The sequence below is a fragment of the Falco biarmicus genome, chromosome 2 (assembly GCF_023638135.1).
Source record: "Falco biarmicus isolate bFalBia1 chromosome 2, bFalBia1.pri, whole genome shotgun sequence".
NCBI lineage: Eukaryota > Metazoa > Chordata > Aves > Falconiformes > Falconidae > Falco > Falco biarmicus.
The window spans coordinates 17,508,140-17,796,497 of NC_079289.1; the positions used below are offsets into that span (position 1 = coordinate 17,508,140).

The 288,358-nt window shown below is 40.3% G+C and overlaps 1 protein-coding gene across 1 annotated transcript; it reads right to left on the reverse strand.

Annotated features, from left to right (window-relative positions):
- Window positions 1-54,279: 54,279 nt before the first annotated feature.
- Window positions 54,280-232,360, reverse strand: GUCY1A2 (guanylate cyclase 1 soluble subunit alpha 2). The gene is made up of 8 exons (XM_056327914.1): window positions 231,816-232,360; window positions 215,787-215,848; window positions 211,589-211,707; window positions 196,559-197,277; window positions 135,892-136,377; window positions 117,875-118,018; window positions 84,390-84,544; window positions 54,280-73,099 (listed from the first exon to the last, which is right to left on the reverse strand). The coding sequence occupies exons 1-8, from the start codon at window positions 232,080-232,082 to the stop codon at window positions 72,892-72,894; spliced, it is 2,160 nt and encodes a 719-aa protein (XP_056183889.1). The 5' UTR covers window positions 232,083-232,360; the 3' UTR covers window positions 54,280-72,891.
- Window positions 232,361-288,358: the final 55,998 nt, after the last annotated feature.

Genomic DNA, 288,358 nt, shown 5'->3' on the forward strand with positions numbered 1-288,358 from the left:
CTTTCCTAGATAGAATCCCTTGGGAAGCTGTCATCAGAGAAATGGTGCCTGGAGGACCTGGCTAATTTAAAACAAATAAATAAATACTACCTTACTGAAAGAGCAGAAGCAAGCCAGAAAAATTGGCAGAACAACTTCTTTGTGAAACAAAAATAAAATTAAATTTAAAAAAAAATATAAGAATTGAAAAAAAAAAGGATAGACTACAAAAATGACTTAATAAAGGATGATATGGAGATGGCTGAGATATCTCACACGTTTTGTCTAAGTCTTCACAGCCAAAACCTGTTCTCAGACCCTATATGCGTCAGTACTTTTTGAGAAGGAGTGGCACAGCCTACAGTAGGGCAGCAATGGGTTAGGGTTACTACTAAGTGATTATTCCTCTCCGTTTGGTGACTGTGAGACCACGTCTGGGGTAATGTGCACAAGAAAGACACAGACGTACTGAAAAGAGTCCAGCAGAAGCCATCAAGTTGATCAAGGCACTGAAGAACATGATATATGAGGAGAGGCTGAAAGAAGTGGATTTGACCAGCCTTAAGGCTCTGGAGAGATCTTATTACTGTCTTCAGCTGCCTGATGGGAAGGTACAGAGAAGACTACTCAGTGTGAAGTAGGGGAGGTAACAGAAACAGGTTGTGACAAGAGAAATTCCAGTTAGGTACAAGGGGGAAAAAATATCTTTGCAATGGAGGTAGACAAACAGTGTCACAGGTTTCCCAGGAATGCTGTGGACTTTCCATCCTTTAGAACTTCATATAATAAAATACAGTATCCTTTGAATATAATCTAGAAGCTAAATAAGTGTGCACTGGACAAACAGGCTCTTGGGCAGATTGAAAATCTTCTGGACTACTGTGTTGAATAATAGTAAGTCTGGTAATAGTCAATGGCACAGTATCTAGATGATAACTAATAACTTAGAGAAATGCAGTACCACTATTGCAATTTGGGTTGGAAGGGACATAAGAATTGGTTCCTACCAGGCACTTCAAAGTAGAAGCCACTTCACTGCATTAATCAGTGTGTGAGATACTCCAAGGCAATCGTTTCACTGAAAATCACTGCATTTTTACATGAGTGAGGCATTTAACCAGGCTAAGGGGAACCAGCCTCTCTCTGAGATAAGTATAGCTTTTTTCTCCTTGCAGTGTGATGCAGTCACACAGGGATGCAGTTACTGATGTCACAAACCTTGCTTTGAGTCAGTGACTGCTTTTTTCTTCACATTTGTACAATAACTAGCAATGTCAGACACAGCCTGTTTGCATCTATGAACATAATAGATGTGTGCTACATGTATGTACCATACCATGATTATAATGTCAAACAGTTCTCCCTCCAAAGCATATTCTTAATCTATCTTGCAAGCTTTTATTTTCCTTTCATGTTGTTCTAGTGATTTATGGATTTAGAAGGATAAAAAACCAGTTAGCTACAAAGACTTCTTTTAAAGAAATATTTTCCAGTAAAAGGTATTTTAAAATACAAAAATTGCAGTGTACCATTAAGCTATTACCCTTTGTGCATTAAAATTTGCTCTTTTTGAGTGTACTTTCACACTGATTGAAGTTAATGATTGAATCTTCTGCTTTAATTACATGTGTCAGAAGTAATTTATCAACAGAGAAGTAATTAATCCATGCTTTAATAAGCACTATCTCATATGATCTGTAAAAGAATTTTTAATCTGTTTTTCTGGCCCTTGGAAATCCCAAAGATATTTTACATGAGATTAAGTGAGAACCATATTTTCTTAAGTTATTCGCTACAAGTTGCTTTTACCTGTAGCTTATTAAGAGAAACGTGGTAGGAAATCAAGAAATTTTGTTAAATCTCAGATATAGGTTTAATTCCTCAAAACACCAGAAAAAGTGTTTTATACCTCCGAATGCCAGCTATTCATGGAATTTTCAGCAGAGCAATTTTATATGCAAAATCACAAACAGCACTGGTTCTGTAGTCATCTTTGTTCACAGAAGAAATAAGAAAGACATCTCTTAAAATTTGAGAACACTACTCCAAGTTATAGGTTGGCCTGATCCATTAATAAGGTTAATGATATCATTGCATTGAAGATGCCACTCACAAGGCATTTCATGAAAGCCAATAAAATGACAGCATCGCATGGTAACAGCTTTGTTAACTAACAACGAATAGGGCTTTTACATTGTAAAAGACCAATAAATTAAGTGTTGCTATAACACATATATGCCTTTAAAATAGAATGGTATCCTGCTAGGAAATCCAGTAGAACTGGTTAATAACTGACTGCAATGAATAAATCAGGGATAATGAGTAATACTCATTCTTTGCACAGCTCTGCAAACCAGAAATTGTGTTGCTTAGAACAGCAGCCTACTTTGCCTAAATATTTCAGTGTTAGCTTAAAATAAAGCTTTAGATTTGATTGAAGAAGTATTTTGACAAAGCATTTCTAACACTGGGCAAAACTATAGAACATTTACACCATTTGCTTGCAAAAAACAGTTGCATTTTCTTGTCAAAATGTGACACTGAAATTTAAAGGGCACCCATTTGACTGGACATTTATGAAAGAAACACGGACATGGAAAACACAAGTTTGGAGATGCAGATTTCTATTTTCTGGTTTTGGAGATAATCAGGCCATGTAAACACCATAGTTCTAATATTCTCTTAATAGAGCATACTGAGTTCTGTGCATAGTTTGGTGCGATAACCATTATTTTTTCTAAGTGGTCAGGTGACCACCAATTCATTTATAATCATGCTTACATGATTATTAAACATTTCATGAACTTAGCATGGTCAATTATTTACACTGAGAAGAGTGGAAGTTATTCACTAATTTTCATGCATTAGTCTAATCTTTAAAAAATGCCAGTCACCAACTGTAAGCAGAAATTTTATGCAATTCAAAGGGCAAATCACAATCAGCAGGTAGTAAGTAGTCACAATGAAGCATTTTACAAAATATAAAAAAAGTCTTCCATAAGTTGAATTTTGTGAATAATGTGTCATCACACACACAAAAAAAACCCAACAGCTTGAGTTGGTTTGGGATTTTTGATGAATTATTCTATTAGCAGTATCTAAAATGTAAGGCTCCATCTCTTCCATTAAATGAATCTAATCCCTGTGACCCTCCCAGATTTCGAAAGGGTAATTCTAACTAAGCCAAAGGAATTGTATGTGTCAAATACTTATATAAGGGATGAATATGGATGTGGATATGGATATTCTCCTTATCAGGAGAGTTAAAGATGGCCACAAAAATGCACTTAATGGCAAATATTTGGGAAGAAAAATAGCAAAGCCTTAACAGTAGATGGAAGATAAAAGGTAACATTTTTGGTTTGTCAGACATAATTACATAACAGTTGTTTCATTTCATCTTTTTTTAACGAACCTAAATTCTTTGTGCAGAGACTGTAGCTTCATTGGCGTAGCACCACCCGGTTATGGCTTTCCTCTATTACTGTGAAAAAGGGGATCCCTCAGTTGTACCCAAGCACAGAGCATTCTCTCTCTGCTCCCTTCACTCACCTCCTCTGGAAAATCGCAACATGAGGATTAATCAATCCTTGAATACTTCTCACATTCTATTTTACTTGCTCTGTTTTATGCGTATTAAGTTTTCAGACACCTGCTGTATTATGTTTGGTTATTTACTCCTCTATGCATGTTCAGTACTTAGAATGCTTTTTATATCTTGCCTTTAAATTTGTGTCTGTTCTACAACAGCAAATAGCTCTGGCATCATTCAGTGTTATTACTATTACATCATTCAATTACATTGCTTAGTGCAGTTAGCTTTGCAACTGCTACCAATTTATACTTCCTGTTCTTAGTACCAAAAACTACTACCACAAATAAACCCCAAATAGTTCTAGCAAACACCTGACTCTTTTTTTTTATCTTCTTGCTGTTCGTGCATTTTGAGCTGATGAGATGTCACTAAGGTGAATAAAAAAGTGTAGTACAGCATATACCCCAGAAATTTCCAATTACTGTACTTTCATTAACGTTAACATGTTTTAAGTTAGTGTATGGAGGGTTTTTTGTTTGCTAGAGCTAACTTATTTGAAAACATGGTGCCTTTTGTTTAATGGTGTGTGAGTGGGTACAATCCCTGTAAGACCTGAAGTGGAATCAGAAAGGATCAGCCTGAAAAAATAACTCTTTTACTATGGGCATGACTGAGTTTAATTAGATCAAAATTACCTGAAGACAGGAACTCTGGAAGACGAAAAAGCAAGAAATTAAAGGAAATGTATGTGAATAAGCAAATTAAATGTAAAGGAATGACCAGATCCTCTGTCAGAGAAAACCATCCTGGGAGAGAAAGGGGAAAAATCAGATTCCAGAGCAGAAAGTTCTGGAGTGCAAACCCAGCCTCAGCAGGGTAGTGAGCTCTGCTGGGACATTAAGGCTGACTGCTGTAGGAAACATGCTACACATGCTAGCATATCCCCACGTCGTGGTACCTCATACCACATCAGATGATGGCTAGGTCCGTTACATTTTGGGGAGTCTCTTTATGAAAATAACACCTGAAGTTTGTTGTAGTATGTTGCCCAAACATCCTTTTGATTTCACAGTGTGTTGTGGCACACATGGACCAGGCTGTCCCCTCACTGCAGAGCCCATTCTAACCAACAAAGTGAAGAGCCATGGAAAGATCATTCACCACACGTGGCGTTTTTCATGGGGATTCAGAGATCCACAGGATACCCAGTTCTGGATTCTAAAGCAAGATGCTTCTTGGGCAAGTAAAGAGGGCAAACTGTCACACTCTGAGGAGTCTGACATCGAGGCTTTTCCTCTCCTCTGTTTTTTGCAGCCAGACTGTGCCATGCGCAGGTTGCCAAAGTTCAAATTAAACAAGTTCTTTTTTAGTGTCTTCCACAGTAAACAGGTGAAACTGAGTTCTGCACAGACACAACAATCATTCCTGTTCCTTAAAAACTGCATCTAAGCACCTTTAAAACATGGATATGGATGTCCAGGGGAAGCACAGTCTGTTAGAAACTTCAGTTGGTTGCTTCATCATGTAACAGAGTCTTTTAGTCTCAACTCTTTCTCTAGCGCATAGTGACTCTACGTCCATACATGCCCTCAGGCAGATAAGAAGGTGGCCTTTGACTCTAGGCTTCTCCTAGTATGTAGACACTGAGGCTTCATCTCTCAATTCCTACCCACCACCCTCATTTACCCCAAGATGTTCCTTTTCTTGCCACACAGCAACATTGAATTCAATGACTACTTGAAGTATTGGACAAATATGAGGTTTCCCTGCCCAGTACATGTTGTGGTTGTTGCCACACTTGCAAATACCACAGAGAGTTAGTTTTGTGCTGACATTTATAGAATAGAATAGAGTGTTTACATGTATTTCAAAGAAGATAGAAGAGGAAAAAAATATTCCTCATGTAGCTCCAGTGTGTTCATAAGAGTTGTATCAAGGAAGACAGATAATATCCAGTGCATTTTGTTTTCATATTAATTGACTAAAAAAATCCTATGAAAGACAAAGCCAAGTTCATAAAAGGTTTCATATTTACAGTTAATAGAAGTGTAGACATGTGAAAGAAAAGTACACACTATTTCTTATTTAATAAACCTGTAGAAAAGGTAGACAAATATGTACATTCATCTTTGGATATCTGTCATATTCTCCTCATGCCTTGGCATTCAGAGTAGGAGTAATTATAGGTGGGTCTGAAACTTCTTCCTTCTAGAAGGCTGAAGAACTTTATAGGAATGAGAAACAGAAACAAGACAGTAACATCATTCAGAACTAGACTGGGTAGCGCAACAGCATCAGGAAAACTACGGAGTACTGTAATGGACAGGAAGCTAAAACACAGAAGTCTGTCTATGCATGTATATGTATATAACTATACACATATAGCTACAACTAATCAGTTCATCCAGAACCTTGTAACGTGCATGAACTTTTCAGTTTACACAGTCCAACTGTGTGTACATTGCCAAGGTTTAATTTTGCCTGTTGTCATGCTGTTAGTCACCAATCTTGGCAGTTTGGCACCTATTTCTATTTTTGTCTATCTCTGTAGACAGAGTTCAATCTGTGGCTGCACTCTATTACACCATGACTATTCAATTTCCTTAAGAGTCTTTCAGGGCATTTGATCTTTCTCTTTTCTGTGTTCAAATAAAGTATGAGCTTTAACAAATTTTGGTGGTCTGCTCCAGACTTCTGGCAAAATAAATTGGCAGAGTAGTCACTTGGACTAGCTTCTCTTCTAGAAGTCATTCTGACTTATCTCCATCCCAAAAAGATCTAAGAGTTTTCCATCCTTATCTTTAATGTAATTTAAGACTGGCTATCAAAATGAGCCTTTATTTAGATATGAAAAAAAGGTCTATGTGTGGGATCTGATTTTGTATTCTTGCATTCTTAAAGAGAAAGACGCAGACATTTTACTTTCTCTGTGGAAGCATCCTATAGAGTATATGGTGACAATATTGATATAAATGTTTTGTTTAGCATCCAAGGACTAGATACAGGTTATTAATAAAGACATTGTATAGCAGTGTCCACAGTGTTGACCTCTAAGCATCTACTGACTGGCCTCCTGCTGGACTTAGTGCTGCTGATCACAACCCTGTGAACATGGCAGTTCAGCCAGTTTTTCAGTCCACCTCACTGTTCACTGATCTAGTGTGTACTTCATTAGTTTGTCTATGAAGATGTTGCATGAGTGTCAAAAGCCTTGCTAAAGTAAAGACAAACAACATCTACTGCTCCCCCTTTCAATAAGCCAGTCATCCCATCACAGAAGACTATGAGGTTGGTCAGGCATGATTTTCCTTTTGTAAATCCATGCTGACCTGGGCCCTTAGCACTTTTTGCCCTCTGAGGTTTTATGCTTCATACATATTTACTTCCTAATGGCTGGTAAAAGTGCTGACTGTCATGAGACTTTATCTTTAGCCTTGCACGCCTTCACTAGAAAAAAACTCTGTTAAATTAAAAAACAATCGTTTTTTGTAAACATCCATCTTTTGGAACCTTCTCATTACCATTTCTGAACATTTAATACCTGGTTCTTGATACTAAGGGTTTTTTTAAAAACTTGCATTATGTCAATTCAAACTCACTAAGTTTACCAGATTTGTTCAGTTTTTACTGACTACACCTAAAACTGCACCAAAAAAATAGGTAAACAGTTTGCTCAATAAAACTTATTTTCTGTAACTCTGTGCTTGCTGACATGCATTGTATTCCCCATACGTAAGAGGTAGTTTATTGAAAACCTTATCAGGTTTGTCTGTTGCTTCCATTACGTGGTCAGTAGCTAAAGCTAGCAGAAGAATCAGAGTGTATTTCAGGCCTGTGACTATGGATGTTCAAGAAATAGCATTGCCTACGTCAGACGACTGCAATGGATTAAATACGTTCGATTTGATTTTTCCCACAGCTGGGATGGCTCAGCTTCAACAGAAGCAGTATCAGAAAGCCTCATATGAAAATGCAGTACACAGCGAGGATTGCATCAGGTCAACAACAGGCAAAACCAGAGTGTGGATGAAAGGACTGGAAACAAACAAGCAAACAAATAAATGTTAATCTTGGAAAAGCTAGACTTGTATCAATCTTGCTGTACCTGTATACAGCTGTACTGGGCCTGGCTGAGCCCCATAGCCGCGCTCGTACTACTGTGCTTGTATCGGTAGCTGGGAAGGTGGTGGTAACACCCCGGTGTTTTGGCTCCTGCCGAGCAGTGCTCGCACGGCATCACGGCTGCCTCTCCAACATTGCCCCCCACCCCTCACCAGCAGGCTGGGGGTGAGCAACATCTTGGGAGGGGACAGAGCCAGGACAGCTGACCCAAAGGGACCAAAGGGATATTCCACACCACACGGCATCTGCTCAGCAGTAAAAGGCAAGAGACAGAAGGAGGAGGACGGGGCATTTGCTGTTACAACCTTTCTCTTCTGGAGCAACCAGCAGGCGTACTGAAGCCCCGCTTCCCGGGAAGTGGCTGAACGTCGCTTGCTGATGGGAAGCAGAGAATAACATCTCTTGCTTTCCTTTGCTTTTGAGCATGGCCTTTGATTTTGCTTCATTAAACTGTCTTTATCTTGGCGCACGAGTTTTTTCCATCTTATTTTCTCCCTCTTCCTGTCCTGACGTGGAAGGGAGTGACAGAGCAGCTTGGTGGGCACCTGACACCCAGCCAGAATAAACCCACCACAACAGCAAAAAGATCAATAAAGCAGAATAAAGGAATTTCTTTTTTCTGTGTTTCTTCTGCCTGTACCTGATTCCTTTACTTTTTCATCACCAAATCACCACCTCTTCTGACCCAGGCATTCAAAAGCACAACAGAGATATCCCCAGAAGTGGCAGTAGTTATGGCACCTCAGTAATCATAAGAATAAAAGGGATGTTCCTCTTAAGGACTTCTGATGGTCCCCAGATCAGGAGCAGCCTACCAACCAGCTGAAATGTGCAATACTTTATTTTATCTAGGAAATACTTCCCTTCAGGGACTGACCATTTTATTATTTCTTCCTTACTACAGGCAGTTCCAGCTTTTTTTCTGGTGTTTACTTCATCCCCAGGCAGATTATTAATATTCAGCTTTCTTTCATCTGACTTATTGTAGCTTTTGAGTTAATTCTCAAGACTCCTTTATGTCTCAAGTTTGCATTGGCTTATAAAATTGAAAAGACACTCTTTGCTGTCTTGAATAATACTACTCTGTCTAGAATGTTGCACAGACTCTTGCTGGTGAGTGACACTTCCCTGGAAAAGAAGAGCAAAAGACGAATGGCTGTTTCTCACCTATATCTGTACTTCTCTTAGCTTGCTGCCATGGCTGTCATAAGTGACTGATGATACAATCCACATTTAACCATCTCACCAGAAATGCCTTAAAGTGGTCTGATCATGTCAGGATGTTAATACACCTGTTGAAAATCAATCTCCTTTAGGTTACCCCAAGTAGGAGACTTCAAGAGAGAGGCTCCAAAATACCATCTAACTTTGAATACGTCTACAGCAGCACTGCAGTTTGGATCAGGAGTGTGGTCTGGAAGCAAATAATCTTTTGCTCTCACTTTGGTTTGTACTGTGAAGTGATCTCACAGCACACGAATGGCTTCTTCCAGCTGAAGCTAAACTGGAAGAGGAGCCCACCTCAGTGTTCTGGCCACTGCAGGGCCCTGAACTCACAGGGCCAGACCACAGCTGGTTCATCCAGGATAAACAGCCTCGGAAAGACACTGACAGTGAAGATTTTTGGTCCTCACATCTCTTTTCTTCTCCAAATGGTTCCCATTATGCTGCACTACTTCTCAGACTCAGCTCATCTTTTGACAACTTCCAGAACCTTAAAAAGCTTGAAGGACCACTCCTGTTGGCAGGGAGGGGAAGAAAAGTTTAAAACCAAGGGGACAAGCTTGCTCCTGAAGGCAGCTCCTGTGTCCTACAGTGCTGGTGCCTTCAGGCATGCGTCTCCAATGGCTAACTTGAATCTGAGAGGACCTGGAGTATTTTTCAGCTTCCAGCTGTGACTGTGTGCTTTGAGGACATCCAGCATTCATGTCACTATGAGGCTTAGATATGTCCCCGTTTGCATGATTGGAGGCACCAGCACTGTAGGACACACACAGCCTTTAGACACACTGTCTAAAAAGACACAGTCTCTAGGGACATGAAAACATTTCCCACTGACACCAGCATATTAACATTTCACTACAGTTAGCTTGATGGGGTACCCAAGTGTGAATGTGCTTTCGGTAGCGATTAACCACGTTTCACATGTAGGTATATGGCAAGTTGTTAAATGCCAGCAGCAGCTCCACGTCAGCCTACTGAAGGGATTCAGATACTGCTAATGTTACTGGTGCTGCTGGGATGTCAGTGAGAACATGGAACTCCCCCTTAAATAAATAATAAAGTCCTTGAGGATTTCCATAGCACAACGCAATTTCCTAGCCCGATGCAATCTCAGTGTCACTGTGGGAGGTGTGACTCTTCCACAGAGATGACTGACCTGCTGCAGACCCAGCCCAGTGAATTATCGTTTCCTCTGCAGAGGTTCATTTCGTACTCTTCTCTGGACATTCTTGTTTCAGTCTTTGATGGCAACAAAAATAATGGTTGTTATATTGTTGACTGTAAGGTCAACATTCAGAAGTGGTGTAAATTATATTGCTGTAAATCAGTCCGAGTGAGTGTCAGATGTGTTTTGATAGAAATTGCATGTTAGAGAAGCAAAATGGCAGGACTGAAGAAAAGGAATCAAGAAAAGTAAGGTTAGGGGTCCGTTATCCCAGAGAAGACCAGCATATAAATCCTTCAATAAAGACCACAATACGTAGCCAGAGAATTATATGTCCCCTGTGCAATCATTTGATTATCAATAAAGAAATAGTTGGTCAATATCAAGTTGGACCTTTTTCCCATCCAGCTTTTCTTCATATTCTGTTTCAAGGACAAACTTTTAACTACCCAGTAAACTCCTTATTAAATATTCCCTCCTGAGCCTCTGCTGCTGACCCCTCTGTATTCAATAATAACATCCTATATGTTCTTGAAAAAATACATGCTGGCTTCTGTCTGCATTCTGATATAGCATTTTCCTATACAAAAGAGAATAATAAAATTAATTTTTCTCCCAAATATATCAAAAAAGGACTAGCTGGTATAGGTAGGTTCCCTCTGCATTTTTATCCCACTTCCTCAGTAGCATCAGGCTAACCAAGACTGTGAGAGCTATTTGCACATATCTTTCTCGCTGTGTAGAATAATAAAAAATTGAGGGCAAAAAAAGCAGAGGGAGCTCTGGATGTCACATTAGACTGAATCATCAAGTTCAAACCTGCACTACAGCTTTGCCTTTTGTTCTCTGAATTTTCCAAGTGAGAGCATTCTCTGGAGCAGATTAATTAAAGTTTCAGAGTCACATGTGTGCGTGTTTGGATATATCACTCAGATACCCAGCTGTCAGCATATGGCACCCAGGGTTTCCAGTGATGTTTGTTTGTGCTTTGAAAGGAAAACATATAATCCTATCTTTAGGACCTCACAGCATGTGTTTAGCTCAGCTCAGTACCCCAGCCCTGGCAGCACTGGATGTTTTCTCCAATGCAATTCTGTCAAATTCTGATTAACAGACACAGTAAAATCCTGAGGAAGACCACAAAAAAAATCTGAATTAGTATTTTACAGAAGTTATAAATATTTTTTCAGTAGTGAGAGCTCATGACAAGGTTACTTTATGCACAGGGCAGAACTTTATCTATTGCTATTTTAGATCATACAGACTATTTCTTTCTTTACTGTAAATAGGAGAGCTTGACACTACACAGGTTTACACTTCTTAATCAAGTAAAAATGGAAGGAATAAATCTTGTTTGAATATTATTATATTTGTTACATAAATTACATTATACATGATTAATTATTGTTAATTGAAATTTTAAACTAAAATGGATGTCCATGATCACATTTAGCTGCACACTTTTGAGAAGGCAAATTGTTAGTGCTTTACAAGTGTCTTTTCTAAGGATTTCCTGGCTTCAGAACTCATTTTATTAATGCTAAATGCAACACTGTGCAGGGAATTTCAATAGGACAATTTTCATGTTGATCTCATTTATATTGACAAACATAACTCATGCCTTTTATGTATACAGCATTTTTTGACCTTATCAAGCATCATGACAAGCGCCATTTTCTGCTATTGTATTCATGTCTGAGAAGGCGGGTTTGTTAATATGCCTGCAAGCACATTAATATGAAACTCATGTAGTGGCTATGCTTCCATATTTTTCCTACAAACAAACAAAGAAGACAGCACATTTTAGGGCAACGAAGCTGGTGAAGGGTCTAGAGAACAGCTCTTGTGAGGAGCAGCTGAGGGAACTGGGGTTGCTTTGTCTGGAGTAGAGGAGACTTGGGGGGGGGACGGACAGGACCTTATTGCTTTCTACAACTCCCTGAAAAGGAGGTTGTAGGCAAATGTGGGTCAGTCTCTTCTCCCAGATAATAGATGACAGGACAAGAGGAAACAGTCTCAAGTTGTGCACAGATGCGGTGCTTAGGGACATGGTTTAGTGATGGACTCGGCCATCCTGAGTTAATGGTTGGACTTGATGATCTTAGAGATTTTTTCCAATCTAAATGATTCCACAATTCTGTGATACTATGATTCTATGGTTTTATATCCAGGCTGTATGGGCAATTTTGGAATCCCAAGCTTCATTAAAAGCTCCTTGAAGTCCAAATGAGTCATTTTACTTGTAAATGTTGCAGGTAAAGGTTTTATTGTCTCACTTGACTTCACATCTTTACTGAAATGCTATTAGGTAAGTGTACTTTAATGTACTTTAATGTAATTAATACTGCCTTTAAATTCCTTTTGACTTTCAGAAAGTAGATGACCAAATACAAAATGCTGGTCAGAAACATCTACTGCAGGCACAACTGAGAGGTTTGTTGTCCCTGCTTCACCAGAGAACATCAGAGAACTGGAGATAGAGGAGCTTGACGTTCTGTCTGGGGCATCTCCATGCAAGAGCTTGTTGGCTGAAGTCAGTTTGGGTCACCTCTATTTTCTCTTCTAACCATGCCTAGTCAGTTCCAGTGGCTACAAATAAAGTTTTCCAGCAGCAGGTGCTACATGTTATACTGAAATGTACCAGAGTGGGGAGAAATTGCTCTAAAATTTGCTTTGAAGTTGCTAAGGAAACCATCTGCCACCTATCATATTGGTTCAGTGTAGCTTTATAATACAGTTTAGCTGCCAGATGTCTATATGAGGGACTTTGCAGTGTCAAGGGAAGAACTGAAGAGAGAGAAGAAAAAAACTACCTACGACCAGCATATAAATGGTAATTGTTTCTGGGTGAGTTGAAAGTCTAATTTGCGGTGTGAATCATGGGGCTCTACCCTGGGATTAGACACCTATTGTTTGACCCTTGATTTTAGCTCCAGCTCACCCCAAAATAATTGTGAACCGGAAGTCTTTTTCTTCTGTTCTTCTTTTTTATTTTTTCTTCTCTCCTGGCCAGCAAGGAGATTTCTGTTTCAAAATACAGTAAATGTTCACTGCTTTAGAGTTCCATCTCTTGAAATTTCTGTCTGAATTTTGGTAACTGGAGATGATGGGTTAACTTCCAGAGTCCCTTCAGTTTCTTTCCAGGAGAAGTGCAAGGAAAAGGAAAAGGAGAATTTAAGAGTAATCTCAAGCTCTTTTAATAAGCTACATGCTTATTCTAGCTGAAGAACTGGATCTTTTTGGAAGCACCTGCACCAGGCAGAAGAAAGCATGTTTTTAGCAAGTCACCAGGCAGGCCAAGGATTGGAAAAGTCGGATTTAAGATGGGAGTAAAAGAGCATGCAAAGCCAAGAGCTTGCAAGCTGTTAAACAAAGACTTCTTCTGGAAGTCTGACCTTGCTGCCCAATGAATGTGTGAAATAATATCAGCATCCATAAATGATAGGAGGAAATTTTCCCTGGCATGCGACAGGCAGAGAGGCATGCCTCTGAGCAGAACCCTAGGGCTGCACCCTCACAGAAACATAGGTCATGCGGTACCCACTTCCTAGATCTCACGTACCATCTCCTAGGTATCACACACTGATTCCTCAGCCCTGGTCATACTGAGCAGCATAAGGAAACAGTAACTCATTTCTTACAGCAGACCTGCCTGGCACACTTATTACAGCATGATCCAGGAGGCAAGAATGATTCATGTGATGAATTTGTCCTATGAAAAACATAACCCTATCTAAACCAGCATTCAACAGCAGTGAAAAAAAAAACAGCCTTAGCCTTTATTGTTTATATACCGGTCTAATATGTTCACAGCTTCTGTGCCTTTTTTTTTCCCACTTGAATATCTGTACCACCACACCGTGACTTGTCAGGGCACAAAGTGTTTAGTTCAGTGGCTGGCCAAAATTCAGTGCTACTACTATTCAAGATTCCTAATTCCTATTATAAATAATACATGATTATTTCTGTGTTTAGTGGTAGCCAGGAATGTTAAACAAGGACTACTGTACTAGACAAACAAGAGCTACTGTAGTGCACACCAGAGGAAAAAGCCACACTGACAGTCCTGCCATCTAGGGTGCTGGCAGGTGATAATGTCAGACAGATGAATAAATAGGTAAGTGTTGGACATCAGGTGGGAAGATTTGCATAAATCAGCTGCAACAAAGAGTACATATGTTCTACAGTAGTTCGTTCCCTCTAGAAAATCATGCTTCTTCACATTGCCAAGTCTCATGTTTCAATGGCACAGATTATGTCTGCAGACCTAAAGAAAAGCTAGATGCAGCTTCTGAATTATTTCACAGGGGTTTAGTTCTGATTTATCTTCATTCATCAGAAACATACTGGCTTTCATTCCTCCTTCTATCCCACTCTCACACAAAATGATTTTAATTTCTGCAGCTTAAAAGTATAAAGTTGACTTCATCCAAGCAAAGATGCAAACATTTTTCCCAAGGTCGTTTTTGCTGTGAAACTGACATAAGCAACAAAGAAATAGGAATGGGCAGGTGTATACAGAAGTGTCCCCCAAGACTTCTAATCCTCTTTCCTGAAATCAAAGCAAAGAAGCTTTGCTGAAGGTGAAGGCTATTCCTGACAACCCACACCAGATGTCATGGCCTGAACAGTTCATGTCCAGCTATAGGAAAAATCGGTGACTTGGGCCCACAGACACTGTCAGTACAGCCCACAGTGAAGTCCAGAGATGCTATTCAGCTGCACTGGGGACAGAAATTTTCCCAGGCATCCAGATATTCTCTCAGAAACATGAGAAGAGAGACCTTGGGTCTGCACTACCCATTGGTGTGGACAGAAGCAAGTACTCTCCTGGAGCTTGCTGGGGAAAACTGTGTTTAGTCTGTCCGCTAAATACGCCACCCACCTCCACTGCATTATCACATGGCTGTCAGCCAAACAAGACAACCTAGGGTGCTTTCTCACATGCCCCTAAAGGTGCATGCCACAGGGCTACCTTGGTATTTGTAGACAGTTTGATCTTTATATATGTGGTAAGGGAGTGATTGGTGGTGCAGGTACCAAAGATTCATGGGTCTGTGTTTGGGAGCATGCTAAGAGGTGGACTAAGGTCCATCTGGATCATGTTCCCAAAGGCAGTGCAGTGGTAGCACTGGAGTTCCTAATTCAAACTAGCTTATTTAAAGTTATACACATTTCCTGGAGTGGAAATGGTTAAAAACAGTGTTAAAGCAATAATTAAACTGTTGCAGCTTAAATGCAGATATTAAGGTTGAGGGAGGCCACCTTTTGTGTTTCCTGTGGTTTGCCTCAGAGCCTATGGCACCACCATACTGAGATTTTGTCAAATGAGTTTGACTAAAGCTCACTTGCTACACAAAAGGTTTTGAGTGATATGAATCATCATCTAGAAGCTTCTTTCATAACAGTATATTAAATTAAACAAAGCAGAACAACGAACTAGATTAGACTTTGGGGATCACTGAATCTAGTCTCCTATTTTTGCAGATGAGAGTTTAGATGAGCTGCTCTGTCTTAATATAAACTAGTGAAGAGATAGGCTACAAGTTCCGACAAAAAGTATAACTTTTAGAAATTTTTAAAAAAAGGGAATATTATTATACAAAAAACAAATGTCAGTAACAGTAATAATACAGTTGCAGCTGTTACCCACATACTTCCATGTGTGTATATGGCACACCTTCTCCTGGTGCTATGGTCATGCTACCACTGCCCCTCTGACTCATAGGCTTCAGTCTGGTGGAGGTGGAGAAGATTCAGCAAGTTGTCAGCATCTGGAGTCCTTCATGAGGAGGAGTGGTGATGGTTTCTCTTTCTTTGCTCTAGGATCCACTTGCAGCCATTTTTGTATGACTGTTAGCTCACCTGTACACATTCTTTCACTTCGTTGGCTTACACTGCCATGTTACAAGTGAATTTACTGCATATGGTGCATTTTACATATGTTTGGTATTTGTTCTTTGTTACCCCTGCTCAGTTTTTTCCGGTTCCACACCTGCATTTCTTTAAATAACCATTGGTGAGAGACCCCATTGCACCAGAGCGTGGACACTCTAGTGTAAAGCCCGTAGACCATCTGTAGCCCATCTCTTACAATAAATCTCATGCTTGCAGTCCTCTGCACTGCATCCTGCAAACCCATTTTTCCTGCTCTTTGATATCTGACGGACTGGAATTTCTCCACACCACATTATTAAGTCACAATCATAAATATTTCATTCTACACAGAATTCCTACTTGCTACTACTATCTATATAAAAATTATAGTTGCACCATATACAGATAAGCAACAGTAAAACAAGTTAGACACGACTAGTTGATCATTAAAAAAAAATCTGTTGTGATTAAACGAAAACAAAGGTCTAGGCAGGTCAAGCAAAATTTAGGCAAACCCTTGCCAGCTCAGTGCAAATCCTGTGGCCTGTTACTAGTAATGGCAGTAACCTAGTGTAGCACTAGGCTACGGGGCTACAGATGAGGCAATCATGACGGGACTTTATGGTGGGTCTCTCAGTTTTTATTAATTTGGCATTTCAGGTAATTGCATTGTTCTCTACTTCAGCTGTTAAATCCTTGGTTCTTTTTTTTTTCCATTGATCTGTTTTTTGTTATTATTTTCATGGCATTTTAGATACATGGATATCTATGTACCTATATAGGTAGATATAAAATGAATACATGAATAAATGGGAAAGTTTTTAAACTCTTAGCAAATGAATCCATTGCCAATGAAAGAGTTACACTGGGAAAGAATTTTGCTGGAGAGGTTTTAATTTCAGAATAATTTCTTTTATATCCAGTTCAACTAGAAATAATATTAAAATGAGAATGGAGTAATGGATCTTGTAGAAAGATCTAGGAGGGAAATAAAATTGAATTAAGGACAAATTAGTCAGCCCAGTTTTGATGAACACACGGACTTAATGTGATGAGCAAAGATCAGAGGCTTAATTCAGTACTCTCATTTGAGACTTAGAGAAAGGCTTCAAGCTACATTACATGCAAGTCAATCCAATCTGCTTATGAAAAAAAAAGAATAATGTTATCCCATTCTGTCTGTTTCCCTGAAGGAATAGATCTTGTAAGTGTTTAATGCATATGTACATCTCAACCACAACACTTGAACAGAGAATGGAAAATGTAGATAATTTATCTGGATTTAGGTGGTTAGGTGTGCTTACCTATATGAGGAGGAAGAGGAGAGAGGGTTAGTAGAGAAGTTTTGTCTCTGTTTCCAAGACTGACCTAGAAGGGTGAGAGCCCAGTCTTTGTGGGAACATCAGGAGCAGATAGGAAAAGAAGATCTGCTGGGTTTAGATTTCTTCTGGTTTCAGCTGGGATAGAGTTAGTTTTCTTCCTACTGGCTGGTGCAGTGCTGTGTTTCAGATTTAGGATGAGAACAATGTTGCTAACACACTGATGTTTTAGCTGTTGCTAAGTGGTGTTTACACTAAGTCAAGGACTTTTGAGCCTCTCACATCACCCCACCAGTGAGCAGCCTGGGGGGCACAAGAAGCTAGCAGGAGACACAGCCAGGACAGCTGACCCAAGCTGGCCAACGGGATACTGTATGACATCACACCCAGTACATGAACTGGGAGGAAAGTGGGCCAGGGTCACTGCTCGGGGACTGGCTGGGCATTGGCCAGTAGCTGGTGAGCAATTGTATTGTGCTTCACTTGCTTTGTACATTCTAATTCTTTTATCACTGTTTAGTATTATTACTCCCTCCTTTTCTGTCCTATTAAACTGTCTTTAACTCAACCCATGAATTTTACTTTTTCTTCCCAATTCTCTTCTCCATCCCACTGTGGGCAGGGAGCGAGTGAGCGGTGGTGTGGTGTTAAGCTGCCTGCCAGGTTAAACCATGACAAGATTATGGCAATTTGCACCTCATCTGTTGTTCCTAGTATTGACTGATAGTCACCTCAGGGTTCAGTGCTTTCTATTACTTGCAATAAAAATGCTGATATTCAAGCAATATCATCATACTTAAAATCAAGCACAAAAGAACTCAAACAGTTCCTATTTTCCAAAAAGAAAAAGAAAAAAACCCCAAACATGGTATATCTTTACCAGATTGCCTCAGGTCATAGTTATGTGAAGATATAGATTCCATAATGAAATATGGATGTGCCCCAAAAAGTGTCTTCTAATAGATAACAAGCTCTTCAGCAGCCTCATCCTTATTTGAGCTGACATTTGTCCAAACAGATAATCAGAACCTCATTTTTATTACCACTGGCAGAGTAGGCTGTGGTCCTGTGTTTTCATAGCAATCTACTGATCACAGTCATTTTATTGTAGAAAGCAATCAGACTGGTTAGGCATGATATATCCTTTTTAAATCCATGCTGACTTTTCCCAGTTACCTCTGCATGCCCAGCAGTATGCTCCAGGAGGACTCTATAATTTCCCCATGGCCTGAAGTAAGGCAGACCAGCCTGTAGTTCCTGAGGTTGATCTGTTGGCCTATTCTGAATATGAGTGCAATGTCTGCCTTCCTTTGGTCACTGGGGAACCTTCTGCCATAGCCATGATCTCTCAGAGATGATAAAGAGCAGTTTTGCAAGGACTTTACCAGCTCTCTCAGCACCCTTGGATATAGCCTATTGAGTCCCTGACTCAATCTCCATCTGCTGCTGGTCATTATCCCCCTCCCTGAACTCCTTCACAGGAGGCCTTGGGGAAGGTGAGGCAAAGAAAACATTGAGCACTTCAGCTTTAAGAAGTTATTTAAAAATCTACTGCAAGGTTGTTGTGTGCTCCACTACACATTCTTGTTAGTTGTCAGAACACTTAGGAAATCATCAGTAAACATCATCTTTTCAAGACAATCAACTTTGTATGTTAGTTCATGCATAAAAATTGTATAGATTTTTCACTGCATGAGCACTGAGCCCAGCAGAATAGATAATGGGTTTGAAGGAAGCACTGCAAGGTGCAGGTACATCAGTCAGAATCACCCCTTTTCTTAGACACACATTTTGCAGCAAAAGAAATCAGAATCATAGGATCCCAGAATGGCTGAAATGGAAAAGCCCCTCTGGAGATGATCTAGTCCAGTCACCCTGCTCAAAGCAGGGTCACTTAGAGCAGGTTGCTCAGGGCTATGTCCAGTTGCATTTTGAATGTGTCCAAGAATGGAAACTCCACAACCTCCCTGGAAAACCTGTTCTACTGTTTCATCATCCTTAGAGTAAAAAAGCTTTTTCTTATGTTTAAATGAAAAAATCAGGATGAATTGTCTACAGTTTTACTTGATGGGACTCTTGTTAGCTAATTTTATTCTGTGACAGTCAAACATCCATGTAAGGTTCATTTGACCTACAACAGAATAAAATTAACCTTCTTTCAAATATCCTTCTTTCCACTGGTTATGGAGTGGCATAGACAGATGAGTTTAAACATCTAATTAAGATGACATAAATCCTACCAATGGTCATTTTTCTTTCATAGCACCACACAAGGTCAAAAATGGAAAAGAATAAAGAGCCAAACAAAATACTACTTTTTCTCTAGGCCCGTCAGTTGAAAAGAACAATTTCCAGTAGCTAGGATTCAAAGTAAGCAGCTCCTCTGTTTTGTTCTTTGCTTTGCTGTTCTTTACTTATCCTCTCCACTCATGGAAACCATCTTGTGCTGTGAGAATATAATATCTTATCCCGTTCCACTTGTAACCTCTAAACATGTTTGCTAATTTAAATTACAATTAAACTGGGAGAGTCATCACATGAGAACCCAGCAGCAACAAGTTCTGTGAAAATCAACAGATGTTTGATAATGAGGAAAAGGAGAGCAGAATTAATTGTTCGTGCGTTTTGAGAGGTAATAGACAACTGACCAACCTGCCATGAGTACCAAATGGCCAGTCAGCACACCTGAAATTCCAACCTAGCTACAGGACATGATTGTTTCTTGCCTTGAAAACCCCAAACAGACAGGGAACACAGTAGCAAGGGAAAGATATGGGGGTAAGGGAAGCAAGAAAGATATTTGGCATGTGATAAATTAGATGGTATCATGGGACCACAGGGAACCTGGGGATACTGCAGAGGGAGCAGGTGTGAATGGATCTAAGACATAATCTATGAGAAGTGACTTTCAGTAACTCCACATATTGATCCATATAGTACCTCAGACAGTCAGGAACTGAAATGCAATTGGCCAGGCTTCAGCCTGACAACAAATGCCCTAATAGTCAGTTTCTGCTCTCAGTTATCGTGCTATAAAAGTAGAATAACTCCTCCATTTGTTATTTTAATCCTAGTTATCACAAGGTGACCCATCTGTTTATATTTTCTCACACAATGCATGGTTATGGCAAATTGAAATTCCCATCAAATCACAATACTTTGCATATACTTAGCAGCATCTAAGAAACCAAGAGTTTCACAATGTCATAGTCCTACTTGCCAAATAGAAGACTACCATCTGATTAACATTTAAGTGTCAGAGTTTCTTGGATGATACATTTAGCAAGACGTAGAATAACTTCATCCATATGCTTTAAAATGCTGTAAGAGAGAAAGGAGAATTAAGCATAAGTAGAAGTCTAATCCATGGCCAAGACTAAAAAGATGGGTGCCTACATTTAGGCTCTGAAATCTGTAACTAAGCATTTTCTCAAATGAATCCATTTTCAAAAGAGCTGGCAAATCCAGACTACTCTAGACCCTCACATCTGCAAATTTAATGCAAGGAAAGCAATCTGGTTTGGGATCAGAACCCTTTCTTGGCAAGTGCTGACACATGGAACTCTCGTGTGATCCCTTTGCTTTTCGTCAGATGTGCTACATCTTTTCCCAGCCTGAGAACCAATAACTGGAAACACATCCAGTAAGAAGCACATAAACCAAACTCCATTCATTAAAGGTCAGAATCTGTTTATCCCATACATATGACAATCAGTTTGTCTGTGAGGATGTTATTGCAAACAGTCAAAAGCCTTGCTAGTGTCAAGACAAACAGCATCCACTTCTTTCTGCTCATCCCCCAAACTAGTCATTTCACCATAGGAGGTGGTCATGTTGCTAAAGCCTGATTTCTCCTGTACCTCCATGCTGACTAGTCCCAATCACCTTCATGTCTTTCATATGTTTGGAAAGAGTTTCCAGGATTATGCCAGGACTGGGGTGAGGCTGACCAGTCTGTATTTCCCTGGATTGTCCTTCTTGCCTCTCTTGAAGGTAGCAGTGGCATTTGCTTTCTGCCCATCCCCAAAAACCTCCCTGATGTCCCCAGTCTTTCAAAGACAACACAGAACAGCATCACAATGACATCAGCCAGCTCCCACAGAACTTTTGGTTGTATTCCATCAGGTCCCAGTGTCTTGCATATGTCCAGTTTTGTTTAAATCTTCCCTAACCTGATCTCTTGCTTCAGACTTCCCCGTTGGTTTCAGGGGTCTGGGATTCCTAAAGACAAATCTTACCAGTAATGACCCAACCAAACAATACATTGAGTGGTTTGGCATTTTTCACATCCTTTGGCATCAGGTCTTCTGCCCCATTCAGCAGCAGGCTCACATTTTCCCTCATCTTCCTTTTGCTTCTGAGGTACTGGGAGAAATTTTTCTTGTTGACCTTCATGCCAGTTATAGTTTCAACTCCAGGTGGGCTTGGTCTTTCCTAACCTTGTCTGTGCACTCTTTGATAAAGTCACCACCCTACCACCACCACCCCCCCCGAGGCATCTTCTGAGTCACCTCTTCCTGCTTCCACAACTTGTATGCTTTCTTTTTTGTGTTTGGGTTTTGTCAAGAGATCCCTGTTCATGCGTGCAGACCCACTGCTATCTTTGCTTGACTTTGTACACATTGGGATGGACTAAATTTGACCCTGACAAAAGCATTCTTTGAAAATCAACCAGCTGTTCAGGGCTGTCTTCTCCTCAGGGTCGTATCCCATGGGATACTTCCAAACAGATCCCCAAACAGGCCAAACTCTTCTCTTCTGAAGCCCAGGGCTGTGATCCTGCTATTTGCTTTGTTTCTTCCTCTCAGAATCCTGAACTCCGCCACTCATGGTCACTGCAGCCAAGGCTGACTCCAGCCTTCACATTCCTGACCATCCTGCCATATTTGGAAGCATGAGGCCCATCTCCTCTCGTCGGCTCCGTGAACACCTGTTTCAGGAAGTTGTCATCAGTGCTGTCCAGCAACTTCCTGGATTGCTTGTGCCCTTCTGTGTTCTCCTTCACAGATAATGGGGTGTTTAAAGCCCCCCATGAGACCAAGCCCTGTAAACATGAGGCCCCATCTACTTCTTCATGTTCAGGCAGTCTGTAGTGGGTTTCCACGACACCATCACCCATGTTACTCTGCTCTCTAAGCCTGACCCATAAGTTAGTGCATCATCTGTCCCAGTCCATGTCCATTCTTCTAGTGTTGATGCATGGGAAGTACTTATGTGTTATTCCAGCATTCAAACGTGTTTGCTGCCATAGAGTCAGACAGAGCTACTATGTGGATAGGAGAGGAAAAGAAATGCTATACAGATGAGCAACCTCTACCTTAAAGCATGACTGATGTGCACGTATTTAAATTGCCATAAAAAGGGAGCAAGGTAGCAGGTTAGGGTGCTGCTTTCAGTTCATATACATTTTGGAGAGGACAATCTTGATAGCTCCTTTATATCAAGTTCTTACTCTTATCTCAACTGATATCACAGTACCATGTCCAAGGAGCTTTATGGCCTCCCTCTAGCTTGAGGTCTAAAAAATTAACTCACAAATGACATCTTGCAGAATGAAACAAGCTCCCTTCAGCCTCCTACACTTAGAGCAAGCAGACTACATGTGCCCTACAGACTTGCAAATAGTTTGGCTATCAAAAGCTTCATAAGATATCTAAAGCCTGTCTCAACCAAGGATGTGTTAGCTAAGGATACAATAACATCTTGACCAGAAAGATACAGAGAAGCATAACACTTGTCTCAGGTGTGTGTGTAAATATTAAGTTCATCACACTCTGGAGACGACTGCCAGACTGAGACTACAATAAAGTTTCCACCTTCTCTTTTCTTGACTGCCAGCTCTGCTTGCAGCTGTCAAACCTAAAATCAGTCCTGCTCACTTTTGATAAAAGGATAAAAGCTGTACTGATTCCAATGGGAATACTTAAATGAAGAAGGTTGCTTGTATGAACAAAAGTTCAGAAAAACAGATTTTCCCTTTAAAACAGGGAGTATATCTCTGCTTTCAGAAAAGTATTCTGTACATTTATGTCAAATAAGACAATTTTGCTACCTGAACTATATTCATTTTTTGTTTCTTTTAATTTTGAATGTCCATTTCATTCAGATTTACAGTTTACTTTGACTTTGGAGACACTGCATTCAAGCTGGCTAAAGAGGAGCTAGACTTGTCTAACCTGAGGGGCAGTGTAAAACCATCCTCCTCAACCTTTACTCCTCCTGCTAAGAGAAAGACACAGGGCTGCAGCCATTCTTCCCACTAGTCATGTGCAACTAAGCAAAAAAAATGAACTCAGGGAGTCGTAATTTCCTAGGGACTTAGCAATCCAGTCATGTCTGATGAGGTTTACAGAGCTCTTTCGAAAATAAATACATAAATCTGATCACGTACTCAGGTAATACCTAGGAAAATGTTCCAGCATTTCAGTGTAAGTCCAATAGCATATTTGACAATGTTGTTTCTGCAGATGTGTAATACAATGTGCTTTTTCAGGCATTTGAGCAATAATACACATTACAGTGTTCTTCAGAGTTTTACAAGGTTGCTCATGTTCTTATTCTTTTTGTTGTCATGTATTTAAGGGTCCCTAACTGTAATAGACATGTTGCATCATATTACCAGCATTTCACATTATTGTTTAATAAACAGTCAAAAAGGAAATGTCAGCAGGATGATTATACTTTTACATTTCACCAAACCAGTGAGGAACAATTACACTGCAATCCAATGAAAAAGAACTGCTACAACAGCCAGCTGAAAATACAAGATGGCAGCCTAGAAAAAGCCTGTACTGGTTTTCTGCAGATCGTGCATTGTTTTTAAAAACACAGTGGAAATTTCTAGTTTTCTAAAAAAAAAAATGATGATAATTTAGATGCATCACAGTTCTGAGAGGGAAAGTTAAATCTGTAAGCAAAGTTCACCTTTAGGAAATAGCTACTGGCATCCAAATGGACATGCTTCTGCTTTTGGGAGAAGCAAAGTGAGCACTGTGGGTAGGTGGGGAAAAAAGAGGCCAAGGAACAGACCAATAAGAATCAGGTTAAAAAGGAAAACAGAAAACAGAAAAAGAAATGACCAAATGCCCTACAATTGGAAGGCAGAAACGACGAAAATAAGAAATGGGCAAGTAAGGACACAGTTTATTCACTTATGGAAGAAGAACTCTGGGGGAAGAACAGGCACAAAGTGGGACATTTCCACAAATGTACATCTTGCTACCTTTAAAGAGTCACCAGGCAGCAGACTGTTCAGAAAATACAAGTACAAAGGATCAATAAAATTTTACAAGTATGAAAGACACATTTTTGTTCCCCTCCCCCCCCCCCTTTTTTTTTTCTTGGCTATTCAGTTTTGCATATAGATGAATCTGCTTACAGCACTGGTTTATGTAGGTGATAACTATCTGAACCTAGGACTCTTCTGTAATGCCTACAAACACTATACAACAGCTTCCATTCTCTGCCTGGGACTCTCCAATGTTACCAAAAAGCCCCTTTATTTAGGCTTAGAAAAAATGGTGTATACTGCAGCGACAAGTGATTTTTAGATTATTTTCTGTCAGCATGCCTATTGCATAAATAAATGTCAAAAACATTGCCAGTTACCAAATTCAGACAATTTATCTGAAGATTTAGACAACTAAATTTAGGTATCCACAAAAGCCAGAAATTTAACCTTTGATGGTAGCCAGCAGAGATCTGGCCAATACAGATATGGAATTTGGGGAGCTATTTGTCTCCCCTAAAAGCAAACAACTACATTTGGTCAGGTAAATAGCTCTCTACACTTTGTTGGCTGACTTGATTAACTCTCCCTTGATTATAATGGGAGCTTAGAAGTTAAAAGTGTTGATAGGAGTTTTTGCATTATAATTAGAGAGAGAGCGGCCCTCCTATGTGGCAGAACTGGAATATTCCAAGTTGCTTTAACGGATTTTCCAAAATGGGCCCCAGCTGGACTGGCATTGTGTCACATACCTGTTGATGTCTGGACCTTTATCTGAATCCTACACTTAAATCTAGAAGTGAATGAGAACATTGAGGAATTCATTATTTATATATATATATATATATATATATATATATATGAGAATTTCAAAATCAAATCAAAAAGACAGCTCCGATTCATTATGGTCACAACTAATGGTAAGGACTTCTGGCAAAAGAAGGGGAAAGGGAAAATGAACTGTGAAAAAGAAAGACTTTTCTAGATCTAAGGCTATTATCAGCCTTGGTGGGGCAAAATCTTCCTTCTGTGTGGATCTTGAGGTTTGTTTTTTTTTTAATTCTTCAGCTTGACCCATTTTTGCATGTGTCTCCTAAGCAGGACCTGATATGGAGCTGTCCATACCACAGGATGCCAGTAACTGGCACAGTTTTTCTGATTAGCCGGAGGTTTGATTGACAGCATAGTTTGATTAGAGCTCAGCAAAAGCATACATGCAAACCAGACACAAAAGCCACACACAATGCCAGTCCAGCTACAGAACACTTCAGAAAAGCTACTTTTTTAAAGCAATCTCTGCTTTAAAGCAAACTTCAATAAATTGTTATAATCATTTTTTGACCTGAAACAATTAGTAAATAATTGAAAATTCCTTTTCTGATGCCTTTCGTAATTTCAATTATAAATTCGTAAGTGCACTGTTAGTTCTAACAGCTCGTATTTGGGTTTTTTTTTTCCTCCTTTCTCCCTGTAAAGGGTTAGTGCTCCCATAAGCACTGCATGTTATTCAGGTGTGAGCAATCAAGAATATTAATTTGTCAAAAAAAAAAAAAAAAAAGTGTGGTGGGGTCTAAGTATTTATGACTGGTCCGAAAACATGAGGGTCTAAGTGTCAGTCTTTTCCCTGGCCCATCACAAGCTGGGTGTTATCTGAGTCAGGCCCAGCTTCATCAAGACATGCTGGTCATCAGACTTCTGAGTCTCACTGAGAGATACCTCACCAAGTATGTGAACAAAGTCAGATGATGGGATACCACATGGCAGTGAACATGGCACAGCACAGCTATGACATAATTGTAAACATGCCAAACTGAATACTAAAAGAGGAATTGTTATTTGAGGGGAAGGGCCTCCCAACTTTTATCAAGTTGAATTTTTTTCAAGTTGTTTTCACTACCCAGAATACGGTTTTATTTCTTGTTCAGATACCTTAGGAAGTTTGAGAAGATTGTTTCCAGCATTTTTTGAGCTAGAGAAGAGAGAGGGAGGGAGGGAAGGAGATAAGGCAGCCACTCATCTTGGAAGCAATATTTCACTGACAGTAAAAGAAAACTATGATACTTTATACTTTGAATAAGCCTTTTAAACTCAGCCTTGCAACAACTCTGGAGTGAAGCAACACATTATTTATTTAGGTTTTGTTTTGTTTTGTTTTTTTAATAAAAGGACAGTGAGATCAAGGTCTAGCTTGCATACCAAAGGTTTGAAATCAGTATGACGGCACAAGTCCCTCTCCTCAGAAATAAATTCAGGCTGTTGGAGTCTATGGTTTGCCACATGATAGTCAAGAGATTACTCCCTGAAAGTAGTTTCTTTACTGGGTTCATGCAGCATGTCAGAATCAAAGAGAATTGCAGAAATATTTGGATCTCCTCACCGATACTTCTGGATCTAAAGATACCCTATTTTGAAATTCAGAAGAGATACTTCAGAAAAAATGCCCATCAAGTACAATTACATTGAAAGCATAAATGTTATCATGGAAACTCAATTCAAAGGATATTTTACCATGTCTTGCTTTGTACGTTTGTCTTCCGTGTTCCTCTCAGGAATGGAAGAACTCATATAATTCAGGAAACATTTCACACAATTTTCATACTAAATAGAACTAGAAAATCCTGGGAGTCAAAGCAGAAATGTCCTCCCAACTCAGCAGATCCTTAAGTTTCAAACCACTGGGATAAGCACTCAGAAGACAACATCTAAACCCAAATGGTGAAGGTGTCTGAGCTTCATGTTACTGAACTATTGGCACACTTTATCTTCAGAAAGACACCTTTTAGTGTTGTCATTTCCATTTTTTCACTGAGTCTATAGCCTCCTTGTCATAAAAAATGCAGCCATGGAAAAGTTTTCTCTTCTTAGCATAAACATTTTAATAGTTATTTCCCCACAGCTTTTCCAGTCTAGGTAAGGTCAATGCCAACACCCAGCTTAAGGCAAAGTAACCCTTTCAGAGCAAAAATTAAATAAACAAATCAATAATGCTTAATTATTAAAGGAAAGCTGATTTCTCCGCTAATGCAGCTGGACCTCTGTCTTCCAATGTCCTTCCCACAACATGGAATTTGCCATTTTCAAAACAATCCATATATTTTATTCTGTAACTGGCAGAATTTTGCTGAACCTCAGGGTCCAGTCAGCTGGCACTTCCCTCCCAGTAAACCCTTCAGTCAGGCAGCTCCCCAAGTATGCAGCTCATGTCTCCTGTGTGTGACGTACGTAGGAGGCAGCTCTGTCACTGATAGCCAACTCCAGAGAGTCCTAAAGCATGACTCATTAGTTCTTCTTTCCAAGTTTTAGGGAATCAGGTTGCTTTTCCATATGTACAGTACCTTATCCAGGCTGCAAGCATTTCCATAAGTTGCTTGTTTGGTAGTCTTGGGAGGAACTCAGAAGTTACAACAAAGTGGGCCTCAACTTTCTTATTTTCAGCAAAACAGGTTTCCACAGATTTCGCTGCTGTTTACAAGACAGCCAAGAGAAAATCGGGCATAGGGGGCACCACAGACAAACCAGCTCAGGAGGCATCACCAGAAGGCACTGGAGGGAGGTGCCCGCTAGTGCCCCCAGCAACCTCTGTCACCCCCTACTTCTGACCCATGGAAAAGAATCTTCATTGATCACAGAGGTACCATCTTGCAGAGGTGTCTGGTGCTAACTGACATAGCTTGTTGTAAGGGCTGTCTTCTGATGCAAGGGCTATTGTTGTCAGCTCCACTTTGGCTGGTGCCTGTTCCTCCTTGAAACTTGTATTATGTGTCTGAGAATGGGCACAATGCCACCCAACAGATGGTCATAAGTGTAGGCATGCTGGAAACCTAGTATGTACACATCTAAAGCCAGATTTCTCCTCCAAATAGGAAAATTGTGTAGAGCTTCTACATTCTGCGTTAGCTAAAGTCATCTCTACTTTAAATATCCCCAAATACTTTCCAGCACAGTCAGAGTGACTTTGGGGCTCTGATATAGAAAGATAAATCATTCCTGAGGGTGACGAAAGAGATGATGAGGGATGTCTCTATAACTGATCTCTATGAAATGTGTGGTGTTAAGTGGAAAATGAACTATTCTATTGTATTACAGTTCCTCCAGAGGGTAAGTATACATAGAGTGAACAAAGAGGTAAATTCAGTCACATGTGGAAAACCTAGTTATCTCAAGATTTCATCCCTGTTGTAATTATACATCTGACTAGTTTCCCGCTTGCTACACAATATGGCAGGAGGATTGTTCTTCTCAAAGCATATACAATATTAAACAGATTTTTGCTTTTCATGGTTCAGAAGCTGGAATCTAATTTATGCAATGCATGAAAAAGAAAAAAAAAAGTCATTTTTCAGTGACAACCCAATAAAATCTACAGTATTTTTTTCAATACAAACAGCGATTGCAGGGCAGTTCCTATGTCTTCTTCACTGTTAACATTGCACTTAGAAATATGTTCTAGGAAATTAATCTAAACTCTTCCCTTCTTTTCCTGGCCTTGCTTTCAGTTTTTCCTCAGCAGGTTATAGCATGGAAAGTGATTTTCCCGTTCACTGTTTACTGCCATCAGCCTCGGCTGTTTTTATTGCTTTTTTTTTTTAATCACCTTATTTCAGTACCAGTATCACATAGCTGCTTCAGCAGCAATCGCAGGTTCTGCGTGCCTTACAGGTTTTGTTATCAATCAGGATGCCCTTTTTGTTCTGCTAGCTGCCTACAGTTCACACCACACATTGCCTCTTTCTCAGATGCATCCCTGTGACTTGATTTCCCCTGCTTTGCCACTCTTCTTTGTAGCTGGTGTAATCTAATGTCAGGTTCTTTTGGTGGAAAATGAATTCTGCCAGGCTGCTTTGTCGCTTTCAAGGGGCTTTGAAGACATGAGTATGAACAAAAAGGGCAATGCAGGAAGTCAGGACTCTGAAATATTTACATCCCAAATAGCTGGTTCATACCACTTTAGGGCAGCAGAGATGGAGCTTCTGCTCCTTATAAGAGGGTCAAGTCTCCACGCTCAGGTTTTAGTATTTGTTATAGAAAGTATGCTTTCAGCTCTGTCAGCTAATCTACATAAATGAGGGCTAAGCAGAGGCACTTTCCGATCTTCCTCAATCAGCATTCCCAGTTTCCTGACCTCTTCAGTGTCTGAAGCTTCTAAAGGGTCTGATCACGAGGGGAAAAAAAAAGAACAGAAAAAAATATATAGGTACTTCTGGAAGATGTTAAAAATCCTAAACTGAGTGTCATCAGGTGAGTCTAGTAGCAGCCAATTCCAGCAGAAATTCATCTGCCTGAACAGCTAAAGAAAATTCTTTCTGTCATTTTTACATTAAAAGAGTCACATCCAGGAGCCTTGAAAGTTAGGTTTCTTTCAGACTGACCGATAGTCACAGATATCTAGTCCCTCTGCTTCTGCCATTTTTGTGGGTTGGCAACTTTTGGAACAGACACAACTTTAAAATAGAAATGGTTGCATAGCTGCACATGACACACTATTCATATCAAGAGATAAAGCCCTCTTACCTCCTGCAGTATATCCATGACCAGGAACTTTTTATAATGTCTCTACACAAAGGCCTGTGATGCGTAACACCACGCATTGGGCAGTCCGATGCAAAATACAATATATGGAAGATTATGCCTTTATTTATGGAAGAGGTTATACATGGTGATTCTGCATTTGAATGTAATCACTGAGTGAAGTGGAGACCACGTATATTGTGAAAAATATTCTCTATTGGTAAGTATATGAGGTTTGATGTCGAGTTTGTTGAGGTCACAGAGAGGGGCTCTGTGGTGGGCTTGACCTTGGTTGACTGCCAGACCCCCACCCAGCTGCTCTATCACACACACAGACACGCACACATGCACACGCGCGCACACACACACACACACACACACACACACACACAGAGCCAACAGGACAGGAAGAGAAAATCGATGAAAAAAGCTTGTGCGCTGAAATAAAGACAGGGAGATCCCTTACTGATTCTTGTCTTAGGCAAAACAGACTCCATCTGGGGAAAGTAATTTAATTTATTGTCAATTAATAATAAGTCCCAAGTTCTGCCAGCAAACCTACTCTGGCATGGGCTTCTTTCTCCACAGGTTCACAGGTTCTGCCAGGAGCCTGCTCCAGCACAGGCTTCCCTTGGAGAGCCTTCTTCCAGCACATTCACCTGTTCCAGCATGAAAGTCCTCCATGGGATGCAGGTGGATATCTGCTCCACCATTAGACCCCAAGGAGTAATTTCAAAACCATTCCATCATTTTTTTTTTTTAAATATACAACTGGAGTTTTATGATCTTAAAATACTACACAGTCCTACATACAAAATCCACACAACTGTAACTATTAATTGTCTTAAAAATACTTGATCTTTTTTCTTTCCCTCCTTCTTTTAATGCCATATTGATGGTCTTAAGCTGTACCACGGATGAACAAGTTAGAAAGTATAAACAGTTGAACATGATGCTTGAGAAATTTTCCACACCAAGTGCAAGATCCTCAGACCTAACTTGCACCTGACATTGCCTACATTTTCACGACAATATTATGGGTCCCCATCTACTTCAAGCTTCCTTATGTACAGAGGACCATAGGAATGATTAATATATGTCTTTTTCTGAAAGCTAGCTACACTGTGCCTGCCAGAAGAGACACTGCAGTGCTTATTGCAGTAGGACTGGGACACACTGTATGGGTTCAAAGGGAGCCCAGACTCCCCCAGGCTGGAGTTTCTGGACTCAGGTTTTGTGGTGATGTGCAGTGATGCATAGTGCTGCACAATAACTTTTAGGCATTATCCCTATACATGCAAACTTAGATATGAGAAATGGTATAGCCATGGTAGTGTGATGGTTTATTATCAGGTCTTGCTTCCCAGTCTGAGAGGAAGGCTGCATGAATGCCATTGTCCTGCTTTCAGCAATGAGGTGGTTCCATTATCAAAACAATACACTGCCACAGTGTCATATATTTCTGGTCCTATGGGTATTTTGATCCATGAGCATGGGAGAAGGAAGAATAGGAAGTTTCTCAGTAAATCTGCTCCCATATTATTAGGCATATGGAGCAGGAACCCTCCACAACTAGCAGGTGAGTTCTTGTTTCTTTTTCTAGTGACCCCCAGCTATTAATTTAAAAATAAAAAATAAAAAAAATCACTTTGTAAGTTGTACTTTGAAATTATTAATGTCCCAGTGTGCTAGCAATGCCTTTGAATAGTGCTGTTCATTATCTGAATGTTTTTCAGAATTTTGGTTTACACTTCAGGTAGAATTCCAAACTTTATAAAGCTTTAAAGACTTATATTCGGTCTTTAGTGGTTTTCTGTGTGGAGGGATGGGAGAAGAAATGGAAAACAGACGCTTTTATAGGCAACTCCTGAATTAATGTCTTCTACATGATAACCTGAAAATGCTGGGGACTGAGCTGGAAATCCCTTTAGCTCCTTTCCTTTCTTCCTCTCTCCATCTGTGAGTTGTATTATTTGTGGGTGAATCTGTGGAAAATAGGAACTGAAGGAAGTTGGTAGGTCTGCTTGCTTTAGGAGGAATATAACATTCCCAGCACAAGAAAACCAAAACTGAAGTCTCACTATGCATAAAATAAAAGCTTTATCACAGAACAAGAATGATACAAAAGAACTGGCAGAATTCTACCTACAGAACCTGTCCACAAAATCTGAAATCTGATAAAGTTATTCAGGCTTTTCAAAATATGAAAATAGGAGACAGGACTTAAGAATGCAGAACAGACAGTATATGGACAAGTGAAATGTAAAGTTGTTAAGTACAAAAAAACCCCCCACAAAACTGCTGTTCTTTCCTTCAACAGTCGAATTAGAAGTCTGTTGGCTTCATCACCCAAGGAAAAGAAGCTGCATATCATTACAGATGGGTCACTGGAGCCTTTACTTAATGCATTACAGTGGTGGAAAAAAGCAAATGATATGTCAGACTGCATAAAAAAGTAGACTAAGGAAGAATACTGCAAAAGTAATGCAATTATGTTGCTAGCTCTACAATACCAGCCACCATTTTTTGAGAAAAATTGCACAGAATTATAGAGAGCTTGAGAGAAGGGCATAATTATTAAGAACACAGAAAAACATTTAAAGGGAGATTGAAAAGAGTGGAATAATTTCCTTTAGAAAGAAGTTTAATAAGAGGAGGTGAGAAATAACTATGCTAAATAAAGGAATGTGATAGAAAAGGTAGATGGGAGGTCCCACTTCCTCTCTTTTGCAAAAAGAAAAAGGAGATATGCTAACAGAACTGAAAGCTGACAGAATGAAAACTGATAAAATCCATTCCCTACAGCAGATAATTAGACTGTGGAACAAATACATTGATAGAGGTGCAATTGAGGTCAAGGATTCTGCAAGGTTGAATGAAATTTTAATGGTTACATGAATCAATGGCAGGAAGACCGTCAGAAAGAAGATAAAGTCTCAGTTTTCAGGGCTAAACCCAGTCTCTAACTTTTAGGAACTTTAGTAGAAGGTTCTCAGTACCAGGCTTCTTTATTTTTCATATAAACTGCATTTCTCACTGCTATTAGTAAGATTTCCACAGTATGACCAATGGAATTTCTCACATAAGTCATTTTACAGTGTTGTTCCGATTGCATTTTGGGTCTGTTCACAGAAACATGACAGCATTGCAGATGGTGTAAAAGCCTATCTCCAAAAAACAATCCAGTCATCACTTCCATTTTCAAAATCCAGAGATGAGTCATTCCCCTCCTACAGGTAAATGCATTGGTACCAACAGCAAGCTCTACAAACTTCTATGTATATCCTCACAGTGAAAAAAGCAGAGTCCTTCTCTGTACTGATAAAACGCAAATTTCAGCCCACCCCTGACCACTCTCCAATTTAGCAAAAACTCTGTCAAGCAGATGTAACTCAGTGCAAGACTGGATTACGGTAAAGGAGATATAAGAAGAAAAAGTTGGTAAGTGAAGGATTGAGAAAAGGGTTCATTGGAGACAGACAAGAGCCATGCAGAGGCTAGTCACAGTTCTTAGAGGACCACAGGATCATAGGATGATCCAGGCGGAGAGGAACCTCAGGGGTCTCTGGTCCAATCTCCCGCTCACAGTGCGTCAGCTCTGAGGTCAGACCAGGCTGCTCAGGGCTTCATCCAGCTGGAACCTAAAAACCTCTGAGGATGAAGACTGCACAGCCTGTCTGGGCAGTCCATGCCACTGACTGACTGTTCGCATGGGGAGGAAATGTTTTCGTAGACCCAGTCTGACCCTCTCCTGTTTCACTTTATGCCTGTTTTTTGTCAGCCTTCCACCCTGCACCACTGTGAAGAGTCCAGTTCCAATTCCTCAATGACCTCGTCATACAGACAGGGAGCCACCTCTGCTACAGAATAAAAAAGCCCAGCTCCCCCAGACTTTCCTTACAGGCCAGGTGCTCCAGTCCCCACCATCTTCATGGCCTCCCTTGAAGTCCCTCCAGTTTTTCAGTCTGTCTTGTACTGGGGGACCCAACACTGGATTCAGTAATCCAGATGTCACCCAACAGCTACTGAGTAGAGGGGGATAACCACCCACCTCAGTCTCCGTTCTGCCCCTGTTCACACAGCCCAGGCTGTTGTTGGCTGTCTTTGCTGCTAGAACTCAGCATGGCTTCATCAAGGGGAATTCATCCTTGACCAACTGGATAAACATTTATGATGGAACAACTGGCTTGGCAGACAAGGGGAGAGCAGGGGCTATTGTCTACCTGGACTTCAGTAAGGCCTTTGACAGTCTCCCATAAGATCCTCACAGAGAAGCAGTTGATGGGCTGCATAAACAGACAGTGAGGTGGACTGAAAACTGTATGAACACCTGGGCACAGAGAGCTGGAGGCCAGTAACTAGCAGTCTACCCCAGGGGTCAACACTGGGTCCAGTATTGTTTAACACCTTCAGTAATGATCTGGATAGTGGGGCAGCATGTACCCTCTGCAAGTTTTCTGGTGACACAAAGCTGGCACACATACCTTCTGGCTGATACACTGAGGGACCTAAACAGGCTGGAGAAATAGGCTGACAGGAACCTTGTGAAGTTCAACAAGGAGAAGTGTGAAGTCCTGTACTTGGAGAGGAGCAATGCCATGACATCTGTATACACTGGGGGCTACCTACCTGGAAAGCAGCTTTGCAGAAAAGGCACTGCAGGTTCTGGTGGACACCAGGTTGAACATGAGCCAGAAATGGGCCCTTGAGTCAAATAAAGCAAATGTTATCCTCAGCTGCATTAGACAAAATATTGCCAGGAAGGAGGTGATCCTTCCCCTTTTATTCAGCACTGGTGAGGACACACCTGGAGTACTGTGGGTACTGTGTCCAGTACTGGGCTTCTCAGTACAAGAGAGACATGGACATACCGGAGAGAGTCCAATGAAGGGGCCCCTAAGACGATTAAGGGACCAGAGCATCTGACATATGAGGAAAGGTTGACAGAGCCGGGACTGTTTAGCCTAGAGAAGGGAAGGTTCATGAGGATCTTATCAATATATATCAAGGTCACCCACCTTGGAGATAGTCAAAAGCCATCTGGACATGGTTGTGGGCAACTGGGTCTAGGTGGCTCTGCTTCTGCAAGGGGTTTGGGCCAGGTGACCTCCAGAGGTACCTTCCAACCACAGCCACTCTGTGATTCTGTGTCTTGCTACTAGCTCATGTCCCATTTGCTGCCCACTGGGACCCCCAGAGCCTTTCCTGCAGAGTTGCTCTCCAAGCTGTAGGTCCCAACCTGTGTTACTGCAGAGGACTATTCCTTCTCTGGAGCAATGGCTGACATTTGGCCTTAATGAATCTCATGAAGTTCCCATTGGCCCATTCCTCCAGCCTGTCCATATCCCTCTAGATAGAAGCCCTGTCCTCATGCAAATTGACTGGTACTCCCCCAGTCTGGTGACATCAGAAAACTTGATGAAAGTTCACTCTGTAATCCTCCAGGTTATTGATAAAGATGTTAAATCAGACAAGCCCTATTACACTCCACTTGTTAGCAGTCCCCAGGCAGAGATGTTCCATTAACTACTATCTTCATCTAAGCCTGACCATCCAGCCAGCCATTTACCCATCTGCTTGTCCACCCATCCAGACCATAACATCGAAACTGGGATACAAGTATATTGCAAAAAAACAGTTTTAAAAGTCTTCCTAAAGTCAAAGTAAGTGACTTGCAAAAGTCAAAGTAAGTGACTGCTCTCCCATTGTCCAAAAATCCAGTCATATTATTATGGAAAACCATTAGGTTGGCGATGCTTGATTTAGCTTTGGATACCTGTGCTGAAGGTGACTTTCAGTCACCTTCTCTTCTATGCTTACAGAAATATGCTCTGACAGGGCTTGCTCCATAATTTTCCCAGGGATCTAAACAAGGCAGTGCAGTCTGTAGTTCCCTGAATGGCCTTTTTTGAAGACAGGAGATCTTTTGACTTCCTCTAGCTATTAGGGGCCTCTCCCCAGCTCTATTATCTCATGGTCTCTCTATCCAAGATTGCCATTATCACATCTCAAATCAGTTCATGCTGATTAGGAAATGGACAGCTCTCCACCTACATTCACTTAATATAACATGAAAGACCCTGAATTAAGAGCAGGGAATTTAATCTCCACTTGCAGAGAAATCCAGAGGCTAAAGGCAGTCTAGCAAGAGAGTCTGGTGGCCAAGGTGTGGCAGAGATCTGGGTTCATATCCGTTGTGTATTTGACACAGAAACTTGGATTTGTCTCATAGTTGCAACTCCCAAGCAACACTGGGTTGGCTTTTTACTCCACATGTGCAAACTAAAACTTGTAAGGGTGGCCAACATCAGACAGGACAGCGCAGAGGTTCCTGAGCCAAAAGAGGCACCTTGCTGTGGCCCGGTTAGCCATTACTGTAGCTAAACCCCATATATTCCTTCTGCATTTCCATCTAATTCTGGCATGGTCTTGCTCTGCTGGCCCCTGAGGTTTCTTTTTTTTTTTATCTGTGTAACAACACAGGGTATCTCTGCCAAGCTGAGGAGCAATGTTAGATAGCAAACATCCTTATTGCCACGATATTCTAATATCCACACAGATTTTAAGGCAGCAAGGATGACTGCCAAGCCACAAACCAGGGAAACTCATATTTCCTTTTCTGTTGTTTCAGCTGTCAGAAACCTGTGGTGCACTTCCAGCTCTGGCTTTGCTGGTTAATCTGGTCAGTGACTGCCCATAAGCGCGTCCTTTGTGGGTGGCTTTTCCAAATCTGTGTTCCTGTGCACATTTCGCTCAGATGAGGAGGAACACACAGAATGCCTTCCCACATCAGACTGTAGCACCAAGCTGCATCTATACCATCAGCTGTGGGTTGCATAGGCTGAAAGGGCTGTATCTGCTACTTGTATATGGAATTTATTTTTACTAAACACATTACGCAGAGCACGGAATGACGGCATAGATGAGTCAAGCTGCAGCACTGAGGGAAATAGAGTGGTTGGGTTTGGCATGTCACCCAAACAGCGGAAGGGGGTAGGTAGGTGGAGGGCACCACGGGGTGCTCATGGCATCCCTTCCATGCACCCCACTGCTACTGCACCCACCACACACACAGGCTTTGCCTGAGCAGTGCATCAAGCGCAGGATTTGGCCCCGAGTGGAGTGCAGTACCAGGGCAACAGGGCAGGGCAGGCCTGGCAGGGGGTGATGGCCAGGAAGCCTGTGTGTGTGCATAAGGAGGGCAAGCCAAACCCCCAGGGTCCCAAATGCCAGACATGCACATTTTCTCTCATCTCCAGAAAAATCACTACAAGTCAGCAAAATACAGCTGAAGAAGCAAAACCAGTGCCCACTGCTAAAAGCTTTTAGGTTATTACGATGCCAAAGATCAGCACCAGTGATTTAGACTTGCTCACAGATTTGCCATGAGCTATTTGAAAATAATCATGTATTTGGTGCCCAGTCACCCTAGGAAGGCTCTACATTTCTGGAACAATCCTCCTCAGGCTCTAGATATGACCTATGTAATTAAAAATCATGCTTACAGGACATTGATCACCCACAGTGTTTGAGCTCATCAGACTGAGTCAGGAAGGGAGCTGGGGAGAAGTAGTGCGTGGTGTTTGGATAAATAATAATATTTTGTCTTAACATGATATTACAGGAACCAGCTTTTTGATTGAGAAGGCCTCTGAGGCAGCTGAAATGCAATGGTGACCCTATAAATATAACGCTGAGTTGGTAACTGACCTTCTATTCCTCACCAAGCTACAAGAAGCCATGGGAGAAACAGCAGCAAGATGAAAGCAACGTCATCACCAGAGAAAAACTGAAAAAAGCTTTTAATGTCTTCTTCCCTGAAGACATCAGAGTTCACTGAAATTCCTCACAGACTCTCTACAGCAGCTGTGAATAACCTGGACTAACACAGGGATGTGCCTCCAGTTCTCGTGCTCGGTGGAGGCAACAGCAGCACAGCATTACGGGCTTTTGTGAGCCCATTTTCCCCAGAAAAGCCTGTAAAGCTTCCTCACATCTGTTAAGACTGGCTGTACATTAGATCTGTGCAAATGTATCATACAGGAAATTTTTCATAGTTGATTGCATGTCAGTTCTTTCTTTTTTATGTCCTTCTTCTTCCAAATTAAAACTTACATGATTGTGTAATTTTAAATTAAATACCTCTTCCCTTAGCATAGTTCCAGCTGGTGAGATTCTTAGACATCAGTGCAGTGTGCCAATGTTTATTGCTACTAATACAGAAGCTATCTAAAACAATGTATATCTGTGGCACAACTACTGATATCTAATGTACTATTTTATACAAACTCATTTCATCCATTATGGTCAGGCCTCTAGCCTTTGTTCAGCTGGAGAGGTGATAAACATTAAAGTAGTAGCAGTTTCCTGAGAGCTGAAAAAATGGTACCGTATGAATATCACCCAAACCGTATGAGAAGATACTGTGGTTTAATGTGAGAAGAAATTATAGAGCAAGTATCATTAATAGTTAGACTTACTAGGGAACTATGTCTGTGCTGTAAAACTACAGGATTGCTTAACAACCTGTGAGGAAGGAAAGTGCCCGCTACTGTTTACTAAGGCTTTTAAAATTAATTATTTTAAGATGATTATTGCATCTCTGAAAGATACCAGTCATTTTTAGGGCTCCACCATGAAGACTTTATTAGTGTTCTACATGTGAAGAGAAGGCTTTTGCCATAGCAGTGCAGACACTGACCGAGAATGTTTTTTTAGATAAATTGATTTATTGAGATCTCTCCATAGGATAATACTAACAAGGGAAATTGAATCTCTCAGGCAGGATGATCAGCTGCTGTCTGGTTGGTGATGTCTGCAAGGATCATTGCAGCATCACCTTCAGCTGGATCAGGTGAGACACTCCAAACTGTAGTCATGGGGGGCGGTTTATATCCAGCTAGGCTATGGTCCTATGTGACCACACCAACACAAGCAAGATCCATTGCTACTGATTTTCTTCAGCTATGTAAAAGCTTTCCCTATCTTAAGTATGTACAAAGGACTTTCTCATGTGACCATTCCTGCATCTGCAGAAACAGTTTCTACTGACCATACAGGTGTCCTATTATGTTTGGCCAGTTCTGCTGCAGGAACAGCCTCAGGGCATCTCTGGCATGGCCAGAGTCACCACCTGGGATGTTACTCAGAATTCTGAGGGAAAGCAGCCATGCCCTTCAGTTGGTCTATGTGCAGCAGGAGTTACCCAGGGGGAATCTGCAAGGCTGTTCAAACCCCTCCCCTCGAGAGCAGCTGTGGAAATTGGTCAAATTTCACTACTTCATAGTGAAGCCAGTAGGAGCTCAGCTGAGCAATTTGTCACACATCAGTCCATTGAACCAAACCAGTCCCATGTCTCATCTATGCAGAGACCATCTGGGGAGTTCCCTGACCCCCCCAGGGAACAAGAGATTGGAAGCACATGTGGGCAAACCCCTGTTATTACAGTTATAACTACAGGGCAAGCTCCAGTTTCATTTTTATATCATACTTAAAAGTTAAACCCTGTAACTCTTGCCATAGTAGATATATTTGGTAACCAGAACTTCAAAGACAGGACTGAGATCAATATCTGAGTCTTTTGTCAGACACATTCTACTAAATTACTGTAGTTATGGCACAAATTTCACATTTCAGTATTACAGTGGTGTTGGGTCTCCCTCAGAATGCTTTGATGTCTCAGGTTCTCTTCAGGTTTATTTTTTATTTTTCTCATCATGATGAAATGCAGAAGAAGTATAACCCCACCATGAGCTCATTGCTGCTGGTCAGAGAGTATGCATTTGCTTATGCTGATGCAAAGGAAAACCAAAAAAAAATCTCCGTTTTCACAACAATGTAAAACGCCATTTATTTCCCTGCATAGTAAACCCTATGTCTTCCCCCTCCACTTTTATTTGCCTTGTTTCTTTTGTTCTATAGCTCATGCATAATTTCACACCTGCATAATTTCTGAAGAACTAGGATTTTGCTTATCAATTTAAACAATAAAGACAGCCCCCTCAAAGAAACACACAGACAGCCATTTCACAGGCTGAACTGAAGGGGTCTGGGATGTTTATGCCAGTGGAGATTTGCTTTTTGCAACCTGCTGAGAAGCCCTGTACTCTTAATAATAATGTTAAAAGACTCACAAAGCAAAAATCATGTGTATAAAACCCCATGAGAGATAAGAGGAAGACTACAAAGAATTTAAATCACTAGAGAAGCACAAGTTGTTAGCGTGTCCTGTGATGAATAACAGGCAGTTTGAAGCAAAGGGCTCTTAGAAGTCCTTAAAGGGTAAGTGTGATGTCTGTTTTTGCTAGCCAAGTCTGTGTATCGTACAGAGTTGGTGCCCAGTCAGGCTCAGCACAGGTTACGTACAAACCTTCCCGACAGGATCCTGCCAAGATGCCTGGTAGCAGCTCTTTGGGCAGGCAGGCAGCATACAGGCATGGAAGAGAAAGTTTCGCCGTGTCTCATGCTACTGGCAAGTAAGACCAGGTGTACGCCCAGGAATGCTGATGGGAAATAGATGGTTTTCAGACTGGAGATCAAAAGCAGGTGGATCAATCACTCACAGAGAATGAACAAGGCAGCCCTGCAGTCTCTCCAGATTTAATAGATATAAAGAGTCAGACATGCTGTTACCTTCCCTTTATCAGAAATAAGGATTATGTTGCTAGAAACAGGCTTTGCCCCAGACTGAATATAGAGTGCAGCTGTCCATCTCATCTCTGGAAAACTATATTGCCATTGCTTCTAGGGAAGGAGGGGTCTGAAGCAGGAGAGTAATATTAGGAAGCAGGGAAGAAAGAACGCTCCAAAAAGCAGCCCTGACCCTGGAGATCAGCTAAACTGGCATTTGCCTAACAGCTTGCTGATAGTATGCATCGTGTGCAAGATCATGCTCTTCATTTTCCAGCTGAGTATGTTTGATGCAGTGCTGTTTCTCCAAGGACTTGTGCCATCTCAAAGAACCAAGTTTACTCCCCCAGATCCAGGGGTATTGCCAAAGGGTGTTAAACATCTAAGCAGTTCTGGACAGAAAAGTGCAGCCTTTGAGATACTCTCCTGTCTATCAATCTTGTAAAGCTGTCTAGACTATCCCAGGAGAGGAGGTGGAAGTGTAAATCAGATATACGTGTAAATCTAGAAGCGTAAATCAGATTCTATAAGCATGCCTAGGCAGTGTGGTATAGGGAAAAAAAATTACACAAACCCCAAGGATTCTCTTAAAGTTCTGGTAAGAGATGAATTTTCCTTCTCTGGAATTCAATAAATGACTGAAATCTTCTGGGCGCTGTGTTCAACAGTTCCATGGTTTGATACAGTGCAGGTAATACCATGCTGAAATAGGATCACGGCATACAATAGCAGCCCAGCACACCACATAAGGATAGGTCACGCTATTGTAAAATAATTTATGCGAGGAAAAGCAGTGGCTGGTACCATGGAGGTAATTATGTTTATTATCTGTGAGCCCATGGTGATGGCAAATGTGCATTGCAATAGCTATATCTCACCAACACAGTAGTCACCCACACTGCTGATGTAGTCACGGTCATTTTATGAATTACAAGAAGGTAATATCTGGGGAAAGTTACTAAACCTGCTAATGTAACAGCCTGGTACAGGGTTTTAATACTGCATTATTTATTACTTTAGTTTTTTGCAATAAAAAGCCTGAAACATCATTTCTCTACCAGGGCTTCAGGCTGTGCCTGGGTTTACTCTGGTCCTGAGGGAAAGGACAATTAAACATTCCAGTTCACACCTGACAGATCGGAGTGCTGTTCCCTGTGTCAAGATCACAGATTGGCTGCATATTTTTTATTTTATTTTCCCCCCCAAATATCCAGTGTCATCTCGCAGTTAAGCTAATGCAGAAATTATCTGGCTGGACTACAGGCTTTGGATTACCATGTTTATGCAGGTGTTTTCTAGAAAAATGAAATTGAATCTGCAGAACTCCATGTCAATGGCTTTAAACCAAGCCTGTTTTTCTTTCTGTAAGGTGTTTTCTGCTAAGAAAGAGAAATATGGTCTCAATGAAAAATTATTAGATAAGGATTTTTGTACAGAGTTATGACGATGAGACTAAGTGATACGGAATCTCCTGGTGGAAGAATTGATGAGGATGTCAAAGCATGTGCTGTCTTTGGGCTGTGTTCACATCACCTGTTGCTGTAGCCACCCAGCCAGCCAGGGCTGTTTCTCTGCCTCCTGGCAATGAGCAGGCAGTAAACAGGCCGAGTAAGGGACTGCAAACAGCCCAGATAGGGTTCCCATAGTAGATAACTTCCCTGCTTGTCTACTGGCAAAGCCAGAGGGGAAAAAATGGGTCTGCTCCCAAGGCACCAAAGCTTCTGAAACCTCTCACTGTATCTTAGCAAGTGAGTCTGTATTCTGGACCTTATTTTGCTTAAGGTATTTTGCCATTATGCAATTCAGCTCTTTGGACAAGATTTCATGAAGTGCTGCATCAAAGTCTCCAGATCACATGCAAAACCTTTGAACAAATTAATTACCTCTTCGGCACCCACTAACTTGCAATATCACTGTGAAAGTAGCCAGTTGTGATGGGAATTCTGTTGCACTTGTTTTCTCTTCACATACTGAGGTGCTTTGCTTCTCATTGCCATATTATCTGTGGGGCTTATGGTATATTACACTTATATTTTTCACTGGCCAAAGCCACATCTGGATCTTATTCTTTCATTCTTTTTTCACTCCACCCAAGTACTTCCCCTGCATCCTGACTTCTTTTTTCAGTCTTTGAGTATGCCAAGAAATGAATCTTTATGTGTTCACCACGACGAAAATGAATTTTCTATGGCAAACTTTCTTTGTAGCAGAAATGATCATCAGTTGTGTCAACCAAAAAAATCTGCAGTCATGAGCCACATAAAAGAAACCACAAAAACCCTCAAGGATTCTCTTGGTCTGATTTTTCAGGAAATAATCAAGAATTCAACACAGAAATAATAAAAATAATAATATATATATTTGGTGGAAGTTGCTGCAGAGAAATCTGAAGAAAATTCAGCCCAACCCAATCAGGACCATCCTCAGAAAAGGAAAAAAAGAAAAAAAAGAAAAAAAAGAAAAAAAAGAAAAAAAAAGAGTTACATTACAAACAGCATTTTTCTGTGTGAAATGGCAAATGAAGCTGTATTAAAATATAATGAATCCGTTCAAAAGATTAAAACACCAGTTTCCTTTCACTAGAAGGGCAGCCTCCCCTGTCTTTATGTCATCCTCCCCATTACTTTTCCTCAGTGTGATGTGACTATGGAATAGTCTCGATGAGGAGTAGGCTTTTCCTCACTTACTGCCTGTACTTCTCATTGTCACCTGTTTACTTTCCCAACCTCTGCAGCAGATGCTATTAAAATAGTTCTGAATAGTTCTGTATACTTTAACCTTGGTTAATTGGATCCTTCTGTCCTCTTTTTTCACAACTATTTTATTTTCCTAGCCTTTACACAAATGTTTACTTCTTACTGTATTTCTCCACCACATTTCTCCTTCTAAGACCATTTGCTTCTAGGTCTGTTTCTCCATTTACACCACACATCTACTGAGGTGTGATGGGAGGGAGGAGGAATTCACAAGCACACCTAAAGTGCAATCAGTGAGTCATTTCACTCACGCATTCATTTCTGTGTGAGATCCCACATTTTTCAAAATTGACTACGTCAGAGCCTAATTAAGGAATTAAGTTCCTAACCACACGGAGTGACATTGAAAATTGTGGCACACAGATTAAAGAAGGAATGCATTTTCATGGCATTAATTATTTACATATGGGAAGAAAATGAGCATGGGTACCACGATGATCAAGGCAGAGAAGTTCTCAGTGGGCAGTGAGATGTGCAGTGAGCTGAGCTGCCTGCACTCATTAACAAAGCAGGTTGTAAAGAATATCTCACACTTTTCATGTGTGAACAGTAATGAAATCCACCATTGTATTCTGCAGTGACCTCTGAGCAGAAGCTCCCGGAATCCTCTTTAATCAAATAAATGCTGTAGCATTAGCCATTTATTAGAGAGAAGGAACAGTGCAGTGAAAAGTTGCTTTCAGGAAAAAAAAGGTTTGGCTTCATCTCAGTGTTATTTTATATGACCATGTTATTTTATATGTTATTTGATATGACTGCTTTTGTACCCGGGAGTAGCAGCAGAGCAAGGTGACGCCTGGGAGCCGATGAGCCATTGTGTTGCCGCTGCTCCTCCTGCATTGCTCACCTGCCCTCTTGGTACGTGTTGCAATGCCCTTGAGGTCCTTCCAAAGCCAAAACAGATCTCCAGGGCCTGTGGGGCTCAGGTGTCTGCTGGGCTTCTGGGCAGGCATGTATGAGGAGCTTTGCCTGGTCTGCCCAAAGGTTCGTGGGGACAGTGCCCTCCCTGGCGACACACGTGTGTGCAGCTGTGGTGGGTTGATGCGGGCTGGATGCCCGGTGCCCACCAAAGTCACTCCATCGCTGCCCTGCCCAGCTGGGCTGGGGAAGGGAGAATAAAACAGAGGGCCCCTGGGTTGGGATAAGGGGGGAGAGATGGCTCAGCGGTTGGTGTCAGCGGCAAAACAGGCTCCGCTTGGGGGAAAATGAATTCAGTTCGTTGCCAGTCAGGTCAGACTAGGGTAATGAGAAATAAACGCAAACCTTAAAAACGCCTTCCCCGCACCCCTCCCTCCCTCCCGGGCTCGGCTTCGCTCCCCATTTTCCCTCCCCCCCCGCCGGCCCTGCCCGCAGCCCGGCCCCGGCCCGGGCTCCTCCCCGCGGGGCCACGGGCCCTGCCCGGAGCCGGCCCCGGCGCGGCCCCCGCGGGTCCCGGCCCCCTGCGGGCACCCCCTGCCCGGGCTGCGGGGGGGAGCTGCTCCCCCGCGGGCTCCGTGGGCTGGGGGCACAGCCTGCCCCGCCGGGGCTGCCCCGCGGGCTGGGGGAGCCGCTGCTGCGGCGCCCGGAGCCCCCCGGCCCCCCTGCACCGCCCGGGGCTGCGGGGCTGCTGCGCTCGCACGGTCCCGCTCCCCTCTCGCCGCGGCGGCTCTTGCGCTGCAGCTTCTCCCCCTTCTTCAGCACACGAGCCGGGGGGCTCCCGCCGTCGCTGGGGGCTCGGCCTCGGCCAGCGGTGGGTCTGTCCTGGAGCCGGCTGGCACCGGCCCCATCGGGCATGGGGGAGCTTCCAGCAGCTTCTCACCAAAGCCGCCCCGTGCCCACCCCGCTACCAACACCTTGCCAGGCAAACCTGATACATTCGACCTCTCACCTCGGTAAATTACATACTTAAAAATCATCTTTGAAATTTGCATTCATCACACAATCTTCAAAAACTTCACTCACATCAACAAAAAAGAATTTCCCACACAAAAATCAAACTAACATAACCAAAACACCGAATGGAAGTGGGCAATTTCCACACATTCCACCCCTCGTCCTTTTACCACAATTACAGCAAGAGAAATTCCCCATGGTAATGCCACATCCCACTCTCTGGCTGTGCTAGGGCCTTGTTTGTCCCCGTTACCTCTCCCAGTTGCTAACTTGATCTTGAATTCTTCAGGCCTGAAGAACTGTGTGTGTGGGGGTGTATGTGTGTGTCTCTGTGTGTGTGTCTGTGTGTGTGCGACCTTGGCTGGGTGTCAGGTGCCCACCAAGCTGCTCTGTCACTCCCCTCCACATCAGGACAGGGAGAGGGAGAAAATAAGATGGAAAAAACTCATGCGCCAAAATAAAGACAGTTTAATGAAGCAAAATCAAAGGCCATGCTCAAAAGCAAAGGAAAGCAAGAGATGTTATTCTCTGCTTCCCATCAGCAGGCGACGTTCAGCCACTTCCCGGGAAGCGGGGCTTCAGTATGCCTGCTGGTTGCTCCAGAAGAGAAAGGTTGTAACAGCAAATGCCCCGTCCTCCTCCTTCTGTCTCTTGCCTTTTACTGCTGAGCAGATGCCGTGTGGTGTGGAATATCCCTTTGGTCCCTTTGGGTCAGCTGTCCTGGCTCTGTCCCCTCCCAAGACGTTGCTCACCCCCAGCCTGCTGGTGAGGGGTGGGGGGCAATGTTGGAGAGGCAGCCGTGATGCCGTGCGAGCACTGCTCGGCAGGAGCCAAAACACCGGGGTGTTACCACCACCTTCCCAGCTACCGATACAAGCACAGTAGTACGAGCGCGGCTATGGGGCTCAGCCAGGCCCAGTACAGCAGCAGAACAGGGGTTGAAAGAAAAATCCATGTCTTATGCAAGCACATGCCTATCCTGACTTACTTCTGGGATAATGATCTTCCCTATAATGCCCAAAAAAAGGCATTAAAAAGGAAAGTGAGATGAAACACTAACCAATCTCAGAACCCTTTATATTGTGTTTAGAAATGCATAGGAAATCACAGCAGCTTTGGCAATCAAAACTCTCTTAATGGAAGTATGAAATTTAAAGTGAATTAATATTACTACTCTCCTGGTTTAAGCATTATAAGTTCTCTCTTTTGGGGCTGCTCCACACCTCAAAAAAAATTTGTAAAGACCCCCTTAAACCAGATAAAGAATAAAAAAGAAACCCAGCTGTAGCTCCCCTAATGGAGGAACAAGCACTAGCCACAGCCCACTGCAGCCACAGGGCAAGGAGAACAGGAGCGGGGACTGCCACAGCCTGCTGCCGACCACTTCTCTGGGATGAAGTTATACCTACATCATTGGCTTTGACATTCCACAAGGGATTTATCTTTTTTGACACTGATCACTCTTTTACCTTCTCATACTACAGACCACCTCCTCCTTCCCCATGCTGCACAGAGCAGCCTGCCTGTGCCATGTAAATGTACGTCAATGTTCAGTGAAGCCACCCATCAGCAGGTGAACACCATGTGTGGCCTTAATGGAGGTCCCCGTTAGCAATTAGTTCATCATTTTCTAAGATTCAGCAAGAATGTTCTCTTGCAGGCTTTGTTCTGCAAGGACATTGCGGTGTCCTCAGGGGTGGGGGTATTGATAAGACAGTGTTGCCAGGTGCTACAAAGCCAGAAGAGCCTTGATGTCACCTGTTTTAGAAAAGGCGACATGACACCATTCACATTGTGAATACCCCATAGCCTTGGCTGAAGGTAGCTGCTCATAGTGCTTTGAACTGTCTGCCCTCATGCTAGCCCTTGGCCTGGGTGGCAGTGCTGACACCTTCCTGTGGTCACTACATCTGCCACATTTCTGCAGCCACTCTTGTTCAGAGGCCCTGGGCAGGAGGCTTATGGGCTCGCTCACCTGTGCCACGGTGGTGCTGTTTCAGCAGCTGGCTTGTTCCAGGCACTACCTTTGCCAGAGCAGCACCGTCTGCCCCACATTGAGATGTTCCTTGTGGTCAGGAAAATGCTTCAGGTGGTGCAAAAAGAATTGTTTTCTGTTTCAGAATCACATTGTGAAACCATTGCAACCCATTCACTACTTCAACATGATGTATGATGATGAACAGTGGTTACCACCAAGATATACTCCAGCAGCCAAGAGAAGGGGAGACGGCGCTTTGCAGCCCAGCAGAACTTACCCCTGCGCCCTCCACCTGGTTGTGGCTGCTGGATGCTCTACAGCGATGGTGAACTCCAGTGCCGTGGTCCCTCCGGCCTCTGCCATATTAACACTTCAGCATGGTGACTCATGGGTCTGACCAAAGCTCATTACACAGCATCTACCAGGAATGTCCTAGTTAGATTAGTAGTATGGGAAACCCCCAAGTGTTTGGTTTTTTTTTAACAATTTGCAGACAATGAATTTATTAATGAACTAGTTAAGCTTTTATAAATTGTGCTAAAGCTAAATATGACGTCCTTCTCTGACTACTATATATTTGCCTCAAGAAACTGTAATTAAGACAATACTGATCTACCACACGCTTCTAGTGTCACGGATCAGTTATGCTACTGACACAAGCTGCTTTTGACCTGGAGCATGCAGCAAATACTCAGCCCAGTTTCACAGTTAATCTATATTACACTTCCTGGAGGTACTGAACTGCTATATATGATTAAAATGTATTAGGTCTTGATTTTCCAGAGTATCTGAGAGATTCCTAACTTTTTCTGAGATAGAGAAGAATATTGCTTGATTCCAATATAAAATAAACCTGACCCTAAAGCAAAGACTAATCCTTCCTTTTTTCTACCAATAATCTGCTCTTTACTGGCAGACAAAATGTCTTACTCCCTTGAACACCAGCACAGACATCAGGAAATAGTTCTTTTCTCCTTATAGACTACAGTCTCCAATGCTCAAGCTAATTTTAAACCCCCACTTATCTTGGAATTCAAGATTATTGTTCCTGCTGTTGATGGGATTTCAGCAGTAGATTTGAACAATGGGCTGCAATATTATTCTTTCGTGATTTAAGCAGAAGCTCAGCACCTCCTGGTAATAGAATTCTGAACAGTTTTCTACACATAACAGCAGCATCTCTCTTTTTCTTTTGCTCATAGGATATCCTATCTAGCCTAGCTTATACTCTATCTCCTTCTTCCACCTTCCATTTTTTTTCTAGAATGCTATTTCAGATGGATTTCTGCTCTTTTCAGTTTGCGCTGGGTTCTTGATTCTAGCTTAAGCCCAATTTCATGCATCATTCTTGGAATGAATGAATGATTACTCAGCCGTGTACTGCTTTGTATGTAGACATAATCAGCAACAAAGTAAGCCTTACATGCAATACAACACACACACAAATTTAAATTTGACACATTTGCATGTTTGCGTCGCCTAGCCAAAATTTACTGTGTAGGCTTCTCAAAGACTTCAGCCATGCCTGTCTTTCTTAAGTCCTTTAAAATGGAGATATTTAGTATTTGTACTGCCTACAGCTTCAGTGTACTAAAGGTTTTATAAATGGAGACCTAAAACTCTTCCATAGACAACTTACTGCATATGTACCACTTGTAAGAATATCTCATTTGGAAATAATGCTGTTGAAATAATATAGAATAAGAGCAAAATACAGCTTAGTTTGATAATATACTTACAAAACCAAAGTGTAACATAACCTGTAATGATTAACGTGCCCACATAATCCAAAACATGACACCTGCAGTTTTGAACACATAGTCAAAAGTTCTTAATGAGAAGTCTTTTGTTCTTCCTAATAGCCAGGTGCCATATATGAAGTTTTTATGAAACATCCTTTTACAAATACTGCCAGATGAGCACAAGTTTATAATGCAGGAGGCAACTCAAAGTATGGAAGGGGGGATCAGCCTGCAATCTATAAATGCGTGAATATGAGAGAAATATGTGGCTCTGATGCCAAACTGGGCTCTCTCACCTCAGATGGTGATGTTATTGTTGGAGAAGAAGCAGTGTGAAATTTCAGAGCATTTTCCCAATGCATTGAGCATTTTTTAATGTTTCTGTGTGTTAGTGAGAGAGCTGGAGAAGTTCTGAGTCTGGAGGAAGAATCTATTAGAGTCTGGTATATCTAGCACAAGATGTCTTTTTGGTATTCTGATGATAGAGTGCTTAGTAATGTAAATGTAAAAACCAAATCAACCTCTCTAACACTTTGGTGTCTTCAAGCCTGAAAGAACTGGACGGGTCAGAAACTGTAAATGCATCTGGCACCCAAGAAAGAGAAGTGAGAAATAAAGCTAAGCACTTTGTCATAACTCATTATCCAGCTTAGCAACTCCCAAGGCAAATAACTGAAATGAAAGAAAAATAAAATGAAGAAAGAAATATGTAAGAGTCAGTCCTAAAGCTGGGAAGAAGAAGTATTTATAGGTGTATTGGAACAAGTAAATGGTATTAGTAACAACCTGTATGACCTGCCCTGTAATGACTCCGGTGTGTGACAACAGGTCTACTTCTTATGTGACACACCGCCGGGCTGCTGTCACTGTGGAGGGACCATCTGAGGTTTATGAAACTCAGAGCTGAGCAGCCACATGCTGCCAGTCACAGGACTTTGTGACAGGGAATTGGAGATTGCCAATAACATAATTAAAGTTCTTTTTGGCTGAAGAGCACTGCACTTGGCTTCCCATACTGCTGCAAGCATTTCTGAATATAACTGGTTTCATGTGCAGCGTAATAAACTCTGACAGCTCCAGACAGACAACTGAAATAAAAGCAGTATTTGTCCTTTCACCACCACCGTAGGACAAGCAGTCTATCTGGATCTATGCACTGTAGGATTATATTGATTTTCTGAAAGTAATTACAATAAAGCATGTTATACAAGAAATAACAGCCAGAGCAAGGGACTACTATTAGCAGAAATAACTGAGATGGGAGGAAAAAATCCAAATTATGTAATATTATGTTTATTTCCATGGACTTGAAGAGACATTTTCAGAGTCATATTAAATCAAATCACAGTTCTGTTTTACTTGCTCATGCAAGGACTCAAATAATTACCATATTAAGTACATTATTCAAATTTCTTATAGTATTTCTCTGGACCATATGCAAAGCTTTATTTTATCATTTGTGAGTGTACTGTGTTAAAAGTCATCTTGCACACTGATTTAAAAAAGAAAAGATCTCTGATCTCAGTCTGGTTAGCTAGTTTTTCCTTCAGTGTGAATGTTTTTGTCTGGGAAATCAGTTATAACCTCAGCATGATGTAACTAACTGAGCTGCCTGAGTACAGTGTCATTTTATGACATCTAAGAGATTGACATGGCACTGGTAAATATGGCCTAGGATCTACAGAAGTCCTTTGGCTCCTTACGAGCTAGAGGTCAAGCAAGGTGAACCCTAGTTCTCAAATGCAGAACAGGTCTGTGTTTAGAAAGCTGAACCAAGATCCCTTGCACAAATACTGATATTTAATGATCTTTCTCATACTTTAAAAGATTAAAGTCAGGAGTACAGGTATGGCTGAAGATCTTTCACCTGTTGATTCGAGCACCACATAAACCAGGAAAAGGTACATGGAATCACAACCTGGGTCTGTCAAGAGGTGCACTAGATGGCAACTCAGCCTTTTCTATCTCTTGCCTAAATTCTTCAGCTGCATCACTTTCTGCCTCCTTAGCCTAATAGAGCAGCAAGCAATACAAGCATTTTTGACGGTGCTATGTGATCTACTCAAAGACATACTATTGCATCAGGCACACTTAGAATGGTTTAGGTATAAGCTCTTTAAAAGGTGCATGGTCCACTGGAAAAGAAACAGGCTAATTAAATAGCTATATTTCCTTTAGGTTTTACTTTGCTGTCAGTCACAGTAATACACTAATTTCCTGAATGTAAATATTCAGAACTACACAGAGTATTCCAGAGATCCCATGAGTACCTTATGCAATGACACTGATAAATCCCTGAATCTATCAGAAACACCTTTCTTATGGTTACATTTGATACTTTTTTCATATGCCTTTAGTGGCTATAATCATGCAGTTCTCAGTCAGTACTCTTCTCTTTTTCTTCTGTCATTTCTAAATCACAAGCTTCCAGTTATTACAGGAATACCTGCAATTAATCCTGGCACACATTACTTATCGTTTCATCTTACTACTTTTTTATGTGGTCTGAAGGCCACTCCATACTTCCTTTATTTCATTTGGCTCTTGCTGTGTTGATAACAACTCCTAGTTTTGTGCCATCAACAGATACAATTTCTTCTCCTCGGTACTAAGGTCTTTAATGAAAATATTGAATCAAAGTGGTCCTCAAATTCAGTTCCTTATCCTGTGTATCTCACACATGCATACATCTTAGGAGGGTAGTAAAACAGAAATAAAGTATGTGATATGCTCATATATACAGAGTGGAGAAAATAATTTGTCTGTGCAGAAATAACTCCTTTATTCAGTATTCTTATCTAATTTTCTCTGCCTCTGTACTGAAATCAAGGTGGGATATTACATGTAAGGAAATAAGCAATCATTTTTGCTTAAAGCTGTTACTGAACATTTCAGACAATGCTGCAGTGCCTGTGCTTCTGGTACTCAGGTAGAATCAACACATGATGGAGTGTTTTCCCCATCAAAATGATGAAAGACCACCAAGTCTTCCTTGTAACACTAATTTGGGCCCATCGTTGGGTCACTTCCTTGGTCCACATGCTCTTTTTTTTCCTAGGAATAGGGAAGGTTCTGTGAAAGTTCATATGAAACTTGTTTGTGCTGAGCCATTTCAGCAGAAATCTACCTTTTTGATTTGGCCCCCAATGAAGACTCACCAGATGGCCTTTCCTGCTCCAGCCAATATCCTTTTGAGTCCAAAACCCTTACCTTGCATGCTTGCTCACAGAAGACAGCCCAGCTCTTTTCCCTCAAACCAACTCTGATGTCCAGTCTGTGTATTAACAATGTTTCCGGTGCATTACACTATCTCCTGCTGGTATGACTTTCAAATTCTCTTCCTCCCATTCTTCCCTCAGGCTGCAGATCATCCTTGACTCTCTTCTTCCAGTGCCTCCCATATAAGAATATAAAACCAGATTTTTTCTTGAAAGGTGCATCTACCCAACAACTTGTCTGCAACAATATCTATCAGAAATGATGGATCAAGGGAGAGCACAAGAAAGTATTCCAAGGCCTCTAGCTGGTATACTTGTAGGCTTCTGCAACAAAGGATTAGTGGCTTACTGAGAGAACAATAGCATGCAGTTCAACATGTTTAAAATCAGCTGATGAATCTACCCTCCATCAGCTTTTCTAATTGCTTCTATTTTAGTCTCTGAAACGTTCTGTTGGCACTGAGAGCCACAATTTGATTACACACTGTATGAAAAAAAGTACTTTCTCTTGCATTACTTGCTATTAATCTGTTGTCTGTAACCTCATTAAATGCCCTCTAATTCTGCCATTGTAAGAAACATAGAATAATAACTTTCTATCCCCTTTCACCGTAGTATTCAGAGATCTTTATCATAGCTATGTCTTTTCAAACCTGAGCAAATCTTGCCTATTTAATTTCTTGAAGATATGCAACAGCTTTCATAACTGTTGTTCTTGTTGTCTGTACCTTTTTTCATTCCTGTTGTATCATTCTGTGCTGGAATTATCTGGACTGCATATGGGCATTAAGATGAAGGCATCCATTATATTCATACAGTCACAAAAGTGAGCTTTACTGGACAAAGCAAGGTATCAAAATGAAGCGTTACATTAACAGAAGAGTAACTCTCCCAGCTAAAAGACTCTTAGAATTGTCTTTATTAAAATTTCCTGTTGACACACAGTATTCCCAAATCTGTGGGAATATTATTGTGGATCAGAACTGACTCCCACATACCAGAGTTATTCAAATCTCCAGCTCAACATTCTAGAATAATTTTCTGAAATAATTTTGAAGACAGGGACCGGCAAATTATCAGTGTCTGTCCCTTGGAAAATGTTGACCAGGCTTAAAGCCAGTCATGGCAAGGGCAAAAAATCCCTGAAATTTTAGGATAGGTTAGACCTCCCTTAGCTTTAGCTTTAGCCACATAAAAGCAAGCATTCTGTACAGAAATGCCAGAATCACACTCCCCTGCCAACATTTTAAATTAATTGAAATTCCATTTTCTCCCAGTAACACATTCCACAGAAAAATATTGCAACCAATTCTAGTTAATGGTCTTCTGTAAAAAATAGCAGAGCAGAATGAGTCATGTTCTCAGTTGGGGATATAGAGGAGATGAAGAAGGAATGGAAAAATGGGCAACACGAGCAGCATTTGTAAGGCTGACAATGTTACAGCGTGCCAGCTTCCTTTGTGCTCGCGTTGTTAGCAGTAAGCTAGTGTCCGTATTGCATTGTAATGTCACCCGTCTTCTAACTCTGTTCTTCAGGACTGAAAACTGGTTCTGCTATGTTGTTCTACAGAACCAAGAACTGAATAATCACTGGATTAAATTAGCTGTTATGGTATCACCCAAAACAGATGTTTTCTTTCCAACAATCTGTTAAATTTCTTAAGCAGCTCCAAAAGTTCACTCTTGAACAAAGGCATTAGGAAGGTATTTACATGGCACCGTGTGCGAAAACCAAAGCTTGCATATCAAGGGATATACACAATGTGTATTTAAACATCTAGTGTTTTGTTATTAACATATGTTACTAGTTTATTGTTTAGCAGTACATTTAGATTTGTGTCATAAGGTGAGGTTTGAGAGCTAGGAGTGAAAAGAAGTTATTTTCCACAAATATATTCATTGACTTTTTGGACTGTTTCCATTGAAATGGGTTTTAGTATATTTTAATTCTGCTTTCCATAGGTAAGCTGTCAACAGGAAAAGGGAAAATGTCAATGATTCATCATGACTTTTAATAGACTTTTGCATGATTTATTGATGCAAATATACTGTAAATAACTGCTTGGACATTAAAGGGCAAATGAAATGGGTTTTTTTCTTCAACAGACAATTTGGAAATGAACAGTATAAATAGAACATAGTCATCACTACTTTATTTTATGTCATTCCAATCTACCGTCAATTTCTTTTCAATTCAATACAAATTCAACTTCTTTGTAACCTTGAATACCTAGAAATCTTGCATACTGAAACATGTTATTTACACTGTGTATGGCTCACAAATAATTAGAAATAAAAAGTATACAAAATGATTAAAATTTATCATTACATGAATAGCAGGAAAGATATAGTAGATGTTCTGATTAACTATAAATGGTTACATATTTGTACACATATTTCTAATGTGAAATTGCTAGATGATATATCTGATGATTTTGATCAGGAATACTGGTTCTTATGCCTGCACTACTGGAGAGGAAGCAATATTTCCAGACATAATGAGCCACTGAAGAAACATTTATGAAACTGCATAGGATGAAATGTAGTCATTTTAGAAAACAAAAATAAAATATGTGACATAGTAAAATATAAGCAATTTAATTCATGCCATACAGATACATTGTATATTAAACCAATACTGTAAGATGGCATTGTAAATAAACCATAACAGAGCTATAACATTTTAAAAATAAGCAATTCACATGGCATTTGTATCATAAAATAGCAGATGTACAATATTATTTACATTGCAAACCAAAGAGATCATAACCCCATGAAACCACAGCAAACAAATTGTTCAAGACATTGATCACAGACCTGATTCATAAAATATGTAGGAACATGTGTAGAATGTATGGAAAAAATAAGTCCTTAGATATCTGAAACGCTGCATTAGATACTGGGTATGAGACTCCCATCTACAACTACCCGATGAGGTATGGCTGCAGTACCGCCACCCTTGCTCACAACTTTGCAGGCAGCCTGGCCAAAGCACACTTTGCACGAGGCTCCTGCATCCTTTAAGTTACCTGTTCTCCTGAGCACATGCTGGACTGCAGCCTAAATGGCCCATGTAACTCAGCTTTAAATCCAAATAGGTCAGGGGAACGTGCTGTCTTGCTCCTACATAGAATGTATTACACACTAACGTGCCAGATTATGGTTCTGTTTACAGACTGAGCATTACCCAGCGAACGTAACATTTTGCAGAATCAGACCACTGATGTTTTTTGTACAGCAAGGAGTGTAGGATATGGTTTCAATGCTCTTTGCAGACTTTTAACCCAAACAAGGACTCCTATTTGGTATAATACGAGTCACATGGTTTTGCTTTGCAGGGATTATCAGGAGGTAGGAAGCCTGCAATGGTTTAGAACACAGGGTTTCTGGCACGGCACTACTGACCAAGGTTTTAACTGTGCTGCAACAACCTGCTTTATTTGTGACAACTTAGGACTGCCCCAGATCAGTCCCAATTCACAACAAGTTCTTACCACAAAACCTTGCTGGAAAGTGAACCCTACTTGCCAAGTCCCAGCAGTGTATTTGGGTATCGACCATTTCAGCAACAAAACTTTAAACAATGGTTATTAAAAAGGACAGTCACCTCCGGCCCCATGGCAGTATTATAGCTACTCAGTACAAAATTTACCTATGGAAACTCAGATACAACTCCTATGAGATGGATGATCAGCGCTGACCACTGTATTTGAATGATGTTAGTTCCGCATGTGACGATGGCAAAGAAGGAGATTTAAGAGAACATGAAGTTTGATATATGAGCTCTACCTCACAATCCCCCTCATTTCTCTTCCTTTTTTTTTTTCTTTTTTCTTTTCTTCTTTTCTTACTGTTCCAGATACTTTACATGACACGAGAGAGTAAGTGGTACAAATCATTTACACCTGCCAACATCTGAAATTCCAAATGCTGCAACTTCCATGTTTTGCCTCAGGATTTGCTAGACTGAAATGCATGACCATGTGTCTGCGCTAGCCAAGCAATATGTCAACATGCGTTGTGCCTATATACATCAACTCTACAGCATGAGATGAGTCCAGTGCACTTGCAAAGTTGGTCTGCCCCTAGCAGTAAACCCAACGTATCCATACTAAACTCTTCTCACCTGAGATACAGAATTGTTCTGCACATGCTTAGTGTGGCCTTTTATCCATGATTTCCAGACATCAGGCAGCCCAATTGAAGCTATTGACGTGGTTGAAGACATGTCAAAAAATTCCAGACAAACAGACAAAAAAAGGTATCACTGAAGAGATAAATCAGCTACTCTCTTGCATGGGAAAGCAAGTCCGCAACATACTACCAGGTGCAGTCTCTACATTGCGAGAACTTGACTGCAAAGACATGGACTTAAATTCATTTTTTGCATTTTTGAACGCTGGGAGAATAATAGTCTGGTTGGTATATTGAGCACCCGGCAGTGTAACTGAACCGGTACATTTCATAACATGTTATTGCAGTGCTTAGAAAACCAAGCTCTGTCAATGACCTCCAGTGAATTAGCTACATTTGCGACAATGAAAGTCAGTCTGGATGGACTTGGCAGCTGGACTGCTTGTACTAAGTAATTTAGACAAAGTAACCAGGGAACTATTTTTTACTTTGAAGCTACATCGGCTTCAAATGAAAAAATGTGAGGGATGAAATAAGTATTTTGTGAGCAACTGTTATGTGCATCAGCAAAGTTTAATGAAAAAATAAGATCTTAATAACTTCCCTACTGCAACACTTTTTTTAACCAAATACACACATTTCCTGTCTGTCAGATTTCTGGATTTGTCTTAGTATTCTGTCTTCTTTGATAACCTCTTCAGGGATATAGCTCTGAAATAGAGGTATCCTGTACACAATCAGGAATAAAATGTTTTTCAGTGGAGTTTCTCTGGAGAAAGTTTTTTTTCCTGGATATTGTGTTACTAGTATGACAAAAATTAATTCATGTGAGCTACCTACAAGAGGACTAGGTCAAGTAAAGTGAGAACTGTCTTGAAGGAAACCTGTATAATTATTTTTTTTTAAATCTAGATAATTTCTCCATTACAGTAGACTTCCAGACAAAATGGGAAGCAGAAATTAGAACAATATTTTATGAAGACTGATGCCAGTGTCTATGGCAAAGCCTTCATCAAATATCTGTTACAATGACTCAAGAAACTTTGTGAAACTGAGTAAGTAGTGGAAGATCTTCAGAACTTACTCAGCTGAACTTCAAAGGCGTTTTGTTGTTTTGCTGATCACTAATAACTTACAAATGAGATTTTGGATCTATTTATCTCTATGAATCAGGTACTGTGCAAAGGTCACGCACTGAAATAGCTCATTACTCTTCCCTTTCAAATGCATTAATGTGGAATTAGAGTAGGATGGAGCCCACCACAAGTTAACTAGAAGCATGAGGAAAGAGTTTGAATAGAAATGTTACTGTTAGTATTTAGACAACTGTTAGTATTCAGACAAGGCAAAGCTTCTTTGCCTGGTCCTGGTGAAGAACAATAAAACCTATTTTGATTATAAACATTTATATGAATACTAGCCTAAAACTAGAGGCATTGAAATAGAAGATGTATATAGTATATTGTATATTGCTTTTCTTATAGAGTGTACCTTATTTTTCTAATATGGTGACAAACAAGTAAAATCTTTCAGGACAAACTAAAAGGACCTCATTGTAACAAACACCATTATAGCAGGTCACACTATGAAAGCAAGATGGCAAGTCACAATGCAGTGTAGGCATGCCATTAGAAGACAATTTGGAGTACTCTTAGAAGGCTGTTTTATCCTTCTGCTATCTGCTAACAACATGCCTGCATGCGTTTTGTAAAGTTTCTTCTTCTTGTTTGAGGCCTTCAGTGGCTTTGGAAAAAGGGTAAAAAAAGCAAACTCTTTGCCCTCAGTTACACTTTGCAAGAATCTTATCACCAACGCCTACTCAAAAGGAGGCAGAAAGAGAAAATGAAGAAGCTGAACAGAACAAGGCCATTTAACAAATTGTTTCTTCTAAAGAAGGCCCAGGCTATTGGCACTGTTTGTATTTGCTAGAAAAAAGAAGTGGCTTATCAGGATGAGATTCAGAAAAGGCATTAACTGATCTCTCTACAAGATTTACAGCCAGCATCTACTTGTCCATTTCCCAGCAACACATGGAGTAAGACTCCTTACTGTACAGAGGCCTGTGTAAACAGTAACTCACAGAACAGTGATTTTGAAACAAGAAGAATAAACTTTAGACTTTTTTTCAGAAGCTCATAGGGTCACAGCTATCAAGATACACATTCTGTTACCGGAAGAGCAGTACAAATGTTAAAGCTTTTAAGACCGTATGTAGTTCACTGCACACAATTTTCCCATGGCCTACACATATGGCACATCAATTGATTACATAGACTCATTTTCCCGTAGAGGGATTAATACTGAATTCTGCTGTGTTATACTGGTGCTGTGGCCTTGAATAACTTGCTCAATGACACAACACAGGCCTGGTTAGTACATATATTATGCACTTCAACTGCTTGCAGTCAAAGACATAAATGACAGAACCAAACTTTACTGGTTTGTTTTCAAGTAGATAAGTCTTTGGTTAGTAATAAATTCAGTTGGTTTGGGGAAGCAATCATAACTGAAATAGTAATTTTCAACCAGAGGTACTTACTGTAACTTCCAGACCACTAAGACTGCCACAAGAATCCCAATAAAAAAACCTGAAATGCAGCATGAGATAGTTTGTATGGACTCTGCTTCTACTGGCAGGTGGATTCCTTTGCTGAAGAGCTAGGACAAGTTACCAGACTCGATTTCGCAAATAATCCCTTGGTTTCAATGTGGGAAGACCTTGGCTTATATACTTTGCTGAGCTTTTCTGTCCATGCTAGTTCACAGTAAAACTAACCTGCCACATCCCTTCCCAGTAGTTTGCATGCGGATGTTTTAAAATAATGTTCAGATTTACATAGTACTAAAATTAATCTCTTAACCATTATGTTGATAGAAGCGTCCAGGGACACCACCTTACCTCCTCTGCATATTACTAAAATGGAAATATTGTCATTAATTAGATTATCCTTGTATCTGTAAGAAATTTTATACAAACTGTTTCAGTTCACAAACATCACAGTGCTTTAAACACTTACAGAGCTCTAGTATTATTTAATGGCATCTAGTATTATTTTAATGGTAAGCATCCGTCGTTGGCAGTGCAAGGTTGTAATCTTGTTAGTGCAGAATGCTTGTACAAGACTCTTCAGAGAAGCTTTATAGGACACACTAAAACAGTATTACAGAATTACACAAAAAGCATTTGCACCTGGGGAGATTGGTTCATTTTGACAAGAGTGCAGACTTTGATGTGGTCAATCTTAACATTTTAGGAGTACCAGATATTTTTACCCAGCTTGCAAAATAGAGAAATTTGAAACAAGAAAAGCAGCAATTCTCAGCATTCATAAAGCGGAAATTAAAACTGCACTGCACTGAACAGCTCCTTCCCTTTGTTCTGCGCTCATTAAGAAACAGACAGCCAATATGTGGCTCATAACTCCTACTAAAAATTCCCACTCCCAAAACTGTGTCATCGTGAACTCCGGTGAACACCCATCTTCCTACAACAATCCAAGATTTTTACTCACACCTACAACTTACCTTCACATATGTCTGGCCCTGTTATTGGAGCTGTTTGTGACCATCTTAGACAGGAATTAGCCCTCAGATTTTACTTTGGCAACACTGAAATTAAAGGGAAAAGTTGAAAGATACAACTCTAAGGCATCAAAGATTAATCATCCTCTAGAGTTACCTGCAGAGGAAATAAAGATAAGTTTTAAAAAATTGCCAGCTAAATCACCAATTTCAGGGCTGCAGCAGGCTCCTGGAAGAAAGGTTTAAACAAGTATCAGAAGGATGAGATTTTCCATTCATGGTTTCACAAATTTCATGGGTTTTCCATTAGATGGGAGAGTCAGGATCACAGTGACAGACAACTGGAAAATTGTTATTAGTTCTTCCAGGAGAGATATTGCATGCAAAGTTCAATTTGTTCTCAAAGGCTTTGGGAAGAGACTGAACTATGACCTGATGGGCTCAAGCTGTGAAGTTCATGCCAATAACACTAGTTTGTTTTTCAAAAGTTTCTCCTAATCATGCATTTATCCCACAAATATAAACCTCCAGAAGATTTTTTAGCATTCAGTTCCTCCTCTAAAGTTGGCCGTAGGGGCAGAGCAAAGTGGTAAAAGGAATAAAGGGATTATTTGCGGCTGTGAAACATTGGTTGGACTCTCCAGGATAGTCATCTCAAACAGCTTAACATTTGTGTTGCATGAGTGGATTGCACAAGCAGACTATACACAGCCTTTTCAAAACACTATGGAATCCTGCAAAGGGCAACTGCAGAATTTTAGTAAACTGGGAAAGGTTAAAATCAAATCAAGAAGGAATGTAAAGTCAGTCCTAGTAGTGGAGACCACCATGTTCAGAAAAAAAAGTATTAGTTCTCTTACAATATTCAGCTGAAAAAATCCTGTGTTATTAATCTCTGGACTCTAATGTAAGTGAGTTTTAACAACTAAAAGGATGATGATGACTGTGCCTCTTGCTGAAGATGTATGCATATAACTCCTGATGCTGATTATCCTGACATTTCTATTTCACAACTGAACATTAACCCTGCAATAATAACAGTATACAGTGAATGCCAGATAAATGGTATTGATACTAATTAAAACCTAAAATCAAATGATGACCAAAGGCTTCTGCAAAAACAGAATTTGCAAAAGGACTTCAGCTTATAGGATATCTGAAAGACAATGACCATAAATACAAATATTTTTCACAGTGATTTGATTTGCTGATATAAGTTATTATTTTTACCCTACACCTGTCAGTGCCTCAGATCTGCAATGCAAAGATTGTATAAAAGGTGTGCAGAAAAGACAAATGCTACAGAAAGAATTTCCAAAGGAAGTGGTGAAGGTTATTCCTGAGCTATACGTAGGTCTGCTTCCGAATACAGAAGTAAAAGGAATTACTTAAGTCAGTACAAACTGCATGCAACTACTGCCAGCCCTGTCTTCATGTGAGACCTAACCTTCCAGAACTTTTCACCTTGACCAGACAGGCTGAGGCTCCCTGTCTGCAGTGGACTGCTGCTCTTTCAGGGTCATACACAGTACAGCTGAATTGCTCTGCTACAGAAAATAAGTAACTGAAAGAATGAAAAATAAAGAAGTGGGGTTTTTTTGGTTTGTTTTTTTTAAGTCCAGGCAAGTAGCAATACAAATTTGCAAAATCACAGCATAAAAAAGAATTCTTTAAAATGCAAATGTTTGATGCAATGAAAAATAATTATCCACTTTTTAGTAAAGATATGCTGAGGTTTGGAAAGTTGCTTTCACTGTAGCTCTGTTATTAGATTTGGGCTTTGGGAGTTTAGTTTTTATTTTTCAGATGAATCAGTTTAGCAATAAATTATCTCACACACACACACAAAGAAGATAAAAATGTTAAGCTAAAGTCTCTTTTTTTTCAGTATTCAAATAATGGCTTTAACATAATGACTTTCACTGCCTAACCTGATGTACGTGACTTTGAAAGGACTGTGGACAAACTGATTCAGCTGCTAAAGCAGCAACAACGAGCTGGATCTGGAAGGTGAATAAACCAGAAGCAAGACTAAACCCTGCCATTCTTCCAGTTGGTGACTCAGATTATTTTTAATGTGATTTCATTGGTAACTTGCTTTGAGTTGAGCATTTTTTTGTTGTTTTTTTTTTTTTTTTTCTCCAGATGTTATGATATTTTGATATACCTTCACCTCTGTTATTGCATTCATCCTTTTCTGGCAAGTGTATATTATCTATTTTTAGGTCCATGAGCTACTAATCCAGTTTCTCTGACAACTGCAATTTGTTGGAAGAAATGACTAGTTACATTGTCTCAGAGCTATGAGCCCATTTGAGAAATTAGCTTCTTAGCTGACCTTTAAAGCAAGTGAGAATAATGTGCCTGCAATACCACAGGGTTTGGATTTCATTATCACAGCAGTGTGTGTGAGACGGGATGCCCCTGCTGCACAATTCTGCCTCTCTGTTTTGTTTTCTTGGTAATTACAGAAACTGTTTACTGTACATGGAAAATCTGCAAGTTTTCTTAGCTCTTGAGGACAATACTATTTCTAATTCCTTTTCTCTGGAGAGAGTGACAGTTCATAGAGTGGAGGACTGCATACTATTGCTTCTTCCCAAGAAGAACTTTCCCACGGCCTCCCTAACCACGACTGCAGTGAAAATTGCCACAGATGCCTAAGGATCAGAGTAGCAATTTCAAACAGAAGAGAGACGTATGGGAGCAGTATAGCAGAGTGGCAGCCCCGGTCCTTCCCGCTCGCCTCGCGGTTCAGAGCCTGACCCGAGATCCTGTCAGAGAAACTGGGTACTCCAAGTGCATAACAACACAAGCGCAATTTAGGACAGGTCAGACAGAAGCTTTAGTAGCTTATCGTACTGAGAGAGCATTCAGCCAGCATCTTCCCCTCTGTTCCCCCAGTTCTTTCCCAAGTGACTGCAGAGACGACATTGTTTCAGGACAATCATTTCAATGTTAAGAAAACCAGATATGCATTCCTGGGAACCAACGGACTCCTTAAGTACCTTGCTGACTGCCACTATTCTGAGAAGGAATCAAGCAGTAAATAACAGGACAATATGGAGAGATGGCTCTTGGTGGAGCCTAAAAGAGTGGCACACCAGTATTACCTTAGACAGAAGTGAGGAGTTGGAAACAATTACAGATTGTTAGCTTTTAGTTGAAAGGAATGTTCCTTTAATCAGGATAAACTTCCTAGCCAGACCACTCAAATATTAATGATTTTACCACCATAACCCTTTGAATCTGTGGTTGGAGCCTGACCCTTGCCCCTGGTGACTTTCTGTGTATGTATGCTGTTCTATCCTATTATATCCTCTCATTCTTACCAGCAGTGGAATCCAACTCACCTACAGTATTGCAGCTTATCAGAACTAGACCTCCACACTGTAGTCACTGGGGAGAGAGAGAAGAGCACATCTAAGGCAGTGGTTTACCTCATCCTTAACACTTTCTGCAGGAATGATCATTCCTTGAGATGCCAGAATGTCTGCACTGACAGTAGAGGGAGCCGACCTGACTAGCTCAGACCAGACAATTTTTAAATACCTAAATGTAGGTTAGCTTCATTTCACTCAATCTTACAGCAATTCCCCAAAACCTTGGTGCTCCAGACATAATGGGACCCAGCACAACCTGGGCAGGGTGAGACATAAGAATACTAAGCAATATTCCAGCATCAAAAACATTAATCACTGCAACTTAGTGAAGTACTAATTTTCTAGCAAGGCAGTATAAACGGCGTGTATTGGGGTGGGAACTTTATCTGGATTGGGCTTTGTTTAGACTTCAGTAAAAGGCACAATGCTGACACACATTAGGAAGTGCATTTAAAGCTTTGCTTTGGGAAGCAAAAAGTCTCCCCGAATACATGCTAAACCAGCTAAGTTAACGTCTAGGCCTTACCTAACACGATCTGCTTGGCATGTCTGCAGAAGGTGGTTGGTGAAACACTGCTCTCTTTGAAATTAACTATAAAGTACTGTTGGTTGAATGTACTTTTCAAAAATCCACATATAGGACTGTTTCTGAAGGAATGGTGTGAACTGTAGATTATGTCATAGACTTTGTATCTTTTTGCTATGATACAGCAGCTTTCCAAGTTTTCTTTCAGTTTAGGAATCCCGAAACAATATTTATTTACAAAGCAGAAGAGCATCTGTTTTTTTAAAGTGCTAACGTTTAAGTACCATATTGCTACACACTTTTCGAAAGACATTCTTACTGTCACCTCCAAATTTCTACCAGTTGGCCAAGTACCTCATTTGTACTGTTTCACATCTAATTTTGCATTCAGTATCAAAACCCATAGAGGGATTCTGAGTCCTACCTCCAGAAAAGTCAAATGATACAAAAAAATGGGACATTCGTCTTTGCATTTTGCATTTAGAATTACTAGACTTTCTTTTTCCCCCACAATTTTTCTCTGCAACTAGAGATTCAACTCTCATTAAAAATACAAAGCAACTTTCCCTCCTCTGAAAACAGTCCACTTCTCATGCAATTCCACTAAAACTCTAAGGACTGTGGACTTTAAAATTCACCCTAATGCCTTGAGAGTTTATGACATTATGTACAGCACTTTTTTGCATTTTGCATCATACCCAGAATACTCTCTGGGTCACCCAGCTTCCAAATACATGAAAGCTGAGAATCAGCAGCACGTCTATGTGCAGCAGCTCTTTCTCACACACATACTTCACTTTCTTCAGATGCTTTCTCTCTGTTAGCCTCTTACCTCTACACTTGCAGGACCTGTGAGAAGTTTCTGGAGAGGAATGTTTACACGCTTAAACACTGGCAAACACATAAAGGTGTAATGAGAAAGTAAATCTTAGACTCAGCTTGACACTACCTCAGTAGATGAGCTAAATTGTCTGGAGTTGGCTGGGCAGTGTTTTATTCCTTAGGATTCCTCAGAATATTGTAAAGGCGGGTAACAAGCCTCATCTCCAGTGAAGATAGGACATTGATGCACTAACAGAAACACATCTGGAAGCACCACCTCAAAAAAAGGTGTAAAAAACTGCACAGATAAGAAACAAGTCCATATTTCATCATCCAGCAGACATTAGCTCTAGGAAAATGCACCTTTACTGCCGGTTGGATATTTAGAATTTGCTTTCATACATGATTATGAACATAATTTCAAAGGAACATAAATCATATGGATTTATAACCTGCATTTCCAAAACTTATTTAGTCATTCAGAACCTCAGAATCATTCAGCAAAGTCAGGTTCAATGTTCAGAAAGAGGTTGTGTTTAAGCAGAGAAAATGGGATTGTGAAGTTTGAAAATTTTACATCTTCCTTCTTAGTAAATGTAAATAACCAAATACCCTGAACCTGTAGAGCTTAAGCATAGTTTCAGAATGATTTCAACAATCTGAAATGTCATAGAAACTTTTAAAATAAATATACCTGTCTGCACCTCTTTTCTCTTTTCCATATGATCTGTTCCCTCAAGCAATGGCTCACTTTATAAAAAAACCTCTCCTTGATAGTTATTTATTCCTAGCCATGTTCTTCTGCAATAAGTTCATAAACTCTGATACTGATTTAACTGTATGTTCCAGTTTCATTAGGGAAAGAAAATATAATACCTTAGAGGTATACTGGTAATAAAGAAATGCTGAAATGGATTAAACAGTATTCCTCACCTCTGGGTATTAATCCATTTTAGCACCTATTCACTGTTGTGTATAAAGCAGAAATTATGCATTATATATACCTGCCTGTTTTATTGCTCATATTTATAATTCCTGGGTATATCTTACATATGTTACTGGTACTGTTGTTCTAGGATGGGAGACTAGTCTTACTCAGTGGGTAGTCTTTTAAATACTCTGTTTACAACTAAAACTCTTTTCTAATTCTGGTCTCTAGTTCTGGTTTTGCTCTTCCATATTTAAGTAAGCAGCAACATGCATTTTTATAAAACTGACAAAAAGACAACACCTGACAAAATCAAATTGTTTCACTGCATACTCTTCTCCTATGGGGAAGAGGATGGAAGGACAAACAATAGATGACAGGGTGTTATTTTGCCATTTAATGTTCTGCTAAAAGGCAGTTTCTTAAGATGACAGGTGGTGTACAAGATTCTACGCAGAACACACTAGCATGGCTTTACTTATTGCTTCAAGAGTAGTCTTTAGGGAGTACTGCTAGGGAATAATTATCTAGAAAACAAATAGTTCAATGTGAGACCTTCTGCTAACGGAAAGTTAATTTTGGGCCTACAAATTCACCAAAACATTAAAAATGTACATTACTGATAAACTGGCAACTATCTTTCTGCTGTTTAGAATTTATGTATTTTCTTACCATCTTTACTACAGGATAACTAACAAAGGCTTATGTAGGCATTCTGGCATATAGTTCAGGTGAAGGTGGCACAAAGGTTTTGCATAATTGTTCTAGGACCTCAAAGCTCAAAATCTGTTCTAAATCACAGTCCTAACGGCATCCAGGAGTTGTGATTGGCAGTGCTGTTACCATATGTAAAGGGTTCAGACATCAGAAGGAAGAGATTTCCAGAACTACAGTAGTGCCCATTCTTGACAGTCACCATGGCTACTGTACCAAACCTTTATTTATTGTGAAATGTGCTTGTCTATCCCTGTGCAACTTAGTTGGATCCAATTTATTTTGGCCAATGCAAAACTCTGAAAAGTAGCAAGACTACAAGATTTGAGACACAACACTTGGGCTGGGAAGAGCTTAATTCAGTGGGATCAATCTCACTTATCTTGGTCATCTTAAAAGTAGATGTCTAGTCTAAGTTTGCCATCTGTGGTCACTGAGAAAAGGTCACTGAGGAAAACACTCGGGAATTTAGGCAGCCTCATGCTGTGTCTACAGCAGAGGGGACAAGTGCCTGAAGCACTTACTTGCCCCCCAGTCTTCAGAGGAAACTTGATTCTTGGAATGCTAAAGCCAAAGTGCGCCAGAGAGCTGAAGGCAGAAGTGAGCACTGCTGCAGCAGAGGCAGTGTCCCTCTTGACGCCCTTTCACTCTGTTGTCTCCCTGTTAGCCATAAGGCAGGGAAAAGCCACAAAGCAGGGAAGACACTTAGTTTTCTGAAATCCTGCGTCTTCTTTTTTTTGCCCAAAATAAAATATGTTCAGCCTCACTCTGCCTTTAGAAATTAAATCCCAGGAGCAAACAGCTGGTTTAACATCTGCCTCCACTTACCCTTTTGTTAAGGCTGCCAGCAAAGGTGCCACTTTGCATCACTCAATGTATTGGCCTCTCTAATGTGAACCGCAGCCCACAGGGACGGAGACTGAGATGCCTCATGCTGTTTTTCAGAGGCCATTTTGTTGCTATAGTGACACAGTGATACTAACCTGGACCACAGATAACTGGAGGTCAACCTTTCTAAACCAGAGGAACAAGTAAGCATCTGCAGAGGTGAATGATCTATTGCCTGTGACTGAACTGTTATGCTCCCCAGTTTCACTCTTTTGCTTGCTTTCATGCATGATTAATAGCCAAGACATAAAAGATCAATCATGTATATGAGGTTAAACAGTTTACAGATTTTTGTTGTATGGCTGCTCATGCATTGCAAATTAATAACATTGTTAAGGAGTAACTCCTAGCTGCACTGATAAATTTAATGCTTGGGAAAGTTAAAAACATGCCATGGACTATTAATGTACTGACTTCTCTACCCAAATCCACCAATTAGAACTTGCACTGCAGTCTCCTTCTTTTCTAAGGATGTGAGTGCCTGCCATGTCACTGTAGCAGTTTTGTCTTTACTGCAAAGAAGAGTAAGATCAGCCCTTTTTTTAATCCCAGTTACTCTTGTAAAAGCCATGTCAACAACAGGTGCTCATATGAACAGTATTATTGGAATTATTCACTATCTGTGTCACATACAGGATGCTATGGGAAGAAAAGTGAAGGTCATTTGAAAAGCAGAAGCCTGACCAAGAGCAGGAAATAAATGCAAGGTGATGGAATTATGAACAGTAGCAGGAACTGATCAACTCCTGTCTGTTGTGTCTCCTGCACACTCAGCATCTTCAGCTCATCCACAGCCTCTACTGTCACTGGCACCCCCAATGCCAGTAAAGTGCTACGAATAGTGTAATACCTTGAAGGAAGGGAACGAACCATTTCTGAGTTTGACAAGCCTTTTTATGCTTCTTGTTTTGTTGCTAATTTAAGCATGTTGCTGTTTCTGATATTACACATACATAATTTTGGAAAAGATCACCAGAACCCAAAAATGAAGGCAGAAGCTCTGAGACTGCACTAGGACAGGGAATTAGCTCTCCTCAGTGAGCTCTAAGAACTCAGCAGAGGTGAGGTAGTGGCCAGAGACTGAAAGAGGAAACCCCAAAAAATTACATAAATTTGCTATGCTGCTTGCTGTAGGATTGCAGACTTCTTGGCAGGACAGTTTGCATAAAGCATGCAAGTGTGACAGCTTACGGCAGCCGAAGAATCTGAAAGCTGTCCAGCAGTTAAACTTGCCCCGACAACTGATGCAGGTTTCATACTCATTTGCAATTCAACACAGCAGTTTGGGGTGTTTGGTTGTTTTTGGGTTTTGGGGTTTTTTTTTCCCCCATTAATTTTTAAATCATCTGGGAGAAGGATCTATTCATAGGAAGAAATGCACAATGTGAAATTAGTTAGCAGAGTTTAAGCCTCGGTGCAGTGTTGATACTTCTAAATGCATGCAACATGTTATGGTTCTGCACTGCTTGCTTTATACAGAAAAAAATGAAAAAGGGATGTTAATAGAAAACATATAAAAAGTGGTTATATACATGATACTGCTGTTGGGCTTGGTAGGGAACACCGTAGGCACAGGAGGAGATAGCATTGTGAAATGGCATATGAACACACATGAACTGAAGTAGGACCTGCTAATGGCTCAACTACAAGGATTTAGTTCTCGGAATAGGCAATTCCCATACAAGATTTCCAAGGTTTCAAAAGCTTTGGTTTTCTGTTTGTACAGGCATGTTTCCAGGCTCCAAAACGTCTTTCCAAACAGACTCAGATCTGAAACTGGATGTGGGAATGCGCAGTGAAGCCAAAACCACAACCAGTTAATGGCTATTGGCTCTTTGGAATTGGAAAAGAAATATCCTGTGGGACCTTGCAAAAACCCACACTTTGAGAGCCCTGGGTTAGAAGCAATTCTCCCATGCAAAGGCTTTTGTCTTTGAATGGAAGATATTATCAGAGTGATGCAGAACAAAATTTGTCCACCATTCTACCACTTCCATCACCATTTCCTTCCTTCTCTGAGTTCCTGATCTCTATGCACTGCATCACAGAGGAGTCTGTGTGATGGGGACCTTCAAACAGATAGAAAAATCTGACACAAGAGTTGTAAAAAGCACTCTGGGGGGAATGACTGTTGCCTTTGTTTACTTAGGCTTCATGACTTTTGTACAAGTAGTTGGCCACTGGGTCCACCTCTGTGGTCAGTCCATGGTCTCTGGTCCCTCTGACAATGGAGTAGAGGGAAGCTGCATGGAACAAGTAAGCATCAGAGAAACCAATGACTCCAGGTATGGTCTTCCCATCATCCTTCCTCTGCCTTGTACAGGCAATATACAGTAGATCTCCTCCCTCTATCTTCAGAGAGGACGGATTTGTTTTGTACAGAAACTCAAAGACAGCAGATGTTGCTACTTGCAGCTATGTGAAGAAACACAGGCATGTAAATTCTTAATCAGAGGAACAAAAGATCATCTGTTTTATAAGAAGGAAAATATTAGAAGAAAATTCCATCTATAGTATGTGATTTCTGTATCCACTTTGTCACCTTATCATCCCAAGGTATAAAAACTCTTGAGAACCTTTTCATTTATGAAGACAATGCCAGGCAAATAAGACCATTTTCCCTATTACTAAAAGAGTTAAGGAAATGTTGAGTCTGGCTACCATCTAATTGACTTCAGAGCATCAACCTTGATAATAATTTTCATTTCACGTCACAAAGGTGTCCAACATAACAGACTTGCAACCTAATACTGAAGGCCACAGATGCAACTACTAAGTTAAAGAGTGCTGAGATTTCATTTTACATTTTCCTCACACTGAGACAGAAAAATGTCCCTACACTTTTTTTATTAACTTCCCTTGTCATAACACAGAAACCAATAACACAATACTTTGCATCAGTGCTGAAGTTCTGGATGTGTTACCTTTACGTAAGCTTATAAAAAGCAAAGACTATACATTCTTATACAGTAAATCTATTCTAATTTGGGGAGCTAGATGATTTATTTGCAAACATTGTCATTGTCTCCATGGTGATGCCGACACTATTTTTCAGGTTTTGCACTGATCTCTACAATTATAAATTTCCTTATAGAATAAACAGTCTCTGAGAAGATGAGGATGGTAATACAAATTTTTTTAGATTGCTTCTCCAATTTGCTAGTAGAATTATCATTTATCCATCATTTCTCATGAAAATACTACCAGAGATCTACGAAGATCAGCCACAGAATTAATTTAGACATTCCCTATCAACAACGGTGAGAGAGAAGTTATTGAGTTACAAGCTCTTGGTCTGAACCTCTACAATTGTTCTCTTTACACAGGACTATGGGTGGTGAGAAAAGAGTTTGGCTAGAGAGATTTGTACTCTGACATCAGCATCTACTGAACAATGAGGATGTGCCAGTGAAGTCAGAATGAATTCTTAACCTATTGATAGTTATCTGAAAAATTTTCACTCTAGGAAACTAGGTAATGACATCAAAACCAAGCTTTGTTAGCTAGGACGTGGTGTTCCTCTTCAGTGGTGAAACATGAACTTTGTTCTTCTATGATCCTTGCATGTCTCGCTGGTGTTCCCAGGAAAAAAAAAAGCATGCTACATCCTGTATATGTGCAAACTAATGGCTATAGGCTAAACCTTGTTGTCCTATGCAAAAAAATCTCAGATCTGTAGTCTGGATGGAAATTCTTAACTTCAAGTTTTTTAAGTCATTTTTCAGATAGGCCATAGAGCTGCAGATGCTGTTTATCAGGGTAGATAAAAGATTAACTCCTCCAATCCCAAGGATGCTCTAATATCAATGGAAGAATAACATCAGTGTTCCTCTAGAAAGTGAGGGAATTTCCATTTAAGTAAGTTTCTGGGCTAATTCCCATGCATCTATCCTCTTCAAGCAAGAAGAAAAACACCCCTGCATAGTAAGTTCAGATGTCCTCTAAATTCTGTATAGGTTCAAGATAGTCCTTTCTCACCCAGAAAGGCTTCATGGAAAGGAAGCCTGAAACATGTTCAGCACGGCCTAGTGCTGCCATGCTGACTTGTTCCCACTCTAACATGAGCTACTGATCAAAGGGAAGAAATACAGCACTGTCATTCCTTCCATGCGGTGAAAGTTATTTACTTATTTTCAAAAAGCCACCTCAATTTATGACTACTAAACCCATGAGTAAACTCTAATTTCTGGTCTGGATTACAGAAATACAGAGCTTCTCATGCTTTCTAGCACTGTTGAGAGTCTTATCTTTGATTTCAGTGAGCCTTGATCAGGCCCACACACAGCTAAGCCACTCTGGAATCACTGCACAAGTGTTAACTAACAATCTGCAACAGCAGAACATCAGCCTGCTTCAGTACCACCCTAACAGAGGTACACCTGCAGAGGTAAACTGACTGCCATTATTTTTGAAAAGGAAAACCTGAGAAATAAACAATGCCCCAAAATGTGCTTATTAGGGGACAGATAACCATCTTGTTTCAATTGGATTCATCGAAGACAATGAAGATATATTAATTTTCAACAGCTAAGAATTAGCCTTTTTTTTTAAAAAAAAAAAAATGACATGTGCTCATCCAGATCTTGAGCTTCCATTTGCATTAAACCTGGGAAAGTATTGTCTTTCCCTTTTCAGTGTTTTTTTCATCTACATTAGATAAAGCAGGGGACCTTTCAGCCAATCCAGCAATAGAGGAAATTTCCAGATGAATAATCATTAATAGCAGATAGGATTTTCAATAATAGAACTGGAGTAGGAGCACAAGTCCTATTAAAAATATGTGGAAAACCACTCTCCAGAGAGCTTCCAGCACCTGCTGGAGTTCCTCAGAATACATTTTGACAAGATCAAATTTTTTAAAAACGCCCAGGACTTCTACCAAAAATCACTTTGGATGATAATTTTGTGGGAAGCAAGCCCCACTGAACAGAACTTCTCTGTTTGCCAATACATTCTAAACTTTGTCTGCATTGTCCTGGAAGGACTGGACATACAGCACTGTAGGACAAATACTGAACATTATTTTATATAAGCAAGTCAATGCTCATCTAAAGCTTTAGCATAAACATCAGGTAAAGAGATTTACCAAAGTGTTTCTTACTGTAAAATATCAATATTTTTGTTGCCAAAAAAGTCAAAAAATGACTTTTTCCCACTTGTATAACAATAAGGTCTGATAGGTAGAATGTATGAAATATACAGTAGCTTCTTCTGAAAAGCTATCTAAGCTCACTCAGCTTACAGTATGTGGAATGTAATTATCCAGAAAGTGAAATATGTATAAAAATAGGTAAAATTCCTACAATATTTGTATTGAATTATAATTCCTCCTGCCAGGAAGGTTACAACAGGTCTACAGTATATGTATGAAATGTTTTTTTCATAAAGTTAAAAAACATCATTACCTTACTGAAGAACACATTAAATGTAGGAATGCATAATCAGAACTGACTCTCAATTCTGCTTAGCTGGTGCAAATCTACAGAGAACCATCATCCTTTCTGCACAAAACAATACCAACCTCTAATTTGAGAGTTGGGATTTATTTTTTTTTTGTTTGCCATAGAGGGGCCAGACTGAAGTTTATGAAAGAAATTCCTCTGGAAGTGGAAGTACATTGTTTAATTTTTTTTTTCCCTATCTCCACTTTGTTTACTGACACCAGTCACCCATCTTTAAAAATTATTATTGCCTGACATTACACGGAGCTTTTACTGCTTGTTCAGAACAAAGCAGCAAAATAGAAAGAACCTCCAACTCCCCTGTCATGACCCAGTTCTGGGCTTGTGCTTTTTTGACAAGTCTTTGATCTGCAGCAGGCCTCATAGGCTAGTCTCCCGGAGGAACATGGTGCCAATGTTATAAGAAACCTTTCTCACTCTGGCAGATGTGATGGAGGGTTTTGGTGGCTTCTGACCACTTCTGACCTCGAGGAAGTAACAGATCCCAGGAATTTCCTTTGGAAAGTTTTCTGGAAGCTCTTCACGGGAACGAGGGATAAAAATAAAATGTTCTTCCTTTTTCAACAGCCTAGGAAAAAAAAACCAAAACAGAGGGATATATAAAAACTGTAAAACACAGTCCAGAAACATCTTTTTGGAACAGATTGAGCCTATGTAGTCTCTAATAAAATATTAGGTTAAAGTATTATGCAGCATCTAAAAAAATCCTAAACCAGGATTATCAGCTGATATCTTTTAACTTAGCATCATCAACTTCAAGGAGCTCTGTTAACTGAGGTCAGCTGAGAAGATGGCCCAAATAAACACATTCTCTGAAAAGCAGTGTCAGCATTCAGAAAGTCATGTACCAGAAAAGGAATGAAAATCATAATAAAGATCATTATCCTTAACGTTTCGTTTGGCTTACTTAAAACACCCCAGTCTGGCCAGTTGTGCAGTGATGACTACCACCAGGTCTCCTGCTGGAAAGTAGGTAAGAAGGTGACAGTGCTTGGAAGCTCTCACAGGTAGAAGCAGGGCAGTCAGTTTGTGGCCTTCTTGTACTCGGTAGTATTGTATTTCATAAATCAGGTTCAAATACAGCAAACCAAGCTTCAACAAAAAACTGAACCAAATCTGACACTATTCATCAAAAGTACCCATGGGTTTACTCTAGGCCACCTGGTTGGCGTCAAAAAGGGATACAGGTTCATGGGAACCAAGAAACCATCCTCTAGGCATGCCCACACAAGTGGTACAACATCATAGACCTGACTATACTGCCTTTTGCATTTGTTGTCTTCCTCCACAGTGGAGAAATCTCTGTCTGGCTAGATCTGAAAGTTCCGGGCCTCTTTATCAAGTATCCTCCCTGAAACTAGTTGGACTTCTAAAAAAAGGAAATTAACTCTATCCATTTTGATTCCAGTAAAAAATTAAGTTGGGGTATTCAGTCCCTTGCAGCACTGAAAAGAGCAGTTTTGAGGTAATGGTAAATTCTGAGCACAGATATACGAAAGCATTCTTCATCTTTGCCCCTCCCAAGATATTCATTCCTTCTCTCAATCAATTTGAAACTCAAAAGCATCAGGGGAAAGAACCTCATTAGCTTCAGTGGATTTTCTAATAGGTTGTTTATTTAATGTATCTAAAGCTGATTTCTGGTAAATCAATTAATGATTCCTGTTGCCAGGAGAATTTTCCAGGATTCTCAGCACATGTAATGGCACTTCCTTTACTGAGTATTTTTCCTGGGTTTTGGCTGAGACAATCTGTGTGAATTCACTGAAATATAAAGGCATTTTCTTCCCAGCTTTTAAGTAATCAGTTGGTTAAGAATCCAACAATGTTTCTGCCTTTGAACTTCTGTGGTGGTCTTTGTTTAGCATGTGGTTTGAATGTCATAATCTATTTTCCAGACTGTCAATTTTATGATCAAAATAATGTAATCTTTTCTAAATTGCGCAAGAGTTTGCAGAAGCCTCTACAGAGAAGCTTGTTTCTTTTAATTTCTGCAATGCTTACAGTAAATATCTTGAGATTTAAAACTACAGGCTTAATACACTGAAATAACTCTTTGCTGCTTCCCAAACTAGATTTCTGCAAGCAACTGTTGAACTCTTAGAACTTTCTGAGTTAAAACTGTAAGTTTTTGCTGCAGTAATTGTTCCCCAAATTGACTTCACTACGGAGCATCTGGCCTTGCTAAAAATCAATAGTTTCCTTCTCAGAGCCACTATTATCTAATTGTAATTACAGTCATACAAGTCTGAAACTGTAATATATATATTATTTGATTCAGTTCAGGGCTGGCACTGAGTTTACTTCATTTACTTCGCATTATTTTCCTCATAGAACAAAAGTGCAAGTTATTAATTAAAGACCTTACTTCCACTTGTTTTGTGAATTGTAACTTGCAATGAAATGCTCCAGGAGTGATGGGTGACTAACTCATGAGTCCTTGGAAATTCCTCCGCTGCTGTGGCTTGTGATAAGACTCCACATCCCTATATTAGGTGCACTGTTTGAATCAGCCTCTCACTCTCAGAAATTGCATAGATGACCTTTATTGGGATAACATTTCGGCTTCCAAGCAAGTATGGCAGGAAACCTCCTTTACCAAATGCTAATGGAAGCTACTTATGATCGTATTCTATCCTACTTACTTTCATTTATACTTTTAAGAAAAAAAAAAATTGCTGGCTTTTGTAATAATACTATTAGAAAGACTTTGATCAGGACAAAAATGGCCTCTTAGCATTCTTCTAAAGAAAAAGTTCTTCAAATTCCTTAAATATATTGGTGTCCTGACACTTGGTTTCCCAGGCTGAGAATGAGATCACAGTTCAGAAATTGCCTCTGATTTCTTATAGCTTTGTGTATACACTAAAGAAGTTATTTGCTAATACTCAGTGTTTAGCAGTGAGGACCTTTTTCTGCAGGAATGTTCCCTCCTATATTTAGGTCATTCATGATGTTAAAAAGAAAACAGTAGCAGCCGATGGCCATGGCTCAGATCTACAGTCTTTTCTAGGTTGCTTGTCTTCCTTTTCATGGGTACAAAGAACTCCAAAAGATACTTCTGCTGAGCAGGTGAATGAATAGTGCAGACTTCAGCGAGGGCAAGGCCAAGCCACACAATCAGTTTTGCATTTCACCTCTCGCTCAGTGGAAGAGCCTGTGTAAAACCTTTTAGGTCTGGAAAGTTTCCTGGGTGGTAGCAGCCATTTCTGGTTGTTTGTCTCACCTTGTGGACCATTCTCAGAGCATTTTGTTGTGACCTGTTGTGGAAGACTGAGAGCACAATCTGTTCTTCACTTCAGGAAATTATATGGCAGCTTAAACTCTACATAACGTGTCCCCAGATTGTCCAATAGTCACAGAGTTTAAGCTGAAATTATACAGTCTGCAGCTCAGGAATATGCATATAACAACTAGTTTGAAAAGATTCCAAAGCATTTATCTAAGCGGCATTTCCTGCATCACTTCTGTGTATTTCCCTTAAGAGCACTATTGCAAAGGATATTTTTATAGTAGGTCATTTACAGGTTCAAAACTCTGGGTTCCACTGAAGTGGCTGGATATACAATTTACAATTCAGTGCTTAAATTGTGAGGGTCGGGCTACTCAAGCTTTCCTATAAATCGCCTGGGACTAGGTCTACCCTCAACTTGTCTTCTTAGCTGCTGTTTCAGGGGAGGAAGAATTTCTTAAACACCGATTTGTGGTTGATTAACTTCAACAGATTCCCCTCCTAACATGAAATCTTCCAAAACTGTTTAAATTCTTATTCTGCCCCTTCCCTGGTGGAAATGCTGTTGTTTTCAGACAAGAAGAGATGGTATCTGAGAATTATTCTATTGATTTTTTTCATTTTCAGTTCCTTCATTAAAAAAAAAAAAAAAAGGTGTTAGTATGGGAACAGAAAATGTGGTTATCTTCTAGTGGAAACAAGAAACATTCCAAGGTCAGGAGGTCTGTGTGTGAATGAAAATTGGGATCATATCTAGCAGGAACCCTGAAGAAGCTTTTAAAAGCTGTAGCTCTTTTGCACAGATGAAATGATAGGGTAATTATATTTCAAACTATTTTGGCAAAAAACATTCATGTATTCATCACAGTTCCTATATACAGAAAATGAACCAACACAGATTTGTTACTACAGAATTATTTCTTGCAGGGCCCTCCATGCTAAGTGCATGCTTTCCACAATTATTCTTACTCTCTCCATGGCCATTAGAAAGCAGTATCACCTCTTTATCTCTCCATCTCTGAGAGATGTCAGACCTTTGTACTTACCACTGAATGCTGTGAAGATTAATTAATACTCATACAAAACAAGTACCCCTGCTTGCCCTCAGGCTCAGCAGGAAGGATGGCTGCAAATAATGATTTTTTTTTGTGAAAAGTGGGCTAACTTGCTCCATTCCTTTCCAAACAAGACACAAGCACAAACTGAAGGATCTGTCTAAAGGGAGAAATAAGATGGTGAGAGGGGCAGCCACTTGGCAGCCTGGAGTAGACACTCCTTTGAAATACAGAAAAGCAGCTCCTTCAGAAACACAAAAGATGATCTTCTTTGAGAACTTATTTTCCACAGCTAAAGCAATAAATGATTGCCATGTGCTAACTCAGCTGTAGCTGCTTTGAGAACAGCAGTGCTGAGGAAGCACTCGCCTGGCTTCAGCATGCTCTAATACTTGGAGTTACACCATGAGGTTTAGTGGTGGACTTGGCAGTGCTAGGCTAACTGTTGGACTCTATGATCTTAAAGGTCTTTTCCATCGTTTAGGCTGGAAATTCTATGGATCTATGAGGGCTTCAGAGCACACATTGCCCATACAGTGTCTGGAAACCTTTGATACCTCCTCCCCACTGCTGTGACTAGTGCTTGCTGGACGACACTAGCGCAGATTGCCACACCCCAGCAAACTGCAAATCCCAGCAAATCCCAGCAGTTTGTTTGGCTGCAGGAGCCTAGCACACTGCATAGTTTGTAGTCCTTAGGGGTCTGCCTTTTCTCTCACCGTTTACACCAGGTGGCTTGTATTAAAAGCCACCTTCAGGCCATACAGTCAGGACAAATCTTTCCAGAGTCAACATATAACAAGGGGCAAGCAAGCAACCCTGGCAGTGGTGCAGCCCATCCTGGGCCAGGATCCTCCTCTTGCTTGCCAGGCTTGCCACTTGCTGTCCCCTGACCGGAGGAACAGTTCAGGAGTATCAGCCTCCTCAGAAGAAAGTGTACAGCATCTCTACCTGCCTGCATGGTTGGCTCCCCTCGTCTTCCTCAGGCACTCCACAAAATGTACGGTGGATATACTTTACATTACAGTTCCTGGGATAAATGCCATAAACTGATATACATATATATGTGAATATAAAATATGCATATGTATGTATATATAACAGGTATTATATAATAACCTTCAAACACATCTTCATACCTAATTACACGACACTAATTATAGTATTTGCTGCTTCAGTAAACTATGTAACAGGAATGTAATATTCAAATAAGGTACTAACAACAATAGCCAAATATTTATTCAGCTTTGGTTTTGCATATATATACGTTTTAACCTCTGTATAATGAATTTCCATGTACCCTAAATAAAAGCCATATTATGATAGGGTTTGGCAATTTGCTGAATCAGAGTTTAAAAAGTATCCACTCAGAACTGAACTTTCTTTTGGAAAAATTGTTTTGTATAGACCAAAATTTGAACAATATTTCTAAAAGAAATACAATACACTACAAGAAAGGAGACTACGCACTGCCTATCTAAATAGAGTACGCACCAAGAAAAGCAAAGCAGCCAGGTCAATCCTCCATAAAATGTCACATTTCACAGGGACAGTTATCAACAAAATAAAAGGTTCTTTCTGCCCAAACTTTTAAAGAACTGTAAAAACTGTAGTTAACCTTGTTCACATCCACCTATTGATTGGTAAGTTTGGAAAATTTAATTAATGGCTTCTCAAACTGGTTATCAGAAAACTGTCTCCTGCTGCATTGCTGAGCCCTTCCTCTGCGGCAACAAGTGGTGGTCGCTTCGCCAGCTGGGCACCTGGTTTGATAACATACACCAGCTCACTTATTTTCATATGATTTCAGATGATAAATTATTATGGCAATCATTAGAAATACAGGTAGGATGCTCATAAAATACACTGCATAAAGATATGAATCTGCTATAGTAATGCCCCAAACCAGCACATTTGGTTCTAAATTTTAGTGGGTTTGAATTTCTCCCTCAGTTTCTGTGTATGCTAGGAAGACCAGGAGACTGGAAAACCCCTGACTTTGTCTGGATATAATTAATTTCATAGAGTACTTTATCATTTTTTAAAGTATGGAATTTCTTGTATTAGTGCTTTCCCTTCATACAGATCAATCATAGTAAGATTATGAAAGGACTAGCCATGATTTTTTAATGTTATAGATGTATATCACATGCAGCTATGCAGGGTAAGTGTCTATCACTGACTTTCAATACTTTTATTTCTCACCTGCCTAAGCAGGAAAAAAACTGGCTCTCTGATTGTGATATTAGAGAATCAGGCTCAGAGGATTTGTCTGAATTTGTCTAGGCATGCGCTTTTTGTAGATTTAGCAGTTGTCTAGCAGTCAGATGACTATTGCCTAAATATGTTTTAGCTTTAGTTTAGCTGTGTGGAACTGTGGTGTAACATACACTGTTAACTAATGAACAGTGATCTAAGAGTTACTCTCTGTAGAGTGAACTGTTTATGAACCTTGAATAAAAATGTAACATCACAAAGCACAAGCATGGGCGGACAGCAGTGGCCCCAGGACCGTAATCACAACTCACCGTGATTACAGGAGTGCAGCCTCGTGGACATAGATGACACTGGGAACAGAAAACCAAGAAAAACACCAGTGCATTCTGACTGGATTTTTAATACTGTAAGTATTTTTATTAATTATTTTTTAATTTTTTTTAATGTTTAATTAACAAAAATTTTTTGTGTCCATGTGTAAGCTGTGTTCCCTTTCTGTCCATAACTAAACTTCCTCTCTACCAATACGTCTCATGAAAGCATATCTGGTGAATTGACCAATATAAATATATATTTTTTTCAAGGTTACCCAGAAATAAAATTTAAAATAATCTGAAAAGGCTCTTAGAGAGCAAATCCATTTGTGTGTCCATATGAGGAAGAAAAAAAAATATATATATATGCAGACACAGATATAAACTGTAGGAAAAATATATTGATTAAAATAAAAAAAAACTATAAGAAGTTTCTAGAAATACACAGTTTTAACATACAATCCCAATAAAGATAGATGTCCATAATCCTTCTTAATTACCTAAAGGCAAAACTTCTTCTATACAACATTCCGTGAGGTAACTGCCAAAACCTATTCAAATTCTGCAGTTTTAAATCAGTTTTAAAGGCTGAGGGGCAATGTAGGCAGGCAAACAAGCAGTGACCTCACCCAGCTCAATAAGGAGGTACGCTTGGTTGCGCTCTCTCCTAAATCAGGTATACAGGCTGTTCATCTTTGCCTAAGCTCAGGTCCCAGATGTATTGCCCAGTGCGTGATAATGGAAAGTATCTGTACTCAACACTTGATGCCAGAAGCACCTTCTCCACATGGGAAATACGTGCTGGAAAAGACCAGAGGTGGAAAGAATAGGGAAATGATAATTCATTTTTAAATAGTTACTTGAAAAATAGCAACAATTATGTTTACCTGCTTTTGATAACTGCTTAGAGATCCCAAGGCATTACACTGTAATGCTATTAGGGAAACAGGATGAATGTCGGTATATTATATTAATATCTGATAAACATCATTATTCAAGGCTGAAACAAAGAAAAAATACTTAAACTCTCTTCAGTGCTGAAGAAGAGTCTTATAAATTTCACTGTACTTCCTTCCTGAGTATGGAAAATAGGGCAATTTTATTCAATTCGGGGTAATGCAGATAAATAAAGCTTGGGCTGGATTTGCCAGTTTACTAAAGGAACAAAGATTATGTTATTCTTCTCCTATTCCTTCCTGGTCATGTTTAAACAGTGACCAGTCTGGGATCCTCTACTCCAGTTTCCACATGTTTCACTGGAAGTTTTACCAGTGATGTTTCAGTGCTTTCATTTTACAGTGCTCAGTAATTCAAAGCAAATGAGGGTCTGTAATCCTTCAGTTAAAAGACCTGTCTGAGTCAAGACAACAAGATATTTTGAACAGAAGTGAGCCCTTACCCCCAACGGATTCAAAGGCCACCTTTGGAAAAGGTGCTGTTTCACACCGCAGAGCTCTGCCCAGGCAGGTGTAACTGGAGCAAGGCTACCCCAGGTTCACTGCTGCTGCTAGGCAACACCACCATTTTACAATTTTAGACTCTGATTCTTGCATAGGCAGATTATGGGCTCCCAGGGAAGTGTGTGAAACCAGTAATAGGCATTCTGAAGTGTGATTACAATTTGAATGCTGATGACGCTTTATAATGCATAATCTGTACTGTAAAATGAAAACTGATAAGTATTAGACATGTCTCCAGTATCTGCATGCTTTGTAAGCACAAAACTTGTATCAGAATTTTCATCCGGGGCATGGTAGACACAAACACATAATGATAAATGCCAGTAGTTTTAATTAATTGAAAATTCTGTTATTTTCACACTGATTGCAGAATTATCTACTTTGGAAAGCATTGCTTCTTAGATAATAAAAATATTAACTGAGTACACAGAAGCACAATATGATCAAATAGCAGAATTTGATGGAATGTAAGGTCAACTAAAAAGACATTTCAGTTTGCAATGAATGACTTTATTTGCACACAGCAAATTATACAGATGCATCAGATCACTGCCTGTTTATCTGGATAGTACCAGTATATTATGTTTAAACCTCCTGGATCACCTTCAGAAGCTCTGAATAATTCTGCCCTATAGAGTATTTTGTAATAGCAGTCTCTCCTTGGCCACTGTGTCAGCAGTGTCATTTCTTGACTTCTTCCCTGTCTGTTCTCATGCTTTCAGCCATGCCAGAAGGTACGGTTTGAAATAGTCTAGAGTCGCCCCACGCACATTCATTTTATTTTCTCATATAATTTCTGACGCATGTAAAATAAACTTGTTCCTAGCTTTTTCATAATTACTTGTACCCATTCATCTTGAATGATAACTGCCTCTCATTTGAACGTGTATTTTCTTGTCATTTCTGCTTCCTTTACCTGTAACCATTTGCCTAGCCTGTTACCTGCACTTAAAGTTCTCTGAATCCACCACTGAATAAATTCACAAATAACAGCAGATTTTTTATATAGTGCAATAATCCAGATAACAAATACAGATCATTCTGTATTTCGTTGTGTTTTGTTTTGCAATTTTACTTTACAGCATTACTGCATCAGCCATTTTTCTACTGTCTTCCCTTTTTGAAAACAACCGTCTAAGTCTGTAACTTTCTGGAAGGTAAGCCCAAACATGATCATGTAAGGTAACAGTTTGGCCATCCTGAAGCAAATGGTCCTATTCCTACTGGATGTCCAGGATTAAAGGGAAGAAATTGTAGCCCCCTTTTTTATACAACCTGGAAGGTATACAGGGTGATAAAATCGACTCACATTACGTTAGTTAGGTCTTGGTAAGAATGCTCTCCAAACCCAAGTTACCAGCATTTGACTTGTTACAGTATGGTATGACCAGTGGCAGCCAGGTAGAGGTGAGACACAAACAGAAGTCGTCTTCTCTGTGCTACAATGTAATTGGGAGTCAGATAAAGGGCAGCACAAAAGCATGGATTTCTAACAAACTCTATATACAAGCCCTCAAATTGGCTTTCAGAACAGACTTTCTACCAGCAGTGTGATGAAATGAAAACTTAAAATCATAGAATCATTTGGGTTTGAATTGGAAGGGACCTGTAAAGGTAATCTAGTCCAAACCCCCCACAATGAGCAGGGACATCTACAACTACATCAGGTTGCTCAATAATGACCACAAATCTGTTGTGGCACAGAAGAGGTGCCATATCACTCTCATAATCAAACCTAACAGCACTGACACTGGTACACTGAAAGTGACTCTGGCTCCAAAATGCCAAGAAAAGAGTTTTGTGCATCACTGGACCCACAAATACTCACTGCTATTATTTCAAACTGTGTTTTTCTTAAAATAATATGAAACTGTCTAGCTCATCAATTTCTGCTCTCAGGGGCACAAAATTGAGCAACACCATAGCCCTGAGTGGAATCAGCTCCCTGAACCAGATTTGTGAGAACTAAGATCTCTCTTCTGAAAAAGTATGGACTGCACTTTCAGAATATCTCAAAGACCTTCTCAGGTTGGAGAATATCCCTTTATAAGAACTGTTCCTGTGCAAGAGAAGTTCAGGTCCCTGTCATAGGGCCTTTTTTTGCTATGATCACTTAACCTCCATTTGCATAAAATCAACACCAAAGGCCCTGCTACTCTGTAAATTTAACTGGGACATGACTGGGGAACAATCTTGTGTTCACTTTTCAAACAACATCTTAGAGGGTTTCTCTTATTCCACAGTGGAAGACCAGGAAGCAAAGCCACTAGAATACTGTACCTGGAAGGTCCCAAAGACAATTTACTTTCAAGCAACACAGAGTTCCAAACAGCAATTTCCTGTATTTTTATTGAATTTATTTTTATGTAAATGAACAGATTTTCTATACCAAATAGTAGGTTGGGTATGTGTTTCTCTTGCATGTTACCAGACAACTATATGAATCTGCTTCTGTTAATGTTATGATCAAAACTGTTCAGTTTTTCTCCCTCTTTTTTCATTTGGCTACAATTGCTCCATTCTCTAAACCTGATCTCGAATGAACGGGCTTTTCAGAAGAATGTGATTTTATTCACTAGTCTTAATAACTTTTAACTTTAATTTCTGAGCGATTTATATTTTAACATAACAGATGCTTCAATTCTTGGATGAAGAAATTCCATTTAAAACTGTAATTTACATAGATAGCTATAGAGGAAAAATCAATACTGAGATTCACAGTTCTGTATAAGAAAAAAAAAAAAAAAAAGAAAGAAAAGCAGTATGTATTGTTTGAACAATTGCATACAGATTTACCACAGAGAAACAGTCCCAAAACCTGAGCAAAACCGTACCTCAGAAAATTACTTCAGATACAGAACATTGGAAAAAGACTAAGATTGAGATCTCCTGCGAAAAAAGTCAGTACGTCAGTAGTAATCCAATCAACGGAAATTCTAATAGTCAAGCTGTCAAATTTGAACAATAAGGAACACTTTTTTTATTTAGGAGCTGTTCCTCATAACCAGATTTAATCAAGCCTTCTCTCTATTTGCATAATTTCTTCAGAGAGCTAAGGATAATGCTTTGCCATTTTCAATCTTTTTTCCTACATCAAGAAAATGCTTCTATCAAGAGACTCTTTACAGTGCTAAATAAGAAATTTTGCTTCAAGAAAGCATAAAAACTCTGAAAGCTTGGCCTCACTGGCAAAACTAAAGACTTTCTTCTGAGCCAATGGGAATATTCTTCTCTCCATGAACTATGTTTACCAGGTAGAGCCCAAATCCTCAATCTAAAGATGTAATAGTGCATAAAGTTACGGTGCTTTGGGAGGCATCTCCCACTTCTTCTGTTACACATTATTTTAGGCAGGAGTGGTAGGCCTTCCTGTTATACTTCCTCGCCACCTCTGCCTGACTTCTTTGCTCATTCTGATGCAAACCTGAACCCAACAGTTCCATGCAGCACCTCTTTCCAGTTGTCCTGGTGCCCTGCTGACTTTCTGTTGAAGTTCATGTGTTGAGGACACAACATGTTACAAGATCAAACTCAAAACAAGCTGAAATAAAAACAGCATGAAAAGGCTAAGAGGACTTACTGGTATGTGGTTGGACTGACATTGATGCGGCGTGGGTGACTTCCTGACTCGAACTTGCTTGCAAGGGTGACATTGTTCCCGAAGAGACAATAACGTGGCATTCTTACACCAACGACGCCAGCCAGCACCGATCCTGAGTGAATGCCTATCCTCATCTGGAAAAATACAAGATCCATGTCAAGTCTTTCTGTCTTGTGCTACCCATGGTAATCTTATTAGCCTTTATTTACAAGCCAGTTACAGCAACCATTTCAAAGAAATAATAAACCAAAGAAGAAAGAATAAAGTGGAAGAAAACAGGCTCTCCTATTTCTCTAGCTTATATTGGATGCAGTTAAAAAGCAGAAGAACAAAACACGTTTATCTGTTTGCTAAAACTACTTTCTTCTCTGTGCATATTTGGTGGAGACTACAATAGTCAAAACAAGAATCATGAACAGAATAGGATGGGTTCCCCAAGAGTTACTGCAGTATCAGCCACCTAATCACACAAATAGATACATTAGAGAGGGTTATTTTTGCCACCACTTCTAACACAGGCTTTAAAGTAAAACCCACATTTTCTCAAGGAGTAGTCAAGTGGAGTGAATGAATATACTACTTTTATCTTTTTTGTATTTTTTTCTTCCAAACTGCTCAAGGTCTATCTAAAGTCTTTTTCACTTTGTCTGACTGAGAGATATTGCAATGGTGAAGATGCTGAAGATTAAAGCACCAATGATTTTAAAAATAATTGTGTCCCTCTCAAAATAAGAAGGAAAAAATCCCCAGCAAATTAAAAACGCCACGTGACTATTCTAGCAATCATACCCTGTAACTGACTGAAATGTGGTGATTACATTGATCTGTAAAGCTTGGAGTCACCATCCAATTTTCTTACAGAGTGAACAATCAAAGAGAGGTTTATTCTGTATAAATTTTAGCAACCAATTGGGTTTGCCAAGAAAATAATTTTTACAGGTAAGAAGCTCTTTTTCTCTTGTTAATTTTACAACATTAAAAAATGAAAAAATGATATTTATATCTTCTGAGGATACTCTAAACTCATAGCAACTGGACTGCTGCAAAACATGAGATAATCCAAAGAAAATAAAGAGCAGGTATTAAAACAGAGGGTCTGATAGGGTCTGAATGAGTGACAACTAATACTATGCTGAATATACTTTGACTTACTTAATTCACAGTTATTGCATTGTGCTTTTTTAATTTTTTTTATTTTTTAATTTAATTTTAAAAATACAGATTAAAAAAATCCTTGTTAGATTTTTTTTATGTTAAGACAAATGCCTGCATTATATAACCTTGGTGTCCCTGAAGTTCTACAAACATGTTGGACCCCATATCATTTCACTGACCATAGCTCTTTCCATGTGTCCAAGACTTTTACCACTCAGCTAAGCACCATTTTCATTTTGTTCATCTTTTATGCTACAGCCAATGGGTATAGCATTATATCTGCTATATACTAAGCCCATGCGTAACCTAAGAATGTGATGTTCTGCATTCAATGTGATTGTACTTGTGAAAATTGAAGGGTTTATGTTGCCTGTGAGAATGTTACAATAATGCTGTTAATTATGGACTAGGATTAAAAAATAAATAAATCTGTGAATAAATAGCACTCACATTTAACTGAGCTTTCAAATCTTTACTCCAAAGGTAACTACTGAAATCCTTCAAATACTCTATCCTATTGGGCGGGGAAGCACCCACAGGCTTATTTTGTCTGTGAACATCTGTGCAAACCCATCACATTATCTTGGTCATATTTCAGGTCATGAAATATCCTGCTTTTGCCACAAGATATGTTTAAATTCCATTGTTCATTTCCAGTGAAAAAAGTGCTCCTGCAGTAAAGAAGTGAGCAAACAGCCCTTCTGCATATTAATGAGGTCAGAACCTGCCCTCATCAAAAGATTATAAGCAGAAAGGCTTGCTCACACAACGGCAAGTATGCTGTCAGCTTTCAATAAATACTGAAACGCATATTTATATTGTCTTGTTTTTGTGAGATGCGAGAAGGATTAGTTATTTGTACACAATTTTAAGAACAGAACTAATGCTACCTATTTGTTCAACTACTACTTTGCACATTCATTTCAGAATCACAAATAAGCCACTTGCTGTGACCTCTTCTAGGGTGTATTCAATTACATGTGAAGGCCAGATTGAAACTATAACAAAAAGCACTAGCTTTGTTTTGCTGTTGGAAAGTGGAAATGAGAGCATACAGTAGAATGGAAAGAAAAACCGATAGCAAAATATGTACTAAAAAAATAAAATTTACATTTGCAATATATGCAGTGAACGTGAAGTAGTTGGCTGTTTTTCTGCTTTCACTCTTGGAGTGCTTCCTTTTACGTGTCCACATAGTTTTCTATCAGTCAGTGCTTAGTAAGTAAGTACGGAGGACTTACAAATTATTTCCAAATCCATCAGGATTTCCAAATTCTCAATAACAAAAGTTTAGGCTCTCTTGAAGAACCCAGACCCCACCCACACAGTAAAAGCTTTCAAGATCTTTTCTCACGATTGTCTCAAAAAGACACTGAGGAAATAGCCTTTGCAGTTGTGACTTTTCTGCATGTGCCAAGGAAACCAGACGTTATACTGTCAGATTTGCTGAAACAAATACAAGCTGATATACCACCATTAATATAAAATATTTTCCTTTACAGGGTAAGGTGAATGCAGTTAAAGCCATGCCAACTTGCATTGAAAAAATAAGGCTATAAGAAAAAAAAAATATGTAAAATTTCACTACATAGGTTGGATTTTCTGTGAACTGTTTGACTTTCAGAAGTGGTGAGAAACAGCTTTTCTATTTAATATAGCTTGTATCTAAAGAGACTTAAAAACCCCTTGGTTTGGCTGAGTATATAACATTATGCGTTCTGTACCACCTTTGATTTTTTTTAAAAAAACATGCTCCTACAATAAAAAAAGGTAGATGTTCTCACAAACACAGGTTAAACTACATAAGAGTACTGATGCGAGTGTCAAAACCTGAAGTTTTCATTGGCTGCAAGAAAGTTAATAAAGGTTTTCTCTTTAAACCGCAGAGATAAATGACTGATATGAGACAAAAGTACACCACGAATGACTTGCAATAAAAGCTCCACTTCTGCTTCATTATATTGTTCTCTACAAGAAAAAGCCTGCAACACTGATGCTATTGCCATGAAGTATTCCTTAGCATGTATTCTTATATCAAGAATAACGATTATATCAGTCATATATTGCCTTTTTGTGAAATATGCTTTACATAAAATTGTCTTTTCAAGATTTTATTTCATCTGCAGATAACTTCTTCTGGCTTTTTCCTCACTGAGTTGAAAAGTGTTGTGCTAACAGTTTAAGGCTTTTGTTTCACGAAGGAAAAAAATGTGTGATTAAACTAATAGCAACACAACACTTATTGGAGTACAACCGCCTCTCATATTAACTTTGCAGCAAAAGAAAATTTGCCTAGAGAACTTGACTTTGAACAATAATACATTATTTGTATCTGGTTATAGTTTCCAAGCTATGTTGTATATACACTTACCAGTGCTTTCCCAGAATAGTTACCATTAAAGATTATTAGTAACATCTGAAATGCAAATTAGATGGCAACACCAGGATGCATTATTTGTCCACTGTAACTACATTTATTAATATAAATTCTTTAAATATGTGCCATTTACATTATATGTATATTAATTATCTTATACTTAAATTGAGTATTTTTAATAAAAGGCAAGCTCTTTATCTGTGCTGTCTGCTCCTTTATCTGCCCATATTTATCTGGCTAATGATAAAAGGGTAGCATATAACTGAGACTGAAAGTTCAGAAGCATTATGCGTATGAATGGAAAGACAGCTCTTTGGAAACTATCACAAAGAGAAACAGCTGTGAAAAAAAAACAACAGCCAGAAAATACCAGACCCACATAGTTAAGGATTGGTGAAGAGATGGAAAAAGGCAAAGACATTTTTAGAGCACAATATTGGAAGGCACAATGGGGAATGGAACATGAACAGGTGTAAAAAAGAGCAGGTGACCTGCAAGAGGCCTTTTAGATAAAGAGGAACAACTTGAACTGGCTGCAATAGAAAGATTTAGAGTGGAAAACGACAGGGAGAAGAAAGATTAATTAATTTGATCTTTGCAGCAGCTGTGGTAATAGTGAGGTGGAGAAAAGCCGATGTGAGTGTCAGAGGCATAAAAGAAAAGCAGCCTGCACTGATCAGCGGAGGACAGGAGAGAAGACATAGCTATGTAGAAAGGAAAAGAAGCTTCCAAATATTTTAAAGAAAATGTAGCAGTACCTGGATATTGCCTACATGATAAGGCACAGGGAACAGAAATGGCTAATACCTGAATGACAGGAAGGATAGTGGTTTTGTATAATAGGGATAGATAAAGAAGGTTCATGAGGAAAGATAAGGAGCACAGGGGCTATGGTTATCCTCTGATGGGGAAATGTGCCACAAGCGGTATCAATGAGAACTGATAGTCCAGGCTGGACTGAGACTGAAAAGTCAAGAACAAACAGGAAAAAGGATGATCAACATAAGAATACTTTGGTTTTTTCCGAACCAAACATTCCATTAATGTGTTTTTCTCATGTACGGAATCTCAGAAGAGTTGTTTGTTAGCTCTTTACACCTCCTTATTGCCAAAGCATGTTTTTTTCTTTAATAGATAAAAGTGCTCAGTTTTGTTTTGTTTTCACCTGCTGTGCAGTTTCCATCACTTTTAATTGCCCCAATGCCTTCTTAGGCACCGTATAGAAAACTGCACTCTTTCATCAAAATAAAGCCTATTCCAAGTGAGATGAAAATAAAAGCAACATTGAAAACCTGCAAGCCATCCACACTCACTTTACAGTGAAGAAGCAAAAATACTTTATAAAGTGAGTAAAGGAATGCAGAGGCATGCCTGAAGTAAATTTCATCATTGCTAATTTATTCCTTAATAGCTTTTTGTTAATCAGTATGCTTACAACAAGCAAATCCAGTAATTTGCTTTATGTTCAAAGCTCTTGAGCTTTTTTCCTTTTGAAACCCTGTTGAAAAATGCATTTGCCTTTCGCTCTCATTTCCCCACATAATTTTCTAGGAAGAAAACTTTGACATTAAAATGCAAGTGGAAAGACACCTTTCTATAGTCCGAGAAGTAGTACTTGTCTCCTTAACATTTTATAAAACCTCCTCAAATTTAAGAGTTTTGACCAACATGCATGCCTGTGTGTTGACAACCAATAAAGCACATTAAACCCCATATTTCAGTCAAAACTGAGACATTGCATTACAAGACTTAAAAATACTTTTATTATTAATTACACCACAAAGCAATAGTTCAAGATTTAATGATTCCTGAAAGGAAAATTAACTGGGTTTTTTAGTTACTCTTCAGACTTCTTAAGTACATGGTGCTGTGCAGAAGTGTCTGCAATCTTGGTTAAGGGCTGACAAATCTATTTTAAAAAGCATCATATTTAAAAATCTTAATTTGAAAGAGGAGAAAGGAGACATCAGAGACATCTTTCCTGATAGGCAACAGCATGAAGAATTGCATAAGGACACAACAGTGAAGAATGATTTCTGAGTTGAAAAGGCTTTTTGTGGACAGTATTGAAAGGCAGAGCAGGAAGCGGGAGCCTGTGGGTACCTTTCTTTTTGTCTGCCAGTACAGAGTAGTTGATGTTATAACATGCAAGCAGACTTTGCAATTCAAATGCAAGGTACATGTAATGTGTCTTCTGATAAGCACAGAGCAAAAATACATGTTCATTTTCAAAATTCTCTCTCTGCAACCAGCAATTTTTAGTTCAGGGGTTTCCTGAGCCAAAAGAAATCTTTTTTGTAGAGGAAAGGTGTTTGTTGTTCACAGTTCCACCTCAGATATGAACTACAATAATGTTTCATGGAAGTGGTAGCTGTACACATTCTTCCCACTGCACACACAGAGCAAAGAACCTTAATAAACAGTTCTCACACTCTGAAAAACATACTCCCATGCTAGAAAGAGAAGTCATCAGATTGCCTCACAGGTTAACTGTATCCAGAAGGACTCAAAATTCATTTTCACAGAACCGCCTGCCTTACACAGACACCAAGCTGAAGAAGTGAGTGCAGGCTAGAAAGTAGGTGACACAGTTTGGAAAGCGACCATGGCCAGAAACAATCCCCCACTCAGCCAGCCTGGAGCTTTTCAAGCCTTAATAATGTGACTGACTGGCAGCTGCTCAAGACTTTGTACTGAGCTGGTAGCAGAGCTCAGGGCCGATACGGGGCAATAGCTCTATTTCCATATTTTCGGGTTCATGGATGTCTTGAGCCAACATTTAAATACAATAGGAAGTGTACTGCTGGATCATGACTTTCCAGATCAGTTTCAATAATGTACATGGATATCTGTACACTACCGTTTCTCAGACAAATAAAGCACTCCTCACTTTCTGCCATAACATACCAAGTGATACTCTGTTTCAGTAAGAACCTTCTCCTTTCTGTCCTTGCAGTGTCTTTCAGAAAGGAAACAGTCACTTCTCAGAGCATCTTAGCTGTTAGTCCATGATGCACTGCCAGATCCTTTCAAACAGAACGTGCCAAATTCTGTAAGACATTATCTGCTCTAATATTTTGTAGCAGCTTCTACAATAGTGCTATCTCTAAATCTCAACATATGCCTTACACAGGGACATTTGTTTGTAAAATGTATTAACGCAAAATAGACTACAGAGCTCAGAGGTTTAAAATCAGGGCCACACACTGGTGAGTCAATGTGCCTTTCTGCTCCTTCAAAGAACTGCAAGTTGACAGGACTGACAGCAATGCCCTGACATATGCTTTACTGTGTGGGTTATCTGTATTCTTAGATAGATTTATAAATATCACAGTGTCTTTCTGGAAAGGGACATATGACAGTACAGCTCACTACAGAATTGTTGCCAAGGAACAGACCTGCTCAGAGGAAAATTTAGATCACTTTGAATTTCACAAGGTGTTCTATAGAACTGAAGTAGAGGATACACATCTCCCATATTTGAACAACATTTGGAGAAATGAACATTTAGCTTTTTACTAATGAGAATTTTCTACATTTCTTACTCATAGACTTAGAATTATTCAGCCTGTCCGAAGCAAAAGAGAAAATTATACAAGGATAATAGAAAATCAATAATAAACTAACATAGACTGAATTCCTTGGGATCAAAAAATCCATTTTAAATAGTTATTGGGTAATGCTATCATGTGGTACATGTAAAAGACAGACCATTAAATTATACACAAATTGATGCAGATTATATACGTACAACCCTGGACAATGGTCTTGGCACACAGTCATCTCTACTGGATGTGGAACAAGGAGCATTTCTACATAAAAAAGCCCCAGACCTGAAGGATGAAACTGCTTTTCTCTTTCCCCTTAAGTTCATAGAATTTCACAGAATTCATAGAATCATAGAAGTTCTTCCACTGTGATCTAAATTAGCCCTACTTTGAATAACAGTTGGATTAGTAGACCTCCAGAGGTTCCTTGCAACTTCCTTTACTCCATGATTCTATATTTCATACCCTATGATGAAAAATTATACCCCTATGAGTCTTCATCAGCAGTATGAGGTAGAATTAGATGAAGTAAAAATCAAAACCAAACACTCAGACTAGTTTTGAGGGCTCATTAGTTCTAGCGCCAAAGGAAAGTTTATATTGGGGCAAGATGGTTTTGGCCAAATTCTGTCCTGAGGCATCATGTGAACTCACTACGGCACTGCTCAGGGTTTAGGTAAGAAAAGAACGTGGGTCATCTGTAAGAAAAGATATGACCTGAAATTATTTACTCTGTGTGTGTATGTATTTCTGGAGTTGCTGAACAGAAGAATTAGTTCTATATCCTTCCCCTAAGATTCCAAAGAAGAGACATGAATGTTAATGTGCTTCTTCATAAGCTGCTTCTCCCTCACAAACAAAATGTTGCATTTTATTAAATACTATATCAGCAATGAAAAACATTTTTTATTGTTTTCTTTGAATAGTGATTTTCACAGCAGGAATTTAATTACTGTGTGAATCTGTGTGTTCAGTCACTTTAAAAAAAGCTAATAATACAAGAGAGCCCACATAGCAGTGGTGGAATTTTCCCAGCCTCCTCTCCACTGACACCCAAAAGAAGAAAAAAATTCATCAGAAAGTTCTGTTTGATCCTTAGTGTAGGAGGACATCTTTGTCTCACAGTGCCATCATATGACATATACTGAATGGATCAGGTTATATTTTAACAAGAATAAATGACACATGCTCAAAATATTTAAGGGAACAAAAAAACCTGTAGGCTAAAAAAAAGTTGGGCATAGGGTTTTAACCTTAAGAAGGAGTCACCGATACCTTTGCTCATTTAGTCATTTAAGGTATATTTCACTTATTTCAACCACCTAGAAGTTAAGCAGCTCATATAAGTTAGATTTCTAGACTCCTAAACCAAGGAGGTAAATAATCTCAAGGCTGCAATTCTTTACATTCCAAAATTGGCACCTAGCAAAGGCTAGATCAAAATTGGCACCTAGCAAAGGCTAGACTCCTGAAGGTGTCTAACTCTCTTGCTGGAACAGAGAGGGACATTTAATGGTAAGTTTAGCCCGGACACCTTGTGCACAGACAGCTAAAGATAGGTGAGGTGAATCTAATCCTCAGACTGGTGAGTTTGATACACTTTCATCTTCTTTGCTTTAAATGAGCGACACTCCTGTGTGTAAAAGATCAAAGAAGCAGGTGTTGATGGATAAGACCCCATCAGAAAATCATTCTATCTGTAGACCAGCAAATATTTCTTCAGATAGTTTAACATAATGGTCTTTGAATCTAGCCTACAATCTTTGAAATGGTAAAATGAAATGACCTTTCAATGGAAAAGTCAGGCATCATCTTTTGATCATAATACATGCTTTTACACATAGATGAAATTCGTGTTGCTCTGCTTTGGGAAGAGCACGGAACTAAACAGTAAGGATCTGCTGCATAATAGCTTTATAATCTACAGAAACCATTGACTTAAGAATCTTATGGTTTTACTATTAGAAGCAATCTTGTCTAGCCTATGTACAATAATAATGTAGCTGTATTAAGATTCTTTCCAAAGGCTTCTACACTGTTAGAGACATAAATTGGTCCCCATGTTATTTAAACCTTTGCCACTGCAAGGTGTTTTAATACTTTTTGCACGAAGAGGATATACATTTGAAGTGTGTAGTTTCTACTGGATCCCCCAGCTTCTTGCAATCAGCACCAAGGTAAACATAATCAAGATAAAAAACTGATTAATCTCCCTCCTCCATATGAACACAGTAGACATGACAAAAAAGGCAATGGGCCAGGTTTTGCAAATGTGCCTGTTCATAAGATGAGACAAGTGGAGAGCCTGGTTGCTTTAGCACCTCGCAATCTAACATGCAATATATCTACATAGATACAGACAAATACCAGAAACAAGTCAACATGTGCTCTCTTTTGAAATACAGTAAACCAAGGAATGACCACATGGAAAGATAAAAGGCTGAGAACATCCCAAGCTGTGCATAAGGAATGCTTAGTGTTACAAGTTATAATAGCTAAAAATTAGTTTGCTTCCTTGTGAATAAACTTAGGGCACTGCCATGATTATTGAGATTTGGATATTACATGTCCAACATGACCAATCTTTCTCGTGCTTAACTAAAGGATAAATCAGCTTGCAAAGTACAGAAAGTTTCCATATGACAGCTGGGGCGTACAGATACTCTATACCATATACATTCCAAGGTTAGAACAGTTCACAGTATTAGACCACCCTTACACACCTCACTCATCTCTAAAACGATAATGATGCTGTGTTCCTTTGCTTGTTCATCAGTTTGTTTGTAAGAACTTAGATATTTATAGACTTAACGCAAGAGGTAGATGATAACAAGGATTTTTGCAGAATTTACCTTTCTCTTAAACCTGGAGCAAGTCTCCACAGCTGCCAGGTAATGATTAGCCTAACAGGCAATGGCAACTGAATAAAAAGAGAAAAGAGGCTCTGTGCTGGTATGGATCCTTATAAACAAGAGTCTAAGACTTCACCTTGTCTATAATTGGGAAGGGTTTTTATTCACACTCCTTATTGGCCTTTGTACTTCACCATCACAGAGCTTCAGATTCATGCAGGGGAAATGAATTTCCTCCTCAGTGGAATCAAAACACACATTCGCATATAATGGTGGGTTGTGGTTTTTTGTTGGTTTTGGTTTTTTGTTTTTTTTTTTTTTTTAAGTCTTTCAGACAGGCAAATCCACTGATGAGAAAAACTGCTTCATACAACAAAAGGAATGAGCATGAAGAGAAAGGGTGCTGTTTTGCACTGAACTGAAGATTTTAGCAAAACATTCACAGACTGTCATGATTCATGTATAGTCAGCACTTCAGCGAGTCAATCAAACTTCCTTGACATGACAAAACAAGTATAACAAAAGCTAGCATCAGAACTCAGAGTATTCTGTACAGCTCTGTCACCCTTACTGAAAATCTAGGTTAAAAAAGAAAATTTTCAATAAAATCGTTAATTAAATTAAAAAAAAACACTCTGTAACTCTTGTGAAATGCAACATTTTCTATTCCTAGATTTAATCTGCAAATCTACGAGCAATATATTGTAATTCTTACATATCAGATATGTCATGAATGGAAACAAGATACCGTTTTACCATTAGTTTCAACTGCTTCAGATAAAATTAACTGCACTGCAACTTTAAGAAGAGTATTTCGGATAAATTTGATTGTTACAGTGTTTTCATGACTAGAAAGATTGCAACTTTATTTTCAAAGCAATTAGCAAATTAAGACCTGATAAGGTCAAGAATATGACAAAATCCAAACAGATGGAGAAAAATTGTTCTCAGATGAAGGTGAATCACTTATGGGAAGGAAAGATTTCAGTGTTCAGTCTAATGACATTCCTTTGTTCAGTGATCTCTCCCTCTGTCTCACATTCATCCCCTCCTCAGAGGCACACTGATAAAGAACCAAACATGGGCATACATACATTTGTTTTTAGCTTGTGCATTCTGTAAAAAAATCAGAATCATAATATGTATATTATAATAATTCCTTTCATATATATTATGCATTTTGCAAATACAAAGATTTAAACATGTTAATAGGCTAAAGTCATGATTACCTCTGCCCACCTTCACAATTTTTTATCAACTAATTTATTTCTCTATAATCCACAAACATATACACACACACACAAATAAAAGCATATTTGTGCTTTTATTTGTGTGAGTGAGAAAGACTGAAAAAGAAAGACAAAGAGATTTGAAGCCTCAATTATCCTTGCATGTTCTTTTGAAAATCACAAGACAAATTAGACACTAATTTAGTTTTGTATGCAGTAGCAGATGATAGCATGGCATATCTGTAACTTCATTGTTTGTAACTGCTGCCCAGCCAACCTTTGATGCCGCTAATTGGGTGAATTTGGCAGCTGAAGGACACAGATGCCTAGCCCTGGATTTTGCTTATCCAGCATTATAATTATTTGCTTCTTTCCTGCTGTTGCTCTTGTCTGACTGTGCTTTAATTGGAACTTTCCCAGTCAACTTCTTCACCCAAAGCCATCTCTCTTGGTTCGACCTTAGTTGCCAAGAGCCAACAACTCCTTTACCTTTTTAGTCCCATTCTTTACTACTTTCCTCCCACATGCATGCAAGATGTGTCTTCACAGAAAAAGTCCCTTTATTCTCTGGTACACTATATTTTTCATACCCTATATACACATCATATATGTAACTGTTGTAATTAAAAAACAGGGGTAAAAGATACAAATTCTTTTCTCACAAAGAAAATGAGCAATGAACTCAACAATCCTCCCTTAAATTGCTAACCAAAAATTAAACTTCTCTGTCTTTAAAAATTTATTAAACTTTTATCAGTTGATATATAATCAAGTCAATGTAGGAAAAGCAGAAAGAAGCAGCAACCACTCAAATCACTTGAAATGTTATACCCATAGTAGAAAATCAGAAGAAAAAACTATGAGTGGAAATTGTTCTTTACATTAACAGATTTATTAAAATGAACATTATCATTTCTAACATTAAGATGCACTTTTTTGTAAGATAGTATTTACTTAGTAGGTCATCTGTAGAGAGCACACAGCCAAGACAAGCAAACAAATTAGATACCAACCTTACTAACAAAATAATAGTTTTTAAAACTCAACATACAACAGAAATTACACTGAAAAGCTCAATACAGCTATGATTATCTACAGGAGGAAAAAAAAAATATTCTTGACATTACTGCTTCAAAGTCTATCTTTTAGCCTTTAATAAATTAAGAGAAAACAGTTGGAGAGAAATCCGGAGACTCTCTGTGGTTTTATGAGGAGTAAATCATGCCAATTTGATAACTGGTATTTGTATTTAACTTGAGTTTAAATTAGTGCATAAATGAAATTAAGTAGATGAAATATGCCTGAACTTCATCTCACTTGTACTTGCACCTAGTAAATAAAAATAAATTATGCTGAATTTTATTTGCTGTGTTTGTTAATGATCTTCAACACACATTTGAAGTTAACTGATCACACAAACTGAATGCATCTAGAAATATACTTCAAAGTAAAAATACACAATTCAAGACAGAAAATTGGAAAATTCTGTGTAAGGTCTCCTGAGTGAAGACCAAAATGAACTTGAATTAACATGCAATCTGGTCACATAAAAAAAGTAATGTGGGGCTATGAACATCATATGGCACTCTAAATAGTTCCTTCATAAAGAATTCTAGTTCAACCACACCAAGAATATTAAGTTTAAACCTAGGTACTGTCAACAGGAGTAATTTCTGAAAAGATCAACAATCTGTTCAGATCCTTGAAAGCATTTGTTTAAAGGGGAAAACTAAAAACCCCATAAATATTCACAGCTTGGCTAGGTATTACTCAATAGGGAGAACATGATAATAATCTACAAATATCTACAAGGTGTTAATGTCAAGAGGGAGATATGGCAGATGGGGACACAACTAGAAATAATGAAATGCAAATGAAGACAGAGATTAATATCCAGCTTCCCTAGGCCTAAGAAGACTATATTAATGGCAGCAACAGACTCCTGAGGCAAGTGTGCTAAGCTACATCATGTAAGTCTTTTCTTTAAGGCACTAGTAAAACACCTGAAAATACACCGTAAGGATGTTGACAGGAAGGTGGACAGGATGCATTAAGACATGTATGTCTTTTTTTAACTCTAACTTCATACTGTATTTAAGGACAACTAATTAGAAAGTGGTGATACATTTGAGGGTTTCAAATGACTGCTGAAAAGTCTGTTTTCCTGTCACCAATATTAACAGATGGGGCAGAAGAAATATTTTTCAAAGTCCTGAAAACACTTAAAGAGACAGAATTTAGAAAGCCAGTCTGAAATTAAGTGTAACTCAGTTCACATTCTTTTTAGAACATCACTAAAACTTCATCCAAAAACTTGGGCTGAACTAGGGTTTAGCATTTTGAAAAGACATCTACAAGAACCTTAATCATCTGCTTTATGTCCTTGCACAAATCATGTAAAATGAAGTTAGTACTCTGCACCTAGTACAAGCAACACTCAGTTGCTGTATAACAAAGAACAGTCACCGACATACAGAGTTGAGTCCAATATTGGAACATATAATTTCTATGGCAATAGCAGATGTGAGAATAAGGAGAGGAACACATTCCTTTTAAGGAAGGAAATTTATCATTTTTAGCAGAATCCAGGTTGGAAAATATTAATTAAGAAATAATGATTTAAGTATTTTGGAAAGGAGATCAGACCGGGATCCCAAAATCAGAAGCTTCAGGAGAACCAGGCCCCACACGATTTGTACCTCCTCAGGCCCTCACTGGGCAAAAAGGGTGGCTCGAGGGACAGCAGGGAGCACCTGAGCTGGGGCTGAGAAGCTGGGAGCACAGCAGGGACACTTGAGGCCTAAAATTCCTCATATGAACATGGCATTTATAGACTCCAGATCTGACAGCTGAAGTGGGGATGATCCAAGGGTGTGAAATCCTGGAAACCACATGCTCTCCATTGGTCACCAACCAAGCTGCCATTATCATTCTTGAAACCTGCATTTCTGGAAAACATCTTTGGTGTCATGGACTCAAACCCCTGTTTTGGCAGAAAACTTCTCATCAGGTCAGGGTATAAGATTAATCTAGCTACTAGAGATGAAAATGAAAGAATACAGCAACTATGTTGAACCAATTTTGCTTACAGTGTGAACCTGGATTTTTAACCTTTTTTTTTTATATATATATATAACAATGTGATGATCTATGTCTCACAGCATACTCTGCAGTATTGAGTACACCATGCATAGGAAATCAGTGCGGTCTTGGCAGGGAGAAAAAGTTGTATGATTTTTTAGACAGTCATCCTTTAGGAATGTGTCTGTCAGTTCTATTCATACACGGCAATCGTACATTGAACTAATCATGTTATTTTGGCATTTGGTCTGTTCCCCATCACAGACGATCACAATTAAGCTTCATGTGGATAACTACCAAAATAAACCCTTTCATAGGAAATGCTTTGGCAATTGTACATCCAGCCTCCGTGAGGATAAGAGAAAGGATGACCTCACCAAAGGGCAGCAACCTCCAAAGAAAAATGAGGCTACATCTTACAAGTGGGTTTGGTTCAAAGAAACACTGCTGTTTTGAAGCACATGCCCCAACTGTCCCTACTTACTCTACACTGCTTCATTTCACAGAGTGGTTTTGGTCTGCATGAACTAGACACCTGTCAGAGGAAATTAAAGCAGTAACTGTGCTCAAGATGTACACCAAACTCAAGATAGACTCTTACGGGAATATCAGGGTCCAAATCAACATTTCATCTTTCAGGTCACATACAGTGGAGGCATTCAGTCTGAGGAACAAAAAAAACCACCTTAAAATGCACTGAGTGTAAGGGCCTCAGCACAAACTCCATCAGTCCAGCGATTCTCTTCTGTTGCACTAATCTACTTGATAAGCAGACACACCTATTGGATCATCAGTGACAGGGGCAAGAGAGAAAATGAATTATCTAACATTAGCCAGCCAAACCTGTGATCATACATTTTAAAATTTACTTTCTAAAATTCTAGTCAGTGTCTGACATTTTATAACAAAAAAATCATTACTAAGTAAAAATATTATGGCTGTATTAGAAATGTTCAGGACTGAAATGTAAAATGAAAACAATGACATCTTTAATTAGAGTGGTAAGGCCCATAAAATTAAGAGATTCAGTTATATAAGAAAGCTGTGGATGAACCCTGAATGAAATTAGTCAAAACACATTTAAGATTTCTCATTGCAAAAGTGTTTAATACCAGAAGCTTCCTACATTAAGGGTTTGGCCTCATGCATTTAAAAGCTGTGGCATGTTAAATTCCAATTACTTCATAAAAGGTAGGCAGTATGTGTACAAAAGATACTTGCAACAATAGACTGCACTATGGTGCATCTCAAAGCTCATTATAAAGCAGCTACTACAGTGGACTGTGTCTGGTAACTCACCACAATTTCCCTTCATTTAGTCTTACTTAGAAATTGATCTTTTAAAAATTATACCTATGTGTGAAAAAGCTGTTAACAAGGAAGTACATTTTCATAATAATCATGAGGAAACGTTGCCAAGCAAACTTCTTCACATCTCTCATTTTTACCAAATGAAGAAAGGCTATTTTTTAATTTCAAATATCTTAAAAGCAATTACCTGCACTGTAAGTTTCGGTGAGGCATACAGACTCCAAGCTATGGTAAGATGCTATGTTAAGATGAGCTTGTTCAAATCTGACCCAGTGTAGCCATAGAAGCACAGCACTGCTATTGGGTCAGCCCAAGGGGCTGTGAGGACTACTGTCCTGACTCAGACCATGGTAGTTCTCAACAGCTACGAAAAATTACCAGAAAATGACAAGTGCAGAGTGATACTTTTCCAGCTCTCCTTACTTCCAACCAGTTGTGGCTCCCAGTCTTCTGAGGTGAAAGATATATCACCTGCTGCTGAGCCCCAGGTCCTGTGATGCCCCTCCTAAACTGTTATGACTGCTTGCACTAACTGGTGTAAACCTGGAACAGGTGACTGATATTTCCCTTTCCCTTAATTGCCAGCATATTTCTGGTCTTCTTTCTTTGCTAGATTTTTCAAAGCTATACTGTGGGTGGGCTCCTCAAACATCACTGAATTGAAGAGAGGCTTTTGTTGTAACCCTCAGGCACAAATTAATGACAACTTACTGCACTGCAGCTCCTTTTTCCTTGGTCTGCCGTCCTGCTGTAAGAACAAGGCGATGATGAAACTGTCCTCTGACTCAGCAACAAGAGTCCCTGTTCCCCTCTACATATCTTTGACCTTATTTAAACAAACTAATTCATTAGAAAATTGGCATACAATGGATTTTAAAATATTTTTCATGGGAACAGAACCAGTTGTGCTTAGCCTGGAGATCTGGAAAGACTCCCCAAAAATTATTTCTAAGAGTTAACAGTTTCGATAATGTGCCATTTCTGTGGAAGTCACAAGTGTTGCTTCTGATGTCACCTCAGTCCAGGCTGACAGAGTTTAAAACAGAAGGTACCATGAAACTACACTGATTTACCTGACTGCATTTCCACCCAGTTAGCCCTGTGCTAACACCGATAGCTGACAGCACACTGGATTACATGCAGAACACCGTTTGAACGTTTTAAATGAACTCTCACTGACTCAAAAGCTGCCTGAAAAGGATTTGGGTCAAAGGCAAGTAGGACAGCAAGCTGGTGAGTGGGCAGTATGCTGTGGGATGGTTAGGATGCCTGGGTCTAAGGAGTACAGCTACTGGGAAGAGAAGAGGAACTTGTAGCAGTTAAAGGCATAATACAAGATAAAACACAGCCCTCTTTCAGGACATTCATGGGAAGGATGACAATGCCTGTTCATCCATATTAATCCCTGGGGATTTTACATGCTGTACTACCAAATCCTGAAGATTATAACCAATATGCCTGAGCATAATCACGTGGAGTAGTTGAGAATCTTGCTTATAGAAAATGCCTGAAAAGTAAAATTCCAATAAAAGATGAAACAAAGGAAAGGGAGAGGAGGAATGAGGAGAGCAGAGACCAGTGTAAGTGAAGTTTTGATAGTCTAAGCCCTTAGTGAGACATGCCAGCAACAGACAAAGATGCATATCTGGTTTTCATGTACCAGTAAGAATTCCAGATGGGCCACAGCAAGCATGGGACAACTGTAATTCCTGTAATAGCATTGGGCTCTAAAGGTAGCATCTTCTGTTACCCCAAAATAATGAGAGAACACGAGTCACATTCTCATTTTGGAATCTTGTCCCACTAAACTGGCAATATGCTCAGGAAGTAGTTTCATCAGGATGTGAGAGCATTCATAACATTGTCATTACTGTGCAAGACACATCAGGAGACTGCCTTAGAAATATTTGCAAACAAAATGAATTAAAATGAATGTTTTATCTAGATGGAAAAATAAACAATATTAATGTCTGCATAACCCCCACAGCCTGCTGAGGAAACCACAAGTCCAGTTAAACATTTGCTCTTTGCTGGTGTTCCTGGAAAGGAAGCAGCAGAAAAACTGGTATCACAGACCTCTCTCACAGAAATTTCCACAAATTTCAGTGCTTTCTACAGCCTGTAAACCTGCTGTTTAGTTCCTATGCACATGCATTTGCTGTCCAGAGGTGTGCAACCACTTCTATTAAGTCTTTCCTTTTGGCTTTTTTCTCCTTTTCCTTTTTTAGGGAAGAGGAGGGGAAGGTATAGAGAAGAATTTTTAGGAAGCTGTCACTTTCCTGTATTCAGAAGACCAAATTGAAAGTAATCATCTGTTACACTTTGGTCATAGCTCCAAACAGAGGAATTTACAAAGAATTTTGGGGGGTTCAGATGTCCACTAAACATAGACAAGATTCCAAAACATGCATGTATTTCTCACTTCCTACTTTCTTGAAAAAACCTTTTGATTCTTCTTGCAAAACATTGTTTAGAGCTTAGACTTCATTTTAATATTAGTCTTATGCCGGCTGTTCAATGATGATGCTTGTTGTTAGGGTTAGCAAGAAAAACATTCAATTTTGTATAAATTGCAGGTTTTAAGCATCTTTTCTGTGAAACAAAACTGAGCTCCTTGAAAATATGAAATGAGAAAATGCTGCCAAGCTCCAAAACAGCCATTACGCTATTTTGGGTTTAATGGTACTCACTCACCTGGAGTGCAGGACACTTACCTTTGTCTAATGTAAGCCATAGAGACTAAGCTTTGTTTTCTACACTCCACTTAACCACTGGCTGCTCTTAATGCCTTTTTATCTTTCCAGAAATGCCATCTGAAACCACAGAACTTTTTGTTCTATTAAAAGATTATTAAAACTAATGCATTTCACAAGAAGCCTTGGTTTAAAAGAATCTGTGTTTTCATATGTGCAAAACATTTCACCAAAACCAAAGGAAAAAAGAAATCTCAGATGGTTTTACTTACAGAACTGTTAAAAACAGCAAAAAGCATGACTCACACTTCTAAGTCAAGGTAAGTTGAGCCCTATACTACCACTATCCAGGATGCAATGGTTAGCCTCACTGGAAACACTGCATCACTGGAAACATCTTATAGATGTAGAGTGTGGCTCCGTAAGTTTGTGTAAACTTAACTGGAGAGACAGTTCTACTATGAGAATAAACTTTCTCTGTTCTGCAAAAAATACATTTGCAAACAATATTTTTTATTCTGAACGGCTATTCATTTCTTTCTAGTCAAGAACAGTCAGAACAAAGAACTTACTGTGTTCACTGGGGAACAAATCTTTGCAAAATTAACCTCATCTCCTGTAAACAATAGTCTTCGTGTGTGAACAAGAGTAAGCTTTATCATTTAGCTATTTCGCATTCATTCTCATGCATTAAAAGCTTTTCTTCTGTCCAGGAAGCACAAATGTCACATAATTTAAGTAACCAATACACACAATGCAACAAATGGCAAAAATCAAGGAAGAGCTCATGAAAAACAAAAAGGCTAAAAATTCTGTGGCAAATGCTCAGAAATAATGAAAGTTCTGAGAACAGAAGGAGGATGTTATAGTTTCCTCAGTGTGTTTATAACTAGCAATTTCACAAGCTCCCTGTGAGTCTGTTGGGCAGGAAATAGCAGTGTATGAGCAAACCATGGGGACGTGGTTTAGTGGTGGACTTGGCAGTGCTGGGTTAACTGTTGGACTCTATGATCTTAAAGGTCTTTTCCAACCTAAATGATTCTATGATTCTATCATTCTATTCTATAAAATGTTGTAGGGTAACCAGACTTAAATAGATACTATGACCTCAGTCATAGCAGACAGATTTTTTTGAGCTTTCTGTTGTTGTTTTGGTTATCTGAGCTATCCTAGCTATTAAATGTGCCATTCCTCCACAAAAAGAAGTTGACATTTAGCTGCAGAGGTTTATGACAACGAACAGGCAATAAATTAGATAAGAATGTAAGAACAACTGTACTGTATCAGACTGAAAGACCATCTAGTGCAGTACTGTGGCCCTGAAAGCATATGTAATGCTTGAACGCAGAGCCCAGTATGCAAGGGATGGTACCCTGGAGACAAATGGAGATAAATGAAGGACTCACTGAAGCCTGTGAAAATTTTATTCTAATTATGGTAGAGAAAAGGTTTCAGAGAGTGCCAAATAGAATATAATCATGCTTTGTTCTCACTGGAAGTTTAAGAAAAGCAGCTACCTACTTTAAAGTTTGGAGTAAGCAGTGATTTCAACTGTCCTACTTGAGATGCCCCACTGATGTCTGATTTTTAGACCACAAGGCTCAATTATTTTCTGACAATCAGGCCACATTCGGAACATGATATTTTTAAAATTATTTTTTTCCCCCCACAAAAATCACAAAAACCCTTATTGGAATAACAAGGAAACATTTTTTGTCATTTTATATTATGTATTTGTCATTCTCACTGTCACAGATTAGTCAAAAATCACAAAAGAATTCTTTAAGGTAGGGTTTAGTAACAGTCTGCTTCTTTTAAGTAAATCACATCGATGCTCCCAACAGAAATGGTAACTCTAACTCTGTAAAGCGTTGTTTGTGGCTACAGAGGGAACCCTGCAGAAGTAACAGTAGTAAATCAGTAACAAGAGCAGTTAGTTGCTTTCCCAAAGAACTTCAGAACTGAACGGTAATTTAAAAATCTCCCTGATTTTAAGATTATTTTTCTTCTGGTAAAGGTTTTTATTACTTTTTTTATTCATTTTCAATATGTAGCACAAGTGGACCTACTACAAAGTTAGCTGTCACAGAAAGAAAAGCAGTTATTCCACAGAAAGATGACAGAAAAGATGCATTTTTGAAAATGCACATAGGGATTTAGTTACTCACTTTCCATCAAAATGTAAGAGGTGTCACTACTTCCACAGACAACTGAAAACTTACACTTTTGTCTCCCAGATGAACATCAGATTTTAACAATATAAACATACCATCACATTACCTGGGACACAATAACCCAAGGTTCAGATCTGTGCAGCTGGGGAGCAGCCTTGCCGAAAGGGACCCAGGGGTGCTGGCGGATAACAAGCGGCACAGGGGTCAGCAGTGCGCTGCTGCAGCAACCAAGGCAAATCCAACCCTGGGCTGCATCCGCAGCGTCATCGCTAGCAGACAGAGACGTGAACATCCCACTCAGCACTTGTCAGGCCACATCTGGAGCACTGCATCCAGTGCCGGCCCCCACTATTCAAGAAAGATGTGGAGAGACTGGAGAGTATCCAAAGGAGAGCCATGAAGGCAATCAAAGGGCTGGACAACCTGCCCTATGAAGAAAGGCTGATGGAGTTAGGTCTTTTCCTCTTGGAGAAGAGATGTCTAAGAGAGGACCACATCACAGTATTCCAGTACTTAAAGGGCAGCTACAAAGAGGAAAGAGGCTCTTTCTCCACAAGCAGCCACATGGAGATGACAAGGGGCAACAGGCACAATTTGAACTGAGAGAGGTTTCATCTCAACTTAAGAAAGAAATTTTTTATATTGAGAAATACCAGTCACTGGAACAACCTCCCCAGGGACATGGTGGAGTCCCCATTGCTGGAGTTTTTCAAGATGCAACTGGACAGGGTGCTAGATAATCTCATCTAGGCTTCCTCTCCCACAAAAAGTTGGACCAGTTGATCTTTTAAGGTTCCTTCTAAACTGGCCTGTTCTATGATTCTATGATTTTTTATAAGCTTTGTTTTAATATCTAAAATGTCAAAAATTGATTAAGATAATGGTGAAGGTTTTAACCAGTATTAGAATATTTAGCTAAATGTCAAGAATTCTCTTGCTCAGTCTAGGAAAACTTTATCCCAGTAAGAAATTATCCAGGGCTTTGTGTTTCCTGGTGTGAAGGTTTTTCAGGAAGAAAAAATGGGATCTCAGAAATATATCACTTCCCATATTCCTCTTCAGGGTTGATTCTTTTTCCTGTAACAAAGCTTCAAACTCAGACAAAAATCAGATCTGCCTTCAGGATAATTATCACTTGGGGCCCTCCAAGTTATAAACTTTTGTTTATACCACTTTCCCTTTCTTTTTATTGACTTAATCAAATAGGTGACATGCTACAAAGAAGCCAAAGACCCCTTTTATTAACTGAACATCCTTAGATTATTTATGTCTTGTTTCCAATTCTTCTGCATTCAAAACTAATGTATTTGCCTCTCTTCTTTTTTTTAAATATTAAAGGAAAACCAAAAGCCAAATATGGGATATACCAAAATACAGAGTTTGTTTTGGGTTTTGTTTTAAAAATTCAGGTTATTCAATAAGAAGTCTCTGAAGATGATTATTTACATTGTATGACTTTTACCCTAGTTTAAATTTAAGGAAGATATTTGAACAGAAGAGGCTGTCACAGATTCCTCTGAAGTATTGGCATTTTTTCCAAAATACTCCATGTCTCATATGAAAGGAAGCTGAAATACCATTAAACATTTAGTTTATGGATTTTTTCTTATGACAGGAAATGCACCCTTCCGTAGGGAACTAAAGTATTCTGAATCTGTTGAACAATACTGCTGAACTTGTCAGCTTCAGATAGAAGGCCAAGTATAATCCTCCAGCATCCACCCTCCATCTGAACTGTTCACTCAACCATAGCACAAGGTAATGACTCACTGTTTAACACAGAATAATAAATTACGGGATAGAGTTTTTTATCTGGTGCTTAATACTGCAGACTTTGACTTTTCTTCTCAGAAGAGTGCCTGTTGGATGGAAAAAGGGAAGAAACCCAGAGAATTACCATTAACAGATATAATTTCTTCTTAACCTTACAGAGGAGATGCTAGCAGCTGCTTCTAAAAATCCCCTAACTGTTGATGCCAGAATATGGAGCCAGATCTGCATAAAGGTTAACATATATACAGGATTACCCAGGGCAGCTGAGAAAGACACTGTCCTCCATGAGACAACCCACAGGCAGCTCTTCTGGGACTCTGTGCAAAGCTCTGCTTGCAAGCCAGGGTCAGAAAAAATAAGGACTACTGAGGTGCTCTTCCTTGCAACATGAAAAAGGTTTGTGTCAAGGGGGCTTTCTCCTGCAGTGAGCATAATCCTCCCAGCAATATTATATAAAAGGGACAAGATAACTAATAGGTCGTGGAGAGGAGAGCTATGCCCTTCAAATGTGTAACAGAAGGTGTGCAGTATAGAAAAGCACATGCAGCTCAGTTCCATTTTTTTCTTTTTTATTTTCAGTGCACCTTATCCAAAACTATTTGTGCAGTGAGAGACAAGGCAGAGGGAAGAATGAGGAGAAGAAAAGAGACCCTTTCTCGATTCTTTTGCTCCAGCCGCATCAGGGTGAAAGAAGAGCAGACTATGCTAGCACCTGTCACCTAGTTCATGAGTACCCCAGTTACATTACCTAGAAGGACACAATACTTCTGTATGCTAGAGGGGTCCTGGAAGCATAACACCATGTCTTTCTTCTAGGGGAGAGTCAGATCAAAGGAGGAGACAGATTTGCACTATTCACTGACAAAAACTGCAATTTATGGCACATTATGGCCCCAGATAAAGTAAAACATTTGGATTAGAGGACTTCACTGTTTGGACCCTTGGAAGAGAGACAGAAAATGAAGGGACATCAGTGATGTAATGGTGGTTCTGAAACAAAAATATTACCTGGTTTAGAAAAGGCAATATACATAATTGGGATTACAATCATAAATAAATATCACTAGCACTGGACAGAAGAGGCTTCCTTCATTTTAAAGCAGGCAGAAAAAAAAGCAGGTGCAGACAACTCAGCCACTGAAGGGAGAGGCAGATGCTGTAGCAGTGCAGGACAGGCAGCAGCTGCCTGACAGCATCTCAGCAGCTGGAAACACAGATGCTCAGGTAGCAACCACCTCTACAGCTGCAAAGGGCAAAGTGTTTTCCCCTCTACATTCCACTCAGAGGACTCTGGGATCACCTGTGCCTATTAACTCGGTGAGGCTGCAGTTCAAGCCTACCAGCATTTTCTGTTCGGCATATGCGGTTAGACTGCATAAAAGCCAATAAAGCACTACTTTTATGCAAAATCTGTGCTTGCTTCTCAGTGTATTACTGCTTACCTTCTGTGAGTCCCTCTTTGTGTATTATTTCATGTCACTACTTTTATTTTCATGTAGTTTTCTGTCTCAGGAAATAAGAAAAATAGTCTTGTACTCGATAATGGAAACCTGACTTTTAATTTGTATATGACAGGAAGACACACTGAGGGAAGAAGAGAACAGATATTTTGGACTTCGGAGAAATAAAATTCAGCACTTAGCTACGCTGGGTTCCCTAGCCCAACTCTTTAAATATTCATGGATAATTTTAAATTACATGAGTTTATGTCTTTTTTTATATAGATACATATCACTGTACAAATGGAAATTCTTGCTTTCTAAGGACTTTTGTCCATTGTTCCCTTTGTAAAGATGTAACAACGTCAACCTCCTGAAGGCTCTGTGTACACCAGAGTTAATTATTTATTCACCTGGTGGGTTGTGTTGCTGTTGTTCTTGTTATTATTGCTTTTCTTTTTGTCTGAATAAAGAGCCACAATAATAACAATAGAAATGCTTCAGCATGGAAGTTCTCCACTAACTGAAACAGTCAAAACCAGAATGTGAAGTTTTGGCAGCCGCACAAAGTGCCTCAACACAAGCCCAGGGGCAAAACAGGTATAATAGGGTATCTTCCATCCTAGATAACCAAGAAAGCAGGGTTGGTGGTTTGGTTTTTTTTTCCATAAAGGACACAACTTCAATGCTTTACTCTGTTTAAAGCCTCTTTTTTCCAGGTGATTGTCCTAGTAACTATTCTATTTTACTCTCTATTTTACTCTGGATCAAGTTTTTCTCTAATCAGAAATTTACCAAAATTTGGTAAATTTTCCTGATGAAAGTGTGCCAAGAAATTCCTATGGAAGTTTTTGGTTTTGATCATTCAGTGTTCTCAGTCAGCAAGTGTTTTCTATGGAAAATTCCCAACCAGCTTTACTACTAGCCAGACATCTGGAGTATTACTTGGAAACATTTGTGTCTGGAACAACTGCTGAACCGTGAGAATCAGACCAGTGAAAGATGTCACACCATGACCTTTAAATCTAACCCCGCAATCCATCTGCACATCCTGTGGCCACAAATCCCAAGAAGGAATCTTTAAGCCCTTGCTAGTTTTCCCTAGGCATGTACTTACTTTCATTTCCTTCTCCAGATGATGTATCTGCTCACTGTGAGGCACTAGGACAAAGTTACAAGCTAGGTGCAGCCACCATAGTAAGGTTTTGTCTGCCTTAAGGAACAGGACATGTGACTGAATTACAGAGGCATTTCTATACTCAGCTAAACCTAAATACTGTGAGTCACAAAGAGTTATGAGCATGCAGTAGCCACTGTGAACTAAAAAACAATGGAAAAGTCCACAACGTGCCCTGTGTAACTACCCTGGTTTCTACAAGTATGCTTTATCTTTGCCATAGAGATCAGTATTGCTAGAAAGGTGCTTGTGCCTCTTACTTGCAGGACAGGAATGTCAGAGAAAGCATGGCATGAGAACAGAATGGCCAGGTCCAAAGACAAAACCTCTTCTCAGTGATCCTCATGTTATTAATTAGCTCTTTGGTCATCTCTCAGGTCTCTTCCAGAAGTCAGAAAAAAAGCCTTCTAATTAACTCAAGTTGGGCTTACACTGGGTTGCCAATCCTGACATCATGCCTCTGCCCTGTAATTGCACACACAGCAGGATGCCCCTTATTTTGTGCAGGATCAAGCCCTGGCAGTTTTGAAAATCTGCCTTTACCGTCTACTGCTGACTCTACCTAAGTACCTGATTAAAACAAGAAATGCATGTCACCTGAAAGAATAACCAATCCTTTGGGAATCTTCCTTCTTCAGCAGAATAAATATCAACCTAATTTTTCTAACCAGCCTCTTCCACAAAGTCGCTGCTCTGCACCCACTGGTCATATTAAACCCCACCTACCCTTGTTATTGCAACACGTATGCAGTAACACTGTCATACAGTGGGTATAATGTAACTGGATATGACAGAATCCCCTCGAAAGAATAGAAGTTGAAAATAATGGGTATGTTTTTGTGTTTTCTTTAAAGCAATTAATAATTATTAAAACCAGACAAAAGGAAGCACTTGAGTGAAAATGACTGGAAGGCTGAGGAAAGTGCATTTTCTCTTAGGATAGCTTAACAAAACTTGCAATTTCCCAGGTGCCAGTAAGGTGTGCTTCAATACAGACCAGCTCTTCTCATTTCACATTTCCAAAGGCATTGGGCCAAACTGAGGTACGGCATAATGAGCTCTCCCCAGGTCCAAGGAACCGTCACCAGAGCTGGCTTTGGCTCACTATCTCCCAAGCATGCTTTCAAGAAAAAGCATCAAGCTTCCCCCTAAGACACACAGCTCTGAATGCTCCCCAAAGGAGCTGTGCTGTCCTAATGGTAAGCCTGTGAAAGTAAGAACTCTTTACACTGGCTCATTGGTCATTTTTGGTAAAGAAGTCTTTTAATGCAGGTGTTTCTTTTGTGGAACTCTTTCCGATTTTTTTCTTTTAACACAAGGAAATTTCTAATTTGATGTTATGCAGCCTGAATTAGGATATTATATACCTTCCAGTCTGATGTAGACATTAGGTACAAGGCAAAGTTGCTAGGAAACCACAGATGGAGCAAGGAGCACTGCAGTAACGCAGCAGCTTTTCACAAGGACTGATGAGAACGCCTGCATCAGCGGTCAGCCTTTCACAATTTAAAACAAACCAGACAACTTTGCACTGCTTACGTAAAGACGTATGTTTGGTGAAGACCACTAAATTGTTATAAATATAAAACTAGCACACCACAATCTGATTTAAAAGCAAGGCAAGAAACACTGAAAAGGATTACACAGGCAACACTTGTTAAACTACTCTCCCTCCTTGTAAGTTTGGGAATAGCCCCTTCATTTCAAAACTAAAAAAAAAAAAAAAAGCATATATTTAAGGAAACGTTGGCACTTTCACTCTACTTGTGTTCTGGGCCCAAGTGCCATATTACTGTCATGCAAAGGGGAATACTTAATGAGCCAGCAGAAGATGCTACACATAGTAAAAATCATTGCCCATTTCCATGTTATATAGTAAATTGTTGTCACACTCACTGTGGACATAAGCCATTACAATACACAGAGCCCTTTTATCTCTTCTGTACGCTTACTGATGAGGTACAGCTCACACATTAAAATTTACCACTTGACAAGCAGAGATTAGAGGTTTATCAAACTCAGACTTTCATTGTTCCAGTCATCACGACCACAGGTATTTAAATACACAACACAAACCAAAACTAACACAGCTGCATGACTGTAAAGTCACACAGCTTACACATGCTACAGAAAAGGTTCTACTTGTAAAACATTGTTTGTCACCTATACATGGGAAGTTGAAGTACAGAAAGTCTGGATAACATCTAAAATTTAGATTGAAAGGCTGTGACTGAACAAAGATTTGAACCTGTTTCAGTCCAGCTCCTTCCATGGGATCATCTAGCCTTCTGAGAACTCATTAGCCCGTTCACCCTTGAGGGAGGACATCTGACAAATATACATTTAAATATTTCATTATAAAGTAGACACTGAAAGCATGTCAGATAAATGCAAACTAAAATTACTTTCTACATTTAAAGAGGGGGCTACAGTAACAAGTTTAGATGTAGCTGTTCACACTGTGTTTAAACTAGATGAGGTTAATCTGACCCTTCACGTGAAATGGTCCCTCTGCCATGCTGTTTGTCTTTCTCTAGCTAATAGATGAAGACCAGTTCTTGTGTTGATAGTGCTAACACCAGACTACATTGAGTGCAGCTTATAAATCCAACAAAAAACAGGTTTAGCAATGCACATCTGAAAGTTACAAGTTTCAAGTGCATCACACGCTCTATCTTGATAATAAAGAAACAGCTGAGATGACCACCAGACTATGTGCTTAGCAAATACAATGTCCCAGCTACCTCACCTGGGAATAAATGAATCAAACTGAAGCCAGGATCAGCTAGAAATTTTCTGCACTACTCTATTTAGATTATTTCATGAACCAGTCATTAGCAGGTGAGCAAAAAGAAAGGTGAGGGTATGCATTTGCTTCAGTTTCTGATTATAGTATTTACAGGCCTAATTATCATGTTATTGTAATGTAATCATTTAAAAGATACATGAATTTTTTCTCCTGCAGAGGAACATATTTTAAAACATGTTTTGAATTACTGTGGTAGGGCCCAACCATTATGTTTTAGACAGGAACACCCGTAGATAATAAATCTACATAATTGCAGTTAATTTCAGCTGCATCATTGTAAATAATTTACTTTTCCTTTGTGAGTTCCCAGTTCTGTATCTCTTCTGTATCCTATTAGGACCACCTTCATACACTATAAAAATAAGCAGATAATCTTAGAGAATAACATCTTGGGAAATCTCATTAGTGAAAACCAGCTATGTTCTGGCAGAGCAGCCCTTTTAACAATAAACTGAAAACGAAGCCTTTCTGTTTCTTTGGGATATACACTCCACATTAATGAATTAAGCAAGATTTGAAGCATGACAAGAAGTGATGCCACAAATAAAATCCTATGGGTTTTAACACATCAGATGAGATCTGCATTGCAACCTTTACCTCTAAAGGTCAATGCTCTGGAGAATTCTTCTTACAGCATTATCTCTAGCTATTTAAAACAATGTACTCTCACTTTATCTACAAAATATAAAATATGAAGCATATGCCAAATTCAAGTAACACTCACTTAAATACGGGAGGCAATTTTAAATCAATATTTTCAAACTACGGTCATAGGACACTATGTATAATTAATTGTACAGAACCTAAATCAAACAAGTGCTTCCGGGCTAAGAAGTGTCTTTCTGAAAAGATAAAGATGTATATCCAATTTTACATGCAATGTTTGAGCCAAAAGTTCTTTTGTACCAAGGCCTTAGCTCATGCTAAAGTAATGGGATTTTGCCTCAAATAGAACTGTGTTTAAAAAAAATCATACAGGAATCTGAAGCCTTCTCCATCACTCACAGGAGAAAGATCAGCCCATTTTCTGTTACAAATATTTCTTTCAAAAAGAGCAGACTCTGTTACAACACTGATCATTTGTGGGGACTGCTGTAATATAGTTCACTCTTTTTCTGCAAAACAACATTTTTTCATTACCCTGCAAATCATAGGCTATTCATGCAGGTATAAGTAGCGCAGGCTCAGGGTCTCAATTCTGCTGCCTTTGTCTCTGCTGGAAGCATCAAAATGCCCGAGTAGGTGTCAGCTGCACACCACAGTGCTCTCATCAGCATGCTATGAGCTCTGACTCAGGGGGCAGGAGCATCATCTGGATATAAACTAGACCTGCTTCATACACCTTGTCACCATGCTGAAGTCCATCACTGTTCACTGGCCATACAAGCACTGCTCTAAATAGGCAGATTTTTCATAAAGTGTATGTGGTTGTACAAACAAGGTATTTTTGTTTTTTCTACAATGAATGCTTTCAAATGACAACCGTGTACCCAGATAACAAACTTCATTTGATTGTCTGCTAATGCATTTTATTGGTAAAAAATTGTACCCTAAATTCCCATTTATATTATATGGTGGGGTTTTATTCATTAATTTACTTTTCCTTCCTAAATTTCTGAGACTCTAAATGTCATTTAATAAGATACCCACTGCTATCACAGGGATGAACATTTCAAGCACTACAAAAAGTAAATATTTACGTTCTGGTGAATTCAGTCCTGAGATGACAACAAAATACGTCCATCAAAGTAATTTAGAAAATACATATATTCCATAAACCATAATTATGAAGTTAGAAATATCTAATTAAGTAATCATCAAATAAAAAGCACTACATTTCATAATTTCAGTTAGGTTTCCCTAGAGCTGAAATCTCTGCAACTAGGACAATCCACACAGATTCATAATGACCCTATCTAAAAAAATGTTGCCCCCTAAGTAATTAGCCTCTTCAACATACATTGGATCTGTCACACCCTAAAAACCTGGGTAATAATTCCTGAACAGGCAGTTTCCAGTGCTAACCTCAGAAAGCTTAAACAACAGATAAGCCTCTGCAAAAGAAATCCTCTGCTAACACTAAGGAGACTTCAGTGTGTTTGCTTCTTACTAGATAAGACAATCAGAAACAGAATACCTGCTGTAATTGTTAGTCTGCTAACAGAAATTTCAAATAACTGTGGTGTCATGTATTATATAAAATGGCTGAGAATGATTTCTTCCTATTTCATTAAGGCTTATCAGCCAGTTTTGGGGCGTGGGGGTGGGGAGAAAACAGAACATTGTTGTTTACTCCTGAGATTAGAAGGTCCCTTATTTTTAAGGAATTTGTTCTGAAAAATTGTCTCGGACTTAGTGAAGCAATTGTCTTATTTTTTCAAAACAGCTACCAGATATCCTGAAGAATGAAGTTGAAATTTAGTCACAGAAGCTCTGAAGGCTTTCAAAGATATTAAATGTTGGGCATGAGGAAAGCTTCCCTCTGATTTCCAGTTCTTTTCAAATATCCAAACACTGATGGACATTTTCTGATACAAGAAACAAAAGTTGCGTCAGCATTCCATATTCAATACATTGGGCAGGTACGCAGGAAATGTGACTTGTGCTTGTTAACATGAATTGTGGACAAGAACTGAGGTCAAAATACTACACTTATTTTACCATCCATATCAGCAGGACCAGCTAAAAGTAACCGCACTATAGCACAGTTTAATTCACTGTTTAGAAGTCAGGCCACTTGCAAAATACGCAATGTAGGCTCCAAGGCGTTTGTATCTAATTTTAATGAATATTTAAATATTTTAATCACAAGCCTTAATTGTTAAATGTGTCACGCAGTAAGACCCCTATTAACGGTTCTGAGCTGGGTCCAAGGTGAACATGACACATACCTGGGCGTTCCTTAAACTTCAGGTATATTACAGAATCAAGCCCAACTTCTGACTCCACAAAGGGCAACCTGGAAGTTAACCCATATATCTAAAAGCATTGTCCAAACACATGAACACCAACAGGCTTGGGGCATGATCACTTCCCTGGGGAGCTTGTTCCAGTGCTTGACAACTTTTTCCTAATATCCAATCTGAACGGAGTTCCCTCATCACAGCTTTAAGACATTATTATGCACATGGAGCATTTGTTAATGGGAATCTGTGGCACAATGGGCACCTTCACGTTTTTTAAGTGAAAAACTGACAACTAACAAAAATAGAGATCACTCTAGCCAATTCAGCATTGGCTGGAAGGTAAAGTCATGCCAACTCAATTTAGAAATAATGCATAGGTTTTAACCTGTGACGATCACTGACATAATCACCGAGAAAAACTACGTGTTCTTTGCCATTTGTAGGAGGACTCATCTGACAGAGTGTAGAAGCTTACAGCGTAAACGTTCACATTTAGGCTAAAGTCCATAGACCTAGAGACAACTGAGAAAATACACATTTTTAGGGTGTGATTCATCTCATCCTAGAGCAGACAGCTAAAGTAGGGCAAATTAGACTTCCCCAAAAGTCCTTATTTCAATAGTTTTACAGGGCAGACATCCACGTGAGAGGGATCCTAACATTAATATAATTTAAATCAAATCAAGACATCTCTATGACAGATAAGCTTTTTGAAACACGATTTGCCTGGTTAGGTACAAAGGTAAAAACAACTTTCTATGGTATCACTTTCCTTCCTGCCCTGAAATCTATTATACCTAAAACTGAAGGGGACAGCTAACACCTACTGAGGGGTTTCTCAGTACCTTTACTTTCAGTTTAAGTGTGATGAACTGACATTTTTCTTCTGAATTCTCAACGAGGTTTATTAGCATTTCTTGAAAATATTTGCTTATGCCTAACATTTTATTCTATGCAAGCATTTTTCCTCTGCACTGTCTTTATATTCTTTCTTTTACAAGTTTTCTTACACAGCTTCTAAAATCATGAGGAATTTTCTGAAAAATAGTGAGTGGTAATGAAAACAGTCACAAACTGTCTCTCAAGAGTAAAACATACACCTTCAAAATTTCACTACAATGGCAGCAATCACTCAAAAGAAAGCAAAAAGATGGAAAGGATCTGGAAGAGAGCTCTCCCAGCATGTGACAGTTTAGCTTGAATGCATTAAGCAGCTATAGTTATTGGAAAAAACAGAGAAATCATCAAAAAATCTAGAAAATCTATTCTTACAGGATTAAATTAATACCCCTTTGAAACAGTCTTACGTCAAAACTGAAAATGTTATATCTTCTGTTATCTTCAGACATCTGTCTTTTAATGCTTATTCTGTGTTCAATGAATGTCCACATGAAGCTTTAAAAAAAAATTTCTTCAAGATCCATAGTTTATTTTTTTCAGAAAGTTATCCTTTTGAATAACATTTTTCATAATATTGCATTTTGACATTTTAAAAAAAATCAGCAGCAGCATTGTTATCTAACAATAAAAATATTTCATCCAGAACTCAATATATTTTCATTTGAATGTTGTATTGCCATATTTCATGAAATTTCTAGCTCAGTTGCCTTGTATCCAAACTCTTGTTTCTGGGCAAAACAATTCATTTTAATTAATTCTCTTTTGATAAACCATACAAAAGAATTCAAGGAATAGAGTTCAAGATATGACCCAACTAACAGAGATGAGCTGGAACTCAGAAGTACACAATTTTATTGCTCACATAACATCCCTGAATAAATTGTTAAAAATGTTACCCCCTTTCTGTCAAGTTTTAAACCTTCAAAACAGTCTTTCAGGTTGTTTTTTTTTTTTTTTTTGGGGGGGGGGGGGGAGGGAAGGAGAAGCGTTTTGGATGCAGCCCTCATTTTTTAACAGACATGAGGAACTGCAGTTAACAAGATGCATTTCAACTATGATGTAAATCATCCCATGGGAAGTCTGTCCAGGCTTCTCATCTAGCTACATATGGCTGTTATTATAGGCTTTAGACAGTGTTGAATAATTGTTCTACATAATACCCCCATATTCTTTGAAAACAAAAGGTTTGTATTATGGGAAGAACAGTTTAAGCAGAAACAGGAGTACACATAATGAAAACAATGTGTAATCCGACACTTGATAAAGAAAAGGCACATATATATCTCCATGGTTTTTCTTCTCTGCTGAATCTTCATCTCCTACCTAAACATTACCAATTCCAAATGCCAGAAGCTACAAGGTTGGTATAATATCAAGAGAAGCAGAACAGCATTGGAACTTTAAAATGGTACAAAAGGACATGCAGTTTCCCACCTCCTGTCACCTCCTGTACCAATCTAGTAGAAGGAACTGAAGTAGCGTGGGAAGTAAGCACATTAACACTGAGAAAGAGCAGGCAGTCTACATACTCTTCTTTTATACAGGTCAACAACTAATTAGAAGAGAGGCATGCAGCCCCTTAGAGCCACAGAACTCTGAGTGCCTCTACATGACTGCTGAAGATCATATCAGAAGCCTACTTCTGAAGCAAATTTCCTACTGCCATTGTATACTGTGCTTTGGCTTGTAGCACGGGGCAGTCCTGGAACATGTGAATTGTATTCTTCTCATACTAAACTGAATTGGAAGAAGGGCCCCAGCAGTGCATCTAATAGCCCTCAGCCACAAACAGGCATTCAATGCATATGACAAGGCAACAGCTAGTCTGTGTGGTCCACTGTGCTTACTGAAGTAAGGTGTATCTTACATGGTTGTTGATTGGCATCAGTGAAATATAAATCCATTAAAAAAGACTGTGATATATATTGATGTAATTTTAAATTCTCCTAGCAATAAATAGATTTCTACTGACAGAACATGATGGAATTAATCAGGTCCCTGTACCATTGACTAGCCGTGAATAAAAAGTAAAGGGTTTACCTTGATAGGGCTCCCATCTGGAGTGAGAACCTCTTCTGAAAGCTCCATCATCTTCAGTGCCATCAGGGCAATGGCTTTAGCATGACTAAGGCTTTTCTTATGGAGCCCTGCTGCAACACAGTATGCATCACCTATTGTTTCCACCTGCAGCAATCAGACAAATCAGATGTTAAAGTATGATACCTAAAGAACCCTACCATTAGTTATCTGCAAACAAATAGCATTGCTTAAAAGATGTGAGCAAAACATCCATAAAATAAGCAATTAGACAACGGAGCATAATTACCTGAGTTTGCAAACAGGTGCAGGCAAAACCTGACATGTGATTGCATAGTGGTTCATCACCATTATAGCCAAAGAAGATCATTACATCTACAACAGTGTATGCCATCAGCTGAGAGATTACAACATTTTCCCATAGTACTAATACAGAAAACTCTGCTTTCCTAAATAAGAAATTGCATGCAGCTTTGTTTGACACTATCCTGGCTGAGTTTGCTGTTGGATAAGAATAGTGCTATGTGATTATAATTTGTAATTATTATTTGCTATGCTAGAAAAGTGTATCAGGAAGAGAATTAGTAAAAGCAAAACATCACCATAAAAAAACAGTGAAGAGTTTCTAACTTCTCATTAGCAGGTAGCTCTTCCTGAATCCAGGGATAATTTACAAATAGATGTTCTTGCTATAGACTTTTGACAGCACCTGTCTCTTATTTTCAAATCAGAATTGTTGCCTTTCTCTACTATACAGGCTACAGGACTGTGAATTCCCTACCTTCAGGTACCAAGTTCAGCTAACTGATCCCTCTGGTCTCTTCAGACAGGCCTTACCTCCCTCTAATCCTTGATTTTCTTTAAAGAAAGCTGTCTCTCAGGAGGAAGCAAGAGCAAAAGAAATTACAGAAGCCCTCTGGCACTGGATAAAGGCAGCCTGAGAAACACTGAAGCCCTCAAGTTCTGCAGCTTTATTGACAGCAATGTGTTTTGCAGTCTGCTTGCCCACACATCTGCACCATGCTCTGCACACAGTCCCTTAATACATGCCCAAGCAAACTCAGCCCTCAGGGATTACTTTGGTTTTTGCTGCATAACTAATCTGACTTTCACCCTGCTCACAACTGCAGAAATAGCAGAAAAGACTTCAGCAAAGACTAGGGTGAGAAGAAAGCAGGCACTGAGCAAGGAGTTATTCAGGGAATAAACACAGCTGATTCTTCTCTCTGCAGGGATTCATTCTACTAATATTAGTAGATATGGACCTTCTCAGATAAATTTCCAGTCCTAATAAACAGAATTGGAAATAGTATCTCAAAAAGTAAGCATTACATGTAAATGTACCCAGAGCATGAATCCTGAACAGCAGTAGGAGCAAATACTTCCCACCATCAAACTTACAGAAGCTGCTACAAGCCTGTTGCCAAGTTTGGCACCTCAGCCTTTCCTGCTGATTGTGCAGGATGATAGATAGAAGAAGCTGAGGGTTTCTCATGAGCTGAGAGCTAAGGCAGCTGTTAGAGCTCCCTCGTCACTTTTGAAAGCTCCTAATAGTACATGTATATAGAAAAACCACGTGGGAACAATCAATACTGCTGTCTGCCTGCCTGTTTTACCCAAGCCATATCTCAGGATCTCTGTCCTCAAGAAGCAGAAAGGTCACCTTTCCAAAGACAAATGGATGGGCAAGTATATTGCAGTGGCTGGTGAAAAATATAGAAACTAAAGGAGAAAATACACTAGCATTGTGAGAAAAAGTATCAGAAGTTAGCCATCTGGATGGCTAATAAATAGATGGTAAAAAACTCTTTACATCAGAAGGAAGAATTAGCAGAAATCCATTGTCATTCTTAAAAATTGTGGATGAACATAGCCAGTTTGAATAGAAATAAAGGGGCTACTACAAAAAAAAAGCTGAATCTATGACATCAAATACAAAACTGAAAGACAAATTCTGCTCCTCAATGAATGATTTAATTTCAAAATTACTTTTCCACTGAAGTTAGTTGCATTACAGCACTGTAAGCAAGTACAGATCTGGGACTATATACTGTTTCTGCAGTGTTCAGGCAAACCTACTTATTGTTAGCTTTTATCCCTTGTGAAATTTCCATAGCTGTGTAAAATAGCTTAACAGATAAATTGCGCTCACTGAATGAGTAGCATCATCAGAGTTGCACTGCACGTATCTGGATACTAGCAGAAAAATGGAACCGAAGCTGCCTCGTGTTAACCTTACTCTGAAAAGAAAAATATTAATACCATTGTATGATACTCTTTAAAGCGCTTATCCATACAAAGTTCCTCTGACAGTAATACTGGAGAACCAGGAGAATGATTGGGACTGTTGAGACTGACCTGGTCATTGAAACTGGAAGTGATGAGTACTGATAAGGTTGTCTGATGATTTACCATTCTTTGACCATTTTTAGGCACTACTAACACTTTACCCAGCTAAGCATTTAGGCTGAAATTTCCATGCTGAGAATCTCCATCAAGCTTTAATTTGTTAAGTTGTTCAGTCCTTCAAAATCAGATTTGACAAATTTTCTAATTATGTGTTTTCTATCCTGAAATAATTTTTTTTAAAAGCTCCAGGACTTCTTATAATTCAGGTTGTTCATGGCATTTTGGTTTGGTCCTCTCTTATGACTCTATGGAGTCATAGAATCATAGAATGGGTTGTGTTGGAAGGGATCTTAAAGATCATCTAGTTCCAACCCCCTGCCATGGGCAGGGACACCTCCCACCAGACCAGGTCACTCACAGCCCCATCCAGCCTGGCCTTGAGCACTGCCAGGGATGGGGCAGCCACAGCTGCTCTGGGCAACCTGTGCCGGTGCCTCACCGCCCTCACAGTAAAGAATTTCTGCCTTGTATCTAATCTAAATCTACCCTCTTTCAGTTTAAAGCCATTACCACTTGTACTGTCACTACATGCCCTTGTAAAAAGTCCCTCTCCAGCTTTTCTGTAGGTCCTCTTTAGGTACTGGAAGGCCACAATAAGGTCTCCATGGAGCCTTCTCCAGGCTAAACAACTCCAACTCTCTCAGTCTGGCTTTATAGGAGAGGTGCTCCAGCCTCTGATCATCTTCGTGGCCCTTCTCTGGACTCACTCCAACAGGCCCATGTCCTTCTTATGCTGGGGTCCCCAGAGCTGAACGCAGTACTCCAAGTGGGATCTCACAAGAGTGGAGTAGAAGAGGAGAATAACCTCCCTCGACCTGCTGGTCAAGCTTCTTTTGATGCAGCCCAGGACGTGGTTGGCTTTCTGGGTTGCGAGTGCACACTGCCTGGTCATGTTGAGCTTTTCATCAACCAACACCCCTAAGTGTTTCTCCTCAGGGCTGCTCTCAATTGAGCCTCTGCACATCCTGTATTTGTGCTTGGGATTGCCCTGACCCACATGAAGGACCTTGCACTTGGCCTTGTTGAACTTTGTAAAGTTCACATGGGCCCACGTCTCAAGCCTGTCAAGGTCCCTCTGGATGGCATCCCTTCCATCCAGCATGTCAGCTGCACCTCAGAGCTTGGTGCCACTGGCAAACTTGCTGAAGGTGCACTCAATCCCACCGTCAATGCCCCCAACAAAGATGTTAAACAGCACCGGTAAAAAAACAGGAGGAGTATTTTTTTTAAAACTGGGATATACACATTTTGAGATACAAAATGTTAGATTTTTTGGTATGTGTTGGGTTTTGTTTTGTTTTTACATTAATTATGCAGGTTTGAATAACACAAGACTTCGAAGAAGGTAATGTTTAAAGTTTTTCATCTAAAATATTCAGGAATCCCCACAGTCTAAGGAAACTTACTAGCACTTTTTTTCAAAGACACTTTGGAAATAAACATAAAAAATTTAATCATGGGGAGTCACTCTTGTGGCAAGTCTAATCTTATAATCCTACAGCAATCAGAAATATCAAATCCACTGAAAGAAGTAGTTGGAGGGAAAATTGGCTCTAGTTTTAGTCCTGTTTGTCTCAGCAGGCTTCCTGTAAAACCCTAATAGATAATTTGTATTGCAACTGTTACAGTGGACTGCTCATTGCTATTTCTTTTCACTTAAGAGACATAATTAAGTCTGTACACAGTTTGTTCCTTTTTTAATGGGTTAAATTATATCAAGAAGGTTTCTTTGCTTATGATCAAAACTAATTATCTACAAAAAAATGTGTCTGAAAATTCAGAAATTGCTGTCTTCTTTCAGGAGGAAAATCCACTCTTAACAGCATGTCCTTTGTAGATCCTTCACCTTGCTGTGAAGGGTACTTGTGTACTATTGTTCCCATCTCCAAAACACTGACAGGGCTGCATAGGTATTTATTATCTTACTCCTAAGGGTTAAAATATTTAGTACCCATTCAACCCTAGAATAATCTATGCCACTGTCTCTATGGCCTGTTCAATGCTCTTCTGCAAAATAAATAAATAAATTGGAAATAAAAAGATGGATTGCCTTCACTATAAACACAGTTAAAGTATTGTCTTTTAACTCAAAGTGTCATCCATAAAAAAAAGCCCTTAATGCAGGTTGCACTGGTGATTTTAGTTTGAGTTGGCTATACTGCTGATATAAAATTAGTTGCTAATGGAGCCCTTGTCAAAGCAAATCCATTCAAGGAACATTCATCCTTCAGCACATTTGTTATATGTGTGTTGTGTGTGTATATATATATATATATATATATACACACACACATACAGAAAGAACAGATTTTTTTTTTTTTTCACAAGGCATGGGAAAAAGAATTCACAGTGCAATTCAGGATGAAGAACTGCAGGACACTCCTGGATACCTTGATGTTTTACACAAGTGATTAAGTGAATACAGGATTACTTTGGAAAGTAAATACATAAGTATTGCTCAAGTATGCACTTCCTTGAGAAAAGAAAATATTTCAGTGGTACGTGTATAAGGAAAAATACATTATGTTGTTCAAAGTTTATTTGGTTTATTCTATTAACATATACAGACTACCTATATAACTGTATCACACATACAGACTTTTGATAGAGTAACTAAACATAGATACTTTTCAGCCCTTTCCATGTCTTAATTTCTTACCCTCCTTTTATAGAGTAACAGATATTTCTTCAAATTCAGTTCAGTTTCTACATGCATCAAATCCTGCTTGTGGTCGCATGTGCTTCTGTAATTTTAGTCACCAGAAATATTTATTTCTGCTTAGGTAAGTACATGTTAATAATCACTGTAATTTTAAGTTGGCAAGAAAACTTGGAGTATTAGTTTCTCTATGTTCTACATCCTGTTTACAGCCACTGTATATAAAGTATATATGCTATATTTAGCTGAAGAGAAGCTTATTAGTAAACTGTTATCACTTAGAAGTAATCTGCCAACAGCAAAAACTCTCCTACTGCTGGGAGATACTCTATAAAATTCCATTTTAAAATATTGAAATAACAACAAACAGCAGTTGCAACAGTATCAGTTTCCTCTTCAAGAGCTTGACAGTGGAAAAAAAAATAGAAATAAGCAGCAGGGAAAGGGGTAATGGTTTAGCTAATCACAGTTTAATGCTCTTCGCTTTCCTCACTTAACTTTTCTCACTGAGAAAACTGACTTTTCTGGTTGGATGTAGGTTTTTTTCCCCTGCACAAAAGAGCAGTATCCTCCATCTTAAAATACCTGCCTCTCTTTTCACCTGTTGCCTACGCGTATTTCCCCTCTCTTATTTGTTACCCAAATACAGATACATTGTTCTAGGTGCATGCAATATGTACTTATTAGTTAACACCTTTCAAAATACAATAAATAAAAAATCTCTCCAATATCTGAGTAAATATATCTGACTTTTCTGACAAAATCTGTGCTTCTTTTCCAGATAATACCATTATTTGCACTCTCATGAAGCCTGTAGTTGATACCAAATTGGAGGGACCAGACAATTTGTTCTAGGGCAGGGCTGCCATCCTGAGGGACATGGACAGGCAGGATGAATTGGCCAGCAGGGAACTCATGAAATTCAACAAGGACATGTGCAAAGTCCCGTCCCTGTGAAGGAATTTCCCTGGAACTGATACAGCCTGTGGCCAACTTCCTGCGGAGCAGCTCTGTGGGAAAGAATCTGTGGGTCCTGGTGAGCAGCAAGTGGCACATGGGCCAGTAGCAAGTCCTGGGAGCAAAAATGGCCAGTGGTAGCCTGGGTTGTATGAGCAAATATTGGGGAAAGTGGTTATCACCTCCTACTGAGCACTCACCCAGATACTGCATCCAGTTTTGGGGCCCTCAGTACAAGACAGAGATTGATAAACTGCATCCAGCTCACTGGGGGGCCTCCAGGATGGTGGCAGCTGTGTACCTGCCCTGTGAGGAAAGGCTGGGGGAGCTGAGCTTGTTCAGCCTGGAGCAGAGATGGCTTTGGGGGGACCTAAAAGCAGCCCCCAGTGCCTGTGGGAGGTGGGCTCTTCACAGTGGTGCAGGGTGCGAGGGCAAGAGACGACATCAGCATCCTTATGGATTAAGAAAGAGGGGAGGCCTGTGAAAATTACTGACCATAAGATCTTACTCAGACAAAAAGAATTTGGCAAGTTTTTTAAAGAACAATCAAACACTTCTGCAGACAGTGAGGATTTTAATAGAAGCTTCAGCAAATACAGTGATAAAAAACATAATCCTTGTATTTTAGGGCATAAATCTCAAAATGAAAATACTAAAAAGAAGTTTGCCAAGATGTACCTGACATTTCACAAATAGCTCTTGGGGCTTCTTGTACTTCTTCAAGCACCCACATTCAATCCTGTTAAACATGGACCGTTATAATGCACTAGTTACAGCAGTTTCCACTGTAATCCAAACTTTAACTATACGGTATGCCCTCGTCCCCAGTATATCTATTAGCTATATTGATAATTATCTGAATTTTCAGCTGTCCAAATGTTTTCTGTCTCCCCTGATTTAGATAATTAAGATTATACTGCAGCTACTGATTTTTCACTTTAATATTGTATCTTTTAATTCCAAGAAGAAAAATTCTGATACAAAAATTATACTGGAAAATTTAAAGCTGAAAATTATTCACACTTTCTGAACTTTTCATGATGTAATATTCAAAATGACCAAGGAAATATTAAAATAATGGCAATTTTTTAAATTGTTATTGTTTTTTTCCAGTGACAATAATGAAATGTTTTCTTTTTTTGGGATCTATGACCTATATTCTTATGGAGGGGAGGAGAAGAAAATGATTTTTGAACAAAAATAAAGCCCTTCTGTGTATTTTATTATAGGTAACTTTACTTCTCAGTTGAGCCACAGAGTTGCATTGTTTGGAGCTGCAACACTAGTTTCCCTGGTCATTGCCCAGCAGATTAGCATCTGCCAGAATGCCAGCTTTTCTTTATCTTTCTCTAATGATCATCAGTGAAGTTACCACATCAGTTTCCTTGGTTAATAAAATGCTGTTAATAATTCTCTTCTTAGCTGAAAGTGAACAGAATCAGCACTGATGTTAAGGACCCTTGAATACTCCATTGTCTCTTACAGTCAATCCCACATGTTACTGATTGTTTCAATAGGAGTGAGCAATACATAGGTTTTTGGACAACAATCATCACATCCATTTGCAAAAGCCATGGGAAGTCAAGCTTTGAATCAATCAGTAAAGTATTCTAAGGCACCCTATTGAAAGACAGCACAATACTCATGCTTGGTGGTGATGGGAGTTATTCCAGTGCCAATACAACAAAAAGCAATGAAATCAGGAAAGAAATAGCTTGGGTTGATGCTGATTATATGAGAGCAATTAAAATGCAGTGAAAAGTCATTTTACTCAATAAAAATACACTCTATGCATTAAACAACATAACATGGCATTAAACTATATAACATAAGTAACTGTAAAAATAAAGCACATGAAAAGTAGATGGCACAAGCAGGGAAGAAGCAGTATTTCAACCATCTAGGCTACAAGCTGATAAGATGTAGACTATATGGATGAGATTAATCTCACCTAACCAGAGATATCTCTAATAATCTGAATATCAGTTATTCACTCTCAATTCTTGTCATGATCAATGAAATGAAATGGGAACTCTAGCAGTCATCTGACCTGTGCTAAACATCTCCTTCAGGAAAAGATGAATTTCACACTAAAACCAATTCACACTTACCCTATAAAATCATACTTTTCTCTGTTGACTGTGAAGATAGTCTAGATGAATAGTTCTATGTTGTAAATAGCATAGTTTCACCTCTATCTCAGAACTACGGAAAGAAAAGAACTAACAAGACTACGTGAAGAGGCAGAAGGGCAGACTGACTGAACATGGACAGTCACAGAGGCAGGTGAATTTTAGATGAAGGACAGGGCAAGTTCTGTGAAATCAAACAGTCCTTCGGGAAAGCTGATCTCTAGATGAACAGACGAACCAGTGGAAAGCCTTTCTACATTCCATACATCAGTTTTCTTTCCACTCTTAGAGATTAATCCAGGCTCAGAACAGCATTTATTGGAGAATATGTGGTTTAAGTGATTCTTATGATTACATTAACAACAAAATCAATGATTTCTAGTGTATTAATTTTGTTTTTAAGACCTGGAAATAGTCTTTTAAGGAGCAAAGTCAGGGTATGTCGCTGGCTGTCTCTTAGAGTAAGTTCCATATGTATTCCTCAGCCTGGACTTAGCTGAACACATCTTAGCTTCCTGCACACCTAGGTTGTGTTTCCATGGGAACATATAAATATATAAGGAGGTTCTTTCTTAAGTCTCATCCCAGCATGAAGCCAGGATTCAGGATAGGAATGCACCTGGAACTGGAAGTTGGAAGGTGTTCCCAGGTACTGCAGTAAAGACCCTTGCCTTCCCAAAATTTTCATTATCCTGTTTATTTGTATTTCATTCCATCTGCAGGACTGAACTATGTAGTACCTCAGTGCTATATATTTCTTTTATGAAAGCTGAAATGTCTTCCCTCTAAAGGAATATAGCAAAAATCAGCTTTAAGTTTAAATTCTTGCAAGTATAACTCTGTAAAAGCCTTTGAAGTTATTAGTCTCTCCCAATGGGTTTTTCTTTCATCTGTTTTCTGCCCTAAGTTGTACAGCAGGAAAATTAGGGAAAAGACCACAGTATATGGCAAAGTGGTGTTTCAGACATATCATTAGGGCTTCATTATTCCTGTCCATGACTGGACAGCAGCAAACAGGCTACCTACTGGTATGGACAAAGGCTAAAGAAAAGGGAAATTATCTTTGCTCTAGTTTTATTTAAAGTCAGCAATCTCAGCACTCATCACAGGGAACAATTTATTTGATATCCATACTCTACCTCAAGATGTCATTGACTTCTTCCCTATTTCCTTTTACCCAAGTCCTTCTCCAAATATATCTCTGAAATCAGTTATAAACTTACAGCATTGTCATTCAGGATGGGACTCACACTACCCAGCATCAGTCACAGAAAAATTAAGCCTTTAATTTAAGCTACTAATCTATACTCTTCCTATAGTCACTGAGGAGAAAAATTAACTTCCACGGCACGATGTATTCCATCCTGAATTCTGGAAACTTCATTTTTTTACACATTTACTACAGCAGGACCCAAATATCTTTGCTTAATTGCCTGCTTCCGTGGCCAGACTGTCATTTGATATGCAAGACCCCTCCCATGTCAAAAGCATGTTTTTTCTGAGAAATGGCTGAAAATCAGGTTTACGTGGGCCACGATAGCCACAGACTGAAAAGGCTTAGCTTGTGAAACTCTCAGAAGACTCTAAGTGAGCTGTTATCTTCTCATGCACGTCTCACCCCATTGCCTTTGAATGTGCACTAGAGTGTATGATCCTGCTCCCATGAAGTACCCCAAAAGAGGAAAAAGGTTGCATGAGTGTGTTGACTGCTAGTGTTAAGATACTGTTTTGTCAGCACAACAGCAAGATCCTGTTTAGCTCAAAAAATTCTGCATCTTGGAATGCATATTTTGGCATGCAGGTCAAGGATCTTACCAATCACTAGGAGGGAGGGCAGAAGTGAAGTATTTTGGGAGGTTTAAATACAGATTCTAGGAAAAAAAATGTCAAAGAAACTTGCTGGAGAGAAAGGAGACAGTTTATTCCACTGAAAAGTGAAGTGTGTGCGCTCTTTCTCTAGAGGTGGTGTAAGTACAGTTCAGAAAAGCCTCCTCTGAGCATGGCCAAGGTAGCTACTAGATCTACATTTGTGTCTATTTGTTACATATTGAATACTGACCTTTTTCAAAAGAATCAAAACTGGTTTGTGTTCTTGATGTGTGAATAGAAACTGAAGTCTAGTTCTGTCTGCATTTTGAAGTATTCTATGTTTTTCCACTGCATAGATTTGGCAGAAAAGCTGTGCAACACTGTGAAGCGTAACATCCGTCAGCTTATAATACCTACCTGCTTGGGTTTTTTTCTGAAATCGAATCTACATCTTGGGTACAATATTATTTATAGATTCCCAAAATCTCTGGGATACTATAAAAAAACTCCATTTTTTTAAAGGTTTTCTGTCTTCAAATGGACCCAACAATTTCCTCAGTTTCTACTGTAGTGTTTGGTTCTCTTGGCTTTTGTCTCTCAGCTTTTCAAAATTAATTCCTCATCTTGTGCCTAAGTTTCAAGGTAACTGCAATGCTTTTATGACACCGCATTCTGCTTATGGAAATAGTTCAGTGTATGGAAAACCCCTCCCATGTGAGCAGGAATGGATTCCAAGCATCCACCTCTGAAGTTCAGAAATCTCTTCATCTGGTAAAGCTCATTTTTTAAAAGAAATTGCTTACTATAAAACCCAGGTTCTCTCCCGAGAGCCTAATTATGAAGCAATTGCTCTTACCAGGCCTAAGGGCATTTTATTTTTAGTGAGTTTAATGATGCTACACGCTGGCAAGTTCAGGAGTGTTCTGCAGGAAAAGCTGTATACCAATTCTTTCTATAGCACCTACTTAGCAGTCTTAAGTATTTATCTTCCAATATACAATATATGGAGGAACTCTTTCATCTACACTTTAATTCAGAGTGCTGTTTTCTTTACGAAAGAAAAAGAGACAAATGGTACTTGCTGTGTAGAATTATTATCTAGTAGTGTAAAAGGTTTTTTTCACTTTAGAAATATGCTAGAAGATTTACAGTTCACATGATGTCAACATCATGGAATACAACAGTCATGGAATACAAAACTCATAGTGCATAAATAGTTTCTCTCTTTTGTAGGCAAGTATGAAATTTTAAAAAACACACCAAATATGTCTGTGAATAGAAAATGTCCTGGCTGGCATTCTGCCTTGTGCAAGGTAGTTGCAATGTCAAAGTAAAGAACTGTTTATCAAAATAAGCAAATATTAAAATAATCTTGCATAACTTAAGACACACATTTCCGTTTAATGTGACTGCCCTTCAAATGTAAGAGTGATCTTCATTTGCTATAGGTATCCCCAGTATTAAAACTACTATTGAACAACATCTTCCTTGAGGTTACATAAGCTTTAATTTATCTGTCTTTAAATTCATGTATTAGTTAGTTTCTCTTAACTTACTTAAGTATCCTCAATATTCCTTTAAATAATTTAAGAAATTAAGGTACATTTATGAAAACTATTTGCGTGAATGAAAATGCTGCATCTTGGCATGTTCAGGTATATGAAAGGCCAGCCATATGTTGTCACAGTTGTGCTGTGTATTGTCTAGATCTGACACAATCATAGACTGTTTAAATGGAAATAGCTTAGGCTGATGGAGAGTGATACCAGTTTTCTCCAGTCTCTCAGAGGTACTAAAATTTAGAAGGTGGGAAAACTTGACACAAGAAAACAAAGCATTTAAGTGTTTACAAAACATAGTATCAGAGGGACCTGTGTGCTGCAATAAGGCATGCTCTTAGCCATGGCTCCTGTCCAGCTGCTGTCTGGGCTCGGTCTCCAATATGGACCAGGGAGCCCCAGAGAAGGATACCCTTCTCCCTGTCCAAATAAAAAGTCAGGATATGGCCAGAGTTTTCACACAAACTGAGGAGCTGGGAAGCACTCCCTGGACATGCAAGTTGGATGTAGGCTCTAGGGCTCCAAAGCAGCTTGAGAGAAGTGGAGCAGGACACATAAACAAACATGTGCTCTTCAGGTAAGAAAAAAGTGGAAGAAGGGAGACAAAAGAGAAAAAAAAGAAGGAAATATTTACAAGCATGGTATTCCAGAAGAAAAAATTTTATAGAGAAGCAGAAGTCCCAGACTTCAGAGGATTCTCAGGTGATGAATCGCCTGAAGCAGGAGAACACGCACAGATTTTTTACTGCTTTGTGCAGGTCTGTATGTTTATAAGGTAAAGAATAACTCTTCTGGAGCCTGCATGTCAGTTTGCTTCATTTGTACATCTCCATAAAGACAAAATGGTAAATCCTCCACAAAGCTGCAGAAAAATACATGCTTAAAGTAATGGGAAGTCTTAAAATATCCCTGAGCTCTTGATATGCAGGGAAAATCCAAGGAATCTTTTGTATTTCTTTTTTTTGGTTTTGTTTTTTTGTTTGTTTGTTTGCTTTTGGTTTTTTTTTTTTAATTAACTTCACACAGGGACACTTCTGAGTTCCCATAAAAGATAGGTGCCTCCGCTTTGCTCTGACTTCACACTGGAATGAGACATACTTGTATGCCAGCAAGTCCACGCACAGCCAGAGTTCAAGAAGAAAGTCAGTGTTATAGCCTGCTCAGATCAAGAAAAGGAAGAAAGTTTAGGAGCCCTCTGTGGTGGGACTTGAACAGAGCAGCATGCTGAACGGCAGCTCTACCAGCCTGGGTAGCACCACAGAGACAAAGCTTCTGGGCAATAGAAATTTTCTTCTGTTACACATTCAAAATCCACTGACTTTAAATTAACAAGAAGAAGCAACACCATATTGCTCATATAAGAGTATCAGTATTGTTTACATATTTTAATCACATTTCATTATAATCTTCATTCTGCTGATGCCTAAGCTAAAGCTAAAAGAATCTGAAACCTTTTCAAAATGGTCATGTAGCTGCACTAAACTTAAAAGGTTAAAACTGCAGAAGTAATGGAAACAATAAAAATGGAGTGACCATAGATTTTACATGAAATCTTGGAGACTTATGTTTTGACATAAGAACATAAAGCCTGGAAAACCTCAGAACAGTCTGCAGCTCATGACTCCTGTCATTGCAGTATTCTTTACATCATTATAGCACTGACACTAAACTTAAGAACATACATATGAATATGTTCAAATATCAGTTCTCAAGGATGGATAGTCATTGCACTGAGAAAGTACTGGTATTTTCTGTAAAATGAATACTGATTTCTGCAACTTAAACTACCACTATAAAATGCAAAGTGATATTTTTAGAAAATGTGAGTTTAAAATTAGATTCCTAAAACAATTATATCACAAATACAATATAAACATTTTTCAGAGCTGGTGAACATCAGTCCTGAACGATTGCAAAGCAGTCCAGGCTTCCCATCATTTTTTAGTCCCAGGTCCTTTCAATGAGCAAAAATGAAGGCTGTAGCCAGAGGCAGGTGTATAAAATCAGAAAATCAAGGTCTGACACACTAACGGTATCATTCACAAAAAATAAGTAATGCCACTCAGTATAAAGTAAGTGAAATTATGTTGAGAGGAATAATAGCCAAAAAGAACCACAAGGAAGCCAGTAAACGACTTTGAGGCATGTGTGTCACACCACTCATATAAAGAGTGTCAGTTTAGCGAAATAATGAAACCAAAAAGAAAGCCGAAATTCACCTGACAAAGTTGTGAATTCTAACTATAAAATTAACCAGGATATATATTGTTTTATTCAATAAATATTCAGTAAAATTTCGATTAAAATTTTGACAACAAAGATGTACAGCAAAGAAATTTTGGAAGCTGACAATAGTTCATTGTTATAAACTTCCAGGACCCTGCTTAGACATGGAAAGTGGGACTCAGCACTTCACAGACACTGAAGTTTAGTGTTAGGGGAAAATCTGCAAATGCCTTCAAGGACAAATGCTGCACTGTCCAGTGAAAGAAAAAAGAAAGGACTTTTCTTTTCTTAGGACACCTACAGGAGCAAGCCTGGTTCTGCTGTATTTGGCTTGATATTACCCAACCAGCATATACAGCCACCCAGCCAACGCATGCATGGCCAAAACAGCAGCCATGCACATGCTGCCTTTACCCCACACACTAGTTAAAGAGCAGGGGAGGGAAATGGGGTTGTTTCAGAAATGAAACAGGGAAACGGCTGAGAAAGCAGGCCTACACAGGCAAAAGGACTCGACAAGAAAAGATACTTAAAATTATCCTATGTCAAAAACATATTACTTGGAGGGAGAAACAGAAGCTGCAGGAATCTTAAGCAGGGTTAAGTTTTAAATGCCAGCAGCCATGACTGCAGCATATCTAAATAGCTTATTTGATAAAGAGGTGGTTTAGCTGAAGCATTGTTTCCCAGCACTTGGCTCATAACAGCAACTGAGATCCAGACAGAGAAAAACAGGTCAAAACAAAGACACAAACAGTATATATTTTTACAGGCCATATATTTTAAACAGGCCAACCACTATATATTTTAAGCAAAGCAATTGCTTTCAAAACATGTGGAAGTCTTCTCTCTCCCATTACTTCGGCTCTTTGAGTCCATGTTTCTGCTTGCATGTCCACAGACACTGGCTTACCAAGCACCTGCATCTCCATTGCTTTGATTTGCACTCCCTGCTTGACAGCATCTTTTTCTCCCATTCCTCAATTCCAAGCCAAATATAATTAGCTCAGATAGTCAGTAGCACCAGTTCCCAAATGCATTGCCAGGTCTCAGTTCTGTCATCCTCTCCCTTCTGTGATTATCTCAAGGGTGCCCCTCTTGATCTTTTCACAAAGGCTATATGTAAGCAGATTCTTTCTAAAGTTTCACTCCCTAAAACACAGATTCTTCCAGATTTCTAAAACCGTTACCCAGGCTCCTATTACTGTGCATCTCAATTACTGCAATATTCTCCCTCAGCCTGGACAAATGTAATCTGTCATCTTTGGTATCCGCTCAAAGTGCTGCTGTGAAGTTCATTTTCGGTGCCTATTCATTCTTACCTATGCATCCATCCATTTGATATCCTTTCCCTACCTCATCAGTTATAGCTACTCTCATTTTCAAGAAATTTCAAAGTCTAATTCATCCCCCTTCAGCCCTCTCCGAATTTCTGATTCTGTATCCAACAGCTCATTATGCTTGCCTCTATGTCTGACTTGTTAAATGCAAGAATCTTTGTTCTTTCTGTGCCATACTTCTCTGTAAACATCCCTGAATGAGCAGTATGAGACAATTGAAAATATTACGTTCATTGTCTGAGTCCAAGATTAGAAGCACAGAGGTTCTGAATTCAAAACGCTCTAACAGTAAAGCTAGGTGAATAATTTACAACATGGAATTTATTATATTTAATGAATTTTGCTTATTTTCCTGTTTACAAAATGGTGAATTTGGTATTCAGAAGGACTTATCAAATCACCTTTGGAAATTATTCTTGCTATGTTGCTTAAAAACAAACAAATTTGAAAACTGATCTGTTTTGATGTGTATATAGGTCACACAATAAATTTCTGTAGCCTAGTTAAAGGACCGTATCTTAAAGGCAGGCTATAGGTACAAATATAGGTGGTCACATATCTAAAATTCATTGCCTTACAATAACTTCTAGAATTGTAGTTGCTGTGGTGGTTATCATTCCTAGCAATAAACTTAGCTTCCAGAATATCATCTGAAACAAATGAAGAAGATATAAACACATGAGCTATTTTTATTTTAAAATGCAAATGTTTTTTCAAAAGAATTGTCACTTTATTTTAAGCTTGATTCTGAAAGGAAAAGAAAAAAGGTTCATTGCCTGAGTTTTGTCTTTCTGTAATGATCAACTGAGTCATTTTCACCTAACCTCACAGTAACCTTTTTAGACTTCCGGTCAAAACACAAATTTAGAAAGATTTAGGGGGATAAAAAATAAGGTACATACAGCTCCAAAACAGCCACAGTGTACACTGCCTTTCTCATGGGTGGGCTGTGGAGGGAAGCAAGGGGCCTACAGGGAGCCTCATGAGACACGTGGGAGTAAGGAGATGGAGGAAAACCCAGGATGAAAGGATCTGAGAAAGAACCAGCTATATTAAGATAGTAACAGTGGAGAAAGAGTGTTAGAAGCGTAAGACGTTCTTCCATAGAAAAATAGGTTTTGTTTATTCTTCTGCTCATAGAACTACATGGGGGTCTTAACTTTTTGGAGTGTTTATTCCTTTTCTGAATGCATAAATCTTATCTTGCCTATCTCAGCAGCCATCATCTTATGTCACTGGTCAGGACAGTAGTTCCATACAGTAACATTTTTCTGTCTGAAGTGACACAAAGCTAGGTGAAAGGCAGAAAGCCAGGGTCTCAATGATGTAATATTCATGACCTATGTATAAATATTCCTTCTTAGTATTCTCACAGGACTTAACCTGTGTTTTGCAAACTTTGTTTCTATTCCTATGCAACCACAGTTTTCAACAAAGAATGTCCTGAATGCCTCAAAACAGCTAATTAAAATTAATCATCTGGGAAAACACTACACCCACATACCAGATACAACATATGAAACAGGGTCACTAGATATCACTCTTGACCGTGGGTCAGAAGTTCCTCACATCTGTTCTCAGAGCTAGCTCGAGATCCAGTGCAGCAACACAAGATTAATACAAACTGAGATCAAACTCCCAATCTTTTCTGACTATATCACCGCAACAATTTTCAAACAAGGGTTGGTACCTTCTGTTGTAGTCCTCTCCCAACACAGTCTTTGGCTTCTGAGCATTAGTAATACAAACCCCTAGCCCAGGAGCACAAAACTTATTTACAGTGTGATCTTTCACTTTGGGATACTGTCCTACCAACATGTTTCTATACCATGTTCAGTTCTATCTGTGGTATGTACTGTAACTTTTCAGCCACAATTATTATTTAGGAGGGTAATTAATATCTTTGGATGCCTTTTAAATTGTGTTAAAGGCTAAAAAGAAAAGGGACAGCACTCTTGTGAAGACCTTTTCTCTATAGCCTGTCAACAAATACTATTTGAAACACTGAAAACTGGTAATTTAGTTTGCGAGCCTCAGACAGAAAATGAAGATAATATACAATTTTTCAACTACTTTTTTTTTTTTTTCCCCTCTGGTGCATTCAGTTATAAAAAGAAATACATAAATATACGTAAGATATATAAAAGAAATCTGCTTTTCCTATCACAAAATTAAAGTTATTCCATATACCAAACATATTCTCTGTAGATTTCATAGGAGAATCACACAGATAATATCTTCACTGCTTTTATTAAACACTACCTCTCTTTCTCTCAAACACATACTGGACACCAATCCACCGAAGAGAAGTGAAGGTGAAGAGGACTGTAACAGGACCAACACATGCGACATTTCCTTTTCTGTAGAGCAGTAAAGGAGCATGGCACCCCAGTGCCATGTCCCACTCATTCCATTTACTATGAATGGACATCTGCTGTCCTCTTCCTGTTTTTCAGTGGAAGTTTAAATCTCCTATAATAGTGAATGCTCTTTTTGGAAAATTTTAATTCTTTCAGGGGAAAAGTAAGTGTCTAACCCTAAACCATTCAAGTTTCAGCTGAAACAGTGTTTGAGGGCCTTCCAGGAGCTGCAGCTTGGGTGAGGATCATCACCATGCACTTCATCATACTTAGGACACTGTGGCTGATGTGTTACCTAAAGGAAACCAGGCTATAATACAGGAGGCGTACGTTCTTATAGGAAGATGGGAATATGAGGCATATATTCCCCTGGGGGAACCATGATGACAGCTCAGCATCAAAGTATTTGATTTTCAGTGGGCATATTTCAGATTTTTTTTTCACACAGAACAAAAATATTGCCTTTCCATTTTTATAGGGAAGGTCTCTAATTTAGGAAGATGGCTATGTGGATTTCTTTCTATCTTAGTTTCAATCAGATTTTGCTAACTTAGGACTTGAGCTATTACCTTGTAGATGTCCAGGAATCCACACTGATGGTCAAACCGCGTGTAGAGTTCATTCAGCATGCTGATGACCTGCATGGGTGTGCACTGCGCACAGATGGCAGTGAATCCAACAATGTCCGAGAAGAGCATGGTGACATCATCAAACTTCCTGGCCTGAACCTGCTGCCCCTGCCACAACTGCTGAGCCACTTCTTCAGGGAAAATAGAAATCAGGAGATCTACTGTTTTCTTTTTCTCCTCTTCCAGGGCTTGGTGAGTGCATTCTAGTGTTGCCTTCAGCTTATCCATTCGTTTTTTCAAGCCATCCTGGGCCTTTGCCTGCTCCCCAACCAGTATGACATCACGAGTAGCGTCATGAATAGGTATGTCTGAAAGATGGAGGCCTCGGCCCATCAGTTCATCCAGCTTGTCCACACAGGGGGAACCCAGAAACAAAATTGAATTTGATTCTGGCACATGAATCATTTGTCCTTTAATTTCCATCACCTGCAAAATAAAAATAGAGTTTAGAAAAGGAAAAATTAGCTGACAGATGTGGATCCCCATTCTACTTTCCCCATCTTTCCTCTTCAGCTAAAATGATAAACTGTAGCCTTTTATATAGAAGCCTCATATACTCACCTATTCAAATAATGTCTCACCTATTCAAGTAACAGTCTACTCACCAAGGCGAGTCAGATAATAGCCTATACGGACACAAAAGTATTCCCAAATCAGATGTTGGATTCTATTTCAACTCAATTAAATAAGAAAGAAGCCACAATATCAGGTATTTCTCAAAATTATGTGTAAATAACGCTTCTAATTTTTGCTCCTGGAATGTACCTGGTCTTAAAGGCAAGTTCCAGAATAGTTCCTTCTCTGTTACTTAGATATAAATTAAAAAAAGCACAAAATCAAAGGGAAATTGCAACTATCTGAAAGCAGGTTAGTGCAATGGTGAAGTAGCTTCTGTTTTTTTCAGCAAAACAGCTACCAAGTCAAATGTGGCCATGTTATAGAGGGATCAAATAAGTACAGACAAGAGAAAGAACTCTGTAAAATAATGAATGATACAGAAAACGTGTACCAGTGCTCTTATTTCCTATTTGCCTTCTCATACAAGCAGCAGAGTTGGAGGCTGATATTCTGTTAAGAGTCTGTAGATTTCTTGGTGATATAAATGAATGTAATTTGTATTTGCAGAATGAAAGGAACAGTAGGAATGGAGTAGCAAGTGGTTTGTCACACTGGTTTATAGATTCCACATTTGCCTGTTAAATGGCTAGATGTTTTGATCTGGTTGATACCAATGAGGCCCTGACCTGTTACCTTTTGCTCCATGATGGCAGTTGAGCGCAAAACTACCAGACTGAAGTGGACATTGAAAACTAAGTTTAATGACATATTTGACATTTGGGGCTACATACATTCTGATTTTTATTGACTTACTTGTGTCACAAAAAGTAACTGTCAAATACTGCAAAGGAACATTTCTCACTGGAATATAGTATTTCAAAAACAACAACAAAAAAACCTCAACAAAAAAAGAAAACTAAGATGAGCATGTTTTGTCTAAGCAGGAAATAATTAAATTGGATAAACTGGATGTTTTTGTAAATACCTTTGTAAATAGCCTGCCATAGCCTCTGCCATGAAAACCGATCAATACTAATGTTTTGATTCCAGGACTGCACAGGGACCAGGGCAATACTGTGCTAGGTGATCTAAAAACCACACAGTCCTTACCCCAAGGATCTCATAGTCAAAACAGGCACAACACAGAAACTTTGTGCATCTAAGGACAGTGTTAGGCACCATAATACCTTAAATCTGTATTCTTCCATTCCACACAATCCACTGAAATAAAAAAGTCTCCTCCAGTCACCCTTTCTTTCATCATGTAGGCATTCCCTCACTCTCACATGATTCACTTTATCATTTAATTTTCCTTCCATCCATAATCTTTCCAAGCAAAATAGGAAAACTTCAATCAGAGAATCCAGAGTTGTCTGTAACAATGATGTGATTTAAGTGTCCACATGCCTGCCTGGAAGCTCCTGCTGAGCTGACGGCTACCCCTACGTAGTACTTTCCATGTTTGGGGGAGATGTTGGGAAGCTTCTGTTTCTATTAGGGATTTCTTACATCAGATAATATGCTGTCATTGCAGATCCTACTGTCAACGCGGGGACTGAGCCTATCCTGTACCCATGCACTCCTGCCTCCATACCCCACCCTCCTAGCAACCTCACAGATGTAACTTCTGATGTCAGCCTGGGAACTCAGCAAATGAAAGTAATTAAAATTGTCAATTTTCCTAATTTATGGTCCTATGCACCTACTAATATTTACATTACTAAGCCTCATTTCCTCAGCTTCATTTCAGGACAGCCATCTCTGTGAGAAAGCTAGTCAGCTACCTAGATAGGCAGATTTAATTGTTCAAGAGTAATTTTCTTTTTTTAATTTTTAAAACATATGTCTCTGCTCAAAGCATAAGGGAAATAGGTGCTTTCTTCATGCATGCAGCCTCATACTTTCAAAGGGCATATATGAAATTGTTTTAACTATAAAGTAGAAATTGCCAAATATGAAATACATGGTACAGCATTTCTAAATTCTCTTCTTATTTTGTTCCCCTTTGCCAGAGAGTTTTTTTGTTTTCTGTTCCTAGAATTTCACTGGTGTGCAAAATAAATCTATCTCATATTATCACTTCTCTGTTCCACCTGCAGGTGAAAATAGGGTGTCAGCTCAGGAGGAGAGTGTGACCACAGACAGTGGCTGAGCCAGACTAGCCTGGGGGTGGGCTGCTTGTCAGCAAGGCAAGGCACCCGGCTTGAAGTTTCTTCTGTCAACCTGCTGTGAGACTAGAAGAAAATTAAGGCATCTCTCTGCTCTCCTGCTTTGCCTTTGTCAGTTTGAGGTGTTAAACTCTTTGATGTAATCTCTGTTCATGTGAATATATTGTGCCAGCCCCCCCACGTGGATTCTTCTCAGGAAACACTGATCAAGTGAATAACGTATTAAACAGGCATTCTGCAGTCCTCCACTCCGCTTCTGGGTAAACCCAGGCAAATTATCAACTCTGAGTGCTTATTTGGCCTTTCAGCACAGCAGGAACAATGATACTGACCACCCTGTAACACTTTGAGACTTATGTGTGAGAAGAAACAGAAGACACAGACAACCCTGTAAAATGCCTAACTAATAATAACCTGTTCTTCTGCCCAAGTGAGCAGTACTCTGCTTCAACAAGGTTGAGGATTTCTGGAGCATTTCTAGAAACTTTTGCAAAGACATTCTCCCTACACAGCTGCTTAGTTTCCTAAAAGCATCAAAGGTTCAGTGCTATTTCAGCTTTATTCTCTGAATATTTTTATCATTTGCTCAGCTTATACAGGAATTGTTGATGGTTCCTATCATTCCTGTTACATTAGCGATTCTGATGTCTGCTCTCTCTTGATGACTGAGGGGTTTGGGTTTTTTAGAAAACACATTGCTAGTCTCTTTAAGTTGCAATATCAGGGAACTGGACAGCAGAAGCAAAGCTGCCTCAGCTTGCCTGGGGAGAAACGCTCAGGTCTTGTAAAGCATAACAGTAGAGATGAGCTAAGACTGCATCACACTTCTCAGTTTTTGCAAAACCATTTCCTTTCCAAAGAAGTTTCTGAGATGACTCAGACCCTTTCTAGAGGACTTTGGTCTGCCGCTGTGATCCAGCATAAACTCCATCTCTTTTCTTTAGGCTCTCTTGCCTCTTACACCTTTCTCTGTATCTTAAAGTATAACTGAATGAAATGGGACATCAGATTTGCCTGAAGTTTGCCATAGCAAGTTACACTTCTGAGCACCTCCCCAGAGCTGGAATGCTTTACACCCGGACTGTAAGCCTACAGGAAATCAGGATTCAAACATCTATCTTTCTTGTAAGCAGGGAAAGATTGAAACATTTCTGTCATCGGTTGTATTTCATTACTGCTATATTTCATTGCTTTCCTGTCTTTTTAATCATATTCTCATTGAATAAAATGAGGATAATCCCACTGTTTTCGGAGGACAATTCTCCTGATCCTATAGTTGTATAAGAGAACATTTTGAAACGAGCAATTACACATTGCATTTTACAGGATTATGTTGCTGTGAAACGATGGTGCAGCCTAAGTAGCTCTAGAATGAAAACCAAAAAAACTATTGCTGAATTTTAATTTCATTGCAAACTCACTGCAAAGAAAGGGCAGTGAACAGAAGAGGCCCTGCTTCTCAGGAACTCTTTCAGCCTCTCTCCCTAAAGACACCCTGGGAACACTGACAGACTCTAAAGCTGCTGTTTGAGAACATGAGAGAGTCTCCTACTGTGTTGTACACCAACAGCTACTTCATTTGGTACACAATATCCAATGCTCTGCATGCTCTGGATGCATGCCACCCTAGGATTAAGTATGGATCAAAAGCTTATGAAACAAACGCCAACTCCACTACCTAGTCTTTAAGGAAAAGGACAGGGGAAAGTCTCATTTGTTGTGTTGATGGAAGACAATTCTTCTCTGTGCAGACAGACATTTTGGAATAGTGACTGAAAGGTGTACACACTATCTGGAACATATTAAGGGAAATATGAAACAGTATTCCTGAGAAAGATTGGCAGTTTAATAAGTAATTTTCTTTGTTATTAGGCCAGGCGATATATCCTGCAGCCTCTGCAATCTGCAGATTTTAATGGATCTGCTGCTTTGACTTTGAGCAGTATGTAATCCCTTCTGAACTGTGATTATAGTCTTCTTTTTTTAGAGGTTTTTTATTGGGAGTAGGTTAGGAAACTTACAGTGCTCAGCTGCACTTTTTTAAACAGTTACACAGGCATGCTTGACTTCATATAATGAACAAATTCAATGAGAATAAAAAAAGTTGCTTCTTTAACAGGCCTATAATTAATTAGAAGACTGGGAACATTCAGGGGAAATCAGCTTATTACAAATCAACATGGACACCACCATCACTTCAAGGTACAAAGAAAATAACATAAGCTCAGGGGAAAAAAGCATCACTGTACACTGAGGATGAGAGTACAGGGTGACTTTTAGAAAGGTGAGCCAGCTGCTAACCTAAATTTTAAAACAGCTGGATTCACTGCTGTGAATATCCTACAGGATACAAGGCAGTGTCTCAGGAACATTTACAGCAAGATATTCCAAAGTATTTGAGCAGTTAGAGCCTTAGAGGACTTTGCAAGCACTGGACATGGCAACAGGACACTTCCAGAAAGAAATGCAATGACCCTGCTTGTCATGTTTCCAAGTGTTGTGGGTTAACCCTAGCTGGTAATCAAGTACCACACAGCCGCTCGCTCACTCCCCCCTCACCCAGAGGGATGGGGAGGAGAGTTGAAAGGAATGTAAAACCCAAGGGTTGAGATAAGAACAATTTGATAATTGAAACAGAATAAAAATGAAAGAACAATAATAACAATGATGACAATAACAGTTATAATGAGAAGAGGAAGGGAAAGAATAAAATCCAGAGGGACAGGAAGAAAGAAACACATGATGCACAATGCAGCTGCTCACCGCCCACCAACTGATGCCCAGCCAGTCCCCGAGAAATGATCCCCCACCCTGGCCAACCCCCCAGGTATATATACTAGGCATGACATCCCATGGTATGGAATACCTCTATAGCTAGTTTGGGTCAGCTGACTTGGCTATGTCCCCTCACAATTCCTTGTACCCCTCCAGCCTTTTCACTAACAAGGCCTGAGGAATTGAGAAGTCTCACATCAGAGCCAAAACACAGCACCGCACTAGCTCCAAAGAAGATAATTAACTTCATCCCAGCTGAAACCAGGACACCAAGTAACAGACCTAAAATAAGGGCTGCCAGTATGATGGACAATACTGGAATTAAAAAAATCCAGACCACTCTTAAATTGGAAAATGGGCTAAAACCAGAATTCAAAGCAAGGCCGATGAATATGCTTTGGCAGAAACAATCAAATGCAAAAAAAATAAGGCAGGCACAGGCAGGCTAACAGTTCCTAAGAAGATAGTCCAGAATGTACAGAATGGAACAGATTAATGTAAGCCAATAAGTCATGCTGTCATTAAGAAAGAGAACACTATACAGGACTATGTAAACAAGAATATAGCTTGCAAAACACAGGAAGTAATCCTTATGTTCTGACCACCAGTGTGCAGGCCCAAGATGGGCAAATCTCTTCCTGATTGGTGTAACAAAGAGGTGGATCAGTTGGAGAGTCTGGTCAAGAGCAATGAATGTGATGAACAGTCTACAAAATATGACCTAGAAACAATTTTGAAGGCTTACGCCAAAGAAGAAAAATCTCAGGGTGGGGATATGAAAATCTTCAAATACACCAAGAGCTGATGCATACTAAATTGAGCATGAGCCAGCAATGGGCTCTTACATCAAAGGCTAACAGTATTCTGAGCTCCATTAAAAGGAGTGCTGCAGCAGGTCGAGGGAGGTGACCCTTCCTCTTTGATCAGCACTGGTGAGGCAACACCACACTGTGAGTGCTGTGTCCAGCGCTGGGCTCCTCAGTACAAGAGACATGGACATGCTGGAGAGTATCCAGTGGAGAGCAACAAAGATGATTAAGGGACTGGGGCATCTCTTCTATGAGGAAAGGCTGAGAGAGTTGGGACTGTTTAGCCTGGAGATGCGAAGGCTCAGGAGGAGCCTGTGACTTGTAAAATCAACAAGAAGTAAAAGGCTCAAATTGGAAAAAGTGAGTTTCATGTGAGAAATTAATAGTTCATTGGTACAGTGAGAAGGAAATATCAAGTGGTGAAGAGCTGGATTCTCTACTACTAGAGATTTGTGAGACCTGCCAAAGGTGATCAGTCTTGCTGGGATGCAGAGGGATGAACCAGTGTCTTAACAAAACACAGGTGGAAACAGGAAGGAGAGAGGTAGGAGGGTATAATCCCATCTTCAAACAAAAACTAGCAGTGCTAGGTTAACAGTTGGACTCTATGATCTTAACGGTCTTTTCCAACCTGAATGATTCTATGATTCTGTTTCTCGGATAATTAAGGTATTGCAAGTGTGGATGGTGTTGAGCAACAGAAACAGGTGCTTCTGGAAGAAAATTCATGTCATCTATGTGAGACATCTAAGTCAAGGTCGAATTAATCATGTCCCATGTGTAGAAATACCTACATTTCTCTGTCACAAAGGGAGCACAAGGCTTGGACATAGATGCATACACAGGTCTGATGAGTCTACCCCCTATCAGAATAAACTTATGCCCTTTGTATTTAAAAATATCTAAGTGCCATTACATAGGTACCTTCTAATTGGCCTAACAGATTTCTATTTCAAATGTACCAAACCTCAATTCAATTAGTTAAACAGAAACTTGATATGCCTGTAAAGTTAACTCTGCCCTGTGGTTGGCTGACCACCAACACAGGCAGAACACAACTCAGACTTAAACAGAGAAAAAGGATTACATGACAACCTCTCCAATACTCCAGATCTGCTTGTAGACTGTGATAGGTCAGAGCCACAGCCAGAACTAACTGTGGAGAAAGATAAGAAATAAGAAAAGCTCATAATCAAATGAAGCCCTGATTCACTGTCTTATCTGTGGACCAAGAAAAAAGCATCTAAATTCAATATAAAAATCATAACAAAACACCAGCTTCCATTACAAATGTTTTATTGAAAAAGCTAAGAGAAATATATATCATCTCCACAGAAATTAAAAAATATGTTTTCAATCGATGCCTAATGCGATTGAATAAACTAGTCAGTGTTTGCTCAGCACAACTTAGGACGTGCTGCGGTTCTTGTGAAACTATAAATCTCAGCATTTGCTTACAAGTTTGGGTTTCCAGCTCAATGCATCGTCAAAAGAACATTATTCCACACAGCAGCAGTGACTGTTACAAATTTCTAGTTATTTATAGACATCCCTGGGGTGTTACATAATATGAAACGGTCTCCAGACCAAAGGGACCAAATTTAACATTTTCTGTATGTCATAGATGCCTTGCAAACATAGAATGGCAGCATGAATATTTAGGAAATCCAAAACTTTGGTTAGAACACATTCATGTCCTATAACGTAAAAGAGACTGAGTGATAATGAAAGTACCTTTAAAATCCTTCAGTTGTAAACCTGGACCTCCAAAGTGGTTTCTTGATATCAAAAGAGTAATTGTGTGGTAGATTAAAAGCAAACAAAGTAGGGTTAGATAGGACCTTCTCCATATGAAGCATAGGTTGGTATGCATGGCCAATCAATGGATGGAGCCATCTGTAAGTAAATGTGAAAGGGGAAGAGGTAAAGGAGATGGCTCTATTCTCTGCACATTACTCTGTCAAAGGAACTAAATAAACAAAAGGAAACAGTGGATTGCACCTGAAAAGATCATGACAATTTACAATTTCTCCTTTCTTGCTTCAGGACAGAGAAATTGCTTTTAAGATGGTACTCCAGACTGGTCCTTGGATAAGTCCAAGATAAATCTAGCCCTAAGGGATAAAAATAATGGGAAAATGATTCCTTTGAGGGAACCCCCTTCTTCACAAGACAGCAAAGAGCCATAACTCAACCCTATGTGTGCCTGAGTCATCTCCCCTCACGGATGCTCCCAGGTAGAGCAGCGGGTGAACTCAACGTGGCTGATGGGCAGAGCAGCCTGAGAAGGTGCTGGTGCCAGGCTGTGCAGAACAGAGGAACAAAAGACAGTTGCTAAAACAAGAGGGAGAAACTCACCAGTGTTTCCAAGGTGATTTTAAAGTCCCTTTTAAAGTCAACACGCTGAGATAAGATCGGATTTTTTTTTTCATTAATAAATACCTTCATATACTTAAGAAGGACCTGTCAGAGTCCTGAAGGCACCATTGGCCTGACTGCCCCTGATCAGTCCCCCAGGGCTCCCCCCACCCTGCAGCAGCCCAGGGTCCCACATCATCCCCCTGCCTCCGCAGTGCTGCATCTGCCGATCTCCAGCCCTCACAGCCCTCCCCTGCCCAGCCATAGGCCCCACTGGGCCAGGCCCCCCTCCATGGGCCCCAGGCCCAGCCCAGCCTTGGCCTGTCCCCATCCCCAACCCCAGTGAGGCGCCAGCGGCCTCACCCAGCCCCACTCCTGGCTGGGGTGATTAGGACGGGCCCTGCCCATCCACCCTGGGAACCCCCACAGCTCCCAGCAGTAAGGGAGCCCTGGAACCTGCCTTACCCTGACAGCATCTCAGAAAAGATTTTACCTAAAACACCTGCCAGAGTTCAAGGAGCATGTGGGCAATGCTCTTAGTCATATAGTTTAGGTAGTCCTGTGAGAAGTAAGGAGCTGGACTCGACAATCCTTATGGTTCCCCTTCAACTGGAGATACTATATGATTGTATGTTTTTCCTTTCACTGCAAAATCTGTTTCATCCCTCAATACTGCTTTCAGGTAGCACACACTTCAACTAGCATGGTAGATTTTTAGGTATCGATAATACATCTCTCTGCTGCTTTATTAAAAGCCAGGATACCCTATGCATCTATACAGCTATCCACCCTACCCCAACAACACGGAGTTACAAATTTACATCATCAGTGTTAAAAAAAATCTGTTTGTATTGGTCAGGAGCAGAGCAGTGAAAAAAAATGTCAAGGAAATGCCTATTTGTTTAGCCTAAGATTCCCTCCAATGCTCTGCTCGATTGCTCTAGCAATCGGGTGCGGCTGGCTGGGCTCCTCATGGATGGTGGAGTTCAGAAACGGTGGCATTTCTGCTCTAAGACTAGTACACAGCACGTGAAGTTACAGACTGTAGGACCCTCATGCAACTTCTCAATAAAATTCATATTCTTGACATAAAGTGCAAAATGGACAGGAAGATTACCTGCTCTGAGAAGCTGCGTATTCTAGGGACATTCCAGTTTATGGGCTATTTCACCAGTTTTTCATATAGCTTTGAGTCAGCCAAGAACCTTTTTTAAAAAAAATTCCTGAAAACCAGAAGCCTTGCTGCTTGACAGAAACTGTGAGAACAGCGGTAGCAGCAAACATGTTCCAAACAGGAGGTCCCCAAGGCACATACTTGTATTAAATTTGCATTTCAACTAAAGCAAAACACATTTTTTGCACTTACAACCCCACCAAAGTTTAATTACAACAAATCAATCAAAGTGTAAGGAAAACTTCCCATATTTAATATTCTCACTGTGTTTATGAAAGACAAATGGATGAGAATTACACTATTTTCAGTGACTGTATGTTAAACACTACTTATTTTAAGTCTTTTCTGGAAAAAAGAAATGGATTATTTCTGTTGCATCTTTCTTTCCATTTTATAAAAGGGATGGAGAATGAGAAAACAAGATTGTAACATTTGAGAAAATCGTTAAAGCTTTCTGAAAAGTTGGTTCTTCAGTTCAAAAAAATATCCATTACCCTGACAAGGCAGTGAGGTGGAAGGTGACACAAATGAACATTCAGTTTGCCAACTTCACAGAGGAAAAATCACGCTTGTTACAATTAAGTTACTTGAAATAATTATGACAAAGTAATAGGTATAGTCCCTAATACAATACTTTCATGTCTTTTTCTGCACCTGCTTGTATTTTAAGAACATTCATATGCATTATCATTTATAATATCATGTATGGTAGTTATTCCTTGACTTCTAAAGGTTTCTTCTGTGCACAACTCTTACACTGCACTTACTAATTCAAAAGGAAATCTTCTAAATCCTGCAGCAAAGCTATGCGCCTTAAAGCAACATCTTTTGCTTTTGGTGGGGTGGGGCAGAGGGAAGAAAGAATTTAGGAAAAAATAAAATTGTAGTTTCAATTCTTCATTCCTGGAGAGAATGTGAAGGGCCCACAGCTCCTGCCTCAACAGCAGATCTGAGGAGCTGTACTACAGCCCACCCCCCCAGCTTACCCATGGGGGTAATCTCAATACACATAGTGGCAAGTCTCTGGCTTCCACTGGCTATAATAGTGCCCAGGCTGGTCCTTGCCACATTAGCCTTTACACAGACAGCTCTGAACAGGCTGAAGTACAAGGAGAAAATTCCACTTCTGCATAGAAAATAAACTACCAACACCAACTACCTTTGTCTGCTCAAATGCCTCTTTGAAACCTCATCTCTCTTCTTCTTTGGGAATTATCTTATAAAACAGCATAACGAGACCAGCACCCACAGCAAGGTAATGCTCAGCACATTCCACTAGATCCAATTTTACAAAAAATCAAAGCACCTTCAGGGAAAACTTTTTATGATTTCTAATATAAATTAATAAGAATAATGTAAGATTGCCTTTAAGTTAGGACATTTTGTTCTTTCAAAACAAACAAGTCACTTTATTTTTACCTTTTGTTTATAACACTGAAACCCAGCATCAAGGATCTTTCAATTTGTTTTGAATTATTTAACAAAATATTAAAAACAGTTGAGTTATGCAACAACAATAGTAGCTGATTGAAAGACACTAAAGGATGGACTCAATCCTTCTAACAGCTGAAATTTCACCCTGTTCCATACATCTGGACCTTCCTCCTTCTTTTTTTTTTTTTTTCTTTTGTGCAGCTGCCATACACCAGTGTGCAGTCATGCCAGAGATGAAAATAATACCAGGGGCTGAAACTCTCCTGGAGACCCTACTCTAACTAAGCCTTTTTTTGCTGTATGTTGTGCAAACACACCAAATCACACCTTTGCTTTTCTACTGAGATTATACTGCAACATTCTCCACTTAACGCTCAGGGTACTAACACAAGTAAGATCACCAAGGCTATCTATCTGGTTGAAGATAAATGCTATATATATTTACACGATCAAATCTCTAATTATTTTATGCCTGTACAAACCTTTATTATTTATGAATATTATTTGTTAGTTTGTTAAAGACAGGTATTTTTATTTATTTCTACAACTGTCAATCAAACAAGATCATGGAGGAAAGTGCCAGTACACTGAAGGCAGTGGAAAGGCTCCCATTTTCCACAGCATTGTTCCTTTTTGGATTAGTACCTCCTGTTTACACTGCAAGATTTGTGAGGGTGCAAAAATCAGTCTTGCACCTAATCCTTCCACTAGCAGTATTCAGGTCCTAGCAAAAGCTTCTCATTTGAACATGATCTGTCCCACCTGCCTGAGATGACCTGCTAGTAGAAAGCATTCAAGTCATTCTGTGATATTTCTTGCTAAATATTTTTCTTTTTCAGACCCTGGTTAGTTTGCTTCTTTGTGGAAATCGTTTTTCTCAAAATGCAATGGAATGGTTAAATGAGAATGTATCTTTATTCATGAGAACAGCAGGCAAAGAGCAGCAGAAGCAGCTTTCCCCTTTGATCTGTACAGAACAGATATATATAGCAACCATTAGGAGATGTGACATTTCATCACCAACCTAGGTATCTTAAAATTCCTGTGATTAAAAGATCTCCTAGCCCATGCACTAACTAGCTTGCAGACATTTTTCTCCTTTAGGACTTACAGGCTCCAACTCTTCCCCTATTTCATCTTAAGTATATAAATCTGCTCCAAATTCCTCCTAGCACCACATGAAAGAAATGGATTAGATGTAGAGTCCTCAGTTGGTATTTGTTTTTCTCTTTATTACCCCATATATCAAGTACTTTTGCAGCTTTTATAAGAGACTATCATTAGAATTTGGTACCAAGATTAATCAGTTCTGATCTCTTGGTGCAGTATAAATTTTCACACCACCAGGAGAAGAAATTTCTCTTCTCCCAGTCCAATCATTCTTAAGTTAGGTATAATTAGAAAGAACCATTCTACCTCTCACCAAAGTAATTGTAAATATATCCAGCTGGTTCTAGTGGGAGCTGTACCAGGCCTTTAAAAAGAAATAGTCTGTATTTTTCTTAAAAAGGTTGGATTTCTTTCAGTGTGTTCAACACAATACATTACAGATTTTTCATCCATAACTTTCTATTACTTGACATGATCAGTAAAAGACAATCTTCATGTGGACTCTCTTACATGCCATGTTGAACATCTGAATTTGGGAAGAATGCACTGGCCTAGTTTAGTAGTCCCAGGTTAAGGGCGACATTTTTAACAAATTCCACAATGTATTTTACAACCCATCAAGAAATGAAAAGCAAAGAAAACCAAAAGCCTATAACTTAATATACATAGAATATATTTAGAGTGTGAGAGGGAACAGCCAAATGTAGTGAATACACATCTCTGTACATGTTAAAGTATCTGTTTAGCTTCCATTTTCTTCACTGCAATTAATTCATTTTTCCTTCAAATGATAACAAAGGAAATTAAAAGCATTAGGTAGAAGGTGGTATTTTAAAACCAAAACATGGTCTGTTGCCTTGATTATTCTAGCACAAATTGAAGAAAGCAGTTAAAGCAAGTTGCTTCAATGACCGAGGCTGACAACAAGAGAGAAATACAAAGTTGTCCCCAAGGTCTTAGCCGCTCATCATTGCTGCCTAGGGGCCACAGCCTAGAGGGAGGTTGGTGGGATAGGGCAAGTGTGAGTATGGATGCAAATGGGAGGCCCAGCTGTTACAGCGAAGGACAGGGGAAGCGATCAGTCTAAATATGTTGAGAATGGCTGCTTTAGGAAGCTCCCCACTCAGCATGCAGATTTCTGCCCTCAGATACCTCAGGGGAGGTCTGCACAACTGCACGGTGCTTGCTTTGGGTAGGCGGACCACGAGCCAGCCCAGCCACAGGAATTACAGGGCTGCCCTGGCACAGCGCTCTGCCTCAGCTGAAGCACCCTGTGGAGAAGCAGAAAATATTTGCTCAGGCACAGCATGATGCTAACACAGCTACCTTGCCTTTGGGTCAGGGCCAGCTTACCCATGACAGGCTGAGAGATTGAGCAGAGCTAATGAAAGCTGTCTGCTCAGACATCGACAGAATCAACTTCATCCAGTTTATGCAAATACTGACCTGCAGCTAATTTGGAGCTGTGAATTCCCTGAAGGGCAGAGCACTTGAGCAGCACCCCAGTTTTCAGCATTTTAACTTCTATGATTCTTTGAGTATTAAAGCCTTTATGCCTAAAACCCTGATTTCAAAAGTCAATTTTAAGAATAAGATCTAGATGACTTTCAAAATTTCACGCTTTGTATATCAGTTCCCTTTGGAAGAGTCAGAAGCACTTTCCTTCTCATTCATGACTGCTGAGTCCTCCACGCTATTGACTGGGAAGTATTTAAACAGTTCCTGGAGTATTTTGTTGTAAATATATAAAAGCAAAGCAACGCTCCCCCCACCCCCCCAAAAAAAAAAAAAACAAAAAAAAGAGAAACAAACCACAAATATTATAAGAAGATCCTTCTGAGTCTAAGTGTGTGAGAAATTGGAAAGGAATTCCTTCAGGAGCTAAAGTGATCCTGCCACTTCTCAGGGCAGGGCACTAATTAAATTACTGCTCCACATTTAGCAGCCTTGTTTCATATTACATCTGAACAAAAGAGACTGAATCCAACTAACAGTTCTCCGTGCTGTCTGATAGAAATAGGAAGCTGTGTGCTCTATTTGCAAAGACAGTGGAGAGTTACATGGCATGGACTATCTAGGAAGGGGCTTTGACAAGTTTTCCAGACATACCCAGACTCGACGCAGTGCTGTTGCAAATGGAAGTGGCTGGCAAGCCTCCTGCTCGTGTTCTCTGAAACTAACACCACATCTGTGTTGGGTGTGCATGGCTTTTCATAGCAGGAAGGCTACAGGGGTGGCTTCTGTGAGAAGTCGCTAGAAGCTTCCCCCATGTCCAACAGAGGCAGTGCCAGCTGGCTCCAAGACCAGGCCCACGGCTGGCTGAGGCCAAGCCCATCAGTGATGGTGGTAGCGCCTCCGGGATTAAGGGGGGGAAAAAGCCAGAGAGAGGAGTGGGACCGTGTGAGCGCAGCAGCCCCGCAGCCCCGGGCGGTGCAGAGGGGCCGGGGGGCTCCAGGCGCCGCAGCAGCGGCTCCCCCAGCCCGCGGGGCAGCCCCGGCGGGGCAGGCTGTGCCCCCAGCCCACGGAGCCCACGGGGAGCAGCTCCCCCCCGGGGCCGGGCTGCGGGCAGGGCCGGGGCAGGTGTTCTTAACGTTTGGGTTTATTTCTGGTTACCCTGCTCTGATCTGATTGGTAATAAACTGGACTGATTCGAGTCGAGCCAGTTCTGCCCGTGACGGTCACTGCAGAGCCATCTCTCCCTGCCCGTACCTCCACCCAGGACCCTTTCCTCGTAGTTCTCTTCCCAGCCCAGTTGAGGAGGGAGCGATGGAGCGGCTTTGGTGGGCACCTGACCTCCAGCCAGGGTCAACCCACCACAACATCCAAGGTTATTATTGTAGAAATACAGACCCCTAACACTGCCCTTAGCTATAATTCAGCAGTATGTTTTGTGGTGTTATCAGCAAGCTTCCCACTGGGGTTGTCCTCTCCTCTTAGTCCCTGCCGAGGTTGTCACAAACCCTGCCTGACCCTTAGTCATAGGAGCAGAGGGACTCCTTGAGCTCTTTCTTCAATGGCTCCTGAAAGAAAAGGGTCCTGCTCAGAATCTCTCATGAAAAGATCCCATGAGAAGAGCCCAAAAGACAGACTCCCTTCATAGAAATTAGTTTATCTTAGTTTTTCCAGATTTTACCTGGAAATCTGTGGTCATGATTCACCGTAAGCCTATGTTTTATTAGGTATCTGTAGTACCTACTTCCTCTGGCATATATGCTTTCATTAGTTGAACTGCATTTTCATTATTTATTTGGGTTTTGCTTTACATGGCCTGTCATTGGCTCATGTAAACTTACATAGTATAGGGTTATTTCATTTACATGCACAAACACATTCATAAATACTCACCTCCTTCAGCACAAGTCATGATCTACCTGGAATCAACAATGAAGACAATGTTGGGGCTAGTAATACACAGTTTTGTCTTAAATTATTTTGCACCGATACCAGATATTGCTAGAATGCTGTAGTATACTGTAATATGTAGATTTTCCTATGCATTTACATTGGAAATCCTACCCTCTGTTCTAAGCATTATACATAACTAACATAAACACAAAACCCAAAAATCTTTCCCTAGTTTTTCCAATATAACTTGAAGTATCTGGCTAGACAGAGTGTCCTCCAGAATGTTTAACTTTTGTTATTTTCTTATTCTTCATAATCTCTTACTAAAGTAGTACGAGTATATAAAGCACTTTAAGGAATATTAAATGTTATTGCATTATCAAGCTGATGATTCTATGAAATAAAATTCAAACCCTCAGAATTACACTGGTTGATGTACTGGGAATACTGAACATAGGACTTCACCTTCTCATGCATGATCGTATTATTTATTTATAAAGTTAAAATAAGCAAAAATAAGCCAATTCTCCCAAATAATCTTCCCTTGCACAGTATTCCATCAGAAGAATAATCACTCCCCAAAAGAAAGGGACAGTGAAATTTTGCAGTTCTTAATCACACTGCAACAGTCTCTTGATTTAAATCAATGGGATTATTCACAGATCAGTTGGTTTCTTTAAAAGAAGAAACTATTCTTGTATTCACCGAGGAAATAAGAGAAAATAAAGATGATTACCCAGCTTCAGGTAAGAGGAAATGGCACAGAAAGCAGACTGATGACTGCCTACTTCTGTGTTAAGACAGAATTTTTCTCACAAGACAGTATGTTAGCTTTTGTTTAAAGAAGTTTTCCAACTGCTTTAAAAATGCATGGCTCTCCAGGAGAAATACTCCTGAGCTGTTGCAATGAAAAAACCTAATCTGAAGTCGTACCAAGTTCACGGGGAGGTTGTTTCTGACAGCAGCAGCTCTGGGACAGAGGGTCACAAATGAGTGGAAAATCCCTCCTTTCTCAAATTATCAAAATACATTCAATTTTAATTGGAGGAAAGAAAAGATTCTAGGTTATCTTTACCAACATATACTACAAGTACATTTTGTACCAGTTTATTATAATAAATGGAAACAGTCTGGCATAAACAACTCAAGGCATTTGTGATTTCTCAGTCATAGCTAAACAGCTTAACTAGCCATTTTCCCCAATTGCTTCTGACACATGTTTGTGAAAGGTAATAACACCCTTTGCTCCACAGGCAAGAAAATGAGGCATTGTTTACCGAAACTCATTTTGATATATTAGTGACTTGTGAAAAGAAGCTAGAATAAAATCTCCCCCTCTCCTTTCTGTTTTGGTTGATGGCCCCTCAGTTAATCTAAAACATTTCTGTATTTCACACACAAAAACCCAACTAAAATATCTCAAATGACAACAGATTACCTAGGTACTTCAATTATATTTAAGTCCCAAGAGTAAAAATTCTGACCTAGTGAAATAAATGGCTGAACTGCCAACTTTACAATGAAAAGAACCCCACTTCAGCTTCTTTTCTATACTATGAAATTGTATACTATTTGAACATTGATGACCACATGTAAAATACAGTCTCTGCTTATTGCAAATCTTAATGCTCGTATTTCACAAAAGGAGTTAACAATTGAAGTCAACAGAAATATCAAATCAAAGCTTATTTTATGAAAGTTTTCCAGAGATCAGCTTCCATACACCCAGAGCTGTCTTGCTCACTTCAGATCACCAGAAGTCTAAATATTGCAGAGCTCAGTCAAAACTCAGGGTTTCATGTATGTAAATCAGTGAAGTCAGAATTGTCTTGGATTCACACAAGAAGAAATGACAACAGCATCTCTGTCTCACAGTGCCTAAATATTTAACCTATTATATCAGGACATTCTTGTTACACAGTTAAAATTCCTGATTTTGTATTAAAATCAGATCACACGAGAAATTACAAATTTTAGAAATGAAAGATTGTTTCAAATATTTTCATTTGTAACAGAATAAATTTTCCAGAAATAACTCTAATGTTGAAGTTAATTAGTAAAACAACCCACAAATTAATTCTTATGGAGTGAGAATTGAAATTTAGCAACATATCTGAGAAATGTATTCTAAACTTCAGAGTTTTTTTCATACGTGGTGACAGTTTCATATTCAAAGCTGTTGTAGCCACACAGTTACAACAATGCCATCTTTAGCAAGCTCTTCAGTCACCCTCAAATACAGCTCCCCCCCCCCCCCCTCCCCAAGACTGGTGGATGTATCCCTAATATTTAGAGAAAACAGTGACAGTAGCTGTCAAAAATATCCTGGCAAAATATCTTTTCATGTCAGGAAAAGATGATTCAGGAAAGCAAAATAATTCAAGGGTATATATTAATTAAACTAAAGGATAAAACAAAGCACATATCCACATGGACTCAAATTCAAAACTCTTCAATTCCACCATGAGTATAAATAAAGTGATAAAATATAAAATGAATGGCTTTATTGAAATACACACCTTCAATCTTATCGAAAGAAAAATGCTGTAGTCTAAAATTTATGTTTGTCTCAAAATTTTAAAAAAACAAGTCATTTTTCAACAAAAAAACCTGTGAAATATCAAAATTCTCTCAGGTTAAGGAAGTTGTCTTATGAGGCACTATACAATGAGCTATAATTAACAGGAACAGTTTCCTCTTCGGAAGTTATAGTCAAAAAACGTAGTAAGGTTGTAAGTTTGTATTACTTGAAGGTATATCTCTTACTACATACAGGCTAAGGAAATTGTATTTTCAGAGATATCAATAGTATCAGATCCAAATTAGGTTTGGGTTGTAAGTACTTCAATAAAATCTCACTTTGTGATATTTGGGTCAACAGGAACAGAAATATCTCTCCTGATGCAGCATAGCAGACTTCTAAACATTCATCTCAGATGAATTCTGGGCACATCTTTCCACTGAACATCCTTTATCAAACCTAACTGGCACACTGCTAACAGAAACTGATTTGTTTGCTTTGGCTATATGATGCAACACAGAAGTGATTTTCCCCGCTTTGTCTTCATTTTGACCTACACAGGTAATATTAGACTGTATTTTTCTTAGTAAGACCAGCAAATGTTACATGCCACACTTTCTCACGCGAATGCTGCTCTGCTGTTACTCTCATTAAACAGCCAGTTCCAGGAACAGTCTGTTTTTGGCAAGCTCTGTCAGCTTTAAACACTTTCTAACAAGCCAGGCTGAATCCCTAATACAGAATTAATGATTTTCCCTATCCTTATTCATACAACAACCTTGGAATATAGCGTATACTTTTTAAAAATAGGTTGATGATGTACTTTTGTACTGGCATGTGATAACACTACAATTACAGTACTAAATTTGCTGTATTACACTAATCCATGGTCCTTCTACTCCTCTGCCCTCTGTCTGCTATTGACCAACAGCAAGCAGACACCCCAGACTAAGTCCCCAGGGCTCCTGCTGTATTTTGTGGGTAAGGAGAGGTGCTTGGTTTTATGGGGTTTTTTTGAGGTGGGTTTGGGGGTTTGTTTGGTTTTGTTGTTAGTTGTTTTTGTTTGTGTTTTTTTCCTGAGAACTATCTCGAGGAAGTCTAAAAAGCTGCCGCTTGAGGTGAGGAAGAGATCAGGACTTCAAAATAAAGTAGCTAGAAAGCCAAATGCCCCACTACAGGATGCTAATGACAAGGTCACACTGGGAGCTCTGAGACAGCAAAACCAGAACTTCTTTCCCAATTAAGCAGCTTTGCTATGAGAGGTTCTCAGCTTTGCTTTAATGCAGCTAATTTTTGGTGTTCTGTAATCTGGTTCTGATTTAGCCACTGACTGTTTTCCCTTTCTTATAAAACCAGATGGAGAACTCTTTAATGGGATTACTGTTGTTATTCTTTGTTGGACTGGGAGCAAAGAGTTTTTACTCTGGCCTGTAGCATGAGGAGTTTCCTAATGTCTTCAGAGAATCTAGTTTCATTGCTTTCGTTACTGAGATCTCCAAGTGCTGTGAGGCCAAGTTCCAAATATCCTCTCTCTCATTATACTAGTAATCAACAACAATCTGCTGTCTGTATCATCTGGCAAAAACATCTTTAATCTGGAAAGGCAGTATGCTTTTATAACATTGTTCAGTCATTGTACTTGTCTCTAGCCCACTTTGATTCTTCCTTTTTTCATGTCATTCACAATAATCAGCAGCACTTAAACATAACAAAATAAGACTAAACACTAAATAAAGGTAGTAATCCTAGTCTATTTACTGTAATCCCTCGACATTTGATTTTAACATGATTTTTTTTTCTCTTCCTTTTTTTTTTGTTCTTCTTACTAAATTCTGGCTTTCCTCAAACTTTGGCTAGCAATTTCAGGAAACATGGTGTTCTCATTTGCAGTAGTACAAATTTTAAATAACACTCACTGCAGTAATCCAACTTACTCCAAATCTGCATCAGTGTAATAAAGCAGCACTTGATTTATAGCTGCGGCCACAAATTGACTCTGTTAACTGACATCAAACTAAATGCCTTTTCCTTTCTTCACGCAAAAGCCAAAAGGAAAACCTTTTTTTTTTTTTTGCCAAGTTTCAGTGCTCCAGTAAATATACATGTATTTCAGATTCTGATATTTTATAGGATTCTCCTACTTCTTTCTACTTCAAATCGCAGAACATGGAAAGTCATTTAATTTGATGGATCAGAAACTAAAACACACAAGGTCTATTGCTTCTCTAGCCAGAGATTCTGTTTTCATTTACTCTAAAAAGAGTCTCATCTGCCTCCAAGAGTACAAGCTTCTAAAAGAAAGGTGGTCATGAGTACTAGAATGCCAAACCCCCAAAATCTAAAGTGATAAAATTACCAAAATTCTCAAAAGGAACTGCTTCTGGCCACCAAGATTGGAACTTTTTAAGAGAAATAACATCTCATGGGATGAAAATTAGGGCCATTCAAATACTTCACACTCAGCACCCACCATCACACCTGCATATCTTGCTTCTTATATCCACTTTTTTTTTTAACTTTATAAAAATCAACAAGGAAACAATAATACCTACAATGTTGCGTCCTATTAGTGCATTCAGGTTGCCTCAAAGCTTTAATTTTTTTAACAATGGATCAAATTGTGTTGTAATGTTACATTATAACAGTAAGATATTCTGGATGTGTAGTTCATGTGTATATTCTCTGTACAATCTCATTTCATTAGTGAAACGTTCGTAATAAGGTATATGAAAACAAAGACTAGAAATGAAATTCACTTCATCCTTCCTGTTGGGTTGTAAAGACTGTCTTACTCATTTACAAAGAGAAGAAAAAAATAACAATGGATTACTATTTAGAAAGAGTAAATATTTGTATGTTTTAAATTATATAATCTGTAACCAATTTGGAGTCAGTAACGTTCATTTTCAGGAGGTATGAGTGTTTTATTCTGGTTTGCATGGAAGAGTAGCAGGTTCTACAAAAGAGAAGAGCAAATATTATCTTTAAAAGAAATTGGAGTAAAAAAGGATTCAATACATTAGGCTTTTCATCCTCATCTGGCTATCAGTCCTTTCCTTTCAATCTTGGATGATTCAAAACTATATTTAATTTGTTTCCCTAATCTTCCAGCGTAATTCCTCCTTTTCTGGAACCTACGCAATATCAAGAGTAAACAGATACACTACTAAAATGTAGTTTCTGACGCACATGTACAACCACATAACAAATCTAAACTTGGCTTTGATCATCTTTTCTTACCATATCTTTGCGTATCTTCCTAAAGCAGCCTCAGTAATTACTGACATCATGGGCACAATTATGGACTTTGAATCAAAACAAAAGGCAGCAGATTGCAATAATTTTAGATGGTAATGAATCTAACATTAGATTATCAGACCCTTAATGAGAACCAAGGTGGTTTGAAATGGCATGCTTAAATCAGAATTAAATTTTGTATTCCTTTTGTGGAGATGAATAATTTAAACTTCCTGAAAGTGTTATATCCTCTAAATGCCAAGGTGTAATGGTTCTTGCCTCATAAATAACATGCAAGGACAGGACATACATGCTTAATTTATGTTGCATGAATTCTTGGAACAAGTGTATAGAGGTGAAAAACTGACAGTTAAAATATATATATACAGAAATCTGCCAAAATGTAAAAGAGAAGCCAAGCACATAAATCAGTGCCACCTTTAGCTATTTTGCATATCAGAATTTACAAGAACAAAGTTATCTTTTCCCCTCTTTTATTGTTTGACTATGTTGCAGGCTTTTAAACACAGTATAAGTATGGTCTCTTCTTGTTTGGGAAAATTGCAGGAAAAATGAATATGTCAAGGTTCTTTAAAAAGATAACCACACATGCCAAGTAAATTCTTGGCTGTAAAATGTGATAACTCAGATCGCCTGAGTGCTCCCAGATTATCACAGCACCCACTCAAAATTGTTTTTCCACAAAGTTAAACAATATAAAGGCTCCTTCCAAGTTTTCGTATTAACACTCTTCCCCTCTGCCTAGAAAAAACCCTCTCCTTTCCTGTTTTCTTATAGCTATAGTAGAGAATATTTGTTGCCTCAACTACATCTTTTTCAAGCTAAAATCCCCCATTCAATGCAACTATAAGCATGTGAATTTTGTCAGCTTTTGCCTTACACTTTGATCTGTTATCTTCATATTCTCCAATTCCATTAACCATGAGTTTTCTAAGTTTCAAATTATGTGTTTCTAGATCTATCTATAGCACCTTGTGGGTGCTATAAATAATAAACAGCACCTTGTGTGCTGCTTACTTCATGATCCAACCTTTCAAACAAGTTACGGTTCTGTCAGCAGTCACAAGATCTAGGACAGTTAAGAAAGATAAAATGAGCAATGGAGAGCAATATACCTGTCACTTTGTCGCTATTTTTAAATTTCAGGAAAAAAGACAAAAAGACCCAGCCAAATAAAAACAAATTTTTTTCCAGGACACTGTACCTTTCATATCTGTTAAAGACTATGATATATTCCATCTGTTTCCATACATGGACTGAAAAAGAATTTAATACTGGAAAAGTCTCATTGATAGAGCCAATTACATAGTACATTGCCTCGCTAACAGGAAGCATGAATCCAACTGGGATAAATCCTTCTCTCATTTATACTGATCTCTACAAAAATAAGCCCATTGAGTCAATGCAGTTAGACCAGATTTACAGTGCTGTGATTGAAAGCAGAACTCTTGGCTGTCTTGCGTGAGTGAAAGAGGATTTGGCAGGAGAAAAGAAACAATCATGCAGCAAATTCCAACTCTCTTCTTACTGAAGAAGTCTCTCTGACTTCAATAGAAATAAGATCAAGCCAACATTCAATCTCAGTCAAACTGCCCTTTTTTAAATGTAGCAATTATTGTCACGTTGTCTGGAAAAAACCAGCTATTAAAAGATTATTAAATGTTCAAAGGAAATTTATAAAATACAATCTTTGCAGGCATAGAAGAGGAACTATTCATTTTCGTTAAACTAAGTCTCTTTTAAAAATTACAAATAAAAAGATCTGCTAAAAGAACAAGTATTAGTATCCAACAGAAAGTATATTATCAATATTTTTCCTCTTGGCTGAATTCTGAAGGTAAATTTGTACTTAGCAGACATAATTTCTCTTTTTTGAATTATATCATTACTGTTAGACAACCATGTCCAATTTCTTACTAGTTTTCATCCAGCAGCAAGTGTGTGCCCCTTTAAAGTTAACTTTGCACAGCCTGTAGCATGTCTTTTTCTCATACGATAATGCTGCAGTCATCTATTCCATTAGCCAAGAGGCTTAAAAATCCAGAGACTGTTGCATTTGTAGTTTAAATTGACTAGCCAAATTAGGGAGTTAAAATGCATGACAACATGGAGAATGTCTTTTAGTAGCCTGCCATTTATAGTAGAGATTGCTTGAAGGGAACTATATTAAAATGTACATTCTGATTTTATTGTAACATCCCTTAGTTGTTCTGTTGTGGCTGATGGACAGAACTCAACCAGGAGGTTGGTTTTCATCAGCATACATTGTCCCTCCATTCTACAGAAACTGTAGCTTGAGAAGTGATCTACAGATAATCATTATCTCTGTTATCTCAATTATTACTGCTGATTAGCCAGAGACAACCAACAGCCAGCTCCAAAGAAGGGATTTAAGCTGCCCTAAACCAGGAATTCAGCAGCTTTTCACCGCAACTGCTAAACTGCAACCTGAAAGGCCTCATGCAGCAGTCAGGGACACTTAAGCTCCCTGAGCATCTTCCTCCTGGGCCAAACACAGTGTAGGTGCCTGCATACATGTCCCAGAGGTGCTCCAGCTGCACCTGTAGCAGCCAGCCTTCCACCTGAGATACAATGGAAAGCGAGAAAGCAGCAAAGCCCATCCTCCATCCCTACAGTCTCATAGGGTAAGTGCTCTTCAATTACCCTGCAGTCGTGGACAGCACTGATTTCTTGCTCACAGACACCCCTATTTAAAAGGCAGTAGAGGAGGTTGTTACGCCATGTTGTGCATAGTAGCCTAGTTGTAAATGGACTTGCCAGGAGAACAGATGTGGGCCCAAGCTCTCATCAGCCCATAGGTATTACATTCATATCCATCTTTAGGAAAGGATTCTGTTTTCCAAATCCTGCTCAGGCTCCAGCTCTTCTCTTCTTGCCCTGATTTATGCCCTCATTTCCAGAAAGATGAGGCATTTCCAATGACTCCCTTGCAGTCTGCATTTCCTTCACATTTGCTTCACAGCAACGAAGATCTCATTTTGGACTCCTCTCTGCAACCTCCTCCCGGGAGCCCAGGCACTAATCCCAGGTCTGTTTTCACTCCCCTTCAAGAAGAGAGGGATGTATTACCTAAAAGTTAGATGCTTTACTGCCTGTTTCTCTTTTCAGATCAGGCCTGGGTTTTTAGTTCTCTTCAGCAGCTCTGAGCAGCTCGGGTCTGGCAGAGCCCACCTTGCTGTCTCCCTGTGTGCAGCCAGCCCGCTCCCAGGATGGACACTGCAGGATGCGAGGGAACTCGCTCTTGGTGCTGGCTCTGCTCTCACATAGCATACAGCTGAAGAAACATACCACAAGCACGGGACACGGACACAACAGAGGGAGATTTGGTTCATTCCAGGTTTTGGTAATGATACGCTCTTTTTAAACCCACTAATGGGCCACTTATCATCATCCTGGGTGTGAGGTAAATAAAATAAATAAATGATACCTGTTCCTAGCTGATAGGTCTGCTAATTCCTCATGTAAGTCAATCTGTAACAAATCCTGAGCATGTCACTATTTTTTTCCATTTGAGTCCCACCTGATTTTAATATGAATTTCTCCAGAGCTAATCAAGACAATTCATCAAACTGGGCTGTTACAAAGGAAGATTAAAAACCTTAGATAACAGTGCTTCTATGGTACATTTAACAAATGTATTTCAGTTTATCTCCTCTAAAAGAAATCTGATATTCCTACAGATAACAATAAGTATTCATTATGACCTCTGCTACTCATACCAAGCCTAGATGGCTTTGTAATGGTATTATTGCAAAAATATATCTTTTAAATGTCACCATTATTAGGATTTACTGTGCCAGTGAAGTATGCTGCAAATAAGTGTCTCATTGTATTTTCTCTTTACAGAAAATGAAACATGCCAGGCTGACACTTTCCAAACATGCTGCACTATTTGATTCTGTCATTAAAAACACAGATTGACTTGTGGTTTGAGCCCAACATTTGCTACTCATAACAAAAATTGTGTTATCTTTTCTGTAGGAAAAAAGATTTAAACATGTTCTAATCTGTCCAGTTGATGAAACAGTCAACACACCTTTTGTACCAAATATATCTTTGGAGAGGAAATAATATTATCTGTGCTCAAATCCTTCAGTTTTGGTGCACTCAGATGATTCATCCCTTTTCAGAGAACCATTTAAGCATATGCCAAGCTTCAAGAACGCACATAAATCTAACTGGTCTACTGATGAGCAGTACTTGACTAAAATCAATACTAGACTGAAGAAAAACCAACTCAAGCAAATGAATGAATGATCTACTCTTAGAAAACACATTTTAAAGATCTAGCATGTTTAAAAAATTTTCTACAGCCCATATTCTATCACTAAAGTATACCCAAAGAGCATCAAGGAAGTCTTCAATTTTCATGATGTTCATACTGAATTTTAGATGATCACAAAGACTGAAAATACGTTACTCAGTATTTTATCGGTTGAATTATGAAATAAATGTCACATAAAAGAAATATATGGTCTATAATTTTAACATAATACTAATGTTATTAGGTTAAAAGTAGATTTATAATGCAATAAACCCTTTCCTTAAAACGCTAAGCTGCTGCCAACCAGAAAAAAAAAGATGTAGAGGAGATGCAGAATCTTGCACTAAAACTATGCTACTGAGAAGAAATAAGACTTTGAAAACTTACAACTTACTGAAGGGAAAAACAGAGGGAGAAGAGATTACATTTTTTTAAACAAAAAACCCCCACCAGCTAATGGCTACCAAAAAGAGGATAACAAAGGAGTAAGTAAAATGGACACTTCAACAGTGGTCAACATGACAAATGCCTGCTCACTACTCATTCCAATGCATGGTGAACCATCATCACAAGGTGTTGCTTCACGTTACAGTAGTGTGCCATCATATTATTTCACAGTGGAGCACCGCTGTTTTCAGCATTGCTAACTGTATGAATTTTGGGGTTACATACAAATAAGGATTTATACATCTAACAAGCACAGTGCCCCAAAACATGAAATGTAGGTATGAAATTCACTGGCTGACACATTGGCATTAATAGCATTTGAGGTGCTCTGTGGTAACAGTCTTAGCTCCCTACTGCTGCTCCAAAAGAGCACAGGTCTCCCACGCTTCCTGCCAGCCCTGTGAGGGCTTCTCTTGGGCTTTAGGGCATCTCAGTCATACCAGATGATACAGTGTAGACAACAGAATGGAGCCTTGGGTGCCTGTTTTCCTGTACTACCTGGGGAGACGTGTATACCTGAAGAAGGTCATTGAAAAGCCTGTCTGTATGTTCAGCACATAGCTATACTTCTAGAACAGTGATATATCTGAGATTTAAGATTTCTCCTATTTGCAGATACTCTAGCAAGGTGTTTTCAGGATTCAAACCCAAGTACTCATAGATTTGCTTTAAAGATCATGGTTCTTTTGAACTAACTTGCTGCATCTTTCACATTGACATTGGAGCCTGCACAGAAAAGAACGGAAGGTTCATACAGCTCATAGCACAATAATTAAGAGCAAAATGATTGAATCATTTAATTGTTTAAGTAAAATAGGATATTCAGATGAGACATCTATTATAGTGTTTTAGTCTGGATCAGGATCACCCTTGAGAAGCAAAGCCTGGCAGAGCAACCTCAGAGAGCGGACTGCTCTCCAGGAGTTTCCCTACTGTACTTCATGTTCTGCCCACAAAACCAGACTAGAGACTGTCCACAGTAAAACCCAAAGAAATACAAATAATGTAGGTGCCAAGTACCCAACGATTACCGTTTTGCCCTTCAGCTCTGTTTCTAGTTCTCCACAATACGCAATCCTAGTGTAGATACAGTCACCTCTCATGCCTGGGTCTGTTTCTAATGTGATGTTTATATAAAATAAAATTAATGAGTAATCCTGGGAGCTAATTTCATGTATGCCAATCTGTCTGACATGCCCTTTTTGGCATGCAATTTAAGGCTCCTGAGTTATGCCAGCTTAAATTTATGCCAACCTCCTAGCATATGTACCTAAAGCTAAAATTGGAAACCAGCTATGAAATTTTCATTACCCTAATTCTTACTTGCCTAGAAACTGAAGCAGTCATCTCATTCAAATGCTAAATGAATGCAGCACACTCCTGACAGACCGAATGTGACTCTACCCAGGTTTGAATGTCCATGAGTGATCTACAAGCAACGGAGAATCAAGCTCTGCATCATTTCTATTTGTCAAATATTCACATTGCCAGTTGCCTTTAGCAAGTTTTGCTTATCTATCACAAATATGTAACTGCTTCAGAAAACAATCCATTTCTGTGATCACAGATTTCTATTTGTTTTACAACATAGACTACAGCTAGGATTTACAAAACCATCTAAATTGTTTAGGAGTACAAGTCCTATTAAATACGAGTTTGATCTTTGTTCTTAACACCTTCTGAAAATGCTGTTGCATTGCCATACAGCATGTAGGTTTTGGTCCTTACCTCAAGCATCAATTTGTCACACCATGTTCTATGGTTGCAAATAATAAAAGTAGTTGATATTATCTCCTTAAAGCCAGCTAGCTCTGCAATTCCCGAATTATAATGAAGTCCATTATAAAACTGGTATTCAGTATGTAATATTTCAGCTCTTTGGCAAGGCAGTAAGTTAAGACATAGCAGAGTATTTTTTCCAGATCACAAAGTTTTATTTTTTAGTAATGGTAATCTAATATTTAAAAATGTATTTATAGAACATATATATATGTGTGTGTGTGTGTGTATGTATATATATATGTTATAATTCATCATCAGTCTTGTATGCTTTTTTGCATTGTTATGAAGACTCAGACAAACCAAGACAGTCCAATTCTCACTGTGCATTTCACAAAGGCATAATGGATACGAAATGCTCATGGCATTTTTGTGCACTTTTCAGTCACTTTCATTAGTTTGCTTCACAGGTCATTAAGGATCTGCCACTTAATTTTGCCCAGTTCCCTGCTGCTGGAGACAATCATATCACATAGTTCATTTTCCTAAATGTTTGAATTGCCATTTGTGAAGCAGTTAGTTTTTTGAACACATGCTGCACGTAAGCTCCACCTGCTGCAGCCTCACAGGAGACCCAGGCAAGTTCAGACATGATAAGGCTTCTTGCCATCATCATACCAACAGCCAGGCATGACCACACCAGATGGTAGGCAGCTTTCCAAATCACCCAGGTGAGTTTCTTCATTCTCTCACACTTCTATTTGTGGAAGGAGCAATGAATTCATAGGTCTATGACACCAGCATGTGGTGTAAAAAATATAAAACTCTTCACCAAGGAGAGTAAGGATATTTTGAGGGAGGTGAGATGATGTCTTTGTAGTAATTTTCTTCACATAAAGGGTGCTAAGAAGCTCTGATTAAAGAGGCACAGTCTGAGAAAGGTATGTCAGAAGAGCTGGTAGTGGAAAAAGGTGGGAGATTAAATAGCCACAGCCAGCAGTCTGGGAAGGTGCTAAGTCAGGGGGTCTGTAAGCTCTTAAGATACCAGCTTTCAGCTGGGTTCAAGAAGACATTGCTTTTTTTCCCCCTCCTTTTTTGTTAGCAGCTCAGTCGGCTAAAAAGCTGCGTGTTTCACCATATGAACTGTAGGTGAGTAGAACTTTTACTCAGTTCTAACCAGTTCATTCATAATGGAATGACTGAAATAGAACTTGAATGATTGAAATTGCACACCTTGAGAGGCATAACAGAAAGTAAATAGTATGACTTTTCCAAGGGAAAATGGAATCCTTTTGAAAGGAACACTCAGCAAAAGATGAGAGCATGTATAACATTTAGAAAGCCCTTTGCAAAGTTTTTCATAAGATAATAAGGCAATATAACCATTGGATAGGATATATTCTGTCAGTTCAGAAGCAGAGTAAGGGAAGGAATGGAGAACAGAGTGATCAGTTTTTCAAAGGAGAGCTGTTAAGATGAGGATATTTAAAGGAATTGCATTTGGGTTTTCCTTAATAATCTAAAAACCCCAAAAACTCACAGTGATATTGAGATGGCAAAATTTACAGTTAACAGCTATAAAGTAGCCAGAAAGGCTGGAGGGAATCTGTAATACAGACATTAAAGGCACTGAGCATGTAAGCTTAATGATCCTCTCTCATAATGAAGGAGAAGGGCAACATTAAATGCAAGAAGAAAGAGAATTAAAAGCTGGAGAGGGAATATTCTTTTTATTTAACACTGAAAAATAACCCTGTTCAACTACTGAAAAGACTCATCCAGGCAAAGGATTTAGTAAGAGTTAGAAAATATTTAGTCCTTTATGTGGATAATGAAAACATCCAAAGTTAATCCATAAAATATAGCCTTCATACCTCACATGAGATAGAAAGTTGGGAAAAAATTTCCCACCAAATTAGTTAGCGTGCATTCCATCTTTTAAATGCTTCCAGTTGTATTCTGCCAGTCACAGAGAGAGACATGATCCTGGATTAAATCAATCAGTCATATGGTACAGAGAAATGATTCAGAAATACACCTCTTGCTGTTCTTCAGACCATTATATTCCCCTGAAAAATGGGTAACGCAACCTGAAAATACATATGCCTGGTAATCTTTATGTTCCAGTAACTCAGACATCTTCAAGCATCTTCTTTGTAGTTTTTAAACAGATTTAAGGCAACTTTGGCATTACCCTCATTGGGAGGGGAGGAATCCCAGGAACCTCAGATTTGGAAGGACTGTCAGGAATCTAGACCTCACAAACACAGAGACCTCTGTGATAGCTGCATAATTCAGAGAGGCCCAAAGAACGTGCATCCCACCTTACACTAGGCACCCCATAACATTGCTTAGCATTAGCATTAGACAACAGCCTTACCACCTCTGGCTCTTGGGTCTTCCTAGAAAAAAATGTCACAGGAAGAAAGCAGTAGGGATGGAGTCATCACCTTTGGCCTCAATTTATTTGCTTTTTTTTCCCCTCAGTATTACCTTTGAAGCCATCCTTCCCATCCCAGACAGACGTTTTGAGCTAAGGTCAGAAGCATTGACAAAGCCACCACAGCCTCAAGTACGGGGCTCACTGTGTATCTTCAGAGAATTAAGGCATTTTCCAGTGAATGTACTACATATACATGCATATGCCGTTTTGCTGGTGCCTTTCATGCTGTTTTGCCGATGCCTTTTTTTTTTTTTTTGAAGGGACAAATGTTAAGCATGAACATTCACCAAGTAATTGAGCTATCAATACATAATTATCTGTGTCCTTACACACTGGGGAAAGCATTTTTCTCATAAACCTAACTTAAGCAGATGGCAAAGGCCATAATCTACTTTATTAACTACACCTGTGTAGTACACTGCAAAGAAGTGTTCACTGTCATAAACCAATACCATCTAAGCATTTCAGTTGCATTATGCTTCACCTCCTGAGAAAGTTAAACAACACCATGACTAAAAGCTGTTCTGCCTGTATCATAAGCAATATTGCAAGCCTCTTCTACTATAGAGGTGACAAAACTTTTCGCATTAACAGGTCTCATTTTCCATCGCTCATAAAGTTGTCATATTTGAACCATTCAGGCTGAAATTTTCCATTTCCAGTATCTCCCTCAGGCTGTCACGGCATTAGAGAATTTCACCAGAATGGTTTGGGACCATTTGAAAAAAAAAAAAAAAACACACCAAACCAAAAGTCCCCATAGATATAGCAAATCAATCCTAATCAAGTAGGAAATAACAACCCTTAAACAAGAGCATGAGAGCACAAATTTGAAATTTAGCATCTGTATTAGGCACGTGGTTATGCCATTCTGTCAACTTATCCAAATTAACAAATGCAGAGAGCCTTTAAAAATGTGTTTATCAGAGAGCTGGTAGCAGACTTCAGCAGATATATGCTGTTTGCGCTACAGTCCAGGGCTGAACAGACATTTTCCTGCAATTCTAGATTCTGAGTCCTACACACACCACTAGGTGAAAACACAGGAACTGAGTGTGAGATTGCTTACCTTGTACCATCATTACCCAGCTATCTGGACCCCTCTCAAAAAAAACCCAAAAAAACAAAAACAACAAAAACCAAACAAACAAACAAAAAAGCAAAAAAAAAAAAAACAGCAAAATGAAAACAATCTGGTTTATCAGTATATAGATAAAATCTATCTCTACCCAAAGAGATATTTTTAGGCATATTTCTGACTTATAGTTATCTTGGATTTGCTCAACATCAAGCTACTGTTCTTACAATATACAAATATTGTTTATATTTTTGGTAGTTAACAATGCAAAGATCTAACTTTCAAATTTCTATCGTATTGCAGACAAAAGCACTCCAGACCACAGTCATTAATAGATTACCTTTACAGGCAGAAACATGGAAGACTTACTAGCACTATAAAGTTAAAAATTGAGAACTGTTGAGAATATTACTGAAGATGTACTAAGCACCTGTGTTACTTCAAAGCTTTTGACTCCAATTTTCAAAGAACCCTAGAGTAATAGACTTTATTTACAGCAAAGATCCAGCTGAAAAGATCAAATCAATGACAATCTTTGAAAGTTTTGATAACTCCCCCATATTTTTGGAGATTTTCCCTATGTTACAGACAGGCAATGAACCTCTTTGGACTAAATTCTTGCTCCTGAACCACAGAAATAACAAAGATCAACCTTACATTGATTGCAAAAGTAGCAACTATGTAGTCAGGTGGGAAATCACCTTTTTCAACTGATCTACAAAAGCCTCTAGCAGCTCAAAACTCCTGAATACTAATTCATGCAGAGCCTCTTCTTCCAACCAGATCACAATTTAATCACTCACTCTTTTTTATAATGCATAATCTGCACATTACTTCTAAGATTCTTCATATTTTATCTACTGCATTGCATTTCAACACACACACAAAACTGAAAAAAATTCCTCTCAACTGCAAATCAAGACACAATTTTCACTGAAAACTGCACTGCACTTAAACTATTTCAAAGCTGTTATGCAGGGGTCAGTAGGAATAATGATTTACAAGTGCAACGCTCTTAGCACCACAATACATCTTCAATAGAAATCATGTACACCAAATGGCTAAAGAAGACCTTACCAGAATATTTTGCTTTGAAAAGAATGAATGGAAAGAAAATGGAAAATCTCAGTTTGGTATAAATACAGCAAAGATTAACTTTTTCATGTGAGAAACCAAAGTAGCCTGTAATACTTCACAGGGTTATGGCACACTTGCATTTAACGATCTGTAGGTAGACAAAACAGAGATGTTACTATCTTGCTGGAGGAATATCCATTCTCTCTCTTAAAACGCATACAAAGTCACAGAAACATTAGATTTGGAGGCAAGTCAGGTATAGGAATGGCTATAGTAAAAAAAAATTACCATGAAGAAAGCAGATGACATTATAACCTATGGTGCAGGACATGTTTTACCTTGCAATGATTCTAAGGTACCACACTTACTAAAGGCGGTCCAAGCTACTTTACATTTTCTGAAGTATTGGTGAGCATGCAGGTGAGCTGTTAGGTTGGCATAGTGTATCCCCTGTCAATAATACTGGCGGACTTATGGAAACATTTTCATGAAACTGTTTCATGACATCATGTAGCTGATCCCTGTCCCTTTTTAATGTGGTCTCTAAAGTAACATAAATATGCATGAGTGCAACGCTCACAAACATGAGGCCACTTACTCCAATGCATGGCCAGCTTCTAGAGGGTGCCTTTTGCATTAGAAGTGTCAGGCATGGCAGGCAGAGAGCAGTTGTGAAAGCAAGCCCTACAGAGATGAAGAAATATGGGTGGAGCAACAGAAAGTGAACAAGAATTGAAAATTCATGCACACTTCTATTTAACTAAGACCCTTTTAAAGTAAAAAATGTAGTGAAAATGTCTGTAAAACAAATATATACCAAAAAAGTTGGTTTAGCCTCATTATAAAAGCAGTGTGGATGGGATGTCATGATACCACCTTCTCTGTAGGCAAGGATGACAGAGGGCAATGCAAGGCACACAGAAAGGTATTTAGCAGTGTCACCATAGGAACCATTTTGCAGAGGTGTGTAGGAGCAAAAAAGCCTGAGTGATGGAAGCATTTAGTGAAAAAAAAAAAACAACAAACAAAACCAGTAACAAAAACCTGAAATGTAAAATCAGCTATAATATACTATTACTGGAAGACAGCTGAATCTGTGTGGTGCCTGATACACAGGCAAATCAAGACTCGAATGAAACTGTGGTTCAATTCAATGCAAAGACACTGCAGATGCAGAGTGAAATATGCAGTCCTCACAGAAGGAAATCTTAAAGCAATCCAAAGGACTACACACTGAGAAAAAATACATATCTTCCATACATGGTGAAACCAACTGGCGGTGGAAGCAAGCTGGGTTTCCTTGGAAACATCAAAACAAAAGTTATGTGACTTTCAGTCAGCAATATTTTCTGAGGCAGCAGTAGAATGTATATTAAAGCTTGATCTTAGTATTATGTACATTTTATGTAAACTAGAGTAATTGCATTGAAATGAGCAGAGTCATTATGATATAAAATCAATATAAAATCAAAAACTTGTCCTTCAGATTGTAAATATGGACTTAATTATATTCACAGATTGATTTTCATTATTATTTGGTTTTGAAAATGGGTCTATTCTGATCCTTAAGTTTTGTGGGAAATCATATCACAAATCCAAACTGAGATTTTCAGCACATACATACAGCAGGTCAAATCAAATCTTTTTGGTCCTGAGCCACCCTGAATCTCATAGACTTAAAATGCCAGGGGAAAGTGTTTAAGCTAACTGCTATTAAAAAAACAAAAAAAAACCCAAAAAACTATGCACGGAATATGGCTTGTAAAGAATACAGCAGTGGCAGCCAAAGAAACAACATAATCAATCACACACTTAGAGAAAAGCACCTAGAAAGGCAAACTCCTGCATCAAACTTAGTTTCTGCATGTATCATCTCAAAGCTTTGAGCTTTCAACCAGCTTAATGGGTTGTCGTATTAAACCAGTATAAGCTAAGCTATGATCAGACAGAAGAGGAGAAAAAGCAACCATTCCCGTTGGTCTCATATGTCTTCTGACTGTCTTTTACATTAATGAAATTTTCCCCTGCCTAGGGCATGGCCATTCATACTTCCTATCTCACGAGAGCGTTCCCTAACCATTAGCACCTAGATTACCATGGTTTAGGAGTACCTTCAACATTCTCCGCACAATGATATATGCACAGGAGCTGACAACAAATACATTTAAACGGGAAATCAGAGAATGTCTCCAACCATCAGGGTAGTAAAGCATAAGGAATGTCTTGTGAATAGGAGAACTGGTGGCAAAATAAAATCTAATCAATTTAATATGGCACTTGATCTTTTTATTAAAAAGTTGTCTGCAATCACAGGACATTGGATCCTTTAGGGTTCTAAAAATATGCACAGTTGCTTGGCTTACAACGAAAAACAGTCCACACAAAATGAAAAATTCATATTTGCAAAGTCAGAAGTACTAAAGAAACAGAAAGAATTGTTAGAGAGGATGAAATGGATAAAGAAAATACCTAGAACATGGGAAGGAGTAAATTACAGATTGGTGTAATAGGAAGACTATGGAAGTGTACTAAAATAGTTGAATATAACCAAAAGGTTGAAGAAATTAACTGAACATAGTGCTACAATCTTTTAGGTATGTTACTTATGTCATAGCTGTGAGCAACTAATTTACTCTTTCCAAATTACTTCGTTAAGTACAAACGGGACCGATGCCTATTTTACTAGACAGCGCTGATCTGAAAAGTAGCTAATGTCTGTAATGTGTCCCATCAGTCTCTAATTTGCTAGAGACTCCAGATTTGAAAAGGAAGTATTATTAGTTCTGAGGTTTTTTTAAAAAAGGTCCTTTCATCCCTGAAAAGAGAAATACAGTGACACTACTAAAACATTAAATACAATTTAAATCATAAAGATTTCCATGGAAAGCATGCTGAGTGTTTTACCTCCTGGAAAGAAGAGGGGGAAAACACTTCCTACAGAACTGATATTACTAGCGGCAAGGTAGTACTCTGAAAATGTGAAGGGATGAGCAGGAAAACGAGGACATTTTTTTAAGTGCTGCCAGGCTGTATAGCTCCTGAGATGAGGGCATGAGGGAGTCATAAATACCCTTCTGATTCAAATGCAGGTGCACATGTGGTAAAAGGAAATCAGAACGGGTGCCTTCACTAGAGTAGCACCACCCTCATGGGCATCCCTAATGAAAGCCACTTCACCCGCACCCCAGAATGCTGCTTCCTGATAATGGCAGTCAAGAGACATCTTGCATTGCTGGTATTTATAAATTTTGGCATGAGGATACAAATTCTAAAGAACAAAGTCTAATGGACGATACCTTCCTCGATTCTGGTAGAGATGTGGTTTTATCTATTAAGTTTATTATTTTAATGCTTTAGTGTGCCTAGGAAGCTAATTAATTAGACTGGTACTGTGTTGTGCTATATAACAGAGAAAAAAGATGATCCTGCCAAAAACAATATAAAGTTCATATAAGTTTGGGGTTTTTTTTCTCTGTGAAATATGAAGGTCAGACTTTTACGTTAAATTCCACTTGTTCCTTTGTACTCTGTCTGAAATGGCTCATGCTCCATGCAGTCATTAATTATCATTCACAAATATTCTTTATTTCATTAAAGCAATTCAACTTGAACAGAGAATTAACAGAGAGATTTCAGTTCCAGCACGTCAGACTTACCCTGGTAACAGCTATAAGCAGAATTTGGTTACGTGCCTCTAAGACAACTTCACTATGAGAACACCACAGACCCACCTGAGGAGGAGTAGGTGGGGGCTGTATCTCAGCGGGTCCATTCCCGTAAAGCCTGCAAGGAGCTGAATTAGCCCACACCCTTTGCATCCTCAGTGTAAAGTGAAAGCTGAGCTACCTTAATCCATGAGCAAAAAGTTATTTGTTTCTTCATCCCCATTAAAAAAATATGATATTTTAAGAAAATTCCAAGATCCAAACAAGCTAAGCATGGGTTAATGTAATAGTTTTATACTGCAGAAGTGGTAAATCTAGACTGGGTAAAACCAGACAGTGGATTACTAACTAAATTGTCAAAGGGGACCAAAAAAAAAAAAAGCACTTATGTGCCACTCCACATATGGAGTGCCTCACAACAGAGCAAGAAGACAGCATAGCACACGGCTACACTGACCATGATTTCAGGTGCCATTTCTGGATTTAAAGGCTTGATCTTGCAGACAAACTCGCAAATGCAAAATACAGAGAATGTTTCTGATTTGGATTTCAAAAACATTAGATACAATTTTATGATACATTTTTGTTTAGTTTTCTGTTGCCTTTTCCTTTGACAGATTGAGCTCTAAAGAATGACTGGACAGCTGCCACTGCTACACTTAGTGCTCAAAATGTATTCTGCCATTGCCGCGTTTGTCTGGCTGAAGTGCTTCTCAGTGTGTTACTGCTTTACACTTGTGCTTCCTACTTCTAGCATGGTCTTACAAAAGGGTTTTTTTTTTTCCTGATGCTCATTTGTCATTAAGTCTTACAGATATTTTTAAAATAAATAGATATACATATGCACATATAAAAATCTTACTGGATTTAATATGATAATGTTTTCTTACATATACTTAAGGGCTTTTATTGGAAGGGCATTGTACTGTCCCAACAGATGGATTCAGTTCGAGGTCTTTGTTGACTGGATCTGAGAACAAACTATAAATGGTTTGGACTGTGAAAATGATATCAGGACTGCTGGCTTGGCCTTATGTCAACACATAGCATGACTTGTCATGTGATTTTGTATTTAGCCAACAATTTGTTACCAAAACAAAGAAAATATTTTGTTCTTATTGGGTATCTGAAATGACCAAACAACTTATTTGAAACCCAGTAATGTATTTATTTACTATAGCTTATCTTCCCTGTGAAAGTCCACTAATAAACATATACTTGTACATACACATAACTGAAAAAACACATAAAATGCCAATGTTAGAACTTCATTGCAGTCATCAAGTTATATGAGAAAAACTTTGACCTTGTAAAGTATTTTTTCTCTGTTTCTTTTTCCCTTTCTACTTACAGCATCAATGAATTCTTTACTTAAAGAGTAAGTGACACTCATAAGATACATAGCACAACGAAGCAGCTTGGGACAGACCTGTACTACGGACATAAAGAAGCAATAAAGAAAAATATTTGACATTCAAAATTTCTAATTTTGAAATCTCAGCTTTCTAATTTGTGCTGCACTAGCAGGCACCTGTAGCTATGCAGACTGAAGTATCACTGAAATCTCAACAGTCATCACACCTGCTGCCTTCCACAACAGGGATCCCCCCAGAGCCCAGGCGCTGAGCTTCACGGGCCAGCTCAAAGGGCTAGAGCTCTTCTCCTACCAGCCCTCGCTCAGAAGATGGCAGGGTCACCACTCAGATGTATAGAAAGGATTTAGGACTTGCTTTTCACATAGAAACAATATTTGTTTATACCATGGTTTACATTTGAAGATTAAGTTAGAATAGCTCCACTCTACTTGGTACTGTGCAGCATCTAATATATACAGCCTTTTATGATTTATGTATAATTCTATGACGACTGTGAACACTTCATTTTACAAGAAAATCGCAAGCTAAATGGAATATATACGACTCAAAAGACTTGTATTTTCAAAAATAACAGAAAGAAAACACTTTAAATCTCTAATTAAAACTACAGTAAAAGCATTAGAGAAGTTTGCCGGACAATAATAACATTACAAATCAGTCTCATTTGCTGGTTTGTTTTTTTGCCAGGTAATGGTGGAACAGCAAGTGCAGTTCTACACTTTAAGGGTGCTTCCTTCAAGGCCTACTGCCCTGAAAAAAAATCTAAATAACTGTGGGGTAATATATTCTTTCATGTAAAGAACATTTTAAATGCAATGTATCTCAAATTGCTTTTCATGTTCTAAATGTATAGGAAATAAAGAAGGTTTTATTTAGCAAGATGGATTCAGGGAAAGGAACTGTTTCATTTGACACTGACAGGCAAACACTTCAAAAGCAAAATTTTGCAAATGCCTAACAGGCACAGATACACTACACACCCTTGCAATGTGAATTCCTAAAATGTATGGGCTTTTTTCATTTACCAGTCCTTTTCCCAATACAAGTATATGTGAATAATTATATATATGTTCTCACTGTCCAGTGTGCAGTTTGTTCATGTATTATCAGAATATCTACAGAAGGTACACTGTTGTGATGTACACATTATGTTTACCTAAAGAGCACGGTATAAACAAAGATTACAGATATTATGCTTTTCTATAAGTAAACATGGCCACATGCCATATTTTAGATGAATTAAGAGATCATTTAAAAATATTATATTATTAATATTATTAATAAGTTCAGAAGTAGGAAAATTCTGAATTTCCAAATATCAAGAGCAGTATAACCAAAGTATGCTGATGACTTTATTCATGTGTTCCTATTTACTTAGCAGAAATTTGTAAAGTACAAAAATGAAAATCCTTCAGTGAGAAATAGAAAAGAAAATCAAGCAGACTGGTACTCTTAAAAGTAAGTACATCGGTGGATTATCAGCAGCATTACATTGCATAAGTAAAAAGATACTTCTTCACCTCTTCAGACTCCTGTGCAAAGCAGATAAGAAAGGCTACCATATAATGTTCTTTCTTTCTTAAACAAAATGCAAGATAACAGAAAATCAGACTTTCTGAACTACAAATTGATTTTGGTTTTACAGGAGCAGTGCTTCTGTAATTCCAGCAATAGGTTACTTGAAGGAATACATTTTTGTCTGTTTCCACCTTCACTAAAATCTTGCCTCTTTTATAGTAATTTGCATAATTCCTGTTGAATTTAGTGGAGATAGGACTTCTCTTCCAACAAAGATGAGTGTTAGTCTAACATTTGTGCACCAAGCTCTTGTGCAAATGCAGTGTCAAGTACAAGATTCTGTCTGGTTGTCTCAGCCTCTTGTTTGACTATACAAGAACTCACCTGCTTTTCCCATATCCCATTTTACAAAAATACATCTGTAACAAACTTATTAACAGTAAATAGGTCCCAGTAACTAGGGCACTCAGGTAAGCTGTTCAGGATGTTTCTGATCCCAGTTTAAAACAATCCTTCCCCTCCCACTCCTCCAGGCGAGGTTATTTTAAATCTAGATCACTTTCATGAACAAAACCAGAGTTATATTATTAGGTTCTTCTCACAGATCTGCAGTAGCAGATTGACAAATATCCTTTACTGATACATTTCTCCAAAGGGAATAAACCTACAAATTAAACTCATTTCTCAGTCTTCCTTCCGCTAAAGGGAAGACAGGTTTGCTTAAGTGTTTTATAATCTACTGTGGGATATCAGTCCTGCTCACCAGAATGCCTTATTTCTGTTCATTTTCTCTAACTCAAATGGGAAAGCACCAGGCAGCCTTTAGGTAGATTACTACCTACAAATACAAACGCGTGAAGAATTACACAGAGAAAGATCTCTTAAGCTTAAACTCCCAAGGCATTATTTTTTTTTTTTATGATTCATACAGCACTTCTTTCAACAAATAAGCCTCATGCTTTTTAATTTACACAGGTCTCAGAAACTACCTTTTTTTTTTTATTCTATAACACACTATTGAATACTGATCATCGGTACAATTTTCATTTCACCAAACAATTCACAAAAACATGCAGATACCCTAAAAATGTTAATAACTCTTCAGCTTGTTAGAAAATGGAATCTGTTTTTCCTCTGTGCGTAATCCTCCTGCCTCCCCAGTCATGGGCAAAAGCTGTTTGAACAGCAACCACTAACGCTTGCTGTATAATACACCATAGAAAACAATTAACAGAGGGAAGCATAAGGCCACCTCTAATCTGGCAGCTAGCTATTTCTGACATAAATTTGAATGGGAAGGAAAAGTGTTACAATAAAGTCTCCTTTCAGAAAAGGACCCTAAGTAGGAAAGTACCCACATGTCTGTTTAAAGAAGCCTCCAGAGCATCCACTACTCTGAAGACTATTTGAGGGGATAAAAATTGTGGAGTATCCATTAATTTGCATGACTCGCTGCAGCAATTGTTTTCAAATACCAGGGCTAACACAGCTAAAGGGTTGAGGCTTCTCAGTGGGTTCACCAGGCAAAGTCCTGGAGACCCTGAAGAACCACAGCTGTGCTTTCTTCAAGGAGAAGCACACTGCAGAAGAAAGCCTTGCCCACAGAGAGCAGAGGAGGCCTCCCCCTGCTCCAGGCTGCTCATGAAACACAGATAAGCTGAAGGCTGTTGTAGAAAAAGGGATTAAAAGGTGGTCAAACAAAGAGAGAGGGACATGCCCCAGAATATTTTGTTCAAAAATACCCAGTAGACCTAAGTGATATCAAAAAGAAAGCCCTTGCCTTGAGAAATTCTTGTGCTTATTATGTTCCTTGCATTTCTGTCACATCCTTGCTAAAGGCTTTAAACTACGTGTCCAGAGGACCTGTGTCTTACGGGCCTCTTCAGTATAGCGGCAACCACCAGAAGGGAGCAGGGTGGCTCAGAATAAGTTCTGGGGTTTTCTCTCACACACAAAAGCAGGTAGAAATTACTAGGAAAGTAAGGACAGTGACATTCATTAAAACAAGCTAAAAAGATAACAGAGCGTATATCATAAATTTAATCATAAATGGCTATGTTATATACAGGATCACAGCAAACTGCTTAAACTGCAAACTGCACATATACCCATGCTCAACAATTATATATTAGAATGTTCTCATATTTCTTCCTACATGGTACCTATCTGCTTAGAATCTGAACAATGTGGTGTAGATACTACATCACCTTACATATCTACATACAGGCATAACTATAGACCCTTTTGGGTAATGCTTAAGTATAAATAATAAAGACAAATAGAAAAAATACATAGGGGACCCTAGCTGGAGGAGGGTTTGGGCCTCTCCCACATAGCATCATGTCCACTTGCACTCACATTAAGGACCTTACCTTCAGACACAGACTCAGAATGAAAACCCTATCTTAAGATAAAGTTTCCAGCACACAGATTGTCAGAGACTAATTGATCAAATCAAATCCTGGACAAGGCAGTGTCTCACTGCTGACTTAGAGAGAAGTAGTCAGGTATTGGATCCAAAACGGGACATGAGTCCACAAACAAACATTTTATAAACTTTTAAAATTTTTGTTAGGAAAAAACATAGTACCATGATGGGAAAATGGTGCTACAGAGCATAATAGATTTCTGTAACTCTGGATGAGAACCAGCACTGCACAGCTGCAGCACAGGCAGCAAGGTGGGATGGTTTGGGAAGAAACGGATTAGAATACAAAATGCAGCAAGAACAACAGTTGCCCAGCACTAGAAGTGATGTATTGGAGAGTGCTGGGGCACAGAACAGCATGCCTGTGGGGAGGCAGGCATACGGAAAAGGCACTCCTACCTGCACAAGGGCACGCTGCCCATTACACCTGCAGGAGCACAGTGGGGGCTGCAGGTCACGGTTTTCTGGGGTGACCATGTCCTGCTTCTGCAGGAACTCCTGCAATCTGAACTCTGTAAATAAAGTAAAAATGTCCAGGGCTGTCCTCTGACATGGCAAGGAATGGTGTGCATCCATACAACTGACCTCCTTCACCCTCCCAAACAGAGTGGTCACATCCAGAATTCCCCTGGGAATCTCTTGACCCTGGGGCAGGAAATGTTTGGGAGATTACTAAGTGGTACTAGCCAAAATCATGCCAAGGAGCATCTCACCATTTAAAAGCATAAACAATTGCTTTGCAGAGCCTCCAAATGTTTCCTGGCAGAGGTTAGGTCACTAGTCCATCATCTACAGGTCACATGTGGGTCACACATGGTCACTGATAATGTGGTGTGACCTCCACACTCCAGCTGTGGGCCTAGGAATGGGGGGGTTGCATTGAACCAGATGTGGAAAGCAGACAGCAAGTGAAGAGACAGGGTCCTGGTTTAGAGGTGGTCACGTCGGAGAGAATAGTACGAAAATCAGTAAGAAAGGAGGCACAGGATCTCTCTTCAGGAGACAAGACAGACATGCTGTTTGCTTTGCATAGTCAGCTCATTTACTGATTGATACATTCATTTATAATATTATTTAAGATTATTATTTAAATTATCTATTCTCCATCACAGCTCTTTCTTTTCAGAGAAAGTAGTGTTAGCTATTTGCTAATATAGAATATGGCTGATTTGACTCAGGGATACTCAGGTGTGACAAGGTCGGGACCAGCTGAACTGAACAAAAGGGTTGATGTAACAATTTCATAAAGCAAGAGCACTGCTGCAAGACTTCGCCATGCAGCAGTGGTTCTCACTCAGCTGAGAGACCAAAGAAGCCTGAGCTCTGAAGTGGAACTGTCAGCTAAGAAGCAAGAGCTCACCCAGATCTACAGCATGGTGCTTAGGGACACGGTTTAGTGACGGATTTGGCAGGCCTGAATTAACACTTGGACTTGATAATCTCAAAGGTCTTTTCCAACCTAAATGATTCTATGACTCTATGAATTCTAACATCCCTTCCCCAATGTAATCTGTCCAGAGGCAGCAACACTTCTGTAAAGTTACTAGCTCTTAACCAGCTGCTCACACTCTGGGAGAATTTTGGATAATTTCCATGGCCCAGGGGCCCTTGGGAAGTTGCCTTCCTGCTCATACTGCATAGGCTATTGACCCGCTGTTGGGGAAGGCTGCAGCACTGCTCAGCCAAACAGACCTTGGTGCCAGCATGGCTCAGGCGTGATGTCACACTAGCAGCCATGACTTGGCTCCTTATTCACAGCTGGCCAGGCTAGACCAGTTTAGAGGTGGAGCTCATTCATTTTCCAGGAAAATACCACACAAGGTATTTTAGAGTTATCTGTGCACCCACTATGTTCCTGGGAAGTCCTGCCAATGCAGAGTTCAATACACAGGAGCAATGGGCTTACATGCCCTTCAAAGTTTCACCCAGCAAGACTACTCCCGTATAGACATCACCTTTGAGTGAAGAATTAACGCTAAGACCTTTGGTGGTAGGCTATTTTGTAGAACACATTTTTATTTGTGCCATAAAAAAACCCAACAGATCAAACTTTTTGTGCCATTTCATGATCTCAGACACTTTGCTCAGGTGTTGCCTCCCTTCACAGATTGCAGGTTAATTCCCTGTATATTATGATCTTGTAAAATAACACCTGCATTAAGATAATATTAAAATTAATTTGAATATACCTATTTTAATTAAAATATCTCAAGACAAAATCTTGGCTTCATTTTACTATCTTACTTAATTCATATATTGGTCAAATTCTCCTTGACTTCACAGAGAATTTGTATCTTTACCCAGTAGTTACCCAGAAAAGCATCTCACAACTTCACTGTAAGATCTGCTAGTGAAAGGAGCCTGGGATTTGACCTACAAATAGCCATTTATAGCTGAAAACAAATCCAGAAATAAACACTTGGGCAGGAGGTCAACCAGTTCTTTCATCTCATAATTTTGTAGACCTGTACTTTGGCATAGGTGGAAAACAATGTGTTAGTCACTTCTTGTTATTAATTCATTAGTAATTTTGTGGGCATTTCCCATAACAAATACTACAGTCTCTGCTTCTACAGTGACTATAGAAATGAGTGTTAAAGTGTCAATCGAATTAACACATACAAGAAGATAACACTTATACAATTATTTAAGTCACAATTTGTTGAATGGTAAATTAGTTTCATAGAGAAAAAGGATTTTTTTCTTAAAAAGAAGATAATTATTTATGATTGCATCTCTTAAATTTAAAAAATGTAGCAATAGAGTTTTGACAAAGAACTCCTATTTAGAAATAAGTCTTAATTCCCTGAGCATGCCATATGGACAGCTTCTGTTACCAAAAGAGTTTCATGCTCAAGACATTTTGTAGGAGCAGTCCCCAAATATATTTTCTGCATTTAATGTCAAATTAGACTTTATTTTGCTCTCCTTACTCAGGATAAGTACCTTTACTCAAAGTAATCCTGTTGAAACTGGACTGATGATAACTAGTAAGACAAATCAAGAAGTAACATCTTATTTATCCTCAGTTGGTCCCACAGCATCAGGATGATACTGTAACTGTAGTTGTCAGTTAGGGGTCAGGAGATCCTGGCACTTTCTTTTATACTGTCAGACACACCTGACTACACCAATATTCACAGAATTTATTTATTTATTTATTTTTTTACAGTTGTTTCACAGAATATTCTACTAAAAATATTTGGAAATTCTGGACAGCACAAGCAGTGGGCTGCTAGAATGGCCCTTCCAGTCCTGCTAGGTTTGGTATGGCACCCTGGTGTGTTCATCACATTCAGTGAGCCCATATATGATTATATGATACCATGGGAAAAAACAGAAAAAGAGCAAATAAGTCAGTTATTTTTAAATACTGTTTATGGATTTGTCAGTGTTATTCCCATGTCCCCAGAACTCTCTGTGGAGTTCCCCATCACCCAAACTGGTTCCAAAAGCCTTTCAGGACCCTCTGATGCTGCTGAACATAGCTAGGAAACCTCTCAGATGTTTCTGCATTTTTGGCTGACAGAAAATATTCTCAGCTATTTTATCCCCATATTCCCAGGAACAAATGCCAGAAACTGAACGTTCAAGACACAGAACAGATGTTATCCAATAACTGAATATGAAGCCTTCCTGAGCAAAGAGGAAATAGACTGAATCAGCAGTCCACTGAGATGAGTGAGAAAATTTGATGCCCTTTTAATGTTATATTCTATGCTTCTTTCACATGAAAATTAAACAACACTGTCTGCACAGCACTCACATCATTGCTGTAGACAGTATTTTTATAGCATTTTTTCCTTGAAAATGAAAAACTAAATACAATTCAGTGAAGCTGAAAAATCTAAGTTTTTTTCAATATGAAGTATCCCCTTTAATATTTGCCAAGCACTGGTATTTTTCCCCTTGGGTTTCAGTGGAGCTGAAATAAACATAGCCTCTTCTGTTCTTTTCTTGATAGAGCTCCTTTATTAGCATAACAGAACTCTGGGAACAGCGCATTTCTTCATTCCTTTTGCCTGACTTTTACCAGGTGCGAAGTCCGCGGAGGCAGAAAGTACTTTCACAGGGGGGTCATCAAGAAGCCTGCACTGCAAAGGACTCTGAGCCACAGCAAGCACAACCGAGAGCAATCCCCAGGCTCTGTTAATCCATTCAAACATTCCCTCTGCTGGATGCCTTTGAGGTAACAAAGCGGAAAGCAGCAAGGGCTTTACAAAAACTCTCAACAATTTTTTAAATTTAAGTTAAACATTTAAAATATAATTAATTCAGAATTCACTGGGCATTCTCCACAGAAGTTTTACACTAACACAAGAAATCAGCCTGTGCTGTATTGTATAAAATCAGTTTTAATATCATCCCTTTCTAAGCAAAGTCATGCAGATAAGGAGAAGCTACTTGACAACTGAAATTATCCAACACTTTTTATGTGGGGAAAGATTAGAAGATGAATTTAAGCTGCAAAGATCCTTGGCATCAGTGGAAGAAGGGGACATAACAGTCCCCTGATTCACACCTCATGTCTGTCTGTGGCCCATGACTCAGCGGCACTGATCTTCCCTTCTCAAACAGAACCAAAGCAGAAGAATGTGCCGAGATGCTGCAGAAAAGCCTACCCCCATCCCACAAAGAATGAGAAAGAATTTAGCCTGCTCAGTTTTTTCTTTCTTCCTCAAGCCATTGGGCATGACTGGTTTTGGTTTGTGACAGGTGTATTGGCCCTTCAACAGCCATGACTGAAGGCCTCTGAAGTTATCCCAGTTCAAACATCTTTGTCCATTATAATACCTACTTAAGAAATAGATTTATTAATAGATTGCTTGCAAATTTGGGGTCATTCGTCAAATTCTCCCAAGCACAGCACAAGTCAAACATTTTTATGCTCTAAGCTTTTATTTTATAAATTTTCAGAAGTTATCTTTGTAACCTGTCAATGTAAGCGATCTTTTTTAAACACTTTGACAATTTTATCTATACTGTCTTAAGGAGGATCCCTTAGACCTGTATTTTCATGAGAACAGATATTTTTAAAGCCACCAGTTCAATGTTTGATGAGGGAAGTACTGAGACATGACATGTTCAGACCCTACCAAGTCCAGTCACATCAACAACCCACTAAAGCCACTGGAATATTCCTAGGAAGATGCTGTCAGAAAAACATAGCAATTAATAGCTAAAAAACTTATTTATGCAGATCAAACAATATGTTCGTAATAGTCCCTTCTAGGCACAGGGCAAAAAGGATTAAATCTCTAAATAAATAAAAAAAAAGGTGATGTGAAAATGAAAATAAGGTATGTTTATATTAGTGACGGAGTTGCATAGATCCTGCTCTGCTAGTGGTCCCACAGTAGAGTGAGAATCATTACAGAAAAAGCTGCTGTTCAGTATGAACAAGATCAATTCCATTTCTTAGAAAGAAAGAATGAGAGAGTAACAAGCATCAAAAAATACATAAAACTTTTAAGGCAGATATCAACTACATTGGTCAAAATGTTCAAAATAATGTTTAAATGTGTCTTCATCTAGGACTGAATTTAAAATGTTTACCACATTCTGAGGTGTTGAAGTACCCAATGTTTATTATTTGTTTACAAACTACAAAGAGGAAAAAGTTTATTCTGTTTTGAATCAATACAGGGGGAAAATTATGTGTGAGAAATATCTTACATGCCTGTCCACCGTCTGTGGAAAAAGAACATTTAATTCTTTTTTCAGCCACTTGTTCTAAGTCCTCAGTTATAAAAGCCAAAGGTTAGTGGCCGGAACAAATAATGTAAATATTTTATGGGTTAACTAATTTCACTTTCTTTAATCATGATGATACAAGGGGGCATTGTATACTTTTTAAAAGGAAATTTATCATAGATATTATTAGCTGGAGACAATATATATGGTTATAAAAGGCATATTCAAAACAACAATGAATAAGACAAACTACAATATTTGTAGTAGACAAATAATTGTAGACAGCACATTACAAACCTCTGGAATGTTTTTTTTTCCCCTGTGATGGCTTAGCATAAGCAGAAGAACTGGGCACATCCCTGTGTTCCCTCTAAGCAGTACTTTTGTGGTTTGTGTAGCTTCTACATCTAACATGCTGGTTATTGAGGTAACTTCTGTCTTAGCATGTCCTAAAAACCCACTCGTGATGAAGGAATATTCCCAGAGTAGCAAATCCACAGTTATCCAACCATTGGTCTGTCTGGTTGGATTGTACACTTGAATGATGACTCTACCCTCAGCTGTGTAAAGAATTGCAAATAAGAAGCTCATCCTTTCTGAGTGAGTACTCCTGGCTCCTCAACATACCATTTCATCATTGCAAAACACATGTAAAATGATGATTAGAACTGGTGGCATGGACCACCTGCCTGGCAATAGGTGACCTGCTCTTACTGAGACTGTCAATCACTGCCCTTGAAAGAGTCTGGAGAAAAAAAAGAGCAGGGTAAATATTGCATATCCTCGGCAAGAGTAAAAGGCAGCAAAATGTTACCTAATCAAACTTATTCACGTCACACCACCTTCCACTCTGCATCCTTTGCTGCTCAAAGATAATAGAAACACCGCATCTAATTATGAGCACCTGGCTTTTGCAGGTCACTTTTCCAAGTCTTGACTTTTGCAAATTGCTGTTATCTTACTCTTTCATACTACTCTTTATTCCTAATGCAAAATAAGCTAGGTGTTACTTCATAGTAGTATTCCTTTTGATTCAAATCTAATGAGCTACAAAATTTATGACAGATTCAGCTAGATTCCCAGAAAATAAAAGGGGTCAATATCAGGTACAAATCACAGGCAAAGTGATTTGCTGTCAGCTGTCTACTCTGCCTGAGTCCATAGTCCAGCAAAACACCAAAGTTCCTATTTCACACAGAGTTTCAGAACTTCAGAGCTTTGCCTCCATGGAAATGAAGCATGAAGAATCCAGCACAAGATGCATATAAGTGAGAATGAGTAAATTGACATATTTACAGTCAATCCATGCTGTCAACTACAACATAAATTTAAAAGGCTAGGTATTTATGAGATAGGAGCAGAGAACTCAAGCGAAGTAGTAGAAAACTGGTCCAAAACTACTAAGTTGCACTGAAAACCAAACAGAAACAGAATCCCATAGCCCTAATCTGAGGTTTTAAGACAAGCTTTAAGGTGGAGCGAAAAAGTAGAAAGCTTCCTTTCCACTCCCTGGGCTCTCTGACCATGCAGGGACACTGCAATTAACCTGGTGCAACTCAAGCTTTGCTTTCAAACAAAGAGCACGCTCCAGAAGCAGGGTTAGCAGGAGGTTTTGGCATTTGCCAGATAAAAGTGACCTTACAACTGAAAGTTGCCAAAACAGGTAGTGCCAGGCTTTGCATCTGCTGCCTCTCAGAGCAATAAGCATAGTGTTCATGCTTAAAGGCACAGCCAGGTGTTCCCACAGCCTCTGACTTCGCACTCATGCACTTGTGGGAGCTCATGCACAAAACCCAATCAATCTACAGGGAGACACTCGGACACTTCTTTCTAAGGTCCTTTCACTCTCTGCAAAGAGACACAGAAAAGAAGCCTTAGTTTGACTATGTGCATTGTCCAGATGCAGTTGCCAGTGCAGGAGGGAGGAAGGTAGAGTGACTGAATGTTTCTACTTTAAATCAACCATCTCAAGAAAAATGGCTTCTAGTAATATCACACCTATTTTAGAGCACTATGATGCCATGAAAAGCACAGTCACTCAAGAACTTGCATGAGCAAATGAGGAAAAGGATAAAAATATATTGTGAATAAACAATATTTAATTTTAATCACTAGGAGAGGTGGGAAAAAAGTATTCCTGAAAATCAGAGTTGTGCCTGATTATTCTCATTATGCAACATAAAAATTAATGAAATGTGCTTCTTTGTTCTGGTTGTGACATAGCGTAGTTTAGAAACCCATTCAAAAGCTTTCAATCAAACAGAGAAAGATGGACATCTACATGTGCAAGCAGCTTCCTTATCATAAAAAATTATACAAATCATAAGAGGGGAGAGTTCACCATGGTGTCAAATTGTTTTAACAGCCACTTGACTCAAAAGAATCATTTCTATACAGCTTCATTGGTTTTCAGCTAATGGGAAAGAGAAGGGAGTATCTTATCTTTAGGTTGTTACACTTCTGCTTCAGTTCTATCACTGAAAACATTTTTAAATGACATTTTCATTGGCCTGTCTTAAAGAAGAAATATTGAAAATTCTGGGCCACTTTCAGAGCGTTATTAAAGTTCTCCAGTGCACAACTGTTAGTGAGATAAAAAAGTCATGTCATCTATTGTTTCTTATAACCCATTACAGTCTCTAGAAGCAGTCAAGCCAGCCAATTCAATTTATCTTGAAAACCATCAAAGCTGAAACATATTCTGACAAGCAAACTGGTGGAATATTAGCAGAAACAGAAGACAATTTGATTCTGAGAGCTCAGGACCTGCAAAGCATTGGCAGCTTAGTGTCAAAGGCCAAATGACTGTGAATAAACCAGCTTTGGGAAAAATTAGAATTCCTAGATCATAAGTAACAGATGTCCCTCACGCTAGAATGACTCTTGGGCTACCTCATTTGAATTTTATTAGGAAAGGAGGAAAAACACAGTTACAGAGAAAAAGTAAAACACTTGAAGATTGTGCGTGGTGGGTTTTAAATTAGTCTATCACTGTCAGGACTGCTTATTTCATTCAGTTGGTCCAGAATAAAGATAAAAAGTAACAGATAAAGAATAGACTCTTAGTACAAAAAAACAGGATACTGTACCTCCTAGATTTTAAAAAGTGTTATTTTTATACAGTTTCCAATGGTCAACAAACACAATTGGAAAGTGTTTTGCTGAAGCAATGGGAAAACCAGCTTCCTTGCCAACTGCTCCACTCTGCACACAATGTCCCCACAGACCTGGTTGAAAGTGGCCACCAACCAGAGAGGTCTTATCTTCCCAGTTCCTAGTAAACAGGGGACCTTGTGTCCACAGTATGACACTGAAGCCAACAGTATGAACTTCCCCTGGTTCAAAAGCTGCAAGAGAAAATTATGGAGGAGTGGTCCTCTGGGGGCTATCAGGTACCACATCCTGGATGTTATTGCAAGAGGATGTGCTTTCATCCCGGGAGAGCCAAAAGCTGGGAGGGTTTATTACACAAAAGAACATTGCAGGCTTAAACTCTTTGTTTTCTTTTTCATCAAGCATTGTCTATTGGTCACTGTGACAGTCAGCACGCTGGACTGGATGGACTTTTGATCTGGTGATACATGGCAATTATATAGCTGAGTGGCTGAAAGGAAATGGCACTTCCTCATACCACAGAAGGAGGACTAGATGAGTAACTCCACAGTTAAACAAAACAGTGGAAATGAACAGGGGAAGTTTCCACCAGCTTCCACTGAATCAGCCAACATTTTAAAATGAACAGTAGTTTATTACTCAGCATTTTAAAAATCTGGCTACAAATCTGTCTATACACTTTAGAATCTAACTTTCCAGATATAGGGTTTTTTTTAATCTTGGCTCTGAACTGGTTTATTTTTATTTTGCATATCTAAATCAGTGCAATGGGGCAAATTCCTGCTGGTGCAGTCTAGCTCATCTACCACAAACCTCTCCCCTCCACTAACAACAGATGAGGCACTGGCTCAGACAGCCGGCACAATCAGTAGAGCTATAAAAAGCTGACACTACCATTTTGCTGGACATTTTATCATTACAGAGCTGGTGTTTCTGGAAAATCCAAATTACTTGTGGTATTTGGAACTTCTTGCAATACAAAATTTTCAGAGGATTCTTTTTGACAAGCCCGATGTTTCACATTTAAAATTTTTTATTACAATTTATAATGTGAAATTTTTTCCTATTAAAAAGTATTTTATACCTAGAATTATTGAACAAAACATTTTAACACAATAAAAGTAAATTATTTTCCAGAACACATTTTGCCGAACTCCTGGGGAAGTTGAGATTTTAATGAATCGGCACATTCAAAAAGAATACATTCCACTAGAAAAATTCTGGCTACCTTCATAATGTAGTTTTAGGTACCAGCTCTATTCTTAGACAATTTCTCTATACTAAAGTGTTCGCAGGCCTAACAGTAAGTCAAAGGCCACTGAGTACCCTTATAAAAACTGATTTATTTCAAGGGTAGAAAAGGTCTGTGAGTCTGAGCAGGAGAGAAATAGTACAAGGAAAATAGAGCTGCACAGTATCTGGCATGGAACCAAATAATTTCTTTCATGAAAGAAATTTCACTTTCAACTTTCTTGCCAATTGCATGCCAAGTCACAGTTTCAGAAAGGTATCCACAAACCAGGGCTGGCAGGGCTCATCCTGTCAATCCATGCACAGAGAGGACTGGGTCTGGATTCCATTCACGGAGAGGACCCAGGGACGCAGTGGGTCCCTGCAAGGGCAGTGTCATCTCCTCTTGATCTGCCCAGCACTGATTACACAGGAATGGCATGTGAGGGTGATATTAAGCAAGAGAGGAAAACCAGGAGAGTCTGTTCTTGTCTTCCCTTTCAGCCAAAAAGTGAAGCAGCTCCAGCTATCTCACTGTATTGTCAATGAGGCAAGTATTTACATCATGTCACAGATGGCCTTTTTCATGAGTATAGGCAGAAAATGACTGCACTGAGGAAGTACCTGTTAGGAGCTTCCAGCCCTTGTCTAGTCAAGAAAGGGTGGGAGGGCTATCCACCTGCACAGCTTACTACTGAGTTATCAGCTGTGTTTTGTCTTGTTGTCCACAAAAAAAAAAAAAAGATGAAATGGAAAATTCCTATGATGTACTTTCAAGGAAAAGTTGAAATGTGGCCTTGGTGGCATCCAAAAGAAAGATTTGTGCTGCTTGAGAAAGGCAAAGTCATTGAGACAGCAGAATCAGTTAATATCCATTGGGGAGCTCTGTGAAAACAAATAACATATGCAAAGAGACATGGTAAAAGATGATGTGCCTTAAAAATGACAGTGACCCACAGAGATGAGGAATTGACTTCTATTTTTAAAGTATGGAAGTAGAAGTCCTGCAGAAGTTCAGATGGGAGACAGCAACATTAATACCACATGTCTAGGTAGTGCAGTGCTCACAAGCAGAACATTGAAACAGTCATGTCAACATACTCTCTGCACAGGGGAGAGAGTCAGGGAGAGACTTGTGTGCAAACACCCCATCTGCTTTGTGCAAACGCCCACAGGTGATGGCATGGAGGTAGTGGTGGTGCTTCACAGAAGGTTGCTTGGCCAGGAGAACCCACCACTGAGGACTGTGTGGTGCCTAGAGGAGGGCAGCTCCTGTTCTGCTGGCAGTGCGCAACCATCAGCCCTCTTGCATGCCACCATCTTCATGGAAAGGAAACTTCAGTGGATGGGCTTGACATGGACTTCAGAACATGCCAGCAGACAAGTTCAGACTCAGTCCTCTCAATCTAAATTGTACCTCATTCCATATGTGACTCCATTCATGTTCATTAAACTCATGGAGTACAGTTGCATTAACCATCTGTGAAGCTATAAGCTATCAATCCCAAATGGTTAATTGCCACAATAAATGTATTTTTTATTGTTGAAAAAATAATTGCTCCCAGAGAGAGGTATACAATGAGTTTCCTTAGAGAGGTGAAATAGCAATATTTGTGATCTTGTTATTTAGGGATATTATCCAAAATTTGGAAAATCTGGTTGCATGCAAGTGAAGCTCTCTGGTTAAACACAAAAAAAAAAAAAACAAAACAAAAAAAAAAAAAAAAAAAAAAAAAAACCCCACCCTGAATAAAATAAAAATTAGTGTGAAATGTAAAAAACAACAGAATGTTTGTACAAGAAGTAGAGCAACAGAGAATACTCCCTTCAGCATCTGGTTGTACCATACTGTAAACAACACACAAGAATTTAGCTTCATAGGGAAACTGGAAACCTCAGTGGCCACCCCCACTCAGCTTTTATATATCTAAAAAGCTTTACGCATACTAGGATATCTGATCTAAAGACAGTCATAACTGTTCATATAGACAATTTTGACTACGCAGAATAATCAAGGAAAAAGCCAAAGCAACAGTGTGGATTACTTAATCACTGCAGAAAACAAAATGCAAGGACAGAAGGAGGGAGGGAAGAAAGGATGGAAGTAAACCATCACATCCTGTCTTAATCTGAATTCGTTTGTAGAGTTTGGTTCCTATTCTCCACAGATTTAGAGGTGTGTTTACTTGCAAACTTATGATAAGTTCAGGTAAAGTCAATAAGAAAGCTGACCTAATAAATTTATACAATTGCTTACTATTTCGCAGAATGAATGCTTGCATTGTCCACATGTGTCCACTGTATAACGGACACTGAAATACCAGCCAAGAAACATCAAAACATTAGAACTATGACCCAGGAGTACAGATGGTGTTGAAAACTGAGAATAAAGCTACAGAGTCCGTGTTCTTCAGGTGAGGAGTTCTTTTCCTTATTTGGTCCCTACAGTAATGGGATCCTGTGCTGGTGACATAGCAAATAAACAAAACTTTGCTGCGATATGGATGTGTTCATGCATGAGGCTGTACTCCTGCGAAGGTGTATATACATCTCTGCAGGAAGTGCTACCTATCATCAGACTTCATAGGCCTTGCATGAGAAATTTAGGACATTATAAAGCTAAGTCACATATTCCAGCGATTCAATTCCCAGCAAAGTGAGGCACACAAATGAACCTTTGCATAAATGGGACAAGAACTAAGCACCCTGAAAGTCACAACAGGTGTTTTTTTAATTTGCTTATGGGGGCTGAGTTGGGGAATGATGATTTGTGACTTACTTTCATCTGAACACAGAGCTGGTGACAGAACTAAAACTGTTTTGTTACTCTGTCTTTCTCACTGCAAGTCTTAAAAAAGATTTAATTTATGTATTGGAATGAAGATAAAAGTGCTTTGGAGAGAGGCTGGAAGGTCTTCTGTTCATCACAAAGCCTTTAAAAACACTTCGTATTTCTTGAGAGACCACTGAGATATCTGAACAGCTTCAAAACCAGAGCAGAGTTGTCTGGGTCACATCCCTTTAACTGCCATTTAAAGTAACTGAAAAGTGTTGATATTATTGCAAAATCAGAAATTTCTAAAAAAAAGATAAATAGCTATAAGTGGCATGCAATTTCAGTATGAACTGAATAGAGGTGTATGACAGAAATACCAGTGGTAGGGAAATACCCAAGGTCATGTTTGGAGCCAATGATCTACCTGCCCGATATTAAACTTTCAAACAAGTGTTGGCAAATCAAAAAGAATTTCAAAATGAGCAACATGAGCTCTGGGAAAATAATACAACATACATTTCCCAAGGCTCAATTTTTATTTATTTATTTATTTATTTATTTTTTATCAAGGAGACATTAAGAACTTGATCACAACTCACAGTATTGCCATGTCTCTCCTCTCAAAATCTACGTAAGCAAGACAACCACAACCTCTGAATCTGCCCAACCTTTGATTTTGGAAGAAAAGGGAATATCTAGCAAAATACATCACATGCTCAGCTTCATTTTATGACTCACAAAACTTTGTTTAACTACTCTCAGAAACTTTGAGAAAGTGCTTATAAAACAAGTGAGTCAGAAGGAAACACCTCTTCAGCTATAATTGACGTCCTCAGATTAATTATGCTTTCAGCACAATATTTACCTCAGGTCCCCTGCACCTCACCATCACCATTTTCTCTCTAATTTACATCTTACTGTTCGAGACACAATTTTTCTCCTAACTGTTGGCAGACAAAAAATTTCCTTTGCTACCATTTCCTTTTACATGCTTCTCAAGAAAATCTGAATTGCTCCTACAGTGCTAATGCTGATACTTCTTGTTCAGCCTGACCTTACACGTCACTTTAAGGTACAGATACAGAGGGTCACTCTCCCAAGTGGTAGTTAAGCCCACTGCTCTTTAGATTCATGACATATAGTACAAACCACAGCAATGACACAAGGATGAACTCAGAGCTGCACAGCTTGATGGTACAGAACAAGCTTTTGAAATAGAGTTGCTTCCCAAACTGGCTGCTAAAACCTGCCTCCAGCAAGCTCAGGTCCCTGCCACCTCTCCTATGAGTGAGCCACAAGCATATGAACCCTGCCCATGTAAGAGAATGTTTTGCTTGTTTAACTTCTAACTAGACTAGGAAAAAAGTTTTTAAATACTCCACCCCCACCACAATCATCCTCTTCAGGGTGATAAAACAGAAGACTGATAAAGAGGAAAAGATGGTTGAAGGGCTGTGACTGTTCCAGGGCAGGGGAAAGTGCCTGAGAGGGATGGGCAGGCTTGGAAGGAGGAAGGAACATGGAACAAGCCTCTTTCAAAGGAGAAATGACTGTGCCAAAAGGTAGCTCAGAGCAAACACCTCCAAACTTCTGACACATTTCCTTTTCATAATTAAAGGCCGAACACTGAAAAATAAACTCCCTTTTGGTTTTAAATATGTTGAATTGCATCAATTCATACAAAATCAGAAGAACTGGTTTGCTTCTCTTGGAGGAATGTGGCATATGAAGGCACAGAACCCAAGTGAGATCCTTTATGATATACAAGCACTTACCCACCCATGTTCTGCCCTAGAATATACCTACATGCAGCAAAGCACCTTTGCAGCCAGTTCACACTCCACCAAGCTGTTTACTTCCTCATGCTCATATGAGAAGGTCTTTTCTTCCCCCATACTTAAGATGTTGGAAGCTTTGGGCACACCCCTCATTGCAGACAGGTGTGCACAGAATTATGGGCATGCCCCTCATTACAGACAAGTGTGGCATAATCACTCTGCAACCTGGCACCCAGACAACAAACAAAGCATTTTCTCAGAAAGAACCCTTACAATTCCCCCTTTTTTGTTTGTTAAATTGGATAAGGTCAAGGCTGTGTATACCCCTTTGTATCATGGTTACATCAGATTCATCAAACACGGTAGACATATAACAGTGACCAAAAAATCCCTAACAATACAACAAACCCACGCATCAATATTTTTCATGTCACAGCCTAACTTGTTCAATGTGGTTAAAGCTTGTACAGCAGCAATGCCAGGTGCAAGGAAAGAAGCAGCAGGAAGATCTGCATTATTCTGGCTTGTTCTCTGGCTCATCATTGGTAGGAGGTCCATGATCAGCTGGTCAAACAAGACGAGCAGGGATCCACTGAGGCCCCTAACCTGTATTTTTCATGTTTGTTAAGTTATCCATTGTCTGCACAGTAGCCCTGTCCTGGTACTTCATTATCAAAACGGTACACTATATAGAGGTAAGCGTCATATGACACAGCTCTTTACAATCATATAGGGTCATTACCATATCCTTCTGCAATGGCAGTGTACAATTTCATAGTAAATGCCGATCTGATCCAAAAGTCTTTAACTGAGCATCTCTGTTCTCTTACAGCTTCATACGGGAGTTGTTCTCACACAGCTGGTGGCTATACCTGGTATCAGATGAGGAATGCACTGAATAATTCCACGTCTCCCTTTCACATAGCCTCCTTTCTGCACTGATCTAAGGCACTGTAGTATACACTCTTTCTCTTGCTTTCAGAACTGCTCAGCTCAAGTCTTTCTTCAGGTCTTTATCAATAAAATGCACAGTACAATTTAAATCTACAGATCTAGTCACAGTTGCAAAACAGCACAGAAAAGATTCAGGTTTTTCTCTTGCTCCTTGCTGCAAATACATGAGTGATACTCATACAGCCTCTACTGGATATGGTATCCTATTGTTGCAAAAGGACAAACACAATTACCAACGGAATGTTTGTTTCAAAAGACTATAATCTCGGACAACTCACCAGAATGTGATGACTCAGTCAGTTTTGCCCAAAATGCAGAATCTGTGGGTGGGGGGCGATTTGGTCCAAAACATCCGTATGATTTTTCTGTTCCTGATTTTTCTATTCCCATATTAATGACTGTCCCATGGCTCCCAGCCGCTCAACTACCATCCTGCAGTGGTGATGAGAGTGCTTGTGTATCTGTCTTCACATATCAGTCTTCCCTGGTTCAGCTGGGCTATACCACCAGTTTCTTTTTTTCTCTTTCCTCAAGTCTCTGTTCGGGCACCATTTGTGGCATATGAAGGCACTGGAGCCCAAGTGACATCCTTTATTACATACATAATTTGCTGATTATATACAATCGCTTATCCACCTAAGTTCTGCCCTAGAATACGCCTATGTGCAGCAAAGCACCTTTACAGCCAGTTCACACTCCACCAAGCTGTTTACTTCCTCCATGCTCATATAAGGAGGTCTCTTCTTCCCCTGTTCTTAAAATGTGGGAAGCTTTGGGCACACCCCTCACTGGGGGGCTTTGGGCACGTCCCTCATTACAGACAAGTGTGGCATAATAGCTCTGCAACCTGGCACCCAGACAACATAGCCTTTTCTCAGAAAGAGCCCTTACAGGGGAACATGTTGTTTCCAGTGGAAAAATGCAGCAGAAACATGTTTATTGGTGCTGAAGAGCAGTGACAAAGAGGGGCTGGAAACATGACTGTCATGTCAAAACTGCTGTCAAAAGTATTTTGAATAATCATAGAATCATAGAATGGTCTGGGTTGGAAAGGACCTTCAAGATTATCTAACTCCAACCCCTCTGCCATGTGCAGGGGCACCTCCCACCAGACCAGGTTGCTCACAGCCCCATCCAGCCTGGCCTTGAGCACTGCCAGGGATGGGGCAGCCACAGCTGCTCTGGGCAGCCTGTGCCGGTGCCTCACCGCCCTCACGGTAAAGAATTTCTGCCTTGTATCTAATCTAAATCTACCCTCTTTCAGTTTAAAGCCATTACCACTTGTACTGTCACTACATGCCCTTGTAAAAAGTCCCTCTCCAGCTTTCCTGTAGGTCCCTTTACGTACTGGAAGGCTGCTACAAGGTCTCCCCAGAGCCTTCTCTTCTCCAGGCTGAACCATCCCAACTCTCTCAGCCTGTCTTCTTAGGAGAGGTGCTCCAGCTCTCTGATCATCTTTGTGGCTTTTCTCTGTACTCACTCCCAACAGGTCTATGTCCTTCTTATGTTGGGTACCCCAAAGCTGGATGCAGTACTCCAGGTGGGGTCTCACAAAAGAGGAGCAGAGGGGAGACTATCACCTCCCTTGACCTGCTGGCCACACTTCTTTTGATGCAGCCCAGGATACATCTGGCTTTCTGGGTTGCAAGTGCACGCTGCCTGGTCATGTTGAGCTTCTCGTCAACGTTTGGCTGTAGGTCCACTGCAGACCATGCTTGGAACCAGCTCTCTAACTCCTTCTCAGCCTCCCTGATGCTATGCAGCCTTCTTGCTTCCTCCTGCAGCTCAGCTACCTGCTGCAGGAGCTCCTCCACCTGGGCACACCTTTTCCGGCAGGTCTGCTGCCTGCCCCGGCACCAAGAGAAAGGTCTGGGCACTTCCTGCAGCCCAAGGTCTGCACTGCAGCCTGTCGCTTCAGCAGCTCTGTCTGGGTGGAGGCACTGGCCACCACTGGGGTAGATGGTGCAGACTCCCCTGCCAGAGCTGCAGCCTTTGCTCTCAGATGAGTGCTCCCCATCCTGCCATGAGGGTCAGATAGGATGAGCACCCTTGACCCATGCAGATGGTCACAGAATGGTGCCCACTTGATGGGTTATGTGTACTTCAAGCCTCTCCACTCAGCCAGTGTAATGTCCCTCCTTTGAAGCAGCGCCCTCCTACACCAACTGCCATGCCAAATGCCACCCATGCCCTGGCTGCTGCCTCACACCTTGTTTGCCTGCTCAGCACTCCAGGTTGCCTTGCTCCTCCAGGCTGCCCGTTGTGGGACTGGGGGTGGCTGTGGCCACCTCCGGCCCCACCCCCACCTTGTGAGCTGCTTGTGTGAGCTGCCGGCTCCTGGCAGGTCTCTGCACTCTCCTGGGTTCTCCCCTGCTCAGGAAACCTCCCTGTACACCGCGATCCCCCACTCCGTAGCTGAACATGCCTGCACAGGAGCTGATCACCTTGATGAGTGGGAAAGAACCCGGAACAGCATATGCAGTTCCACAGGAGTCTTTCTGAAATGCTGGGTCAGTGTAGGAAGCAAAACAGAGGTGGAATTTCTCAAACTATATCCAGACCATCTAAACCATAAATGTGGCATCCAGAGGCAGAACGTAGGTGTCCGAGTATCCAGTGTGATGGAGACTGACTATTTTTGGGTGCTATCTCTTAAAAACCCTGAAATTCTGTAATTCCTTCACTTAGGGCAGCAGTATTTCCAAGGCACCCACACACAGGCTTTCAATGTAAGCATTAAGTAGAAGTACTTCGGTGCATAAAGCTGGAACCCAGATTCACACCAAAGAGTTTTCCCATAATTCAAGGATATGCAATGAGACAAACTCCATTCAGCCTTTGGAGAGGTCCACTCTAACTCACCTAACTCACCTGGGATGCACTGAACTTAACATAGGCCTCACTACTTAAGGTAGCTCTCTTCTAAAACGCTGAGGGAAGAGGCAGTGCAGGACAAGTGCCTGTTTAAATTACTAGGAAGCATTAAAACTGGCATAAGTAACATTTGGTACCACTTACAGCTCTGGTTCCCTTGAGTGCAGAGTGAGAGATAAGAACAAAAACAAAGGAAAGCAGCGTTTCAAAATAGGGAAGTAGGATATAATCAAGTGGTAGTGTGAACCCTGCAGTGAGAGTCTTTCAAAAAGCATATTCAAAGCTATTCTCCAGTAAATGGCTTAATTACTATTATTCGTATCATAATACAACTGGAGTAAAATTAAGGATTAGATATGGGCATTTTGTAAAATTCCTTAACCTTTTGATTTAAGCTATACTATTCAACTCCAAGTGCACAATTTTCTGAACGGCAATGTCACGATCTGCTACAGCATCACAGGCAAAGGTTATAAATAATTTCAGAAAATATTCACTTGGCTGGGAAATACCACTTAGCCCCTGTTCGCAAGGCGTAAGTGAGCTTTTCAGAGTACACAGGACTTGAGCTGCTTCTGAGTAAATAATCCTCTCCCATCGTACACATATACACACATCCCCTTCCAAATTAATGTTCTTACCTTATCTTTATTTTCAGAGCCAGAATCCTCAAGTTTGGTCCGAATTACAAAGGGAGTAGATAATCTCAGGAGAACTCGTTCAAATGTGGCACTGATCTTAGGAGAAACTATGTCGAAGCAGTCTTGGAATTTCAGAGTTTTATGAGTGTCACATCTGAGCTGCTTCCTAAGACCTTCTCCAAGCTGGAGAACTAGCATGTTTGGATCAAACATCAGGTGAAAGGGGAAAGCTCTGCAGAAGGTGCTGATGCTAATCCTCAGGTCTAAGGGGGACTGGGAAGTTCCTGGTGGAAGTGCTTTTGTGATATTTGCATTTTCATGTTCTTTGATAAGGAAAGTCAGACAGCTGCAGTTACTTGGGTTTGTCCCCTCTGAACACAACTTATCATTAGCGACCTGTTCTACTTCCACTTCCAAACGGTAGATCTTCTTTGCTGCTGCCTTTATCATTCCCATCATTGCAAATCCCACAATCTGATGTGGGTGAAAATAATGAAGCATGAGATTGCCTTCAGGGAGCTCTTTGCATAGGAAAGAAGGGGATTCCAGGGTGGCCTGTCTTCCAAATGAAGTTCTAATGTGCTCCAGCAAAGCATCAAAGCCATTGAAGAAGTCTTGAAGGGTCCCACCTACAGCTCGAAGAACTCTTTCATTCTCATCAAAGCAGATATTGAAGAATTCCTCACCAAACTTTTCTTGCATTTCCTCAAACTTCAAACCTATGGGACAATGAGACACTGATATCAACAACATAATATTGCTACTGTGTCACATTTTCCCTTTGTCCTCTAGTTGCCCACTATTTTTCCAAGTCAGTGAGAGTAGCTTTTTCACTGGATACCTGCCCATAGGATTTCTGCTTTCTTTGGTGGCTGGGCATAACCCTAGAATCTATTTCTGTGTGTCATTTTAAGTCCTCATGCCTTCAGCCTGCTGTCCCAGGTGGTTACTTGTGGGATTTACACTTGCTTGTCCTTTTCACTGCTGGAAGTCAAGATACATTATAATTTCCCTGACTTTTGCATGTCACATGCAGTCTGCTGTGTGAATGCACCCAGCCATGGGTGCACCCTTTTCATTGTGTTGACCTAGCCACCAAGAAGGCTCCTGCTTCTACAGCCCCTCAGTTCACTGCTTCTGTGAGGGATCCAGCTCTCCCCAGCTTGAAGAGTAAGCTATGGGACTCCAAGTCAGGCCTTTGGTCCACAATAAGCAATGTAAAGCCCTGCAGTCAGATGACACTTCAGTAGTTAGGGGATTGTGTTTTGGCGTTTTTTTCAGACAATATACTTTTCACATTATAACTATTGAGCACTTCCAGAAGATACAAAGGAGTAATTACTTCTTTTTTGTGGCCTGCAAAGGAAAGCAAAACCTTTCCATCTTAGGCTTCTACACCCACCCACTTTTAAAAAACAACCCTGTCTCTTAGAGCAATCTAAACTGGTAGTGGATGGGACAGCTCTGTGATATCTATCTCACACTGCCACTTCAGGTCTCCATCACAGAAGTTCAAAAGGTTTTGATTTACTAGAGGTGATAAGGCTGAAGGGATGAAAAAATATCAGTGATGGAAGCCCCTGGATGCAAATGTCTATCAAATTCTACTCCAGTTTGTTATTTACCATTTTAACGATAACTTAGAAAAAATAATTTTGAGATAGTTATTAAACATTTTCCTCTGTCTTATCTTAGGGAAGACATGCTTTGTTAAATTTCAGCTGTATATAATCACTATATCACATAGTAGGGTTACAAAATTGACCAGGTATGTTTGTATTGTTCTAAACTGTAATAGAAGGAAAAGTATATGCCAGCTGTATGTGAATTAAAAATATCCAGCAAGAGTTTTCAAAGGAAATTAATACAGGAATTAACAACATAGTTCCTTCAGTGTATTGAAATCAAATCAAATCACATTTCAGTTAACTACTCAAACACCTTAAAATTTATCTTGAATTCTAATAGAAATGAAATGAAGGGCAGTTATTTATTTTCCAAGAATACAACAGGCCTTTTATTTCAATGTGTGTTCAGCATGCTTTGTAACATTCATAAGATCCCAGTAGATTACTGAAATTCTCATTGTTTGTTTAGATTGCTTGTAGGCTTTTAAATGTGGAATAACAGTGTGGTTAGTGACTTTCAAGCCCATGAGGCGTAACAGGACAGAAGAAGTCATGCATCTGTTGTTTACAGACAACCTTTGATCATCTCAAGTCAACGCCTGAACTGCTTATGCCCACAGGCATAGTTAAAGGATCAGTATTCACAAGGGATCTGAGAGTTCCACAGCTTTGCAAATTATTTGCAACAATAGCTTTGTTTGGGCCTTTGATATAATTAATAGCAGATTAAAATGCATAAAATTACATATATAAACAGGACAACATGACAAAGCATATTTTATAAAAGAAGTAATAGTAATAATTTGGGAAAGTTCATTCAAATGCCATTACTCATAATCAAATTTGGTCACTAAACTAGGTTATTACAAAAATATTCCCAGGATCTTTTATGACCACAGATGGTCAGATCTGCAGCTAGCCAGAAGAAAGTACCTCTGGTACACAATGCCCCCTAATATCCTGACTCAGAGGACAGTGTGCCAGTTCCTGACTCATTACTACTTTGTCTGCATAACTTAGTATTGTAATAGCTTCTATAAAAATATTCACTATAAGCCAAAAAGAATTTAATTCTAACCCATACCAACAACGTTGTCATAATTACAGCCTTGGGGGCACCCAAGGCTGTAAAACTGCACAGGCCCTGAAAGTATGGGAACAGGACAGTATCACACACCCCTGGGCTATTTGTACAAATGACCAAATACTGTTACAGAAGTATGTAACATCCCACAAAACCACCCAAAGCAACAGCACGGGTGAGCTGTCTTTAATGTGTATCATAAAAGTACAGTAAACCAGTCAATTGCCCTGCTGCCACTAACTGAAAATAGGGTATGCAGAACTGATCACTCAGGTATTTTACTGCTACATATGTAAGCCTCGCCTCATTACCGTTAAGGGGAGTTGTATCTTAGTATTCAGCCTGAAGTTTTGTTAATTGTCTTAGATTTGTGTGGTCGTCCGCCCTGGAGGACTGGCTGTTCAATCTGCGCACAAAGTACTGACTCCAAGCAACATGAACTATCCTATGAAATCCAGGTGAATGACCTGACTCGAGGATGTGCCACTACTTTAAAAAAACATTTTTTAGCTTTGGATTGTTACACACAGTACCAGCAGAAAATTAGATTAGCTCAGAGTAGAAAATAGACATGCCCAAGCTCAACCAAACTGCTGGTCCACCTTAGTCGGGAATTTTCTCTCTAATAATAGACACTATGAGTTACTGAGAAAATTTAAGTCAAACAACCTTCTAAAACAAACAAGTGCAATGTACCTATCAAGGAAGTCTCCTCCTAAGACTCACCAATAAAAGGCCAATTTTTGCTTGAAGCATGATGGGTTTTCTTTAAATCAAAAATCTTTATTTCCATTCCTATTATACAAATCTACTTTTTTCTGTATTTCTACAATGCTTTTGGCTTCAATGATGTGCTTGTGTGAAGCTGCACAAAACACTTAGTCTGTATTTTTACTTATTCCTGCCTCTCCTAACAAATGATGAACAGAAACACACACTTACCTAACATTAACTCGGTACGTATTTCATCATAACCTTTTCATTTACTACCATATAAATGCTCCCAATTCTCCATACCCCCTTTTCCCTGTACTGATATCTGTTCAGCTTTCAAGAGACAATAGAAATGACCATCATCATCACAAAGAGAGAAAATGTCAGACTGCATCAGATTGCTATTCAGCTGCTCTGAAATCTTGTCTCAGCAGTGATTGCTATGAGATGCTATAGAAAAAACATGAAATCTGATGGAAAATCACGAGAAAACATGGCTTTGAGGAAGCTCCTCCCTAACTGCTACAGTAAATGTTTGGCTTATTCACTTACATGTAGAAAAACCATTTGTTGAAAAAATTCCCATTGTCTTTATAGTACATACTTTACCACATTTTTAGACTTCCACAGGCTAATTATTATCTTTAAAAATTGCATTTGGTATAATTTCCAGTTCCAACGTATTAAGTATTTCCTTTGTTTTTTCTTTTGAGAAAAGACAAATAAAATCTTCAAAATAATATTCTTTATAAACTTCAGGTTATACATCTGCATAAAACTTCAGGTTATACACCTGCATAAACAGTCTAATCTTTTCAAACTTGTCTCACATTAAATTCTTTCTCTGCATCTTCATTTTGTTTTCATTTTGATTTTGCAGTGGAATAATTTAAATTTAAGATGGCACTGAAAATATGAGCCAACTTCTGTTCATCAAAATCAATTATTTGCTATTCCTTTCTGAAAAGCTGGCATTTCCATTCCTTCCTTTTCACTATGGACCTCTAATCAACATTTTCATTCAGCTGCCCAGAAAAAAATGATTTGATATCTATATGTGTGCCCAGCACTTCCAAATGCAGAGGCCACTGAACTCCCATATGTGAACTCATGTGTGACCCCAACAACCATAGACAGGGCTTCCTCATGGGCACTAGCTTGAAATCAGAAAGTAGGAAGAAGTCTTCCTTAGTTTCACCAAGACACTTCGCTAAATGGTAGTGATACAAAATAAACCAAAATTCATCCCACATTCTCCCAAGTGAAGTCATTGTTATTTTGAGCTTCTGCTATTTACCAATCTTCTACTAATATACTGAATGAAATTCTAAAAATTCATCAGTCTTAATTTGCTTTCCTTTTAGAAAGTGGTCTACTGTGTTCCTACCACTTAATCCACTGCTTTGAGAGGGCAAATCACATGTCTTACTCTAACACATGGATTTTTTTTCTTAGTTTCTTTTTGATGTTTTTTCTTACAATGCCTTTTTTATTCTAGTCCATACTGGAGAGAAATTAAATATGCACATTTGTAGTGAAAACTTATTAAATTGATTAGTGCTTATGAAAAAGCCTTGGTCTTTAATTAGGGATCTCTTAACTTGGACAGTGAGTTCAGGGAGTTTGTCTTGAGCCCCCACTCCCCAAACAAGCAAGATATGAGCAGGAACATCCAGACAATAAATATTGTGTGCACTATGGTATGACAGTAACTCCACCACACTCAGGCATCTGGTCAACATCCCTGGCATGTGTGAACCTTACAAATCATGACATAGTGCATGCCTGCACTTAGCCTAAACTTAAAAGTTTGCATACACTACGTGTGTAAGCTGTTTTTGTTTGTCACCAAGTATATGGATGATGTTAAGGTGGTAATTGGTGATGTATCCTTTTCTTTGTAATGCTTTGCAGTAATGATTTCATGCTTTGCTTCTATTGCTCTTTTATCATATTGTGCATAATAACTAGTACTGTTTCCTTTTATCATATTGCATGCTATTTTCCTTTATAGTATAAAATAATAAACTGCATTTATTCTTATATTTTATTTTTAATCCATTTTTGCTTGGTATCCAATCAATCAGCAAAACAATATTGTAGGAGGAAATTGAAGCAAAGCAACCATAGCATGAAAATATTGCTGTGCACCTCCACTACAAAGCACTTTGGGATCTATGACAAAAATACTATATGAGGTCTATTATTATCCTTTGAAAATGTATCTCAAAGACATTTAGAGAAGAGATCCTATACTTGTGAGCCAGATCCAAAATTATCAAAGTCTTTAAGCATAGACTCAAAGTTCAAATTAAGTATTTCACTGAACTAGAGAAGAAACAGATGATGCCATCTTGTAATAATGTACTAGTAAAAAGTCTTCCTTCATTTTCTTTTCTGTAAACTATGAACCCACTACAAAATGTGAAATATTTAACAGTATTTCTAAGTATTTTGTACATTACTAAGTGAAAAAATGCGATCAGAATCTGTTCCCATAAAGAAAATCACAAATCATAGGCCCTTCAGAAACAAATAGAAAATTAATAATGTGATAAAAACACCAAAGTAATCCATTAACTTCTAGGGCATGCAGAAGCAGTTACAAGCCATTCAGTTCTTCCTTGAAGTAAATCTGGAGACAATGCTTGCAGAATGGCCAGCATCTGATTCCTTTGGCACAGGAACATAACCTTTTTTTTCTGGGACACCCATTAAGAATCTGTAATTATCAAACATTAAGGGCATAGGACAATTCAATATGCAATTCCAGAATTCATACTGTGCACAGAAGCAGAAATTGCCATCTTCAATTATAGCAAATATCTCTTAAATGGTTTTGGATTATCAGATTTTTGGCGTGAACAAGATGTTTTCCTTAAACAGTCTTTTGGACAGAAAACCAGGTGGTAGTTCAGAATTTGCAAGCATAATTTAAGATGGTAGTGGAAGCAATGTTTATCTTCTCAATAAAAAAGGGTTTGATGTGTACAGGCTAATGCCAAAGGTACATTAGCTGAATCATTTGGCTTGTAAGTGAGCCTAGTACCAGTATGTAATTACTGTATAAAGGACTTTGATCTTACTTCATTATGATAGTGAATTTATATCATCCCAGGAATCCAAACAGTATTTTTATATTACCCTTTTTAGTGTTTTTTTATATAAATACAAGAATATCATTTTATGCTTTTACATTGGGTTTTGACACTATTGTAAAATTTATACTACACTTCTCTTACAGTGACATACAGGGCCTGCATCTTTCAAGATTTCATAAAATAAAAATGAGAGTTATTGTTAAAAATAATTCCTCACACTCGTTCACCTGTAATACTTGTTTTATCCAATTTTACTGAGGTATTTTCTTGTTAAAGTGAGGGTGCCCTCTGACAAATAATGCTTCTAAATATCATTGTAATTACCTCCTCTTGGTGTGGACCTGATCACCTGTGCTTATCATATGTGTAAAAGATTCTGCTCCAAAGTGCTGACACAGTAAGCTTAGCTGAGATATTAAGAACAGGCAATGAATGTTCTTTTTCTTCCTTCCATATAGCACTTCCAGTAGAATTCAATTCTGCAGGCAAAGCCAAGCTGTCTGAACCAAGACCAACATAATTTTATGTCCCCATGACATCTTGGAAACCTCACTTCTTATATTTGCACAGGGTTTATTAAATGAAAACTGCAATAACTAGGTTGGTGATTCCTAAAAATAAGGCAGATCCAGCTTGTTTCATGTTAACTCTAGAGATCAAACAGCAATGAAAACAGTTCTTTTTCATTTGCTTTTGCATTAAAATAAGCATGTATGTCTTTGAATTGACAGAGGGAGCAGAACTTCACTTTTGGAAAGAATAAAATTGTAATGAAATCTAAAAACCTTTCCCATGAAATGCAAAACTCTCATAATTCCTTTCATACATAAAGGGCTCAATTCAGCTGACTAAATATAGAAACCTAATGCTACTGGAGTGTTCATAAGGCATTCAAAACATCTACAAAAGAACTAACAGATAGTTACATGTGCCAAAATATGGGACTTAAGGGAGACCCACACATTTCTGACAGTTTGACAGAGGCCACACAAGATACCCCACAGCATCTAAAATAAAGACAAACACCTACATTTAGTCAATGAATCATGGCCAGAATGTCTTCTGCTTTATAAATAGACTGCTACAAGATGTTATTGTACATCATAATTTCAAACTGCTCACTATCTACTGGTAGTTCATCTGCTTTCTAACAATAAATAGCTCTGATTTGAGAAGAGTGGGACATCTAAGGCCATTTGGTATAAACATTTGTCTTTTCCTAATTTAGATGTCTTCATCTCTCTTTTGAAATCACATGATTTATGTGATTTTTGTTTGGATAACTTTTGTATTGCCAGTGTGCTGTAACATCTGCTAAATAATAGGAGTCCTGTGTGTATAGCTTAGACCCCCCCCCAGGACAGAGTTCCAATTATTATTAAAATCCATTAGTATCACCAGTCCTCTGGGCCACGTAACATTTCCTTTTACACCATTTGTAAACCAACAACTTTAATTATAAATCAGGCTGTGTATCCTAAATTAGTTGCAACCTAATGACTGTCTGCAGTTCTCAGCTCAAAGGAAAAGGAAAGTGGCAGTAATTGATGTACTTTCAATATATAAGCATTTACAGTTCTCAAACACCTGCCAAGCAGTCAGTGTGCCAAATCATTGTCCATTTTTTTCCCAATTACAACACCTGGTCTAATCTCAAGTAGACTAAGATCTGTCCTGGCATCTCCTTTCAACTTATTTCCTGCCTTCTTCAAATACAGTATTTCTCAGCAGTGGTCTGCTGTTATTATTTAATAGTTACCAGAATTATCCCAAATTTATTCCTCTTTAACTACAGAATATGGGTAAGAGCTGAGATTGTCTTCAGTTTCATAAAGGAAACACAGATCTTCAACTTTGATAAAAGTACAGAGAACAAAATACTTTTATAGAATTATGCCCTTTGCACTACATGAGGGAACAGCCCTGCGTGATATATTTAGGCATGAAGTGATTTGCTCTATATAAAGCAGCCTACAGCACACAGCTTTTCTGGTGGTGGCAAGCAAATGTCACCAAGAGCTAGAGCTCTATGAACCCTTGTACGAACAATGGATTCCACCTCCTCCTCAGTGTCTTGGGGATGCTGAATCCAGAAACATGATTTATCTCTCTGACAGGACAGGGCTGTGGGCCAGGATTCCACATAACTTATCCCCGGGGGATTCGGCAATCCTCACCACCTAACGGAAGATGCCCAGAAAGATACTCATTTAGAAATAACGTAGTCCTCACACCACTCTCAGAAGCAACACCAAGAGGACAAGCATTATTATCAACCTGCAAGTTAAGAATGCCTAACAAGAAAAATTGTTGCAATACATTTGAGTCCACATGGGGTGCTGACTTAGCAGCCACTGACGTCTGCTGTGCATTTCTAAGGAAAATAAGATAATTGTAGTAAGATTTTAGGAGCCAAATTTTTCTAACAGATGAAAAAGAATTCTGTTGTATAAATTGATTTCTTGAATAAAATAATGGAAAATATTTTTTCTGTATCTTAAGCAACGGGAATTCAGATAGGTGCAATTATTTCTCCAGGCCCCCTTCTTGAAACATCTACCTGATATAAGTGCATTTGTAACTTCAGGCTGTGCAACCAAGATGTTGCAAGTATTATTTATGCAGTATATATAGCATGGTGCTGCAGTATATACAATTTAGATATTGCAGTCTAATACACAAATAGGCTTTCAAAGACAACATTTCTTCCATGTTGTTAAAGACTGGGTGTGAACATCTGCTTTGCAAATTTTGCACAACAGATCTTTTTTTAGGGTATTTATGAATTTAGGTTACTTTTCATTAGTTTTACTGTCAAAGTTCTGACAGATTAGAGTTCCTCAGCAAGATGAAATAGGCTCCAAAGGAAATACTGGTGCCATTTAAAAGTAAACAGGTAACTCCCTTTTTTTTTTTTTTTTTTTTTTTTGTGAAGGCCTGAAATAAAAGTGAAAAATAGTTCATGTCCAAAAAAGCTACAATAATTGTGTGCAGTGTTTGGAAAAAGTATTTGGAGGAGGTGAAGGTGAAGGTAAAATTTTTATCTAGTTTGTGCATTTGGGATGTGAGAAACATCATGTGATATATCAAGTACACAGTGGGGTTGAAAAATGAAAACTGAGCATTTCTTTATCACTTCATAAAGCTCAGTAATATTGACCTGCCCAAAAGATATGCAGGAGACAGGTCATGAAGGCTTTACATCCCAAAATAAATTCTTTACAGAAGGATTTACAAACTAACAAAAATAGTTTTCATCCATATTTTCCTGTTGCCAGAGTTTTGATTTGCAACTACCTGGAATTCTTCAGCTTTATTCTGACTAGCTGCAATTCAGTTAAAATGCACACTCTAATCTTACTTGAAATCAAACTATTTTAAATGATGGGGACAGAAGCAGTCCCAAACAAGATTTATCTGTCGTTGCTCAAAATGCTGAATGTACAAATAGTATGAAAGCATCTTTGCTTTAAGAAGGTTAAAATCTGAATAGCATGACATATGTTTTAAAGTATTTTAAAAAACCTTGTTATCTCCATTATACAGATGGGAAACTGAGGCACAGAAAGAATAAAAACTCACCCAAGGTTAAACAAGAAATCTCTTCAGATATAATCTTTCTCTCTAACATACCTCAGCATAAATTTGTAGTCACCTGATAAAGAAATGTGGTAGTCATTCACATAATATACTTCATCATAGGAATATTTTCCTTATAATTATTTCTAAAATAAATTCAAACTAACACCACCAATCTGCTCTGAACACAGCTTAGCTAGCCAGCTGTGTCCTGTCAACAGGATAAAACATACCAGCACTTATTCTTTGAAACATTTTATTTCCAGCTAGGAACCTTATAAAGGCTCTCTTTAGAAGCTAGGATTTCTTTTTCGATTTTTCCAACTTCCAATATACTGTCACTTGTTTGTCCTTTGGATGATAGGACCAGGGAAGTGATTGTCCCCCTGTATTCACCACTGGTGAGGCTGCACCTCAAATACTGGGTCCAGTTTTGGGCCCCTCACTACAAGAAAGACATCGAGGTGGTAGAGGATGTCCAAAGAAGGGCAATGAAGCTGGTGAAGGGTCTGGAGAACAAGTGTTGTGTGGAACAACCGAGGGAACTGGAGTGTTTAGCCTGGAGAAAAGGAGGCTCAGGGGATCTTATCACTTTCTACAGCTACCTGAAAGGCAGGTGTAGCAAGGTAGGATGTTGGTCTCTTTTCCCAAGTTACAAGTCATAGGACAAGAGGAAACAGCCTCAAATTGTGCCAGGGGAGGTTTAGATTAGATATTAGGAAACATTTATTCACCAAAGGGGCTGTCAAGCATTGGGAGAGGCTGCCCAGGGAAGTGGTTGAATCACCATCCCTGAGGGTATTTAAAAGACGTGTAAATGTGGTGCTTAGGGACATGGTTCAGTGGTGGACTTGGCAATGCTGGGTTAATGGTTGGGCTCAATGATCTTAAAGGTCTTTTCCAACCTGAATGATTCTATGACTCTATATGCTTATGAAGGACACTTTAAAAGTATGCATGCATCTATTAAAGAAATCAGTCTGGCATAAAGCTCTCTGGACTATTTTGGTAAGGATACCAAATTAAATTAAACATTCCAGTCTCAGAAGCTGTCACCGCAAAGGAAAGCTTGCCATTGATCTGGTGTCAGACACGGTTTACAGTATGTGAGCGTGACGGATGTGGCTCCCTTAATTACAGTGGATTAAAGCAGGAAGAGTTCTATTGATGTCTGGCAGGAACAACTCAGTGAGGAGATAAGACAATCAGGTCCTTCCACTACAGAAATATTGTGTCACACTTTAGTGATGACTTCACAGGAGGAAAATTCCAGTATTCATACGTGATAGATCACATGCATCGAGCTGAACATACAGCTTGCAGTCAGCACTTTCCTGTGAGCAGTGCAAGGACCAGGACCACAGTGCAAGGCACCTGCTCACAGTCTTCCAAGCTGACTAATGATCTCAGAATTTGCTGTCTTCTGATGAGTAAGAAATGCCAAATGACTATTTTAGAGGCAGTTAGGGGCAGTTAGCAGAGGGCAGTTAGGAGAGGTAATTCATGTCGGCATTATCTAAGGTAAGAGAGCAGGAAGTTGCTTCCAAGCACCTTTAAAAAAACACTTTCTTCCAGCCCTAGACAGCAAGCCCCTGTTACCATTCATGTAAATAAACTGAAAGCCAGATTTGGTTCAACAGTTTCTCTAGCCTCCATCACAGTCAGATTCATTCTTGTCTCTTGTCTCAGCAATGCCAATTGCTTTAGGTACATACCCCAGTGATTATGGCCTTCTTGCATAGAAGCAGCTCTCACTAACCCTTATTCAACCAGAAAAATAACTGCATATGTGAGAATTAATTACACAGACTCCACTAATTATTTACCTGTTCCAGATAAGAAGGAAAGAACCTTTTAAATTATGTCAGTGTTTTGTTCATGTTGATTTTTTTTGTTATGAACTTAAATTCATTCTTTAAAAGGTGAGTTTTTCCAAGAGTAAGTCTGTACAAACTTATTTTCAACAAATTCTATTTTAATAATTCCCCAAGACAGTAACATCTAGATGTTATCCCTATACTGTAAACCCAAGAGTTCAATCTGCCCCCAACACACATATACTGTAAGGGTATCACTGAATAAACAGGCTGCACATTACTCAGCCATGCTAAGGGACCAGGACTAACATAATAATTTTAAAGCACTCTGAAGGTGAAAAAGTATTCATAATTATTTCTTAAAACACATACTTTGTGTCATGGTGAAATAAGTACTGAGTGTCTAAAATTTTAAAATTTTGTAATATTTATATGCATGTGATAACATGAAAATTCTTTGCTTTGCATGAGTCCTGCTTATCACTCATAACATTTGTTTCTGAGAGTTAGAATTCAATTATTTCAAAATGCAAACAACAAAAAAAGGTAATACTGGACATATTTACAGTTTAATATGTTCTAAATTCTGTCCATGACCAAATGTGCAAAGTACCATCTCTTCCCAGCAACAGGTAAAGGCCCTCAGAACCTCCCTGACAGCACCTAGCATCTTGCAGAATAAGGCACCTGACACCAAAAACAGGCATTTTGAATGTCAGTGAAACACAATCATCTCTAAACTAAAACATGTTAGCTGTTTCACAGAATATACCAAATCTGTTTAATAGTTTGAGATAGAAAAGACAGAAATAAAATGCATATATACCTCCAAAAGGATTTTAAGTCAGCAGGATACAATAGTCCAGACCACAATGTGGGCAGACTATCACCTTACCATATTCCCCTGACATGGAAGGTAAAACACATCTGTAAATGTCACACAAGGTCAGATTTCAGTGTTGTGCCTCCTGCTGAAGAAAGTCTCTCTAACTGCATAATCCCATAAAAATGTCACAGGTGTATACTGTATATTACCTGCTGAAAGAAAACTTACTATGAACCATAATGCCATCTTTCATGCCTTCGACCTCAACTTCAGCAGCCTACCAAGACCTCAAATGGAAGAGCAAAGAGGGTTTCAGCATCACAAAAAGTACAGCCCCAAGTGTTGTGAGTGCTATACAAAAGTTCAGGGAAAAAAAAGCTCAGTACTCAACTAGCAAAAAAGCAAAACAGCTGCTTTACATTAGCTGGGCCAGAATCAGAGAGGCTTTCAAGCTGGGAGAGACCCCATAGGTTGCCTGGTCATGCAGGCCAGGTTGCTAATAGCTTTACCCAGCTTGGGTTAGAAACCTCCAAGGAGAGAGACTGCACACAGGTTGCTTCTCTGGGCAATCTGTCTCTGCCTGACTGTTCTGATGGGGAAAAATACCCAGTCTGAACATCTCCTGTTTCAACTTAGGCCCGCTGTCTCTTCCCCTCCCATGCTGCATCACTGTGAAGAGCCCAGCTCCCTCTCCTGGAGGACCTCCCCAGAGCTACTGGGGGCTGCTGTTAGGTCCTCTCAAAGCCATCACGGCTGCAGGCTGAACAAGCCCAGTTCCTTCCTCCAGCCTCTCCTCACAGGGCAGGTACACTAGCCCCTACCATCTTTGTGGCCTCAGCTGAACTCCCTCTGGTTTATCAACTTCTCTATGGCTTTGGGCTCCCAACACTGGATTCAGTAATCCAGATCTGGACTAACGAGTACTGAGTAGAGGGGGATCATGAGTCCTTTCAATATGTATCTCTGCTCCTGCTCATACAGCCCAGGCTGCCCTTGCCATCTTTGCTGCCAGGACTCGCCACTGGCCCATGTCCTGTTTGCTGGCCACCAGGACACCCAGGGCCTTTCCCACAGAGGAACAACTGCAACAACGCTTCATTTGCAAACTCCATGAAAGCAGTAGCTGGCAAATGACAGTGCTCCACAGTGGACACTGGATAGCAGCATGCACACAGACAACTACAACAGCTCAGCCACTGGGCTGCAGGTGGGTGAGCTGTGGTTACCTGACCTCAGGACTGAGCCCAAACACGCATAATACTGATAAACTCACATCAACCAACACAACCACATTGGTATTACTTTCTTATTAGCAGATGGCATAATTGTGTATAATTAATATATGAGAACACATCATGTCTGTCTTAGAATTTACTTGAAGAGTTATTGTCAGTTAGTATAGTCTTGGAAGTAGAGCTGTGTAACATCAGTTTTGCTACACTGCAAATGACTATCACAAATAATTCAGGAATTACTGCTTTGAAACAATTATCTTTAAAACCAGTTACAACTTTCCTTCCTTACAGTCCCCTGTAAAGTGTAGACCAGTGCCCAGTAGTTAAAGCTCAGTCTGTAAAGTTTACTCTAAAATAAAAAATATGATCAGTTTCATAGAAGTGGAACAGTCAAAACAATGCCAGTCAAAAAATTAAGTTTAGGGTCAAGCTCTTCCCCTTTGTTTGATTTGTTTGGTTTTGACTTTTACTGTACATTTGTATTAGCAACATACTGAAAAGCAGTAAACCTTACTAACAGCTAAGAAGAGAATAAGCTGGATAAATCATATGAATGGATGCAGCCAGCTATCTAATTTGAACACCTATTAAGCGTTCTTCAATAAGAATGTAAGTTTCCAGAATGTTTCATGTCTCAGGTGTATCCTGCTGTGTTTCCAGGCCCTCTGTCCACCAGTCCATAGACAATAAGACTATCTTTTGTTCTGTAGAACCCCTATAAAACCTCTTGATATAATTCCAACATCAAGGCCTGCACAGATGCAAGTCCATTTGGACTCAAAGCCTTTGCAACTTCCCTTAATCATTGGGTATTGCGTAACACACCTCCACTGATTCCACCGAAAAATCAGACTAGATCGTCTCAAAGGCACAAAATTTATGTAGAAAAGGAAACAAATGTAGTAACAGCACACTGATATGTAGCTGCCTACATCCTAAATTTCCTTTGTTGGAGCAAAAATTCCTTCGTTCATTGTTGGTATTAGGATGGTCAATAAACTTTCCCTCCAACTAAAGGAAAAAAATTCCCTTGAAAAAATACATACCAAGTACATTAGCTGTACACTGGAGAATTCCTGAGACATCTTCAGTTTCTTCATTGCCAGAGCAGTCTGTATAGGAGCATCTGTTTGATATATTATGAAAGTTCTCTGCATCCCTGTAACTACAGTAAAAAAAGTAAAAAAGTTATAGCATCTCCTTTTACAAACACAAAGTTGACACATCTTTCAGAAATGGTGGTAAAGTATGCCTTTAGCCTCCCTTGTCTCATCCTTCTTCTCGCCCTCCATCATCCCATTTCCATTTGTGCATTACCACACAGAGATGACACTGCATTAGTAGCCTGGGTATCTCAAGTATTGTATTAGAATCTGGAATATTATCTGTAATGAGAATGAAGACAGGAAAAAAAAGAGCTGAGGCATGAGAGAAGGGTATTGCACTTATCTGTCATGTATCATTCCAACTGAGGTGTTTTCTATAACGAAGTTGTACAGTAAACTCCAAGTAAGATGTTTATGAGGTAATGATGAGTATCTAATATGAAAAATAAATCTTCCAAATCACATTACATTAGCACTGCAAGTATAAAACCTGGCTTTCTCTGTGAATTATCTTCTGAAAAGATCTTAGCCAAAAGAAGGATGTCAAGCTGCAACTCACTGTGCTATCACAAATAAAGTTTATCTTACTGCTCGTTAAAGAAAAATTAAAAAGAATACCACCACTCATGAAAGGCACAGACTTATGGTCCAACCAGCAAAGAAAGCAGCTACCATCAAAATTTTTCTATTTGATTTAGATCTGGTGGATTATTTTTCCTTAATTCAACAGAAACAGAACAGAAGCTGAAACTGTTTAAAGCAAAGCTTCAGGCAGGTGATAATGAGGACAGAAGAGGGAACGCAAGTGAAGAAAATATTGCAGCACAGTGATAACGCACTTGGCAAAATATACAATTGATTTTGCTCAACGCACAGAGAAAAGCTTTTCTGATGAGTATTTTATTAACATTTTTATTATGCTTTCATACTTTGTACTTCAACAGTCATGAACAGCAGTTTTAAGGACTGGACTCTTTCTCGTTAATGTCTGCAAAATCTCAGCACGTGGGTTGCCAGCAACCGTGGAAAAGGACTAGAAAGACTTCAAAGCTGTGCATCAGATTACCCCGAACAGGGAACTGGATTATCCACATGGAATAAAGGCTCATATTACACAAGGAAAACCCGGTGCTATGGGCTGCCGGTACACTCTGCAGTGAGCTGCGTGGTCTGTACCACTTCCTGGGTCTCCAGCAATGCCAGGCCATGTGCTGGGCAGAAGGCCATGTCCTGACATGCTGTCCGAGCTGACCCAGAGCCCAACCTCACAGCCCAACCCCTCCGCCACACCAGGAGGCCAGGCCTCTTCAGCCAGTTTCACCAGCCCCCTGGATGACACCACAGCCACTCCTCACCTCTGATCTTGAGAGTCAACAAGGCTCGGTGCTGGTCCTGCACTTGGGTCCCAACAGCCCCACACAGCGCTACAGGCCTGGCCTGGCAGAAAAGGACCTGGGGATGCTGGCTGACAGCCAGCTGTGTGCCCAGGTGGCCAAGAAGGCAAATAGCATCCTGGCTTGTATCAGAAATAGTGTGGCCAGCAGGACAAAGGAAATTATTGTCCCCCTGTACTGGGCACTGGTGAGGCCGCATCTCAAATCCTGGGTTCAGTTTTGGCCCTGTCACTGCAAGAAGGACACTGAAGTGCTGGAGCGTGTCCAGGGAAGGGCAACGGAGATGGTGAAGGGTCTGGAGCACAAGTCTGATGAGGAGCAGATGAGGGAACTGAGGGTATTTAGCCTGGAGAGGAGGAGGCTGAGGGGAGACCTTATCGCTCTCTACAGCTGCCTGAAAGGGGGGTGTGGGCAGGTGGGGGTCAGTCTCTTCTCCCAAGTAATCAGCAATAGGATGAGAGGAAATGGCCTCAAGTTGCACTAGAGGAGGTTTAAAATGGATATTAGCAAAAACATTTCTTCACCAAAAGGGTTGTCAAACATTGGAACAGGCTGCCCAGGGAAGAGGTTGAGTCACCCTCCCTGGAGGTATTTAAAAGTCATGTAGATGTGGTGCTTAGGAATGTGGCTCAGGGGTGGACTTATTTGGCAGCGCTTGGTTAATGTTTGGACTTCATCTTAAAGGTCTTTTCCAACCTGAACAATTCTGTGATCCTATGATTCTCTCTTGACTGGGACAGGAGATTTGACAAACATTTATGTTGTATGGGGTGTCGGCGCCCCGGCCCTGGCCGTGGGGCTGCAGGGGCCACTGTGAGGCGCGGCTGGGGCTGCCCTGTGCCGGGCACAGCCGGTTCCCACCGGCGCCGGGGCCCCACCGCAGGGCATGGCCCTGCCCCGCAGCCAAGATGGCGGCACCTCTGGGAAAACAAAGAAGAGCAAAACACCTCATGAAGGTGTGAGGTGAGAGAGGAACTGAAAGGAACAGTCCTATGAACACTCAGGTCAGCAAAGAAGGAGGAGGAGGTGCTCCAGGTGTCAGAGCAGAGATTCCCCTGCAGCCCCTGGAGAAGATCATGGTGAAGCTGGTTGCCACCCTGCAGCCCATGGAGGATCACGGTTAGACAGATAGCCATCTGCAGCCCATGGAGAACCTCATGCCAGAGCAGGTGGATGTGCCCTGAAGGAAGCTGCAGCTTATGGAAGGCCTCTGCCAGAGGAGGGGAACGGCATGAGGATGATGGAGAAGCAGAGACAAGCTGTTACAGACTGACCACCACCCCCATGCCCCTGCGCCGCTCAGGGCAGGAGAACATAGAGGCATTAAGAGCATCTTTATCTCAACCCACAAGCTTTTTTCATCTTATTTTCTCCCCCTATCCTGTTGAGGGGGAGGGATAGAGCAGAGCAGCTGTGTAGGTGTCTGGCAGCTGGCCCAGGTCAACCCACAACAGTGTATACCAACAGTAAAGATCACAGGGCAGATCAAATATAGGACACCCACTAAAGACAGATTCTACTTTAATCAACTCATACTGATGTTCAAGAAGTGGAGTCAGTGTATCATAAGTCACAGGGATTACAGGTTTTCAAAGTGACCCGGTTTTAAAGAATGGTTTTGTCCATTAAAGAAAGTACATCTAAGCCACGTGTGGCCATAAATAAAAAGCCACATTGTTACTGCACACATGCTTTCCTCAAGGCACTGTATCATCCTCTGAAGTCTCCTAATGTGAGACTTCAAGCAATTTTTTCAGCAACTGAAAAAATTAGCAGCCAGAAGGCTTCTCCCCCCGCCTGCCCCGGTGGATGTCACAACTACCTGCCAAGACTGGCTCCCTCGCTGCCCTCAGGTGCCAGCCAGACTACTAATATTGCAGATATCACCCACCAAGCTAGGGCTCCTTCTGAATGTTAACCAAATGTTGAGAAACAGGCAAGGACAATTCCTTCCAGTGCACCGAGATTTGAAACTATGTCACAAATTCTAAAAAGACCCTCAACACAGCTTGAAAAAAATTTTCCTTACATCTGTGTAATTAAATTCAGAGGACGGCATTCTTCATTTGTCATATGGCATAGCCATTTAATAGCTATAGACATGCAGCCACTGTATTCCAACTTTGTTAGGAAAAGTAAGTTGTCTGTGACAGTAAAAAACCTGTGCAGGTAAAGATGATACTTGTGCAGGTAAGGAAAAGGTTGAAATTAGATTGTTTTAATCAATAGGGGAACGCCTTCAGTTTTCATGATGATAGTTGCTATTACTTTATATTTATTCCTCAGTCATCAATTCATTTTCTTAATGAACTCTTAGGAGGTGGCTTTCAGCCCTGCTTCTGCAAAGAACAAGAAGTATATAACAGTGTATGCATGCAACAAGCACTGATGCAGAATTTTGCAGAATTCGGACCTCAGGTCCAGCATAAATAACATTTCCAGCAGTCTCAGCCAGCACCGTGAAAAGAAAATTGGAATAGATCTTACACTTTTACAAAAAGATGCCCTATTCTCTTTATATAGGAAACATTACTGTTAATGGAGCAGTCATGCACTTATGGAACTGCATGGAAGAAGGACTGAACAGCAGTTTACCATAAACATCCATAGTATGTATAGATACTTCAGAGCATCTCTAAGAATTTGAAAGAAAAATTAAAAAGCTTGTCATGCAAGGCTGTGACTTGGGAAGCGTATAACAAAACATTACCATGCACCTTTCACTACCTCACATTAACACTTACCCAATAACTTGATGCTCAAAATACTGCAGTGTCCGTTGAAGAGTTTGCCGAATGGTCTGAGGCTATGGAAAAATAATAAAAAAAAATTGTAAAATTAGGGGAGTATAGTACAGTTTAATTAATAGACCTTTTCACACACTATGTTTCTCCAGTTTTATTCGTACTCATCTTCTACTTGCCAGATGCCCACTGCAATGACAGATAGGAAATATTATTCATTCGTTGTATGTTACTTCACCATTTAAATAGGTATGAATTTTACAATGTGACATAATACTGCTTACAAGACTAGTTGTGCATAACAAAGAAGCCAATTCACTATTAGCTTTCAAAAAATATCACCCACAATTATCTCATTCATTTTAAATAATTAATTTACAACAGCCTGTAAGAAAATGCTATTATTTTGTGATGAAAGTTACCATGAGGAAAAGGCTTTGGGTTTTTACTTTGTATGCTCCCTAGAGTACCTTATACAAAAGAATTTTACAAAGACACAGTTTATTTTGTCTTGCTTTCGTGACAAGCTATGACTCTTCAGTCATCTTTTTAAATTACCAGGAAACTCAAGTTCATCAAAAGAAAATCATTACATACTTCACATATTTCCATGCTATTTCATTTTAATAGGTGTTCACCAAACTAGGTATGTGCATATGTGTTTATTTCCATTATTAATACTACTACAATGTTCACCAAAATACATATGCATGTATAAATGTTTATTTGCCCTACTATACTGCTGCTGAGGCTGTTATTAGTTTGAGTTAATTCATGAGAGATCTTTGGACAGACAAAGCAAATGTGAAATCTGTGTCATTCTCTTTTGAATTTTCCAAGTCCCTTACGGCAAAACATCATTCTTCCAAACTGACAAGTTTCTATCAAATCTGAAGTTTTTCACCTGTCCATTTTGTCCTGGTGCCAGAATTCAGATAAAGGTACACAACTGGGATTTATAAGCCTGTATCAGAAGTACACAGGGATATTTTGATTAGACTTGCAGCAGTAGATAAATTTTAGAGATATTTGGTATTTCCCTATCTTTTGGAAAAGACGTGTAATTGTTTTGGAAAGTAATAGCTGAAATATCCCTTATTTAGAGGAATTTCGTTATAAAAACACCATCATCTTTGAAAGTCTCAGATTTTGCTTACTGCTGTACAGATTCAGCTGTTCAACAGCTGAGCTTTTTATCTACTTTTGCTCCTGAGTTTGCAGAAGGAGGTATCTGGTACATGTTTTGATGATGGCAGGAATGAAAAAGCATGTAACAGGCTGCACTAGCTTTGTAAAATTGTAAAAATTTATTTTTTAATACCAAATTGTATGAATATGTGTACCCTTTTGAGTTGAAATGTGTAGAAATGCAAGTGCTTAACAAATGCATAAGGGGGCTTATAAGAAAGATTAAGACAAACTTTTTAGCAGGGCCTCTAGCAATAGGGCAAGGGGTAATGGTTTTAAACTAAAAGAGGGTAGATTCAGACCAGATATAAGGAAGAAATTTTTTACAATGAGGGTGGTAAAACACTGGAACTGGTTGCCCAGGGAGATGGTAGATGTCCCATCCCTGAAAACGTTCAAAGTCAGGTTGGACATGGCTCTGAGCAACCCAATCTAACTGAAGATGTCCCTGCTCATGGCAGTGGGGTTGGACTAGATGACCTTTAGAAGTCCCTTTCAACCGAAACCATTCTATGATTTTGTGATTCTATGAACAAAAATAATCTCAAAATAAATGTAAACCTTGAAAGACAGGGGGGGGTTGGCTAATTCTGTATCAGATAATTACTTGTCTTCTCTGTGGGAGCTAAGTTTCGTGTGCTAAAAGGCATTAAAAGTTACATGTTCTCTTGCAAAACACAATGGAAGCACCACATGAATGAAACCATCACATTATCAAAAAACTATCCCCTTCTCAGTGGTACGGCAGATGTTGAAGTCCTTAGACCTGACGGGCTAAATATATTTCATGGAATGCTCTCACAGAGATTCAGAAGCTCTCCTGTGCTGAGCAGGCAGAAAAATCCATTCTTTACACACAGAAGATATGTATTTTCCCACACTAGCAGCAAAGCAAAGCAAAATGGCTTTAAGCAAAGGGGTCCAGACAGCTGCCATCTCCCATCTCCATAAAGCATTTCCCTCAGCCCCAATCCATAGAAAAAGAATGTTCATAGCCCACCAGCAACTCCTCTGACATGAAATAGGGACTGGTAGAAATGTTTGATTGTTAAATTAAATCTCCCTTCTGGTTCTCCCGAAGTGCTTTTACAGCAAGCATATGGAAGGCAGCGATGCCGGGTACCGCAGCAGAGAGGAAGGAAAATAGCTTTTTGTCTTCTTAGGAGGTTTTGCAGCTTATGACACCTGAGCAATCCTCCATGGATTGTCTTTGCCTTTCTCATGGCTGATACACATATGTTGCACTCCTTAACCAGGGAAAAATCCTTTTGAATACCTCAAGATTTGACCATACAAGCAACCTCCAAATCCTGAGCTTATTTCATCAGTAGACCACCCTTCTCCTGCAGTGCTGAATGAAGAAAAAAAAAAAGCAGCCCATGTTTAACCCTCCTGAAAGTTAAATCAGCTGCCTATCTGTTGTCAGACTATTTTATACAATCCCATGAACTCATACCCCTTTTCACTGGCATTTCCTATCTCAGAAATTAAGTACAGACAAAAAATAGGATTTACAATTAAAACACTGGTCATAAACAGAGTTCTATGTAATGTGCTCCTAGCCAGTATGAAAACCGACCTGAGGAGTCACAAAGTCTTGCTTCATTTCTGACAAGAATTATTACGGCATGTCACTGTGCATGGTTAAAAAAACACTGTGCTCACCTTCTCAGTTTGCTGTATTTCATCACTGGTAAATGTCATTTTTCTATAGATGTAACCCTGTAACTTGATGAAGGCTGTGACTAAAGAAAACAGAGCTTTATGACACCTGCTTATAGCTGCCTATGAGGGTAGTTTGGCATACTACCTCTTCCACTATGGACTATGCACTGCCCATGAGAGAGAGAGAGTGGGCAGGAAAACTTTTCCACCTCTTTTCTTTATACAAGGGCAAAACTGGACCAAGACAAAATAGCCAAACCTTCTCCTAGCAGCATGACACACACCATTTCTCCAAGAAGAATAGTTCTGCCATTCAGAGAGATAAAAGACAGCCTATAACAACACACGTCCTTCACCGCAGTGTAAGTCTGTGCCATGTTGGTACCCAGTGACACTTAGTTACTGGAGAGGTTTTAAAGCTTCATGACCACTTAAAATGAAAGTTCTAATACAAATGTAAAATAGCAACAATTACCTAAACCCGTAAAAATTAACAATTAATTTTGACCATAATCAATGTTTGGTATAATATCCTATTACAAAAGGAATAGTCACATCGTTTCATGTTTCTAAGGGCAAATGACATTACAACATGTCAGTATTGCTAACTGTAAATTAATCCAAGAATTGTCATACCAGATCATATCCAAGCTCCATCTGGAATGATGACATATAAGGTAGAAGGGAACACTGAAGATATTCAGAGTGATCTCTTGCACGTCAAGGGCCACAGTACTTCCCTGAATTCACTCTAAACCCAGAGATCAGGCCATGGCTAACTCTGGTGTGCCAGAATAAATTCTAACATGTCACCAAATTAATGAATCATACAGGTTTGAAGGAATCTCTGGAGGTCTTCTAGTCCAGTCTCCCGCTCAAAGTAATTTGAGTTACAACTGGTTGCTCAGGTCCTTCTCCAGATAAATTTTGAGCATCTCCAAGATTGGTGATCCCACAACCTCTCTGAGTAACCTGTGCCAGTGTTTGAACACCTTCATGACGTTTTTTTTTATACTGATTTGAAAATTCCCATCTTCCAGCTTTGTTGCCTGTCATCCTTCCACTGTGCACCCCTGTGAAAAGACTGGCTCCATCTTCTCTACACACCCTGATCAAGTAGCTATAGGCTGCAACAAGATACCCCCAAAGCTCTCTCTTAAAAGGTGAACAGATGCAGCTCCCCCAGCCTCTCCTCAGATGTCACATGCTCCATCCTCTCACCATGCTGGTAGTCCTCTGCTGGCTCTAGTATCAATCCCCAAGGGATATGCAGAGGCAACTGGTTACTAATTCAGCTTTGTGACTCTGATGGCCACCTTTTGAGTCCTTAGGTCCAGTCAATATTCCAGCCACCTTATCATTCACTTAGCAGTCCAGTTCTCACCAGTATGGCTTTAATGACACTATGGGACACCATGCCAAAGACTTTCCTAAAGTCTGGGTAGACAGCATCCCTTCATCCATCAAGCCAGTCATTATAGAGGTCAATCAGGTTGGTCAGGCACAATTCATTCTCAGTAAAGGGCATAGAAATGTGTAAAGGGTGTTAAAGGAATAAAGGGGTAAAATTTGTCCTGGCTGTTCCCAATCACTATCTCATCCTTTCCTGTGCTAAGAAAAGGCTTCCAAAAGGATTTGCTTCATAACCTTCCCAAGCTATTGAGGTCACACTGATTGGTCTGTAGTTCCCTGGATCCTCCTTGTCCTTCTTGATGCTGGATGTGATGTTTGCCTTTTTCCAGTCATGAAGTACCTCCCCTGATTGCCATGACTGGGGAGGCTTTCCTATCTCCATTCCTGCATGCTCAGGTAATGTCTCAATATCCCTCCAGAGCATCCCATCCCTGCTTCCAACTTCCATAGACACGTTTTTTTTGCATTTGAGCAAATGAACTGTTCCTGTGCTTTGAGGAGGGTGTCAAAGGGTTCATGAAGAACAACTAGCTTCTTGTGCCTGTTTACCTTACAGGCTAGTTGCCCATTGGATCCTGCCAAGAAGATCTATGAAGTCAAAATTTGCTCTCCTGAAGTATGAGGTTGTGATTCCACTTATTTGTGTTTCCCACTTCTTTCAGTATTTTGAACCCCAACATCTTCTAATCACTGCAGCCAGGGCTGCCCTCAACCTTTTCATACCTTCACCTAGTTCTTTCTTGTTTGTGAGCAATAGCCCTAGCAGAGTATCCCCCCTTGTCAGCTCACTGATCACCTGCAATAAGAAATTGTCCTTAGCACGCTCCAAAAATCTCCTGTGTTGCTTGTGCTCAGATCTATTGCCCACCTAGTGGATTTTGGGTTGACTGAAGTCCCCCAATGAGTACAAAAGCCTACCATTTTGAGGCTTCGTCCAGCTGTCTAAAGGCCTCCTCTGCTTTCACTTCTTGACCAGCCAGTGTATAGAAGATGTACCACCACACCAACCCTGCTCATTCATCCTCTGCTCCTGACCCTCACACTCTGGGCCAGCTTGCTGTCAAAATGTAGCTGCCCATGCACTGCTGCCACCCCTTTGCATAGAGCATAGCTCCTGCTCCTCACCTTCCCAACCCATCCTTCCTAAAGAGTCTGTGTCCCATCTCCTGCAGCATTCCCATCCTGAGAGCCATTTTGCACAAGAATGTGTGCAACCCCACAGTAGGTCCAAGCTCTGTGGCAGCATGGAGATATCTAATGCCACCTGTTTGCTCCCCATGCTGCCTGCATTTGGGCACAGACACTTGGGGTGGGCTCCCAGTGATGCCACTTTCATGAAGTGAGCCCAAGAGCCTCTTCCATCTTGTTCCCCTTATACTTCTTCAGAAGTTCCCCCTTCAGGGAATGAAAACCCTTCCCCAACAAGCATAGTTTAAAGCCCTTCTCAGAAACTTATGAAGCCTGTTAGCAAAGACACTCTCACCTCCTCAAAGAGTGCCCCATGCCCACAGAGATGAAAGCCCTGCCATCAACGCCAGCAACACAGCCATGGATTGCCTTACAAGATGTGTCTGCTCCAACCAGAGCCTTTCCCTCTCACCAGCAGGATCAAGGACACACCAGCTGGGCACCCACACCCTTTGCCTTTGCTCTCAGCCATGCAGTCACTCCCCATATACTCAAGGTCTCCCCTGGCAGCCTCATAGGTGCCCATGTGGATGAGCAGCAGAGGTCATAGTCAAGAGATAAACTATCTTTGGAGCCTCTTTGCAACACTATGTCCAAGCTCTTGGCAAGCAGCAAACCTCCTGAGACAGCAAGGCAGACTAGCAGATGAGTGCCTCTATCTCTTCAGGAGAGAGTTTCTGACACCTACCACCTTCCTTTTCTTGAAGCCTCCAAGGGTGGAGACTCAGCTGGCTCTGATGCCTCATCCCAAAGAAAGTCATCTCTTCCACCTTTTCCCAGGGCACTGTATCTGCTCTGTAACTGCTGAACCAAAGGAGGAGAAGAGACCTTAGTTTTGTTGTCTGAAGTAACAAACCTCCAGCCTCTTCCACCTCAGGAGTTTCCACCCTTGACCCTCAAGGGTTATCTCTATTTTTTCCTCCTTCCTTTCAACATGGGGCTCAGGTTCTTGGCTCTGCAAGGCCTCTGGAAAGACCTGTCCATCCTACTTGATGCATACAGTCTGCTCACTATCTACTACAGCTCTCCTACCTGGCACCTCACTGCTCTAACCAGAACACCCTGCTGTTGCACACCAGTGGGCAGCAATCCTGACCTGACAGTGGCAGCCCTACCATGACAGCCTCTCTGACTCTGCCACCTGCCACTGTTTGCAGGATGCACTTGTAGAAAAATCTGCCCTTCTTGCTAGACCTCACCCTGCTCTCCCAGTAGTAGAAAACTGGTTCAAGACCTGAAAGCTAGAGAAGTAAGAGCTCTTCAAAAGCACTTCTATGACCACCTGGAGAAAATCTTTATGAAGATATTTGTCTAAATTATCTTGAAGTATTCCAGGGTTGTTTTTGTTTTTTTTTTTTAAATTCAGACAACTTCCTTTGAGAAAGGATTCCAGTCTAAACATTGTGTACAACATTCTTGTTTCCTGAGTTTAGTTTTCTCTTATTTTAACTTCATTGTCTCCAGTTTTGGAGACAAAGGGGAGATGATTTCCACTTTAATTGCATTAAAGAAATGCAATTAAATGTTAGAAATATCTTTCCTAAGGTAATCAAATGTAAGCTTTTCAATCTCTCAGAGGACACAGACTTTAGCCTATACCCTAGCCATTTTCTGTTGCCTCTGAAATGTCTTGCATTTGATTGCAACACCTTCGGAAATAAACAGTAGGGCTCATCTGCCCAAGTGTAAGCATGCAAAGTGATTAATTTTATCCTATAGCTGGCATCTAATACATGCCTGAGGACTCAGTCTTTGGAAATACCAATTTCTTTCATCTAGAAAAGATGCTGAGCGATTGCTTTTGTCTTTGACATCTTTTAAATGTTTAAGTAAGCACAAACAAACACCACCCTGAGATGACAGAACTGCACACAGTATCCCAGATGACTCAAAGTTTACATAAATGCAGTTTCAAATTCTCCGTCCCATTCCTTTTTCATCCTAAGCAAAACAGATAGAATTAGAGAAGAAAGGGACTACATGAAACAGGGAGGTCTAGCCAAGAGAGCAGCCAGGTACATAGACAGTTTCTCCTTAACCCTAACAAAGCCTCAAAGATTTTTCCTGGTAAAAGCTAAGTGGCTCCTAGCTGAGCCTCAAAAGCGCTTCAGCAGTGATGCTCTTAAAAACCTGAGTGCTTAACATTTTAAACATGGAAGTTGAAGCACTGAAGAGCATAATAGGCTCAGCTAGAAACCACTTTGCTTTTGAAAATTAGAATTTCTTCAAGGAAGTCAGTCAGGTCAGGGGGCTCCTCCAGACACTTGTGCCCTCGGGACCTGCAGTCTTTCCTAGAGGAATTTGAACTGCTGCATAGGGGAGAGGCAAGCTACTACCACAGATATCAGCCAAATCAGCACTTTGATGTTCAAAGTTCTACATGCTTCAAATTTGTATTGTTCCATCACTAACTCAGCAGATGTGTAAGACTTTAATTGCCAGCTTCACTGCTGGTGGTCATTCATTAATGAAAAAACATTTCTTTTTTCCTGTTTCAGAACCAATTTCAGTCAAGTCTTTGTGCATAGGTGATCACAGATCTCCAAGCACACATGAGCAGGTGTGCACCTGGCCCATCCAGAAGAAAACAAATAGCAAAACAGTCATTTTCACAACCAGTCTGTTTTTGTTTTTTTTAATATTTACCCCATGATCATGAAAGCAGTGGAAAACTGTTCTTTCCCTGTCATCCTGGTCACCAAAACATTGTTAAAGAGGTCGTAAGCAAAGAATCAAGGCTCCAGCTAAAGATAAAACATTTATCAACATTCTCAAATGTCAAGAGTGGGGAGAGAAGCATTGAAATTGCTGCAACTAGGGAAAAGCAGAACTGAAAAAGAAAAGGAAGGCTCCTGTGGCATCTGACAATTCTCTAATGATGCAGAAAGGAGGATGGCTCCCTAGCAGGTCCTTGCAGGTCCTGCACAGCCAGGATCCCTCCCTGTCCCCTTCCCAATAGCTGAAGAATGGAATAAAAGGGCACAGACAGAAATCAGAAATGGAGAAGCAGAGCCCCAACATAAATGATCATTTGCAAATTAAAAAAATAATTTAAAAAAATCATCTTTGGGGGCTTAATAGTACTTTTGATAACATAATCAGGAAAAAATATTTTACTCTAGCTTCTGAACCTTTAGGGTGCACTCATTTTTATCTCTGCAACTGTAGAAGCTAAAAGTGTTTTTTTTTTCTTTATGAAAACCAGCTTCCTGATTCCAGAAGTTTGTGCTTTAGATAAAAGCACCAATGCCTGCAGACCTCCATGACTACCACCAGATCTGGTATCAAAAGAGGAAGATACGAGACCCCCAGATGCAGAGTGGGATGACTGACAGTTGGAGGCAAACCAAGCTGCCCTACAACAGCTCACAATGAGCAGGACAGGACCAGGCAAGGGTGCAGCACCTGAGCTCAGTACAACCTGGCACTTAAACCTGAGAGGGTTCTGCTTCTCAGTTCATGCAAACTGGAATACTCTTCACAAGAAATACTTGTGCACATCAGAGGAAATGCCTAAATTTAATAAATAATACCAAGACTAATAATTTTACCCCTTACTATTTCATGTCAATAACAAAGCAAACACTCTGAAAAAATAAAGCAGAGCTAAATAATAATTAGAAATTATAACTCCTGCATCCCTAGCTACCTTTCAACTAGAAGAATCAGAGTCATTACGGATGGAAATTGCCTATTAGATCATCTGGACTAACTCCTTGACAGTGAAGGATACATATCTCAGGGTGCTATCTGTTACAGTACTGGCTGGGATCACTTTGTTCATCTTTGAATTTCAGCCATGTCTGGAATGGATAGAAGATCTGTGCTATGCTGCAGAAAGAATGTATTCAGTAGTTGAGAATATAATCGATCATCTACTGCTAATGCTACCTGTTCAACTTTTAATTCAACTCACATCTACTACATGAAATCATTGGTGACACTCTAGCAAACCAATAGGAAATAAAAGGCTTTACACATCAGTCCTTCTCAAGGAATTTCTTCTGCTGGTATAGAAAAAAAAAAAAAAACCAACAAATTCCTCAGTATTACTGGACCTAATTTCCTATGCAAAGCTGCAAAGATGCTTATCCCTTTGAGACCCATAGACAAAACAGATTTTTTTTGTCTTCAATTTGAAACTTAGCTTAAGACTTAGCAAGCAGACACATCTAGAAAGAATTTGGATATGAGGTGGAACAATTTCTTTTACTCAAAGCATTTTATAATACCCTTTAACATTAGCACAAGGGCAAGAAGGAAGGAAAGGGCTTTTCTTTGTGTTAATATTGTAAGCTTCACCAGGAGTACACTGGACCGCTGCCGAAGTGGTAGCTATCTGCTCATGCAGTTGCAAACGAAGGACATTCACCCTCATTTTGATGTAGCCATGACAGCAGACTGCTCCTAGGGGCATATATTGATGATCATAACATTCCCTTCTACTTTACAACCTCCTTATTATTTGCACCTTGACACTCTGGCCAGGGGAGAGGAGATCAGTTTTGTGGGATTAACACTGATGCTGCCACACTCTGGTTTGTCGGCCAGCAGTTCAGACCTGCCTGTCTGCAGGCCTGTTCCCCAGCAGGAATATGCTCTCTGCTTCCAGGCAGCAAAGATGCCTGCAATGAATGAATGTTTCTGAGACACATATTTTTTCCAAGCACTGTAAGGAAGTCAAGATTTCAGCCTGGAACTACACAAACCTGAAGAAAGCAACTCTTACTAACTCAGTCTAAGCACTAAATGTCAAATACTCAAACTCACCTTAAGTAAAATTTCGTCAAGGTCAATAAAATGCTGCAGGCCCTCTGGCGCAGCTAAACTGATTTTTTTAGCATTTTATTTGCTGAGGCTAAATTCTCTTGCATGAGATGTTAAACTACCGAACAAGACAAACAAACAAAACCCACCTGATGATCATATTGATAACGTTTTCCAGAATGTTCCTGTTTAAGACACCACAGCTCTGTTCCACATTATGAAATAGCAGATTGTCTGGCCACAGACTGCTCGTCTGACCTTGTGTATAAAAGGCTTTTCTCTTTGTTACGTTGAAAGACACTGGGCAAAAGTCTGATTTTATTACACTTTTAAAAATTAAACCTGTTTGCCTGTTGCAATAAGAAATTAGGAGTTTCTCATGGGATGTGCCTTTCTTCACTATTTTCATGCTTTTTTTTCACACCCTCATTCCTGAGAAGGATGTTACTCATGTTAAGCTCATCCAGCCTGGGCTATTAAGTGAATAAGCTCATCCCACTGCTGATATGGGTGTCATTTGACACTACCTTACTTTATTCAGAAAGACAGGTAGAAGTTATTCCTACAACAGTACAGTTTAGATATACCTCATGGATTAATGGGAGTCATAAGGACCTCAGAATACTTGTGCAAAAGTTTTTCAAAACCTCATGTAAAAATCCATTTGTTACCTCTCCTGCTAGTGGCAACAAATTGCCATTGCTACTAAAAAGAGTAGTTACTCTGTGAGAGTAAGTTGTAGGTTTATGATGGAGTCAGTTTCAATCTCAGCTGCTATATTGCAACTTCTCTGCCAAAACCCACCTCCGCTCACTGGAGGATTCACTTGCCATTAAGCAATTTGAAGTTACAGCAGATCGGTGACATAAGTAATAGCCTACACAGTAGCCTAAATGACTGTCCTTACGTTCACTTTTCTCCCACTGTCAGGAAAAAGGCTGTATTCAAAAAGACAATTCTTAAATTCAAACAATTTGGCAGCAGCCAGTAGCAGCTTCCTAACTTAAGTAGGAAAAAAATGTTCTTACTTTAATGTGTCTTCACCTGGACCTTTGAAGAATAGCAGAGTAATTCTGAATGAACATTAAAGTATATCAGAAGTGATTTTCACTTAATAATGTTCATAGTTTAAGAGATGCATTACATAGGCTATTCAGAGAATGAAATCAAACGGAAATGTAAGTCAGTTTAATGCTGCGTCATGCTGTAATTCTACTTCTAGAAAGATCAGTACAGCGCTTGGGGGTACACAGTCTCCTCTGAATGCATGCCCGGTCATTCTCAGCTCCTTCAGGGTAGTCTAGGCCCCTTAGATGGGAGCAAAGTACTTGACTTTTCAAATCAGGGACAAATTATTTTATTTTTTTTTCTGATTTTGATTCTATTTTCAGCCTGGTATTGGATACAAGTCAAGACAGAACTGGAGCAAATGTGAAAATTGCTGCGAGGAACTGGAATTCAGTAAGATACTAAATGGCATTTTTAAAGAATAAAACTCTGTCCACTGGTGCCAGGATATCATTCCCATATAGCAGAGCTCTTAAAGGCAGAAAAATATATGTTGATAATGAATAGCATATAGTATCATCATCCCTAGTATAATTAATCAAAATTTCTGTCATTGTGGGTGTAAAAGTCATCCTTTAAAATGGAACACAACAACAAAGCTGGAATCAAAAGAAAAATATATCATTAAATTTGCTTGTGATGTACATATAATTACTGTGGTTGATTTCTTAAAAACAAAGTCATAAATCAATGTGTCTACTAGGTTCCCAGCATTTTATTATTTATCTCCAAAAAACTGAACCCAGCCCAGTAAGGAGGGCACCTGTTTGTTTTGACAGCAGCTGGATCTAGCCCCAGATTTCTCTGACAGAGTACGTAACTGAAGACCTTTTGATGGTGGTTCAGATGAAGGAGGACAGAAGGGACATCTGTACCCAATCAGGAACATGATTTAGGAACATGTTAGAGGGGATAGGAGCTGCCTACACAATTACGGGCTCGGCTTTGTGGGAATATCTCAGGGATAAAAGGCTGCGAGCAGACAGAGCCAGACATGGGGCAATAAGTATGGGGCACCGTTAGACCATGATCTCATGAGCTAGAGTCACAAAAGTTGACTGTGTGCGGTGCCCAGGGTTTATTGCACTGAGCAGCTACGTTTGGTCCCACAAAACATCATCGTCACACTCAGTTGCTGAGCACAGCCCTGGCTGGGCACAGTTCCCCTGATGCTTTGGGCTGTGGTGCCTGGCTGTGCCTGGCTGCTGGGGGAGCCTCAATCCTCCTGCTGTCAGTGCTTCTGCTCTCTCAGCAAAATGGTACTTTGCAGAGCAACAGGGCAGCAACTCAATGTGATGCTCAGTAAATGCACGGTTAGTTGAGTGCAGCTGTGACAAAAAGCTGCCTCTCTTCTTGCATCATTGCTGTTCTGCCTCCCTGCCCAGTGCACCCTGCTTCCCTGACCTTCCCCAGCACTCCTTGCTCATGAATACCAACTGTAGGGTACGTATGGAGGTCTGCTTTTCTTCATCACCATATACTTTTCCCAAAAATATGCAGCTGTTTTGGTGGGAGGTGAGCCCTATTATCCTTCTAATTCTAGCTGTTAAAAAGAGAGGGTTTGGGGAAAGCAAGCTGCAGATGAACGGTGTCAACCATCCAGGCAAGTTGGGAAACATTCACAGATCCACAGAAACAGAAAATGACCATGTGATGACTGAGGATCAGGCCCCAATGTGCTCTACGATAACAACTGCAGAAAAAAATCTCTAAAACAAATATTTAGGAGAAAAACTGGAAAATCGTGTGTGCTGGAAAGTGCTAGAAGCTGCTCTGGGAGCAAGCAGAAGGGGTTGGATTCAAAGCTGCAAAACAAGAATGACTTTTTAATTTTTTCCCCACAGTTCCACAAAAAGTAATATTTGTGCAAAGTCACACTCAGCTAAACTTGAGACCAAGATTACAAGTGATACAAAATGCAGTAACTTCTTTTCACTACATTTTCCTTTAAAATATCTCATATAATTCATTACTGCATTTCACTCTACAGAATCTCAACAGCGTAGTTGCACTAACTCATGAATACACTGCACAGAAGATACTAATATTTTCATACACATTTTTGTGCTACACTTGTAAGACCTAGCCTGCCTGCACAGCCTTCTTGCTGCTCTACCCCATGGACGTGCCCTCTTGCTCAGCTCCTTCACTCCTCGGATGCGCCTTCCTGCTCAGTTCGGGGCTCTCCACATCCCCAGAGCAACTCACAGTAGCCCCTGCTACTGCCACATTGAAATATCACCCCAGAGATCTCTCCACATGCCACAGTACTATTAAACACACACACAGAATTTTTCCTCAGTGAAAACACACAAAAAATATTTTACTCAGTATTTCATTCCTAGCCATTGCTGAAGGAAAGCACAAGATTAAGGCTAAGTAGAAACATCAGAAACCTGTAGCACCCTTCAACTCTGAAAGTGTACAGCACTGGGATGGCGACAAATTGCTGCTGCATTCACTTGGAAAGGAAAACAGTAAGCTATTGCATGCAATAGATACAGTATAAACATTCACACACACTTGTATGTATGTAAATACATGTTTATATACTTAGCAGAGACTGATATCAACAGTATCACGGAATGATGATATATCTACATCTACAGTAAAAGTATTAAATCTTTTTGTTCAGAAAGAACATATGTCAATGCACACTTTACACTTGCCTTTTAATTTTACAAATAATGGAAATTAGTCCCATTTGACACTAATTTTATAGGCAAAATACTTTTTTTACTTCTAATTAAAGTTACTTCTGATTTATATTAGATGACATGTGAAAATAAAGTGTTAGACATACGGCAATTTGACTTCTTGCAAAAAGGCCCACAGTCAGTATCACAGAACAGATTCTCAGTAAGAAAAGAATGCACCAAAATAACAATGCACCTGAACAGTGATTTGTCAGAGTGAAAAATGAAAAGACAGGGAACCCGATTCTATTTTTATACCAGGACTATAACAACATTTTTTAGACCTAATCGCATTAGTGTATGCCAAAATGTGTAAGATGGGAGTGAAGCTCTAGTTATGATGCCAAGATAAAAAGGGAAATTTTAAGCAGTATGTATCACATATACATATTTTAAAAGGACACAGTTTTTCAGCAATAAGGGTTGCTATAATTACCTCCCAAAGAAAACATGGAAGCTGTTATTTGGGACATCAAAACCAGGCTGGATGAATTTTTGCATTCTTAAATGAAATTTCTCTGAAAGCAGGAAAGAAAGAAGACTGTAAGATCTATCAAAGTTTTCTTCATCTCTTAATTCAAAGAATGTGCTTATTTTGAAAACATACTCAACAATTCATGAAAACTAAAACTGTAATTGTCTTTTATAGCAAGTCAGTTCAGGAGGTAACAGTCAAAGCTGGGAAAATACAAATACTAAGGTTATCTAAAAATACTGCACTGAGCTACTTCAGAATACTTCAAATATTTTAGGTAACACATGCTCTAATTATACTGTTGTATTATTATCAAATTAAATAGCTTTTTTTTTTTTTTTTTTTACTAAAACAAGACAGGTCACCTGAAATATCATCTATTAATATCAGCATTACAAGACCAGATTCCCAGTGGAGAGGGGAAAAATCAATGGGAAAGAAAAGCCTGCACTGAAGCTGGATGGCTATTAGGTACATGCTGCACTGCTAACTTCTCCCATCAAACAGCTTTCTACTCCTGCCCAGCCAGTTCAAGAAACATCGAACAGAAAAGAGTATGTGAAAACCGAAGCAAATGGATAACTGATGGTGATGAGATTTGTAAGTAATTTCCAAAGGTGGTTAACAACATGCAAAAAGATGATCCAATGCCACAACAGCAGATACAGCTGTTTTACAGATTAAGACTACCTGTTGCAATTAATGTGGTGTATCTTAACACATTAAAACATCTTGGAGACCAAACAAGCATTCAGTTGCAGCTGAAACCTTATGAGGAAAACGTAGTGGTGGCCACAGAGGTATTTATAGGAGCATAGCACAATTGTAACAGGCTAGATAAGAACCTTGTATTTTACACGCATCTGCCAGAACTCCTGAACCATTGATTTCAGTCTTACAAAGCGATACCAGCATATGTTATGGGTTCTACCCAAATTCACTCCTTATTTTAGCATACTCAGTGCTTCACTGATCCTCAACTGCAAGTGTAGCTACCCAGATAATCATGTCATGGATTTCAGAGCACACTTAAAAGAAACTGATCTCTCAGGAATGCCAGCGCATCTGGGAGGCACAGGGAAATCTGTTGCTGAAATATTTCTGAACACAAAGTCGAAACTTTTTTTCTACCTGGTTCAGCACAGAAAAGCCTTGCAAATATTACCAAGTTCATCTCTCCTCTGTGCTGAAGGAAGAATGTGCACACCACGCATCACATAGATGTAACTTTCTATAAAAACAATGTTGCTAGAACCAGGTAGTGATAAGCACTTTATGATTTTACGATTTTCCTGTAATTCAGAACGGGACTCGGCGGACATGACCAACCCCTCTACACCGGCAGCGGCACCCGCCTGTGCCTCCCTACCCGGCTTCCAGCACCGGGCTGCAGCGGTCTTTGCTCCGGCAGGCTGGCGGGGCTGGCAGCCCGCAGCCCGCAGCCGGGGCGGGCACGGCGGGGCAGGGGCTCCGGCGGCCCCGGGGACCCGGGGGGAGGTCGGGGGCACGGCGGGAGCCGCCGGAGCGCAGCGGGGCGGCGCGGGGGGCCGGGGCGGCGCGGGCACTCACCGCGGGGGCGGTCAGGCGGCGGATGCTCTCGCCCAGCGAGTCCAGGTTGACCCGCCGGCGCCGCGGAGCGCGGCGCGCCCCGGAGCTGGCCGCGGCGGCAGCGGCGGCGGCGGCGGCGAAGGGGGTGTCGGCGGGGCCGGGGGGGCTGCGGCTGCCGTTCCAGCAGAGGCGGGACAAGGGACACTCGCCCTCCTCCTCGGGGCTGGTCTCCGGGCAGTCCGAGCCCAGCGAGCTGAAGGACTCCGAGGAGATCTTGCGTCGGGACATGGTGCCGCGGGGCGGCGGCGGCCGGGCTCAGCGCGGGGCGGCGGGCAGCCGCGGTGGGCAGCGCCGAGCCGGGCGGCCGCGGGGGCGGCCGCCTCGCATGGCCGCGGGTGCCCCTGGGCGAGAGGCAGCGGCGGAGGCGCCGCGCCGGGGCCGGCGCAGCTCTCGCCGCTGCCCGGCTCCGCGCTTCGCCGCGCTCGGCCGGGGAGCGCGGGTGCTGCGCGGCGCCGCGCCGGGAGGCTTTAAAGCGGCGGCGGCGGCGGCGGCGGCTGCCCTCCTCTGCCTCGGCCGCCCGCCCTCGCTCTCCCCTCCCCCGGCTCCCTCGCTGCTCCGCGGGAATCACGTGTTGTTTGGAGCCCTTTCCCCCTCCTCCTCCTCCTCCCGCTTCCCCCCGCCCCGCTCGCCGCCCGTCGCGCTCGGCCCCGTTCGCCGCCGGCCGGCTCCGCTCCCCCGCGCCGGGGGATGCTGCCGCCCCCCCCCCCGCGGCCCCCGGCGGCCGGCAGCACCGGCGGGGCGGGCCCACGGCCGCAGCCGGCCCACAGCCCCGCGCTCCCGCACCCGGCTGCCGAGAGGGCGGGCAGGGCGGTCCGCTCCCCCGCCCGCGCTTTGGAGCCAGGCGAAGGGCGAGCGGGGCAACGGGCCGGTGGCCCCGCACGGCTCCGCCGGGAGCGGCCGTGCCCGCGCCGGGGCGGGGGGCGACTGGGCCCCCCCCGAGTGCGGCCGCCCCGGCCCCGCGCCGCCGGCAGCCCGCGCCGTGCTGGACAGCTCCCTGCGGCGGGCGGGCGCGCCTCGCTCCCCGGCGGCACCTACCGCCGCCCAACCGCCCGGAGCGGCAGCCGCGGGGAGGCCGGGAAGGAGCCTTTCCCAGCCGTGGGAAGGGTACTTGCTGCCGCCGGTTTCCAGAGGCAGAGGCTCTCCTCGTCTCTGGGCGGGCGCTTCTCCCGCTACCGTTGCGAGCCGTGTCCGAAAGGGGAGAGGAGCTGAATCCATTCCCCTCCAGCACCCTGTGCTACGGCCTTGGGAGAGGGGAGGGGGGTGGAGGACACAAAGCAGCTTGGATCCAGGATGACACCCTTAAGGACAATGCCAGGTGTCTCCATCCCACCTTTCCCAACCCATGCAGTCGGCTGAAAGACACTTTGCAAATTTCACGGCAATAGCGCTAACCCCACCAAGTCCTTCCTGGGAGAAAAGCTCCAGGGAAATGTGATCTCAGCTGTAGCGGCTCGTCCTACCATCAAGGAAGACAGCTTGTCAGTACTTTATCCTCTTTCAAACAAAACTTATTTTAAAAGGCAACGATTTCAATATCATTTTTACTCTACCTTTCCTCTGTATTATGACATATGCTTTACAACCTTATCCTGTTAAACGTTTGAGTGCAGCCTAAACAAGAATCCACTGAAGAGACCGGGAGGATTTCCACAGGTATGAAGGAGCTTTTGGGCATGGCCCTAGGCAGCAGCACGAGCTGTCTGCTCTTGGAAGGGGCCCGGGTCTGTGGCCCAGCATGCTGCTTTTAACTAGGGCATGACAGCCCTTGCCCAGGGCATTGCTTTCAGTGTTGTCATCCCTGTTTCTCTTGACACACCCAGTTTCTATTTCTTTTCTGTTTTTCTTTTTTTTTTCCCCTATAGAAATATATATGGACTAAGAGAAGCAATGGTCTCCTTTTGTGTTGCCATAATTTTTAAATTTCTGGGGCTTGAAAGGATGTATAATAAAGGCAGCATGATCCATACCACCTTCTATTGCCTTATTAAATATTACACTTGGGATGCACAGACTTTCTCTCTGCAGTCACGGTGATGCGCTCAGCAGCCCTAGGATTCAAATCAGACATGACTTCACCTGAAAGTTAATTCACACATGAACTTCCTGACCCATTGTCCTCTTCTGTCTTTCCTCCTGTAGGGAATAACAATATTCATCAGTACCTACACAGAGAGAGATGAGACAGTTACTCTGCCTTTTCCTTCTTCCCCCTAAAGAAATTCTCATTTTAATAGGTTATTTGGGGGCTGCTGCACAAGCCCCTGCCTGCCCTCAGGCCAAGCTCCTGCGCTGAGGGGATGCAGGAATTAAGGGATCTGGAAAGTGCCCTTTGATGCTAAACACAGTCCGGAGCACAGGGTACTCTGTGTTAAGATGTTAACTCTTTTCATGTGCTTCAGTTTCCATTAAACTTACTTCCTTCTCAGAGACTGTATCGTACAGTCTTCAGTGAACAAAATTCCTCTGGTTTCCTGGCTGATGCAGTGGCAGTGACAACTGGGTAAGTGCTACACAGTTTAGTGTTGAAAATACATATTGATAAGCCTAAATTGCTAAAATACCGAAGTGTCACCTGGTTCCATGTGCAGTACTTCAGCTGTAGGGTAAGCAACTTGCTCGTATGCATATCTGCATTTTATTCAGCACTAGGGAAAAGTGGTTTCAAGATGACAAAACTGACACTTTTTAAGTCTTCAGTTTCCTCTTTTTCTTGAAATTTAAAGTATCACTTCCCAATGCAACTTACTATTAGCATTTGGCAGCACTCTTAAGTTACCCTTGCAGCATTAAAAATTACTTTCCTCATGCCTCTTATGGACATTTTTCTTTTATGTTTCTAATGTGGTGACCCTGAAATGGGAAGGGAAATTCTTTTCTTCAGTGACTATTCCTGAGGTCAAGATTATTATAACTGAATGCAGCTATATACCAAACTCACTCTTGTCAAGAATGTAAAAGACATTTTCCTTCAGCATGTAGATAAAGAAGTTCACCGCTTAGAGTAAAAAATACAATTAGGGCTTCAAGTCTGCTGTTGCTCCATCTGAAGCACCTCTTTGGGTAAACCCAGATGCAGTGTTGCTATTCACTGGCTATTCTGCTCAGCTACAACCTTTAAAACTTGATGCTGGTCCTGGAGGTGAGCCTGATGAGCCAACAAGTCATTCAGTCCCTGGCTAATTATTCTCATTTTAGTCCTCCAGATCGAGATACAACCTTGGCAAAAGCTGAATACCACAGAGGGTTACTTCATCTGACAGTCAAATGCCTTTGACAGCACATATAGACAATTACAGCGCATAAGAAAACAAATGTTCTTCTTTAAACATGTCTCATCAGCCCAAATTTGCAGTTGGCACATTATTGGATGAGTAACAGAAGTGTCTGTAAAATGTATAAGGTTCACCAAAATAGTGCCTATGTAACTTTTCTACCATACAACAACAGTGTGCAATGTATGTGTCCCGTGTATTGCAGACAGAGAAAAATATGAATATTTTGAAGTCTTTTACAATCTCTGATTTCTCTTCTAAGAAAATTATATTGAAATGCACAAATGTCTTGCAAATTATTATCTGTTTTCAAATTCTTGTCTTGCTGCTAGTAAGCAAAACTCACAATACCGAGTTCACCCCTGACAGACAATGCATGGTCTTTAATTTCCATTGATTACAATGTGTTACCTTATTGTTATTTATTCATTATTTTTATCTATTTTTTATTAACTAAGCATTTCTCATCAGACATTATATGCTGGAGTTTTGATGTTATTATTTTTAATTAAAACTGCTGTTTTTCCACAGTTCACAGAGCCTTGGAAGATTAAAATAACAAAAACAGCTTCATCATAGTGCATTGCATTGTCCTATCTGCATTTGCTGATAAAATGTTAGTTGCAGAGCTGCTGGAAGAAACATTTGAATTAATCCCACTTAGGGAGTAATCGCATATATCACATACATCACATATATATTTCATATCATTTTACCTATTACATTATATGAGGTTTATAATGATCTTTTTATAGTACTGCTGAACCTATAAGTACTTAATTTTCCTTTAATAGAAAGGACTGTTGTCCCGGGATCAATGTCTCCCACAGAGAAAGTAAACATCTGTTTTACAAAGCATTTCTAAAGCAGCAGGAGACCATTATCCTGTGACAACATTCTATTACAATTACTTTATTGCAGTCAGGCAAAATGAGTGATGTGTAGCAAATTTATTCTTTTTTCACATTCTGCCAAACCTTCCTGTTCTTTATCCAATGACTTCCATCTGGAGTATTGCCTAGAAGGACGGCTGGGACATTCTGCCATTTGTCATTAATGATCTGTTGAATTACGAATGGCTTAAAGAACAATTTTATGTTTCAACTACTCAAAAATAAAGTTTATGTGCAGGACACAGCAGATTCACATTGGCCAAAGTTGATGTTCTAGTAATTGGGTTATGTTTGAATCCATCACGTTGCATGGTATGTTACTGAAGAAATAATGAATCTATTTTGCACTGTGATATCACTTGTTATATGATGAATCATATAGCAGATTAAGACAGCAGAATCCATTTCTTAATGATCATAAAATGTCTTTAATCTGTGACTCTCAGCACACTTTTAAGAGTTTTGGTTTTGTGGATTAGAAAAGCAAAGCACCGGTGACTGATGTCGTGAGTCTCACACTACATAGCAGATCAATAGCAGAATCAGGAATCCCTTGTTGCCTAATCTAACTTCCAGACAACTTTATTCAGAATCAATTGGCTTGAAACATGAAGGGCCAACATCAGATCCATTTGTAATTTCAGGGATTTCACTATACTGGCTTGGCAAAGAAGGATCAAAACAAGATGTCAAGGCTGTGAAGGGTGATGTATTATATTGACATCATCACTATTTCACAAAAAAAAAGATGGTGGAGGAACCTGCTGAAGGAATAGTAATTAAAAAAAAAAGAACGCCCAAATAACAGTGCTTTGACTTAGATGGTTAGGTCAAACTGAGACTGAAAATCTCACGGAGAACTTACAGCATATAGCTTTAACTAACTGGCTAAAAGGAACACACAGTTGGCTAAATGTTCAGACTTAAAAATTCATAAATTGTAAAAGAAAAAATACAGCACAGCACTCAAAACCTCTTATTTCCATTTTGCTTGCACAGAGAGACAGATTTACTGAATTCAACACTGGGTTAAGTAAGTTGAACCTTTTCTTAATCAGCACTTCACCTGTGCCCTGAGTATTTTACCCTGAACGAGCAGGTAACAGAGGTCTCACGAGTTCTGCCTCAGAGTTACCTAAAAACCCCATCCAAATTCATTTAAGACACCAAAACAAGAAGATGATGATGGGCATCTTATATGGCCTAGGGCTACCTCACCCCAGCACTCTTTGCAGCTTAGTCAAGCCACTAGAAATAGTGGCCAATAGAAAAACAATAGAAAACCAATAGAAAACCAGCTCCCTACAGAAGCCACTTTGTTTTCACTCTTGAAACCATATTTATCCCAGATAGACTTCCTGATATAAGCTGGTTTTGTAAGGATATTGATGTCATCAGTCAGGCTAATCCAAAGAAAATACAATGGCAGCTACATAGGAGATTAAAGCCAATTTGCTTTCAAGCATCCTCTGTATTGTAGCGGGGGTTCAAAGAGACATTTTTTCTAGACTTCTGGAGCAGCTCCCTGCACTTTTCATACACCATGAGAACCAAAGACAGCAAGGGCTTTATGAGCTTCTTCTGTCCTAGACAGAGGCTGAATTAAACCAGGAAGCCCACATTTTCTGCAGCGGCTGCTAGGACTGCCTCATCTCCTGAGGGAAGGCAGAGCTGATGCCCCTGAGGCAGCGTGCCCCTGGCCCAGTGCTCAGGCTTGCTTGTACAAATACCCCTTGGTGGTCTCTCACCCTGCAGGTAATAGCTTCCAGGCAGCCCTCTGGGGTTCACTGGGCTGGGAATAGGCCAGGAAAGGACAGAGCAGCTCTGGAAGCAAAGGCAAGGAGCTAGCAGGTGACTCCTGGGAAAAGTAGGGTAGTCACAAAGTACAGACCAGGTTTTACCAGGTGTCCTGGTTTCAGCTGGGACAGAGTTAATTTTCTTCTCAGTAGTTAGTACAGTGCTGTGTTTTGGCTGTGATGTGAGAACATGTTGATAGCACACTGATGTTTTTAGTTGTTGCTGAGTGATGTTTATACTAAATCAAGGACTTTTCAGTTCCTTGGGCCCTGCCAGCCAGAGGGCTGGAGGGGCACGGGACATTGGGAGGGGACACAGCCAGGACAGGTGACCCAAGCTGGCCAAAGAGGTATTCCATACCATATGACGTCATGCTGAGTATATAAACTGGGGGAAGAAGAAGGAAGGGGGGGACATGAGGCATTATGGCGTTTGTCTTCCCGAGTAACCGTTACCCATGACGGAGCCCTGCTCTCCTGGGGATGGCTGAGCACCTGCCCGCCCAGGGAAGTGGGGAATGAATTCCTTGCTTTGCTTTGCTTGCGTGCGCGGCTTTTGCTTTACCTATGAAATTGTTCTTATCTCAACCCTCGAGTTTTACATCCCTTTCCGATTCTCCTCTGGGTGAGGGGGAGTGAGCAGGTGTCTGCGTGGTGCTTGGCTGCTGGCCGGGGTTAAACCACAACACCAAGTTTGAACCTGACCTGATGGAGGAGCCGTTTGCCCAGGCGAGCAGTGCTGCCCAGCACCTGGGAGGTGACCAGCCTGCAGCAGAGCTTGGATGAGGAGGGTCTTCTGGACTGCCTCATCCAGGGCCCGGCTGGGAGCGTGACAGCAGTATCTACCAAAGGAGGGCAAGCCAGTGTATGAAGTACATAGTGTTTTACTGCATCTTCTTCAGTGTCATTTAAGCGAACTGGTCCTTTCCACAAGCATTACACTTTTATTACAGTTCATCTCTTCACAAACTGACACCTTCTACCAGATGTAGAAGAAATTTAAAATTTCCAAAATATAAATCTTTGTCATTAACGTACTCTTACCAACTCACACTGGCATCTTGTCTGATTAGATTATCTTATTCTTTTTTATCTTAATGACAGAAAATCCCACAATATTTTACCCAGTCTTGTTTAGAAGCAAGACCTCATATCATATAATGAATGGGAACACTTCCTCTTGGAAGTTTCTTTGCATCCTATAATGGATGAACTGATTAACAAATTGTCTGCAATGACTTGCTCCCATGAAGTACAAAAACGAATAAAGAGGTTTTACTTACATAAAATTTCAGCAACAAGGGAGAAAGAGAGAGAGAGCATGTGCTCATACCTACAGATGTAGATACTAAGAAACTATTAAGATGGTACCTGAGCAAATAGAAAATACCTACAATATCTACAGGATATAATTCACTGAACACAGAGTCAGACAAAATGTTGTCCAAATGAAAGATCCTATTGAGCTTCTAGAAAAAAAATCTATTGCAATAAAATCTACTCTGTTTTACACAGAGATGGTAAATGATCCTGATGGGAAAGCAATTTCTGCAAGCAGGAAAATGTAATGGGCATAGCTCCTTACAATGCTGGTAAAACTGTCCTGGCCTCTTTCACTAGATGTATCTTCAAAGTGAACTCCAGACTGTCTCTGCTTAGTAGTGCACAGCAGTTTTAAGTACTAAGTAGTATTCAGGAACCTTTCCAGATGTTCAACTATGTAACCCACTGATGATGTGACTACTTGTGTAAAAAGAATCCTAATATTCTAGAGAAGTTTTTACAAGACTTGCAAAATACGGTGATTTAAGTTTTAGCATCAGTTCAGAATCCATTTTCTGTTCCTTCCATTCTTCTTTTGTGTCTTTAGTCCTTGAAAACTTAGTTGTTCTTTTTACCTCACTCTTCACTTTCATTTGGCTCCTTAGAGCAAGGCTACAGGTAAATACCAGGATAAATTACTTTCCTGTCATTTAGTTCCTGTCAGTTTGTTTTGGTGAAGGGATACAACTTTCAAATATGAGCACTTGTACTACTCAGAGCACTTGTACTACTCAGAGCACTGTCACTCTTGCTGATGTTACTTAGGATCAGGACACCACAATTTCATATTCTGAGGTTTCTTGTGTTCTTTGTGAAACTGATCCTAAGTTCCTGGAGGAATATTTCTATGCAGAGAGTAGCATGAATGCTAGTGGGAAAGCTATGCACTGGGAGTGTTTAAATATATTTTATAATGGAACACAACTGGAAACAAATATATACATGTCTGTGTGTGTGAATGTTCTGCTAAGGGGAGGGAACAAGCAAGCCAAAAAAGGAAAATATAGGGAAAAAAGCCCAATGCTTTTCTCTATGATAAACTCCTAATTGATACTCAAGTCCTCTTTCATGTTTACGTATTTTATGCAAAAAAGTTCTGACAAAAGTAAGTTACTGTGAGTGACTCACATATCTGGGAGGGTGGGGGGTGGGAAATACAATGTGTTTGCCATAACATCAATATTTCACTTTTGTAGCATGTTTCATTCCAAACTTCTTAAGGTTTCTTGCAAGCAATACAGAGCAAATATCTGTAATGTGAATAAGCATGAACAAACAATCACAATTTCATGGTAACTTTAAAAACATTGTGGGCCAAATCCAGTAGTTCTTATTCCTACTGATACTGGCTGAGTTGCTCAGCACCTCACAGGAAGTCCTCAGGACTTCTCTGAATCAGGCCTTGGCTAAATCAGTCTCAAAATCTTTTACAAGAAAAAAAAATCCACAAGCAAGGTACATACGGCTATAATAGGAATTAAGCTGCTTCTAGCAATGCAAAAATAGATTCTAGCTGCCAACATTTGCTTCTAAAGGAAAACAATTTTAAAAATGGTCTCTTTAGATAAATAAAACAGATGTGCAAAGTATTTTTACAGAAAGATACCATTAAGAGCCTGAAACAATGGAAATGAGTCTTAAGAGAATAGTATTTAACATTTTGCAATTAAAGCAAATAGGTAAACCAGTTTTTTGTAATATTTATCTTACAAAGGCAAAGTAAATCTAAACTCTCACTGCAGTGGTGCAGCCAAGTGCCTGGTTTGAAAAGAGAGTGAACATTGCAGTTCAGGTCACTAGTAAAGTTTTCTATAAAATCAGTTTTTCATTTTATTCTTCAATAATAAGATTTAGCTAAAGCCAAACCACAGAAGTGAAAAACAATGAGAATTTGATTCTAAAAAGGTGAAAGTGCTAATATAGTTGGTTTGAACTATTTTTAGTACTAATCTGTTCACAAAACAAAGCTCTTGTAAAATACCATGCCCTGTTTTTACCATGAAGTGAAAAGTATGCTTGCTGTATCATCTCAAATTGACCACACTGTTTTTAATTCATGTATTTGGTTTGTGTTCAGATAGTGTTATATTTTCCATCTGGTGACAATAGTTAAATGGTTTACATGAGGCAACATGAACAAGGTGTCAAAAATGTTAAAAAGTGGTTTCTTTGTTGGTTGGATACAAATGCAATGCAATGGAAATGCATTACAGTGAAAAGCAACAGGTTGTAACATTGAAAACATCCATACTACCTCAAATGCTGGACACTTCCCCAGACTTTGAGAAGCACCTTGAACTCACTACAGGTGAAAAGTAGGAAGAAGTTCATGGCATTGCAGTGTTAACCTATGCAGTTTATCATATAGCAGAAATTAATGTTTTGCTTTCCACAAAAGCATTAAAATGGCTTAATGCAGACAAGATCTGAAAATGAAATAGAAAAATGTGAAATCACATTAAGACAAATTATAGATGCATGAATAAGAAACAGTTTTTATTCCCATTTGCATAAAAATCAAGAACCTGAGTTGTTCTAAAACTAGCATAACCAAGTTCCTTAATAAACAACCTTTATAAAGAAATCTGGGAATAAGTAATAGGTTCGTGCTACTGTCTGTAGTAGCCTCCTCCCTCCCCACTGCTGCCAGTAACTCTTAAACATGTCAAGTTTCAAGATTCTTTGTTTTCTTCTTTCCCATCCTCTCCTGTTCTGTTCCACTCCACCTTACTTATACAAAAAAGTCAACATATATCTCATTAAACATTGAAAACAGCAAAATTCAGTTCAAGCAGACTTGTATCAGATATGTAGAACAGAAGCAAAAGCTCTTTTCCTATTAGGTAGGCAAGTGTACCATTTATTATTAAGCAAAGAATTTCATTCTAGTCTGAACGCTTGAGACATATCTGGGAAGAGAAGAAATTTCAGGGTAATTGGGTTTTAAATAGTGTCAAAGGTCCTGTGAGGGGTCTCTGCACTGAGCAAACTTTCAGCTTTGGTAGAACAGAAATACAGGTGTTAGACACTGGCAGAGAGACAGATTTGATGTTAGAAGCAGTAAATTAGAAATGGACAGGTAAAAGATTCAAATATAGATATATGACTTATCAAAGGAGACAGTTCTGCAAATTAAAACTTGCCAATCTCAAGTTAACGTCTCATGTCTTCTTTGGATTTTTTGGAAGATACCAGATTCTGACTTCACATGAAACAAGAAGCCACTCCAAGGACATCTCTACTTCCTGTAAACAGCCCATCGTTGTGTGTGGGCCTGACCAGAAGATGAGTAGCTGTTTATAATTCCATATTAAGAAATTTAGCAGTATAAAACTTAACTTTGCTAGCAAATTCTGTGAAAGAACTGGGTCACAGTAAACTTCAATCAACATTACAACTCATACACTCTTCCTTAATTTTCCTTGACTTAAAAAGAGAATTTGACTTAGAAAGGGCCACAAGATTTGTGTTCTTCATTTCTTCCTTTGAAATCTTTTGGGTTCTTTTTTGATGAGAGAGCAATGTGCATAATGCATGCATAGTACTCTACATGGAAGACAACACTAATAATAGAATTTTATTATTTTAGAGGACTGGAATTTATGAGGTTTGAGTGCTTTTTTTCTGGGTAAGAAAATGAAGATGACTAACAGAAGGGAAATCAGGCTCTACTGGGAACAGCTGAACCATAAACATGAAAGCAACAAGATTTTAAAAGATGAGGTGATAAACATCTTAAAGCTATGGAGGTTTTGCATAATCTTGGTGGAAATGAGAAGGGCAACAAGCCACTATGCTTGCAAGAAAAAAAGTCAGAGGCAGCAGTATTCCTCTTCAGTCCTGGAGAAGTGAGTAGAGTTGGTAGAAAGAGCAGGTCCCACTCCCAAAATATCAGGGAGTTATTTGCTCACCTCAACATGACAGCCCAGGGCTGGGGATACAGTTTGGAGCTGGGTCTCAGCAGGAGAAGGTAGAGTTGTTCCTGCTTTCTTGAGGGTCCTAGGAGGCAAGTTTGTCCATGCCTACTCCGGCACCTTCCAGCTTCCCACTCAGCACCCCTACAGGTGCTGCAGCCCCCAGATGTCCTGCTGGATGCTTCACACTGCCAGGTGCAGCAGAGAGAAAGATGGGATATATTGTGAGTCTGAAGGACGTAGGGAAAACATCAGGATTTCTGCCCACCCCTGCTCAGCAGCTTCTCTGCACCTTTGTGGCTATCAGATGGTTTCACACCCTGTAGGTTGTATGCCTCTCTGAGGGGGGCTGCCCATCGAGTGTGACATCCACAGCCTTCATGTCTGTAGTGGATCCTATAGTGATAACATTATTAATGTTGACAGAAAAGGAGGTCTCCTTTTCAGACTTCACCTTTCCTTGTGAGAAGAAAGAATTTGAAAGTTACCATGAGTAAAACGTCCCTGTGCTGGCTGGGGAGCCACAGCTGTGGCACATCCTGGTTATCCTATGAAATACATTTCCCCTAAATCCTCTTCCTTCTGCTGTGTCCTCTGCTGCCTCTTATTTAGCACACAGACAAGAGTCCTCAACAGAGAGGAAAAGGACGGCACAAAGCACGATGTGGCTCATACTCACAGAGTTTAAAAGCATATGTCCCCTCTAAGCAGAGAGCAGCTAAAATCTAGGTCCAGAGTCAATGGCCAGGAGTTTTAGCGAGGCCAGCATGTAACCTCATCAGCCAGCTCAGCAAAGGGGAAATGAAGAAATGCACCTGAACTATAGCTACTGTAGAAACACAAGAGTAAAATGTGATGTTCCACAATTGAGAATATTGGCATTATCGAGAAAACACCAAGCAGCCTTTCCCTGGAATACATTTGTCTGAATGCAGTACACGTACTGTAAGGTGCAGGACTCATTCAGGTTCTGAGCAGTTTAATGTTTTATTTTACAGTGCATATTTCCATCCCTCCTGACTGTGAAAATAACCTTGAAACCTGACCAACAAAGGAGTTCTGAGAGTTATGAACTCACCTGCTTTCCATTACTCCTACTGGCACACTACCTTCAAAGTCTTAATAGTATTTTAAGGACTTGAATTAATTATTTTTTTTAATATAACTTTAGGAAATAAAATAAGTAAGGACTAGAAACTGCTTCAAAGAAAAGGAAGAGACATAGAAAGACAGGGAAGAGAAAAAAAACAGAAAATGAAGATACAAAAGGCCAAGATGAAATAGGCAGAAAGAGAGCAGTCCTTCATGTGAGCATATTGCCTCAAAACCACCCATTACTATGATGTAAGGGTCTGAGCTAATAACAAGTAAAGATAAAATCCAAACAACCACTAATTCATTTAGCCAAAAAGCAAGAAAACCCTGCAATGTAGACATTTATCCTTCAGCTGGTTCACTGATCTTTACAGTCAATGCACAGAAATAGGTACTTCGGGGGGCAGGGGGGTGGGGGGTGGCGGGGAGCGGATTTTAATCCTAAAATAGATGCCTACAAATAGGTCAAGTGAATCACTTCTTGAAAATACCTACTTCTCTCGATCAGCTCTGGAAGGAACCTAAGGTGACTTGTTTCATTGTAAATGTGTATTTTACATTTACATTACATTACATAAATGTAATACACCATAGATAGGTGTCATTAGATGAGATGATTCCACCCCCAACCACTACGCAAAGACAAGATCCTTCTCTTCATCTTCGTATGCATCCCTCATGAACATAGTGGGAGCTCCTCTGTAGATTCTTGTTGCAGCTCACAGACTAGATTATGGTCCCCCCCACCAAATAGATTGTATTATGTTTATCAGGTAATAAAAAGTTATATTTACTGCAGTCAGATACTAAGTTAGAACCTTAAAAAATCAGTGTAATGCCTGAGAAGATGTTATAATCAATGCAAATATAACTTCCCAAGCCTCCATAATTCACCTGTAATGAGTTTAATATAAGCACTACAATCACACAGAATCATCGTGGTCAATAAGGAGGAAGGATAAGGTTTGGGACACAATCATATTTAAAATCTCTGCGTAGGTGAGAAAAATGACATTTTGTAAGAATACCAAATATCTGACCATTGGTAGGTGTTGCGTTTTGACAGCAACACTCAAATACAGAGACTGATGAACCATAGAAAAGGGAAGGCTGCAGGGGTGCTCCCACCCTGGGCTACAGTTCGTGTTTATTGAAGTGTTGGGTCCTCAAAGCAGCAGCTCTGCTGTGTTCTAGTTCTAACAACTGCAAGAGGGGGGGAAAAATCATGTCCAAATACTACTAATAATTGGTAAGGACAATATTGTCCATTGTTTAAAGCAGATCAGTAACTGTTTTGAGGCTGGTTTGTCATTAAATAATAAATGGTGGTAAACAGCATCTCTGGAGCAAAATATCACCATCACCAGCTTCACCAGCCTGGGGTTCACACAGCTTGTTTTGGAAAGGTCAGTGTGCCACAGCCAGCTACCAGGAGAAGCTTTTCTGCTCCCTCCTTCTGATTTCATGTGCTTTGAAAGGACACAGCACAAGTTCCTTCCTGTGATGAAAAGGAACTCATGAGGAGCCTGAGACCTCCACATCATGTTGCTGCTGCTGCCCCTTGCAGCTACCTAAGGCAGGTGGGCAAGAGGATGGATAGCTACTGGGAGATGCACTTGGCCAGACTCCTTCTGTGGTGCATGTACTGGGGACAGTGGGGACAGACAGCTGAGGAAGGGATAGCCCCCAGCTTTGTGACCTGCACCACAGCCTGGCAAGCCAGGTCATTCCTCAGTGTCCTGTCCTCTTCCTCTTCTCTCAGGTGGCTCCACAAAGCTCTCTGAAGTGAGGATGCTCTTTGCTAGGTTTTCCCCTAGGCTGAGAAAGATCTATTCACTTTTTATCCTAGTGATGCAGGGTATATCACGTAATATCAGGTAAGGGTACAAGCAAAGGACCAGCAGACAAAGGGAAAAAAGGGTGCTCCTTTCCCTTTCTTCAGCACAGGTAGATGCCAGCTGCTGAGCCGAGGTGCTGCATCAGGGAACAGCCCTTATCCTTGGTTCACATTAACCTTCCTTCCAGCTATTTCCCTTCACACAAAGGAGCCCTTGTGGAGTCACAGAAAAACTGAGAAACAGATAAAGAAGCAAGTCTTAGTTCTGCAACAACCTTCGTGTCGGTGGGAACAAGGGAGTACTTAAAGAAAAGGGAAGGCAAGGTTTGTGAGCAAGAGAACAACTCCTGACTATGGGAGTACTTGGCTGCATGACAAATTGCGTAAGATGAAATCAATGGAGATGGGTGGCAGGAGAAGGACAAAAAGAGAGCAAGAAACTCTAGCGAACAGAAGTGCTATTCCTCAAGAGGAAAGAAGAGTCTTGCTTTCCAACTAGTGGAAGGGAAGAATAAGAAATAAAAATGCAGCCACTGATTAATGGTAATGCATTTATTTCCACAGAGCTTCAAGGGAACTGGATGGGGGAAATATATTTTCTTGGGTTTTCTCTTATGATTTTCTTCTAGGGTATCTATTGCTATTTCTGTCATTGTGCTAGGTAAGGTTGCCAACCAAGGCTCTGTTGCCAACCAAGGCTTTATTGCCTTGGTACTTTATTGTACCATCACACTTAGAATGATATAAGCACATGACACAATATCTTTTCTGCTCTAAAGTCATTACATTTTGAGCCACCTCAGATATAAGCTTGACCAGAAACGTATCCAAAGCAGATTCCCAAGGATTTGAACGGTCTTCTGGATCAGACTCCATGTATATATGCTGAGCTGGGGAAGACAAAACAATTCCAGAGATAAGCATGTTTGCAAAAGGAATCTCATTACAGCAGTGAGCATCAAGGCTGTGTGATTTTGGGGTATAACTGAAGACCCACAAAGAAGCAAGAGACGTGGGGTCAGGAAGGGAGCCACAGGTTTTCTTTTCTCCTCCCACAATACAATAACAGCTTTAAAATCTGAGATTTTGCAGTGTGTATGAAAAAAAAGATTTAGAATAAATATTTTGTGCTTGTGTATCATGTCTTTCCATTTAAGATTCCAAGATCTCAGAGTTTCAGACAGAGCTGTGAGCATTGTAGGCTAATTAAGACCAAACCAACAAGCCTAAGATTCAAACCTTATAACTACTAAATTATAATGACTGTTGACCAAAGGGACTACTGCCATGCAAAAGGTAGAAAGATAGTCAGAGTTTGGTCAGACTGTCATTCCAGCATCATAGACACAGTGCAAGTACCTTCACGGACAGTCATGGCAAATGGCACAATATTCATATTAACAGATCTGGAAGTATTTATAGAATAGAATCAGAATCATTTAGGTTGGAAAAGACCTTTAAGATCATTGAGTCCAACCGTTAACCCAGCATTGCCAAGTCCACCACTGAACCACATTCCTAAGCACCACATCTACACCTTCTAAATACCTCCAGGGAGGGTGACTCCACCACCTCCCTGGGCAGCCTGTTCCAATGTTTGACAACCCTTTTGGTGAAGAAATGTTTTTGCTAATATCCATTTTAAACCTCCTCTAGTGCAACTTGAGGCCATTTCCTCTCATCCTATTGCTGATTACTTGGGAGAAGAGACTGACCCCCACCTGCCCACACCCCCCTTTCAGGCAGCTGTAGAGAGCGATAAGGTCTCCCCTCAGCCTCCTCCTCTCCAGGCTGAACACCCCCAGCTCCCTCAGCTGCTCCTCATCAGACTTGTGCCCCAGCCCCTTCCCCAGCCCCGCTGCCCTTCCCTGGACACGCTCCAGCCCCTCGACGTCCCTCCTGCAGCGAGGGGCCCGACACTGAACCCAGGGTTCGAGGTGCGGCCTCACCAGTGCCCGGTACAGGGGGCGGTCACTGCCCTGGCCCTGCTGGCCACACTGTTTCTGACACCAGCCAGGACGCTGCTGGCCCCTTGGCCACCTGGGCACACTGGGGGCTCATGCCCAGCCGGCTGTCAGCCAGCACCCCCAGGCCCTTTCCCACCGGGCAGTTCCCAGCCCCCTGCCCCAGCCTGTAGCGCTGCCTGGGGCTGGTGTGACCCAAGTGGTGGACCCGACACTGAGCCTTGTTGGACCTCATACAATGGTCCTCAACCCATCAATCCAACCTGTCCAGATCTCTCTGCAGAGACTTCCTACCCTCAAGCAGATCAACAACCCAGCACCAACTTGGTGTTGTCTGCAAACTTACTGAGGGTGCACTCTATCACCTCATCCACATCATCAATAAAGATATTAAACAGAACCAGCCCTAATAATGAGCCCTGGGCAACACCATGTGTGACTGGCTGCCATCTGGATGTAACTCTGCTTTTACCCGGTGTAGAGTACACCCATCCAAGCCATGAGCAGCCAGCTTCTCCAGGAGAATGCCGTAGGAGACAGAGTCAAAGGCTTTACTAAGGTCCAGGTGGACAACATGCACAGCCTTTCCCTCATCCACTAGGTGGGTCATCTTGCCATAGAAGGAGATCAGATATGTCAGGCAGGACCTGCCTTTCATAAACCCATGCTGGCTGCGCCTGATCCCCCAGCTGTCCTGCACGTGCTGTGCAATAGTAAATGGGGTAATCTGCTCCATAATCTTCACCAGCACCAAGGTCAGGCTGACAGGCATCTAGTTCTACAGATCCTTCTTCTGGCCCTTCTTCTAGGTGGGTGTCACATTGTCCAACCTCCAGTCTTCTGGGATCTCTCCAGATTGCCAGGACTGTTGATAAATGGTGGAGAGCAGCTTGGAGAGCTCCTCTACCAGCTCCCTCAGTACCCTTGGGTGGATCCCATCCAGCCCCATAGACTTGTGCACATCTAACTGGAGCAGCAGGTCACTGACTGTTTCCTCTTGGACTGTGGTGACTTCATTCTGCCCCTCGTCCCTGTCCTCCAGCTCAGGGAACTGAGTAGCCTGAGGGTAACTGGTCTTACTATTAAAGACTGAGGCAAAGAAAGCATTGAATATCTCAATCTTTTCCTCATCCTTTGTGGCAATGTTGCCCCCCTCATCCAACAAAGAATGGAGATTATCCTCGGCCCTCCTTTTGTTTCTAATGTATTTGTAAAAACATTCTTGTTATCTTTTACAGCAGTGGCCAGCCTGAGTTCTAGCTGGGATTTCCTAATCTTCTCCCTGCATAACCTCACAACATCCTTAAAGTCCCCTCCTGAGTTGTCTGTCCCTTTTTCCAAAGGTGGTAAATTTTCCTTTTTCTCCCTGAGCTCCAGCTTCAGTTTTGCCACTTGATGCAAACTCCAGCTGTGGTGACTGAGGCATGGACTTTGCAAGGGTCGTGAAGCAAAGACCTTTATTGTTAGTTAGTTACAGCTTTTGTAAGTTCATACTCTGTACACACACTGGTAAGAGTTTATTTTGGTCAAACTCTACTGTCCACGCGCCCAGCCACTGTTCACTACAGGCTACTCTCTGCTGTTCACGCTGTTTCCTTATCTTCTAGGGGTGAGATCACATTTCTCCTTTGTCTCTGTTTCACCCGGGCTTCTTCTCATACTCCCTCAAAGTTATTTACTTTTTTGCTGCAGGATCGCAGCTGCACATCATTAAAGCAAGGTCACAGCTGCACATTATCAAGGTTAAAACCACTCTCTCTGTCTTCTATACCCACATACAATTCAAACACATGCTAGGGCCAGAACTGCTTCCATGGTTGTGTTGGAGTCACCCCACGTTCTTGTCATCTTCCCAGGCTGGAGAGCTGCTGGATTAAGAGCCAGTGAGGGCACAGAAGGTCATGGTCATGCAGTCACACTGGTGGAAGAACTTGAGAACGGGTCCCCACTAGGGAGGTCACTTCTTTAGTGTTGGGGTATACCAAAGGGATCTGTCTTGCAGGATTCAGATGATGGCAGCCCATTGACTCCAGCCCCTTGAGCACAGATGTCCCACCTTTCCACAAGTGTCAACTGGGGTCAGTCTCTCTGTAATGGTGGGCTTCCTTTCGTACAATGACAGAGTGAAGAGCAAATCAAGCCCATTATATCTGTTAGAATTAAGTCAGATTAACTTTTACACTGTAGGATTCCAGAGTAAAAAAAAAAAAAGCCAAAGTTTGTAGGTGTTTTAAAGACAAAGGGTAATTTTAAACTTCATAAATTCCTGCAACAAAGGCAGAAATTTAATTTGTCCTAGTCAGCTGAGATTTCTTGGACAAAACAGGAGGTATTGTTCACATTTGCCAAAATTCTCTTGGGTTTTCTGCCATGTCTCAATCAGGCAGATAACACATGTGCTGATCTCCAAGAAATGCTCAGGTGTAAAATGACACTTCCTTGGGCAAAAAAGTTCTTCAAAATGCAAGTGATGTCATGCTTGTGGGTATCTGTGGCTGGCAAAGATCTGATAGACCATAATTTTATAGAAAATGTGGATACTGTGTTGTTTGATGGCCTTTCTAGTTAGCTGTTCCACTCAGTATTGAATCACGCCCCCCCATCTGGCACAGCATAAATTGCCATCATCTGTTTGTCTCTGTGTGAGCATCCCCTGCCTTTGCAACTGACAGACCGCAGAACACCGACAACGAAACAAACACCTAAAACAGATTGATCTGGCTTTTGCCTGCAGCAGTTAAAAATCCAGCAGAGCTGTGAGCCCTGCAGCGGCACAATGAATCACAGTGAAATGCCCTGCCACTGGGAAGAGATGCGATTTTTCCCCCCTTTTGTGCTTGGTTGCTTTTTGCACAGCAGCTTTCACCCGTATCTGGTTTTTGTCACAGAATTACTGGAAAATCAAGCCAACCAGCCACCACTAGCAATCAGGAAAGTATACTGGCAATGAGCTGAGAAGGGCAAATGTACTGATACTGAGGGAGACATCCTGCAGCTCACAACCATGCATTAGGCTGATGCCACGCTTTTGAGAAACGCTATGCAAGGTGAAAGCAGAGCTCTTCCCCATGTGGTACATACATCCGAGTGTGAAAAGCCCCCAGGTAACTTTTAATGATTCACTGGCTTGCTCTAAACATTTAAAATACCATTTGACAGAGCATGAGACCAAACTGGGGCCAGCCGGCAGGTGGTCACCACCCTGCCACAGGTTCACTCAGTCCTGCTGGCCACCATGCATGAGCTGCTCATCACACTTATTCCAGTTTCACTCTGTGCTGGGGGAGTCTTCTTCCCTGGGGAAAAATTGATAAAATGTTCTTTGCACCTTGGTTTTCCCTTCCAGATGTTCACTTTTCCCTCCTCTTGTGCAATTCCTCTTCACTGCTGAATCCTTGTAGGCTCCTCTGTGCTAATTTTCTGTCCTACTCACACCTGCCCTCTTTTCCCACCTCAAACCCTCACAATGAGTCGCTGCCGCTGCCTGCCCAAAATTTCGCTGTGGCTCCCCTGGACCCTGCCATCACCCCAGGCTCTTCCCCACCGCCTGCCAGGCTGCCGAGGGGGAGGAAGGAGGGTGCTGCCTGCCAAGGGCTGCAGGGAGGCTGGAAAGATCCCCTGCCACCAAACATACTGACAATCTCGGAGAAACAAATCCAGGCCAGTGCCCTTCTGCTGCTAATGGCTTTGGCAAAGATCTCTCCAGGAGGCCTTCAGATGGAAAATGTTTTGTGAGTGTCAGCATGCTACCAGGCATCTAAGCCCTGGCATTCACCCCTAGGTCTTATTTTTCTTTTTATGGAGCTCACAGCCATGGAGTAGCCTCTAGAATGGCACCTTTCTCTGGTCTCCGGGTGTTTTAAATGCCTGAACATTTACTGTTACCTGACTTTTGCGCTGACGTGTCAGCAAAACATGGATGACCAGGGTGCACACTTACTCTGCTGGAGGAGAAGCCTCAAATGATGCCCACAGGCCTGTGGCTGGCATGAGCTCTGGTGCTGGTGAGGAAACTGCTGTGCAGCTAATCCACCCTGCAATAACATTTTATAAAACATGTCTTAGGGCAGGATGTGCTTAGAGAGAGGGGCAAAGAAAGCACAGACCATAGTGGTGGTGTGACAGAAAGTTACCTGTCCAGCACAGACAGGCAGGTACAGGCTCTTCAAGAGGGTTAATGGAATCAGACTAGAAGGCAGATCCTCTGGATTTTGAAATAGGGATATCTACCAACTGTTAGCCACATATGACTGAAAAATGTCTTGCATCCTGATTTGCTTTACTACTTCTGCAAAAACAGAAATGCTGTTTCCAAGCACATGACTCAGGCAGAGAATTTTTTCTGAGTTTCCTGAGACCAAAAGCCCCAACATCTCAAGAATTCATGCCCTGTGCTGTTTGGAATAGATGGATGAGTGAGCAAAGATCATACAGGAGGGCTGATCTCTTCTTCCAAATAATTCTTAATAGCAGGCAGGTAGTAGCCTGTAGCACATTTAGAACAATGAGCTGCCCAGACTTCTCTCACCTTGGGAAACAGACCACGTTGCTGAAATCATTCATGTGAGCACTAAGGAAGGAAAAGTCTTCAACTAGAATCTTCCCTCTGCAAACCTGTCTAAGAGCTTTGCCTGTTTGTTAGCCTGATTTTCAAGGAAGATATGGTGTATGCCATTGCACTGTCTGCATGAAGGTGTGAACCTTGCTAGACCTCCCCAGTGACCTCTGAGCCCAATGGCCAATTTTAGGCAAATAGAAAATGGAAGGCCACTAAGATTTCATGAAAAAGGTGGTCTGGTAGAGAAGAGAAACTTTGCTGGTGCCCTGACCAAGGCAATGGGAGCGCTGGGGCTCTCATGTTCCTAGTCACCACAGGTCTGTGAGAAGTCAGCCCTCCTCTGTCCTACTCACGGTGTTGTTTTGAATTTGTGGCCAATACATGGTCTGTGCCGGAATGCTGCCTGCTCTGATCACCCCACAAGGCTTTAGTCTACCCTCTGGTCAAATTGCACTGATATTTTAATTGTATTATATCTGATCAGTAGGTTTAGATGATGTCCTTTATGGACTTCAAGTTACTTGTGGTGCTGATATAGGGGCCAGGAGAGACCCCAAACTAGGAATACGTGGAGACTTTTAAGAAGCACACATGAAGGCAGCAGGGTAGAGCAAACTTTGCATATAATGCTTGAGCTCATAGTCCATAGGGAAATGAGCAGTATGCAGAGATATGGGTTTTGTACTCATGGGAGCTCCATAAAGCCTCTGGAGCTCCTGCCTTGGGACAGGACAGATAAATGCTCGGGGGGGTAAGGAATGACTCTTGTTCTTAGGCAGGCTGGCATGTCCTATGCCTATAATTATAGCAGCAGGAGGGACAGAGCTGGTGCAAGGATTTCCCCGACAATCAGACAATACCTGCTCTCTTGGCATAAAAGTAATCCCTTTGTTACCCTTTGCTACAAGGATATGATTAACCTGTCAGCCTCACGTGGATGTCTGGTAAGTTATCCAAGCTGCCTATTTTTAGGGAACTGAATCACACTCTAAAATCACTCTAGGTCAATTAATTCATTCAAACATAGGCACCTAGTACCAACTGAGATGCATTTAGATGTTTTTTTCTGAAAACTAGTCCCATTTTGAGTGTCTGTAACCTTACAGCTGTGGTCTAGACTACTCTCTCCATGCTCACCAGGACCAGTGCATGGCTACAAAACCCTCCTAAAGGCGATCTCAATTCTTTGAGCTGGAAAAACCAGCCCAAGCAAACACATATGGGGCTACCACACCACTGCAACTTCAACCTACCTTACTAGCTGGCTTAGCATCTTCCAAGCACTTCCTTGCCCCACCAGCTGTAAGCCCCAGAGTCAAGCAGGGGAGGGCATCAGCATGGAGGACAGAAGATTTGCAGGAAGCCATAGCTAAGCAGGAGCTAAGATACTTATGGAGTTTGCTTTTCCCGTATCCCATAAAAGGATTATTCCAAGACAGTCTGAACTGCTGTTTCTGGGCCATTAGAAAAAGGCAGACTAGGCAAGCACTGTGCTGTAGGCACTGCTTCTCCCATTGCTTATTTAGATCTTCGCATACTTTCTCCCTTTTGTTTGCAAAACAGCCATAAAAAGTAAGCGTAGGCTGTAATGGACAGCCCCCATTACTGAAACAACTGAAATATTACTGTTCATTAACATAGTGTCAGTTATTTTGCACATTCCTTACAGAGACTCAGCTGCCAGGAATTTATATTTTTTAAGCAAGAGCAGCTATTGAACAGCTATTGTGTTCCTTTAACTCTGCTCGGCTTCTCACTACAGGCCTTTGCTGCTGTCCTGATGTGCAGAAAATCCAGCAGAGCTTGGCTGGCCTCTTCATCAGAGACTGACAGAGCGGGTTTGCAAAGTGGGAGTCCCTCCTGCAATTTCAGTAAATGAAGCCAGCTACTGTGGAAGATCCTCTGTAAATGAAACCTGCCTTGACCTGAATGCACAAACTCTTCAACTAAATCCCACCAGCTTTGCATACACCCTACGGGGACCTCATTCTGAAAACGTAATACTAACATTATATATCATAAAGAGCTGTCTTCCCCAAGCTGCCACTTTCCCTCTTGATTGGCCTATGTTTGTTCACACTTGGAATGCATGAAGGTGCCTGAAAATAGAATACATAAACCATCTCTAAATTAATCTCCAGATTCCAGTTAGCCTTTAACTTCAGTTCAAATAATTGATCAGCACTATCCAACTAATGCAGTTAAAGTACTCCTCATCCCTAATTCATGTCATTGCATCTTTGCAAATGCATCATGATGTTCTCAGTAAGAACTGTAATACTGCTGTCTAAATGTGGATAGAAAAATAGTCTTCCTAGGAAAATTCAACTTTATTTGTTAAGAATGACTGTTAGTCCATTCTGAAAACTGGTGACATGCCTTGCCTTGGAATAAATTGTATCCACTTCAGTAAATTAAACATTTCTGCCCTAACAAAAATCAACGATAACAAGAATGATGGAGATTGTTGGAGAGCAACACATAAGATACACGGGGCTCAGTTCTCACCTCAGCTGAATCAAAGTAACCCTGGAACACCCCTGTTGGAACCAGCGAGGTTATGACTAGGCTATTTCTGCAGCCCCCAGGCTTCACCTGTCCATGGTTGTACACATTTTGCAAGCAAGGACCAGGGAGCAGTATCAGACATTGCTCTGCCAGCCCCGTTGTCTCTTGTTCATTTCCTGCAGCCAGGAGCAATGCTGAAGAGTCTCTCAAGAGACACATTGCTCACAGTTGGTGGGTGGTGGGCTGTAAGCCAAGCCAACATCCTTACAATACTACAGGATTCAATCAGGCTTTGGGTTTGCAACCAGTAATTCATCTGTCTGCTCTTGGCAGATGACTTCAGTGGAAGCCCTGGAACTGAAGGGTAAGCAGCCATGCATGGCTGGAATGAGATTCTTCTCAAGCTGACTTCTGTTGGGTTGCTCACAGACAGAAGGGGAAATTTGTGCTGCAGTAGCTACAGTTAAGGGGTTGCAGGATTTGGGACTATGTGAAATCAGAATCATGTTCAATATTTTTACAGCTCTTCACATTTTTACACACACACATACATACATATTCAACCACTATTCAGAGGATTTAATGATGCTTTTTTGTGATGGGTATTGGCATGATAATAACTATAATAATATAAAAATACCAATATAATTATAGTACAAAAAGTATGGATCTCTGTAGGCTTTTTTTGTCAAACTTCCTTACAACGCTGCATGTTTTATTTGTGTTAAATATTAACTTAATTAGTAATCAGAATTCCAGGTCTCTCTTTTTAATTCTAAACCTCCAGTACAAAATATTTTAATATTTTTCTTTTCCTTCTTTGCAGCCTGCTAAATGAGGCAATAAAAATTCAACCTTATACTTGATAGATCTTTCTTAAAAATATTCTGAGAAGGTTATAATTATTTAAATTTAAGTTCGTAAGTATTTAAACTACTCAGAAATAAAAGAACTCAGACCTAATTAGTCACATTTTGACTAAGAAGACACTGTAAAAGGTGACATATCTGCATATAAATGGATTTACTGGTAATTTAGGATAAGTGAATGGTTTGCTGTAAGGATCAAGTTTAAAGACAGCAAGCAGATGACGAAAGGGAAAAGGTAACGCCTTGCAGTCAACGACAAGCCTTCCATTACTCAGGTTTGCAACAAGGTGAGCTCAGCCCATGGGAGAGAGAGGGTCTGTCGTTAAACCTGACACCATTCCCACGCAAAAGCAGAAATGACAGCACCACAGTTAATAACAGTGCTAGTGTGCCTTGACCCAATGTGAGCAGCTACTCACGGGCTGGAAATCACAGCAAGCTCATGCCAACATTAGGGTACAAATACGTTCTAATGGGTATATATTTTTGCTTACTCCTTCTTTAGTCATCCATGCTGAAATGAGGTGACAGAGCTCCTGACAGCTAAGCAACTCACTTGGAATACTCATTTGTTCAGAGAAGATTAGGACTCTTTGAAGTGTCATTTTAAAAGATTTACACTCCTGTATGACAAAGCCATGGCTTGTTAGTGAGCTATGGCTGGGGACCTGTAGCTGGGTGCCACCACAGAGGGCTGCTGCACCATACCTGGGGCAGATGGGAGAGTGAGTAGACCCCATTGCTGAAGCAAGGCAAGAAACACCTAACTCTAGTTAAGTACTGCAATAGGCTGCCTAGGGAAACTGTGGGGTCACCATCAGGGAAGAATTTTAAGGGTAGGTTGGAAGTCCAGCAGCCAGGCAAGGTTTAGGCACAGCTAAACATGCATTGGGGCAGGAGGATGGAGCAGATGACCTCTTAGCTTTCCTTAGAGAGGTATTTCTACCGACTGTGTCACAGTGCTGCTGCTCAGGCGTGAGAGTTATTGCATCCCACTCAGAAATATTCCATGCAGGTGCTTAGAGCTCTGCAGGCCCTCAAGGGAACACGAGCAGAAGAGCATCCCTGTGAAACAACAGCAAGGGCTGCTACTAAAGGGTTGCTACCCTGCCTGTAGGAAATAATGACTTCTGTACAAAAAGGTCATTTTCAAGAAAAGTCTCAGCTTGATGCTCCAAGTGGCCAACAATACCTTAGGAGAACAGTTTGGACATACTTCCTTCTCCTCATGAACTCAGTGAAATACCGTTGCAGAAATTGCTGCTCCTACCAGTTCTGTAGGCTGGATAGAGCATGGGGTTGTACTCAGTGAACCTCTACCTCAACCTTCTCTATGAAGGTTTGATCAAGGTTTGATTAAAATAAAGTCATACAAGAAACATATTAATTATCAATGTCTCTGATGGCTCCTTGGTGGAAAATATCTGGAATATCACCAGCTCAGGGGTATTTGCAGGTGTAGTAAATAAGGGTAGACCAGGGAGGTCACAAATCACTAGGAACTCAGCTGTTCTCATGAGAGAGGGGGAAGACTGCAGTGTGCCATGGGAGATGGGAGTCCAGCCAGGGATTGGGTGAGGCTGGAGGGTGCCAGCCCTCCAAACTGCAAGGCATGGAGATAACTGTTGTAGGACACTATTGCATTTACTAAGAATTAATATGTTAACATCAGCCTTGATCACTGGGTTCCTCTGATACCCAAATTGCCTTTTTTTTTTTTGGTCCTTTTCTTTGGAGGTCATTTAGTACTCTTCTTAGGCGAGCTGGTGTCCCAAACAGTTAATCCCTACTGTCCTCCAGCCATCCAACTGCTCTCCTCCTGCCTTCCCATGGAAAGCAGAGGTCATTGCCACCCTCCTGCTGGTAAGACACATGTTCCCCAGGCACAATCCTCACTCCCGCATTGGTACTATTTACTCCTAACCCACCTTGCACATGGCTACAGCCACCACCAGTGAGTCCCCAAAGCAAATTCCCCTGTCAGAGCAGTGACCACACAAGGCATTTGTGTGAGAAAAAAATATAAAAGTCTGAGAAGTCTGTCCAAGTGAAATTTGTACATTGGTGTTCTTCTATTTATGTGGTTAAATGCTGAAAAAAAAAAATTGTATTGTTGCTGCTGCTGACAAATGATTAATAGTCATTTCCTCAGTGCTCATCACCATGGTATTTTGAGAGAGAGATAACGAAAACTCTCCATTAGCTTAAGTGCTAGGGCTGCTCTTACAGGATCTGAAGAGCCATTGGTCCACTCAATCCCAGCAAAGACAAGTTCTGTGTAAAGAAACACACAAAAGAAAACCTGAAGGCAAATAAGAGGAACCTGATAAGCACTGATAGCAAGTCATATCATGATTTTAGGTCTAGTCTGGCATTCCTGACTGTAATCTATCATTATGTGTAAGTTTGTGAAATTCTTTAACTTCAGGGGAGGGGGGGCGCTTTGGGAAGGAGGAGGTCTATAAGTAGGTTACTTACCCAAATCGCAGTTTTCATCAACATGAAATTATATGCAAACTGTGTATGTGTAATTTTCTTCACATTTCCCTCCTTCTACATGCCCTATTTTTCCCCAAAAGAAAGAAAATGTTTTGGAAGAGTCTGTATTTTGAAAATGGCATGTTTAAAAGGAAATATTTCAGGTTTCCAGCACTGTGTAACTGAGTACTAGTTGAGATTTAACACTTGTCCTTTTTGGAAAAAAAAACCAAAAACCACCCAAACCTATTATAATCCCTTTTCTTTCACAAACACCATCACATTTCAGGACCTTTGGAATCTAGAATACACCAGAATTTTGGGGTATAGTTATCTGAATTCCACATAACTGATCCAAAACTTTTTTGTTGGCTGACATTAGCACCAGACTTCTTCCTTCATTAATTGTGAGAAACAGCTGCACTGAGAATCAGCTTTCTGAAGACAGACATTCTAGGTTGTTCACCCACAGATGTTATGGGATGTTCTGTCTTAGTGTATAGATAGATCCCTTGGAATACAGGGTGAATACATTATTATTCCCTTTCCCCCATCTGAGTGCCCTGTCCGTGAAATTTAACAAGTTGGATATTCTTGTTTGTTGTCTGGCCCAAGAGGCATTTAAGTACTGACGTAAATATGAACAGCTTCACCAGGAGAGACGAGAAAAATCCACCCCCAGTTCTGACACTAAAAACATGTCTTAAGGATTTGGTTGTCTTCCACTGCAACTGTGTTCTGTTTCAAACAGAAAGGAGACATGAGCTGGGGCTTCCTCACTCAAAGCCATGGTCATCCTCGTCATGTCAAGGCACTCTGTTCTTACATGCTGTATGTTTGAATTTAATTTCTAAATTTTGTTACCATAATCCAAAGCTTCATGGGAGTTAACTTAGGATTGGAGGAATGCGAGTACTGATCCTTGAGTCAGGGAGTTCTTAGTTACATTACATTATTATACATTTACCTGTTACTAGATGAAAAAGAATAAATACCCAGTTATTGGGTAAATTACATAAACACACCTTAGTGCAAAAAACCCACAACTGAAGACTCTTTTCTATGTTAATGATATGACTGTTTAGCAAAAAAGCCATCCTTACTTTCATGCTCCAAGGTTTTGATTCAATTAAGTTGCAGTGCTTTCCTATAGAGGTACACATCTGCGGGGAGCAATGGAAAGTAATTTTCACAACTGAACTTGTAGGCTGGTAGTTAGAGCAGTCTTCTGCAAAGAGGAAAAGGCAGACTGGATCCCTGTCAGGGAGATTACTTCTGCCTCCTCCACCATGAGCAAAAGATCTACGGAGAAAGCAGTTGCACAAGTGGAAACCATTGCTTGATCCAGAAATACTGTCGTCTTCTGTATTTTCTATAGGATGCAATTCTGATGATGTTGACAGACGTGATCTATAATTACATGGTTTGACAATCTTGATAAACTGACCCTCTTAGGGAAATCCAACTAAGGATCTCAGGTATCACTTCTATGCCTGTACAACTACTGTATTCATGTTTAGATTAAATTTACCCAGGCACTTGGCTTGAGCCACTCTCCTCTGACCCATGGCAGTTGGGTTTCTACCACTTTTTGACAGGAATAAAGTTGGCTTCTTCAGTTCTCCTGGGTGCATTTCCACATCACTTTGACAAGCTGTTCCACTTTATTGTCTGTTCACAACCCAACACAGTTCCTATCACCCCTTCAGTGCACCTTTTATGACAGGCTCCATCACAACAAGAGCAATCAGATTTTCATTTTATTATCAAGACCATCAGATGTTACTAGGCTTAGCAAATACAGATAATCACAGAAAGGATCCATGTTTTAAACAGTCACAGAAATGACAAGAAATTTCATGTGTTTGGACTTCTTACAGAAGTCACAGGCGATCACATTAAAGATTGTCCTCACTAAAGATGTCAGTTTCCACTTAGCTACTGCATGCTCTTCCTATAATCAAATGAAGTAAAGGCCTAAACTAAGATGCCTGCTGTCATTGTAGATGTCCCAGGATATGCTGTCATATGTGTTGTGGGACACACTGGCACCTGGAGGCCAAGGAGGCTTGCTTAGGGTATCTCCAGTGGTGCTAGACATCAGTTGTGCTCAGTTACACTCAAGCTATATAAAACTGGTGTCCACTCTTCTCACTTGACAGTAAAGACAATCTATACCTCAGACCTAAATGCAGACTTTTGTCCTTTAGAAGTGAACCCCTGATCAGATTAATTCCACCCAATACATTGGTGGCCAAGAAAAATATCAGTTAGAGCTCTCTCTACAGTTGTTAGATTACATGCTAAGAAACATAGAAAAGTTACCATCCAAAACCAAACCAGAATAGTTTCACAAATTATCTCTGATCTATCCCATATACCACCAGGAAGAAAATACACTGCTTAAGTAGGTTCATGTTTGTTTGCCCATAGTAATGAGAACAAGATAACTGATAGGTTTCAAACATATGAAGCATTTGGGTAACATTTCCCACAGTATAATACCACATTTTTAGCCAAGACAAAGCTGAGACCCTTTATGTACTTTAGAACACCCTTTTAATAGGAAAAGTCTCCTTTAAACTCTTTTTGCAGTTCTGTTAAGAAATCTGGATTAAAAGGAAAGTGCCACTTTCCTTGGTGAAAGGTCAAACAGCATGTTTTGACATTGAGTCAAAACCAAACTCAACAGACCTCACTACTAGGCAGTCAGATGTTTTCCTTCGACAGAGACAGACATAAAATGCATAGCAAGTATCTCATGGTAAGTTAGTATCTCAGAAAGAGGCATGAAAGAAAAGGTGAAAGGGTAGAAGAAGCATCAGGAAGTACATTCAAACCTGGAATCTCTTCCACTGACTGGGTGGCTGCTCATATTAAGCAGGCTGACAAGAAACGTTTCCATTTTCCAGTATCTATATTCTGTTTATCATTTTCACTTAGCACTCCACCATAAATCCAAAGAGCATCAAAACCTAAAGGGCAAACATGAGAAGAGATACACAACTTAACTGTGTTTTATAGCAATAAAAAGGTATCTTTAATTCAGCCTTTCCTTCTGTATTTTGATTTTACACTTTGTCGTATATTAAGCCAAGTAGTTCAACCCAAAGGAACTGATCTTGGCCCTTTTTTGATTATAAAGGTCACACATAAAAGGTGCAAGAATTGAAAACTTGGTAGAAATGTAGCTTGTAGCTACTCACAAAGAGGGTGAGAAAGTTCTCTCTCCCTGTTCTTTGTTTCCTATTTCAGAAGTTTTCAGCCCAGCTTGTACCAATACCTGCTTCAGAAAGTGGGATTGTAATTACAGAGCTGTTCCTTCTCCCTGCTCTCTACCCAATACAATGCATGTTCCCAGTAATTTGAACATACCAGCCCTTACCAGTGCAGCATGAGTCAAGGAATGTGATTACTCTTTCCTTAGGGACCAGTGAGATTCCCCAAACTGAAAAGAATGACAGTCAGACTGATAACATCTATTCTGCCTGCTTTAAGTAATTTTCTACTCAAGTACCACTCTCCATGGGGGAAGGAATCATAGGCTGATTAATCCCACTATTTTTCGCTAGAACTTCTACAATCACTTTAAAATGTTCTCCAATTGTAACATTTGGTGGAACAGGGACTCTCAAACTCCTATATGCTATGACTCCATACATAGTTGTTTTCAATTAATCTTCTTTAGAGACAATCAATTACTTTTCCCAGGTCTTTTAGATTCATAGATGCTAGAAGGTGGCAAATGCCCTTGGGACAGATGTCTGGGGCTTCTTCAACAAATGGCAAGGTCTAATTCCAGGATGTGGTGTGTGGTGTGGAAGTAAAGAGCAAATAAAGATAAAACAGCGATTACCCCTTTCCCAGCACCTGGCCTGGCCTGGAGCAAGAAGCAACTCGCGTTGCCTCACTGTACATCATTTCTACATTCTTGTTGCTGTGCAACTGCCTGGGTGTAAGTTTTCACTAAAACCAGAATCATTGTGAGAACATGCCCAAAACTGAAACAATTCTCTAACATGCATCAACTTATCTTTGGAAAAAGCAATGTCTCTTTCACGCTTGGCACACTAATAACTGGTCATGTAAGGGATAACTATGCCTGCCCTGTTGGAGATGCCAGTGAGGCATCTCTCAAACTCAGCTGATGGATCTCGATATCTCTAGCAGTGGCCCACAGGGTCTTAAATTTTGCAAGCAGAAATTGACAAAAGACATGTCTGAAGTCCAAACTTCCCCTTATTGTCCTGTCTACTTCTCTTAATTTTATATAGATAGATACACACACATATAGATATTAGCCTCAAGGAAAGTAAGCCAAAAGGATATCTTCATACCAATACGTTGTTTGGATAGCTTTCTCCACTACAGTTTTCATTGCCATGTGCCAACGCCAGTTCACACTCCTTCAAGGACTAGTCTGATTCCTGACGTTTTTGAGTGGGTATCCTTCAGACTGTAGCTCTACACTCCAAGTGTACAAATCATCTCTTCACATCTCTTCACACTTGTACAGCAACTGGTACAAACAGGATTCCATTCATAGATTGTGTAATTTCATTTTTTAAAACAATGCAGTATATTCATTGAATTTATATTTTTGAAATAAAATATTCTCTTAAACATGGAAAGTAAATTCCGTATTTTTAGGCCTAATAAGTTACATATGTTTTCCAATGTCTGCACATCATTCATAAGGGTTATCCTTGTATTAAAGTCCCAGATCTTTCCTCCTTCCACTGTCAATTTGTGTTTAGGTTTATTTTGCTTTCCAGGGCAGGAATTTTCACTTCACAGCCTAGATTAATGGAAGATGCTTAAAAATACCCTAGGTGCATCATATCATTCCTCTCTTGAAAATCTTTATAATTTTAACATTTAAAAGATTGTGGCTTTTGTTTCACAATTTTCTGATAATGTCAAATTAATATACAGGTCCTAAAAGAGAAACGTAAGAGATACTTCCCACGTGTTGTCCCCTTAATTCATCATCAAGTGGAAGTGGTGATTCTGTAGGTGGCACTATGAACCAATGCTTCCACACAGTACTTGAAGTACCGTGCCACATGAGACCATCCTTCAGAAGAGGTGCACGGCTGGGGTCCTAACCACTTCGTGGGTATGACAGTCTCAAAACTCTTGCTGCAAGAAGGAAGTTGTTTATATGAGTGAGTTGTCCAAAGTGAATCAGCCAGTATCCACTGGCAGACATCCAAGGGAATCCGAGCTTCTTGTTCGTCTTTCATTGCTTGAACCATGATCTTTCTCACATTTTTCTCAGAGCTGAATCTGTCAAGAACAAGATACAGCTTATATCCCTTTTATTCAGTTTCTACATTGTGCGGATACTAAGAAAGGACTTATAAAAATATACAGATATAGAAATAACATTAGGTGGTACAGAAAAAAAAAGTTTCTACCTTCTAGTCAGAGCGGCTGCTCTTTGCTGTATGTAGAGGGTAGAGGCAGAGTTATACCCTCTTCCCTTGGAGAAGATCAAGAAGTGAGCTTTTGCAGAAAACGAGGTTTCTGATTTCTTTGAGAGTGCTGCTTTTGGATTCTTTATGACAAGGAAAGATCTGTAGGGAATATCAAAGGTTACTGGGGCATCTGTCTGAAATAGTTCTGGCTGTTCACTTGGGAAAAAAAGACAAGAAAGCCTGTGTGGTATGAAAAAAACTAAGATTGCTGGGGAATGTCACCCATTCCTATGCTGCTTACTCTCATGTTTTTCTAATTTAATTATTTAGCAGCTTGCCTAAGGGTGACACTGAAGCATGGGAGAATTATGTCTGTTTAGTAAAAGAAGCTGGTATTTTGTCAGGATTTTGAAGCAAAGTCATACATCTATTAACAAATTAACCTGGCATATACTAAACAAGCTGGTATTAGGTGACCAGGTTTACCAGTGGGGAGGTACAAGGGTGGTGTTTGGCCAGATCTTTCCTGTCACAGGGCAAATGTTGGCAGTCGTGTACAAATCAAGGGTGTTAGAGCAGTTGGTCCTGTTACAGGTAAATGAAAAACCCCCAAATGTTGTATCAAACCCAGCCTGAGCTGCTCTTGGCATATGTTTACTAAAGGAGGAGCGAAGGCAGTTTTAGGAAAAGTCAAAAACATGTTCACACAGATTTCACTGAAAATTGTCAGAGATTGAAAATTGAAAACTGCTGCTGTTCCTCCTCAGGAAAACCAAGCTTTAAAGAAATGGATACTTCAATGAGTCTCAAAGGACTGGGTCTTAATCAGCTACTTAATACACACTGTGGCTCTACACACAGAGCATTAAAGTTACCAAAACTGAAGAATTTCCTGAATCCTTGGCATTTTACACAGTAGCATTTTCAGGGGATGCTCTGTGTTCTCCATGGGGTGCTTCACAAAGAGGCAAATCCCTAGAAGACGGCAGAAGTGCTTGCACCTGGCTAAGACCAGCACGGAAAGGCCAGTGAATTTTGGAGACTTACAATTTAAGAGGTGCTTCCATAGCCAAAAAAAAAAAAAAAAAAAAAAAGTCTATGATTCAGGGTATAATTTGCTAAGGGTTGGCTTTTCACTAAGTAGTCACTAACTGAATGTTCTGGTAGGGAACTGGTCACTTGATGAAGCAAACTGAAGGTGTCCCCAACAAATGGTAACTGAGAGGGAGATAACGTCAAGGAAGCTTGAACAGGAGAGAACTGAGGGATCCACTTTTGCAGAAATGAGGTCATTTTCACCATGGAAACAGCTACGAAGGGAGGAGATGGGCTGCAGGGGACACATGTGTGACTTGACAAAGAAGCCATGTGCAGAAGTGCACTGTATTCCCCAGAGAACTCACTAACGAGGAGGGAAATGAGGCATTGAATTGGGTACAGGTGTTTTAGCTGAGTGTTGATCTATACAACTCTGAGTTAAAAACAGGGCTATTTTTTAAAAGATCTTACAAAGCCTGGGCATAGTTTGTTCTTACATGGATGTCCCTGGAGAGAAAATTGTAAATTCAGACAGCTTGTGGTGGAATCTCTTGGAAAAAAAATGTATTTAAACTTCTGACAATCTGAAGAGACAGCTTCAATACAGGTGGTCTGGGGCTGTTGGGCTGCAAAGCCTCCCCTCATGAGAAGGAGAGAGGCAAAGAGCCTATTCTGGGCAGAGAAGCCAAAAAGAGCAAATGAACCACAGTCCCATCAAATGAGGAAAAACTAAAGATAATATGGATCCAGTCTGCTGTGACCCGAATGCAGCAGCTGAGGAAACTTTCCCCAGGCACAATGACTTTAAAACACAAAAAACCCCAGCTGATTTTTCAATGCTAGTAAGTAAATGTTCCCGATGAGTCTGGCCCTTACCTCTGTTAGCAGTTTTGCAAAGCAATCCATATAATACATTACTTCTGATTCATTTTTAGCTGGCTGGTCATCTGTGGTGTGTGCCAATGGATTTTTGGACTATGTGATTGACGATGCAGGTCAGGTGATGCCAGCCACGCTCTCTGCATGACACAACAGGAGGAGAATGGTGAATAGTGACTAATGGATTAAAAAAAAAAATCTGGTTCAAGAATAGATTTTCTTGTTTTCACATCACGTACAAAGGACATATGCAGAAATTTTAAACCATGCTACAGCAATTTCTTGTTCATATTTAATGGAAGGGTATAAAGACTACAGTAAACCCACTCCACCCAATTCTTGTTCTGTTCAATGCATCTTTAGATTAAATAAATATACAATAACTTCCACAGTAGGTTAATCAAAGGTGCATTTGGTCCTACTAAGACGGAAGCAACACTGATATGCATCCAGTGACCTTTATATACTCTTCTGGCTTTCAATAGGAACAGGCTGAAGAATTTATCTTCTGGATGACAACTGATAAACAGTATTGTTTTTGGTGTTAATGAAGATTTTTCACTAAATGCTTTCATTTTGGAGAAAGAAAAGCAATGCTGAGGGCAAATATCTCTTTGTTTGGAATTACTTTGACTTAGCTCTGCCCCTGTTGTGCACTTAGGAAATTATCTGGAGTGAAGAACCAGACAGCCCATAAATGGTGAGACAGATAATCTAGAATTACAAGACGTGCAAAATAAAACCTGGAACTTTCTGTTCTGCTTTTCTGTTAGAAATATTCTTATAAATGTCATTTTAAATCATCAAATGTCCAGTTGTACTGCTTGGAAGGTAAAGGAAACGCTCAAGAATATCTGGTTTGGTTGTTGGGTCGGGTTTTTTTGCTTCCAAAGAGGAGAATAATACAGCTGTACAAGAAAGACACTTCATTTAACTATGATGGAAATGTTCTTGTTGAAAGCTTGCAGTGCCTGAAATAAAGTAACTTCTTAATTCAGGCCAGTCAAATCCTTGTAAGCTATCCCATTTACAGCAGACACATGTTCACCTAGCACATTACCTGGTCTTGATAAACAGCCCCAGTGTACATCACAGTTCTAGGGTACACACTACAGGCTGCTTCTGATTCAATACAGACTCCTTTTAGCTTTTCATTGAGAACACCTTGGCTAAGTCAGAAATGCGAGCAACACTAAAAACCACTTTTTTAAAAGAGGGACGGGGAACCAGTGTTTCATGCATTGATATTAACTGTCTAGATTAAAAAGTAATTTTCATGGAACTATAACGGCAAGGAAATCAAATGCTGGCACTCGAAGGAAAGATCTTCCTGTTGAACCTCTCTTAATAGCTGGTCATTATGAGAAAAAATTTGCATCTGCAGCTGAATTCTGCTGCATTTATGTCCTATGATCTAGAAATCTGGTCTGCATTCTCTTTGTTTCAGTTTTCCTAAAACATAGTCCAGCACCCTAAACTTCAGAGCTCTGTTGCATTATGCAATCAGATTATACAGTTCCAGCGTTTTTAAGCAAAAAGCACACAGCACAGTTTAGTTGTCAGAGTTCGCTGTGACCTGCCTTAGCGGTTCTATCCAAAGGTGTTTATGAGACATGCCAGTGTGCACAATAGTTATTATACTTTAATGCATGAATGCTTGAATTCTGCATGCCATTGGCCACTATTTGTTCACTCATGTGTCCTTCTACTTTCAGCTCTGGAGCAGTTGCCTGTCTCTCCAAGAAGTAACTAACAAAAGATCAAAGACGACATTTCAAATCCAAAATTAAATAACTACGGGCCAATTTTTTTCATTCACAGCACTAAGTTACCATTTTACTCTCCAGAGCTACACACAAGAGGAGAATTAATTGTTGGGTTTGCAATTATATTTACCATTAATTAGGGTTTTATTATCACTAATAGCTGTACTAAGAAGATACTGTTTGGGGGGATTCAAGTACAATTTAATATTGTTGCTGAAAGGTTCTCTATATATAAAGTAAATGCTGTTTAAGAAACTTAATTGGCACTCACCCTATCTACACATTTCAGGTCCTTTAATACAATGTTCTTCTGGGTAAGGAAACATTTCCAGATCTGTTTTACAGAAGGAATCAGGAGTTAACCTGGGGATCTTGATTCCGGCTGCGTAAAAGTGCTTAAATAGCAGACCTGGCCACGTGGCTTAGGGTTACAATCCTGGATTAGCCTCCTGAGATTCCTCTGCAGGGAATGAAGGGAGGAAAGCACCTAGAACTGGGATTTAGACCCTGCATGTTTTCTTTGCAGATGCTAAGTTCTGGTTTGAAACACATTTAGGTCTGATGCCTCTTTAGCAGGATGCCTAATGGAACCTGATACGCATGCTCCAAAACAGACTTCTGCTCCCAGGTTGTCAGCTTTCTCTGGGTACATGACACTGCCTTATTCCTTGTTTTTAAGATGAAGGTGTTAGAAAAGGCTGATGGTCAGCATGATCGCCCAGGGAGGGGGAGACAAATCTGAGCCCTCCTCAGGCTGGATGAGTTTGGACTGACTGCCCTCTTGCCAAGGGAGCACCCAAACCCCTGGGATGGCATCAGGGCTGCCACACAATCACTTTTCACTCCTCTTGGTGACTGTCCTCCCAATTGCAAGGGCAGATTTGAAGAATCAGAAAGCAAAAGAACAAAGATGAGCCTTTGTAGCCCAGTAATGAGGGCAGAGGACACAGAAACAAACCTGGATTTCAATGCCTTATTCTTGAGATGCTTATCTGGTTTCACATTAAACTATCAGCAACTGAACTACAAAACTTAATACTAGGAACAGGCAAGCATCAAGTTCTGTATCTAGGAGCAAGAGATGTAGTCTTCACAGCTTCTGAAACACAAGGCATGAGGGGTCAAAGTGGATGAGCTGAAGAGCAGCGTCTCACGGGGGTGGCAGCAGCAGCACAAAGAAGCAGGCAGCAGTTGGCAGCTCAGATCATTCCTGTTTACAGAAATTTCTACTGGAATAATTTGCTCAACTCAAGGATCTGACAAAAATCAGAGACTTTTTAAAAAGATTAATTAAAATTATTTGAGGTCTAGGGAAAATACCTCACAAGGCTTAAGGCACTCATTGCAGTTCCCATATCAAAGAGGAGTCTGGAGAGTGACCTGACTGCAGAGATGATGTTCAGCACCACATACCGCCTTCATCTTGCAGAGAAAAAAAATGAGTTGCAGCAGCTAGAAGCTGAAGTCAGATGCATTTAAATTAGAAATACAGCACACAACTATAAGAACAAAGATGGTTAACCAACAGAACAAACGACCACGGAAAAGGCTATGTTCTCTCCCGCTTTGTAGTTTCCCATGAATACTGCATGGCTTTTTCTAACATTATTTGTGGCAAAATACAAGTCCTGCTGTGATCAAACACAAACTGCTGGGTGCAAAGCAGGGTAACGTGTCCTGTAGTATGTAAAATGTCAGACTAGGTAGCAGTAGTGCTTACTGAACAGCAGCTACCACTAAACACATATGTTACTATACGTCCATAAGGAGATAATCCCCAGAAGAGCCCACGGCATCGTGCCTTGCTGTTGTAGTAAGGCTTTCTCCATATGAACATCAGGGCGCGGTGCTGCTCACCCATCCCTTCCCTTGACTGGTGGGGTGCAGTCTGAGCAGATGCCTATGCCCAGCAACCCGGCAGCTTAAACACAACCACTGAAACTCTGAACGTCCATGGCACAGCGAAGTTGGAGGAGGAAATCTCAGAAGGCCCAGCACTGATTATTTTTGTGTTTAAATACACATCTTTGAAAACAGGAAGGAGGGAAACCAAGCAGACAGAGAATGAGGGCTCCTGTGGAATATTAAGTTCTACATTTGCTTGATCAGCTTTCAGGTGGAAATAGCCTTCCTGTGGGGTGTGTTATAGCAAGTCAATCAGGATACCTGTTTGTCACAACACTCTCCAAACTAGCCAGCTGCAACAAAGTCTTTCACCACCTCATACCAGCATACTCTTCATGCCAGTCCCTCTGCTGCCTTGTCCTCGTCTCGCCTCATCCAGGGCCAGCCTCTCTCACTCTCTCTCTGCTTCTTCCTCTCTCTCTTCTTCCTGGGCTGCTCTCCCTTCATTGGCTCTCAACCCCTTAACAGAACCAGCCACAGCTGCACCTTATCTACATCGGCCAACCCACCGCCCCTGAAGCCAGCCCACAGCTGTATATTATCAATGATAATTAACCCAGCTTCATTCTTCTACAGCTGTTGGCTGATCAGAGAAGATGGGCTGACAGTAGCACTAGCAGGGAGAAGTGGTGCCCAAAAAATGTAACTTGCCATGATGGCTGCAGTCCTCCCCAGTCCCGGTCCTCTTTCTCAATACAGGCTGTGGTGCCACACACAAAATGATGGTGCTGGCTCTTGGGGTTGAGGAAGTGGAAGGGTTGCACGGGCTCAAGGTTTTACCACAATGACTCTGGCATCACACACCATCTGCTCCGTGATCTGAAGGACATGGGGAACCCATCCCTGTAGGCACCTGTAACACAGGGTGCCACACAGCTAGGCCTTAAAACAAATGTTTCAAGATTTATTGCGCATGTTCACAATGACATCAAAACTGGTGGCAGAAAAAAAGGAAAAAAAGAAGACAGAAAAGATCACACATGGGTGTCTTCACAGCAAGAGCAGGACAAAGGAGCCAGCTGAGGAGGCGGTTAGCCATGGCTGCCATCTGCAAAATGGAAATTTTCCTTTGAGTATTCGTAACATTATCTTTGGTCCCTACAAACTAAAAGCAATCAGTGCATGCAGCAGTTGTTTAAAATACAGTGCAAGTAATCCTTATGGGATATGCTGGCTTCTACCAGTGGTGTCTGTTGCTTCTTAGTAAGCAGGAAGGAATAACTCATTGTTATAATATTTACACCCCATTTTACAGCCTGTCTTAATGCTGGTTCCCAGAACCATAAAAAATCCTGACTCTCAAGACAAAACTTCATATCATTGCTCTAATTTGCCTTGTTGAGAAATACAATGATATGTCAACACACTAACACAAATGTAATGTCTGCATTGCATACAAGAGAGCTACTTAATGTCACTATCCACAGGGTTTTATGCATAGTTTGAAGAGATAACTTTGCATCCATGTTGGCAGCCAGCGGTTAAAGTTACGTACATGCTTAATCTCAGGGGCACATTTTCATCCCACGCTGTACTAGATTAATGCAGGTAATACAGACAAGGGTATGACGGATATAATCTACAGCACATACAGTCAGCTTGCAAAGAAAGGAAGAGATTTTTTTCCACTCTGCTCAGGAAAGAAACTGATTTAGCCAGCTGCTATTGGCCTCATCCTGTGTGGGCTGTGCTTTCCCAGGGGACTGTGCTGTTGTGGCTGCAGTGCCACCTCCTGCTAGGAGCACAGAGGGAGGACAGGGAAGCTGTCAGCCAGCTGGGGGGTCTCTCGGGGAGCACGGCCTGTTGCACTTCAGTGCGTGAGCAGGACTTCACCTCAGCCAGTGAAGCACAGAAGCACAAGGAGTATGGGCCACCTCTCATCGTTGCAGGTAAACGGAGCTGAAAGTAGGTCACTAAGACCTGAAGATCCTCTGTGCAAAAGTTACTGAGAAAGACTTACAAAAACACTCCAGTAACAGCTGCAGGACAGACTGCCCCCTCTCAGCTAGGTCGGACTTGAGGCAATGAGAAGCCTGTGGAAATGTAAGCAGCTTCCCAGCGGGCAAAGAGAAACAGCAACTGCTATCTCTTAAATCTTTATAGGTCCTGGAAGTGTCTGGTTATGGTATTCTCTGAGTGGGGCATGCAAAGAGTTTAATATGTTTATACTCATCTATTTATAGAGAAACCAAATGACCCAATGCATTAAAATCTCTCATTGGATCTGAAAGTACCAGCTTGAGTCTCCACAGCAGAAGGAAAACACTCTGGCAAGATCTTGTACAGTCTCACAGGTTTCTGTGCTCCGCAGTACATATGCCTCACAACAACTAATGACATGGTCACCAGCATCACACCAGGACATGCTAGTGACCTTACCCACTGTCTGTGAGCTCAGCTGTACCTGACACAGACATCTGCCCACTGGAGCTGGGCAACTCAAAGAGGGACCTTTCACCCTTGCCATTCCCAGTGGTACTGCTGGTCATGGGGGCTGACAGCGGCCAGTCCTCCTGCAAAGGGCTCCTTCCCAGAACATCGCCAGCTGAGCCAGCTGCAATTCTGCTGCTTCTGGCACTTCTGACTTGCCCAGGTCATAGCTGACCTGCAGGTCTAAGCCTTTGCTCCCAACCAACATTTTCCATCTGATCTTCTGAGTGCAAGGCATTATTTACTTACTTATTTATTTATTTATTTATTTATTTATTTATTTATTTATTTATTTATTTAGTTATTTATTTATTTATTGGGGCGGGGGGGGAGTTAGTCATGCTTTGGCAGGACAGAAAGGAGTTTTTCTCCAGCAGGTAGAGACAGAGCTGCTCGCCACCTGCCAGCTCCCAATTAGAGTTAGATAAAATCCACTGGCTCCAGCATATGCTGAAGCTATCAGAGAATGATAGATGACAGTTCCCATCAAATCTACAGTCTGGGTTTGGTGGTGGGGTTTTTCCTTTGAAGAGTTCAACCACTGACTGTGCTGGAGCAGTAAGTGTGACTGAGGTAAGTCCCTGCTCAGCAGCCCTTGGGTTTTTAATCAGGAAAATCAAAGCTCTTCTGGAATAATTTCATTTCCTTAAAGCCTCTTTTTCTTATTTTCATACAAGAATTCATATAATTTCATATAAGAAATTTCATATAATTTTCAAATTTATATATCATATATAAAATTTTCAATATTATTCTCCTGCCTTTCTAAACCCTAATCAATCAAATCATTCACCTGCACTTGATGCCTATGCTGCCCTTTGTGCAGGCAGTGAGGCTGAAGGCCTTTCCAAGGTTCCCCCACACCAAAGTGGATACAAAATCAAAACAGCCAGCCTCTCTCCTGATTGTGCTTTGTAACACCTTTCATTTATTTCTTTGACTCTCACACAAAGCAGACTGAACCCGTATTCACATAAGCTCATGTAAGTTTCACTACACTTGACAGTGTTCTCCAACACACAATCCATGGCTGTGCAAATCCCCTACACTACATGATTGCCCTTCCTTGGAGGGACTCTTTCAGTTTCTGTGGCTAGGTTTTTTTTCCAATCTAGTAGCTAAGACTGCTTTTTACACTAGTGACACACAGCCTGTAAATAGGACATAGAAGCATTTGCCCTCTTGAAATTGGAGAGGTCATATTAACTTGACAGGTTCTAACTAATGGCCTCAGAAAAGGCATTAGTTGGAAATTAGTTTCTGTTTCTACTGACCTGGGTGATTTTCAAAGTGCTAAGCTCTTCCTAGCAGCCTCCATATGCTCATTCATAGCTTGAGCCATTCAGTCCCCTCTGAGTATTGATTTTGGGCCCTGGAATATTTCTGTTCTGCACAAACATGTTACCCAGCAACTGTTCAATACGGTGAGTTTTTAGTCTTATGTAATGAATCTTGTAACAAGTTAGGGAAACATTAAAATCAGAGGGATAACTTTGTATAATTGCAAATTTCTCCCTTTGCATTTGGGGTTTTTTTTTTGTTGTGGTTGTTGTTTTTCAGATTTCTCCCTCCTGGCTTTTCTTAAGACAAGTGCTTCCCATCTGGATCTCAGCAAGTTTGTGGGCTATGCTAGTACAGTAAGGAATATTTTTTCTCCTTGAACCATAGCAGGCAGGAAAGAAAATACTGCCAACAGCTATGGACCCCCCAAGGAGGCTTAAGTACCATTGTGGGTAATTTTGCCCAGATAAATTTATTGAGAAGCAAAGGCAATGCCTAAATATCGCTTTATTTGTAGGTTGCTAATTTGAATAACATCAGTGCAAGCACCTCTTTTACATGATCTTTTTTCCTCCCTGCTGAGAGATTGAAGGGGGCTCTGGGAGAGGGGGGAAGGAGCACAGTGTTTTACACTGTGCAAAATGAAGGCACACCAAGGGACCTTTCCTTCTCAGCACAGTATGCAGCAAAAAATATCACAATAATCAGCGCAGTGGAGGGAATAAGATAGAGCTGCCTTAGCCAGATCTTGAATATCTGAATCCCCCACAATGGGCTAGTGGGAATCTTACAGCGCAAACAGCTCAAATAGCACTTTTCAGCCCTGGTGCAAATGTGCCATGTGAAGCCTTTTCCTGAAGAGACTGCTGCTGCCGGGCATACAGCAGGAGAGCATTTTCTAGGCACAAAGCTGGGCTGCTGCAGCATGCCTAATACCTATGTCCACCAAAGACTTTTCCAGGCTGACATAAGAAGCAAATGGATTTGCAACAGTTCCCTTCTCTCTCTGAACCCAGCATCTTCAGCTATGCTCCTGAAGTTTCACACACCCCCTTTCCCATTAAATCTCATGGCACACAGCATCTCTTTGTTCCTAGAAAGGCTGTTACCATGCAGGGGGCAAAACCCAACACAGCTGCACTCATTCTTTGCTGTGTTAGAAGCAGCAATCATCTCCCACTGTTATCTTTTCCATTTTTCCTTTCCCAGATGCAAAAGGAGCCCAATCCTGCAAGACAGTGAGAGTGTCCCTAGAGGGCTTGAGCACTTCCATTACTCATCCAGCTCATTTCACTAAACAGAAAAACCACTTACTGTCATTCAGCTGTGAGGATTCTCTCTGCTCCTGGTGCAAATGACATGTTCAAACAAGGGCTTTCTCCCATATAGCCAGATTCTTAGATCTCACCTTGTAAAGAAATCATAATCCACTGCTACAATGACTGGTCTGCTACCCTGGTAGCTATACCAATGTACATTTTTACTCAATAATAAGAAAAAGCAACCTTCAGTAAACCTCTGAGGAGTAAAATGCGGTTACACTGTTCAAGGAGGAAAAGACATGGCACAGACTCCTGCTCAGAGCAGTCACTTTAGTGCAGCATCCATTTAACTCTGGAAATTAAGGGCATGAACTGTACAAAGTTGAGGGATTCAGAATTTGCCAAAGAAGATGCTTTTTGGTAAGAGGTTGCTTTTGTCTTGTGTAAATCATCGTTATCTCTCAGCATAATAATTGTGAGATCAATAGTGCCATAGAAACCAGCAATGGGTGGTGGTCATGCTGCAGCCCGTTAAATGTTCTTAAGGTGTGTCCACACCAGAGCTTCAGTTCAGATGAAGAAGGCACTTTGCAGCCCCCATCGTGCTGCACCTGAGTTTGCATCATAAAGTGAATCTTGGTGGATGCGAACCAGACCCTTTCAAATAAAGTTTAGCTAAAAGATTCACTGGTCCTACACATTCCTAGTGCCAAAAGGACCAACACTGTCTTCTGAAAGTGCCATTGGTGTCCCTAAATGTCCTTCGCCTGCCAAGGGGAGCAGTGGAGTGGGACTGCAATTGTATTTCTGCGCCAGAGTTACTGGTGTCCAAGGTTTGTCCAGTAAGCACGTGGAGGGGCAGGACTGTTCTTTGTCCTTGACGTGGCCACAGTAGGGAAAAGTTCCTAAAGCTACTAACCTGTCCAGCATACCATGTCTGTACCAGGAGGAGACAAGTCACACCTTCTTTCTCTGTCCTTGGACTATAGGAGAAACCTACAGACTAGCTCACATGTGGACATCTAGAACTAGGCCGTATAATTTCTATCTTTCATGGCCAGACATGTGCAAAGACCAGAGGACAACCTGACTTGTTTTTATAGTTAGCTGCACCTACGAACAAAACATATTTCTCTGGCAAAGAGCACAGGGTCTGATAGACAGTGACAGCCACATCCATGGAGCCAGTGCAGCTGAAGGTGCTCAGGGCCCCTGAAAACCCACCACAGGATGAGTAATGCCTGTAGTAACCTGTCCTGACTCAGGTATTGTCTAGGAGGAGGCATGAGGTATCCTGACTGTAGGCTGATAGTAACTATGTGAGCAGCAGGTTTCTAGTAGGAACAGGCTTTAATGTATTGCAGGCAAGTTCTGTTGAGTGGAAGGGGCAGGTTGATTCACAGCAGTCTTGAAAAGTATGTATTTCATGGCGAAGGTAAGGTAGCACTAAAGCCATTAGCTGGGCTCTATCTGCCTCAAGTCACTGAATGAAATATGCTTGATTTTTAAAAAATAGCGTTGTAGTGCAGCAGAAACTCTGGGCTACTGGGCAGAGTGGCAGTTTGTGTTAAGAAAGTGACTGCTTTTCCAGCCTCTCAGTGCATCCTGGGAGCGGTCTCTTATTGTTCTGTGTTGGTTAGGATGACATGTTTAAATAGCAGAAAATGAACTGGCTTTCATTTAAAGAAAGCTGTGAGCATCTGCTGCAAACCCTCCCAGCAATGCAGCACTACTCAGAAATGGCAGATTTACCCCTGGATGTACTGGAGTAGTTTTCTTCTCTTTACAAATATTTTCCTTTCAGATGTGTTGCTGCTGGTCTGGGCTCACCTGCCCCGCTGCAGGTTGCACCCACACGGGTGTCCCAGGCTTCCCTCCTGGCCGAAGGGCCATGTGGTGACAGGCTTGGGCAGCTGGAGGGCTCACTGCCAGTGAGGCTGCCTGCATGGGGACAGAACAGATCATCTCTACTGCCATGGAAAGCCTTGACAAAGTCAAGTGTATCAGACAGGCATTTATTTTTCACCGAGTGCAACAGGCTGTCACATACTTGTCACAAGGTCACTGGTGTCCCACTCCACCTGATTCTTCTCATCAGAGGAGAAGGCTGAGGAATTCTGCTGTGATTAATAACCATATCTATCCCCCTGGGCTTTTTTTTCCCCCTCCATTTTTAATTCTATGTTCTGCTTACCAGCTGCTCTTGTTCATTAAAAAAACAAACCCCCTCTAGTTCTCATTAGCACCATATGTCTGCTGGTTATTTGAGAAATGAATGCAAAATATATTTAAAGGATTAGTCAAATCATGATAGGCAAAAAGACTGAAAGGCAAAAAGCTAAGGAGATGCACACTGGGCTGAATTTTCTCATGGCCACACGTGCTCTCCACAGCCAAACCCTAAACAGCATCCTGCCACAGCCCGCTCCCCCCCCCCCCCCCCCAAGTGTTTCCACAGCTGCAATGAAATCACAGTGACATCTCTGGTTCTCACTGACTCTCCAGCAGAGATATTTTTTTCCCCTCACTTCTTCTTTGGGGAAGTTACCACTGACCCTAAACCAGCTTTCAAATGTGAGCCAAGAACTGGTGCTAATTGGAGACAGTTGTTTCTAAAACACTTGCAAAGTTTCACAGGGCTGTTCTGAAGCTTTCAGTAAACCCATGCAGCACAAAACACACTCAGCTGCTGCTTTCTGCTTCCCTCCTTGCAAGCTTCAGCATGTGATGTTTGAAGCACTTTTTTCCAAAAATTTCTCTATCATTCCACATTGAAACAGATTTATTTAATTTAAACTGTGAACACAGATAATCAGTTTTCTTTGAAAGGCAAATAGTCTAACCTATTTCTTTTCACCAAGACGTTCTGTCATGCAACAAACCCCATTCCAGTATTTATAAATTCAGTCCCCATCCTGACATTCTGATTGGTAAAGGAGAATATAAACAACCCAGAATTTGGCTTGTCTTAACGCCTCCGCACTTCTTCTGAGAGTGTGACATCTCATCTGATGTGCATTACCTCCAGCAGCACATGATCCCTTGGCAAAATGAACGTGTCCAGATTCCTTAGCCAATCTATTACCGTCAGACCCAGAAGCAAGAGAGCTGCTGACTGACACTTTTACAGCACCTGCATTGAAATTCGTTGTTTAATGCAGACCTGCAAATGGCTATGCTGACAGGAATGAAAATCTATATATTTATATATAGATTGATAGAGAAATTTTCATATGGAAATATACATATATTTCCTCTGGCACTTGAACTTGTAATATGAACAGCACTGCCGATGATAGCCCTTTATGTGTTTTAAAAAAACACAGGAAAAAAATAGCAAGCCGTTAATAGCCTGAGATCTCCTGCCCAGAGGATACAGGGAACAGGTACAGCTCTAAGTAGATCTTCCACAGCAGAAAATCTTGTTTAGAATAACAACAAAAACTTGCAGTTTCTCCTGAGAGTCTGAGCATATGCTGGAGGTGGGTTATTTTCATTTTCCCCTGAAGCACACCTGGAAAAAACTGAAGCCCATGAGTCACTAAAGATAATGCATGAAAATGTTGAAAAGGTAGGAAAAAATACAACTCTTCTGATCACTCACTCAGCATGCTGCACAGCGGACTTTGTACAATCCATTACAGGAAATTTAAGTAGTAGATGGATTGCAATAGTTTAGGGAACCGGACAAAACCGCTAAGGCAGAAATAGCTTGCAGTGGATGCAGCATGATTAATAAGGTGTTCATACTGGGCATGGGGGAAAATACATTATAATATTTGGATTTAATGGTTTATAACATCAAATCTTCCTAAGGCTCACATAGAAAATATTTAATAGCTGGTTTGGTTGATGTGAGGGAAAGCTCCAAATGCCATTTAATTGTATTCAAAATATTTCAGACTGTGTAGTTAATTTCTTAGGTACATGATTTTTTTTTTTCTTTATTGTTGCTATTACTCTCAGCAAGGTTACACTACTCCAGCCCAAGGGTGTGGGTAACACCTCTGACTCCTGCAGCTGGCAACGGGTGCAGGAGCCATGTGGACACACAGCTGCACCCAGGCTCCCCTCAACACCACGCAGGCAGGGCCAGGTTTGCCTGAAGTGGGTCTGGGGGAGCAGCAGGCACCCCAGGGCTACACTGCACGTCCAGCCACCTGCCCCTGCTCCTGCCTTCCTCCTGGTCCTGGGGCTCCCTGTGCATCCTGCGAAGCTAAATTTACGTGAACATCAGCATCCCCAGTTTGAGCCCCAGCATCTCCCATGGCCCCAGTAGAGCACTGGGGGCACTCTGGGCTAGCTAGTACTTCCATCATGGGCAGCAAGGCCATGTACACTTTGCCTACTTACTCATCTTTCTAAAAGGATTGTTGCTCACAGGAGGGAAAGCAACTTTAAGTTGTGATGGTAGTTGTTTATTTTGAAACAAACATGTTTAGGGCTGTAGTTTTAGAGATTTAAATTTGTTCTATTTTGGGGAAATTGATGAAGAATTTGAAGCATGTGTTGAATAACTACAGCATCAAAAACAGATGTGGTTGACTTATGGCTCTCACTTAGCACTGAGAGATCTGCCCGCCCTCTGTTACTCTCAAAGTGCATCTGGTGGTTCCCCCATGGGCAAACTGTGATGTGAAAGAAAGCTGAGGTTTTTTCTTGTTTTTCTTTTTTTTTTTTTTTTCCCTTAAATCAGATTTTTGGGCACAGATTCCCAAGGGTATCTAAGAATGACAAACTCTCTTCTGGATCAGTGGGGACAGGGAGTCTACATTTTTGTATAGCCAAGGCTCAGCATTGTATGAGCAGCACAAGTTCCTGAGCAGTTGTCAATTAAAGTGGCTTCCGTGACTTCTTCCTCCCCTCCCCTCCCCTCCCCGCCTCGCCTCACCTCTCCTCGCCTCTCCTCTCCTCCCCTCAGCATTCCCTAAAATACATTTCTTTATCATCTTCTGAAACACACAGCTGTTGGAAAACACAAAGCTTTTGACACAACCGTTTCACTCTCACAGGAGAATGAAACCTGCATCACAGTGCATTGCCAAGCAGTCAAGTTGGAGAGAAATTTTTCCTTTCTACACCTCTGAAACAGCAAGGGTGCTTAGGATGAAATTAGCGATGAAATGCAACAACTGGATCAAAGCAATAGAAATCTGATATCAGAAGCATGATTAAATACCACTATTACCATGTGACAACAGATCTACAGGAGTTTGTAAATTAAGCTGGTGTAGCTGTAATTACAGAGGAACTGTTCTGTCTTTTTGAAATGCTCTTTCAAATGGACACGAACCCATTTGGAAACAATACCATTCAACATCAAGATGCTGCATCTTCCAGAGGCTGCTGTGCTCAGAGGTGGTTCGGGGTCCTTTTTTAAACACCACCTCTTCACAGGTGGCAAGGATGAGGAGTTAGTGTGGATTTCTGCTCTGATCCTTACACAACTGCAAGCATCCAAGCAAGACTGCAAGATTCTGTTATGACTCCGTTTGTAGGACACTGATGGAGAGAGGGCATTAGCATGTGAAATCATTCGTTCTCTGTGCAAATGATGAGCACAGTGCCTCTTGGCATCCATACTAATAGACCAGTTCAGCGTAACACTGGCAGTTTATTTTCTGAACTTACCACTTTGGTCAGCCAAAATCCTTGGCTGATTTTCTTTAGAAAATAAACAAAACTTAGCTTTTCTCTGGAGAATGTCAGACTTCGAAAGGGTTTCTTCACTATGGCCCTACAAATTTTTATATTTGTTTTTATACTTAAACTATTGCATACATCTTGTCAATGGGAAAACTAAGGCAAGCATCAAATGACTGTCTGAATGCATGGATTTGTCGCTTTGCACAGTTAACTTAAGTCCTTACCTAGATTTGTATTGCAGAGGGACCACTGGCATGAAGTTGAAACGAGTTTATTTGACTCGGGTACAGGTTAATGATGGCATGAAGCTGAGAATGCAAATGCAAGGTCTCAAATGCTGAGAGTGCTCCCGTGTCCACCTGTAAATCCCTGCCGACCTCTCTCACAAGGTGTGGGCAAGGAAGTATCCCTGCCTTTGCCTGGCACAGACCTCAGCACAGAGAGCTGCAGGGTGGAGGACAGCAGGCAGGTGCAAGGGAGGCACCACAAATGGGGTACTGATGTTTGTGGTACGCCAGCATCACCTGCATCAGCTGCATGCCAAAAACATGTTGTATTCATGTCCCAGAGAATAGCTGTTTTATATACCTGGAATATGGTATGGTGACCTTGATTTCAGCCTACCTCTGATTAGGCTGTCCTATTTTCTGCATGTTTTACTCAGACTAGTTCTTGATATGAGCAGGTATTTGTTGAATGGGTGTTTGTAAAAGGCGTACTTACCACATGTTTGTTATTTTTACTGGAAAATGGCAGCTCTGACAGCAAGTCTTCCTTCTGAATAACTGAACCAGTCTGTCTATTAACACCTCAGTGGGACCGATTTAATTTAATAACTAGATTTTGCATTTCTGCAACTCCCGTAGGTGTCCAGCTCAGTGGAGCGACAGTGTACCTAACCAGACTTTCTGCACGACCCTCAGCTTGATGCACTTGTCTAAATTGGGGAATCGATGACTGCTGCAAGACGAAATGAGATCCTAGTAGTTTCACTCATTGATCCAGAGAGTTTAAGCCCCTTAGGGAACAGCAGGTTCCCTCACTTCACTGCAGGTGTCACAGCTACTACGTGATATTCTTGAGTTCCTCCTTGAGCCTAACAATCTGTGTTTGACCAGAGTCTTCCAAAGAAGAGTCCTCCTGTTGTTGGGAGCCCTCAGGAGGTGGAGAGCCTACTTCTTCCCTGACTGCCTGATCTAATAGCTGCTTTTGCTGAGTTAATATTAGTGCCTTACTTTTCCTTACTCAAATTTTCCATCTTAAGCATCCAACCACTGGATTTCATTATATCTTCCTCTGCCCTGAGCTTAACGAGTCATTTGCTAACTGATATTTTCTTCCTGTCAAGGTTTTCCAGGTTGCAATCAAATGATGTTTCAGTTTTATTTCTGGTAGCCTGAACATACTGAAACCTTTGAAGCTTATGTATTTCAGTGTTTCCTCTAAACATTACCTCCTTTTTTGGGGTCTTTTCTGTGCGTCCTGCCTACATCCTTTAAAAAGCTCACATTAGGACGCAATGTGTCAGTCCCCAAAAGCACGTCCAGTGACTAAAAGGAAAGCAGGAGAGCCTGGCCTCAAATACATATGGATGTCTGCTTCTAGTCACCTAAATCCCTCCCTGAACCATTTCCAGGTCCTTCAGTGTGGTCTCCCAATGCCCAGTCTTACTTGTTACCCTCTCCTGAGGCATGCAGAAAATACTTTTCTCAAAGTGTCTCAGAGGGGACTGACACTGGACCCTTGTGTCACCATAATCCTTTTTGAGTGCCTGCTTTCTAGGCTGCAGTCCCCTGTCCTGCGGGTTTGGTGTGAAAACCTTGGCCCTGCTCAGCTGAGAAGTAATCCAAAGCACCACCACCTCCCTTCCATCTTTCCTTCAGGGACAACCTGAATGGCAATTAAATGCTGGTTGCCTGCAAATCCTCTCTGCTCCTGTAGCATCCCAGCAAGGGTTTTTTCTCAGTGGGACCTTGTGGGAAGAACCCCAGGCCACCCTGCCTGCTCGACAGCATCTACATGACCTTGCCTTTCTGCATGCTCCAGCACCCAGGAGGTAGACAGGACTCCCCACATAGCAAAAACCCACCAGGCTTTCCCAGGCCTGCTCCAGGCACCTGCAACTACCTCAGCCATGTGGGCTGACCGTGCTTTTGGCCTCGTGGCCAGCCTCACAGCCCAGTCCTGCACAGGAAAAGGGACAACGTTTTTTTCCTCAGCAGACTCAAGTGCTCCAGATTGCTCCGAACAGCTGCCCAGCTCCTAACACTGCTTGGGATCTCATCAGCATCACCTGCAGTGGAGACTGACAGCGGATACCGAGTGTTTATGCAGGTCTCCCTTGCTAGTGTTTTCGGCTGGAACAGCCAGAAGGGAAGCAGGATCTTCATTTAAGGGGAAAAGGGCTGAGAAGTGCAGCACAGCAAAACGTTCTGCATGTGAATGAGAGGTAAACAATGGTGCATTTTGCAGACCTGTGCGCAGAGCACAGTGTATAAAATCCTCGCTTAGTCCTTATCTGGCTCCATCATGTCTAAATCAGGCATTTCCATACAATTTGCATTCCTTCAACCTTTTTCCTTCAGTCATATCTTACAGGCTTATTTCATATCAGCACCTTTCTGCAAAGGAGCTCTGTACTGGTAGCCAGGCGGTGATAGTGACCTGCAACATGTCACCACCAGCAGTCAGAAGCAGCTGCTGAATTGGGTTGATGGTTTCATCAGCTGATGCCCTATTTGATTTCATGTTTCACCCTAGGCACACAGCTGCATCCTGCATACGTTCTTTATTATGTGTTCTTGTTGTGACTGTACCTTAGTAGCACTGGAGCTTCTCAGCCAGGTAGGGACAACACAACCCAGACTCCTGCATCACTCAGACACTGTGTAAAGGGCAGGTGGATGCACAAACAGAAATAAAAAGCTGTTGTTTGTTTTCACCTAATACAATAAACAGAAGTAAAATCCAAAAAGAAGTAGAACCTAAAGGAGTGTATTTCCTGAGAAGAGTTACTAGATTGTACTAAGCTTGGCTTTTAGTTGGGACAGAATTTCCCAGTCCTCTAAATATAGACCCATAAAATGACCCTGCAGCTACCAGCAATACAAAGCATGTTTATGACCAATATTCAGGGGAAATTGTTGCAATACTTCCCTAGGTATTGTTTAACTGGTGAGCCTGGCAGGATTGCTGCTTGCAAGGGTTACGTGCCATGTCAATTGTCAGTGTCTGTCATGTGTTTTGTGCCATCAGATAAAACAAAGCAAACCATTTCAAGACAGGCAGGGATTTTGAAGCATGCTCTGTTTGCACACTGTTTGTACACCCTCCGTCATGATCCCCCAGCCCCAGCTGGAAGCACAATAGAAAGGAACTTCACTCTGGGCTGGAAAGTTAGATATTTGCTGCTTATCTCCTTTCAATTTAAACAGCCAGTGTTTACATGTTCACAAGGCAGCTCATAGGTCACAGTTGTGCTCTAGTAGTCAGAGTCACTGCTGACAAATGAATCAGTGCACAATGAGACAGCTGTTTGCATCAGGCATCCAATGCTCCTCTCTCCAAACTGCCAGCGTGTAGGGGTGGAGGCAACAACCTGGCAAAGTCAACACATCACAGACATGCTCCAGCAGGGAAGGCTGATTTTCGGGAGGCTTCTTCTCCTTCGCAGCAACACATTTGAATGACTTGAAATGGTTTATAGACAATAACGGAAAAGGAGGAAATATCTCAAACCAGGTAATTCTACATCTACTTGCAGAAAAGGCAGATAGGCAGAGTGGAAGGAGAAGACCATGGAGCTCAAAGGATCTTTATCTTTATCCCAACTCTCCTGCTGATCCGTAATTCATGTTAGCCAAATAACTGTGATGCATTTTTGTTTTACCTGTTGACAATAAGTTCGTCAAGACAGGCAGTACCTGTGTCTTTACCAGGCAATGTGACATGGATCTTATTCATGTTTCTGGACATTAGTAAGAATCAAGTAATACTACTTAACTGGTTAGTCCAGTTAATGTGTTAAGGAGGTATTTTTTTCAAAGCTGCCACTCTCATTGGCTCCAATGGTACCCAGCATTGAAAATCTTCATGTGAACATTTAGAAAAGAAGTTGATAATACTGCTGAAGGTATCTATTAAAATCATAAACACACAAAAAAACAGTACTGGGAGAAAACACCATCTTCCTTAAAGACAAGACACTAAACAAACAGATGATACTTGATATACAATTAAAGCTTCCTATCCCATTGGAAAAAACAAGTGTAAGAGCAGGAAGCATCCAGAAACTTCTGAATCCAGGTCTTCCGTGAAGAAAGTTGGGCATATACTAGGCAGCATGCAACTAGTCTACACAACATTGCATTTTGAATTGCATCACTTGGTCTCCCAGGCAACTAATCTTGAATTTAGCTGGGATCCTTCCATAGGGAAATCTACAAAGATAAATTTAGTCATCAAACCACTGCTGAAAGTCTAAAAGTAAAAGGGAATATAATGCAGTTATTAAGGAATATAATATTACAATTCTTACTCTGAATGAGAAATAAGCTATAGTTAATAATTACAAATCTTCTGGCTTATTTGTAAGGTCAAAGGAGAGAACATTTGGAAGTCAGTGCAGCTGGTCTGCTCTAGCAAAAGCAAAGCAATGCTGCAGACTGCAACTGTGATATGTGTCATCCCCATCTCAGCAGTCATCATATAAAGAAAATATGTCCCAGTCATGCAACAGCTCAAGAACTTCACTATTTTAGCTCCCATTATCCAATCCAGAATTCACACACAGATCCAAAGAATTCTGTGTTTTCTGTGCATATCCTTCCATCCTGGTGGGGCAGGAGGAAGGGAATGGTCATGCATGCATACTGCAGGTTGTTATCTGATCAATATAATCTGTTTATGTGTCATACATGACATTCAGATTCATCAAAACCATACATTTCCATTAAAGAGAGAGAAAACCTTCTATCATGGTTGTAAAGACATAGCAAGTGTTACCTGACTCCCAGGCTGCCTATCAAAACCATCTCCCAGCTCTGAGGGGCATGACTGACCTATCTCACTTGTTTCACATTTATCACATTGAAGTTTCAGTTTCAAAGGTCAGTCCTGAGAATTCAGTGCCAGTGAATAACTAGCTTAATGCCAGTCAAACTACAGGATTGAGAAGAAAGGGAGCAGGAGTGAAGAGCAAAGGGAATCAGATCTGGACAATCACACAAAGTTTTGCCATTACAACTAGCTTTTGGTGGTCAGGAGATAGGCTTTCTTGACTCCCAGTGCCAAAAGTCTGAAAACTGCCATCAACAACTGTAAGCCAATTAGCTTTGCAACTCTAGCCCTCTGCCAAGACAGGCTCCCTTCCCTGTCCCCACCCCATGCCTGCATGGATGCAGAAATTGCTCTCTGGCAAGAACAACCCTTAGGTACTTTCTTCCAAGACTGTAATAGACAGAAGCACTGCAAACTGACACATGGTGAGCCTGGAGCACTCGCACACTTCCTCCATCGCATTTCTGCTGGTGAAAGGTAGGCACCTGAATGTTAGCAAGGGCCTGAGTCAAAGTCATTAGCCCTTGACCATATAACAAGTTAAAGCAGAAACTGACGTACTCCAAGGTCCATGCTGAGATGTCAGCTATTACATCACCTTGCAACCCATGGCACCTTTCCAGCATATCTCTTTACATTAAATTCTTATTGATGTCTTGGCAAAAGACAAAAAGGATCTTCTTCCTTTCCTTTATCCTCAACAGAGTCAAGAGTTAGGCTTTTTAAAAAACAAGTCATTTATTAATTAATTGCAGAGAAAACATTGGGGAAAGTACAAACACAGAAATGTCCATAGCAAGAGGAAAGAAGTGTTTGCCATATCTAATACAGCTGTAGGTGAGTTGTCAACACTGCAATCACTCTCATTCTTGACATAATAAATATTAATATATTACCTGCCTCCAGCTGTCCTTGAAGGAATAACCATGGAAGGAAAACAGGCAAAGAGCAACAGACACCTTCAAGTATATGGCCTGTGATAAAAAATTCTCTTTGTATCAAAATAAAAGGCAGCTGCAAAATAATCATTAAAATTCCCTTAGTCTCCCTGGCAGGACAAATAAGTGCACAAGGGTGAAACACTCAAAGAAAAATACTGTCCCATAAGTGTATGATGAGTCACCTCCACTGCACAATGGCAGCTTCACACCTATTGAGATCATATTCAGAGTAGTTAATTTATATGCTTATTGAAAATGTCAATGACAATTAGAAATCCTATCCTGACATTAGAGCAGAATTCGACAAATATCTGACCCAGAGAAAGCAGTATTTTGGCACGGACACTGAGCTGGCAAATATATATACCAAAGCCACTGCTCTATGCTAGAATTGGAGCAGTACTCGGAAGCTCCAGGGAAGCCAGAACCATACTAAGGGACAAATATCCACATAAGTTTTCATTTTTCTTTGCTATCTGTATGCACTTGAAAGCCAGGCAAGTAGTCTGGGCTCCATCTGTAGACACAGGAGACAGTGTCAAAGGTAGTGAGACCGAACCATCACATGGAGGTAATGATGCCTTGATGAAGGAGAAAGAAATCTAGACACTTTGGCTAGGAATCGTTTGCAGTTGGACTAGATAATCATTGTAGGTCTCTTCCAACCGAACTATGCTATCCTATCCTATCCTATCCTATCCTATCCTATCCTATCCTATCCTATCCTATCCTATCCTATCCTATCCTATCCTATCCTATCCTATCCTATCCTATCCTATCCTCTTCTATTCTATTCTATTCTACTCTATTCTATTCTATTCTATTCTATTCTATTCTATCCTATTAATTAACTTGTATGTGGCTATGGTTAGGTGAAATGAATCCTGAAGCTCTCTAGTAGAGCTTGTCTGCTTTAGCCCAACTGGCTGTTGATATGTCAAATATTCTAGCAGTCAATATTCCCACCTGGCATGGGCTAGAGCACCAAGCACTGTCCCAGCTTTGGAGGTGGGCTGAGGGGAAGTGCATCTGAGGTGGCATGAGCTTCTGAAATGCTTGTCACTTCTGATGAGCCTCCTGCTGCTGTGGCTTTGCTCCTAGCAGCACTGGACTTACCTAATATGAAGCTAACCTGGCTACATCTCGGTGAGCTGCAGGTATCTCGAAGGCAACTTTATATTATGCTCCCACTGTCAGAAACCATCCTGATCTCAAATAGCCTAGAGTCAATACAGGAAAAACATGGACAGGAGATGGGGGGAAGTGAGGTAATTTGTTTGATGGTATCCACCTAATCAGTAGAAGAAATTATGGCATAAAACCTGAATCCTCCTGCAGGCAAAACAGGAGTGAACAGGCAATTGTAGTTTAACCTCCCTGGCTACTCATGCTCTTTGCAAACAGTCTGAGGTATTTATAACATGCAGTCTATATCATAATTGTTTGAGGGACTAAGCTTCGTGAGATGAATAAAGAGGAGTAATACAATGATGCAATTTAATTTTAGAGTATATTTCATATAGAAGCATGACAAGTGTCCTATTTCCGTTAGTCCTGGAAGCTGTGTCCTTGGTTTCAACACTGGCAGTGATGCTGCAGGAGCAGCAGCAAACGGGCAGCGATATGGAGACCCAGGCTCTCTGCTGTACCTAGCGGGAAGCACCAGCTTGGCAAAACTGCACTGCCTGCCAGCACGCCCTCTGAACACAAGTAAATGCAGGCCACAATCAGGGGCTCTGGTGGCTTTGTGAGACATCTGATGAAACGTATGTCTCAGGGACATGGCCTTCCTCTAATTTGTTCTAGACAGTGCTAAGTAAGAGCAGTCACTGTCATATGGGATAAATATCCAAATTAAACAAGGAACAGAGAGCTCAGCAGAAAGAAAGTGCTTCTCTAGCATCACTGCAAGGACATGCCACCTCCTGGGATATGAGAAAAAGGAAAAGGCATTAAAAAACTCCATAAGCAGAAGTTAAATCCTTACTAAAGACCAGAGGCATGCAGACCAAGATGCAAATGCCACTGACTCTCCCCTGAGTTTTAGAGCTATGTCCTAGGAAAAAAGCTATTAATCAGGGTAAGCTGCAAGTTGGGTCTTATCCTTTGGCTGATCTGAACGGCCAAAACCACATGACATGTCATCTCATCTGGAGGTGAGAAATGTCACCAGCTCTCCCAGGTGATAGGACTGCAGGGACATTCAAGATATAGCGAGGAGTGCTGGTCAGGACCTTCACATGAGAAGTGGAGCAACAAGGGAAATTCTTAATCCACCTTAGAAAGGAAGATCACTGTCCCTACTGCTGAGACCAAAATAGACTTGTCACTGCCTGCAGCACTTTCCAGCTTCCTTAAAACCCTTAGACAC

Coding starts and splice junctions, on each gene's coding strand:
- GUCY1A2 (XM_056327914.1), bottom strand. CDS start 232,082: ATGTCCCGACGCAAGATCTCCTCGGAGTCCTTCAGCTCGCTGGGCTCG. Junction 211,708..215,786: donor TTTGAGCATCAAGTTATTGG/GTAAGTGTTAAT, acceptor TTTTTACTGTAG/TTACAGGGATGCAGAGAACT. Junction 84,545..117,874: donor CAGATGGGAGCCCTATCAAG/GTAAACCCTTTA, acceptor GTATTTTTCCAG/ATGAGGATAGGCATTCACTC.